The sequence below is a fragment of the Oryctolagus cuniculus genome, chromosome 4 (genome assembly GCF_051225735.1).
Source record: "Oryctolagus cuniculus isolate XC-2025 breed Fujian yellow rabbit chromosome 4, ASM5122573v1, whole genome shotgun sequence".
In the NCBI taxonomy this organism is placed as follows: Eukaryota; Metazoa; Chordata; class Mammalia; order Lagomorpha; family Leporidae; genus Oryctolagus; species Oryctolagus cuniculus.
Genome location: NC_142870.1, coordinates 159,569,470 through 159,855,744, shown reverse-complemented (window position 1 = coordinate 159,855,744; position 286,275 = coordinate 159,569,470). Strand labels below are relative to the sequence as shown.

The 286,275-nt window shown below is 48.3% G+C and overlaps 4 protein-coding genes and 1 long non-coding RNA gene across 18 annotated transcripts; 1 reads left to right on the top strand and 4 right to left on the bottom strand.

The window, feature by feature from the left end:
- Positions 1–3,205: 3,205 nt before the first annotated feature.
- On the bottom strand, positions 3,206–38,853 carry NR1D2 (nuclear receptor subfamily 1 group D member 2). The gene is made up of 8 exons (XM_051858875.2): positions 38,552–38,853; positions 25,778–26,041; positions 24,976–25,064; positions 22,743–22,887; positions 19,184–19,809; positions 16,803–16,988; positions 14,400–14,610; positions 3,206–6,590 (listed from the first exon to the last, which is right to left on the bottom strand). Exons 1-8 carry the CDS (start codon positions 38,565–38,567, stop codon positions 6,394–6,396), a joined length of 1,734 nt encoding a protein of 577 aa, XP_051714835.1. The 5' UTR covers positions 38,568–38,853; the 3' UTR covers positions 3,206–6,393.
- A 39,504-nt stretch (positions 38,854–78,357) lies between these two features.
- RPL15 (ribosomal protein L15) lies at positions 78,358–80,833 on the bottom strand. 2 transcript variants are annotated; one of them, XM_070072862.2, is made up of 4 exons: positions 80,670–80,833; positions 79,971–80,152; positions 79,532–79,668; positions 78,358–78,715 (listed from the first exon to the last, which is right to left on the bottom strand). In XM_070072862.2, exons 2-4 carry the CDS (start codon positions 80,140–80,142, stop codon positions 78,410–78,412), a joined length of 615 nt encoding a protein of 204 aa, XP_069928963.1. In that variant the 5' UTR covers positions 80,143–80,152; positions 80,670–80,833; the 3' UTR covers positions 78,358–78,409. The 2 variants fall into 2 exon arrangements, with proteins under 2 accessions (XP_069928963.1, XP_002716262.1); XM_002716216.6 differs by having other exon boundaries at positions 80,792–80,833.
- A 74-nt stretch (positions 80,834–80,907) lies between these two features.
- NKIRAS1 (NFKB inhibitor interacting Ras like 1) lies at positions 80,908–125,368 on the top strand. Of its 9 annotated transcripts, none has more exons than XM_008266059.5 (4): positions 80,908–81,034; positions 89,626–89,736; positions 108,917–109,158; positions 122,673–125,368. In XM_008266059.5, the coding sequence occupies exons 1-4, from the start codon at positions 80,908–80,910 to the stop codon at positions 122,913–122,915; spliced, it is 723 nt and encodes a 240-aa protein (XP_008264281.3). In that variant the 3' UTR covers positions 122,916–125,368. The 9 variants fall into 9 exon arrangements, with proteins under 9 accessions (XP_008264281.3, XP_017202236.3, XP_089188432.1 ...); XM_017346747.4 differs by having other exon boundaries at positions 122,624–123,176; XM_089332306.1 differs by lacking the exon at positions 122,673–125,368 and adding an exon at positions 119,412–119,471.
- Positions 125,369–125,379: 11 nt separating this feature from the next.
- UBE2E1 (ubiquitin conjugating enzyme E2 E1) lies at positions 125,380–201,467 on the bottom strand. 3 transcript variants are annotated; one of them, XM_070072858.2, is made up of 6 exons: positions 201,257–201,467; positions 200,002–200,185; positions 196,283–196,333; positions 128,562–128,694; positions 127,156–127,303; positions 125,380–126,168 (listed from the first exon to the last, which is right to left on the bottom strand). In XM_070072858.2, the coding sequence occupies exons 2-6, from the start codon at positions 200,151–200,153 to the stop codon at positions 126,071–126,073; spliced, it is 582 nt and encodes a 193-aa protein (XP_069928959.1). In that variant the 5' UTR covers positions 200,154–200,185; positions 201,257–201,467; the 3' UTR covers positions 125,380–126,070. The 3 variants fall into 3 exon arrangements, with proteins under 3 accessions (XP_069928959.1, XP_069928960.1, XP_089188435.1); XM_070072859.2 differs by lacking the exon at positions 196,283–196,333; XM_089332309.1 differs by lacking the exons at positions 200,002–200,185; positions 201,257–201,467 and adding an exon at positions 197,150–197,209.
- Positions 201,468–202,687: 1,220 nt separating this feature from the next.
- On the bottom strand, positions 202,688–285,434 carry LOC108177937 (uncharacterized). 3 transcript variants are annotated; one of them, XR_016233328.1, is made up of 4 exons: positions 285,175–285,386; positions 280,776–280,877; positions 262,897–262,954; positions 202,688–202,813 (listed from the first exon to the last, which is right to left on the bottom strand). It is a non-coding gene; the product is annotated as an uncharacterized LOC108177937 (long non-coding RNA). The 3 variants fall into 3 exon arrangements; XR_011388224.2 differs by lacking the exon at positions 202,688–202,813 and adding an exon at positions 278,942–279,409 and having other exon boundaries at positions 262,663–262,954; positions 285,175–285,434; XR_001794599.4 differs by lacking the exon at positions 202,688–202,813 and having other exon boundaries at positions 262,663–262,954; positions 285,175–285,406.
- Positions 285,435–286,275: the final 841 nt, after the last annotated feature.

The following is a 286,275-nucleotide window of genomic DNA, read 5'->3' as shown; positions in this document are numbered from 1 at the left end:
AACCTTCAGCTTGCTTTGTAATTAATGGGTGTGTTGGGGCAGGCATGTAGCTCAGCAGTTAAGATGCCCCCTGGCTTCAGATCAGCATAGCTCCAGCCGTTGTGGCCATTTGGGGAGTGAGCCAAAGGAAGGAAGACCTTTCTCTCTGTCTCTCTGTCTGTAATTCTACCTCTCAAATAAATAAATAAAAATCTAAAAAAAAAAAAAAAATGCCCCTCGGGACACCTACATCCCATGTCGGAGTGCCTGGGTTCAAGTCTCAGCTTCACCTCAATCTAAGCTTCCTTCCAATGCACACACGCCCTGGAGAAGGCAGTGACGGCGCAAGTGCTGGCGTCCCTGCCGCTCACATGGGAGACTCAGGCTGAGTTCTCCCTTTCTGGCTGTGGCCTGGCCCAGCCCAGGTTATTGTAGGCCTTGGGAAGTGAACCAACAAACGGAAGCACTTGCATGCTTTCTCTGCCTTTCAAATAAAAATGATTGTGTTTATAAAATCCAGCTCTCTAAATTCTCATGGCTCCTTCCAAGCCAGCCCCGGCACACAACTGCCAACAGCAGAGGCCAGCAGCTCCCCTTCAAGACGGCTGTGGCCAGTGGGCTCTGTAGTCTGCGTACACAAGTCCCTCACCCTGTCAGGACCCGCTCCCTGGCTTTTCATGGAACATCGTTTGCATTGGGATTTTTTTTTTTAACTTGAAAGGCAGAGTTATAAAGAGAGGGGAAAGACAGAGAGGTCTTCCATCTGCTGGTTCATTTCCCAAATGGCTGCAACAGCCAGGCCTGGGCAAGAGCTTCCTCCTGTCTCCTACGTGGGTGCAGGGGCCCAAGCACTAGGGCCATCTTCTGCTGCTTTCCCAGGTACATTAGCAGGGAGCTGCGTCAGAAGTGGGGCAGTTGGGAAACGAACCAGCACCCATATGGGATGCTGGCGCTGCAGGCAGGGGCTTAACCCACTGCACCACAACACTGACCCTGTACTGGGATTAAAAAAAAATTCTTGACACAAAGATTTTCAAGAAAGATAACATGTGCAATTAATAACTTACGAAACCATTTGTCTATTTCCCAAAAATTCCTTCAGATAAAGCAGCTTTAGGAGCAAAAAATTCATCAAGAGAGAATGGACAGGCCAGCCAGCACTGTGGCACAGTGGGCTAAGCCTTTGCCTGTGGTGCCAGCATCCCATATGGTCTCCAGTTCTTGTCCTGGCTGCTCCTTTTCGGGTCCAGCTCTCTGCTCCATGGCCTGGGAAAGCAGTGGAGGATGGCCCAAGTGCTTGGGCCCTGCACCCATGTGGGAGACCCAGAAGAAGCTCCCGGCTCCTAATTTCAGATCAGCTCAGCTCCAGCCATTGTGGCCATTTGGGCAGTGAACGGTGAATGGAAGTTCTCTCTGTCTCTCCCTCTCTCTACAACTCTGCCTCTCGAACAAATAAATCTTTAAAAAGAGAGAGAGAGAGAGAGAGAGAATGGAAATGAGTGCTTTCTATTTGAAAACTACCCCACAGGACCTGAACAGGAAATGAATTATAAAATGGCTAGGGGCAGGGAGCGGATTTACAAGCAAAGCAGCAAGTTAGGGGCTGGGGTGGGGGGTGGGGAGCTGTTGAAGTTAAAGACAAGGCTTTCAGAGAATACAATGGAGAAGGCCAGAACTTGCACTCTGCAGACTCCAGCAGGAGAAACGGGAGCGACTCTAGGGACAGCATCCACACCTGCGTGTTCCATAGGTGCTCCCCTCCACTTCTGTTAACATTAAACGTGCGCCTGGACAGCCATGGGCTGGGCTTCCTCCCAGCCTGCCCTGTGGCTCCGATACCCATTCCACCCAGCGTCCTCCTAGCACTCCGGTCCCTGGACATCCCCACACAACTAACCCTCACGGGGAGAAGCGCAACTCTTGACGTGGCTACTAAGACAGACGCCACAGCTGTTTCAAGCACTCAGACCAATTTGATCACTAAGAAGAAACCTATTTTAATATAGGCGCAGATGAGTGTGAAAACTAAAGCCAAATCCACACACTGGTTGTGTTTACTCATGGGCTCACAGGCAGCATTTCCAAAACTCCGAAGGAATTCCACCCGTTCTATTTTCTACCAGCCACACCTTTCCTTGGAACTCAAGTGTTTTCCTAGTAGACTGAGCCAAAAAAGGAGCCAATGGAGCAAAATCAAAGTGTGCAACAGCGCACTGAATCTGGTCCACACACAAAGTGACTACAATGCTAACCAGATTTGGTCCCTCAAAGCATGCTTTCCAAGGAGTCCCAACACATGCTCAGCCCAGGAACAAAAGGAGCAAGTTTGGGGCAGCCGGCGTTCCACCCAACCCCAACCCTTCCTTAGAGGGAGCATGGGAGGCCAGAACTCACATCAACTCATCCCAGGAACTGTTTCAACCGGCATCTTCAAATCTTGTTTGCTCTGGGAGCCCATTTCTCCCACCTGAGACCAATTAATGCCCACAGAAAAGCAGTGGCTACTACAGCTCTGGGAAGCACTCAGGTGGTACAATTTCACTTCACTGCCTTAACTCTGCCAGCCTGGGCACAGGTGCCTGTACTCACGGCCAAAGCTCAGCCGTGGTTAGGTCAAGTCCCTGCCCCTCTCCCACCAGCTCCTTCCTGGAAAGGCCACCGTATCAGCCACAGCGAGCCATCATTCAGCTGACACCATGGAGAGCAGAGTCCCTGCTTGAACCTCGACACAGCTCTCAAATCTTATTTTTAAAAAGCTCTGCATATACACATTTCTCCACACGGAACAAGATTTACATAAGAGATCTTCAAGGAAAAGACAACTTGTAGGAAAGTTTTTTAAAAACACTTATTTATTTATTTGAAAGAGAGAGAGAGGTCTTCCATCCGCCAGTTCATGCCCCAACTGGCCGCAACGGCCGGAGCTTCGCCGACCCGAAGCCAGGAGCCAGGAGCCAGGAGCCAGGAGCCAGGAGCCTCCTTCGGGCCCCCCACGTGGGTGTAGGGGCCCAAGCAGTTGGGCCATCCTCTACTGCCTTCCCAGGCCACAGCAGGGCTGGATCGGAAGTGGGGCAGCCGGGCCCTGAACCAGTGCCCATATGGGGATGCCAGCACTGCATGTGACGGCTTTACCCACTACGCCATAGCACTGGCCCCAGCTTGAAGTAAATTAAATTATAAATGGTCTTACAAAAGCATCAGAGTAGACAGACACCAAACACCATACTTGGTTAGAAATAATATTTATTATTCTTGCCCCCCCCACCGTGTACAGATCACTTCTCAGAAACAAGAAGATATTATCCATGTCCTCACCAGTTACAGTCTGTAGAAAATAAGCTTAACTCACATCCTATCAACAATATATTTCTATCATTTTTTAAAACAATAGCCATTTTATTCTTCCATGTTAATTCAAGAATAGATTCAAGTTTTATGTTTTGGATCAAATCAAGACAATCTTTGTTTATAGGTAACAATTTTCCAGACAGAGCCCTCCCCCCAACCCCTAAAAAAATTCTATATCCTAAGTGATAAACTCTTCTTGTACATTCAGCAAACTTTATATTGGAAAAAAAAAAAAGAATAATTCAGATAGGTATTTACTCTCGTGCACAACGTAAGTCTAGCTGAGCTTCTACACTTTGCTTTGCAATGGTGTTTACATAAAATAAATCATCTCTTATCAAGTTACAATGGTAATTCCTTGAAATGTAGATATGAAAGCTATACATGTTATCCACTGACGTCTGCTTCTCGGTTTTTACTGTGCAATGAAACCGTCACCATCAGGACGGCCACATCTCACGGTGTTCTCCATTCCCCTCAGCTATTTCTCTCTAAAAAGCCTAAATCCTCTCTCAGATCCTGCACAGATACACTGAAAGCACAGGAAAAATGGTTTAGCTCGCTGACATAATGCCCTTAAGTGTGCTAACATAATGCCCATATTTGAACTTTGAAGTGTGAAATCAGAGACAAAGCATCGCTTAATCCATACAGTACATTATTAATAATCAACAGTGTCCCCCACCGACTCACAAGTTCCCTACACTGGCTGTCTCCTCTGCACCTAGGAAGTTTCTAACCATGACTCCATCAAAAGAATGTGCTTGTAACAGGCTGCTGGTTTAATTTCAGAATTTGAAGTTTCATAGTGGGCTATTTTCAAATATAGAAATGCTACAAGTGGCATAGGAACCATTAATTTTATTTCCCATTACCTAAAGGAAGAATTTATTCAAATAAAATTTTACAAGACAAAATGTGAATCTATATATCTATATATAGATGTATACATGTATTTTATATTGAACCTAACTAAAGTTTTATAAGCAATTCTAACATAGTTCTGGTTACACGTTCCTAAAGACTTAACTGCTTTAAAGATACATGTTATAAAGAGGCTTACGCAAAAGGCAAAAATTAAGAACCAAGATGATCATTGAGGTTTTTCAGTATTACTTCAAAAAGCTGTTTCTATCCCCTATAGAAGAAAACTATGCCTTTGTTTATCTTAGGAAAAAAAATTATAAAAAGATAATGCTATCATGTAAAGGATTCACAAAAAACTATACTGTATATCCCATAAAAGTCATACCTACTAAGGTAAATCACAATTATGGTTTTTATTGTATTACAGACATCACCATCGCCTCTCCTCTTTAACAATGAGAGGATTTAACTTTTGAACTTACTTAACTAGTGCCACAGAAATTCAAGTCCCAGTAGCAACAAGTTAAACAAGATTACAAAATAAGGCATTCTGCTCGCATGACAGTCACAGGCCTAGGGAAGTGGGCTCTTATTTTTACCATTTATATAATCTAAGCATTATATAGAAGGCAATCTTTATCCAAAATAAACCAATGAATTGTTATGTGCCAGGGGAACAGAAAAACATACATAAAATCCTCAATTTTGGCTATTTCTCCTACTGCCATAAACAGAGACTGAGCTGAGCTATTTAACAAAGCCCACTAAGAGCAATGGGGATGAAATCTTTTTGACTACACCATTTCTAAGCCTGTAGGTCACACATTAAATGATTTTTCAAATTACACAGGAAATCCCATTTGATAAAATCCCTGTAGTGTTACTTAGAAAGAAAAACACACACACACAAATGGACTCAGAACACACATGCACACACACCCGCGCACACACACCCCAATAATAAACATGGTTTCCTTAAACATTAATTAGTTCTCCAGAAAGAATCAAATTCTTTACCATCAAGCTGCAGCATGTGTATAAGGGGCAGCAATGCAATCTTTTTTAGTCCAAGGTAAGAATCTGAATGAACTTTTAAATGATTAGTACCTTGACCAAAGACTTCACCAATGATGAACTCTGAGATACAGTTTTGAAATCTGGACTCAATTGCCTGTTGCACTTTTATATGAACTGTTGCTTAAGTAAACAAAAGCAGCATAAATTCAATATCCTACTGTCTAAACATTTTAAAGCAATGGTTATGTCATCATCAACAGGTAAAATGCACCTAATTTGGGTCTTCTGACACCTCTTGTTTTAAGTTTATTTTATGATAAAGTTCTTCACAGTTTAAAATATTGTGAAGACTATATATTTATGTATAACTATATTCACATACATATTATGTACATATACTATGTACTTGATGTACTCATAAACTTTGAATATGTGTGTATCAGTAGGATACCCACACATATGCAGGAACCCTGAATAGACTTGTGTGAACTGTGAAATGATTTCCCAGAAATACGTAGAAATTAGAAAAGAATATTATGAATAATTATAACAAAAATGTCACCTTATTTACATAGTGCCTATCTCCCAAGAGGTACATATGCTTTATAAACATGTTTTAGTATGTAAGCTGGGGTATTGGGGACACTATCAATTTCATTTTCCACAACCCAGTAACCCACCCAGGGCCACATGCCTTAACAGCGGCAAAGAAAAATACAGACATGGAAACCTCCGAACTCCCAAAGTCTCCAATTACCAGACCAAATGGTCTTGGGATAAACATCAAATTACCCACCACTCAAACAGAACTTCTACAAAGGATGAATTTCTAAGTCCTCTTATACTTGTGATTGTGCGTTACACATTTATACCACAGGGAGATCAAAATGGTTTTTGGTTTTGGCAGATGAAAGTCTAACATTCAGTGTGATTATAATTCAGTGTAACTTCTCCAGTTTAAGTGCGACACAGCTGATTGGTCTATCGGGCAGATGCGGTCAATGTCTACTCGTGGCTGAAGAGCTCTTAATCCAGACAGCGAGTGCGTGTTTACAGAGACAGCCTACAATCTTGCATCGTCTGAAAGGCCTTGGCATCTCCACATACGGCATACACGTATAAATAAGCATTGTAGCACAAATGTACAGTCAGCATCAGTTCATGTTCCAATAAACGAAGGCCTTAAGGGTGCACTTTGAAGGCCAAGAGCTCCTCAGAGTGCATGTTGTTTAAAGATCGAAGATCTGGCAACTTTAGAAGTAGTTTTGTAAAAATCGAGGCTTCATTTGGATGGTTTTTCATTATTAAGGTCCTTAGTGCACGGATAAGGGTTTCCTGCAAAGCCTCCACAGAGTTGACGTTTTCTATTCCAGATCGATCTAATGGGAAGTAAGCAATACAGGATTATGAGGGAGAGCACATGTGACCAACATGAAATATAACTCTTGCTCATCGATCTACTTAAAGAATTCAATACAAAGTCTTACACATTGGAACAAAGGCAAAAGCAAATTGACAGATTTTTTAAATCTCAATAGCGAATTTTCTATTTATTGTAACATAGATAGGAATTTTTTTTCACAAATATTAGTCTAATTTTTAAGACCACATGTTATCTTTTGACTTCAATTGCTTACAATTGGCAAAATAAATAATGTAGCACAGAAATGTATTTTTTCTGCACATGGAATACATTCCCATTGCAATGCCCTTGTGTGTGACAGGCAGCCTTTAAAATGGCCTATGATGGGGGCCAGCAATGTGGTGTAGCTGGTAAAGCTGCCACCTGCGATGCCAGCATCCCATGGGGTGTTGGTTCAGGTCCCAGCTGCTCCACTTCCAATCCAGATCTGCTATGGCCTGGGAAAGTAGTAGAAGATGGCCCAAGTGCTTGGGCCCCTGCACCTATGTGGGAGACCTGGAAGAAGCTCCTGGCTTCAATCGGCCCATCTGCAGCCATTGCGGCCAATTGGGGAGTGGACCATTGGAAAGAAGACCTCTCTCTCTGTCTCTCCTTCTCTCTCTGTATAACTCTGACTTTAAAATAAATAGATAAATCTTTAAAATAATAATAAAATAAATAAAATGGCCTATGATGGCCCTCTCCATCCTGATATTCATGCCCTTGTATAATCACCCTGACTCACTTCTAACAGAAGTGATAGGATGTCACTTCTTGAATCAGGTCACCAAAAGGGCCAGACATTTGGGCCAGCAGTTGAGTTGCCATCTGGGACACCTGCATCCCATCTGGGAGTGTCATGTTCAAATCCCAGCTCCTGAGCCTCTGATCCAGCTTCTTGCTACTGCACACTCTGGGAGGCAGCAGGAGATGGTCCACGCATGTGGGAGACTTGGCTGAACTTCAGGGCGCCTGGCTTTGGCCTGGCCTGGCTCTGGCTGTTGGGAGCACTGGGGGAGTGAACCAGTGAATGGAAGATCTCTGTCTCTCTCTGCCTTTCAAATAAATTGACAATAAATATTTTCTTACAATGTTTTGAATTTTTTTTACCAAATATTTTTTTAAAACAAAAAGCTGTGGCTTTCATCCTAGGTATTCACTCTGAGAAAAGCCAGCTGCCACGTTGTGAGCTGCCCTATGGAGAAGCCCACATGGTGAGGGACTGAGCGTGATCTCCACCCTACAGCCAGCAAGGATGTGAGGTGCTCAGCCCAACACCCTGCAAGGAGAGGAACCCTGTCGCTAACCATATACGCCTAGAAGAGGATCCTTCCTGACCCAAGCCTTCATCTAGGGCCACAGCCATGTCCACAACCCAGCTGCAACCTTCTGAGAAACCCTGAGCCACAGGTAGACAGCTGAGTCACACCAATTTCCCAGCCTTCAAAACCTAAAATTAATGTTGACACTTTTAAGCCACTCAGTTTTGGGGTGGCTTGTTGTGTAGTAATAGATAAATAATACACCACGTAGCTGTACACTAGTTTTATTACCCAGCATGCATTTTGGTATAGTGTGATCTAGCATAAACCTGCAGTCAAGCACCTCAGAGTCGGGCCCTGGAGCTGAGTGCCCCGGCTCTCTCCAGCAGGGGCTATTTCCTCCCCGACCACAGGAGGCAGTAGTGCACTAGAAATCCTCGGGCTCCGGCTCAGGGAGGTTGGAATATGCCAGCAGGAGACTTCTTTTCTACACAGAAGCAAACTCCTCTGGCCACTCCTATCCTTTCGTTGTTTATAAAGATGCTGAGATCGTTTGCCATGACTGGAAACTGAAAGGCCTATTTGTAATGCAAGCGTTTAAAACAAGGACTAAAACTGAACAGCAAAAGAGTGTGGGTAAATACAGAAAAAATGATACAAATAGGTCTTTCTTATATTTAACAAAACCTGCATTATTATTACAACTATGTGCTAATTCTATGGAGGAAAAACCGAATGTTGGTTACTGGTTTGAGGATCATGATTTTTCAGGCAAAACTATTAGACAAAAGGCCTCTTTTCTACATTTGACTTTGGTCAATCACAAGGATTATCTTTGCAAAAATACTTAAAGCCTTCAATAATGCTTCCAGGTGCTAGGAATCAGCTGTGAACAGAACAAGCCAAAATTCCTGCAAGGAGCTTTCATTTTGGATCATATCATCAGTAATCCGTAACACCAAGCTCAGAATGACCGTGATCGCCACAACAGAGTCCAGGGCTAAGCAGGGAGGGCTGTTTCTGGGGAATGGCATGCTAGGTAGCTGGCCCTTTCTGAATTGGTTAAGATGATCTACACGTCTTTATACAACTCAGGAAGTCAGGAAATGGATGCCTACAACTAAAATGTAGATGATACTAAATTTTTCTAATTTTCTCAGTTTCTAAATCCAAGGTCGTTACGGTGTCATGAAGACTTTCAAAGAATTCAATTACAAATCTGGCTAGATCGTAAGCCACAATCTTCCGATCCTGAAGCACCTGCATGCAAGGCCGTAGGGGAAACTCATTTACTAAACGATGCAGGAAGGGCGACTCCACTGCCCGTGCAGGAGTTTACGAGCCACGTGGCTTCCCCTCCCTTCGTTGGTTCTTCATCCCACTCTCAAGTCTGTGCTCCCCACCGAAGCTTCTCCCTTCCCACAGGGGTTAGGTCAAACCGCTGTGAAGGCAAGCGCAATCTTCATCCAGACGAGCCTTACCTCTCATCTACACGCCAGCCTCTACTCCAACTGGAAGTGACTGCTGTCACTATACAACCCAGGAGGAAAACTTACCTTCCAGGTGCAAGTCCCCTTCCGTGGCATGAGGAGTCTTCCAGTCCCACAGGAAATATCATGTTGAGATTTCGCTCTCCTTTAGCAGCTAGAGCTACTGTGTTAACAAGCAGTACAGTGGGAAGGCTCTGTAGCCAGACTCAGGGGACCTGCTCAGCCAATTACTGAAACCCCTCTGTCGCTCGAACCCCTTCCCTCTCTTACTGAAGATGGCTCACATCTAGTTCACATCAGAGGTCTGTTGTGAGGATAATGACATGCAGAAATTAACTGACATTTCTCCTAACAACTTCCCCTAAAAGTAGAAAATAATCAAACAAAAAATACAGAAGGCAACTATAGAGTTCTCAGGAAAACAAAAACCTGTTTTAAAGATAAAGCAAACAGTAATACTGCTTTGTTCTAAGCAGTTGATAAAAAAAGAAATAAGCAATCCGCGTATTACCTGAAGCACAGAACACTCCCCGTTCGGGCCACAGAGCCTTACATTAGCTGTTCTACTAAGTCAACCGCACTGTGGGAACACTAAGGACACGATCCTATAAGTGCTTTAACTTTTTTTCAAAGATTAATTGATTTGAAAGGCAGAGTGACAGGGGCTGGCTCTGAGGCATAGTAGGCTAAGCCCCCACCTGTGGTGCCAGTACCTAATATGGGCAATGGTTTGTGTCCCCGCTGCTCCTTTTCAGATCCAGCTCTCGGCTATGGCCTTGGAGAGCAGTGGAAGACGGCCCAAGTGCTGGGGCCCCTGCACCCATGAGGGAGACTTGGAGGAAGCTCCTGGCTCCTGGCTTTGGATCAGCCCAGATCCAGCCATAGCAGCCATTTGAGGTGTGAACCAGCAGATGGAAGACCTTTCTCTTTGTTTCTCCCTCTCTCTAACTCTACCTCTCAAATAAATAAATAAAATCTTTAAAAAATTTAAAAAAAAAAAAGTAAGAGAAAGAGATTGAGGGAGAGAAGGAAGGTGTGAGAAAGAAAGGAAGGGAGATATGGAGGGAGAGAGGGGGAGAGGGAGAGAGAGTGAAAGAAAAAAAGAAAGGGTGACAGAGAGAAAAATCTTCCATCCACTGGCTCACTCCCCAAATGGCTGCAACAGCCAAGACTGGGCCATGCCAAAGCCAGGAGCCAGAACTCCACTCTGGTCTCCTACATGGGTGGCAGGGACTCAAACACTTGGGCCATCATCTATCTGCATCATCTATCTTCCCAAGCACATGAGCAGGAAGCTGGACCAGCAGCAGAGCAGCCAGGCCTCGAGCTGGGCTCTGATATGGGACGTCAGCGTCACAAGCAATGGCTTTAGCACTGGGCCACAACACTGGCCCCACACTTTTTGACTTTTCTACTTCAAGAATCAACTGATAAGTGAAGCATGAGAAACAATAGGTAATATACCAGAATATAAATGTTTTAACTTTTTTAATGATTCTATTTATTTGAGAGGCAGATAAAGAGACAGAAAGTCCCCATCCACTGGTTCACTCCTCAAATGCCCACAGACGAGGCTGGGCCAGGTCAGATAAATGCCAGGAGCTCGGAATGCCATCTGGGTTTCCCACATAAGTAGCAAGGGCTTAACCACTGATCCACTGGCTGCTGGCTCCCAAGGTGTGCTTTAGCAGTGAGCTGGAATCAGAAGCAGAGCCAAGAATCAAATCCGGGCACTCTGATATGAGATGCAGGTGTCTTAACCTCTAGGCCATAGTCCTGCCCCAATGTGTTACTTCTTGTTCACACACAAGCAATGGTAACAAAAGCAGCCTGGGTACAGTGCAAGAAAGGTGCTATCTCTTTCATTAATGAGAAGTTCTACCTAACTGTTCAAGAGAGATTACTACATAAATGTGAAGAATCAAAGACTGTAACTTAAAATCATATATAAAACAAACCACTGAGAAAGTAAAACAAAAGTTGAGAGGGAGAAGTAAGCGCACTTTACTTATCAGTTCTATCTACTAATCTAGTTAGTAACCCAGGCTGGGAGTAGACGAAGTGGATACTTCTCATTTTGTACTCTTCTGTGGCTCTGAATTTTATTTTCCTGGCTAGGTACTGCTTTAAAAATAGCAAGTCACTGTTAAGTGGTAAAGATTTAAATCTGATGGGGCCAGTGTTGTGGCACAGCAGGTAAGGCTGGCTGCCACCTTCAGCACCAGCAGCTTATATGAACACCGGCTCCAGGCCTGTCTGCTCCATTTCCAATTTATTCCCTGTTAATGCACCTGGGAAGGCAGCGGAAGATGGCCCAAGTGCTTGGGTCCCTTACACCCAAATGGCCTGGCCAAGGCCTAGATGTTGCAGCCATTTTGGAAGTGAAACTGCAGATGGAAGGTTTCTCTCTTTCTTTCTCTCCCTCCACCCCCATAACCCGTAACTCTGCTTTTCAAATATAATAAATCTTTTTTTTAAATAAAGATTTAAATTTGACATGAAAACTACAAATGTGTGTTTACATATATATTTCCACATACAGACATAACAAAAATGAGACTCCACTGTATCCTTTTACAATCAGTATTTTCTGCTTAATCTTTTTTTTTAAAAAGAGGCAAAGAAAGGGAGTTAGCTCTCATCTGTTGGTTCATTCCCCTCAAAGTCCACAACAGCCACGGCTGGGCCTAGCCAAAGACAGGAGCAGGAAATACAATCCAGGTCTCCAATGTGGGTGACAGGGACTCAACTACTTGAGCCATACCTGCTGTCTCCCAGGGTCTACATTAGCAGGAGTGGAAGTCATGAGAAAGCTGGCCATCAAACAGGTATCTGATAGGAGACACATCTGAAGTGCTATACCAAATGCCTGCCCCTAACATGTGTTTATGTATCACGCATCATAAACTGGCAGGGGACAGATGGATGGAGAAGTAGCTGGACAGAGTCCTAATGTTAATAGTGGTCTTTTTTGGTAGTAATATTATCACCTTTGTGTTCATCCTGGTATTTTCTAAATAACCCGTATTAACCTGACCATCAGAAAAGATAAGGCTTTTCCAAAAGGAGATTAAAACAAAATAAAAACTATGTTCCTCGTGGAAAAAAACACAAGTAGCATGGCTGACGGCACAGAGTTCCCCTTTACCACCCTCACCTGCATGTGCCTCTCTGGGCGCTCTGGGACTGGGTCCCTGTCCCTTACCTCTCCTGCTCTGATTTATTTCAGAAGCGTTCATTCACGATGTTCCTGCTGCAGACCTAATGTTACTTCAACAACCTCTCCACCTGCCTCTCCAGCCCCGATGACTTTCCTGTCCAATCCACCCACGATAAAAATGTAGAACCAGTGCCATGCCTGATCACTTCCCTGCATTAAGAAGTTGCAATGACTTCCCAGTGGCCCGTAGTTCAGGTACAAGTCCTCAGAGTCCCCAGCACGGAGGGCCCCTAACCCTCACGCCTGTCACTTCCTCCCTGAAGCACACTCCAGGTTCTAGCCACCTTCCGTTTCTCTTGTCCTACCTTGATTCTCTCATGCCTTTCCATATTTTCTTCCCAGGGAAATCTAACAAATCCAACCTTCAAACGCCAGCCCCACTTCCATCTTCCCCATAAGGCCTTCTCCAATGACTCCACCTTCCCTTCTGTGACTCCTACTTACCTCAGTCACAACTACATGGTTTAATGCCACAAAGCATTGTTTCAGCTCTGTCTGTCTTGTGCCTCAATGCTCTCTGTCTCCCCCCGCCACCCCAAGCACCTAGCACATAAGGCATATTCATGAGATAAGGAATGTAACAAGTATTGATTATCTTTGATTTCACAACAGATTTCTTAATCTGATATACCAAGTCAAAGTAATACTAATCACTTATCAAGAGCCTCTGCAAACGGTAGTTAAAATGCAATTAGCATTGCAAGGTTACTAAGACAGTAAGTATCCCTGATAGACATATATTCCTTTCATACTTTTCCATGTCATAAATACATTTTTAGTTATCCAGGAAGAGCTGGTTAAAAAGGTGGCCAATTTATGCTTCCACCTAGCATAAATCTGCATTTATCTCACTGAGGTACTGGCCCTTTACATTACATAAAGAACTTTATTAACTTAAATAGAACTAACACAACCTCCTCAGCGCCTGGCACAGGGTCTGCTACACAACAGAAGGAAGCACATGGGAAACAAAAGTCATCTCAAAAATTGTAAAATTCCCAAGAAATATAAAATGAAGTGACCCCCAAATTGCTGGCACTTACTTAGCTACCTTTAGGAAAGTCGGAGCTTTGCTTTGGAATTAACCACCTGTGCCTTAATGGCTACTGTCTGAACTGAAATACTTTGGTCAAAAATAACTGCAACATAAATGCAAGGCGGGAGGGATATTGGGAAACACTACAGACTCACGTAAACAGCCACTAAATGCTACACTGAGTATTTCTTCCATCCCAGACACCCCGCTAGGCATAGGGTACAACCCTTCCTTCGGCAAGATAAGGAAACAGAAACCCAAAAGGATAAAATTACTCACCCAAGTCACACAGAAAACTCAATGGCATAGCAGGGCTAAAGACACAGCTCACGATTCACATATCTTTGCAACAAACCATACTACTACCTCTGGATACTTTTCACATTTTCAAGTAATTCACATTCTATTTGGATTCATTTTAGAATGACCTACCTGGAGATACACTATGTTCCAAAAAATAAATACATGAAACAGACAAATAGACTTGTAAAAAATTATGAACAAAAGCTAAAGACTAAGGTGATAAATGCAAGGCCCAGATCAAACCATTATTTTATTACCAGAGCATTTTGACTTGTATTGACATGATCCAAAAAAAAAAAAAAAAAAAAAAAAAAAAAAAAAAAAACTATGCAAAAATAACAGGTTCACATAGTTTAGCATCTTCCTGAAGGCCTTCTTCCCACATATAACCTGCTGGGGCCTTGTTAGCTGCCACCTTCTCCCTAGCTGGTCACTACACTCTAGGTGTAGCACTGTGTTGAGCCGGCTTGCTTACCTGCAGACACAAGGACAACTGCTGTAAACAAACTCATCTCTTCATCGCTAAGTTGCAGGGCATTTAGCTTCTCACTAAATTCAAACATGGAGTTCAGCAGATCCCCTGCTCCCATTGAGTGTAAATCATCCACACTGTATTTCTTTCCACTTAAAAAGGTGACAGTACGCTCCTTTGCATCAAATAGTGACGCAAATCGTACCATTAAAACCTGGAAAAAAAAAGAGACGTTTATATTTAGAGAACTACAGTAATACTAGAAAATAACTCATATTCAAGTCAGTTAAGAAACATTCCACATACAAAAGCCATAAAAGAAAAGCTGTTTATTTTTTACCGAGAACCACTTTCTTAAGGCAAATTCTCTTCCAAAGCATTAAATACTCCAGTGGTATCAAAATAAATTCCAGCTACGAGTGGCAAAATACTTGAGTGCTGTGATACCCTGAAACTCTGTCAATAAAGATTCTGAAATGTAAATATAAAATTGAAGCAAACAATGTCAAGAAGCTTGAAACAGGGCCCTAGTTAGAAGCAATAAAGAAACTCCAGGATACCAAGTATATATCACATGTCTCTATGCCTGAAGTACAAAAAACAACATTTCAATGCAGAAAAACTTGGAAATATCAAAACACCAAATGCAGCCAAGACAAACTGCAGGCGAATTCTAATTAGACTACTTAGGAAACCATAACCCAAAGAGACTATACACAAAAAACACTACTCACAATAAAAGTATCCTAAACACCGAGTTATGATGGAAACCAAAACCAATCCGTTAACAACTACATTACTTAGGCCACAGCACTCCTTGCATTACACTGAATAGAACACAGACTCATGTCACACATTTCTCTGACACCCAAAGGAACACTTCCTTTTGCAATGCTCCCAAGCAACAATTTGTTTTACCCAAGACAGCCCGAGAGAATGAGCCGTCTATGAAAAAGGTGCTAACCTTAGGATACAAGATCACAAGGTAGAAACAATACAAGTCTAGGGTGCAGAGCTTGTTCCAGTCCTGAATGTGTTATAAACTTACCAGTAATCCAAGAAGTCTCCTCACCTGTCTAGAACATACTTACCTACCCTGCAAAATGAATTGAACCTTACCGCTGACAGCCCTTCTGGATTCAAATCTCAAGCCAATGCCATCCTTACAGTGAAAGCCTCGCTTGGGATTACTCCACAGCTACTGCATTGGCAACTATGACTGCTGCTCTGCCCTAGTCCAGGTTCTCCAGAAAACAGAGCCTGAGACAAAAGCACCCATGAGCTACGCACTGGCACATATGGCAACAGGAGCAGGGAGAGAGGAAACCCAACGGGGAAGGAGAGCAAGTACTGGGGGTGCATTACGAAGCTGGCCCCGCTGACATCAAAAGCAGCTTCATCACAGTTCCATCTTGTAGCACCACCCAGGGAAGTGCGGTGAAGACACATACACCTTGATTTCCCTTCCCCGCTGAGCAAAGGTTCAAGGATTTGGCCCACCGGACATCAGCATCCCTCACACCACCCGAAATACTGGAGTCACAATGAAGTGAGCTCCAAGCACTTTCAAGGCTTCTCACATTCAGCAGCAACAAAGCAGCCCAGGGCAGACAGGAAGTGAAAGGCGCCAAAGCCCCATCTGACTGCGTCCTGCTGCAGCTGGAGTAGAAAAAGCAGCCACGGGTCCTGCAGCAAGGTGAGGCTGAGAGGATCTGAGGGCGCACACGAGACAGCCGATGTAGCCCCGAAATACTCTACAATCTCCTAAAAAGACAGAACCCACCGTGCATTTGCACTTCTTCCTCTGTACTGAATACAGGAAGCACCAGGCAAGCCTGTCAGTAGGGGTCCAATGAAGTCCACACCTGAACACAACACTAGAACTTGGGAGTTCACATGCTGGGGACACATAGCCCTGTGTTCCAAGTCTTAAGTAACTCAGGATTGACCCGGTTCCTGCCCAACATCCTGACATGGTTATTCTTTTGTTGGTAGTTTCAGACTTTATGAATATAGGATGAGTATCACTTACCTGAAATACTTGGGACAAGTGTTTCAGGTTCTGGAATATTTGCATATACATAATGGAATTATCTTGGGTAATGAAAAGCAATCCTAAACATGAAATTCATTTCTCTCTTTCATACGCATCTTCTATACAAAGCCTGAAGATAATTTTATACCATATTCTCAGTGTGCCTGTGTTGTCATCATGACCCATCACATGAAGCTAGGTACGGAATTGTCTACCTGTAGCATCAAGTTGGCCCTCTAAAAGTTTCAGACTGTGGAGCACTTTGGATTTTGGATTTTCAAATTAGGGATGCTGAACCTGTACTTCCTCAAAAAAACAAAGAAAATATGTATGTATGGTCTGCAGCAACATTCAGGATAAACAAAACCTACCTCAAAAGTTCCAGCCTTCAGAAGGTTGACCTGGTCATGCTGAGAGAGATCTCGGAACCCAGGAATGCGCTTTGCAAATTCCACCACTTCCTTCACTGCTGGCGTGAAGCTCATTGAAAATTCTTCCCAGATTTCATGCCCTGATTTATGTGGATCCACATACGGAGACTTACTCATTGGACAAACCTGGTATACGCAAACAGAAAAACTCTTAAATTGTGAGACATGGTAACGAAACTCCAAAAGCAGCGTCTCAATCATTAAAATAAGTAACTCCCAATCTTGAGTACAATCTATTAATATTACCACTCTCTCCATTTGCGGTTCACCTTACTAGAGAAAGCCTCACAGCAATAAATGTATGCAATTATAAACTGTCAACTTACAAAAGAAAAATAAACGAACCAATTCTACCAACAAAAGGTGAGCAGATGCTTAAAAAAATATATTATCTTTGCATTTAAAAGTAAAAAGCAAGCCTCACAGCAATTTAATTTAAACAAGTTATTATAAAAGTAACCTAAGCAAAAATATTAACAAGGGGACGGCACTATGGGCAGTAGGTTAATCCTCCCCTTGTGGCGCCAGCATCCCATAGAGGTGCTGGTTCTAGTCCTGGCTGCTCCTCTTCCCATCCAGCTCTCTGCTATGGCCTGGGAAAGCAGCAGAGATGGCCCAAGCACTTGGGCTCCTGCACTTCAGTGTGAGACCCGGGAGAAGCTCCCGGCTCCTGGCTCCTGGCCTCGGATCAGCGCAGCTCCAGCCATTGTGGCCATTTGAGGAGTGACCCAGCAGATGGAAGACATTTCTCTCTGTCTTTCCCTCTCTGTGTCTGCAACTCTACCTCTCAAATAAATAAAATCTTTTAAAAAAAAAAAAGTTATCAATCACAAACTGCTTCAAAAGTCTGCAGCACAGGTTAAGACTTTATTTTGTAACACTGCTGCCACCTTATGCTGGCACAGGTGCCTCGTAAGGTTTTCAAAACAAATTCACTCGCACTTGTTTGATTCTCAACCTGCTGGTCATGGCACATTATAATTCCCATTTCTTAGATGAGGGAATGAGAGCCTGGGTGATTCAGCGACTTAGCCAAAAACAGCTGCAAGTCACAGGCCTAGAACCCAGACCTCTGTTTAGTGAAGATTTCAAAAACCCACTTATCTCTAAATGGGCAGAACTACAGTGCTGTAATTTCCCAGAGGAAAAGATAGTGAAGCATGTCACTTTTTTAAAAAGGTCACTGACACTTTAGTTCATAAACAACAGTGTGACCACTGACCTCCACTTGCTCAATCAGGACACCACTGCAGATAGAAGGTGCAGATAAAAGGAGGGGAAGGAGGAAATCAAACAAGTCAGAAGAAACCCATGAAGAGCGAGGAACGTGCACCGCGTACTCCACTAGGAAAGCCAGCCTTCAAACGCTCACCAGATCCATTATTACAAGGGACAGGAACGGGATGATTCTAAAACCATGGAGCATATCATAAAACCAGAACCTAAATGCTTACAGGTTTTTCCTTCCTTAAGGAAGCCACCAAGCCTAACAAAATATAAGGTCACCTTTTGGTTCAAGGGACAGAAAAACTGAACATGAAGACTGGCGCAGAGTCAACTATTTTGAAGATGAAGGAAGGAGACTTTGATTACCTGGTGGTAGAAAACATCAAGCACTATCAAAGGACCTCATGTTTGAACTGGGAATGATGCAGTACTGCTGCTTTTGATGAGACTCTGGCTCAATGTGAGCTTTGTGCTTTCATGCAGAATGTTGTGTTTGATGAAAAACAACTTGAATGAGTAACATTAACTTATCTCATAGGATGAAGTTTGAGAAAATTCAGACGCTAGCCTATTAAATTAAAATGTCCCTAAATCCTGAAACAATAAAGTATCTATGTTCTGTATCCAAAGACTTTTGCATTACAAAGATTTTTTTTAAAGAAAAAAAAAAAAAAAAACAGCCCCCTTGCACAGACCTCAAAGATTTTCTGACTATGGTAAGCTGAGAGTCAGTCCTCTGAGAAAATCCCAAAGCTAGTAAGGTATTAGTCCATCAGAAAGCTTACATTTTCAAAGGGATTTCCAAGAATTAAAGGACCAATTCTACATGGATCACATATAATACATAAAATCCTAATCCCCAACACAGTAGCAATCAAACCACGTGATTATACCTACTTAGTGTGAATAGGTCACTCAATAAGGATATTCATTAAAATTACTTGACCTAAAACACTGTACAAAATTATTTCTATAAATCTCTCAGGTTTTCTGACTGCCCCTCCCCCCACCAAAGTTGGTATATCCCCCAAATAAAAGAAAACCTTCAAAGCTTTCCTTGATACAAGGTGAGCAAAAAATTGATTTCACTATACCAGATGCATCCTCCCTCCAGTGTTGCACAGGTAACTATTCTTGTTCTCATTCTGAGAAAATCCATCTATTGGAACTCTATCACATACTCTTTGAGTATAAGCATTGGAGAAGTTCATACAATGTCCATTTGCAATACAAATGGCATGCCCGTTTGGGTAATGCATGATATTCCTCCCTTTGTACTGTCCATTGAGATGCTGCTGGCTCTCACTACAGGGAAAATGACTGCTAAGCCCATTGCCACAATGGTCGTGATTTAAATTATACTGCTCCATGTTCTTGGGAATCTGTTCTCTCTGGGGCTGCATGCCCTCAGCTGAGTTTTCTCGCTGCTCCTGATTATACATAAAGGTATCCTTGTGGGCTCTGGTCACCATGCCAATCACTTCTTCCTTCGCAAAATCAGAAGGGGGAGGAGGAGAGTTTTTCAGGTTTTCTTGCTCCAGCTGGGGTTTGGGTCGCAGCTGTTCCTGGACTGGTAAGGCCGTCTGTTCACGGTGTTCCACTAATGTGTCATTCTGCAACTGACCACTGAACTGGCTGTTCATCATGGTCTTCATCGCACTTTGCATTTCAATCAGCATCCTCTGTTTCTCACGCTTAGGAATACGGCCAAACCTAACAGCTAGTAAAGAAAAACACAGTTAACATCTGTGGTCTGGGTAAGACCTGTTGTACAAAGAGTAACACAAAATTGTCTCCGGCAGCTGTGGCCTCTGTGCAAGTAAAGGATGCCAGTACATCTCTGGCCCAATTTTTCTAAACTTGCTGGAAGTGATACATCAAAGGAAGACAGCAAAGGAGAAAACGTTTTCCATTTTTCTCCCACAACAAAACAAAGGAGGTCTGCTAGACACTCTATGGGCAAAAGCTGTGAAAGAATTACTAATTAACTAAGAAAAGCCCAGTCTGAAGCAGACCAGCACCACCACCTCGCACTGTATGAACAAGGCTCTCTTCTCAAGCCGGCATTCAAGACTCGGCTACCCGCGTCTTCAACATTAATGGAACCTCGTAGGGACAATCATTCCCTGAACATCTGACCTTGGTGTCAACTGGTTTTTGTAACTTTACTCTCAAGACTCCATTAAATTACCTGCTGTCTTCTTTTCTGGCTTCTTAGAGAAAATCTTTTTTTAAAATACCACAATCAATAGAAATGCAGTTATTGGAAAATAAAAGTTGGTGGAGTTTAATTAAAATCAATAAAATAAATAAGAATGAATCAATCAGCCTCTATTCATTTGGAAGCTAGTCTTAGAAAGTGTCCAGTCTCCAATAATCCTATACCTGAGGCAAAGAAGAACTAAGCTTCCTTCTGGTCCAATATTTATAGAGAGATAATACAAATTCAACATACCCACCCAGAAGAGAGCCATACTGGTCTAACTGTAGCCTCTGACACCATCAGTATCAAAGACAAACAATTTTATTGTGTTTCCTGCTTTACCTCTACTTTCACAAAAGACTGCCAGTTTTATTCTTTTTGGGACAGTGACAATATTCTTTGTTGTTGTTGTTGTTTCTTTTCTTAATATTCATTATTTTTATAGCACAGTGTTACTCAAAGAAAATTTGAGGCACTTAAAATAAAATCTGGGGCCAACGCTGTGGCATAGAGGGCTAAAGCCTCCACCTGCGGCACCGGCGTCCCATATGGGTGCCAGTTCTAGTCCCGGCTGCTCCTCTTCCGATCCAGCTCCAATGATGATTATAGTTCTCGAGTCCCTGACTCTCACATGGGAAACCCAGATGGAATTCCAGGCTCGCGGCTTTGGCCAGACCTTTGGGAAGTGAGCCAGTGGATGGAATATCTCGCTCTCTCTGTCACCCTGCCTTTCAAATAAATAAATCTTAAAGAAGTAAATAATGCCTGTAACTATTTTAAGGACTTCTTCCTGGGAACTAAGAGCAACTCCATGCTGTGCACTTGTAACAAAACACGGAACTAGATTGCTGACACAAGTGTAAAACTGGACCTGACACTGGTAACCACCAACTTCTGATTTCTGTGCTTGTCAAAGCGCAGTCATTGTGCCCACTGGCTGATTTTATATTTTCCTTTATAATAAATTATTTTAAAATCACTAATATTTCAAACTTCAGTACAGAGGACAATATAAAAAATAAGTCCTCATCACCAGTTTTTTAAACATTCATTAAACATTACAGACATATAATAGTATAGTTACAGAATTATCCAGCCCCTCTCCCATCAGGGATAAGCACTACTTTAAAGTTGGTAGGCTGGGGGCCGGATGGAGGGCATTTAGCCTAGTGGTTAAGATGCCTGCCTCCCACATCAGAGTGCTTGGGTTTAATGCTCAGTGCTGGCTGCTGGCTCCAGCCCGCTGCTAATGTGCACCCCGGGAGGAGGCAGTAGAGATGGTTCAAGTAATTGTGAGACCCGGGTTGAGTTCCCAGCTCCTAGCTTCAGCCCCCACCCAGTCCTGGCTGATGTAGGCATTTGGGGAATGAACCGGTCAATGGGAGGTCTCTGTCTTTCAAATAAATAACATTTAAAAAATAAAAAAAAAGAAATGCCTTATTGTAATATTCCATTTCTGTATCAGTGTAGCAGTGGAATTAAGAGTAACCTAGTGGGGCTGGCACTGCATAGTAGGCTAAGCCTTCCATCTGTGGCACCAGCATCCCATATGGGCACCGGTTTGTGTCCCAGGTGCTCCTCTTCCAGTCCAGCTCTCTGTTTATGGCCTAAGAAAGCAGTGGAAGATGGCCCAAGTACTTGAGCCCCTGTACTCATGTGGGAGACCTGGAGGAAGCTCCTGGTTCCTAGCTTCAGATCCACCCAGCTCGGGCCATTCTAGTCATTTGCGGAGGTGAACCATCGGATGGAAGACCTTTATCTCTGTCTCTCCTTCTCTCTGTAGCTCTCTCAAATTTTTAAAAATCTTAAAAAATAATAATAATAATAACCTAGGGGATTGCTTAAATGACCTCTCCCTAAACATGAAGCTCATTCCTAGCAATTCTTAATTAACCTATTAAGCTAATCCCTCTGAAAACTTTACATTTGTTACTTAAAACAGAAAGAAACTGCCCAAAAATGATTTCTCTAAGCACAACAGTGGAGTCAAACCTTCCGATGATGTCATCCACAGGTAACACCAATGATCCCACAGATTACAACTCCTCTATGACTGGATCAAGCCACAACTGAGCAACCGCCACTCCAGACCCTAACGTTTCTTTATTGTTTCATCTCCTTCCCAGGTGTTTGGAATCTGTGTCCCAAAAGCACATTATCATCTCAGGGTTAAAGACAGTGAGAGAAAAAAATCACCTGAGTGAGTTCCTCAGCAATGCTAAGAAATCCACAAAGGGTCAAAGATTCCTGTATATCAAGAACAGCAATCTTTTTTTAGGACAAAGTATTCAAATTATATTTTTAAAAATAGGTCTATTTCTGCGAAGTTGCTAAAATCCGACTTTAAGGAATCTGATGTCCCCAAGGCAGCAAAACGTGTTCCCTGGAACGAGCGTCATCCCAGGCTCCAGCGGGCTCAGCGCGGGTCCACACCGAGCAAGGGAACCTACCATCTCTGGACATTCCCACAGACAGGCACTTCTTGAAGCGACACTGCTGACACCTGTTCCTGTTCATCCTCATTACAGAGCAGTTTTCGTTCTTCAGGCACTTCTTGTACTGGATGTTTTGCTGAATACTTCTCCGAAAGAAGCCCTAAGGACAGAGGGGTACTTACTCGTCCATGTAAAACCATCCACAGCTATCTAGTATATAACTGCCTGAGAAACAACTTTGGCTTAAAACAGAGTGAAATGTAACACTGACATGCAGAATTTAACCAGATTCTTACAGTTAACCAGATTTAACCAGATTTAACCAGATTCTTGTATCTGCCAGCATCTCTTCTTTGGAGACACTCTGCTTGACGGGAGCACCCCTGAACCTCACTGAGCCCTATTAACAGACTGTCCTGCAGCCACACTTCACACCTCACGGTTCTCATCACATTCAAACTGTAAAACTCCTGGAACATGAAGGCCTGGTTCTGAAGATACTGACCAAGGGGTGCGTCCAACACCTCTAACTCCTCACTACAAGTGACCTGCACGAGGAGCTCGGTCTCCGCTGCTCACGCCAACGAGGCCTGCTTACACAGGCAGAGGCTGCTGGCCCGTGTCGGCAGCGGGCTAAGCACCCCAGACACACCCACAGACCAGCCAGGACCCAAGGAAAGACGGCTGCCGGACAGCCGGCCACAAACAATGGAAGTGTATGTTCTGACTGGTCTTCAAAGATCTCCAGCTTACCGGCTCCAGGGAGGACAGAGAATTCCGTAACATAATCACCAAAATTATTTTAAATTTCATTTTCCTCATATTTCATAACTAACCACTTTTGTCATGAATCTTTATTAAGTAGCTGTACAACACTTTGAGATTTTATATATACTTGACTTGGACACTACAAGAGGCACTTAATAGATAAAGAGTATTGGTAAATGATACACAATTTAACTCATTCAGTGTTTTCATTTTCTAGCTATAAAGAATTATGTCTGCCCCAAAATTACTTCATGTTTTTGTAAAGAAAAACACCCACTGTTTATCAATTAAAAACAGTAGAAAAGTACATCTATTTAAAAATATTGTCTGGTCTGTGTGAAGTGACCCTGTCATTAAAAGCTACTAAACTCACAATTCATTTGGAGCCACCCTAGAAAATACTTCCTCTTTGATCATATATAGTCATTACCTTGTTCTCCCACCTCACCCTGCTAAACTGGATGCCTGTTTTTGCCCACTAAGAAAACAGCAAGAACATGTGTCTGTCATGTCAATGTTTGATATTCAGGAGAAAGAATTATAGGAGAGAGAGAGAGAGGGAGAGAGAGATATTAACTGATTATCTGGAAACAAGTCGAAAGGTAGAGACCATTTCACTACCCAACCAACACTGTTAGCACTAACTAGGAAATATTCAGTTAAACTTACAAATTAAAGGTAGCCTTCCCAAGTGCTAAACTGATATCCAAGATTAGTTTACTCACTTGGCTTTATTTCTTCAGACATCACATTTGTACAAGTATCTGGGAATTATTCCCAGCTCCCTGTACTGGACACATCAGACTGTCACCATACTGGAGAGAGCTGCTGCAGCTGAAATGGGTCCCCAAGTCAATGTGTTACAATCTTAATGCCCAGTGCACCAGTGCTGAGCTGGGGGAAACTTCAAGAGGTGATAAGGCCACGTCTTTAAAGTGAGCGAGCCCCTGCTCATGTGTGCCTGTATGTGCGTGCCCCCCTCCCTCTCACCATGTACGACACGGTGACGTGTATGACTTGTCATACATGTATGACCTGTAGGACACATCTAACCAGATGCAGCCCTTGATCTTAGGACTTCCCAGCATCTAGTGTTGTTTATAAATCACCCAGGCTGTGGTACTGTTATAGCAGCACAAATGGACCAGGACCTACTCAAAGGCAGGTTCAATCTAAGTTCCCATAGGTCATTTCCTTGCCATTTCCCTCCACCTAGAACTATGCCTGAGCATTTGGTATACTTGGTGTTGCACACTGAGTCTGTTCAACTGAGATCGCAAATTTACTTTGATCAAAATCATAAAGAACTGAGAATATTTTTCCAATCAAGTTATGTTTACACACTACTGAAAATGCTTAACGCTTAGAGGCAGCAGCTGACTTCTCCCCACTCCTGCTCAACAGCTGTGGACACTGGCAAGCCTCACCTCTTTCTTTCGTCCCAGAACCAGCAGATTAAAGAGACAAACGCGCGCCTTACCTTGCACCCCTCACAGGCATGAACTCCATAGTGGAATCCTGACGCCACATCCCCACAGACTTTACACAGCAGGACCATGCCACTGAACTCTAGGGCACAAGCAGACTTCAGTGAGAAGCTCAAAGAAACACTTCCGCTGCTCATCTGCTTTCCAAACAGAATTATTTCATTTCATTCAACTTACAAGAGATTTACCAGGATACACATCTACTTCATAATGTATAAGAAAAAAATTTTTAAGATTTATTCCATTGATTTGAAAGGCAGAGTTACACAGAGAGAGGAAGAGACAGAGAGAGAGAGAGAGAGAGAGAGAGAGAGATCTTCCACCCCCAGATGGCCATCAGTGAAGGCAGACAGGGAAGTCTCTGCAGACTGCTGTGCCAGCTCAACTCACCGACAGAGCAGGGAGGCCCCCTTCCTTCCGGACCAAGTCCTGCACCCACCTTGTTATTTCCACACTCCCTCAGGAACCCAAACATCACTCACTACGCCTTTGGTTTTCCTAACCCTGCTTCATTCCCTAATCCCAAGTGTGCCAAGCCAGAATCACTAAAGTAAACCCCTTCCCCCAACAGTCAAAGACTCTGTCCTGGAAGAACGGTAACTGTGAAAATGGGGTACACAGAGCCCCCGCAAAGGAAACGTGGCCAGGCAGAGTACGTAACCACACATGACAGCCTCTGGGCTGTACTCTACCATCACGGCTTCCTTCACGAAGGGCATGAAAATTAAACCCAGAAACATACTGGTTCCCAGTCAAAAAGCTGAGAAAATACCCCCCAACAGCAAAATGCCTTACTTGTCACGCCACTGTGACTCTTTGCTATCCCTGGTGCACTCGACTTGCTTGCCTTCATGGAGCAATCTACCCGGTCAGTCTTCAGGACACCTTCAATACTGGGGAGCTCTCCGTGCTTGGGATTACCATTGGTATCCGAGTTGGAGCTGTTTGGAGAAGATGGAACAGAAGAGGAGGACTGGAAACTGTTCTCAGAGCCCTCACTGTGGCAGGAGGCAGGGCTAGAAGCTGAGCTGGAAGAACTGATATAGGCAATCACACCTCCTAGAAAACAAGCAGAAATCACATACAGCTTTAGCAATCGGCTATTGGCATTAAATGCTTGTTTATAGAAAAAAAACTCATTTCCTATTTTTCTTTCTGTTCCACAAAGTTCAAGATACATACAACTCCCTGATTTAAGAAGTGATAAGGGGCACAGGTATTTGGCCTAGACATTAAAACACAGGTTCAGGGGCTGGTGCTGTAGCACAATGGGCTAAGCCTCCATCTGCAGTGCTGGCATCCCATACGGGTGCCAGTTCCATTTCTGGCTGCTCCTCTTCCAATCCAGCTCTCTGGTATGGCCTGGGAAAGCAGTAGAAGATGGCCCAAGTTCTTGGCCCCCTGCACCCACGTGGGAGACCCAGAAGAATCTCCTGGTTCCTGGGTTCTGGCTTCAATCGGCCCGACCCCAAACATGGCCATCTGGGGAGTGAACAAAAGGATGGAAGACTTTTCTCTATTTCCCTATCTGTTAGTAACTCTACCCTTAAATAAATAAATAAAATATTAAAAAAAAAAAAAAACAGGTTCACATACCTGCATCCCATATTGGAATACCTGGGTTCACAGCTGGAGCTGCGGCGTACCTAGTAAAGCCACCAGCCATGATGCCGGCATCCCTATAGGTGCCGTGCGAGTCCCAGCTGCTCCACTTCCAACTTAGCTCCCTGTTAATATGCCCGGGAAAGCATAGAAGATGGCCCAAGTCCGTGGGCCCCTGAACCCACGTGGGAGATCCAGAAGCTCTGGCTCCTGGCTTCCGATCAGCCCAGCTCCGGTTAACTCTGACTTTAGAATAAACAAATCAATCTTTAAAAAAAAAAATACCTGGGTTCCATTCCTGACTCCAGCTTCCTGCTAACATGTACTGTGGGCAGCAGCAGTGATGGTTCAAATACTTGGGATCCTGCCACCCATGTGGGAGACATGGATTGAGTTTCATACCCCAGCTTCAGCACCCAGCCCGGCTGTCCATCTGGGGAGTGGACCAGCACACAGGAGACCTAATTCTGCCTACATTTCTCTCTGCCTCTTATAAACAATGGGGCAGGTATTGTGGCACAGAAGGTAGGCCACTACTTGGGATGCCAGTTCCAGTCCCAGCTGTTCTGTATGCAATCCAGCTCCCTACTAATGCTCCTGGAAGGTAGCAAAAGATAATAATCCAAGTCCTTGAGCTCCTGCCACCCACACTGGAGACGCAGATGGAGTTCCTGGCCCCCGGCTTCAGCCTGGCCCAGCCCTGGCTGCTGCAGCCATTTGTGGAGTGAACCAGCAGATGGAACCAGAGACAGATCTGTCTCTCCCTTCCTCCCTCTCTCTTCACTCTGCCTTTCAAATAAGTAAATAAACCTTTAAATAACAAATAATTTTTTTTTTAATTTAAAGCGAGGCTCTCACCATATACAGACCCAAACCTGAAGCCTTTCGTTTTCTAATATTTTCTTAAAAAGACCAAGAAATGTCCTTTAGAGACTTCTTCACGACTTAAAGAAACTGTTCTGAGAAGAAATCTGGTTCTGGTCCTCTCTGTGCCTCCTCCATTATACCTTTATCTGACATGGTCAAAGAAGCAATGAGTTCATCGCTTGCCTCCCCCAGCACTTGGCTGCAACACAGGCTAATCGAGAACACATGTAACATGTAATGCCCAACAGCCATTTATCTCACAAGGAGGACCCTTTCATGCTGCTGCTCCCAAAACCTTCCAGTTCTGATCTCCCTTAAGATATCGATGACAGGGGCCGGTGCCGTGGCTCACTTGGTTAAACCTCCACCTACAGCGCCAGCATCCCATATGGGCGCCGGGTTCTAGTCCCGGTTACTCCTCTTCCAGTCCAGCTCTCTGCTGTGGCCTGGGAAGGCAGTGGAGGATGGCCCAAGTGCTTGGGCTCCTGCACCCACATGGGAGACCGGGAGGAAGCACCTGGCTCCTGGCTTCAGATAGGCGCAGCGCCCGTCGTGCCGGCCATTTGGGGAGTAAACCAATGGAAGGAAGACCTTTCTCTCTGTCTCTCTCTCACTGTCTATAACTCTGTCAAATAAAAAAAAATTTTTCAAAAAAAGATATCTATGACTACTAAACCCCAGTTCCACATTCCCCATGTTCCACTGCGTTCTGCCACTGGGCTTACAGACACACTCATCTCAAAGCAACTCCTAAAAAGAATAGAGACTCACTACTGGTTCTGACTCACAAATAGTCAATGTTAAAGAGGCCTGAAGTAAGAACCCAGGCTACAAGAGAGTTAACAGAAGACTACAGCTAGCTCACTATTTATGGAGCTACTTGCAAATTCGCAATTTCTTTTTTTTAATAGTTTATTTATTTATTTGAAAGGCAGAGTTAAAAGAGAGACAGAGGGAGAGACAGATAGACAGAGGTCTTCCATCTGCTGGTTCACTCCCCAGATGGCTGCAATGACCAGAGCTAAGCTGATCTGAAGCCAGAAGCCAGGAGCTTCTTCCAGGTCTCCCACATGGGTGCAGGGACCCAGCGACTTGGGCCATCTTCTACTGCTTTTCTAGGCCATAGCAGAGAGCTGGATCAGAAGTGGCATAGCCAGGACTCAAATCGGCCCCCATTTGGGATGCTGGTGCTGCAGGCAGCAGCCTTACCTGCTACACCACAGTGCTAGCCCCTCACAATTTTATAAACACAACCTTCATATCCCCCTCTGAAAACTGGCCTTGACCTTGTAAAGACTGTAAACCTCCTAAGTTACTAAGTAGCATTTGAAATCACTCTCAGGGCACAATTCTAAACTTTTGCCCTCAAAGAGATAAAATGTTTCAAAAATAACCTCATGGCCAAATGTATTATTTTTCAAATCCCAGCCCAAACAAGTTCTGTGGTTTCTATTCTTCCCTACACCATCAAGCAGCATTTACTGGTTTTCTCAGTGTGCATCTATATAAAGGTTAATTGTAGGCCTTCCATCACTACCCTGACCTCTTATTTAAACTGTCTGCCTGGTTGCATCTATTTCTTAGCTGGACCTATGTGCACAGCAGTGTCTCTCAACTCTGCACATATTTTGTAGGTAATAAGCTGCCATAAATATTTTTTAGGATCTACCTCTCTGCCTTTGCGAACCCACATCTAATAAAATGAACAGGTCACAAGCAGTGTAAAACATTACTAGGAAGCCACAGGAAAACAATGCACCACATTTCTGACAACAATCTAGATGGATATATGGAGCAAATCTGGAGGCTTCAGCACCTTTCTCAAGCACAGTTTCAGTCCTCACTCTGAAATAAATACTCCCTCTGCTAAAGGGAAATGATTCCCCCATCTTCCTTTTTTAGATAAAAATCATAGTTTATCGATTAAAAAAATACACATACAACAAAATGCTGAGGCCCAAACAACTGCAAAGAAGAGAAAGACATTCCCACTAACATACCAAAAAAAAAAAAAAAAACAAAACCAAACAGGTGAAGGTTAAGCCACCACCTACAATGCCAGCCAGCATCCCATATGGGCACTGACTCCTATCCCGGCTACTCAACCTCCAACCCAGCTCCCTGCTAATGCTCCTGACTAGGAAAGCAGCAGAAGCTGGTCCACATGCTTGGGCCCCTGCAACCCATGTGGGAGACCTGGATAAAACTCCTGGCTCCTGGTTTTGGCCTGAACCTGCAGCAGATAGAAGGTCTCTCTCCCTCTCCTTCTCTGTAACTCTGCCTTTCAAATAAGTAAGTCTTAAAAAAAAAAAAAAAAAGAATTTTAAATCATTTTTAGCTTGTTATGTTTAAACTGGTACCCAGATATGTATAAAGATAATTCGAAAAGTTTGAGGAAATGGAATTAAGTTTATTTTATAAAAAAAAAAATGTTGAAACGCAGGCACAATATGTGTTTTTTTTTTTTTTTTGGTAAAGATTTATTTTATTTATCTGAAAGTCAAAGTTACACAGAGAGAGGAGAGACAGAGAGAGAGGTCCTCCATCCGCTGGTTCACTCCCCAGATGGCTGCAATAGCCAGAGCTGCGCCGATCCAAAGCCAGGAACCAGAAGCTTCCTCCGGGTCTTCCCATGTAGGTGCAGGGACCCAAGGACTTAGGCCATCCTCCACTGCTTTCCCAGGCCATAGCACAGAGCTGGATCCAAAGTGGAGCTGCCGGGACTCAAACCAGCACCCATATGGGATGCCGGGACTGCAGGCGGCAGCTTTACCTGCTACGCCACTTCGCCGACCCCGCAGTTTTTCATAATACCTATTTTCCATGAGCATTCTGAACATCCCTGGTACATATCCAGCCTGGGAAACCTTTGAAGATCAAAGCACAATCACAACTCTGAAGGGCTTGAGTAGGATCCAGAAAAGATGAAACAGGTGCCTACCATGCCAAAAAACACACAACACTGCCATAATATACAGATCTAATATGCATAAATTCAACTACAGGCACTTGATTTCTAAAGACCAGAAATATAAATAATGTAGACAATCCTGCCCATTATTCCATTCACTAAGCTATGTCTGGTACTACTCTTAAGCATGAAGGTGTGACTGCTCTTCCCAAAGTGTGTCTCACCTTCCCCATGGCCTTCTGACGTTCATCTCACCTGCCCAGAGTGAAGTCTGAGCTTTACGATTAGCATTTTTCTTGCACTGTAGCTCCTAACTACAAACCAACCACTCACCAGGTGTGATCTTCGGGCGAGGGGCGTCAGCATCACTGGAAATCTGTTAGAAATGCAAATCCCCAGGCCCACCTGAGGTCTGTTTCATCAGAAACTGTATTAAGCCCTGTTGGTAATTCTGCTGCATGCTAAAACCAACTACTTCATCTGTGCTCAAAGACAAGGCGACCAAAGGCGATTTCACCTACCATTGATTTTAAAGTTTAAAAGCTTCCCAACTTTGAGTTAATTTTCCTCACAAAGAGAAATCATGTAAAATGTCTATCATCAAAACTACTTGGTGTTCTTTCAAAATACCTATTTCCAAGGCCCATCCAGACAGAAGAAGGCACCCTCAGGAATGAGGTTGTGTTTACTTATTTATTTTTATTTGAAGGGCGGAGAGACAGATAGTGAGAGCTTCCAACTACTGGTTCTCCCCAAATGCCTACAAGAGCCAGGCTGGGCCAGGCTGGGCCAGGCTGAAGCCAGGAGCCAAGAATTCCTTCTGGCTCTCCTATGTAGATGATAAAGACTCAAGTACTTAACCATCATCTATTGCCTCCCAGGGTGTGCATTAGCAGGAAGATGAATCAGGAGTGGAGCAGCCAGGACTTGAACCAGGCACTCCAATATGGGCGCAAGAGTCTAAGCAGGGACTTTACCCTGCCTCAAATGCCTGCCCTAGGAATGTGCATTTTTAACAAGTTACCCAGCCAATTCTTTGCAGGTTGAAGCATAAAAATGGCTACAAGGGGGCCAGTATTGTGGCATAGAGGTTAAGCTGCCACCTGCAATGCCAGCATACCTTCAGCATCCCAGTTCAAGTGCCAGCTGCTCCACTTCCTCTCCAGCTCCCTGCTAGTGTGCCTGAGAAAGCAGCAGAGGATGCCCCAAGTACTGGAGCCCCTGCCACCAATGTGAGAGACCTGGCTTTGGCCTGGCCCAGTCCTGGCTGTTGCAGCCATATGGAGAGTGAACCAGTGGATGGAAGCTATCTCCCTCCCTCCCTCCCCACCCCTGTGTGTGTGTGTGTGTATATGTGTGTCTCCCTCTAATTCTGCCTTTCAAATTAAATAAATAAATCTTTTTTGAAAAATGACTATAAGGAGTGAACTGAAACACAAATTAGTGCAAAGTTTTAAAGTCTGGTATTCTCGGCCGGCGCCACGGCTCACTAGGCTAATCCTCCGCCTTGCGGCATCGGCACACCGGGTTCTAGTCCCGGTCGGGGCACCGGATTCTGTCCTGGTGGCCAGGGAGTGCAGTGGAGGATGGTCCAAGTCCTTGGGCCCTGCACCCCATGGGAGACCAGGATAAGTACCTGGCTCCTGCCATTGGATCAGCGCGGTGCGCAGGCCGCGGCGGCCATTGGAGGGTAAACCAATGGCAAAGAAGACTTTTCTTTCTGTCTCTCTCTCTCTCACTGTCCACTCTGCCTGTCAAAAAAAAAAAAAAAAAAAAAAAAGTCTGTATTCTCACTGACATGACTGCCTGAATCTGGTTCATCCCTTGTGAACCCAAAAAGGAAGCATTTTAACCTGAAGCCTAGTTATTATCATGCTACTGAATAAAAAAAAAATTGTGCATCTGTCTTCACAAAACTCTGGAAATCTGAATTTTACATCAGAAATCACAGGTGTTAGCAAACTGCCACTTCTTTCACATGTATCTCCACTCCAAATAGGAAACAAAGCAAATAATATCCTTAGTCCTCAACGAACTTCCATAGGAAAGTCTCACAGCTATCTGACTTCTCTAAAGCAGTTCCTTAGGCACTAAATCCACGCCTAACATCTCGGGGGATAGGAGATGAGAAAATCATGTTTTTTCCTTGGAAGTAAGACTTTCTAGGATAAGCATTTTGAGTCAGTCATTTTTTTCCCGCAAGGTCTGACTATCTTAGCTTAGAAATAAACTTGCAGAAATCTGAGCTGTCCAGCTAGCTCAAGAACTGAGTACAGGGATTGGCATTATGGCGCTGGTATTCCATAACAGAGTGCTGGTTCAGGTCCTGGCTGCTTCACTTCTGATCCAGCTCCCTGCTAATGTGCCTGGGAAAACAGCGGAGGACAGCCCAAACCCAGATGGACTTGCGGACTCCTGACATCGGCCTGAGCCAGGCCTGACCCAGCCCTGGCTGATGCAGGCATTTGGGGAGTGAACCAGCAGAAGGAAGATGTCTGTCTGTCTCTCTATAACTCTGCCTTTCAAATATTTTTTTTAATCTCTAAAAAAGGGAACTGATTAGGAGCGCTGACTGGGCAAAATAGGTGCTGTCATTATCCCCATCCCCCCCCCCCCCAAAAAAAAAAGCTTCCTTGGCAAAATCTCCAAAAGCAAACCTAAGAAAAAATTATCGGGCTATTATAAACCCAGTTAAGATCCAATTCCTGTCTTCCAGGGGCCAAGCATTTGCTCCAGGCACCACAGATTCAAAAAGGACCCATCCAGAATCTAGAAGCAGCTGCATTCTCCCAGCAAGGTTTTCAACACAGTGTTGTCTTAGCATCTACTCTTACTACTAAACACCAATCCATCAACCTGAGGGGTAGCAATCCAAACAAACAGGCCACGTTTTAATTTCCTAGAAGGTACATCTAGTACGTCTAGCAGTTCTTCAACCCAAGAAGAAAGAGAAGTGAAACTGGAAGTTACCAAGAACCCAATGAACTCCAAGCATAAAATGCTAACAATTTCACATCACAGCTCATCCTCCTAAGAACTCTATCAATTAACTCCCATCAACCAGTTTTACAGATGAGGAGGAACTCAGAGCTGAGAGAGAGTCAGTAACTCAGTCACTAAGGAGCAGGGCCAGAGCTGAAGGTCAAGGCTATCCAAGCCCAGACTATGACTTCTTACTGAGAAGACCTGGCAAATCTGAGTCACCTCCCTTCAAAAGGAAATACTGCCAGAGTTACTGCAGGAGTGAAATGAGATGGTGTTCACAGAAAGGATTAGGAAAATGCTTTCTGCAGTTTTTGATGAAGCAAGAAACGTAAAAGCCCCAAACAGGCAAGTCCCAGCACCTCCAGACCCAGGCTGAAGGTACTTCCAGATGCTGTGTGCTAAAATTAGCTGAGGCAGAGTCTTACCTATTTTTAGCTGAAAGGGACCTGGACCAGGGCCAGGTCCCCGGGCTAGGGCTTACCCAGTAGTCAACTTCAGAAGAGCAAAGTCAATATCCACTGTCGTGCTGCTGGGAAGCACTTTCTGCTTCTGCGAATACTGGAGCTTTCTTACCCCTTTTCTAACCTTGTCACCATCCTAGGAAATCTACTTGACAATGTATTTTCTGCCTCATGACTTAGAAAAAGACATTTTAGCACCAACAAGCTTGCGTTTTCTCCACTTAAAGTGGGTTATCAATAATTCCTACTCACTGAACTTGCCATTGTGTCCTAGGTGTAAGGGCTTCAGAGGACAGTACGATCCCTTCCCCTCCAAGCTTTATAGGCCAACTGGAGAAACACCTGTTAGTGTAGTTCATACAAAAAACTGAACTGCTGTGGATCGGGTAAGAACACTGAAGCGGGCAGAGACCAAGAAGGGCACACACAGTCAAGGCGACACTACACAGTGGGGTCTTAAAGAATCTGTAAATTATCAGAAGATGCATCACATAAGAGACTACACTTTTTAAATGAGGTGACAAAAAATGGGTTTTATTTTGTAAGATAGTAGCTTTGTCTTCAAGTACATTACCGGAAAAGAGAGGCCAAGATGCAATCTACAGTTTGGGGGAAAAAGCTGGCATAACCAGCCACAAGATTTAAAAGGAGGGGCCAGGTAAAGCCACTGCCTACAGAGCTGGCATCCCATATGGGCATTGGTTCAAGTCTGGCTGCTCCACCTCTGAGCCAGCTCTCTGCTGTGGCCTGGGAAAGCAGTAGAAGATGGCACAAATCCTTGGACCCCTGCACCTGTGTGGGAGACCTGGATGAAGTTCCTGACTCCTGGCGTCAGATCAGCACAGCTCCGGCTGTTGTGGCCATTTGGGGAGTGAACCAGAGAATGGAAGACCTCTCTCTCTCTCTCTCTCTCTCTCTCTGCCTGCATCTCTCTGTAACTCTGCTTTTCATATAACAAATAAATCTAAAAAAAAACCTGCAATTACATTCTTCAAAAAAATTTAAAAAGAGGAATTATGAAACTGGGAGGTTCTGCAGATGCCTGTCACCCACTCTGACCCTATTACCATCACAAACCAAGAGGATCCACAGTGTCTTCCTTACCCTAAGAAAACAGGAACGCCAAGCTGCCCATAAACCTCCAAATGTTACGTAGGTTAATGTCCATTACTGCTCAGCAGGTAACAGCCTGTGCTCCCCAAGTGGACTTGATGGTTTCAAATATCGGCTCTACCACATGCCTCCTTAAGTGCCTTAACATCAATTCACTCAGCCCCTCACATTCATGTATTTATTTATTTACTTGAGAAACAGAGATCTTCCATCCACCTGTTTACATCCCAAATATCTGCAATAAGGCAATCCGGCTGCCATCAACTGGTGCCTCCCATGGTGCGTATCAGCAGGAAGCTGGAACCAGAGGCAGAGCCAGGACTCAAACCCAAGCATGCTGATACGCGATGCAGGCCAAACATCTATGGCCCCTGCACCGCTTTTTAAACCAGTTACTTTAAGACTATTTTCAAATGCTCTTTGGAATTTCTTAGGATTCTGCTGGTTGTAGCTGTGCCAAACAATCATCCCCAATTTAGTCCCTCACCTTTAAGATGGGGGCAAGCGTGCCTTCCTTCACAGAACTCAGGTAAGAAACACATACAAGAAGCAAACAGTTAGTGGCAATTATTTTTTTACAATCATTATACTGGAGGTGTTCAATCAAAATATTTCCAACTAACCCTCCCTTTTCCTCTTTTACTCTCTTCATTAAAAAAAAGGTTGAGATGAAAAGAGAGAGCGCGTGAGAGAGAGTGTGCAAGAGTGCACAAGCATTCCTATGTGCTGGTTCACTCTCCAAAGGCCTACAAAGGGCCAAACTCAGGAGCTGGGAACTCAATCCAGGTTTCCCACCTGGAGCCTCCAGGGCTGCCTCCCAGGGTATTAGCAGGAAGCTGAAGTCAGAAGCCGGAGCCAGGAATCAAACAGTACTCTAACAGAGACTAGAGCATCTTAACCAACAGAGTAAACACCAACTCTCTCCATTTTTCATATTTCCTATGGACCCAGTGGTTTCTTTGTAAGCTGTTTCCACACTTCCTTCTGAACTCCTTAACCCCAGCTTCCTACTCCACTTCTCATTCTTCCCATTATCTTGCCATTTCTCTCTCCAAGATTCCTTTGCCCTTATATCCCTCTGACACTTCTTTTCCCAGTTTGGAAAAATGCAGAATACAAATTTGTAAAGATAAGAAAACTGTGTGGAATGTTTTCCTAATTTTTAGATATAAAGACAGCTACAGTTGTGAAGTGTGTGAGCTATTTATAAGATTTTATTTATTTGAAATTCAGAACTGAGAGAGAGAGAGAGAGTCTTCCATCTACTGCCTCACTCCCCAAATGGCCACAATGGCCAGGGCTGGGCCCAGCTGGAGTCAGGAGCTGGGAACTTCATCCAGATCTCCCACATGGGTGCAGGGGCCTGCGTATCTGGGCCATCTTTGACTGCTTTCCCAGGCACATTAGCAGAGAGCTGGATCAGAAGCGGAGCAACTGGCACTTGAACTGGTGCCCAGGTGGGATGCCGGCATCACTTTGCCACAACGCCAGCCCCAAAGAGCTATCTTTTACCACAGAGAAGTTGATATACTCAGTCAATCAAAACTGTTCCTGGCACAACTGCAGTCATGTTCTCCTACCACCTAGTTGACCTGTGTTAGTCATGGGGAGAAGAGAGACACAGCGTGTCACAACCTACATGACAGTAAGAGGAAATGATCGCTGGCTGAATGTGTACAACTGATAACTGCCCGTCAATCTAGAGGGCAGGGCCACGGGTGTGCCACACAGCACTGAACCTGGCCCCACCCTGGGTCAACGTTTACAACAATCTGAAGAAAGTTAAAGGGAACTCTGATTAAAGTTCCCAATGACAAGATACCCACAGATGGCAGACATTGCTAACATCTTGGTTAATAGCCTGGGACAAATGAGTGAGAAAATTTAAGAATAACTGCAAGTTCTTACACTTCAAGAATTATTGGCAAAAAGGATGAAATCTAGCTTCAAAACAGTTCACATTTCGGCCCCAGCTGATGGCAAGGTTACGGTGAGTCAGCAAGGCAATACGCCCAAAAAGCCAGCCCTGCCAAAGAGCTGTCCAAGACAAAGAGGGCAACCTGGAACTTGGAACTCATCCAAGCACAGCCCCAGGAGCCCGTCCACTTCCGGGGCTACGGGGATGCTGAGTGACCAGGACACCACCACTGGGAAGGCCCAAGGGCTGAGACCCGCAAGTGGAAGGCCTGGAGGGTCAACAGCCATCCAGAGGCACCTTTATCATCTGCGGCTCCAAAAGGCAAGATCAGCATCCGCGCTCGCTTCCAGGGAGGCACAGAGCGGACACCACCTGCCCGCCCACCTGGGCCCACTCCCCAGACTGCAACGGTGGGAAAGGGCACGCCACACGCTGGCTTAGAGGAGATGCGACCCCATAACCTCCAAACTTCTGTTATGTAAAAGCCCGATTCCCTAGTAGAGTGGCTGACTCGCGGCTAGGTGGGCATCCCATAAGCAATGAAAAATACAAAACGACTTTCTCTCTCAGTCGAAGTCAAAATTCTCAGGGTCAGGAAGTCAGCGACCCATAGGTTTAAAAATAAATTAATGAAAGAGTCCACTCTAGCCACCAGAATTACCTTGAGCTAAAGGCCGGCTACGGGGGGGGGGGGGGGGGGGGGCAGGGGGCAGCCGTCTACACTACACCCCAGGCGCAGGGGACCTCGAGCTCTTTTGAAAACGGCGGGTGTACAGCAGCCCTTGCGCCGGAGGCGGCACTGCGTGTGTGGACAGCCCCCCGGCACCACCTCAAGGGCAGGCGCGGCCGCGTCCAAGTCCGGGAGGGGTCTCCGGTCGGGGGGGTCTCCGGTCGAGGGAGCCCCGCGCGCGGCTTCCTCCACACACCTCCGGCGCCCCGGGCGCCCCTCGCCAGCGCTTCCCCCACCGTCACCGCCGGCATCCCCAGGCGCGGGCCCGGGGTCACCTCGCGGCCGTGCGGGTGCCGGCCGCTGCACTGCGGCGTCCGGGTGCGCCCCGGGGACGTCCCGCCGCGGGGGCTCCGCGGGCGACCGGGCGCGCACGCGCACGCGCACGCGCGGCCTCCTCCGCAGTGTGCAACCCCGCGGGGGAGGGGGAGGGGGAGGGGGAGGGATCTCGGCCACGTCACTGCCCGAGGGTTCCAAGGGGGCGGGGCCTCCCGGGAGGCCGCGGCGCTCCCCGCCGGCACGCGCACGCGCGCGCGCGTCCTCGCGCCCGCCCCCGCCCCCCACGTATTCCTGCGGCCCCGGGGAATGTGGGTCACCGAGCCGAGCGGCCTCACGTGTCCCCGCCCGCCGCCGCCGCCTCAGCACCCATTATGTAATGCCGCGTCACGCGCCCGCCCAGCCAACCGGCGCCCGCGCGCCGCCGAACGTAAACACAGCGCGCACGTGGCTCGCGCGGCCGGGCCATGTGAGGGGGGGGCCGGGCCGGGCGCCGCCGGGCTGCGCTGCGGCGATGCGGGGAGCCGGCGGGGCGGGCGGGGGGCGGCCCAGGGGGCGCCGCGAGCCGAGCCCCAGGCAGCCCCGCGGCGCGCGGCAGCCCCCACGGCCCGCGGACCCCGGGCACAGCCCCGCCGCCGCCCCACAAGTGCCCCCGAGGACTCGGAGCGCCCCGCCGCTGCCCCCCGCCCCGCCGCAGCCCGCGTCTTACCCGCATTCACCTCCATGGTGCCCTCCGGGAGGGGCCGAGCCGCCCGCTCCCCGCAGAGGGGCGCGCCGCCGCCTCAGCGCCCGCCGCCTCAGCGCCGCGCCGCCCGGGGCCGGAGGCGGCGGTGGTCGCGGAGCCCCCTCATGGGCAGGGCGGGCGAGCCGCCCGGGGCCCGGCCCCGCAGCCGGAGTGCGGGCGGCCGCGCAGGGGTGGCGGCCGGCGAGCGGCGCTCCTCGCGGGGTCCCTGACAACAAAAGCGGAGGCGCGGCGGCTTCCTGCAGCCAGCGCACCGCGGCGGCGAGGGCGCTGACGGGGAGGGCAGCACGACCATGTGACCCGCGCACACACCCCCTCCCTCGGCCCGCCCCCGGCCGGCCGCCGCAGCGGCTCCGCCCGCTCCCGCCGCGCGCCGCCCCTTCCTCCCGGCCCCGGGCCCGCACCGCGGCCCGCGGGCGGGGGCCCCGCACGCGCCCCCAGCCCCGTGGGTGACGGCGCGGGGCGCCGAGCGAAGGCGCTCTGCGGGGCCCCGGCCCGCTGACCTCCGCGGCCTGGGCCCGCTCGGCGTCCCTCGATCGACCCTTCCTCCAATTTCATGCAATTTTCGCAGCCGAAATGGACCCGCGTTCTCAAGAGTCCCGCATTGACATTTCAAACAGAAACCTCTGTTTTGAGCCCTTGCAGCAAGGGGTCGGCTTGGTGATTGATGGCACCCCGTGCAGCTCAAGTTGAAGGTGTGGCAGGTGCGTGGATGTATCGGGACTCAGCGAATGTGCACTTAAAATGTGTGCATCTCACCTTGGATGTACATTTTAGATCCAAAGGGGAAATTAAAAAAAAAAAAAAAAAGGAAACAAAATAGTCTCGTGCTGAGGTAGAATTCAAAGGGAAGTGTATTGACGTCTGCAATTTATATGCATTACAAAAGTAAGGTGGGCTGGTGGAGGAGACGTGGACAGATGAACACAGCTACAGGAAGATGTGCAATTTAGATGGTGGGTATGTAGGTATTTGTGATAAAATTCTCTCCAGTTTACTCTCTGAAAATCGCTGGTATAGAATATTGGAGGACATGTACGAAAGATAGAGCTGCGTGTGCAACACGGACGCCCACACCCCCATCCTCCCACGCAAGCTCCTTCACCTCCTCGGCTTTACCGCTCATCACCCACGTCGCTCTTACCCTAGAGCAATTCACCATCTCCTGCCTGGGCTACTGCCGTAGTTCCTTAACCAGGACGGCTCCTTAAGACCACCCACAGTCCCTTCTCCCTAGTGGTCCCTGTGTTATTTTTTAAATGGAGAGGAGCTCTGATTACTCTGCTCAGACCCCTCGGTGGCCTCCTGTTACACTTTGGAGAGAGAGAAAAAAAAATCCATCCCCTTACGCTAACCTGCACAGACAGCCCTGTGCGGAGACCACGGACCCTGCCTCTCTTTCCAAACCCCTCTAAGCCCAGTTCCTTAAGCCCAGTAGATCTCTCTCTCTTTTCTTCCCTGCCTCAGGGCTTTACCACCACTGTCTGATGCTGATGTGAGAGTTCCCCAGGCCACACTTTGTAGCTTGCTTTTTCATTTCATCAGTCGCTTCTTTTTCCAAGATAAACCGAGGTTAATCGGGATGTCTAGAGGGCAAAAAGGAATCCTAAGAGAGGATACTGATTCCAAGTAAATGACGTTGTGCAAAAGGCAAACCACGGTGCAGTAAGGAGATCAGTGCTTGTCCAGGGTGACGCGGGAGGAGAAGTAACTGCACAAAGGACTTTTAGGGCAGAGAAACTATTCTGTGAAATTGGTCAAGACCCCTAGAAGGCACAACACCAAGAATGAACTCTAATACAAACTGTGGACTTGGGATGATAGTGATGTGCTAATGTAGGCCCGCCAACGATAATAAAGTACCACTCTGGGGGCCAGCACTGTGGCGTAGTGGGTAAAGCCACCACCTGCAGTGCCAATATTCCACATGGGTGCCGGTTTGAGTCCCGGCTGCTTCACTTCCAATCAATCTCTCTGCTATGGCCTGGGAAAGCAGTAGAAGATGGCCCAACTCCTTGGGACCCTACACCCACGTGGGAGACCCAGAAGAAGCGTGTGGCTCCTGGCTTTAGATTGGCGCAGCTCCAGCCATTGCGGCCAGTTGGGGAGTAAACCAGAGGATGAAAGACCTCTCTCTCTCTCTCTCTCTCTCTCTCCCCCCCCCCCCGCCTCTCCTCTCTGTGTAACTCTTTCAAATAAATAAATAAATCTTTTTTTTTCCTTTTTGACAGGCAGAGTGGACAGTGAGAGAGAGAGAGACAGAGAGAAAGGTCTTCCTTTGCCGTTGGTTCACCCTCCAATGGCCACCGCGGCCAGCGCGCTGCAGCCGGCGCATCGCGCTGATCCAAAGCCAGGAACCAGGTGCTTCTCCTGGTCTCCCATGCGGGTACAGGGCCCAAGCACTTGGGCCATCTCCACTGCACTCCCCGGCCACAGCAGAGAGCTGGACTGGAAGAGGGGCAACCAGGACAGGATCTGGCACCCCGACCGGGATTAGAACCTGGGGTGCCAGCACCGCAGGCAGATGATTAGCCTGTTGAGCCATGGCGCATGCCAAATAAATAAATCTTAAAAAAAAAAAAAAAAAAGTACCACTCTGGTGCAGGATGCTCATAATGGGGTAGGTGGATGCATGGAGGCAGGAGACTTATCAGAACTCCGTACTTACCATCCATTTTTGCTGTGAACTTAAACCTGCTCTAGGGGCCTATGCTGTGGTGAGGCAGGTTAAGCCAGTGTGCTGTGCTGCACCCCTTCTAATCCAGCTCCCTGCTATGTGCCTGGGAAAGCAGTGGAAGCTGGCCCAAGTCCTTGGGCCCCTGTACCCATGTTGGAGACCCAAAAGAAGCTCCTGGCTCTTGGCTTCAGCCTGGCACAGCTCTGGCTGTTACAGCCATCTGGGGAGTGAACCAGTGGATAGAAGATTCTCTCTCTCTCTCTCTCTCTCTCTCTCTCATTCTCCCTCTCTCTCTTTGTCTCTCTCTTAACTCTACTTTTCAAATAAATAAATAAATAATTTTTTAAAACTGCTCTAAAAAATAAAGCCTATTAAAAAAAACGAGGTTACCACCACTGAAATCCTAAAAGAATGTAAGTGAAAAGGGAGCACTGCAAAGCAAGTAAGACCTCGCTTCTATGGCAATGCCTGAAAAATAGAATCTGTGTCTGTGAGCCTCTGGGCTTTTAAAGGCAGCCTCCTTCCAATGAGGCTTTTCAAGTGAGGCTCAGCTACAGAGCCGAAACCCAGCACAGTGAACAGTCACACGGCTGGCCGCTGGGCGCACATGGGGGTTCCTCCGTGTGAAGGAGGCTGCTGAGCCGCATCCAGATGGTGCTGTCCTGCAGTGGAGACGGCCTTGTGCTGCTGTCAGTCCAAGGAGCCTCGTGTGTATGTGTGTATGGCAGTGTGTATGGCTGACGCAGTTGGGATTCTCAGATTATTCCTCGTGGATTCCTACCTACTCCACCTCTCTCATCCCTCTAACAAAATAAATCTGTTGAGCAAAGTGACGGTATCTTCAAAAGTTATGCTGGGGGGCTGGTGCTGTGGCATAGTCGATAAAGCCTCCACCTTCAGTGCTGGCATCCCATCTGGGCACCGGTTCGAGTCTCAACTGCTCCATTTCCAATCCAGCTCTTTACTATGGCCTGGGAAAACAGCAGAAAATGGCCCAAGTCCTTGAGTCCCTGCACCCACGTGGGAGGCCCAGAAAAAGCTCCTGGCTCCTGCCTTCGGATATGCCAAGCTCTGGCCATTGTGGCCATTTGCGGAGTGAACCAGTGGATGGAAGATCTCTCTCTCTGCCTCTGCCTCTCTGTAACTCTGCCTTTCAAATGAATTAAAAAAAAAAAAAAGTTGTGTTGGAAAATTACCTCATTAGCTCTCATATCCAACTAGGGGACCCTGCAGAACAGTACAGGCCAGTTTAGATGCGGATAAAGAGGGGGCAAGCCATGGCAAGTGTTGTGGTGGTGTGTGTTAAGACACCTCGGGACATCTGCATCCCGTATCAGAGTGCCCGATTCCAGTCCCAGTTGTTCCCCATCAGCTTCCTGCTAATGTGTGTCCTGGGAGGCAGCAAGTGATGGCTCCAGCAGTTCGTCCCTACCACCCATGTGGGAGACCAAGATAAAAGACTCTCTCTTTCTCTCTGCCATTCAAATTATGTGTGTGTGTGTGTGTGTGTGTCTTAAAAAAAAAAAAAACTTGCAAAGAATCCTGCTAATTCCTAATATCACAACATTCCACTGGAACTCTGAGTTTTTTATTACGCCTTTTTTTTAAAGATTTATTTATTTATTTGAAAGGCAGAGTTACAGAGAAGCAGAGATAGAGAAAGAGAGAGATCTTCCACCTACTGGTTTACTCCCTCAATGGCTGCAATGGCTGGAGCTGGGCCAGGCCACAGCCAGGAGCCAGGAGCTTCTTCCGGATCTCCCACATGGGTGCAGGAGCCCAAGCACTTGGAGCATCTTCTGCTACTTTCCCAGGTACGTTAGCAGGGAGCTGGATCAGAAGTGGAGCAGCCAAGACTTGAACAGGTGCCTATATGGGATGCCAGCACTGCAGGTGGCGGCTTTACCTGCTATGCTGCAGTGCCAGCCCCTCTATTATTCCTTATATCAGTAGTTCTCAAACATTCTGATCTCAGAACTCCTTTACACTCTTAAATGTATCAGAGACCACCAAGTGCTTTTTATATGGACTGCGCTTACTGATGTCTAGATACTAGAAATGAAAACAGAAATGTTTAAAACACAGGAATTCACAAGCAATGTTTCAGCCAGAGCAGTGACATCATCGCGTTGCTATGGTTTGAACAGAATTGGGCTCCCCGCACTCAGGAAGACATCTCAGTCCCAGAGTCTTAGGTTATCAGTTGATGGATCCATGTTAATGATGGGTGGATCGGGATGGAGGCTTGATCTAACCATGGTGTTGGAAGGTGGGGCCTCTGGGGAGTGACTGCATTAGGTTAGGTCGATAGGGTGGGGCCCTAGGAGGGAATTATTGAGGCTATATAAAGACAGACACATAAAGGAGAGGGAAGAGTGTGCTCCTTGGGTCTGTCTGTTCCCTGGCTCAAGATGGGCTCCTCCCTCCACACCTGTTCTGCCATCAGATGCCAGACTAATGAGGCTACCAAGCCTTGGACTGTGAACCTCCAAAACTGTATATGGAAATTAACTGTCTTCCTACCCAAGTAGCTCCTTTCAGGTGTTTTAATTAAAGTAACAAAAAGCAAACTAATACACATGTCAAGGAATAGTTCTGGCAGTTTCCTTAGTCACAACAAATTGCGATAGCCATTCTTTGTGACACTGAGGACTCACATTTTCCTAGGCTTTTTTTCTTTTTCCGTTACTATTCCTCTATACTGGCCACCAATTCTGCATCAGTAGTATGCCCCCTTTTTTTCCCCAAATAAACCTTTTATTTAATGAGTACAAATTTCGTAAGTACAACTTTAGGAATACAGTGATTCTTCCCACCATGCTAGCCCTCCCACCCCCATTCCCATGCCACCCCCTCCTCCCTCTCCCGTTCCCTGTCCCATTCTCCATTAAGATTCATTTTCAATTAACTTTATACACAGAAGACCAACTGTATACTAAATAAAGATTTCAAAAATTTGTACACAAAAAAAAACTGTTTGAGAACAAGTTTTAAAGTTAATTCTCATAATGCAATTCTTTGAGGACAGAGGTCCTGCATGGAAAGTTAGTGCACAGTGACTCCTGTTGTTAATTTAACAATTAACACTCTTATGTATGACATCAGTGATCACCTGAGGCTCTTGACATGAACTGCCACAGCTATGGAAGGCTTTTGAATCCACAGTTTCCATCAGTTTTTAGACAAGGACATAAGCAAAGTGGAAGTTTTCTCCTCCCTTCAGAGAAAAGTTCCTCCTTCTTTGATGGCCAGTTCTTTCCCCTGGGGTCTCACTTACAGAGAACCTTCATGTAGGACATATTTTTGCCCCAGTGTCTTGGCTTTCCATGCCTGAAATCTTCTCATGAGCTTTTCAGCTAGACCAAAATGACTTAAGGGTTGATTCTAAGGTCAGAGTGTTGCTTAGAGCGATTGTCATTCTATGAGTCTGCTGTGTGAACTGCTTCGTATGTTGGAACATTCTCTCCTTTTTAATTCTATCTATTGTTATTACCAAACCCCTGTTCTTATTTATATGATCCCTTTAACACTTAAGATGGTATGCTTTTATTTTAAATTGAAAAATACTTTTACTAAAATGATTTAGTTATAGCATAACTCAAAATAAGCATGTCTATTAAACTACCAAGTATGACTTATGTAAGTATTGCCATGTGAATCATGTCTTCTCATTTTAAAACTTCATAAAATACCCAAATAAACATATCCTAAGTTTTTATTTATTTACTTTCATTTTTATTTGAAAGACAGAGAGAAAGAGAGATCTTCCATCCACTGCTTCACTCCTTAAATGCTGTCAACAGCCAGAGCTGGGTCAGGACAAAGGCAGGATTCCAGAACTAAGCCCAGATCTGTCACATGGGTGTCCAAGATGCACACTAGCAGGAAGCCGGATCAGAAGCAGAGTAGCTGGGACTTGAGGCAGGCACTCTGATATGGGATACAGTTGTCCCCAGTGGCATCTAATGCTGTGCCAAATGCCTGCACCAAATAAACATATTCTAATATTACATTTGTACATAGAAAATTCATGTGAACTGAATTAGCCCATTGACACCAGCAAGACTAGAGATATATTTATAAGCAAAACTAGAATCCATGCTTGTGTCTAAGGCACACAACAGTGTAATAATATCTCATGCGATGTGATGGTTAAGGTAGAATATAGTCTTCCCAAAACAATTAAGCTGTGTTCAATGGAAAAATATCTTAAACTATTCCAGTTCTGGATTAAATTTAAATGTTTAGTGGGACAGATATTGTGGCAGAGCAGGTTAAGCCTCCATTTGGTATGCCCACAGCCTGTGTCATAGTGCCTGGAACTGAGTGCCACACTGCCAATGCAGTTTCCTGTTAATGCACCTGGCGGGCACCAGATGATGACTCCAGTGACTGGACCCATGCCACCCGTGTGGGAGACCAGGATGAAATTCCTGGCTCCTAGCGTGGGCCTGGCCCATCCCCGGCTGTAGCAGGCATTTCAAGCAGTGACCCGGCCAGTGGGAGATCTCTGTTGATCTCTCCCTCTCCATCTGTCACTCTACCTAATAAATTAACAAAAAAATAAAGAGAGAAACTTTAAAATAAATTAGTTAAAACTAATTTTAAAGTTTTTAAATAAATGAGTTAAAATTAAATAAAATGACAGCTTTCATCTCCTATTTGTGCCAGCCATGCTTCAAGTGTCAATAGACATGTATAACAGGTGGCAACTTGGCCATTACAGATTTGGAGACTGACTTAACTCTTCCTGAGTCAGGTTTCACTTGTCTGTTTGCATGTCTTTGTCTTTTTCTTCACTCTTTTCTTAACCATTTTTTTCATTTATATAAACCTGGGTCAGGTTTTTATTTTGTTTTGTTTAAAATACAATAATCCCTATTTGAATTTTTTAATGTTTTTTACTTATTTTCATTTTATTTCAAAGACAGAAATCTTCCATCCACTGGTTCACTCTCCAAATGCGTGCAACAGTCAGGGCTGGGCCAGCCCCAACCCCACGTGCACCATGTGCTTTTTTTTTTTTTTTTGACAGGCAGAGTTAGAGAGAAAGGTCTTCCCTCCATTGGTTCACCCCCCAAATGGCCACCACCACCGGCATGCTGCGGCGGTCCAAAGCCAGGAACCAGGTGCTTCCCCCTGGTCTCCCATGTGGGTGCACAGCCAAGCACTTGGGCCATCCTCCACTGCCCTCCTGGGGCCACAGCAGAGAGCTGGACTGTAAGAGGAGCAACTGGGACAGAATCTGGCACCCCAACCGGGACTAGAACCCAGAGTGCCGGTGCTGCAGGCAGAGGATTAGCCTATTGAGCCACAGCGCCAGCCACATGTGCTTATTTTTTAGTTCCATTTTCCACAAACTTCATGCAGCCTCGTTGTATTTGTTTCAGTTTGCCTGAGTCAGTTTCTCTTGTTTGTATTTAAAGAAATCTTAATTGTTTTATTTCCTCCTCTCCTGTCTTAGGGAATACTCCAGTAACTTACCCATAAGTTAGTGGTTAAAAAAAAAAAAAAAAACAGCAACCATATTCTTATCTCTGATGATTTCTGTGTGTTAGGACTCTGGGACACTCTTGGCCGGCCAGTTCTGACACAGGTCTTGGCAGTTAGACAGTAGGAGGAGTTGGAAAGGTAGCAGCTGGCTGGGCCTGCCTCTCTCTCCAGTGAACCCAGGGCTATCAGACTGCTTACAGAGAATCCCAGGGCACCCGTGCAAGTACTCCTGGGGACAAGGCAGAAGCTGCCCCACCTTTTGTAAGCAAACCTTGGAAGTCATGTGCTATCAGTTTTGCTGTATTATGAGCTGACTACAAAGGAGTCACAGGCACACCCAGGCTTGAGGATGGGGGTGTAGACCTCATCACTTTATTTTTAAAAAAATTTTTTTGGGGGGGGGGGGCCAGGCAGAGTGGATAGTGAGAGAGAGCGACAGAGAGAAAGGTCTTCCTTTTGTCGTTGGTTCACCCTCCAATGGCCACCACAGCTGGCGCGCTGTGCTGATCCGAAGGCAGGAGCCAGGTGCTTCTCCTGGTCTCCCATGCAGGTGCAGGGCCCAAGCACTTGGGCCATCCTCCACTGCCTTCCTGGGCCACAGCAGAGAGCTGGCCTGGAAGAGGGGCAACCGGGAAAGAATCCGGCGCCCCGATCGGGACTAGAACCCGGTATGCCAGCGCCGCTAGGTGGAGGATTAGCCTATTGAGCCACGGCGCCGGCCTAATTTTTTATTTTTGACAGGCAGAGTGGACAGTGAGAGAGAGAGAGACAGAGAGAATGGTCTTCCTTTACTGTTGGTTCACCCTCCAATGACCGCTGCGGCAGCCACACTGCATTGATCCAAAGCCAGGAACCAGGTGCTTCTCCTGGTCTCCCATGCAGGTGCAGGGCCCAAGCACTTGGACCATCCTCCACCCAGACCACAGCAGAGAGCTGGCCTGAAAGAGGGGCAACCGGGACAGAATCTGGTGCCCCGACTGGGACTAGAACCTGGGGTGCTGGCACCGCAGCGGAGGATTAGCCTATTGAGCCGCGGTGCTGGCTGACCTCAGCACTTTATAAGAGGAACACCGAGATTGTATTTGGAATGACAGGTGACACAAAATACATTGTCGCAGCATTGTTAATACAGGGAACAATTTTAAGAATCACACACATGCACAGTGCATCCTGAATTGAGGACCACCTTACAACATTAAAGCTTTAAGATGTACCTCCCAGGATGAGTGCTTTCAGTCCCTCCACCTAGCAGCACCTACCCAAGTGATCACATTAGGATAAAGGATGCTGCAGAGACAGCAATGAGAGTCAGATAAGAAGCTGGGACAGGGGCCAGTGTTGTGGCACAGTGGGGTTAAGCTGATACCTACAAAGCCACTCTCCCATATCAGAGTGCTGGTTTGAGTCCCGTCTGCTCCACTTCTCATCCAGCTCTCGGCTAATGTGCTTGGGAAAGCAGTAAAAGATGGCCCCTGCCACCCACTTGGGAAATCTGGATGGAATTCAGGGCTCCTGGCTTCAACCTGGACCAGTCCAGGCCCCTGCAGTCATTTGGGGAGTGAATCAGCAGATGGAAGACCTCTATCTATCTATCTATCTCTTCCCCATCATTCTGCCTTTTGAATAAAATAAATCTAAAAAAAAAGTGGGTACAGAAAGGCCCCACTCCATGTGATATTCCATTCCATTGTTTTAAGAGATGTGCTACTTTTTAAAAGTTATTTAAGAAGCACAAAGAAAGTGCTCCCATCCACTGATTCACTCCCCAAATGCCAACAGCATCTGAAACCCGGCCAGGGCTAGACTGGGCCAGGACTGGGAGAAGAGAACTCGATCCAAGTCTGCCCTAAGGATGGCAGGAGCCAATCACTTGAACACCACCACTGCCTTCCAGGGTCTGCATTGACAGAAAACTGGAGTTAGGAGCTGGAGTCAAGAATCACACCTAGATACTAACATGGACATGGGCACCTTAAGCAGTTTCCTAACCCCAGGCTAGATATCTGCCCCTCCTGCCATCCACAATTCTTTTTTTTTTTAAAAAAAAAAAAAACAGGCAGAACTAGAGAGAGAGACAGAGAGAAAGGTCTTCCTTCCTTTGGTTCACCCCCCAAATGGCCACCACAGCCGGAATTGCGCCAGTCCGAAGCCAGGAGCCAGGTGCTTCTCCTGGTCTCCCATGCGGGTGCAGGGCCCAAGCACTTGGGCCATCCTCCACTGCCTTCCCCAGGCCACAGCAGAGAGCTGGACTGGAAGAGGAGCAATCGGGACAGAATCCAGTGCCCCAACCGGGATTGGAACCCTCGGTGCCGGTGCCGCAGGCAAAGGATTAGCCTAGTGAGCCACGGCGCCGGCTCCACAATTCTGTTTTTAAGGAGTGGAGCTGAAGGTCAGGAAAAAGATTTTAAAAACAGACCCAATCTCTTGTCTATTCTGGGTCTTTTATTGTCCAGTCTCAAAAAACATCTTAAGGCTTTGAAGTGGGACCGCACATCCAGAGAAGAATCTATCAGGAAAAAGGCTTATGTCTACAAATAACAGGTGCATTGCATACAACACTGCACAAAAATCCAGCACAATAGACAACAGGAACCATCTGACAAGATGCCTCATTAAATAAAGCGAAGAAATACCTCGTGCCATCTGGAAACCCTAGTCAAAATTTTTTTCGTGCTCCATTGATTTAATACCATACAGAACAGAAATCTGAAAAAATAAGAAGAAAAAGTTGCAACGGTTCAATGAGCAGAAGCACTGCACAAAATGCCTGACTTTCTTCAGTATGCTCTATCACGGTTTGAAAATTAAAATTCCTACAGTACTTTTGTCCTGGGGCAGTGGATGGAGGAGGATAAAGAAAACACAAAGCCAGCTCTGACAATGGGGAATAGATACTGTTTCACCAAAGAAGCCTACCGACTGCCCCCTCTCTCCGCCCTCTCGAGGAGCCACCCAACTCATTGTCCTATTTTCTGTTTTGAAAACCCATCTACTGGAGAATCCCTCCAAGCCGTGGAGTCTGTCCCAGTGTGACTTCAGTAACTGATCATTTCCCTAAATATTCTTAAAGAAAAAAAGATCTATTTATTTATTTATTTTGATAAATAGAGTTACAGAGAAAGAGGGGGAGACAGAGATCGTCTATCCACTAGATCACTCCCCAAGTGACCACAGCACATTAGCAGGCAGCTGGATCAGAAGTGGTGCAGCCAGGAAGCAAACCAGCACCCATTTGAGATACCTGCATTGCAGGTGGTGGCTTAACTCACTGTACCACAAAGCCAACCCTCCTGCTATCCCAAATTATCACCTCTACTCACAAGAGACCTGGAGATCAGGTGGCTCCCCTTTCAGCCATCAATCCCTCTCTTGTTTTATCAGAATTCTCATGAGTTATTGCCTCAATGTCTCCTTCCCTGGTGGGACGATAACCTAGAACAATGACTTCAGAGGGTGGTCACTGGAGCACGCAGTATCACCTGAGACCCAGTGAACTGGGACCTCTGGGACTGGGGCTGGCAGTGTGCACACTCACATGCCTGCAAGTGATTCCATGGCCCCCGTTTGGAGGATACCGGCTTAGAAAGCCAGTAGCATCTCTCAACAGAGAGGTGAACAGCCCTGTATTCTGGAGCTCTAGGCAAGTAGACCAATGTTTGTTGTCTTTTTGTTTGTTGTTTTAAAGATTTCTCTATTTATTTGAAAGACAGAGTTACAGAGAGGCAGAGAGAGAGAAGTCTTCCATCCACTGGTTCACTCTCCAAATGGCCCCAGTGGCTGGAGCTAGGCCAATCCAAAGCCAGGAGCCAGGAACTTCTTCCAGGTCTCCAACATGGTTGCAGGGGCCCAAGCAGTTGGGCCATCCTCCACTGCTTCCCCAGGTACGTTAGCAGGAGACTGGATCAGAAGTTCATCAGACAGGACTCGAACCCATGGCCATATAGGATGCCAGCACTGCAGGTGTCAGCTTTACCTACTACACCATGGTGCTGGCCCGTGTGTGTGTGTGTGTGTGTGTGTGTGTGTTTAAGATTTATTTTATTTACTTTAAAGGCAGTTACAGAGAGAGAGGGAGAGACAGAGAGAGAGAGAGATCTTCCATCCACTGCTTCACTCCCCAAATGGCTGCAATGGCCAGTACTGGGTCAGGCCAAAGCCAGGAACCACGAGCTTCTTCTGGGCCTCCCACGTGGGCACAGGGGCCCAAGCACTTGGGCAATCCTTCCCTGCTTTTCCAGGCACATTAGCAGGGAACTGGACCAGAACTGGAGTAGCTGAGACTCAAACCAGTGCTCATGCGGGATGGTGGCACCACAGGTGGCAGCTTTACCTGCTATGCCACAGTGCCGGCCCCAACATGATTGTCTTTTAATTCTGTTGCCCTGCTATCTTTTTAAGGTACCCTCATTTGAGGTTAATGGCTGCCTCTCTCATTTCCTCTACCCTCTCTCCAAAGGGCAGAGTTTCTGTCCTGTAGGTTGAACAGACAGAATCGTAAATTCAGGCAGACAGAAGGCCCATTGTCTCGGCTGGCAGTTCCAGTTCTTTCCCCGGGCCCCTGTACATTTCTGGAAGTGGACTATAGGAGAAACCTGCTCTTTTCATAATAAGCTCTCCTGTTTTGCTTTCTACCAAAGAGCCTTTCCTAATTATCTACTGACTTATTTATCTACATTCTAAAAATGAATTTATTTCTAAGGCTTACACCCTTCTCCCTTCTGGCTGTGCAGAGAAAACGAGATGTTTAAAAATGGCAGGAATAGGATGGTCACTTAAATCTCAGTCAAAATTTAGCCTCTAAATGCATATAAAAACTCATTTGTCCCCATTGCAATGCAGTTCTATTAAAGAGTTTCTTAGCCCTTGTGTCGTAACCAACAGAGTGCATGCTGGCCTCCCCATGTCTGGATGCCTTGTGTAAGGCAATGCAGGTGGGCGCCTGGAGGTCCAAAGGCTTTGCAGTCGGTAACTGACACTTGAGGGGCATGGGCTGAGGTCAGTCCTCTGAGTGTGGGTTCTCTGTCTCAGAAGAGAGGTCAAAGGGAATTCTTCGGAGCAAGCCACAGGCGCAGTGGGCTCCAACCACCTCACTACTCAAAAGGCAGGTCTGGCCCAGCTTCAGCAGGGACGCCTGGGACCAAAAGAAATGCAGAACTGGAGGCAGGCATTTAGCCTAGCAGTTAAGATACCTGAGTTGGTATCATCAGAGTACCTGGCTTCCATCTCCGTCTCCTGACTCCAGCTTCCTGCTGGTGCAGATCCTGAGAGGCAACGGTGTCCAGCAGCTGGGGTCCTGTCACCCACGTGGGAGACCTGGCTTAAGTTCCTGGCTCCCAGCTTCAGCCCCCAGCCTGTGGCCACTAAGGGCATTTGAGGAGTGAACTAGCAGGTCAGGGTACTCTCTCGCCCTCTTCATCTATCAAATAAACAACAAAAAATTTTTTTAGAGAAATGAAGAAGTTCAGGTCCCTATTACTCTGCCTTTCAAATACATATATATTTTGAAGCAGGAAAGTCCCGTAACTCACTCATTCTCTCCCTTTCTGACTGTTCTTACATGCTTATGCTGATTAAGCAGGATGCAAACAGCCCTGCCGACAGCCGCACGTGGTAAGGAATGGAGGGAGCCCTCCCAGAGCGCCCAACACACACACAGTGTCGGATTAGCTTTCCAGTGCTTCTCTCCAATATAAACAAAGAACACTACACTCCATCACCGGAATTTGGGGGCTGGCACCTGGCTCAGCAATTTAGATGTTGCATGGGACACCTGCCTCCTGTCTCAGAGTCCCTGGTTTGGAGCCCTGGCTCTGCTTCTGGTCCAGCTTCCTGCTAATGTGCACCCTGGGAGGCAGCAGGTGACGGCTCAGGCAGTTGGGTCCTGGCCACTCACCTGGGAGACCCAGATTGGGATTCTAGCTTACCCTGGATCAGCCCTGGGTGTTGCTGTCATTTGAGGAGTGAATCAACAGATGGAAGATCTCTCCCTGCTACCCCCTCCCCCACCCCATCTCCCTGCTTTAAAATAAAATAAAAATAAGGGCAGGTGTTGTGGCTCAGTGGGTTAAGCCACTGCTTGGGATGCCTGTTTTCCATATTGGAGTAGCTAGGTTGGAGTCCTGGCTGCATTTCCAATCCAGCTTCCTGATAATACACCTGGGAATTAGCAGAGGGTGGCCCAAGTATTTGGGTCACTGCCACTCATCTGGGAAACCTGGATTGAGTTCCTGGTCCCTGGCTCTGGACGAGCCCAGACCCAGCTGTTGTGGGCATTTGTGGAGTGAACCACGAGATAGAAGGTTCTCTCCCCCTGCCCCCGCCTTGCTCTGCCTTTCAAATAAAGGAAAATGAACTTTAGGGGCCAGCATTGTGGCATAATGCATTAAGCCTTTTGCGATGCTAGTGTCCCATACAAGTGCCAGTTCCAATCCCAGCTGTTCCACTTCCAATCCAGCTCCCTGCTAATGTGCCTGGGAAAGCAGTGGAGGATGGTCCAAGTGCTTGGGCCCCTGAATCCATGTGCAGACCCAGATGAAGCTCCTGGCTCCTGGCTTTGGCCTGGCCAAGCACTGGCTGTTGCAGCCATCTGGGAAGTGAAGCAGAGGATGGAAGACCTCTCTCTCCCTCTCCCTCTCCCTCTCCCTCTCCCTCTCCCTCTCCCTCTCCCTCTCCCTCTCCCTCTCCCTCTCCCTCTCCCTCTCTCTCCCTCTCTCTCTCTCTGTCTCTGTCTCTGTCTCTACCCCCACCTTTGTTATTCTGCCTTTCAAGTAAATAAAATAAATCTTAATAAATAAGTAAAAAGGAGAACTTTTTCAAACTGGGAATAAATTAAGATTTTTTTAATGAATAAAACATCACTAGAGCTTGGGGGAAGATTCTGTCATGACAGAAAGAAATAGAAACTCAGAAACAATTCAAAGAGCAAGAAAAGTAGGCTTTATTCTTGGAGAAGAGAGGGCAGAACAGTCATGAAACTAGGACACCACAGAAAGAGGAATGCAGGACACGTAGGAGTTCTTGAAAATTAAAAATGGACCACAGACGTTGGGTAATGAAATTGAGGAACTTGCCAGAACAAAACGACAAAACAATGGACATTAGGAGAGGTTTTTTGTTTTTTTTTTTTTAATCTACAGTTTCTCCCAGGAGGTACAGAAGGAGTTCCAGAAAGAAAATGATCAAAAAAATTATTCAAGAGATTATTCTTGGAATTAAATGACATGAGTTTTCAGGTTAAAGTGCTTACAGATTATCCTTTACAACCAATGAAAAAAAATTTGTTCAGGCATATCATGGTGAAATTTTAGACTCCAGGGATAAAGAGAAGGTCATGAAAACACAAAGAAATGTAAGTCAGGTCACACACAAAGGATATATCAAACTTCCCGACAGCGACATCGAACGCCAACAGCAGAATGCCTTGGGATTTCTGGGAAACAGGAAAAGACGTTTAGCCTCGTGGTTAAGACGCCCAGTACTACAGCTCTGCTCCACACCACAGCACCTGGGCTTGATGCCCACGTCTGGCTCCTGACTCCAGCCTCCTGTCAGTGTGCACATTGGGAGGCAGCAGGTGATGGCTCAAGTGGTTGGGTTTCTGCCACCACATGGAAGACCTGGATTGCACTCCCAGCACCCAGCTTCAACCTGGGCAGGCATTTCAGGAGTGAACCATCGATGGGATCTCTGTGTGTGTGCGTGTGTGTGTGTGTATCTGTCTGTCTGTCTGTCTGTCTCTGTCTCTCTCTCTTTCTCCCCTTCCTGATCCCCACTTCTGTGTCTCTTGCTCTCAATAAATAAATGAATGAATAAATAAAATAATGAAATTTTAAAGTCACTGAAGAATGTATTCATGAAAGATAATTTTTTTAATATTTATCTTTTAAAGTTTTTTATTTATTTATTTGAGAGGTAGAATTACAGACAGAGAGAGGGAAAGACAGAGAGAAAGGTCCTCCATCCATTGGTTCACTCCCCAAATGGCCGCAATGTCTAGAGCTGGGCTAATCCGAAGCCAGGAGCCAGAAGCCATATGGAATGTCGGCTCTGCAGGCAATGGCTTAACCTGCTATGCCACAGCGCCAGCCCAAGACATTTTTTTAAAAAGATTTATTTATGTATTCATTAGAAAGACAAAGTGAAAGAGGGAGAGACAGAAGGAGAGAAATCTCTTCCCTCTGCTGGTTCGCTCTTCAAATGCTCACAACACCCATGGCTGGACCACAGTGAAGCTGGGAAGTCAAGAACTCCATCCAGATCTCTCATGTGGGTGGCAGGGGCCGAAGTACTTGGGCCATCATCTGCTGCTTTCCCAGGTGTAATAACAGGAGCTGGAAGTGGAGGACCCGGGACTGGAACCAGCACTCTGACGTGAGATGTGGGCATCACAGGCAGTAGCTTAACCTGTGGCACCACAATACCCGTGCTCCCAGAAGACAAGCTGACATGATTCGGATTAAGAGAAAGGGAAGAGAGCTTGATTGTTGTGTATGTGCCAGTGTAACCTCACTTGGGAGAGGTGTGCGGGGCAGGGCTATCATATTCAAATTCTTATTTCTCTTGCCCTTAGGATACAACATTTCAGTTAGGAGGCATAAATTTAAGTGATCTATTGTACAATAGAGTGATAAGTTTATAACAATGTGTTATGGAGGGTGGCACTGTGGTGCAGTGGGTTAACGCCCTGGCCTGAAGCACCAGCATCCCATATGGGTGCGGGTTCTAGTCCCAGCTGCTCCTCTTCCAATCCAGCTCTCTGCTATGGCCTGGGAAAGCAGTACAAGATGTCCCAAGTCCTTGGGCCCCTGTACCTGTGTGGGGGACCTGGAAGAAGCTCCTGGCTCCTGGCTTCAGATTGGCGCAGCTCTGGCCGTTGTGGGGAGTGAACCATTGGATGGAAGACCTCTCTCTCTGCTTCTCTTCTCTCTGTGTAACTCTGACTCTCAAATAAATAAATGAATCTTAAAAAAAAAAAAAGTGTTATGTATTTGAAAGTTACTGAGAGTAGCTGTTAAGTGTTCTCATTGCAAAAAAAAAGGGGCGGGGGGGGGACCGGTGCCGCGGCTCTCTAGGCTAATCCTCTGCCTTGCGGCACCGGCACCCCAGGTTCTAGTCCTGATCGGGGCGCCGGATTCTGTCCCGGTTGCCCCTCTTCCAGGCCAGCTCTCTGCTGTGGCCAGGGAGTGCAGTGGAGGATGGCCCAAGTGCTTGGGCCCTGCACCCCATGGGAGACCAGGAGAAGCACCTGGTTCCTGCCATCGGATCAGCACAGTGTGCCGGCCGCAGCGCGCCAGCCGTGGCGGCCATTGGAGGGTGAACCAATGGCAAAGGAAGACCTTTCTCTCTGTCTCTCTCTCTCACACTGTCCACTCTGCCTGTCAAAAAAAAAAAAAAAAAAAGATATGAGAATAATGTGTATGTTAATTAGCTTAAGTTATTCTACAATGTATATGCATGTATACAAAATACCAAACTGTATATCATAAATATTTATAAATTCTGTTAGTTAAAAAATAGATAACTGCTGGGGCTGGTGTTGTAATGTAGCAGGTAAAGCCTCCACTTGCAATGCCGGCTTCCCAGATGGGCACTGGTTTGAGTCCTGGCTGCTCCACTTCCGATCCAGCTTTCCGCTGGTGCGCCTAGGAAAGCAGTGGAAGATGGCCCAAGTGCTTGGGCTCCTGCACCCACGTGGGAGACCTGGAAGAAGCTCCTGGGTCCTGGCTTCAGTCTGGCTCAGGCCTAATCATTGCAGCCTTTTGGGGAGTGAGCCAGTGGATGGAAGAGCTCTCTTTACCTCATGCTCTTTGTCTCTCCCTCTCTCTCTGTAACTCTGACTTTCAAATAAGTAAGATAAATTGTTAAGAATAAACAAATAACTTTTAGAGATGGGTATTTTGCCTAGTGGTTAAGACACCTCCTGGGACTCTTGCCTCCCATAGCAGAAGAGCAGAGTGCTTGGGTTTCAGTCCCTGTTTGCTTCCAGATTCTAGATTTCTACTAATGTGCGCCCTGGGAGGCAGCAGGCATGGGTCAAGTAGTTGGGTCCCTGCCACCCATGTGGGAGACCTGGATTGAGTTCCTGGATCTTGGCTTTAGGCTAGCTTAGTCCTGGCCATTGTGGGCATTTGTGAAATGAACCAGCAGATAGAAGATCGATCTCTCTCTCTCTCTCTCTCTCTCTCTCTACTTCTCAAATAAATAAATCCGCATAAGACTTTTTGTAAATCTGGGGAAAGGACAGGGCATGATATCACTGTTTTTGATCATAAGCCTGTAGTATTATTTGATGTCTTAAGCCAAGTGAATGCATTACTTTGATAAAAATAAAAATTACTTTAAAACTAAATCTTCCTGATCCTCCCTAAACAGCAAAAGCTGCCAAGAAAATAGAGAATATATACAGCTTATTTACAAAGGGGCTGTTATTAATTGCTCAAATTGCTTATCCTCTGGTCTTGTTTCTGGTCAGGGAACTACTGATAAGACAAAATTTCTTTCTGTCTTGCATGTTAAAGACAAAATACCCCTTGATCCTGGAGTCAGTGTTGTGACACAGTAGGTTAAGCTGCCTTCTGTGACACTGGCATCCTATATTGAAGTACCAGTTGGAGTCCCGGCTGCTCCACTTCTGATACAGCGTCAGGGATGGCAACAGAATTTGGCCCAAGTGTCTGGGCCTCTGCCACCCATGTGGGATACTGGGATGTTCTTGGCTCTTGGCTTTAGCCTGGCCTGGAGCTAGCTGTTGAGACCTTTTGGGCAGTCAGCCCGTGGGTAGAAGATCTCTGTCACTACCTTTCAAATAAATAAATAAAAGGTGGCACAGCAGGTTAGGCAGTTGCCTACATCGCTGGCATGCCATAGGAGCTCTGGTTTGAGACCTGATTGCCCCATTTCCAATCCAGCTCTCTGGTCCAAGTGCCTGGACCGTGCACCCAACACGGGAGACCTGGAAGAAGCTCCTGGCTCCTGGCTTCAGATCAGCGTAGTTCCAGCCATTGCAGCCAATTGAGGAGTGAACCAACAGATAGAAGACCTCTCTCTCTCTCTCTCTCTCTCTCTCTCTGCCTCTCCTTCTCTCTGTGTAACTCTGAATTTCAAATAAATAAATAAATATTTAAATAATAATAATAACAATAATAAAATGAGAAAAATACTCCCTTGGACACTTCAGGATTGGTTCCAAGTTCATTACTGGGTTATTATGCCATTGATCCAATTCTCCTAACCCATTTTCCCACCTTGTACCAAGCTCCAAACTGCTGATAAAGCAAGGAAGCAAAACCTGGTAAAATATCTACTTCATAGGGGCCAGCTCCGTGGCGCAGTAGGTTAATCCTCTGTCTGAGGTGCCAGCATCCCATATGGGCACCAGTTCTAGTCCTGGCTGCTCCTCTTCCACTCCAACTCTCTGCTATGGCCTGGAAAAGCAGTGGAGGGTGGCCCAAGTCCTTGGGCCCTTGTACCCACGTGGGAGACCAGGAGGAAGCACCTGGCTCCTGGCTTTGGATCAGTGCAGCTCCAGCTGTTGTGGCCATCTGGGAAGTGAACCAACGGAAGGAAGATCTTTCTCTCTGTCTCTACCTTTCCCTGTCTATAACTCTACCTCTCAAATAAATAAATAAATAAATAATCTGCTTCATAAAAATCAAACAAGTAGGATGACCTGAGTCTATACAGCATTCAGAATTCTTGGGCACTTGCTCTAGGCCAAGCGCTGTATTAAGCCCTGAAAATGTAAAGAGAGCAATGCCTGCCCTCCGGCAGCTCAGGGCCTCCAACGCGGGAAGTACTATGACGGAGCCTTCATAATTCGCTGGCCAGCTGCTGAATGGGACACATTTGAGCTTTTCCCAGCACAGCGCCATAAGCAGGTGTTACAAAGCGCTGTGCCTCTCTCCACTTCCCTGCTCTACCTCCTGATTTTTGGCAGAGTAACAACCTCCCCACTGGTCACTTTGCCTCCATTCTAGACCCCCAACAATTGATTCTGAGAGACTTTTTAAAATTTAAATGAAATTATGTCACCTCCATGCTTAAAACCCTGTTCACTTTTTTTTTTTTTTTTTTTTTTTTTTTTTTTTTTTTGACAAGCAGAGTGGACAGAGAGAGACAGAGAGAAAGGTCTTCCTTTTTGCCGTTGGTTCACCCTCCAATGGCCACCGCAGCCGGCGCGCTGCGGCCGGTGCACCGTGCTGATCCAAAGGCAGGAGCCAGAATCTGGCACCCCAACCGGGACTAGAACCCAGTGTGCCGGCGCTGCAAGGCGGAGGATTAGCCAAGTGAGCCATAGTGCTAGCCAAAACCCCATTCACTCTTCACTCCACATAGAATAAAAGCGCAGGTCTCCCCCATGGTCTAGGCTTTGCCTCTGCCTCTCCCCGCGCCGTCTCCTCCTCTCTCCTGGGGATCCCTTCCCTCCTGCTTCACTGGCGTCCTCCCTGTCCTCCAGCCAGCCAAGCTCACGCGCAGCTCAGGGCCGCGACATTGCTCGTCCTCCTGCTTGGAATACTTCTCCCTCATGCTCCTTCTTATCCTCCACATTTTGTCTCGGGTTTTTTCTCCTTGTGGAGCCCTCCCTGACCTGTATTTTGTGTGTGTGTATGTACGTTTTATTTTTTTAAAAAAAGATTTACTTATTTATTTGAAAGAGTTACACACAGAGAGAAGGAGAGGCAGAGATCTTCCATCCACTGGTTCACTCCTCAAATGGCCACAACGGCCGGAGCTGCGCCAATCCGAAGCCAGGAGCCAAGAGCTTCTTCTGGGTCTCCCACATGGGTGCAGGGGCCCAAGAACTTGGGCCATCTTCTACTGCTTTCCCAGGACATAGCAGAGAGCTGGATCAGAAGTGGAGCAGCCAGGACTCAAACTGGCACCCATCTGGGATGCCGGCACTGCAGGCAGTGGCCTTACCCACTACACCACAGCGCTGGCCTCTAGACACTTTATTTTTGACTAACAAATCAGAATTACATGCATGTATGGGTTACAAGGTGACATTGTCTTATAGTTGTGATTAAATCAAGAAGATCCACACGTCCGTCACCTTGCCTACACCTCACTCTTTATAGTCATTGACCACAGTTGACCCCACTGTGCAGTAGATCTCAAAACCCATTCCTCTACAACCTTGGACACCATTTGAAATATTAATCATTTTAAAAATTGCTTCCTCTACCTGAAGAGGAGACCTGTTGGAGGAGGGCCCCTCTGTGTGTTACTCACTGGTGTATTCCATCTCCTGACACATTGTTGCTCAATAAGGATTTGTGGACCAGACGAATACATGAATGCTATGGAGAAGGAGCTGTAACAGAGGAAGTCACAAGGATCCTGAAAGAGGGTGAGATACTAGCACAAGAGAGCTGATATCTGACTGTATATGAATGATCAGGAGGGAGGCGTGAGCATCCGGGAAGGGGATGGAGGAGGAGAGAGGTGAGGGAAGGAGCCAGAGATGCCAGAGAGTCTATGCAGAGGTGTGTGAAAGGAAGCGCAGGGGCACTGAGTAGGGGGAAGACGGGCACGGTAGAAACCTAAGCTATTTCTTCACTCCCTGCCGAAGACCCCGTGATAGGCAGAATCGTGCCTCCCAGAGATGTCCACACTCTGTGACATGGTTCTCCAGAACCCCAATTACCTTATGCTACACGACAAGGGAAGAGGGGGCAGAGAGTCAAGGTCAGCGTCAAGTAGCGTGAGAACAGCTAGACCAGGCTGGCTCTGAAACCCAGTGGAGCCCCGAGCCGAGAGACGCAGGAGGCTCCTCCAGCAGAATAGAGCCCCCCACGCTGTGCTTTCGTCCCAGTGAGATCCCGCTTTGGACTTGCAGCCTCCGGAAGTGTAAGACAACTGATGTGCTCTGTGTTGTAACACCGCGTCTTTGATAATGGGCTGCAGCAGCCTAGAGAACAAATAGACACCAAGGAGTCGCTCAAGTGGAAGCAGGAAAGGAAAAGCCTGCAGAAGCTTGGCAAGCCGTGCAGAGGACGATGCCAACCCCTTGGAATGCTGACCTCGTATTGTTCACTGCTGTTTGCATAACAGATTAGGAACAACCTGAGAAATCTTTTTAGATCCCTTCCAAGGCTCAAAAGGAAAGAGGTGGCAAACTGGATGAGAGTGGGTCACTGAGGAACCCCCTCTGCCTCACCTGCTTTTTTTCAGGATCGAAGAGCCGGCTGTTGCATGCATCCCCTAACCATCTTCCATGCATTTTTTTTTTAGTAGGGGGGACGTGGAGCAAATACTTTTTAAAGGTTATTACTATTGTTTTTACAAATACACTGGTGAACCACGCAATGCTGCCTGCTCTGGAAACCATCCTGGGCCACAAGTCTGCACACTCCTTTGCAATTGGCACTGTGATGGCTGAATCTTTCATCTCCCCTTCCTTATTGACCATGACCCTGCATTTTCTTCAGAATAAAGAAACACCCCGGTATGACGTCTGCTGTGGAACTGCCACTGCTGGATGCCCCTTTTTCCTGAGCTCTCCTTTGCCATGACCATGTCACCCAGCATCAGGAAGTCTGTCCAGCAGTCCCTTGATCCTCTTCCCAGAGATGGTATACAGGTTTCTGGCTCCTGTGTTGTCGGCTCAGGTGGTCACAGCGCCTACCAGAAGACCCAGGGGAAGCTGGAATTTTGCACCGGAGGAGCCAGGACGTCCTCGCATTGACATCCCGAAAGGGACGGAAAGGAAGTAGATACAAGGGACTCAGGGATATCCATCTTCCATCGATTTTAAAATAAACGTCTAGATAATAAGTCTTTGGAAGGTCTCTGAAAATTGCTGTGTTTTACAAAATAGCAAAAATAGACAGTTTCATTTAAAGAGCTGTAAAATCCCTGAAGAAGGTTTTAATTTCTCAGGAAGCTGGGCAAGCTGTGAATAATCATCACTGTGGTTAGAGTTCGTTCCCCCAGAGTTGGTCCTTGTAGGTCAACCGGATCCCCTTCTTTTGTTGTATAAATGGAGCTGAAACAGTTCCTGCCGGACCAGGGGCGCTGGCTGCGTGCCAGGAAGTGCCACCCCTGCAGGCACTGTATAATGAGCAGATCCACAAGGCTGATCTCAGCACAAATAAAATTTCAAGCTACGACTTAAATTTTTAACACATTTGCAATATGAAAGCAAAATAGCCAGAGGAACTGCAACAGAGTGACATCATGCAAATAACCGAATCATTGTTTTAATCATGCAAAGACCCAATATCACGAGAGACATGTCTTTACAATGACGTGACCCAGCGCTGCCTAAAATGCGTGCTTTGTTCTGACTTTACACCCATGGCAAAACATGGGGATGCAATTACCCGTGGCATCTGGCCCTGCTTGATCAGACTAGTATGTTTGAGGGTGAGGAAAGGTGAGAAGTGTGGCAGGGAGAGAGGACAGGAGGAAGGAGCAAATGATAAACACAAACCCCACAAACCTTTCCCATTCGTTTGAGACTAATGGAAAGTTTAGTTCATGATTACATCATTCTTTGAAGAGCTGACTTCAGAAACTCCCTTAGTAACTTCAATAATATACACTATGCACTTTTTTAAAAGGCTAAGATATCATTGTATAGAAGTGTTGCGGCCCGCATCGTGGCACAGAGGTTAAGCTGCTTGCCGCACTGAGATCCCATATTGGAGTGTTGGTTCCAGTGCTGGCTGCCCCACTTCTGACGAAGCTTCCTGCTGATGCACCTGGGAAAGCAGCAGAAGATGGCCCCAGGGTTCGGGCCCCTGCACCCACATGGGAAACCCGGATGGAGTTCCTGGCTCATGGCTTCAGTCTGGCTTAGCCCTGTCTGTCACGGCCATTTGGGAAGTGAACCAGCCAATGGAAGATTTTTCTCTCTATGTCTCTCCCTCTCTCTCTTCACTCTACCTTTCAAATAAATAAATGAATGAATCTTTAAAAAAAAAAAAAGAAAAAGAAATGTTACATTAGGCTACTGGCATGTATCATATTAACCATTTGGACATATTGTTCAACACAAAAAGTGTTCTTTGGGTAAAACTGAAAATACTCTATTTTAGGGGCCGGTATTGTGGCACAGCAGGTTAAGCCTGGCCCAGCCTTGGCCATTGTGATCATTTGGGAAGTGAACGAGTGCATTGAAGATCTCTCTCTCTCTCTCTCTCTGTCACTCTGCCTTTCAAATAAATAAAACAAATCTTTTTTAAAAATTCTAGTTTAGGGGCCAGTGCCATGGTAGGTTAATCCTCTGCCTACAGTGCCTGCATCCCATATAGGCGCTGGTTCTAGTCCCAGCTGCTCCTCTTCCAATCCAGCTCTCTGCTGTGGCCTGGGAAATCGGTAGAAGATGGCCCAAGTCCTTGGGCCCCTGTACTCATGTGGGAGACCCAGAAGCAGCACTTGGTTCCTGGCTTCGGATCAGCGCGGCTCTGGCTGTTGCGGCCATTTGGGGAGTGAACCAGCCTCTCCTCTCTCTGCCTCTCTTTCTCTTTCTGTGTAACTCTGACTTTCAAATAAATAAATAAAATCTTTTTAAAAAATTCTAGTTTAGAATTTCTAGCATTCATGGTTATATCAGAGTATTCATGGCTGTGCCACAGTTAGATTTCCTTCCTTCAAATTCATAACCCTGTCCTCGGAAAAATTAAGGAAGAGTTAAAGACAGGGAAAGGGGCCGGTGCTGTGGCATAGTATCCAATATGGATGCCGGTTCGAATCCCAGCTGTTCCACTTCCAATCCAACTCCCTACTAATGCGCCTGGCAAAGCAGCATAAAATGACCCAAGTACTTGGGTCCTGAACACACACTGGGGACCTGGAGGAAGCTTGTGGCTCCTGGCTTTGGATCAGCCCAGCTGTGGTTCATCTCTCTCTCTCTCTCTCTCTCTCTCTGTAACTGTGCCTTTCAAATAAATAAATAAATCTAAAAAAAAAAAACCGCAGGGAAAAACATATCAAATTAGATGTTCACAGTTAAGTAGCAATTTAATAAACTTCTCAAATACATTTTTAAACGTTCATAAACATGCAAATTTAAAAATGAATTTACTGTTTTAGGAAAACCCAGTATATGAGAACTGATGACCAAAGCCTTGAGACTGAAGAAAGAGGCAGAGGAATCCGGCATTACACAGAGAGCAACTCATTAGAGATTTACAAAGTGTGGTCTTGTGAACTTGAGGTCTTGCGAACTTGAGGTCTTGTGAACTTGAGGTTTCCATGCTATGATGCAGGAAAAAGCAGCTTTATAGACAAAGCCTATGGACTTTCCCAAGAAATATTAACATTCATTAAACTCTTGTCTTTTATGACTTTCAGATTTGTCTTAAAGACATTGTTTATCCCACAGGGCTTGGGTAAGTGCCAGGGTCACCTAGAGGGCAAGGCAGTCCTGGGACGCTGGATGCCTACAAGTAGCTTGAAGAAACATCCATGCATTAAATGCTCTTTGCTTGTCACTGGGTTAAGCAACACAAACACTCCAGCAGCTTACAGGTAAGTTGCCCCCAACCCTAACACAACGGGTCAGAAGAAAAGACCATCATCAGAAAGGACTAATGACACATTTGAGAGTAGAGTGGTATTTCTCAACCTTTTCTCTTTATTCCTGACCTAGAGGAAAAAATTAAATAAACTTAAATGATCCCTATTGGGAGAAACAAGGAATAAGATTTTATTAGATGGGATTGAGCTCTGGAGGGCCACAAACCATTACACTAAGTTTTTTTGCTCCTTGCTTTGGACTAAATTTTTTCTTTCCTCAAATGCCTGTGTCGAAACCCCAAAAGCAGAAGCGAGGCCTTTAGGGGGTAATTAGGTTGAGAGGGTGGAATCTGCACAAATGGGGTTGGTGGCCTTGTTAGAGGAGAGACAAGAGCTTGCCTGCTCTCTGTCGTGTGAAGAAAGAGCTAGAGAGATGGCAAGAACTTTGCTTTCACTGGCACTGGGTCACTGGCACTTCGATTTCAGATTTCTAACCTCAAGGACTGTGAGAAGAAAATATTCTTTAAATCACTCAGTCAGTGGTAATTTGCTATATCAAACTGAACTAAGGCATCCAAAAAGCATGGTATAAAGAAAGTGGGCAAAAAAAAAAAGGGGGGGGGGTGGGGTGGGAGGAAGAGGTAGGAACTTGCAGGTGGGCACTGATGCCCCAATCCTGTATATTCCATGAGCTGATACAGGCACAGAACAGATGGTCCCAACACTGGTGATACTGAGTCTCTGTTCTGGGAGGCGTCCTGGGCATCACAGGGTATTCCGCAGTGTCCTTGGCTTCTACCCCTGGACGCCAGTAGCAGACCTCCCACTTCCTAATTGTCACCAATGTCCAGACATCGGTGCCTGTCCCTTGGGAGGGGACATTGTCCCTTCCCCTACTGGTACAAAGGGATTCCGAAGACACTGGCAGCAGGGAGGAACCGTGTTCGCGAGGTGTGGATGGGAGAGAGAGTAAAGGACAAATGCAGGCAGTAGACAATCCCATCTTCATGTTCAGTTGCTGCAGAAGCAATTTACCCAAACCGAATGCCTGAACTGTAGGTCTCACTGGACTAGAATCAGGGGCTCAGCAGGCTGTGTTCCTTTCTGTAGGTGCTGGGGAGAGCAGGTGCCTGCACACCTTGGCTCATGGGTCCCTCCCATCTGCAAAGCCAGTAGAGTCAACCAAGTGCTTCCCACCTCCACAGCTTTCTGTATCTGCGCTCTTCTTCCTCTCTCCTCTATCAGGAGCCTGAAGTGCCCTTTGTTTTGTCCCGTAACATACCCACAGATTTCAGGTATTAGCATGTACGCATAGTTGGGGGCCGTTATCATGTCTACCATGAAAACAAAGTATTGGTAAAGTGATCCCATCAATGTTGACATTACCGACTCACAATGGAAAGAAAACCCCATTTTGGAGGAAGAGGAGAAAGCCGAAGTGGAGCCCAGTGCTGGTCTCGCTGTCCCTGTGGGAGGCACCGGCAGTCTTGTCTGCCAGTTTTCTTTCTAAAACTGTAGATGTTATTTCATGGCTGGTAACGACACACTGTCCCTGTGTAGGACTGTTTGTTAAGGAACCTCACTGCAGGTCCCGAAAGCACAGGCTAAACAGGGGCTTCTGGGGATTGTTCAGTGCGCAACTTAATCAAATGACTGGAAATTCGCTGTGTGATTTCTTCGTTGGCTGAGTCTCCTTTTATTGCACCTGCTTCCAGGCGCTCTCATAATAGTGATGAAGGGCTGTCTCCCACAGCCAGCATGTAGCCGAGGGGATAACACGCCTGTGTCGCATTATCAGAGTACCTGGGTTCAATTCCCAAGTCTGGCTCCTCACTCCAACTTCCTGCCAATGCAGATCGTGGGAGGCAGGGATGGTCCAAGTAGCTGGGCTCCTGCCATACATGTATGTGGGAGACCTGGGTTGATTTTCTGGCTCCTAGCTTCAGCCTCTGCCCAACTCTAGCTGATGTGGGCATTTGGGTATGTGAGCCTGCGAATGGCAGCTCTCTCTCTCTCTCTCTGCCCTCACTGGGCCGGTGCTGTGGTGTAGTGGGTAAAGCCGCCATCTGCTGCACCGGCATGCCATATGGGTGCCGGTTCGAGTCCCGGCTGTTCCACTTCTGATCAGCTCTCTGCTATGGCCTGGGAAAGCAGTAGAAGATGGCCCAAGTCCTTGGGCCCCTGCACCCATGTGGGAGACCCAAATGAGGCTCCTGGCCCCTGGCTTTAGATCAGCACAGCTCCGACCATTGGGGCCAATTTGGGAGTGAATCAGCAGATAGAAGACGTGTGTCTCTCTCTGCCTCTGCCTCTCTGTAACTCAGCCTTTCAAATAAATAAATAAATCTTTAAAACAAACAAACAAAAAAAACACTAATCCACCGTATAGAATTATGTTTAAAAAAAAAGTTCCAAAATACCCAAGGCTAGATAATTCAAGCAAAATTGTTCACTGCTTTTGTTATACTGGAAACAGTGCCCAAAGAAAGTATCCATATGGAAGGGTTTTCAGGAAACCTCCACTAGGGACTGGAGGGAGATCTGGGATCTGTGTCCCGGGATCCTCTCCCTCGTCTGTGACGTGCTGCTCAGTGCCTGGGTGCCTTCCTTTCTAAGGCCCTGAGCCCTGACTTCTGATGGGACTGCTCTCAGCGGCTGGAACCAAATGCCTGGGAGCTCTGTGCGTGCACAGCCCTTCCCCGTGGCCCACTGGTGCTGGAGTTTGAGAGCCTAGTAGTACGATGGCTGACTTACACCCCGAGGTCTCAGGTGGGCTCGGGCGGACAGAGCTTTGTGTGGCATTGGAGTGAAATCGCACTTGGCCTTGGTTTCTGTTTCCTTGAGCAGCTGCCCTGGACAGCATTTACATGAGAGACCACTAGCACTCAAAGCCTTGACCTGGACTCGGCTCCTATACATGGAATTGTCTCAGACGCCAGCTCTTCGAGGTGAAAACCTTAGTGTAAATTTATTTTTCAGGGCCAGCATTGTGGCTTAGTGGGTCAAACTGCTGCCTGCAACCCCAGCATCCCATGTGAGAGCGCTGGTTCGAGTCCCGGCTGCTCTGCTTGCAATCCAGCTCCCTCCCTGCTGATGCACCTGGGAAGCAGCAAATGACGGCCGAGTCCTTGGGCCCCTGCTACCCACGCGGGAGACCCGGATGGAGTTTTCAGGCTCCTGGCTTGAGCCTGCCCCCTCACCCCAACCCTTGGCCACCCCAGCCATTGTGACAATGTGGAGACCGAACCAGAGGATGGACGATCTCTTTCTCCCTCTGTTACTCTACCTTTCAAATAAATAAAAAAATAAATAAAATCTGTAAATCAATAAGATAAATATTTTCTAGATCATGTTCAGGAAATAACAGAATCTTTTTTAAAAAAATGTATTTATTTGAAAGGCAGAGTGACAGAGATCTTCCAGCTAGTAGTTCACTCCTCAAATGGCCACAACAGCTGGGGGCTGGCCAGGCTAAAGCCAGGAGCCAGGAACTCCATCCAGGTCTCCCACATGGGTGGCAGGGCCTCACATACGTGGGACATCAGCTGCTGCCTCCCTGGACACATTAGCAGGGACTCGAGACCACATTCTGGTATAACATGTGGATATTCTCAGTGCTGGTTTAACCCGACACACCCCTATACCAGCCCAAGGATTTATTTCTCTACACAAGTCAAATTTGACATATGAGGATTTAAAAATTTGTGGAATACAGAATTAAAAGATCCGCTTATTTTGGTGCAAAAAATTTTGAAATGCATACATATGAGGGGTCTTCAAAAGGTCATGGAAATGCATATTATGAAAAAACTACATGGATTTTCATTGTTCTGTGAACTTCTTGTACGTGAGAATTAAATACATTTTGCTATTTAGAAACTTAATGTTATCAGCTCACTAAGGAATTACTAGGGACTGGAAAGTTAATGAACACTAGAGCTATTCAGGTGGGATCATACTATATCAGTGATATATACAATGACAGCCTGGATCTATGGTGTGTAGAAAAAGAGCTATTCTTGGTTCAGGTGTAAGATCAAGTTATTAAGTGGTTGCTTGGGGAAGCCCAGAATTAGAGGGAAGGGAACTGGCTCTTTAGAGAAATTTTGCTCAAGCCATCATAGCCTAACAAATCCATATGTTCCCCTGTAACAAGATTTCTCCCTAAAAGGTCTGACCTAGACACCCAGGCTGTCAGTGTTTCCTCTCCCCAAGCAGGACTGGAAAAATCCCGGCTCACTGTTTTACCGATATTATGAACGAAAGCATGTAGACTTAGATCCGAAGCCCCTTCCTGAGAGGATTCCTGCCAGGATGCAGGAGTTTGAACTCTGGCAATCTCATTCCCAGATCCTTGCCTCTCCTGACTGCCTAATGATGCTCAGCGTTGTGTCCCGTGTTTAAAGTGGGAAACAGGCTCGGGGGAGTTCAGAAACTTGCCTGAGCCAGCAGAGTGAGTCCCAGAGCACTTGCCGCCTTCTACAACCCCGATCATCTAGTTCCTTCTTTCTTGTGACTCTGTAGCGCCTTCGAGTTCTCCCCTGGCTCCACCATGCTACTGAGTATCTTAGGAAGGCCGTGGTGGTGGTGGCCGCGATGATCACTGAGTACCTACAAGGTCAGGGGAGCCTTGACTGGTCCAGCTGGCCCCACGTGGAGACTGTATACCACCTCTGCAGACCTCACAGGAAAAGTCTACTTTATGAAAGAAGCTATCGTGGCTCACTAGGCTAATCCTCCACCTTGCGGCGCCAGCACACAAGGTTCTAGTCCCGGTTGGGGCGCCGGATTCTGTCCCGGTTGCCCCTCTTCCAGGCCAGCTCTCTGCTGTGGCCCGGGAGTGCAGTGGAGGATGGCCCAGGTGCTTGGGCCCTGCACCCCATGGGAGACCAGGATAAGTACCTGGCTCCTGCCATCGGATCAGTGCGGTGCGCCGGCCGTGGTGGCCATTGGGGGGTGAACCAACGGCAAAAGGAAGACCTTTCTCTCTGTCTCTCTCTCTCTCTCACTGTCCACTCTGTCAAAAAAAAAAAAAAGAAGAAGCCAGTGGCTTCTCCAACACCTAGTGACACGCGTGAGGGGTCATTAGAGTGGCATTGGGAAGCAAGAGTAATTCGGTTGCTCAAAGATTAGGAAAACTTCAGGGTGTTTTACTAAACACATGAAAGCCGTCAGATATTGTGACATGTTCATTCCCACCATTACTTTGCAGGATGAGTTGCATTAGGAAAACTTTTCAATTGGCAGCTAACACCTGGTGGTGGTTTCCTTTTTATTTATTTATTTGAAAGAGTCTCTCTCTCTCTCTCTCTCTCTCTCTCTCTCTCTCACACACACACACACACACACACGCACTGTGGGAGTGGGGCTTGGGGGAGAGGGATCTTCCACCTGCTGCTGCATTTCCCAGATGGCCACAGCAGTCAGGATCGCCCCATGCTGAAGCCAGGAGCTCAGTCTGGGTCTCTCTTGTGGGCAGCAGGAACTCAAGTACTTGAGCCATCACCTGCTGCTCCCCAGGAGTATTAGCCTAGAAATGGGTCAGAGCCAGAGTAGCAGGGACTCAACCCAGCTCTCTGGTTGGGCATGCAGGTGTCTCAAGTGGCTTAACCTGCTGTGCCACAATGCCTGCCCCTTTCCATGGTGGCTGACATTTCTTGGTCTTTCCCCTAATTGTTTTTGCTTTGTTTCGTTTCCTAGCTTTCTTTAGGGAGAAGGCTCTCCAATTCTCTTCTGACTGATTGAATAAAACAGAGGGAAGAACAGAAATCGAGGGAGGACTTAGAGGAGACGATCTACCGAGCATTTAGTGACCTATATTATAAACAAACTCACAAATTAGAGAGCTACTAAGTTAGGAAGGCGTGGAGCATTGACTTTTTTTTATTCTATGTTAGGGGCATGCGCTTGGCACAGCTGCTGCGTCATTGCCTCAGATGCCTGCGTTTCCAACCCAGCTTCCCACTGAACACAACCTGGGCGGCAGCGGATGACGACTCAAGTATTTGGGCCCCAGCTACCCACATGGGAGACCTGGACTGAGTTTGTGGGTTCTGGCTTTGCCTTGCCCAGCCCCGAGGTGTGGGGGCAGGTTTCAACCGGTAGATGGAGGATCTCTCTCTGTCTTTGAAATAAAATGAAAATAAATAAATAGATTTAAAAGCCACTATGTGTGGGCAGGCGTTGTGGCATAGCAGGTAAAGCCACCGCCTGCAGTACTGGCATCCTATATGGGCGTCAGTTCGAGTCCCGGCTGCTCCACTTCTGATCCAGCTCTCTGTCATGGCCTGGGAAAGCAGTAGAAGACGACCCAAGCCCTTGGACCCCTGCACCTGCGTGAGTAGGTCCACGCAACTCCTGGTTCCTGGCTTTGGTTCAGCTCAGTTCCAGCCATTGCGACCATTTAGGGAGTGAACCAGCAGATGGAAGAGTCCCACCTCCTCTTGCCTCTGCCTCTCTGTAACTCTGCCTTTCAAATAAATAAATAAATCTTAAAAAAAAAAAAAAAAGCCACTATGTGAAGGCTGGGTTGTTACCAGGAATGGATTGTAACAGGCCCTACCCACAGAACCCAGCTGGGGGGCAATGGACAGAATTCTTTAATGTGGATGATCGTTTTTGTTGATTTTCTTGTCTGATAAGTGAAACTTCTTGGTTTAGCTCATAACCAACCTCTGGAACCTAAATAATGTGTTTACATTCTCCTAGAAAGTTTACTGAGTAGATGACTGATAATTATATTACCCAGCAATTATTTTTTCTACGCTAACTAGGACTGCCAAATACTGAATCTGACAATGAGAATTGCAAGCAAATGAGTTCAGATGTTCATAGCACACCAACAAAATCAAATATTTAATCAATTCTGCAGGAGTGAATTGCCCTTTATCAGGACTTGAGAGTGAGCTATAAAGTGTGTGTTACAGCTACTTGATTCAAAAGGTTACTTCTGAATGCTTTATGAAGTTTAAAGGCATAGGTCAACTATAACATCTTCGCAGCAGAAATTTAAAAGGAAACTTGATCAGCAGTTCTTACTAAAAACCTACATAAAAACAGGCTGAGGGATGGGCATTTGGCCTACAGGTTAAGACACCAATAAGACACCTGTGTTCCATATTGGACTGCTTAGGTTTCCAGCTTCGTGCTAATAAACATCTTGGGGGACAGCGGGTGATGGCTCAAGTAGCTGGGTCCCTGCACCCGCCTAGGAGGCCCAGGTTGAGTTCTGGGCTCAAGATGGGGCCTTACCCAGCCCCAGCTGTTGCAGGCACTTAAGGAATGAACAAGTGGATGGGACATCTCTCTCTGCCTTTCAAATAAATAAAAATAAAGTAAATGCCCCCTCCACCTGTGCTCCCTGGCGGGATTCCAGCCTCAGTTCTTTGGTCCTCCCTCTCGGAAGCCCCTGCCCTCCCGAGCCATTGTCCCTGCTTCACGTGCCGGGAACCCAGGGTCCTCTCCAGGATGGCGATCATGTCTGCAGGGCCCTGTACCCTGATGAGTCCCCAGCTCAGGGCTTTGTTCCGACACAGGACAGTTTGTGTATCCCCGGGGTGTTAGGACCTGGCTGCACAGGGAGGGCAAGTGGGTTTCTCCTCCTTTCATGCATCGGGCTCCACGAGAGTGAGCTGTTAGTGCCCCATGCTGCATCCCAGGCTCTGTGGCACAGGTGCCCTGCAGAGCCTTATGGCCCAACTCCACTCCACGGGACCCTTCAATAGCAAACCTGCCAACTCCAGGCAGGAGGCCCGCTGTCTTTTTGCTGCTGTACAACTTCTCTCTGGCAAGGGTGGGCCTGTCCTCTGCAAAGCTGTACCTTAGGGTTTCACTGGGCACAGTCTTGGTAACAACACTGTCTGAGGGTCCTGGGATGCCCTGGTGAGAAGTCAGGACAAGTGTGGGCAGCAGCACCAGAGAATGGCAGCCAGGAAATGCCACCGGCTCACAGGCGGTTCCCAGGAGAAGTTTGTTTTGAAGTCAAATGCCATCTTCTGCCAGGGCCTAGCAAGTGTTATTTTGTTAGCCTTTAATTTATGGGAGAATGTAAAATTGTATTCTTTGCTAATTTTGTTTCTGAAATGTGGAGTCAGCTGCGAGCATGGTGTGCACCTGACTGGGTGGGAACAGCTTCCAAAGCCTTCCGGGAGGAGAAAGGAAGGGCTGGGCCTAGTGGCATTGGTTTCATTTTTGAAGTGAAAAGTGATCCTTTTTGTTTTTTTAATTATTTATTTGAAAGGCAAAGTTACAGATAGGCAGAGGCAGAGAGAGAGAGAGAGAGAGTCTTCCATCCACTGGTTCACTCCCCAAATGGCTGCATTGGCCAGGGCAGGGACAGGCTGAAGCCAGGAGCCAGGAGCTTCTTCCAGGTCTCCCACATGGGTGCAGGGGCCCAAGGACTGCTTCCACGGCAGCTTTACTTGCTACGCCACAGTGTTGGCCTCTAAAGAGTGATCCTTCTTTTAGCAAAACTGGACACGATTGTGCCTCCTATCTCTGGATCTACTGGGGCACCCTGGCCACCCCAAAGCCTGGCCCCCCAGCTTCACCAAGCAGAGGCCAGGCTGTGACAGTGCGGTGTGGGTGGATACCTCCCCTCTGGCTTTCCCATGGCCCCCTCCCTTGGTCTGTAGTACAGTAAAGTATGCCTTCTTTTAAAAAATAGATACATGTATAAAACAACAAAAGCTGTGTGTTTTAATTGTAACATGCTGTGAATTCCCAGCATCATCAGTGATGAAATATGCTATACCAGTGTAGAATTCACTGGCTCCTCACCCCCACCCTTGGTATACCAGCTGGCTTCCTCAACACCTCAAGTGGCTTCATGTACGTGGTAGCCATGAAAGTTGCTCACAGATACCTGCCTCTCCCTCTCCTTCTAGGCACTTGGTAAGATCCCATTCCCCACCCCCAGAATGTAGGCACAGCCGTGGGCCTGCTATGAACAGCCTTCCGAGGGAAGAAGTCAGGATCGTCACACCATGCTCTCTGCCTTCTACGTGGTTGCCTGGCAATGTTCCTGTGGGGAGCAACTCGGACTAGACTAAGTTACTGGAATTAAGACTTACTCTATGCATCTGCTCTCCCACAATATGGCGCTGGGAGAGGAGGAAACAGCTTCTACACAGCTGCCTCCAGTTCAACCAATAAGCAGCAGGACCTGCTCCTGATTGGAGGAGAGCAGCGTACTCGGCGTGTGGGTAGCAGAGTTGGGATTGGTGGAAGAGGACTATAAAGGAGGAGAGAGACAACATGCACCAGGAACATCTATCTGAAGGAACACCTGAGCAGCCCCCCGAGAGAGCCGGCCGGCGGTGTGCCGCTCCCCCACGGAAGTGGGGAAAGTGGCAGGGGGAACCGTCCTTCCACGGAGGTGGAAGGGTCGGTAGCCAACCCGGGAAGAACCAGCAGCAAACCCGGGGAGGGCCGAGCAGACAAAAGAACAGCGCAGGGTCCTGTGTCGTTCCTCCACGAAGACGGGGAGCGACAGTTCCCAACAGCAGATATCCAAATAGCCTGGTTTCTGGGGTGAGGATTGGGATCAACCCTCAGTAAACACAAGGCATAAGTAAGGAGGGAATCTTTATTATTTTAGGCTACTGAGATTTAGGAATTGTTACTGTAACCTAATCTAGTCTGCCTGATACTATGTATATACATAGACATATATATCTATGATATATAGTCTGCCTGATACTATATATCTACACAGATATATATATATATACAGACATATATATATATATATATCTGTGTATATATGCAGTAACTTGTTGTAGGCGTCACAGAATTTAGAAATGCAATCAGATGGGGGTAGGCGACAGTAGCATAGCAGGTTAAGCTGCCACCTGCAACACTGGCATCCCATATGGGCACCAGTTTAAGTCCCAGCTGCTCCACTTCGAATTCAGTTCACTGTCAATGCACCTGGGAAAACAGCAGCAGATGGCCCAAGTGGTTGGGTCCCTACCACCCACATAGGAGACCTGGATGGAGCTCTTGGCTCCTGGCTTCAGCCTGGCCCAGTCTAGGACAGTTTGGCCATTACGGGAGTGAACCAGCAGATGGAAGATCTCTGTCTCTCTTCTCTCTCTGTGACTCTGCCTTTCAAATACATAGAATAAATCTTTAAAAAAAAAAAAATCAAATGGGGGCCAGTGCCAGTTCGAGTCCCAGCTGCTCCACTTCTGATCCAGCGCTCTGCAATGGCCTGGGGAAGCAGAAGATGGCCCAAGTCCTTGGGCCCCAGGACCCATGTGGGAGACCTGAAAGAAGCTCCTGGCTTCTGGCTTTGGATCAGCCCAGCTCTAGCTGTTGCGGCCATTTGGGAAGTGAACCAGCAGATGGAATCCCTCTCTCTCTCTGCCTTTCTGTAACTTTGCTTTTTAAATAATAAATAAAGCTTTAAAAAATTTTTAAAAAATGGAACAAGTTTGGGATTGAAAAGATAAAACAAACAGATGAAATCAGAGCATATTCTACATAAAATCACCATTCAGAATTTTACAAATGCCCTACCATGTCTATAAAACCAAGTTCCATTGCTTGGGCCGTGCAAACACTCTATTTTATGGAATGAAGCACTTTATGGTTCTAGAATAAAAAATAAAGCCAGGGAAGGCATTTGGCCAGCACTTAGGACACCAGCATCCCGTATTGGAGGGCTGGGGTTCAGGTCCTGGCTTGGCTCTCGATTCCAGCTTTCTACTAATGCACACACTGGAAGGCAACAGGAGATGGCTCAAGCACTTGGGTCTCTGCCACACACACACAGGAGACTCGGGTCGAGTTTCCAGCTCTTGGCTTCAGCCTGGCCTGGTTACAGCTATTGTGGGCATTTAGGGAGTAAATGTGTTTATCTCTGCCTTTCAAATAAAATACGATTTTAAATAGCTAATTAAGATCTTAAAGAAATGAACAGAAAAATTATGAAGCATAGAACAGAAGTGAATGAGCAGCTACCCTCCAAGGTTCTTTAATATAGCATAGTGCTTAACAGAAGGACTCTGATCGAAAAATGAAGAATAATAACGGAAGGTCATTGCAAAGAAAACACAAAAGACTCTTAAACATATAAAATGATACTCAGCATCACTTACCAAGTCAGACAGGGTCAAGCTAGGCTATGCTGCCTTAAGAACAAAATGTTACACAATAGCTTATCATTAATAGTGATGTTCTTCTATCCTATAGCTAGGCCATCTGGATCTCTGACCTCCAAAGTTGTGCGAAGTGTATTCTGAGTCATATGACCCCTACCTAAATATATGAGGAGCCAGAAAAACAAGGAATGAACAAGCAATGTCATGGACATAATTTTGTCAAGGACTCAGAGGTGAAAAATAAATGTATCACTTTTCTCCAACAGATTGTCAGAGATCCAAAAATTTGATAACATGTGTGTAAACAGGTACTCTCCCATACTGTTAGTGGGCAATGTAAATGTGTACATCTCTAGAAGACAATTTGGCATTATCAAAATCCATATAATTTTTTCTACTCAAAAAGGCAGAGGAGAGATAAAAATATCTTCCATCTGCTAGTTCACTCCCCAAATCCCTGTGAGTCAGGGCTGGACCAGACTTAAGTCAGGAGCCCAGAACTTCACCCAGGAATCTCAAATGGGTGGCAGGAGCCACCATCTGCCATCTCCCAGGACGCATTAGCAGGAAGCTGTATTCGAAGCCAAGCAGCTGGGACTCAAACTCCACCAAACTCCATGTGGGATGCAGGATTTGCATGCAGTGACTTAACCCAGTGTGACAATGCACACCCTAAAATCATTTTTAACTTTGCTATCTCTAGTTTATCCTGCAGACTGAAATGTTAGGCACAATCTTATTCTTTCTGTAATAACTACATAATCAACAAACTCTTAAACGTCCATCAGTAGAGACCACATTGAATTGACACACCCTATGATGGATTACCACACAATCACAGAAACAGGTAAGATCTATAAACTGAAAACAATAAGCTCCATAGTTTATAATTGAAGGGGGGAACCCCAATAATATATATACCTTACCATTTAGGTAAAAAAGGAAAACACACATTTGCATGGTTTGTACAAAGTATCTACTGTAACTAAGAAACTCATCATTGACTTGCTTCCAGGAAGAGGAACTAAAAGGCTGGAAGACTATTACAAGAGTCTGCTGTATCCTTGCTTTTAACATGCTAATATACCATCTAATCGAAGTTTTAAAACATTTATAGGCTTTGAATTCAGATTGCCACTGCGACCTTGAGCAAGTTAATTTGTTTTCTCATCTACAAAACACATTCACATATGTTCTTTTGTGGGGTGAGAATCAAAATTCAAATTAATTTTGCTGTTTAAATTCCATGCAGGTAAATATGAAACTGGCAAGTTTGTAGGGGCGCTAAATGGCATTTTTTTAATCTGGAAAATTCTTCCAACATAAAGGAATTAAGTTTGGTGTATGTAAGGTGTGATTTTGAGAGCCAGCGTTAAGGTCTTTTGTTTCCAGTGCACAAGAACCAGGACTAAGATCCCTTTAGTGCTGTGTGGAAAGGAAACTGTAGAGGAGCACTCAGGAGAAAGCCAATCATACAAACAGCTGATGCTGATATTTGGCCTTAACGCTTTCCATCCCAAATTAGTTTTAGGGAACTTAAATTTGAGTTTTCCTAATTCAGGCAGTGGTCAAAAGAGAACTCTGAAAACTAAGTACTACCCATTTTACTTTCCCTCGATTTCTTATTTTGGTATCTTCTTGTAGGTTATGAGATTTGCTTTAAAGCACACTAGCACCAGATAAAAGATAACAAAGGTCCATTTGTTTAATAGACATTTATTCCTTTACTTAAACCACCTCTACACACAGCCAAAATGTATGTTAAGATTCTGAGTGGAAAGGAATTGAGATCTCAAGTTTATTGGTCTGCCACCAAAATTTCTGAAAATTAGCGGAATCTTCTGAAACCCTTAGAGAAAATAGGAGAAAACCTTATTCAGAGCAACCAGCAACTAGATTTTGAAATCAAACTACCTATTAGCACACCCTCCCTTGAAGGATTTGAGGCAGTTGTTATTCCCTTCACACTCAAATTCACCCTGGGAAATGGTAGCCTGACCTACCTGAACACCCCACATGGTGGTATTTTAAGGCAGGCACAAACTGATGGCCCAACTTTGTACAACAGACTTTGAGGGTAGTCAGACGATGAGACAGATTAACTACAGGCAATTTAGGGTTCATTTGATACCAGGAGCTTGTATTGACATCATCACTCTGCTCTCTGCCCTTCTAGGAGTGGATAATGTGGGTCAACCCAAGATGATCTGCAAAAACTGACTTAAGACAGACAACACTTTAAATAGCAAATCTTACTTTTCCCCCTAATATGGCTAGAGGATTTACAACATTCACAAATTGTCACAGGCATTTAAAAAAAAAAACCATCAATCTAACCTGACACTTAAATGTATGTACCTAATAGACATTAGCCTACCAGATCCCCACTCTAGTACTGATTATTAGCTTGTAAACTTCAAGGTAACCTAACATTCAATTCCCATCAAAATACACCAGTGTACACATTATGCACCAAATTCAGGATTCCAAATTCCATGGAGCCACAGGATTGAACAAGGAGCTTTCAGGTATTTACGTTAAAAAGTACCAGAGTATGTGTTTAGGATAACCTGTATTTCATTTCTAAGAGAAACTCACTGTAAACACGATGGCAATTTGGGAATATTTTTCCTTTTAGAGGCAGAAGCTGCAAAAACATTGGAGCAGATCTACAAACGCGACACAGGGTCAGGGCAGCCTCTCATCCTATAAGCTCCCAAGCAGAATCCCATTCTAAAAGCTTGTACTTGGTAAACCGTAAACCCAGAAGAGCATACCACATGCACCAAACAAATCTACAGGGCTAGTTTCAGCACTCCTCTTTTAAAGAGTTTATTTTACACCTATTTTACCACACAGCATGTTTTAAACACTGACACATGAATCCCCTAATAAGGTAAAAGTTTACCTTATTAGAAACAAGATACACCAGTCTTCAAACATTATTGCACTTTTAACTTTCATAATTTGACAAAGCATTCATGAAATTATTGGCAGACTAGTTTTAACAGACAAATAACACCTTTAAGCAGACGTTGACTGTCCTAAATGGTTTATTAGGTATGAATTTTACAAACATTACTTGAGTTAGCGGTAACGGTGCAGCTGGAGGGTATTGCGCCTTCTCCAGGCTGCACGGCGAGAACCACCAATAGTGTGGTGGAACTTGTGACCCTTTCCAAGGCCACGACTCTTGCGGCCTGCAGATGTCAGCCCACGCATTTCCCTGTGCTTGTGGACTGGCTTGGTGATCCACTGGGTGTCAGGATTTCTTCTGATGGCTTTATGGAATGGATCAATGAGGATAACCTCAAAGAATTTGTACGTGGAATCTTCACCAACCCAGTAAGAATTCAGGACTCTCAGAGCTCCACAGTGGCGCCCAGCTCGTTCCTAGAATAGGAAAAAAGGCCCAAGTCAGCCTCCCACAAAGCTTTAGCAGCAAAATAGACCTCTAACCCTTAGCAGTTCACCATTACATAACAGACTGAAGCTATTCACTTAATTCAAATATTTCCCAAGCATCTTTCCTGACAGCCAGGCATTTTAAGCCTGACACCAGACGTGCCAAGTAACACATGAAACATTCTTAGGTTGAGACACATGCACTCCCTCCTAAAGCATGCCTGCTAGTCCGTGGTGAAAAAATGTAGGATTCTGATGCACTTTTCTTCTAACACCACTGCCAGGTCAGTAGGCTTTTCTGTGAGTTCTAAGAACCAACAGATGGAAACCTCTCTGTAACACTGTCTTTCAAAAAAAAAAAAAAAAAAAAAAAAAAAAACCTATCTAATGTCTCTAATCTGTATTTCAGGGTTTGCAGGCCACATCACCTCTTCTGGTCTTCCTTGGCCTCTTTAATAAAGAACATTTTTACCTCCCAGAAGCCAGGCCCTAGTTTGCCAACTCCTACAACACAGAATACCTGAACTAACCCAGAAGAAAACTTGCAACCCACCACACAAGATAAGCAACATAGTAAATGCATCTGCTATATGGTTGGAGAAATGTGCTAAGGTGAAACTTCAAAATCTTGGATTTCACGTGTTAATCAAGAAGCCAACAAATACCAACATCACTACAGTAGAAAGCACAACCCCAATGTATACACAGGAAGGCTCACCTGGGTGTCATCAGAGGCGTTGCTCCTACCCTTTCTTCCCACCCGCCCTCCCAAGAGGTGGTCAATTCCACCAGTACTCTATTTACCTCGGCAACAGACTGAAGGCTTCGTGCAAACTTGAGCTGGTTAACGCCATGATGGACAGGCTTGCCGTAGGTCGCACCCTTGGGAACCGGGCGCTTGCGGCCACCACGGCGCACACGAATCCTATAGATGACATAACCTACAGGCACAAGACAAAGTACAGAGATTTTATAAAAAGCCTTGAGACACCATGACCTGTCCCTGAAGTTCCAACATTGAAACTGCAAGACAATACAAATCGCTGACGAAGACAAGGAATCAAAAAAAACCAGGTAGTAAGGGTCCCTTAGGGTGAACACAGGGAGGTGGGTGGGACCTGCCATGACACCTGCCACTTCTAACCGTGCAACTTCCGGATGAGCCCTACGCGAAGGGGTGACACCAGGGCAAGGGGTTGCTGGCTTCCCACGGGGGAGGCAATTTCACCGCGGGCCCACGCACCTTGTTTGGCCTTGTAGCCCAGCCTGCGCGCCTTGTCGGGCCGCGTGGGGCGCGGCGCCCTGTGCAGCGCCGAGAGCTGGCGGTACTGCCAGCAGCGGACCCGCAGGAGAAAGCGCATCACGTCCGACTGCTTCTTTCTCCATAGCTCCTGGATGTACTTGTACGCGCCCATCCTGGCTTACCTGAGAAACGAAACCAAACCAAACCGGCGTTACTCCGCAGCATCCCCGCCGGGACACAATGAGAAGACCCCGTCCGTCCATCTTGGTTCCCCCCACCAACCACAAGGAAACCGCCGCCGACGAAAACGGTTCTGCACCAGCTGCGGGGACGGACGGCCCAAGCCCCACCTCCGCGGCCCGGCGCCCCTGCGGCCACGGCGCGGCCCAGCGCTCCGGACATGGCTGCTGGGCGAACATACGGAACTCTACCCCGGTGCGGAGCGGGCAGGTGACCGCGGCAGGCGGCGTCCCAAAGGCCGGGCCTGCAAGGGGCCGCTGCCGCCCAGCACTGTCTCTGCAGGAAAAAAGCACCCGCCCCACCCCCAGCAGCCGGCCTAGCCTTCGGCCGCCCTCCCGCTCTCACTCCCACGCCTCCTTGAAGCTTCAGGCCCAACTTGAAATCGCGCCGCCATCACATCCTTCCCCCACACGCCCCGGAGGGCCGCCTCTCCACACCCTCGCTGCCCCGCATCCTGACCGCACTCCAGCTGCACAGGACGCAGGGACAGCTCCGAGGACGCAGGGTTCCCAAGTCTGGATGGCTGAAGCGGGGGGCGATGAGCGGCGGATGGAAAAGCGCAGATCCCCGACCCAGCCTACCTGATGGCTGCCGGCAGACGGAAAGGAAAGAGCCTTTCTCCCACAATCCCTTTTGGGCTCCTCCCCCACTTCAGATAGCCTCTTTCCGGTGGAAACGCGCGGCCACGCAAAGCCTCATGGGACTTGTAGTTCCGGCCTCGAGCCCGTTGGGCGGAGTTCTGCCGCGATTGGGTACCGCCTCCTGTTTGGTCCCGCCCCCTGCTCTGCAGAGTTCGAACCTGAGAGGGAGGTCGCTACGCCGAGGTGCGCGAGTTGGGGAGGGGTCGGCGAGCCCACACGACTGTCCCGCCGTCGGGAGGAGGCAAGTCGGGGCCGGGCTCCGAAGCCGGTGGCTCGGGGGACTCCTCACTCAGGGGTCGCTGCGGGTCCCTCCTGAGGGGGCGGACACGGGTCCTCGACGCTTCCGCAGCCCGCAGCGGGGTCGTGCGGGGCCCGCGCGCTGCGACGCGTCCGTTCGGTTTTCCTCGCAAGCCCCGTGTCCAGGGGTTTTTGCCCTAAAAGCGGTCAAGACGTGTGGGGGCTGGGCGGCGGTGTTTGCATCCCGATCTGACCTCGGATTTGCTAGCGTCAGAACCCCAGTTTTCCAGTAAAAACATTGATTTGCCGGGACCTGATTGGCCGGGGGCGCGTGTTTCAGGACGAAATGCCTGGAAAGTGCCCGCGTTCTTCCTAGAGGACCAAGTTAACTTTTGTGCGCCCTCAGACTATTTCCGCGTTTGTGACCGTCTTGTGGTTTTATTTATTTTTTATTTTAGTCAGCCTTGTGGTTTGCACCACCTCCCAGAGTCCGTGTTGGAATGTGGCCCGAGTTGAAGCGAAATCGTTATTTGCCTCCTCGGTTTTGCTTATTCCCCATCTACTGCATAGTTTCCCTTTTAAAATCCCAGTCTTACGGTCGTAGGAGCCCTGCCCTGGTGCGGTAGTTCGTTGAGCAGATATTAAGCGCCTGATGCGTCCATGCACCTGCCCAGCTGCAATGAACCGCGCAGAATTCTAGACATAAGTAGGCTGTTGCGTCATGTTCCGTGACGAATGCTGAGAAGTAGTGAGGGGATACGAATGTTGGGGGCCAGGGTCTGCATCAACAGCTTCGAGGAGTGGCCTTGGGAAGCACCTCCCACTGTGTGCCTGTGACACCTGATGAGGGTGGGAGAGGCAGCCTCCACGCGTTAACTCTTTCATCTGTGGCCTCGCTGCACAGCTGAAGCAGGCTCCAATTGTGCATGGAATGTTCCGGGCAAGTTTTTTTATTTTTATTATTATTTTTTTTAATTTAGCGGCCGGCGCTGTGGCGGAACAGGTAAAGCTGCTGCCTGCTGTGCCCCTTCCCATAGGGGCGCTGGTTCAAGTCCTGGCCACTCCACTTCCCATCCAGCTCTCTGCTGTGGCCTGGGAAAACAGTGGAAGATGGCCCAAGTCCTTGGGCCCTGCACCCACGTAGGAGACCCAGAAGAAGCTCCGGGCTTCGAATCGGCTCACTTCTGGCTGTTGCGGCCATTTGGGGTGTGAACCAGCGGATGAAAGACCCCTCCCTCTGTCTCGCTACCTCTAACTCCATCTTTCAAATAAATCTTAAAATAAATAAATAAAACCAGGAAGCTGGGTGGGAAGTGGAAGTCTTGGATTCTGGATTTCAAACTGCCTGGGTTTGGAAACCACTGGAAGCTTTTGAGCAGAGGGTCACTCCGCGTGACTTACATTTTAAAAGGATAACTTGAATTACTGCTTTGAGGCTAAAAGAGAAAGTGGAAGCAGAGAGACCAGTTAGGAGGTTATGTTTAACGTTTCTGCTGTAACAGGTCACAGCAAATGTCCTGGCTTGAAATAACATTAATTTGTTACAGCCTGTAGACCACAGATCTCACTGGGCCAAGATTAAGATACCGGCGTGGCCGTGTTCCTCCTGGAAGTACTGGGGAGAATACTTCACTGCCTTTTTAAGATTGATTTGAAAGGCAGAGTTACACAGAGAGTGGAGAGGCAGAGAGAGAGGTCTTCCATCCACTGGTTCACTCTCCAATTGGCAGCAGCAGCTGGAGCTGGCCGATCTGAAACCAGAAGCCAGGAGCTTCCCCTGGAACTCTCATGTGGGTGCAGGGGCCCAAGGACTCGGGCCATCTTCCGCTGCCTTCCTCGGCCATAGTGGGGAGCTGGATTGGAAGAGGAGCAGCCGGGACTTGAAACGGTGCCCATATGGGATGCCGGCTCTGCAGGTAGCAGCCTTAGCCGCTATGCCACAGTGCTGGTCCCTTCACTGCCTTTTCTAGTTTCTAGGGGCTTCCTGCTCTGCTTGGCTCCTGACTCCTCCTTCATTTACAAAGCCAGCAATCACTGCTCTTGTATCTCCAGCTGACACTTTTTTTTTTTTTTTTTTGACAGGCAGAGTGGACAGTGAGAGAGAGAGACAGAGAGAAAGGTCTTCCTTTGCCATTGGTTCACCCTCCAATGGCTGCCATGGCCGGCGCGCTGTCCAGCTGACACTCTTGTTACAGACACTTGTGATTACATTGAACCACCAGATAATACAGAACACTCATCTCGGTCACACCTGTGATCAGTCACACCTGTGAATTCCTTTTACTGTGTAAAGTGACATACTCCCAGGGATTAGAATAGGGACATCTTTGGGAGAAGATGGTGCCCAGGTCACTTCGGTAGTGATGGGGTAGGTGGCACGGCCCTGGATGTATTTCAGAGAGCACAGTTCACTGATAGAGCAGATGTTGGATGTGAGAGAAATAAATTGAGGATGATTGACTACATAGTTGGATGATTAAGGTTCTGGCAATATGAATAGTCATTGCTGATTTATCAGTTAATTTTGCAGTTTGGTTTCTAAATTCGCTTGACCAAGATTTGGATTTCCAGTTGAATTTGAGATTTTTGGGGAGAGGGATCGTGTCGGGTTTTGCTTCCTTGTTTATTCCCAATGCCTGGCTTTATGGTAGGCCTCAGTAATATTTGGTAAACTGGAATCTGCTTATTACATTTCATTGAAATATAGCTTGCAAAACTCTTTGTATCTTATGTATGTAGATATGTATGTACATATAGATAAACAGAAGTAATACACCGTGTAGAAGTTTGTTTTGATTTATTACACTTACATTTTCACCTTTGTTTTCCTTTTGGTAGTGTAAAATACTTAATAAGCTCTGTTCTATTCTTTCCCTTTTCTTCCCTGCCTAAAAAAGCCTTAAAATCTTTAGCAGTGTGTTTTTTGTTTTTTGGTTTTTTGACAGGCAGAGTTAGTGAGAGAGACAGAGAGAAAGGTCTTCCTTCTGTTGGTTCACCCCCCAAATGGCCGCCACAGCTGGTGCACTGCGCCAATCCGAAGCCAGGAGCCAGGTGCTTCCTCCTGGTCTCTCATGTGGGTGCAGGGCCCAAGGACCTGGGCCATCCTCCACTGCACTCCCGGGCCACAACAGAGAGCTGGCCTGCAAGAGGAGCAACCGGGACAGAATCCAGCACCCCGACCGGGACTAGAACCCGGGGTGCCGGCGCCGCAGGTGGAGGATTAGCCTAATGAGCCGCGGCGCCGGCCTTTAGCTGTGTTTTAAGCTACCTCTCTTCAGTTACTTTTATTGTTTGCTCTTAAGAAGACTTCTCTGGAAGTATTGAACACACACAAATAGAAAATAATAGTTTTTTAAAATGAACCCTATCTGTTAATAATATCAGTGATGGATAAAAGTACACATGTGTCACTTATATATATATGTTTTAAAGATTTTATTTATTTGACAGGTAGAGTTACAGAGAGAGAGGAAGGGAGGGAAGGAAGGGGAGGGGGAGAGGGGGGAGGGGAGGGGGAGGGGCGAGGGGGGAGGAGAGGGGGAGGAGAGGGGGAGGGGCGAGGGGAGAGGGGCGAGGGGAGAGGTCGGTCTTCTATTCACTGGTTCATTCCCTAAAAGGCCACAACAGGTGGAGCTGGTCCAGGCTAAAGCCAGGAACCAGAAGGCTCATCTGGGTTTCCCAAGTGGATGCAGGAGCCCAAGCACTTGGCCATTTTCCAATGCTTTCCCAGGGGCATTAGCAGGGAGCTGGATTGGAAGTGGAGCAGGTGGGACTTGAACTGGTGCCCATATGGGATGCCTGTATTGCAGGCAGTGGCTTTACCCACTACGACGCCACAGTTCTGGCCTCTACCTATTTTTTTTTTTTTTTTTGAAAGGCAAGAGTGACAGAGACAGAGATTTTTCCAACTACTAGTTCATTCCCCAGATGCCTGCAACAGCCAGGGTTATACCAGGCCAAAGCCCAGAACCCCATCCCGGTCTACCATGTAGGTGCCAGGGACACAGTACTTGAGCCATCACCTGTTGCCTCCCACAATGTGCATTAGCAGGAAGCTGGAATAGGGAACAGAACCAAGACACAAACCCGGGCACTCCGATATGGAACGTGAGTGTTCCACAGCTGTGCCGAAGTCCTGCCCCTTAACCACTTTCAAAAGCAGTGATCTTTTTTAATTTTTTTAAAAGATTGTATTTATTTATTTATTTGAGAGAGAGGGTTACAGAGAGAGAGGGAGAGACAGAACATGTCGCTCCCCGTCTTCATGGAGGAACGACACAGGACCCTGCGCTGTTCTTTTGTCTGCTCGGCCCTCCCCGGGTTTGCTGCTGGTTCTTCCCGGGTTGGCTACCGTCCCTTCCACCTCCGTGGAAGGGCGGTTCCCCCTGCCACATTCCCCACTTCTGCGGGGGAGCGGCACACGGCCGGCCAGCTCTCTCGGGGGCTGCACAGGTGTTCCTTCAGATAGATGTTCCCCTTAGATGTTCCTGGTGCATGTTGTCTCTCTCCTCCTTTATAGTCCTCTTCCGCCAATCCCAACTCGGCTGCCCACACGCCGAGTACGCTGCTCTCCTCCAATCAGGAGCAGGTCCTACAGTTTATTGGTTGAACTGGAGGCATCTGAGTAGAAGCTGTTTCTCCCTTCTCAGCGTCATATTGTGGGAGAGCAGATGCATAGAATAAGTCTTAATTCCAGTAACTTAGTCTAGTCCGAGTTGCTCCCAGTTGCTCCCCACAAGAACAGTCTTTGATCCACTGGTTCGCTCCCCAAGTGGCTACAACGGCTGGAGCTGAGCCGATCTGAAGCCAGGAGCTGCTTCTGGGCACCTCACACGTGTGCCGGGGCCCGAGCACTTGGGCCATCTTCTGCTACCGTACCAGACCAGAGCAGAGAGCTTGATCGGAAGAGGAGCAGCCAGGACCAGAGCTGTCGCCCATATGGGATGCTGCTGCCACAGGCGGAGGCTTGGCCTACTAAGCCACAGCGTTGGCCCCAAAAGCAGTTATCTTAAGACCACTTCCAAAGATTCTTTGGAATATATCATTTGACTTCTGTATTTCTCAGGATTCTGTTGGTTTCAGCATTTTTCCAGTGTGCCGCAATCCCCAGGATTCGTATTTGCCTTCCTTTGAGGGCTTCTTGCTCTTAATCATAGGGCATTTTCTTCCAGATAGGTGGCTTCCTGCTTCCCTTAGCTACAGCATATACTCCCCTTCTTAAGGCACTTGAGTTTTTTGTTTGTTTGTTTTAGATTAGTATAAGTGGTAAAGAGACCTTTTCTTTTAATTGAATGGGAAGGGGAGAGGAGGTAAGGATTGGTATTCAGAAATTCTGTAGAGCTAAGAAATTTTGAGAGGAAGGAAAATAGCAATAGGAAAATTGGAATTTAGGGGCCAGCTTGTGGCACAGTGATGCCGGCATCCCATCACTGTGAGAGCCTAAGTGATTGGAGCTCTGCTTCCAGTCCAGCTTCCCACTAACGCGCCTGCAGAGCAGTGGAAGATGGCCCAGTTGCTGGTGGAAGAGACCCAGCTGGTGTTCCAGGCTCTTGCTTTCTGCTTGGCCATTGTGGCCATTTGGGGAATGAACCAGTGGATGGAAGATTTCTCTGCCTTTCCCTCTCTAACTCTGCCTTTCAAATAAATAAACCTTTTTTTTTTTAAAGATTTTTTTTAATTTACTTGCTGGTCGGAGTTACACAGAGAGCAAGGGAGAGGGAGAGGGAGAGGGAGAGAGAGAGAGAGAGAGAAAGAGAGAAAGAGAGAGAGAAAGAGGTCTTCCATCCGATGGTTCACTCCCCAGATGGCCACAATGGTTGGAGCTGTGCCTATCCGAAGCCAGGAGCCAAGAGCTTCTTCCGGGTCTCCCACATGGGTACAGGGGCCCAAGGACTTGGGCCATCTTCTACTGCTTTCCCAGGCCACAGCAGAGAGCTGGATTGGAAGTGGAGCAGCCAGGACTAGAACCGGCACCTATATGGGATGCTGGCGCTACAGGCTGGGGCTTTACCCGCTATGCCACAGCACCGTCCCTGAAATAAATAAATCTTAAAGAAAAAAAATTGGAATTTAGATATCAACAGCACAACCTTTTCTGATGGATTTTTTCTTGTCTCTGGCAGATTATTTTGCAAACTCTTTTCACATGCCTTCGTGGCAGCTCGCTTTAAATTTTAATTATTATCATTAAAACCTTTTGAAAGAAAGATTCAATGGTGTTATGACTTACAGAGAAATCAGGATATGCGGAGAGCGTAGAATCCTATGATAAATGAGGTGACATTAAATTAATCATAGATTCAGAGATGTGTGTGGCAAGCCTTTTGAAATAGGCCATAGTTGCAGACAGGAGAGACCAGACTGGAGATGATCATGTTACATAAAGCTCTGTCCTTATAAGGCTGAGAATTTTCTATTGCAGTTACATTGAGGATATAAAGGACAAAGGCCCTAAGAGTAGTGGTTGTCATGGAAGACAGAAACAAATATTCTTGGAAGATTTGGGTCTGAAGCACGCCACCCAGGAAATAATGGTCACACCACACAAGTGGTAGCTACTTGTCTACTGATAAAAGTGCACTCCATGCAGAGAGGGGCTGGGTTATTACCATGCTGCCGGCATGGCAGTGTTGAGATTTTTTTGTTAGCTGATTAGTGTTGTGGGTGATTCAGATCATATGAAAGTACAGACTTTGAGAAGACAAAGTGGGGAGGACTTTGGGGTCGTGAGGAGAGTTCACGTGTCGTTTACTGTTTTCAGTTTATATAAAGCAGTAGTGCTGCCCCGCACCCATGAGGACGCAGGTGCCTGCGGTTCTGCGCTGTTATAGTGAGCTTCTAGTTGTCACAGTCCAGTGAGCACAGGCGCCCAGAAAGACATCAGCGGCTCTTTGGTCGGAATGCTTGTCTGAACTCCTTTGACTTGCTTCTGACAGACTTGTGGCGTCGCTTTTAGCAATGGTCATGGCATGAGCACTTGGAGGGAAGAGGGGAGACAGGTGGAAGGAGGAGGCAGGAAGAAATGGCAGAATGTCACATCGAAATCAATTTTCTTACCAAGTTATTCCATATTTAGTGAGCCCTTTTTTTCTTTCTGCTTTGGTTTCTGATCCTTTGCCTTGGTGGGGAGGATGCTTGAGGAAAAATGGAAGGAATTGTCACATGACCTTGTTCTTCCATGGATACAAGTTGGGAAACCAGCAGAGATGAATTTTCCTTTGCTTTCTAGTTTAAAGTGCCTGGACAATTTTTCTAGCATTGTCTGTTGTTTCTCAAAGAAAAATTTGACAGAGAAAGCCCATGTGACTCCCAAAATCCAGCTTCTCATTGTCCTTAGAAAAGACTGCCAGGAGCACTAATAACAGTAGTGTTTGTTTAAAAAATCATGCCCATTTTCTATTCAAAACTCGATCTTTGTGCCTCCTTGAATTTTGACTTAAATGTTTATCTTTCGAGGTATGTATTGATAAGCAGGTAGTCTGTGTGAGGGATTAGTTGAGTTTGAGATTCTGTTGCATTCCTATAGTTAATTACTGTTGAAACAGTCTTCATATGAACTGTGTTTATTCCTTTTGAAAATGTGCATACATACACATCCCTGTTTTCTTACATTATATATCTATGTTATTTTTAATAATAAACATAAATGAGTATATTTAGATTATCTGTGAAAATATGTAAGAAGCTGGTAATTCTGATTGAGCTGAGGGAACCAGTGGGAAACTAGGAAGTGGGGTTTGGAAGGCTGTACCTTTGTTAATTGTCTTTTTTATATTTGAAAGTTTTTCCTGGCTGGTGCCACGGCTCACTAGGCTAATCCGCTGCCTTGCGGCGCCGACACACCGGGTTCTAGTCCCGGTCGGGGCGCCGGATTTTGTCCTGGTTACTCCTCTTCCAGGCCAGCTCTCTGCTGTGGCCAGGGAGTGCAGTGGAGGATGGCCCAAGTGCTTGGGCCTGCACCCCATGGGAGACCAGGAGAAGCACCTGGCTCCTGCCATTGGATCAGCGCAGTGCACCAGCCGCAGCGAGCTGGCCGCGGCGGCCACTGGAGGGTGAACCAACAGCAAACGAAGACCTTTCTCTCTGTCTGTCTCTCTCTTACTGTCCACTCTGCCTGTCAAAAAATTAAAAAAAAAAATAAAGTTTTCCCTGTGTATTACAGATCAAATTTATAGTAAAAGTAAAAGGTAAATTTCGATACTATACAATTTTAAGGGCATGTGTGTGGCACAGTGATAGGACATCACCTGGAACACCCACATCCTACTTTGGACGGCCTGGTCAAGTCCTCGTGCTCCTGATTCTAGCTTCCTGCTGTTCACCCAGGAATGACTCAAGCAGTTGGGTCTGTGCCACCCAGGTCAGAGACCTGGATTGGGGTCAGGATCCTGACTTTGGCCTGGTCCTGCCCAACTGTAGTAGGCAGTCGGGGAGTGAACCAGCAGCAGGAAGCTCCTCTAGCTCTGTTTCTCTCTTTGTTCCTCTGCGTTTCGAGTAAAATGGTACACAATTTTAAAGACCTTCTGTTCTCTTCACAGTGATACCCTGGGAGAAGATGGGGAAGGGCTGCAAGGTTGTGGTTTGCGGATTGTTATCTGTGGGGAAAACTGCAATCTTGGAGCAGCTTCTCTACGGAAATCACACCATAGGTAAGGTCATTGCCTCTAGATTCCCTTGAGGGTCTGGGAGTGGCTGGAGCTTATTTGTCAGTTAGGCTCAACTGAAGATGCATGATTGAAATACGAGTGAGGTGTAATCAAGGGGGGCCGAAAGTTAGAAAAGAAGAGCAATTCAGGAGAGAAAGTAGGGGAGAGAAAAAGTATCTTAATGTTAGTGCAATCCAAGAATGCTTGCTGTAAGCTATAACAGGTACAATAAGAAATGGCAGAAAGTCTTTTTTTAAAAAGCTTTTATTTCATAAATATAAATTTCATAGGTACAGCTTTAGGAATATAGCAATTCATCTCCCATACCCACCCTCCCACCCCCATTCCCGTCCCAATTCCTACTCCCTCTCCCATTTTAATTATCTTAAATACAGATGATCAACTCTATGCTAAGTAAAGATTTCAACAGTTTGCACCTGCACAGACACACAAAGTATAAAGTACAGTTTGAAGACTGGTTTTACCGTTAATTCTCATAGTACAAATCATTAAGGACAGAGATCCTACATGGGGAGCAAGTGCACAGTGACTCTTGTTGATTTAATAATTGACACTCTTGTTTATGGTGTCAGCAATCACCCGAAGCTCTTGTCATGAGCTGCCAAGGCTATGGAAGCCTCTTGAGTCCACAAGGTCTGTCAGTATTTAGACAGGGCCATAAGCAAAGTGGAAGTTCTCTCCTCCCTTCAGAGAAAGCTACTTCCTTCTTTGATGGCTCCTTCTTTCCACTGGGATCTCACTCACAGAGATCCTTCATGTAGGTCATTTTTTGCTGCAGAGTCTTGGCCTTTCAGCCTGAAATGCTCCCATGGGCTTTTCAGCCAGATCCGAATGCCTTAAGGGCTGATTCTGAGGCCAGTGCTGTTTAGGGCGTTTGTCATTTTCTGAGTCTGCTGTGTGGCCTGCTTCCCATGTTGGAACATTCTCTTCTTTTAAGTCTATCTATTGTTATTAGCACACACTTGGTCTTACTTATGCAGTCCCTTTCACACTTAATCCTATCTTTATGATCAGTTATGAACTTAAACTGATCACTTTAACTAGTAAGGTGGCATTGGTACCTGCCAACTTAATGGGCTTTGAAGTCCCATGGCAAGTTTTTAGCTTTACCCATGGGGTGAGTCTGAGGGAGCGTGCGCTGAACTGTACATCTCCTCCCTCTCTCATTCCCACTCTTAGTTTTTGCTGGGATCAAATTTTCAATTGGATTTATACACCTATGAATAATTCTATATTAAGTAAAGAGTTCAACCAATGGTATTAAGTAGAAAAAGAAAAATAGTAAAAAAAAATAAAATAAAATAAGCTGTTCCTCAACAGTCAGGACAAGGGCTGCTCAAGTCATTGCTTCTCATAGTGTCAGTTTCACTTCTACAGGTTTTCTTTCAGGTGCTCTGTTGTCACAGTTCACGGAGAACATATGGTATTTGTCCCCTTAGAACTGGCTTATTTCAGCCGGCGCCGTGGCTCAATAGGCTAATCCTCCACCTAGCGGCGCCCGCACACCGGGTTCTAGTCCCGGTTAGGGCGCCGGATTCTTTCCTGGTTGCCCCTCTTCCAGGCCAGCTCTCTGCTGTGGCCCGGGAGCGCAGTGGAGGATGGCCCAAGTACTTGGGCCCTGCACCGCATGGGAGACCAGGAGAAGCACCTGGCTCCTGCCATCAGATCAGCGCGGTGCGCCGGCCGCAGCACACCAGCCGTGGCGGCCATTGGAGGGTGAACCAACGGCAAAGGAAGACCTTTCTCTCTGTCTCTCTCTCTCTCACTGTCCACTCTGCCTGTCAAAAAAAAAAAAAAAAAAAAAAAAAAAAAAAGAACTGGCTTATTTCACTCAGCGTGGTGTTTTCCAGATTGTTCCATTTTGTTGCAAATGACCGGATTTTGTTTTTTGGGTTTTGGTTTTGGTTTTTACTGCTGTGTAGTATTCCATAAAGTACATATCCCATAATTTCTTTAGTCTTCTGTTCATGGGCATTTAGGTTGATTCTATGTCTTAGCTGTTGTGAATTGAGCTGCAATAAACATGGAGGTACAGATAGCTCTTTTATTTGCTGATTTCATTTCCCTTGGGTACATTCCGAGGAGTGAGATGGCTGGGTAATATGATAGGTCTGTATTCAGATTTCTGAGGTATCTCCAACCTGCCTTCCATAGTGGCTTACCAGTTTGCATTCCCACCAACAGTGGATTAGGATACCTTTATCCCTACATCCTTGCCAACATTTGTTGTTTGTTGATTTGCGTATGAAAGCCATTCTAACTGAGGGGAGGTGAAACTTCATTGTGGATTTGATTTGCATTTCCCTGATGGCTAGTGATCCTGAACATTTTTTCATGTGTCTGTTGGCCATTTTGATTTCTTCTTTTGAAAAATGTCTAAGTCCTTGGCCCATCTCTTAGCTGGGTTGGTTGTTTTGTTGTTGTGGAGTTTCTTGACCTCTTTGTAGATTCTGGTTATTAATCCTTTATCAGAAAAAAACAAACAAACAAAAACCAAATCCTTTATCAGTTGCATAGTTTGCAAATAATTTCTCCCGTTCTGTCAGTTGGCTCTTCACTTTCCTGACTGTTTATTTTGCGGTACATAACCTTCTCAATTTGAAGTAATCCCAGTTGTTAATTTTGACTTTGGCTACCTCTGGGGTCTTTTCCAAGAACTCTTTGCCTGTGCCAATATCTTTCAGGGTTTCTCTGATGACCTCTAATAATTTGATGGTGTTGGGTCATTGATTTAGATCTTTAGTCCATGTTGAGTGGATTTTTGTATAATGTTTAAGGTAAGGGTTTTGCTTCATACTTCTGCATGTGGAAATCCAGTTTCCCCAGCACCATTTGTTGAAGAGATTGTCCTTGCTCCAGGGGTTAGTTTTAGCTCCTTGATCAAATGTAAGTTGGTTGTAGATGTTTGGATTGATTTCTGGCATTTCTGTTTTGCTCCATTGGTCTGTCCATCTGTTTTTGTACCAGTACCAGGCTGTTTTGATTGTAACTGCCTTTTAGTATTTCTTGAAATCTAGTATTGTGATGTCTCTGGCTTTGTTATTGTTGTATAAGATTCCTTTAGATATTTGAGGTCTCCTATGCCTCTATATGAATTTCAGCAGCATTTTTTCTAGATCTGAGAAGAATGTCTTTGGTATTTTGATTGGTATTACATTGAATCTGTCAATTGCTTTTGGAAGAATGAACATTTTGATGATATTGATTCTTCTAATCCATAAACATGGAAGATTTTTCCATTTTTTATATCTTCTATTTCTTTCTTTAATGTTTTATGATTCTCATTGCAGAGATCTTTGACATCCTTGGTTAAATGTATTCCAAGGTATTTGATTTTTTTTTTTTTTGTAGCTATTGTGAATGGGATTGATCTTAGTTCTCTCTCAGCCGTGGCGTTGTCTGTGTATACAAATGGTTTTGATTTTTGTATATTGATTTTATATCCTGCTACTTTACCAAATTCTTCTAGGAGTTCCAATAGTGTCTTAGTAGAGTTCTTTGGATCCCCTATAAATAATGTTGTCTGCAAATAGGGATAGTTTGACTTCCTCCTTCCCAATTTGTATCCCTTTGATTTCTTTTTCTTGCCTAATAGCTCTGGCTAAAACTTTCAGGGCTATATTGAAAAGCAGTAGGGAGAGTGGGTATCCCTGTTTGGTTCTGGATCTTAATGAGATTGCCTTCAATGTTTTCTCACTCAGTAGGATGCTGGCTGTGGGTTTGTTATAAATTGCCTTGATTGTGTTGAAGAATGTTTCTTCTATACACAATTTGCTTAGAGTTTTCATCATGAAAGGGTGTTGTATTTTATCACATGCTTTCTCTGCACTATTGAGATAATCATATGGCTTTTGTTCAGCAGGTTGTTAATATGTTGTATCACATTGATTTGCAAATGTTGAACTATCCCTGCATACCAGGGATAAATCCCACTTGGTCTGGGTGGACAATCTTTCTGATGTGTTGTTGGAGTCTATTGACTGGAATTTTGTTGAGGATTTTTGCATCTATGTGCATCAGGGAAATTGGTCTGTAATTCTCTTTCTCTGTTGCATCTTTTTCAGGTTTAATAATTAAGATGATGCTGGCTCCATAGAAAGAATTTGAGAGAATTACCTCTCTCTCAGTTGTTTTGAATAGTTTGAGAAGAATTGGAGTTAATTCTTTAAATGTCTGGTAGAATTCAGCAGTGAAGCCATCTGGTCCTGGGCTTTTCTTTGTTGGGAAGGCCTTTATTACTGATTCAGTTTCCATCTTGATTATGGCTCTGTTTAGGTTTTCTGTGTCTAATGGCTCAATTTAGGTAGGTTGTATGTGTCCAGGAATGTATCAGTTTCTTCTAGGTTTCCCAGTTGGTTGGCATACAACTCTTTGTAGTAATTTCTGTTGACACTTTTTGTTTCTGTGGTGTCTGTTGTTACATGTCCTTTTTCATCTCTAATTTTATTGATTTGGGTCTTCTCTCTCCTTTTTTTGTTTAGTTGGGCCAATGGTGTGTGAATTTTTTTTTTTTTAAACAAGCTCTTTGTTTTGCTGATCTTTTGTATTGTTTTTTGGATTCAATTTTGTTGGTTTCTTTAATTTTAATTACTTCTTTTCTCCTACTAGTTTTGGGTTTGGTTTGCTGTTGTCTTTCTAGATCCTTGAGATGCATTGATAGCTCATTTATTTGGTGCCTTTCTAATTTCTTTCTTTCTTTCTTTTTTTTTTTTTTTTGATAGGCATAGTGGACAGTAAGAGAGAGAGAGACAGAGAGAAAGGTCTTCCTTTTCTGTTGGTTCACCCTCCAATGGCCACTGCGGCCATTGTGCTGCGACTGGCACACTGCGCTGATCTGAAGCCAGGAACCAGGTGCTTCTCCTGGTCTCCCATGCAGGTGCAGGGCCCAAGCACTTGGGCCATCCTCCACTGCACTCTCGGGCCACAGCAGAGAGCTGGCCTGGAAGAGGGGCAACCGGGACAGAATCCAGCACCCCGACCGGGACTAGAACCTGGTGTGCCGGCACCGCAGGCAGAGGATTAGCTTATTGAGCCGTGTCGCCTGCACCTTTCTAATTTCTTGATATAGGCACCTGTTGCTATAAATTTCCCTCTTAATACTGTTTTTAACTGTACCCCAAAAGTTTTGATATGTTGTGTTGTCATCTTCATTTGTTTCCAGAAATTTTTTTATTTCTCTGTTGATTTCTTCTGTGACCCACTGTTCATTCAGGAGCATGTTGTTCAGTCTCCATGTGTTTGCATGTGCTCTAGAGATTCCTGAGTTGCTGGTTTCCAGCTTCATCCCACTGTGGTCTGAAAAGATGTAAGGTATGATTTCAGTGTCTTTGAATTTGCTGAGACTTGAGAAAGTTCCATGCACTTCTGAGAAGAATGTGTATTCTGCAACTGTAAGATGAAAAGTTCTGTAGATATCTGTTAGGTCTGTTTAGTCTATAGTGTCGATTAAATCTGTTTCCTTGTTTAGTTTCTGTCTGGTTGATCTGTCCATTACTGAAAGTGGAGTATTAAAGTCCCCCAATACTATTGTGTTGGAGTCTAAGTCTCCGTTTAAATCCCTTAACATTTCTTTTTGATAGCCAGGTGCCCAGTAATTAGGTGCATATACATTTATAATAGTTACATCTTCCTGTTGAATTGATCCCTTAATCATTATATAGTGCCCTTGTTTGTCTCTTTTAACAGCTTTTGTGTTAAAGTTTATTTTGTTTGTTGTTAAGATGGCTACACCAGCTGTTTTTTGGTTTCTGTTGGCAAGGAATATCTTTTTCCATCCTTTCACTTTCAATCTGTATGCATCTTTGTTGGTGAGATATGTTTCTTGTAGGCAGCAAATAGATGGGTTTTGTTTTTTAATCCATTCAGCCAGTCTGTGTCTTTTAACTACAGAGTTGAGGCCATTTACATTCAAGGTGAATATTGATAAATAATAACTTTACCCTCCCATTTTCCAAAAAATATTCATATTCTTTACTTTGGATTTCCTTTGAACTTTAGCTGGGAGATTTTCTGCCTTTACCTTTTTTCATAGGGATATAACCATGTTTCTGTGTTTCTGTGTGCAACACATCCTTAAGCATCTTTTGTAGGGCTGGATGGGTGGTGACAAACTCTTTCAACTTCTGTTTGTTATGGAAAGTCTTTATTCACCTTCATTCACAAATGAGAGCTTTGCAGGGTATAATATTCCGGGATGACAGGTTTTTTTCTCTTAAGACTTGGACCATATCTCGTCATTCTCTCCTAAACTGTAAGGTTTCTGACGGGAAGTCTGCTGTGAGTCTAATTGGAGATCCTCTGAAAGTAATCCGTTGTCTCTCTCGTGTTCATTTTAGAATCTTCTCTTTGTGTTTTACTCTGGTGAGTTTGATTACAAGGTGTGTTGGCAAAGATCTTTTCTGGTCATGTCTATTGGGAGTTCTGTGTGCTTCCTGTGCTTGATGTCCCTTTCTTTTTCCAAACCTGGGAAGATTTCTGCTATTATTTCACTAAAAAGGCCTTCTAATCCTTTCTCTCTCTCTCCATGACTTCAGGAACTCCTAGAACCTGTATGTTGGTTTTTATTTATTTATTTTTTTTATAGTATCCTGTAGATCCCCAACAGTGTTTTTTAGTTTTTTAATTTCCTCTTCTTGTCTTTGGTGTGACTGTATGCTTTCCTGTGGTTTGACTTCTAAGTCCAAAATTCTTTCTTCTGCTTCACCGATTCTGCTGTTAAAGCTCTCCACTGCATTTTTATTTGTTCTATTGAATTCTTCATTTAATTTTGATTTCTCTTTAGGATCTCAGTTTCATGGGAGAAATTTTCTTTCATGTTTTTCATGGATTTCAGTAGTTCTTACATTTGCTTTTGATTTCTTCTATGTAATCGTCTGATCAATTTTTGAATTCCATTTCTTGCATTTCTTCTACCTCATCATATTCATAATCTAGGTTTGAAGTGTCTTGTTCTTTCTTCCTTATTTTTGTTCTTGGATTCGTGTGTTTGTTGTTCCACGTTTGTGGAGGTACTTGTTGGTTTCTTTCTTTCTCTCTCTCCTTTTTTTAATTTTTGCTGTGGTGGCTTTTATCATTGTACTATGATTCTGGAGATAAGTAGAATGTCTGCTTTCAGTGAATTTCTGGAGGCTTATAGTGCGTGTGGCCAGAGAGCTCTGTTCTCCAGGGTTACTGGCATGCCTAAGGTGACACATCCAGGTTTGGCATGGTAAATCTTCTCTCTCTCTCTCTTTTTTTAATCAGAAGGGAAATTTATTCAGCTAGATCCTCTCCTCAAAGGAGACCAGTGACTGAGCACTAGCCCCAGTGGGTATAATATTTGTCCGCTCTGTCCCAAGGACCACACAGAGGATCTGTGCAATCCTCAGTGTAAGATCAGATTCCCCAGCAATGTCTCTTATCAGGTAACCAGGAACCCCTGAGCTTATGGAGTCTCCCACTGAGACTGCTCACAGTCTCAGCCACAGCGTGAGTCCTCCCACACACCCTCAGTCTTTTTCAGTCCTGGTTCAGAAGCCTCACACAGTCACAAGCCCTAAGCCCCCTGTTAGTTCCCCCCACCAGTCAGGAGTCTCCACTCAGCTGGTTGTGGGGCGCAGACCAGAGCAGGTGCAGCTGTTACATATGTCCAAAATGGCACCTGCTCTATTGGCTTGTTACAGGACACTTGTAAAGTGATCGGGGAGAACCGTGTCTGTCCTGACTTTTCTTCTTCTTCTTTAGTTTGGCTGGTGCACTTTCCCCAACGGGGCTCCACGCCGGTTCCCTCTAGGCTCTTCCTGCAGCTTTCTCACCAGTGGCTTGGGCTGCTGCAGTCTGTCTCACCTCACTTTCCAATGCTGGAACATAGCCTCTCAGCTGCTTCAGTCCTGAGCCGTGGGTGCCCACGCCCTCCATGTAGGTCCACTGTGTCCCTCTAATTTTGGCAGAGTTTTCTCCCTAACTCTTCCCTGAGATAGTGTGAAACTATTTTCTCGGTTAGAACAGTGAGTGTCTTCCCCACTCTGCCATCTGCAGCCCAGATACGACTTTTGTGTCCATGTGTTTCCTGTGTGTTTACATAATGAGTGCTGGTCTAGGCTCATAGGACTGCTGGCTTAACAATATGCTGAGTGGCTTTTCACTCTTACTTCAAATATGACTATCCAATACTGCTATATATGGTGGGTTTTTTTAAGGTTTATTTATTTATTTGAAAGGCAGAGTTACAGAGAGGCAGAGAGAGAGAGAGGTTGCTTCCATCTGTTGGTTCACTCCCTAAATGGCTAAAACAGCCAGAGCTGGGCCAATCTGAAGCCAGGAGCCAGGAGCTTCTTCCAGGTCTCCCACGTGGGTGCAGGGGCCCAAGCAGTTGGGCCATCTTCTGCTTTCCCGGGCCATAGCAGAGAGCTGGATCGGAATTGGAGCAGCCAGGACTCGAACCAGCGCCCATATGGGATGCCGGCACTGCAGGTGGCAGCATTACCTGCTGCACCACAGTGCCGGCCCCCATTTTAAAAATAGGAAATAACTGCTGTTTGCTGCTTTATGACCTAGTTTTCAGAATTGGATTACCTCACCCATTTGGTCACTCTTTGAATCAAATAATTATTAAATATTTGCTGTGTGCTACAGGCTGTGGTGAGATCCTGTAGGTACAGAACTGAAGGCAGTGTCTCTGGTTTTAAGGAGGTCACAGTTAATAAGGAAGACAGAATCACAGGTTAGGATGGGACAGCGTTTGGGTGTCAGAGAGAGGAGGGAAGAGCTTGAAAGCATTGACCACTGGCCAGTAGCTTAGAACACGCTTCTTTTATTAACAGTTTTGATGAGCTCTCTTGTCTTCTAGCTTCCCAAAGGAAGGAACAACTTTGTTAAATTCGTATTTTGTGTTTTTATGATGTCTATGCCAGACGATCTCAGGCTATCTGAAATCAGAACCTGTTTACCCTCTTGAAATTTATTGGGCATCTAAATGGCTCTTGTATATGTAGGCTAGTTCTTTGATATTTGCTGTATTAGAAATTAAAACAGAAATTTAAAATTACGTATTTTATGTAAAAGCAGGGATGATAAACTTGTTACATGCTAAAAATAGCATCTTTTGTGAAAAATAATTATATTTTTAAAATAAAAAAGTGGAAGCCTGGTATTTATTTGCATTTTTGAACATCTAATGTGCACCTTCATAGAAGACAGCTGCGTTGCTGCGTGTGCTTGCTTTGCACTCGCTCTGTGGTGATGCACTGTGTTAGTTGAAATACATGAAGGGAATCCAGCTTCACACAAACATGTACTTGCAAAAGGGATGAAGCGTATGTTAGGAGCCTGTTCAGATCATTGTGAATCTTTTTCTTTCCTATTTCACTAAAGCACAGTGGATGATGGTTGCTTAAAGGTTATTGCCATGTGGGACTGAAATCCTATCAGTGTTTTGTACACTGTTACAGTAAAATCTCACCTCTCTGTCTTGTACTTTATTTTTATTAATGATGTATTTATTTGAAAGAAAGAGTTACAGAGAGGTTGACTCCCCAAATTGCTGCAACAGCTGGAGCTGGACTGATCTGAAGCCAGGAGCCAGGCGCTTCCTCTGGGTCTCCCACTTGGACGCAGGAGCCCAAGCACTTGGGCCATCCTTCGCTGCTTTCCCAAGGCCATCAGCAGAGAGCTGGACTGGAAGCATAGCAGCCAGGACTCAAAACTGGAGCCCATATGTGATCCTGTCTCTGCAGGTAGAGGAATAACCTACCATGCCATAGCTCCAGCCCCGCATACTTTCAATTGTATATCCCTTACGTAGCAATAACTGATTATGGAGCCTGAGAATTGCCATGATATGTATGTGCAAGCCGACTAAGAACCAGGGTAGCCAGTGATGTAACTGAGTCTGAAATTGAATGCCAATAGTTCAGTGGATTCCGAGGAAGGCTTTTGATGAGCAAAGGAACACTCCGAGATACGTGGGATAGGGCTGAGGGACTTGGGAAAATATTAACCCTCAAACCCTCAGGCAGCAAGGCCTGGCTCAAGGGTCTCTGGGACTTTGAAATCAAGGATGGCTGATCATGCGCCTGTGACTGGCAGGCTGTGCATCCTATTTTTTTTTAAGGTTACTTTTATTTGTATGAAAGGCAGAGTGGCAGAGAGTTCTTCCTGCTGCTGCTACCCTCCCTCAAATGTATGCCAGTGCTGTGCTAGCTCCAAGCCAGGAGCCAAGAACTCCATCCAGTCTCCCGTGTGTGGCGTGGACCCAAGTACTGAGTCATCATCTGCTGCCTCCCAGGGTGCAGGTTAGCCGAACTGTAGATCTGTAGGGGAGATGGGCTAAATCCTAGGAAAAATGATATGGAATGCAGGCATCCCAAGCAGCGGCTTAACCCATTATACCACAACACCTGCCTCTTTTATTCGTTAAAAAATGGTAGCAGTGGAGGGAGGAGGGGCAGGGTGTTTGGCATTGTGTTTAAGATGCTGTTTGGGATGCCCACATGCCATATTAGAGTGTGTGAGTTTGAGTCTCAACTCCCCTCCTGACTGCAACTTCCTGCTAATGTTTATGTATCCTGGGAGGCAGCAGGTGATGGCTCAAGTAGTTGGGTCTCCGCCACCCGTGTGGGAGACCCAGATTGAGTTCCTGGCTCGTATGTTTGGCATAGCTCAGCCCTAGTTGTTTGGGGGCATTTGGGGAGTGAACCAGCATGTGGGAGATTTCTGTCTCTCTCCCTCTGTCCTCCTTCCCTCTGTGCTCTCTTTGTCTCTGTCTCTCTCTTCTACTGGCCCCCACTTTGTCTCTCTCTGCCTCTCAAATAAATTAAAATAAACAAACTTGGACACAATGGCTAGTTCAGCCACCAACTCAAACACAAGAAATTTTGTTAAAGATAATTACAATTTTTGTATGCAGAAATGCTTTGTGCATACTTCCCATTTAATCCAACAGAATATTACAAAGATGTATACTCAGAGATGAAATTTGGTACATTTAGAATTTATACTGCTTTATCAAGGATATTCTTTTTTTTTTTAAAGATTTATTTTATTTATTTGAAAGACAGAGTTACAGAGAGAGGTAGAGACAGAGAGAGAGGTCTTCCATCTGCTGGTTCACTCCCTAGATGGCCACAACGGCCGGAGCTGCGCCAATCTGAAGCCAGGAGCCAGGAGATTCTTTCAGGTCTCCCACATGGGTGCAGGGGCCCCAAGGACTTGGGCCATCTTCTACTGCTTTCCCAGGCCATAGCAGAGAGCTGGATCAGAAGTGCAGCAGCCAGGACTAGAACTGGCGCTCATATGGGATGCCAGGGCTTCAGGTCAGGGCTTTAACCTGCTGCGCCAGAGCGCCAGCCCCTATCAAGGATATTCTTAAATGAAACTTGGAAGAACATGATGATGAAGAACGTAATGACTGCTAATATACTTGGTGCCATTGCATTGATTTGTACAAAGCTGTCAGCAGTCTCACCACAGTACTTTCGCACCTTCAGTGCAAATGTCAACACACAGTGGAAAAGACATCTTAGTAATTATTATGAAATTAGTTTTGCCCCTGTGGATCCCTGAAAGGAGACTTAACAGGGTCTATAGCCCATATTTTGAGAGCTGTAGGGTTATGTGCATATCGTCAACTGAGTAGCATGGTGTTTTTGTGATCTTTTGCTTTTTATTTTTTTTCCTTCTGCAGCTTGATTTTTTAAGCTTTTATTTAATGAATACAAATTTCATAGGTATAGCTTAAAATATAGCGATTCTTCCCCCCATACCTGCCTACCCACCCCCTTCCCTTCCCACCTCCTGCTCCCTCTCCCATCCCATTCTTTATTAAGATTTGTTTTTACTTTATATACAGAAGACCAACTCTATACTAAGCAAAGATTTCTACAGTTTGTACGCATACAGACACACAAGTATAAAGTACTGTTTGAAAACAAGTTTTACTGTTAATTCTCATAGTACAATTCATTAAGGAATAAGTGCACAGTGACTCCTATTGTTGGTTTAACAATTGACACTCTTATTTATGACATCAGTGATCACCAGAGGCTCTTGACATGAGCTGCCTAGGCTATGGAAGCCTTTTGAGTCCACAAACTGTCAGTATTTAGACAGGGCCATAAGCAAAGTGGAAGTTCTCTCCTCCCTTCAGAGAAAAGTACCTCCTTCTTGATGGCCCCTTCTTTCCACTGGGATCTCACACACAGAGATCCTTCATGTAGGTCATTTTTTGCAACAAAGTCTTGGCTTTCCATGCCTGAAATGCTCTCATGGTGTTTTCAGCCAGATCCAAATGCCTTAAGAGCTGATTCTGAGGTCAGAGTTCTATTTAGGGTGTTTATCATTCTCTATGAGTCTGCTGTGTGGCCTGCTTCTCATGTTGGATCATTCTCTCCTTTTTAATTCTATCTATTGTTATTAGCAGACACTTGATCTTATTTATGTGATCTCTTTGACACTTAATCCTATCTATATGATCAATTACACACTTAACATGATCACTTTAACACATAAGATGGCATTAGTACCACCCAGCTAAATGGGCTTTGGAGTCCTAAGTTTTTAGCTTTACCTTTAGGGGTAAGTCCATGGGAATGTGTGCTGAACTGTACAGCTCCTCCCTCTCTTTATTCTCACTCTTATTTGTTACTGGAATCTATTTTCAATTGGATTTATATACCTAAATTGGATTTATACCTAGTATAAGTTCTAATATCAACCAATGACATTAAGTAGAAAAAGAAAATACTAAAATAATAAACTGTTACTCTACAGTCAAGACAAGGGCTGTTCAAGTCATTACTTCTCATAGTGTCAGTTTCACTTCTTCAGGTTTCCTTTTAGGTGCTCTGTTAGTTGCTACAGATCAGGGAGAACATACAGTATTTGTCCCTTTGGGACTGGCTTATTTCACTAAGAATGATTTCCAGATTCCTCCATTTTGTTGCAAATGACCGGATTTTTTAACTGCTGTGTAGTATTCCATGTAGTACATATCCCATAGTTTCTTTATCCAGTCTTCCGTTGACAGGCATTTAGGTTGATTCCAGGTCTTAGCTATTGTGAATTGAGCTACAGTAAACATGGAGGTGCAGATAACTCTTTTATTTGCTGATGTCTTTTCCCTTGGGTACATTCCGAGGAGATGGCTGGGTTGTATGGTAGGGTTATATTCAGATTTCTGAGGTCTCTCCAACCTGTCTTCCATAGCAGCTTTACCAGTTTGCATTCCCACCAACGGTGGATTTAGTGTGCCTTTTTCCTCACATCCTCGCCAGCATCTGTTGTTTGTTGATTTCTGTATGAAAGCCATTCATTCTAACCGGAGTGAGGTGAAACCTCATTTTGGTTTTGATTTGCATTTCCCTGATAGCTAGTGATCCTGAACATTTTTTCATTTGTCTATTGGCCTTTTGGATTTCCTCTTTTGAAAAATCTCTAAGCCTTTGGCCCATCTCTTAAGTGGGTTGGTTGTTTTGTTGTTGTGGAGTATCTTGACCTCTTTGTAGATTCTGGTTATTAATCCTTTATCAGTTGCATAGTTTGCAAATAATTTCTCCCATTCTGTCGGTTGCCTTTTCACTTTCCTGACTGATTCTTTATGGGTGCCGGTTCAAGTCCCGGCTGCTCCACTTCCAGTCCATCTCTCTGCTATGGCCTGGGAAAGCAGTAGAAGATGGCCCAAGTCCTTGGGCCCCTGTATCTGCATGGGAGACCTGGAAGAAGCTCCTGGCTCTTGGTTTCTGCTTAGCTTAGTTCTGGCTGTTGAGACCATTTGGGGAGTGAACTGGCAAATGGAAGACCAACCGACCGCTGGCACCGCGGCTCAGTAGGCTAATCTTCCGCCTGCAGCGCCGGCACACTGGGTTCTAGTCTTGGTTGGGGCACCAGATTCTGTCCCGGTTGCCCCTCTTCCAGTCCAGCTCTCTGCTGTTGCCCGGGAGTGCAGTGGAGGATGACCCAAGTCCTTGGGCCCTGCACCCCATGGGACACCAGGAGAAGCACCTGGCTCCTGTCTTCGGATCGGTGCGGTGCGCTGGCTGCAGCGTGCCAGCCACTGCGGCCATTGGAGGGTGAACCAATGGTAAAGGGAGACCTTTCTCTCTGTCTCTCTCTCTCACTGTCCACTCTGCCTGTCAAAAAAAAAAAAAAAAAAAAAAAAACGACCTCTCTCTCTCTCTCTCTCTCTCTCTCTCATCTCTCTCTCTTTTTCTCTGCCTTTACCCCCTCTCTCTTTGTAACTCTGCTTTTCAAATAAATAATAGATAAATACATAAATCTTTTTAAAAAATTTATTTTGGTGTATATAATTTTTGAAATCCATACATAGTTTTTCTTTTTTTTCTAAGTTTTTAAGCTTTTTATTCAGTGGGAGAAATACATAGGAGAGTGAGGGTCCTATCTAAAACAGGGAGTGAAATCTGAGTTCATACTGTGTACCAGGAGCCAGCCACATGGAGGAGCATGTAGGCCGAGAAGCATGGCCATGCGCCCTGAAGGCGCAGGGCAGCGCTGGCCCACAATCCATAGTTTTTTCATAATACATATTTCCATGAACCTTTTGAAGACCCCAGGTAACATGTTTCCTAAAAAAAAAAAAAAAAGAGGTGATACATTTCTTTGAGACTTCACATGTTTATGAATGTCTTTATTTTACATTCACTTGAATTATAATTTTGATGAGCCTGGAACAATAGGTTGAAAATTCTGTTAAAGTATCCTTTTTCAAGTTCTTGGGACCAGTGTGTCAAAGATTTGAGTTTTTTGGATTTTGGAATATTTGAATAGATTCTACTGGTTGATCATCCCTAATCTGAAAGTCTGAAATGTAAAGTACTTTAAAATCTGAAACTTTCTTGAGCACTGACATGATACTCAAAAAGTTTCAGGTTCTGGAGCATTCTTTCAGAAAAATTTTGATAACATTGCTCCATTGTCATCTTTTCCTCCTTTTAAAAATTATAAAATGTATTATTCATATATGGAAGAGTATGTAAAATTCATGTATGATTTAACAAATAATTATAAACCAAACCAGCATTTATTTGGCTCCTCATGTCAACCTGGTCCTCCCCTTGACTTTTGGTTTACTGTTCCTTTCTCTTTTCTTTTCTTTCTTTATTTTTTTAAAGATTTATTTATTTACTTGAGAGGCAATTACAGAGGGAGGGACACACAGAGAGGTCTTCCATCCACTGGTTCATTCCCCAAATGGCTGCAACGGCTGGAGCTGGGCTGATCTGAAGCCTTGAGCCAGCAGCTTCCTCCCGGTCTCCCATGTGGGTGCACAGGCCCAAACACCTGGGCCATTTTCCATTGTTTTCCCAGGCCATCAGCAGGTAGCTGGATCAGAAGCAGAGCACTGGGGCACGAAACCAGTGCCCGCATGGGATTCCGGTGCTGCATGCGGAGGCCCAAACTACCACACCACAGTGCCAGCCCCAGACTGTTCCTTCTATTCTTTATAGTGTTGCCACCTATGTCTTTTTTCATTAAATGGTATTGTATATTTTTGCCTGTTACAGACTATATGAAAAGGATCATTCTCCAGTGTCTGGCTCCTTTCACGAACACATTTGTTTTATTCATCCATTTCATTGAGTAGCTGTGGTTTGCTAACTTTCATTGCTAAATAGTATGGTATTGGATGACAATACCGGAGGTTCTCTCTCCTATCCTGATGAATGCTTGGGTTGCTTCCGTTCGAGGGCTTTAGAAATAATGCTGCTACAAACAGACTTGTAGAGGATTCTTCCCTGAAATAGTGAGTATGTTCCAAGACTTCCACTGAATGTTGGAAAACATGGATAGTACCAAACTCTGTATGTACAGTTTTTTTCTTATATGTACATGCCTCTGATAAAATTTAACTTGTAAACTAGGTATAGTAAGGGGATGAACAATAATATTATAGAAATATAGAATGTAACAACTTACTGTAATAAAAGCTATTTAAAACTTACGAATTATTTATTTCTGAAATTTTCTACGTAGCATTTTCAGACTGTGATGGCCATGGGTAGCTGAAGCCTTGGAAAGTGAAACTGTGGATCATGTGGCCTTAACTATTAGGTGAGAAATTCTGGGGGAAAAGTCTAGAGTGAATTTGCCACTTCAGAGGTGTCTACAAAGTATTTCAGCTTTATCAGATTCTGTTGTCTTCTTGTGCTGCTTTGAGCAATCTTGGAGGCATTAGGATTCTTGATGCTTACTGTGTAGAAATGTTGCTGGTTCTCTTTGTTCCCAGTTGCTGCAGTTTGATTGATGGTGTTGTTCCCTTCAAAGTCAATGTTAAAATGACTCCTCAATGCAGTAGTGTTAAGAGGTGTGGCCTTTGGGAGGCAATGAAGTCATTCGAGCTTGTCCTCACAAACAGGATTTGTTCCTTCTAAGGAGGTTAACCTTTCCCTCTCTTCCACTATGTGAGGACATGTTGGACCCTTCCAGGGAGCGCAGCAGGAAGCCGCCATCTTGGAACGGGAGACTGGGGCCGCAGCAGACACCCAGTCCTGCCTCCTCGATCTTGAACTTTCCAGTCTCCAGCACTGTGAAGCAGATTCTGTTGTTTACCAGTTACCTGGGCTGTGGTATTTTTATTGTAGCAATATAGATGGACAAAGACGTCAGTGTTCTGGAATTTCAGAGTCATGGTGTTCTAGAATTGGTCTCTTTTCATCCTTTGTACTAGGCAGTCTTTGGGCCCTTTCAATATGGAAATGCTTGTTCAGTTCTGGATTATTTAATTTATGGCCTACCTTGTCTGTCTGCTTTTTCTGGGACTCTGTGTTTGGATGCTGGATGTCATGGATTGGTCCCTTTCTCTTCCATCTCAATATTTTTGCTTTGTTTTTTGAGAGGTTTCCTAATTTTTATTTTCCAGTTCTTCTGTTGTGTTTTTATATAATATACTGCTCTTGTTCTACAGGTACAGTCTTGTCTCTGTGATATAATACTAGATAATGGTTGTTTTGGTTTTTGTATAGCCTGTTTCTTTTGAGGTATTCTTTTAAAAAATTAATATTTTTATTTATTGGAAAAGCAGAGAGGGCAAATCTACCACCCACTGGTGTACTCCCCAAATGCCTGAAACAGCTGGGGTAGGGTTAGAATGAAGCCGGGATTCTGGAACTCAGCCTGGATCTCCCTTATGGGCTCAGTGACCCAAGTACTTGGGCGACAGCTGGCTGCCTCCCAGGGCTGAGAGGAAGCTGGAATTGAATGCAGAACCAGGCTGTCTGATATAGGATGTGGGCATCCCAAGAGGTGTCTTAACCGCTACGCCAAACACCTGTCTTGCTCTCACGTACTGCTTTCTGATTTTCAGCCGCTGTGTTTGCTCAGGGGTCTGGTGAACTTTTGTTATCTGCTCACAATAAAGAATGGAGACCAAAAAGCTGACGGGAAGCTCTAAGCACGTGGATAGTGTTCTGACTCTGAGAGTCACTGAGATGGTTTGGCTGGGGCGTTTGGGAACCGGGGGTGTCAGTGCATTTAGGACTTTTCTTTTTCCATTGGCTACATCCCTCAGATTCTTCTTTGTGGCAGTGAAGGCTGGCTGCCAAAGTTTTGGGAGTAGGGGGCAATCCAGCACTCAGTGTGTTTGTGGACAATGCCACCAACGTGACACACTTTTGCTGTGGAATCATACCCACTCTGGGAGAGCAGGTCTAGAGAATTGAAGGAAAAGGGGTAACTTCCGTTGATCTGTAGACTAACAAAATATCCAAGGGTCTGAGTTTAGTGAAGGGGTTAGGGCTTGGGTAACCAGACTGGTTTTTGGTGGATAAAACATGACATAATGGAAGTCTTAGTAGTTTTTGCTTTTAAATTCCTTCGGAATTAAAACATGAAAGTTTGTGTCTTATTAGAATAACCTTGAATTTCCTCAAGGCTTAATTTAATGACAAGATGACACAGACTCACACATAATCAAATTTAAGAATAATCTTCCCTTACTAAACACTGAACACGCTACTTAATGTAAAGATGTATGCTGACAAAAGGAAGTTTTTGGTTTTTCTTGATCCAATCTGTATATTATTACGTGATTATTTTTAATCTAATACTTACGGACATTTCGTGTAAGGCATCTGGAACCTATCACTCCACAGTGTCTGGGTTGTTTAGGGAATTACAACAATACAATTGTGGTTTTGGTTTAGCATGTTCTACATATGAAGGTGGTTTCTGGGACCATGGCACACCTACCTTGTCGTATACCTCATTAAAATTCAAAGTGCTGGTCTGCTGCACTTAATTCCTTTATCAACAAAGGATTATTTAGTATTTGCTGTGTACACAGAATGGTTTTTTTGACTCAAGGAACTTAGAATAGTTGGAGACAAAACCTGCAGAAGTGGAACAACATGATGGTAAAATGCATTTTCTTTTAAAAGATTTACTTATTTATTTGAAAGACAGAGTTACAGAGAGAGGTAGAGGCAGAGAGAGAGAGGTCTTCCATCCGCTGGTTCACTCACCAAATGGCTGCAACGGCCAGAGCTGGGCTGATCTGAAGCCAGGAGCCAGAAACTTCTTCTGGGTCTCCATGTGGGTGCAGGGGACAAGCACTTGGGCATCGTCCACTGCTTTCCCAGGCCACAGCAGAGAGCTGGATGGGAAATGGAGCAGCTGGGACTCGAACCGGTGCCCATCTGGGATGCTGGCACTGCAGGTGTGGGGAGGGAAGACGTGTGTAGTCCGTCTGAAGTGCTTGCAGGACATTCACTTGGAAGAGCCCCATAGAGAACTGAAGGCCTGGGGCTTAGCCCCAGACTGGATTTGTACATTTTTCAGATGCTTAAACAGGTCCTGGGAATAGAGGTATAGAGACAACAGCCAATTTCTCCCAGATCCTGTCCTTGGCTACGGTGCAGAAAAAAGTGCTTTACTTTGTAAATTGGCCTTTAATTTTCCAATTTAGGTGTTAAGCTCAATAATAGTTATTTTTAAAATAATAAATCTAATTGCCAGATTTTTATTACTATTATTTTTATGCAGAAGAAATATTTTTAGAATGTACTTTGTCCATTTATTATTAACACATATTCATTTTGAAGAATTTAATAAAATAAAAATATTATTGTATGTGGTAAACAAGGAACCTAGAAAACTGACTTCTAAAGAACAGTAAAATACTAAGGCATTAACAGTGGCTTATCCAAAAAGAATATCTTCTTCTTCATCCCAGGGATGGAAGACTGTGAAACGATGGAAGATGTGTATATGGCTTCTGTGGAAACGGACCGGGGAGTGAAGGAGCAGTTACACCTTTATGACACCAGAGGCCTACAGGAGGGCGTGGAGCTGCCAAAGCATTATTTTTCGTTTGCTGATGGCTTTGTTCTTGTATACAGCGTGAATAACTTGGAGTCCTTTCAAAGGGTGGAGCTTTTGAAGAAGGAGATCGATAAGTTCAAAGATAAAAAAGAGGTAAGTATGATGTTCAGAACACCAAATATGACTTAGAATACAATCTGAATTATAGCATGGACTTTGGGTTGTTTAAATATTTAAAAACTACTAAATTGTATTCATAGCCATAGTTTTTTGTTGTTAGTCCAGGAAATATAGGACTGAGCTCAGTTAGGACAGGCATTTGATTTTCTGCCTTTTGCTTGTTACCAAAGTTGAATTTTAATGATTCCATATCTCAAGTCACTAAAGAGCTCATGTTGTTTGGGATCACTATTTCCTTATTTTTTTTTATTGTCTCTTTGGCTAAATAGATTTTTTAAACTATTTATTTTATTTATTTATTTGAAAGGCAGAGTTACAGAAGGAGAGGGGAAAGAGAGACAGATCTTCCATCTGCTGGTTCACTCCCCAAATGGCCACAACAGCCAGGGCTAGGCCAGGCTGAAACCAGGAGCCAGGAGCTTTGTCTGGATCTCCCACACGGGTGTTTTGGGGCCAGAGGACTTTGGACCATCTTCCGCAGCTTTCCCAGGCACGTTATCAGGGAACAGGATCAGAAGTGGAGCAGTGGGGACTCGAACCAGTGCACGCATGGAGGCCGGCAACCCACTGCGCCACAGTACTGACCCCTAAATAGGATTCTTAAAAAAATGTTCTTTTAATTTATGTGAAAGAGAGAAACAGAGACAGGTATCTCCCAACTGCTGATTTACTCCCCAAATGCCTGCAACACTGGGGCTGGGCCAAGCTGAAGCTGGGAGCCAGGAACTCAATCCAGGTCTCCCAGGTAGGTGGCAGAGACCCAACTACTACTTGAGCTATTATCTGTAGCCTCCCAGGATACACAAGCAGCTGAAACCAGAAGCAAAGACAGAACTTGACCCAAGCACTATGATGTGAGATATGGGCATCCTGGTATCCTTTATTCCTTTTTTTTTTTTTTTTTTTTTTTTTTTTTTTTTTTTTAGGATTTATTTATTTGAAAGGCAGAGAGAGAGAGAGAGAGAGTCTTCCATCTGCTGGTTCACTCTCCACATGGCTGCAATGGCCAAAGCTGGGCTGATCCAAAACCAGGCGCCTGGACCTTCTTCCAGGTCTCCCACGTGGGTGCAGGGGCCCAAGGACTTTGGCCATTTTCTGTTGCTTTCCCTGGCCACAGCAGAGAGTTGGATTGTAAGTAGAGCAGCTGGGACTCAAACCGGCGCCCATATGGGATGCTGGCACTGAAGGCGGCAGCTTTACCCTCTATGCCACTGCACTGGCCCCTCCATTGTCTTTAACACTGCACCAATGGCCAAATGTGTATCCCTAAATAGCATTCTTATCTTCAGGCTTACAAAACAAAAATTAGTTATAAATATGGTATTCTACCAATTTACCACTTAAAACCAAGATTCATGTGCTTTACTGTGGTCCCTGAAGTCGTGAATGGACTGGTCCATACCTGTCTTTTTTTTTTTTTTTTTTTTTGAAAGGCAGAGCACACAAGAGACAGAGATTGAGATCTGTCTTCCATCAGCTGGCTCATTCCCAAATGCCTGGGACAGCCAGAGCTGGGCCAGTCTGAAGCCAAGAGCCAGGAACTCCATCTGGGTCTCTGATGTGGGTGTCAGGGACCCAGGTACTTGGGCCATCGTCTGCCTCCCAGGTACATTAGCAGGAAGCTGGATTGGAAGCGGAGATGGGGCTTGATCCTGGCAGTCTATTAAAGGGATACGAGTGTCCCAAGTGGTGGCTTAACTTGCTGTGCCATCTACCCAGCTCCATGCTTATCCTTTTTATTTGTGGCATTCTGCTCCTCTCTTCTGTATTCCAGCAGCACTGGCCTCATTCCTGTTCTTCTAGTTTGATGATTTTGCTCTTCGGTTAAGTCTTTTCTATGTGGTTATCCTGCCTGGAACTCTCTCAGTTCTTTTCCATGGTTGGCTCCTCATTTAGAGGTCCATATCATGTGCTAGGTAGCAGCACTGACTGGCTGATCTTAACCTAGATTTTTGTATTATTTTTTATGTTGAACTTTTCAGATTATTGTAGGTTGATGAGCGGCTTTAAAAGTCATAGATCTTTTACCAAGTTCTGCGCATCGCTGCTCTCTTGGAAAACATGACTGGGCTGTTGACGCTGATACAGTCAGGATGGTAACCTTTCTATCATCCAAGTGCCCCTCATGTTACCCTTTCCTTTAAAAAAAAAAAGATTTATTTTATTTATTTGAAAGACAGAGTTACAGAGAGAGGTAGAGGCAGAGAGAGAGGTCTTCAATCCGCTGGTTCACTCCCCAGATGGCTGTTGTCCGAAGCCAGGAGCCAGGAGCTTCCTCCGGGTCTCCATGTGGGTGCAGGGTCCCAAGGACCTGGGCCATCTCCTACTGCTTTCCCAGGCCATAGCAGAGAGCTGGATCAGAAGAGGAGCCAGGACTAGAACCGGCGCCCATATGGGATGCCAGCACTTCAGGCCAGGGTGTTAACCCACTGCGCCACAGCACAGGCCCTCATGTTACCCTTTCATAGCCACCCACTCTCCTGTCTTCCAAACCCCTTTCTAACCCGCCTGGTAACCACTAATCTCTTCCCCATTTCTGTAATTCTGTCATTTGAAGAGTGTCATGGAGTGATAGAGTGTGCAGCCTCCTGGGATTGGACTTTTTGGTCAGTGTGATTCTCTGGTACATACACACCATGGAGTGCTACTCAGCAACAGAGGCACTGAGGGTCCCATACATGCAACCATTTGGGTGGGTCTCCAGACCGGGTTTCATCATTTATCTGTCGAAGGACATGTGGGGTGTTGATACTTTAAATATTTTTAGTATTTTACTTACTTGCTCAAGATAAATATTCACAAGGTTCAGTCTTTAGAAGTTAAAAAAGTCAGGCTGTGGAGATAGGTCTCACCTGTTTCCATCCTTCCCTCATAAACAGATTAATGCTGTAGTTATTTTCTGGGCTATCCTCTAGATTCCTCTCTCTGTCCAAAAGTTGAAAGAATTGTTAAGTGAACACTCAGAGTTGATAATTAAACTTTGGCTTTGGAGCTGGCATCGTGGTATAGCAGGTAAAGCTGCCGCTTGCAACACTGACATCCGTATGGGTACCAGTTTGAGTCCCGACTGTGGCACTTCTGATCCAACTCCCTGTGGAGAATGGGCCGAGTGCTTGGGCCCCTGCCACCCACATGAGAAACTCCAGAAAAAGCTCCTGGCTTTGGCCTGGACCCGCTCTAGCTGTTGCAGCCATATGGAAAGTGAACCAACAGATGGAAGACCTCTCTCTCTGTCTCCCTCTCCCCCCTCCCTCTCCCCCTCCCTCCCTCACTCCCTCTCCCTCTCCCCTTGGTTTCCAGTTGCATTCATTTTGTTACAAATGACAGGATTTCATTTTTAATTGCTGTGTAGTATTCCATAGTGTATATATACCATAATGTCTTTATCCAGTCTTCAGGTGATAGACATCTGTGTTGATTCCATATCTTAGCTATTGTAAATTGAACTGAAATGGACCTGGGGATACAGATCACTCTTTCATATGCTGATTTCATTTCCTTTGGATAAATTCCCAGCAGTGGATGGTTGGGTCATATGGTAGGTCTATATTCAGCTTCCTGAGGTATTTCCATATTGTCTTTCACAGTTGCTGAACCAATTTACATTCCCACCAACATTGGATTAAGGTACCCCTTTCCTCATATCCTTGCCAGCATTTGTTGTTTGTTGATTTCTCTGAGTGCCCTTCTAATAGGGGTGAGGTGAAATCTCATTGTGGTTTTGATTTGCATTTCTCTGATGGCTAGCGATACTGAGCATTGTTTCATGTGTCTATTAGCCTTTTGAATTTCCTTTCTTGAAAATATCTGTTCACATCCTTTGCCCATTTTTTGACTAGGTTGTTTGTTTTGTTGAGTTTCTTGAGTTCTTTATAGATTCTGGAAGTTAACCCTTTGTCAATTGCATAGTTTGCAAATATTTTCTCCCATTCTGCTGGTTGCGTCTTCACTTTGCTGAGTGTTCTTTTACAGTGCAGAAGCTTCTGTTTGATGTAATCCCACTTATTAATTTTGGCTTTGATTGCCTGTGCTTCTGGGATCTGTTCCAAGAAGTCTTTCCCTATGCCAATGTCTTATAGGATTTCCCCAATGTTCTCTAGTAATTTGATGGTATCAAATTATAGATTTAGGTCTTTGATCCATTTTGAGTGGATTTTTGTGTAAGGTGTAAGGTAGGGGTCTCGTTTCATCCTTCTGCACACGGAGATCCAGTTTTCCCAGCACTGTTTGCTGAAGACTGTGACTCCAGGGGTTGTTTTTTGCTCCTTTGTCAAAGATAAGTTGATTTTAGATGTGTGAATTAATTTCTGGAGTTTTTATTCTGCTCCATTGGTCTACATGTCTGTTTCTGTGCTAATACCAGTCTGCTTTGATTATAACTGCCCTATAGTATGCCTTGAGGTGTGGTATTGTGATGCCTCCGGCTTTGTTTTTATTGTTTAAGATTGCTTTAGCTATTCAGGGTCTCTTGTGTTTCCATATGAATTTTAGCATCATTTTTTCTAGATCTGAAAAGAATGTTGTTGGTATTTTGATTGGTATCACGTTGAATCTATAAATTGCTTTTGATAGTATGGACATTTTGATGATGTTGATTCTTCCAATTCATGATCATGAAAGATTTTTACACTTTTTTATGTCTTCTATTTCTTTAATATTTTGTAATTTTCATTGTAGAGATCTTTGACATCCTTGGTTAAATTTATTCCTAGGTATTTAAATGTTTTGTAGCTATTGTGAGTGGGATTGATCTTAGAAGTTCTTCCTTAGCCCTGGTGATGTCTGTGTATACAAAGGTTTTGATTTTTGTGTATTGATTTTATATCCTGCTGCTTTACCAAACTTTCATGAGTTTCAATAGTCTCTTAGTGGAATCTTTTGGGTTCCCTATCTATAGAATCATGTCATCTGTGAATAGGGATAGTTTGCCTCCTTCCCTATTTGTATTCCTTTGATTTCTTTTTCTTGCCTGATGGCTCTGGCTAAAACTTCCAAGACCATATTGAATATCAGTGGTGAGAGTGGGCATCCTTGTCTGGTTCTGGATCTTAATGAGAATGCCTTCAATGTTTCCTCACTCAGTAGGATGCTGGCTGTGGGTTTGTTATACATTGCCTTGATTGTGTTGAGGAATGTTCCTTCTGTACTCTGTTTGTTTTCTCATAAAAGGGTATTGAATTTTGTCAAATGCTTTCTCTGCATCTATTGAGATAATCATATGGTTTTTATTCTTCAGTTTGTTAATGTGGTGTATCACATTTATTGATTTTCGGTTTTTGAGCCATCCCTGCATACCAAGGATAAATCCCACTTGGTCTGGGTGGATGATCTTTCTGATGTGTTGTTGGTTTCTATTGGCTAGTATTTTGTTGAAGATTTTTGCATCTATATTCATCAGGGAAATTGGTCTGTAGTTCTTTGTCCTATCTTTTTCTGGCTTAGGAATTAAGTTGTTGGTTTCGAGCTTCAATCCATTGTGCATGGTATGATTTTTGAAATTTTTTTTAATTCACTGAGACTTGCTTTATGGCTAAGTATATGTCCTACCCTAGAGAAAGCTCCATGTACTGCTGAGAACAATGTGTTTCTGCAATTGTAGGTGAAAGTTCTGTAGATATATGTTAGGTCCATTGGTCCAAAGTTTCGATTAGCTCTGTTGTTTGTTGATTTTCTATGTAGTTCATCTGTGCATTGATGAAAGTGGGGGTGCTGAAGTCCCCATTACTATTGTATTAGAATCTCTGACTCCCTTTAGATCCATTAACATTTGTTTATTAGCCAGATGGTCATTCGGTCCATATAAATTTATCAAGTCACATCTTCCTGTTGAATGATCCTTTAATCATTACATAGTGTACTTCTCTAAGTTTTTGTGTTAAAGTCTATTTTGTCTGATATTAGGATGGCTACACTTGCCCTTTTTTTTCTTTCCATTAGCATGGAATATCTTTTTCTATCCTTTCACTTTCAGTCTACATGTATCTGTTGGTGAGGTGTGTTTCTTGTAGGCAGCAAATAGATGGGTCTTTGTTGTTAATCCATTTGGCCAGGCTTAACTGGAGAGTTGTGCCATTTATATTCAAGGTGACTCTTGATAAGTAACTAGTTGACCCTACCATTTTTCCATGAATATTCCTATCATTTACTTTGGATTTCTTTTGTAGTCTTACTGGGAGTTTTTCTGTCTTCACTTTCTTTCATGATGATGGCTTTCCTTTTGTGTTTCTGTGTGTAGTACATCCTTTAGCATCTTTTGCAAGGCTGGACCAGTGGTGACAATTTCAATTTCTGTTTGTTATGGAAGGTCTTTATTTCACTTTCATTCATAAATGAGAGCTTTGCTGGGTACAGTATTCTGGATTGACAGGTTTTTTTTCTCTGAAGACTTGGGCTATATCTTGCCATTCTCTCCTAGCCAGTAGGGTTTGTGATGAGAAGTCATCTATGAGTCTAATTGAAGATCCTCTGAAAGTGATGTGGTATTTCTCTTGTGAACATTTTAGGATCTTTTCTTTATACTTTACTGTGGAAAGTTTGACTACAGTGTGTTGTGGTGAAGATCTTTTCTGGTCATGTCTGTTAGGAGTTCTGTGTGCTTTCTGTACTTGGACATTCTTTTCTTTTTCCTAATTAGGGAACTTTTCTGTAATTATTTCACTAAATAGGCCTTCTAGTGCCTTCTCTCTTTCCACACCTTCAGGCACTCCTAAGACTCGTATGTTGGGTCATTTGATAGTATCCCATAGATCTCCAATACTGTTTTTAAGTTTTCTAATTTCTTCTTTTTTTTATCTAAAATTTCTGGAGATTTGTCTTTTAGCTCGGATATTCCTTCTTCTGCCTCACCTACTCTGTTGTTAAGGCTTTCCACTGCATTTTTTATTTGATCTATTGAATTCTTCATTTCTAATATTTCATTTTGATTTCTCTCAAATTTTAATTTCATGGGAAAAATTTTCATTCATGTCATTTATGGTTTTCTTTGTGGATTTGCTTCTGATTGCTTTTGAGTAGTCCTTATGATTAGATTTTTGAATTCCATTTCTGGCATTTCCTCAATCTCTTCATGTTTATATTCTAATATTGAAATGTTGTACCTTTCAGGGGATCATAGTGTCTTCTTTATTCTTGTTTCTTTAATTTTTTCATACAATTTTAGGCATTTGTAGAATATTGGTTTTTGGGTCCCCCCCCCACACTGCCATGGCTTTCATCTTTGAGCTGTGCCTCTGTGCTTTGTGGAATGTCTGTGAATACCAAGAGGTGTGTAGTGGGTGATGCCAGGGAGCTCTGGTCAGTGCTGCAGGGTGTGTATCCAGGATAACACCCAAGTTGGGCCTGGTAGCTCTCCTCTGGTTAACTGGATGGAGAGGAATGGTGTCTTCTGTTGGTGTGCCCACCCCTTCTCCAAGCTGAGCAATGCCCGGGTGTTAGCACCCAGTGTGTTCAACACTCGTCCGCACTGCCGTATGAACCGCACATGTGCTCTGCGCAGTCCTTTCTGTGGGCACGGTTCCTGCTGCTGTGAGCTGCCCTAGGCAACAGGGAGCCCTGAGGGTGTGCAGCAGCCCTCGTGACTGCCCAGAACCCGGCTACACCCTGCCTCCTCTCACGCAGTCGCAGTGTTTTCTCATTCTCACTTCTCAGGGCTCTTAAGGTCAAGGAGTGCAGGTGGGGCCACTCCACCCTGCTAGCCCGTCCTGTCCGCAGGGAGACTGAGGTGTTCAGTCACTGTCCCTGTGTGTTCCAGCCCGCTGGATCAAGTCTGGTCCTCCTGACCAGATTCAGAGTCCACGGGGAACGTGGGTTCTCCTCTCTGGTAAGATCTGTCAATAACAGGCGTGCACAGTGCCCACCAGCCGCAGCACCGCTCGCTTCACAGTTGTACTGGGTGCATCCGAGAGTCCCACAGGTGGCTCTTCCCTTCCCTAGGGATGGCTCCCCCTCCCCACCCATTGCCAGGCAGGTGCAGCTGGCGTGGTGTTGAACTCTTGTGGTTGCCCCTGCTGACGGGGTGGAGGGTGACCCCAATGGCTTCTGGGTACACACACAAGAGCTGCAGCAGCTTCTGTCTGCTTACGTCCAAACATGGCACCAGCCCTCTCACGGCTGGCTGCAGGTCGCTGTTGTAGGAGGGAGAAGGAAAGAGAGAGAGAGAGAGAGAGAGAGAGAGAGAGAGAGAGAGAGAGACATGGCTTCCCCCCGCCCCTGCCCTGGGTGAGCAGTCGCCCGCTGCCCTGAGGGATCCAGGCTGGCCTCGAGCTCCGTGCAGTTCACTGAGCGCTCCCTCCAGCTGTATCAGCAGTGGCAGGGCCTGTGCAGTCCCATGTCACCTGGTGGCCGGGGCGGGTGCTTTTTTCCGGATCCAAGCTGCCGGCTCCTTTGCTGTCTCATTACTCCTTGCTGTGTGTCTGCACCTTCCACGCAGGTCCGGGCCATTTCTGCTGCTCTGTTTCCCCTGCAGCTTCACCCTGGGAGTGCACTTCCTCCACTTTTTTATATTAATTGCACCCAGCCGAAATCAGACCGCCCTGTCACTGTTCTGCCATCTTGGAACCCCCAGACATGGGGTTCTTAAGTCGAAGAGTAAAATATTGCCAAATCGCCGTTCATGGGAATGATAGGAAAATACATGCTTCTCTTTTGACAATAATGATGTTTGATTAAACGTTTGGATTTTGCACATTTGTAGGTGAAAACGGTATTTTAGTAATTTCATTTTCTTAATGACTTTGAACATCTTTTGATTTGTGTTGAAATGACTTTGGTCACTGTGTTACAGTAGATATTTGGGACACAAGGTGAGATGCAAGGAGGTTAACATTTTCAGGTTGGAGCATTGAGGAGAAACCAGCAAAGGAGTCTAAAAAGTTGCCCATGAAGCAGGAGGAAAACCAAGAGATGAGGGCGTCAGGGGGCGAGTGAAGCGCGCAGTGTAGGAAGCAGGGGGTGTGCTGTACGGTGCGCCTGCCTCGTGTGGCACTGGCCGCCGGTCGGCACTGCCAGGCCCTTTGCACATTGCCCTTCCTGCCTCCTACCCAGAGGACAGCCACTGGCCACACTGTACAAATCACAGGGGCGTTTGACTTCAAGGCAGGAACCCAGGCTGCTCTGTCTTCGAGGTAAGCAAACCCGAACAGTGCCTTCCTCCCTCCTTGGGGCAGGCTCAGCCATCCTTCTCACAGCCGGGTGAGACTGGTGTGGCCTGGCTGTCTTGACCTGTTCCTGCACCACCGAAGCGGAGTGTGTTAGTCAGTCTGCACTACAGACCCAGCTCTTCTAGGTTAAAGGGGGATAAAACAGGAAGCAGGAGGCCCGGCTCTCTTGGGCCAGTAGCCCCAAGTTCATTCCAGGCTCTATGAGGCTGGTTACCCTGAAGCAGATCCCCCACCCCACCTTGGGGAGGGGCGTTGTCAGTCAAGCTGGTGAAGTCCTCCAACACCCCTTTCTCTTGGTGGGAAGATGGAACACTCACCCACAGTCCTTGCTGTAGTCCTGTTTCTAACCTTCCCTTGTGCCCCTAAGCCCGACGCCGTGTGTCTGTACCAGACGTGGCACTTAGAGTTGAGCTGAATCTTCACAGAAGCCGCACTGGAGTAGGGGGTATTCTCCCTGTTTGCAGAGATGGCAACTTAGGCTTATGTCAGTTACAGATCACAAAGGTGGGTAAGTAGTGGCCCACTAGCACGTCGGAATTAAAACCACGATTTGAACCCACTTCGGGTATCTTTAACTTCTTTTTATCCACAGCCAATTCTACAACCAAATCCTATCCATTTTGTCTTCACAGAACTTTTTTTTGCAAGTATTTATTTTTTTATTTTAAAGGCAGAGTAAGAGAGGGAGAGACAGAGATCTTCTATCTGCTGGTTCACTCCCCAAATGGCCACTGGACCAGACCAAAGCCAGGAGCTTGGAGCTTCATCTGGCTCTCTCATAGATCCAGGGACATGAGTGCTTGGGCCATCCTCTGCTGCTTTCCCAGGCCATTAGCAGGGAGCTGGGTCAGAAGTGGAGCAGCCAGGACTCCAGCTGGCTCCCACATAGGGTGCTGGCGTCTCTAGTGGTAGCTTCACCCACTGCGCCACAATGCCAGCCTCATTTCATGAACTCCTGGGCCAGTTTCTTTTCTGTTGTTACTGTCGCCATCCTAACTTGCCTGGTTTATTGTAAATATCTTCATATGACTGCTACCTTTCCTAATCCAGTCTGTTTACTACTGCCAGGTAATCTTCCTAAACTGTGCATCTGGGACACACGTGTGGTTATGACACAGTTTCCAAAGGAAGGCCAAGTCGGTAAGGTGTGAGGATGGTGAGGAAACCTTACGTAGGGGACTTCAGAGGTGTAAAGGAGCTCCGCAGCCCACCCGTCATTCTGCCTGGATTGCAGCTTAAGACAAAAAGAAGCCATTATGGAGAAGAGGGTCCACAGGACTAAAGTAAATTAGCATCCTGTGTGGTAGGGGAAACAGGAGGAGACGTGACACGGTGATCATGCAGAATGGGGAACAAAACAGTTCATGGGCTTCCCTCCAGTTTTTATTTATACAGGTAAATGTAAATATTAAATAAAAAGCTTGTAAAAATGAAAAACTGAAGCAGGGAGTAATCAGACTATGTCAGGTGATGCAGACTGGTCAAAAAGGCTGAAGACTGGGCACTGTGACATAGTAGGTTAAGACCCTGCCTGTGGCCCAGGCATCCCATGTGGTGCCAGTTCAAGTCCCGGCTGCTCCACTTCCGATCCAGCTCTCTGCTATGGCCTGGGAAAGCAGCGGAGGATGGCCCAAGTGAATGGGCTTCTGCACCTGTGTGGGAGACCCAAAAGAAGCTCCTAGCTCCTGCCTTTGGATCGGCCCAGCTCCAGCCGTCATGGCCCTTTGGAGAGTGAACCAGCAGATGAAAGATCCTTCTGTCTCTCCCTCTGTCTTCAACTCTACCTCTCTAATAAATAACTTTTTTTTTTTTTTTTAAAAAGGCTAAAGACTAGGAATTGGGTAGTTTCATATTGAATATGAAGGTCATATTCATATTGAATATGAATTTGGAGGTCTGGACCCAAAGCCATTTTAGTAGTGTAGTGAGGTGAAGTCTGATGGAGTGGCCGTAAGAGAATGGAATGCAGGAGACACAGCTTTGCTATAGAGGACAGAAAGGACCTGGAGAAGGAGACGTGGAAATGTTTATTTGTGAGGGCCAACAGTGTCAGGGTGCTCGTGGGAGGGATTCCGAGGGGAGGAGAAAGCTGATGATGGGGTGGTGGTGTTGTCCAGGTAAGACGCTGGGTTTGGGAGCAGAGTGGAGCAGGCTGGGAGAGGGCAGGTTGTGACATGGGGTGGTGGAAGCACTTGGATGTCCTTTTCAGTTTCCTCACTGAGATAGTGTGGCGATCAGTGGACGGGAGGGAAGGTGGGAGAGGAAGCAGAGGTTTCGGAGCTTGGAGAAGGGGCTGAGAGAGACGCTGCCCAGTTCCGGAGTCGGCAGAGACAATGCGTAGGTTTGCTGGGGCAGTGCCAGCTCATTCGAGGCCAGTGGTCATCCACTGGGACCAGCCAACAGGGTTGTGTGTTTTCTCCAGCCCCATCCAGCGGAGTAGTGTGGGCCAAGTCTGGTTAAGAACGTAACAGGGGATGGCTTTTGCCAGGTGAATACGATGGGATAGTGGGGGCAAAAGAGGTCGGTGAAGAGGCACTGGGGACATGAGCAGAAAGGAAGGAGAGTGATGGGGGCTGGCGTGCGTGCTTGTGGTGCAGTTGCAGGGTTAGGCACCTGGGGTCATAGGGCTGCCTGGGATTGAGATCTCATGGGTCTATGGCCATACCACCCTGAACACGCCCGATCTCGTCTGATCCCAGAAGCTAAGCCAGGTTGGTTCTGGTTAGTACTTGGATGGGAGATCTCATGGGGGCTCAGCTGAGGTCTGGGATGTGACTGGCTGAGCTAAGGATGGTTAAGCCCACTGGAGGAGTCAAAGGACTGAGCCCCCGGATACTCGAAGTGCCACCCACGTGTCTGGTATGATTATTAGGAATGTGACCAATGGCAGGGGTGTCCATTTGTGATGGGCCAGCAATGGGCTGGGGGGTGGGGGGGTGGGCGGGGAACATCTTACAGCTACAGTAGCCTAGTAGCTCCAGGCTTCCACTGGGGCTTTTAGGGAAGGACATTGTTGGAGGCAGCATTTTGAGGGTCAAGGACACCTTAACATCCCTGGCCCCCAATTTGGTGCTAGAAGTGTAAGGTGGGGAGAATGGGCTTGTAGAGCTGAACTGGGCAAGACAGATGGGTGCAGTGGGAGTGGGCATTCTGCCAAATTCTAGAGGGCAAAGTGTTAGTTTCTGTTGTTGGGGAGGAGGAGGTGGAAGTCAGACAAGGGGGTGTACATGCGATGTGAGTCCGAGTGGTGACAGGCTTGAGGGCACAGCCCCTGCTTTGAGATGGAGGACGAGATTTACCGGGACAACCAGCACCGTGGGGCTGCTCTTTCACGCTGCCCTGCGGAGCTCAGCAAGACTTGAATTGGAGGGTGGAACATGGTGGCACCCGGCATCTCCACCCCAGCTGCGCCTCAGGGGTCCTCTGAGTCCCGTACCCTTCCGTACGGTCACTTCCTGGGCTTACCTCTTCTGCTGTGGCCCTGGGCACCTGGACTGTGTTGTGATTGCTGTGCTCTGGTCACCTGACCCTGTGCCTGGGAAGCATTCCTGTTTAACTGGATGACTGGTATTTAGCACTGTCGGCCCGCACATTCAATACATATTTAGCAGGCACTTTTCTAGACTGGGAACAATGTGAACACACAAAATGCCTGTGGGGGCCGGCGCTGTGGCACAGGTTAAGCCTCCACCTAGGGTGCCGGCATCCCATATGGGTGCCGGTTCTAGTCCTGGGTGATCCTCTTCCAATCCAGCTCTCTGCTGTGGCCTGGGAAAGCAGTGAAAGATGGCCCAAGTGCTTGGGCCCCTGCACCCACGTGAGAGACCTGGAAGAAACTCTAGGCTCCTGGCTTTGGATTGGTGCAGCTCTGGCCGTTGCAGCCAGTTGGGGAGTGAAGCAGCACATGGAAGGCCTCTGTCTCCCCCTGTCTGAAGCTCTACCTCTCAAAGAAGTAAAACAAACCAAAAGCCTGTGTTCATGGGGCCTCACTTCTAGGGGTTCAGAACTCTCAGTGCCAGGTGTATTTTGATTGATGTTTGAAGCCCTGTATTGCAGAATCTCAGACCTCAAGTATGGCCACACAGAAACCACTGCTCACATCTTAGATGTTAATTTCCCCTTTCATTCACAATGGAGCTAAGCACCCCATACGTGTCTGCGTTTTTAACAAAAATGTGTTGAGGGAGGAGGGTCGTTGCCTCTTACTCCCAGTGCCATCTGAGAATCCATTCTGCGAAGCAGTAACTGAACAGCTTTCCTCATTCCTCCGTTCTGCATAGGAACTGTGGGTGGCGGAGTACCGGTGCCATCTTTTCCATTTTCCTTCAGGTAGCGATCGTCGTGTTAGGAAACAAGACCGACCTTTCGGAGCAGAGACAAGTGGACGCTGAGGTGGCGCAGCAGTGGGCCAGGAGTGAGAGGGTGAGGCTGTGGGAGGTGACCGCCACTGACCGCAGGACGCTCATCGAGCCCTTCATGCTGCTGGCCAGCAAGCTCTCCCAGCCCCAAAGCAAGTCGGGCTTCCCTCTGCCTGGGCGGAAAAACAAAGGCAACTCCAGCTCTGAGAACTAGACGTCACCCCGTGCAGCGCCGACTGCATCATACAGAGATGAAGGTTTAAAACAGGTCATTGGTACCTACCTTTGGTCCTTGGGAAACCCCTAAGGAAGTAATGTGCTGCACTTTAGGCTGTAATTAAATTCTTTTGGCTACGTTTATTACTATTGCTTGATATGAAATTTTCTCATTCTTGCATTATAAAACCTGTCCCTGAAATTAGCACCTGTTATGTATATTGCTTTGTCAAAACAGTAAAATAAGGTTTGGATAGTATGTAACTGCAATGTATGTAACTCCTCCCCTCCCCCACGCTATTTCAGAAGCTGGCAAACTCATTTTATGGAACTAAACTACTTTTTTAAAGATTGAGGGGGTCGGCGCTGTGGCACAGCAGTTAAAGCCACTGCCTGCAGTGCTGGCATCCCATACAGGTGCTGGTTTAAGTCCTGGCTGCTCTACTTCTGATCCGGCTCTCTGCTATGGCCTGGGAAAGCAGCGGAAGATGGCCCAAGTCCTGGGCCTCTGCACCTGCGTGGGAGATCTGGAAGAAGCTCCTGGTTCCTGGCTTTGGATCTGCCCAGCTCTGGCCATTGCGGCCATTTGGGGAGTGAACCCACGGATGGAAGACCTCTCTGTCCCGCCCTTCTCTCGCCTCCACTCTGTGCAACTGCCTTTCAAATAATAAGTTTTTAGGAAAAAATTTGAAAGGTTGGAGGGACAGATCGGTCTCCCATCTGTGGATTCACCCCTGAAAACGGCCACAGCAGCCAGAGCTCAGCCAGGAGCCAGGAACTCTATCCTGGTCTCCCACAGGGCAGCAGGGGCTCAAGTGCTGTACCATCTTCTGCCGCCTTCCCAAGCTCATCAGCAGGGAGCTGGATTGCAGACCAGTGGGGAGCTGAACCAGCAATTGTATGTGGCATGCAGGCAGCAAGTTAATTTGCACCACAGTGCTTTTCCCTATGCAGACTTCTTAGTTCAAACATAACTGTTCTTAAAAGTTCTGTTGTCTAGAGTATAAAACTGACCAGTAACAATGATCAGTTTGGCTGTCTTAAATAAGCTAAATGTTATACCATAGAGACTTCTACTACTTAGAACAGAACTCAGTTTGGTTTTGCTCAAATTGTGGTCAGCATGGCTTGAGGGAGCAGGTAGTCTAAAACAGTCCCTCAATCCCTTCCTTCCTTCCGCCAGACGCATGTTTAAACCAGAAGGCAAAACTGCTGCTTCCCAACAGTAACGCTTTCATTTTCCAAAAGAAACACTGTATTTTCTAGAATCATTTTCTACATACCTACTCATATGCAGTAAAATAAAAATCATGGTAGTTAAGCGCCGGCGCCGTGGCTCAATAGGCTAATCCTCCACCTTGCGGCGCCGGCACACCGGGTTCTAGTCCCGGTTGGGGCGCTGGATTCTGTCCCGGTTGCCCCTCTTCCAGGCCAGCTCTCTGCTATGGCCAGGGAGTGCAGTGGAGGATGGCCCAGGTGCTTGGGCCCTGCACCCCATGGGAGACCAGGAAAAGCACCTGGATCCTGGCTCCTGCCATCGGATCAGCGCGGTGCGCCGGCTGCAGCGGCGGCCATTGGAGGGTGATCCAACGGCAAAGGAAGACCTTTCTCTCTCTGTCTCTCTCTCTCACTGTCCACTCTGCCTGTCAAAAAAAAAAAAAAAAAAAAAAAAAATCATGGTAGTTTTACAATTAGATACCTGAGCTTGTGCCAAGATTCTCTGAAGATTTTGCTAACACCCTAGTAGCGTGACTAGTTATATTTAGCAAGTTGACAATATTATAACTAAAAAGTAGGAAGCAAGTACTTAGTGGTTTCAGTTATAAAAGTTAACTACTTGATGTGAATGTGAAATCTGAAATAAGTTATTCCATAAAAAATATACATATAAAAGGTGGTCAGTTATTGCTGTTGTGTAACTGCAGTTTCTCATCACAGATATCTTTGGTTTTAGTCAGAAAGCTATCGCTCAGCTGTTGAGGCACACTCCTGCTTAGCTGGGGTGATTACTGATCGTTTACAGTTTGCTTTTTTTCCACAGAATGCAGCTTAGATCTGTGTTAGTGGATTCTTTTAAAATGCTGTAGTCAGTGTGTGGCCCTGGCTGGGTTTCTCTGGAGGAGACCCAAAAGCAGAACTGCTGGGTTATGGGAGGTGTAGCCTCAAGTGGGGTCAAACTGCCCTCCAGTGTGGTGCCCATTTAGCTATCCTTGTGACACAACCCGTTTCTCGTGGACTTGCTCCCACAGCACCTGCAGGTTAGAAAATGCTTGTAAAGAGATGCAGGACACTTCGTCTCTGAAAACCTCAGTTATTTAACCTTCTCTAAGACGTCTCAAAGTCTACTGTTGTATAAAAGTATCTATTCTAACATAGGTAAGTGCTATTTATTAAGTATTTTTAATTGTTGTAGAGCAAAGATCTGTCAATAAAGACAAAATAAACCCAGCAGCACCAGGTGGTTGTTTTTAATATTGTTTATTAGCACAGTAACAAACGAGGACTTAAGTAGTCCACAACATATAACCAATCCACCGAGCAACTCCTATCCACGCCTCACAGGTAACAGCTTAAGGTATTTCACTACAGGTTTCACAAGTCCTGATTCAAACTTTTAATCTTTTCACAATAAAGTAGATTGGCATATAAAATAAAATACATCAACTACTCATTTCCTATATGGTGTCTTATAGCCACATGTCCATTTTATATATATGAGATGAGTCTCTCTAAAAACTCTGTTAAATATCAATATTCTCTTGCAAGAAGAGAAAAACAAATTCCAATTTTTTTAAACAAAAGTATGTAGTCATAAAGGGACTTTACATCAATGGCCATGTATGTAACCTGTACAAAATTAAGCTGTTTTACAGACTACAAGCAACCAAACCCAAATGTCAAGATGTACATTCTTTTCTACATTTTAGCTAATACTGCAGAACTAATGACAATTTTAAAAGTCGCTATTACCAATTCTGTCTACTGTAGCAAGATACCTTAAGTTACAACAAAATCTTAGGAAATAAGACTGAATAATATCTGTTATAGAAATACCCTACTCTTTACCAACTCCCACCCTCCCCCATCCCTTCAAAATCATAAGCAGCTCTCTTCTGTGACAGACAAGTAATGTAAGCACTGTGAAAACCCCGTTTATGTGGCGTATCTCTTGGTCCACTGTCGGGCCATCCGGTCGTGCTCTGCTCTGTTGGTCATGTACTGGGTGGCGATGCTGCCCACCAGAGGGTCGGCTGCAAGAAGAAGAATGTAGGTTACTCCGGAGAAAGGAAAATGCAGTTTCAACTCTACAGTCAGACACCACTCTACCGTTCTGGGTATTTTTCCTTCCAGACTTTACAAAACACTGCATGGAGGAGGGACAGAGTACTGGTCTGGCTTTACTGCTTGGTTAACACCATTTCTCAACCAACACCACCCAGTAAGTCGCTTTTGCTCTTAACATGTTGGGCGGGCTCAGGGCTACAGGCTACAAAGGACGTCAGCCGTGTGGTGGCGATGTGCACTGTGTGAGCTCTTCGTGGCCGTGTGTGGTGGCGATAGGCACTGTATGAACTCTTTGTGGTTGTGTGGTGGCGATAGGCACTGTATGAGTTCTTTGTGGCCGTGTGTGGTGGCGATAGGCACTGTATGAGCTCTTCGTGGCCGTGTGTGGTGGCGATAGGCACTGTATGAGCTCTTCGTGGCCGTGTGTGGTGGCGATAGGCACTGTATGAGTTCTTCGTGGCCATGTGTGGTGGCGATAGGCACTGTATGAGCTCTTTGTGGCCGTGTGTGGTGGCGATAGGCACTGTATGAGTTCTTCGTGGCTGTGGCACTTCCAGTTGCCAGCCAACACCTGGGCTGCAGTTGAGAACAGTGTGTTTCTGGCAACTTAACACAGCATCTTTACATTTACATTAGCTTATCCAGGGAAAACTTTTAATGGAATGCAGTCCCAACAAAATCACACTTCAGTAGTCACTAAGTATTTAGCAAAGAAATCCCATTTCAAAATTGAGCCCTGCCTCCGTAAGCAGCTCTGGCACAGTGAGCCAGGTGAGGTTAGGACAGACTAGACTCTTCAGTTTAAAATACCTTGTCCTAGAACATACTAGACAATGGTGAAGTTGTTCCCTTTGCCAACTCTTCTCCATTAGAACTTTCTCTGAAAAGCAATTTCATTTTTGTCTTTTTCAGGTGAGGAAAAATAAAACAAGGTAGAGAATTGTTAACCTTACCAGGATTACAGTCTGTAAGAAGTGAGCAGATGGAAAGGAGGACTTTAGAAATAGTTAGTGCTGGACTCCAATTATCTTTCAATATGTCCAAGCAAATAACTCCTTGACTGTTAATATTACAGTGATAGATTCTTGTCCGAAATGTAACCTAAAAGAAAAGTCAAACAATAGCAACTGTTTAGGAATAACACTGTGGGACTGCCGTTTGGGGTGCCTGGTCCTGCGAATGCACCCAAGCCACCCATGCGGGAGGCCAGGTGGGGTCTCAGCCTGGCAGAGTGCACTCTGGCAGGTTCGCACGTTTGGGAAGCAAACCAACAGATGGAAAATCTCTCTCTAATAAACGGAAAGTTAATATAGTTTTAAATGTTCATTGGTCCTGTGTCAGGAATTGTCAATTTTAAAAGTAATGTCTTCAAAAAGCTAAAAGTTCGGTACCCTCCTGAGTTCATCTTCAGCAAGGTTACTGTTTAAATATTAGCATTCTGAAGCATGAATAGCTAATTGTTTGCTGACCTCTTGTGTTAGCTGGTAGTACTACACAATCTTCAATACCTCATAAAACCTGAGGTACAACATAGTCTGCATGTGATAGAATGCTTAGTAGGCAGTGGCTACACAACCAAAAAGCTGTTCAGGATTTGCGTTACACCAGTTCCCCCAGCCACCCTGTCTACCAGAACCCCAGGATTTATAGAGGGGTCTCCATGAGTGGGAAGCCCAGTGTGGGCAAGGACCAGTCAGCATGAGCCACAGAAGCAGGAGTTATTTTAATTGGTGCACATCATGTATTTCCACAAATAAAAATCAGGAGACCAAAGTAAAAATGACCAGAGGCTGGCTTTTTAGCCCAGCAGTTGAGATGCTCGTCTCCATGACAGCAGTGCCTGGGTCACTTCCGGGCTCCGGCTCCCTGCAAATGCGGACCCTGGGTGGCAGTGGCGATGGCTCAGGTCATTGGCGCTCTGCCACACACATGGGAGACCTGGGTCCACCACCCAGACCTCAGCTTTGGCCCAGCCTGGGTGGTTGCAGGCATTTGGGGAGTGAACCAGTGGATGGAAGAGCTCTGTCTCTCTCTCAAATATATAAAACAAATATTAAAAATAGAAACAGTAGCCAGAAGTGACACTGGTGTATGGGATGTGGGCACCCCGGGTGGTAGCTTGATGCACTGGGCCACAAAGCCTGCATATAAAACAAATATTAAAAATAGAAACAGTAGCCAGAAGTGACACTGGTGTATGGGATGTGGGCACTCCGGGTGGTAGCTTGATGCACTGGGCCACAAAGCCTGCCCCCCCCCCCCCCACTGAGTTTTTGTGCTTAACAGTTACATTGAGAAAACCCTCACTAGGCTCCTATGGGAACTAGCAAATCTAACATAAATCAGGGGAATTCCTTACCTTGGGAGGCTTGAAGGGATATTCTGGTGTAAAAGTAATATCGAGAAAGAAGACGCCACCTTCGTACACAGATCCTGGAGGCCCTAGAATGGTGGATCTCCACTCATAGATGTTATCACCTTTGGGGCCAGCGCTGAAAAGAACACATCAACAGCTAAGCAGATGGTGGCATCACCCGACTCTCATACTGTATCAAAAAAGGGGAGCGAGAACCCCTCCCCCACCTTTCTATCAAATGTGTAACTTTTCTTCAGAAAACAGAAGTATCTTTCTGATGCAGAAACTATAGCAAACATCAGCCTCGGGGCAAGTCAACTGGATGATTCAAGAATGTTAAAGTCATTCCAAGTTTACTTAGCTCTTAATAAGCAGGAAATGTTACTCAATTCTCAAACCTCTCCTTGCCACAGAACAAAGTGTAAATACTTAAACACCTTAGCACATACTGACAAACGACAGCAGTTTTAAGCGCAAAAGTTTCGTTTTCTGACACTGGCTGTTTTCCTCCCTCGCTCTTGTATCTCAATAATCTTACCCTAAAAAGATCCAAAAGACGGCCACGCTTTTTTCTCATAAACCAAAACTATGCTGGGTGGGAAGAGAATGATGGCAAGTTATCCAGTTTTAATTTCAAGATCAAATCCTGTTACTGGGTTCTCTATTACGGTGAGGACACTAATGTCTGTTACTCTTGGTTACACCACGCTCTGACCACAGAACCCTTCCACAGCATTCTCTTGGCTTCCAGGGCACTTTGTACTGAAGCGTATATGTAATTTTTTAAAGATTTGACAGACGCCTTCCGTTCTGCTGGTTCCTCCCCACCTGCTCACCACAGCCAGGGCTGAGCTGCAAGGTCAGTCCAGGTCTCCACACGGGCGGCAGGGGCCCAGGGACTTGCGCCTTCACCTGCTGCTTCCCCAGGGACTACAGGAAGCTGAGCCGAGTGGGGACTCAGACCCACTCTGACACGGAATGTGTGCATCCCACGTAGCAGCTCAACCGCCACGCCAAACAACCCACCTCCCACGTATATGAAGTTTTAACGAATTTTATCCTAATTCTAGCAATTATTGAAGAGCTTAATTTAGCTTCCCAAACCAGTAAGTGCAGTACTATGGTCCTAAAAAGTGAAGGGGGAAAGGACGAAACTCAGGAAGCGGGCTGCCTCCCCACAGCACGGCTGAGCAGGGGCGGTGACAGAGTGCCCGACGCACCTGGAACTGCTCCCAGAGCAGTGCTGTGTGCGCGGAGAGGATGGCAGAAACCCAGCCAACACTCGCCCCACTCCTGCGGGGCAGGCAGCACGGCTCTCTCAATGACCATGAACGGAAAGCTGTGTGCTAGGCGGGTGAGGGGTTTTGACACTGGACAAGAGCCGGTTTTGACACCTTCATTTAAGAGAGAGGAGATGAGGAGTAGAGGAGTAAGAAGGCTACAGGTGAGCTCTGCTTTCCCCAGCTCCACCATGGGGTAGGAGTAGCCACAGCTGAACACAGGTTATGGGAACATGCTTACAAAAACCCAGGGAAGCAGGACTTGGGGAGGAGTCATGGGTGAAGAAAAGGCCCCGACGGGGAGTGGGCACAGGCAGTGAGTTAGCTGTGTGTGCCCGAGAGCCCACTGTCGCCCTAAACCCACGTTCACACACCTGCCTCACAGGAATGGCTTAGGAATTAAGTAACTGAGGAAGAGCCCTGTGGAGCCCGTGGCAGCGAGCAGCACTGGTAATGATTCCCATTGGCTCTGACGATATGGCCCTTTAAACTCCGCGATGGGTGTTCCCAAGAACTATGAAAAACTTGTCTTCAACTGAACACATGAGCACACGGGGAGATCACTTACCACTGCCGACACTATGGAGTCATAGGTGCGTGTACTTGGCAGTGGACTGTGATTTTCACCGGGTGCAATGCAGGGAGCGCTCTTAGCCCTCTGTCCCTCTAAGGACGCGCAGTAACCCCGCCAGTGAAAGGCTCCGATTCCTGCTGCTTCATCTCCCGGGAGCAGACCTGGTCCCTGGTCACTTAAAACCTACCCGCCCACGTGTTTGAGTCGCTCTAATGTGATGCTGTTGGGAGGAGGTGGGCCACTGGGGCTCATCAATGACATCTTCATGAACGGGATCAGTGTCCTAAGAGACCCCCCCCCCCCAGCTTTCTTCCATCAAGTGAGGGCACAGCAAGCAGACACTGGATGGGCACTCGGACGCAGGCCCTGGCCAGACACAGCAGCACCATGGCTTTAGATTCCCCCCTTGGGAACTGATACATTTCTGCTGCTTGTAAGCCACCAGCTGATGGTACAGCCTTACTAGAACAGGCAGACTCTGCAGACGCTGGCCAGTAATGGCTGTGACTTCACCAGACTGCAGCTGGCTGAGATGTGGACTGAGAAGAGGAAGGTAACACTGACACACAGGTGCAGGACAAGATGAGTAATCTCTTACCTAGTCAGGAAGACTTAAAGGTAAAAGGCTACTCTAAATTCTCCATACTTCCATCTACTCTAAACGCCTCTCTACAGACCAGGAACCAGGCCTCAAAGTGTAGTACTGACACTATTCCCAGCGCCTGCTAAAGCCATACTGTTTTGGCCAGGTCTGGCTCCATGAGGCTATGAGACTGACTGACCTAGAGAAACAAGAGTGAGGTTAGTCTAACCTAGAGGTGACATTAGCTTTGCCTACTTCTCCCAGCCCCTTAAATAACAGAGAAGAGGTGCTCAACAGTGTGCCGACTTGAGTAGATTATGTGAACTGTAAAGAAAACGGGGTCCCCAAATTCCACTGTGCATCAAAATTATCTATATAACTAAAAATGAAGCTCTTAGATTACTCCCCAGGCTGCATGAGTTAGAATGTCTACAGCAGGACCCCAAAATCTACACATTCAAACAGCTCCCCCTGCTGAGTGGTAAACAGTTGATTTGCATTGGGAACCACGGGTCCAGGCTGCTGGAAATGGGAGAACCAGTTAGGAACAGGGGCTTTGAGATTCTCAGTGCATCCCCTGCGGTCCTAACTACAGCTCCGGAAGATTCCTGCTTTGCAGCCTGCCTTGTGTGTGTGTACACACTTCCCTGAAGGTTCAGAAAAGGCGCAAGGAATCCAATCAAGAACATTACAATCCAATCAACAGTTAATAATAAGGAAAAAGTTGTTACATTTCTGCTAAACAAGTGCACAGAGTAGCTACAATAATCAAGAACATAACAGAGACCCTGAAAAGTCTCTGGGGGGGGGGGTGTCCCTGGCCTGGGGTCTCAGCAATCACCATGAAAGGTCTGAGAAACCCTTAAGAAAGACCACCCATTGTTGCCTGAATGTTTGAGAAATTCACTGTCACTGGGGGAGTGCATGTGCATTTTATAGAGAAAAATAAAACAAAAACGATGACACAGTGGCATCCACAGTTTTCATCTTTTTTTTTCCCTTCTAAGTTGTCCTAGCAAAGTCAGGATAAGCTAGTCCAGCAAGTGGGTGGGCTGCGGGCAATGCCAGTGACGCTCGGGTCAGTGGCAGAACGGAACGTGGATGTCCTCACAGGAGATGTCCAAGCCCCAGCCATCGTGTGTTTCTAGGACGGGAGGGCCCTCGCCCACAGTCCCAGAATACCCCAATTCTGGTGTATGTCAGACGTAGCTCTGACAGGCCCAGGTAAGGATGAGGCACATGCTGGAAAGGGGCCTGCACACAGCATCGGTGGAGAAAGGGGTGGGAGCGAGAGTGGTCCAGCGTGCTCCCAAGGAAGGAGCAGCGGTGCAGGGTGCTGTGCAAGTTCTCATCTACCCGCTTAGGAATCCCAACTAATTCCTGATATCCCATAGCACAGTGACTTTCATAAAAATATGAGGTACTCACGCGTGTGAGGGTCTTTAAAAATGGGAATTAAGAAAGAACTTGGAGGGGCTGGTGCTGTGGTGCAGTAGGTTAATTGTCCACCTGCAGCGCCAGCATCCCATACGGGCACTGGTTCTAGTCCCAGCTGCTCCACCTCCAGTCCAGCTCTGTGGCCTGAGGAAGCAGTGAAAAATGGCCCAAACACTTGGGCCCCTGCACCTGCATGGGAAACCTGGAAGAAGCTCCTGGCTCCTGATCAGCACAGCCCCGGCCTTGGCGGCCACTTGGGGAGTGAACCAGTGGATAGAAGACCTTTCTCTCTGTCTCTGCCTCTCACTACCTACCTCTTAAATAAGTAAGTAAAAATATTAAAAAAAAAAAAACAAAACTCGGGCCAGCGCTGTGGTACAGCTTGAAGCGCTGGCATCCCATATTGGTACCAGTTCTAGTCCGGCTACACCTCTCCCAATCCAGCCAAGTTCTTGGTTACCTGCAACTGCATGGGAGACCGGAAAAAGCTCCTGGCTCCTGACTTTGGAACGACTCAGCTCTGGCCATTGCAGCCATCTGGGGAGTGAACCAGCAGATGGAAGACCTCTCTCTCTGTATACATCCGACCCCACCCAGACCAAGTCAGTGTGCATTTCCGCAGGATCCCCAAATGATTCTCATGCACACTTAAGTCCAAAAAGCCAGTAAGATGGCCAGCACTGGGGCTCACTAGGCCTATCCTCCACTTGCGGCACCAGGTTCCAGTCCTGGTCGGGGCGCCGGATTCTGTCCCGGTTGCTCCTCTTCCAGTCCAGCTCTCTGCTGTGGCCCAGGAAGGCAGTGGAGGATGGCCCAAGTGCTTGGGCCCTGCACCCGCATGGGAGACCAGGAGAAACACCTGGCTCCTGGCTTCGGATCGGCGCAGCGCGCCAGCCATAGTGGCCATTTTGGGGGGTGAACCAATGGAAGGAAGACCTTTCCCTCTGTCTCTCTCTCACTCTCTCACTGCCTAACTGCCTGTCAAAAAAAAAAAAAAAAAGAAAAAAAAAAAAAGAAGCCAGCAAGAGAAAGTCTTACACAAAGAATATTAAGTCTTATTTTCTAGTGTCCCAGACTTAAATGATCAGTTGTGTCATCTAGCCTCACCCTCATAATTTAGGAAATAATCCACAATCAAATCTATATTCCCTATGACAAGCACAGTACTCAAAAACCCATTCTTGATTTACTCTCATCTTGCTGAGAAATCCAGATGATGATCAGCCATGAAGGTAAGCTAACAGCAGTAAATCCTTCCACCACCCACACTGTCTCCAAACAGAACACGGTGGGTGAAAGCAAAAGCCACTTCTTACCCTTAGTGCCCTTTTCATAAAACAGCAGCCATCTGTAACCAAGAAGTGAGTGGCAGATGGAACTGGAAAAATCAGAAAACCTCACCAAGGAGACTACCGGCCTGTGACAAAAGTTGGTGACTGCTATTAAGCAGCTGACCAGGGGTCAGCATTTGACCTAACCTGGGACACCAGCTGAGGTGCCTGTATCCCACCTCAGAGTGCCTGGGTTCGAGTCCTGGCTTTGCTGCAATTACAGATTCCTGCTAATGCACACCCTCAAGTCAGGAATGGAGACCTGGACTGAGTTCCCTTTGTGGGCATTTGGGGGAGTGAACCAGCAAATGGGAACTTGCTCTCTTGCTCAAATAAACACAATAAATAATTAAAAATCAAAGAACAAGGGCCAGCACTGTGGCATGATGGCCAGTATCCCATATGGGCACCCGTTCCAGTCTTGGTTGCTCCACTTGCAATCTAGCTCCCTCCTAACATGACTGGGAAAGCAGTGAAAGATGGCTTAGGTGCCTGGGCCCCTGCCACCCACATGGGAGATGCAGGGGAGGCTCCTGGCCTTTGGCTTCTGACCAGTCCAGCTTCAACCCTTGCAGCCATCTGGGGAGTGAGCCAACGGATGGAAGATCCTGGTGTCTCCCGGTCTCTCTCTCTCTGTGACTCTGCCTTTCAGATAAAGAAATCCTTAATAAGAAATTGAAAAATAAAAAGTAGGGCAACCACTGCCACAGTCCTGGTAGGTACATAAGGCGGGAAAGAGGCAGGAAAGGGCTCTGACGGCTGGGGCGTCCCACTCATGGTCCAATGTCTTGGGAAGGATCTGTAGACCAAGGGGGTCTTACGTTGGTCATGGACTGACTCCTTGGAAAAGCTGATGCCCTCCCCAAATCAGGCGTGTTGGGAAAGGGTGAGCCCCGATACATGGGTTGTCTTCTTAAATGCGGGCAGGGAACTAATCCAGGCACTTGAGGTCTTAACAACATGAGCCAGTGAATGGCCTTCTCACAAAGCCCCCTCTGAAACCCCACGCGACGGTACCTGCTGTCTTCTTCGAGCAGACGGTACACAAACCTCCAAAGAGATTTCTGATATATAACCAGAATGCTTCAAAGCAGAGGGGCACTTGTCTCAGTGGATGCACAATCTCTCTGTCTGAAATCAAAATTGAAGTCTCCAGAGAGCAGTAATTTTCCCACTCCAAGGCTTGGCATAATAGTAGTTAACAATATTTAATTACACGGTCAAATACGTACCAATGTTTAGGATTACACAACCATTTTCCCAAATTAGGTGAAATAATTAAAACACCATAAAAGCTCACTCTTGCCTAGCTGGTCACTCAGTTGTGGTTTTACTGTACACCCTGCTGCTTTAGAAAACACAGTCCTGCTCATCTGGAAATTTACGTTCGTACGTGGAGACGGAGTTGGATGCACAGAGTAAGGAAACTACTTTCAAGATAACCTGTGAGGGCAAAGGTTAAGACACTCCTGCAGGGGTACAGACGACAAGCAGCAGGGTACTGGGGTCATTATTCTCAACTGTGTTATGACAGCTTTTAGAAAACTGAGCTAAGAAGGCATGCTTTAACCTCTGTCAGTACAGTGATGTGGCTAAGTAGCAAACAAAAAGAAATGCACGCTAGCTGCACAGAGGCCCAGGTGGGGGTAGGACCTGGAGGAACGACTGGAGAGAGAAGGATCAGCACCCGCGCCTTGTCCTGTACCAGGTTACACAGGTGGGTACTCAGGATGAAGGTGATGAGTCAGTATCTCACTGCGCAAGCCTGACTCAGCAGTTCATGGTGCGGCGACTACACCTCTGCTCCCCACGCAGTCTGTAGTTAGGTCCAGGTTTTTAAGCTGGAGTGCTTATGGTTAACACATAAACTGTCGTCCAAACGAGTGAGCAGAGACGGTTCTGCGAGTTAGCGGTTCATGGGGCACAGAGCTGCAGAAGCAGCAGGCTGGGGAGAGGGCAGAACATGCCGGGAGCTCAGCTTGCTGAGGGCGGCGGGGCCAGCTGCCACCACTGGTGCTCTCCACACAGTCAGTGCTGATCCCCAAAGGCACCAGTGTCGCCAGGACAGCTCTTACCGCGTCCTGGACTTCCCAGACAGGAGCTTCACCAGGTCTGACTCCTACCCCAAGACAAGATTCCAGAACACGCCTTAGATTGTGCACTTTATTTTAGCTGAAGGTTTCCCCCAGCAGGGGAGCCGCGGGCAGTGTATCAGACGTGCAGCACGAGGCTCGGGGCAGCGGAGGGCTATGTGCACAACCCGGCACGGCGGCTTCTTCAGTACCGTGTATCTCATGATCGTTTACTAAAGCGTTCACTTGGCAAGTTTTACTTTATTTTAAAGATTGAGTTATTATTCTTTTTTATATTTATTTCGTTATTTGACAGGAAGAGTAAAAGAGACAGAGGTACAGACACAGAGGTCTTCCATCTGCTGGTTCACTCTGCAAATGACCTCAATGGCCAGGACGGGTCCAGGCTGATTCCAGGGGCCTGGCCCTCCATCCGGGTCTCCCACAGGGCGCAGGGCCCAGGCGCTGGGCCCGTCCTCCACTACTTTCCAGGGACATTAGCAGGAACTGCACTGATGTGGAGCTAGTCCCCACCTAGCAACTTGTTTTATTGCTGAGTTTCATTCTCGAGTGGTGTCGGAGTGACGTTAGGGCACAGGGGGAAGCGCCAGCTGGGGCACCGGCATGCCACGTTGGAGTATGTACCTGGGTCTCTGCCGCCCACACGGGACAGGCAGATGGAGTTCCTGACCCCTGGCTTTGGCCTGGTCCAGCCCTGGCTGTCATGGCATTTGGGGAGTGAACCAGCAGACAGAAGATCTCTGTGTCCCCCTCTCTGTCACTCTGTCAAATACATGTTTTCTGACGTGTCGGAATTTGAATGCTACACGACTATTTTTCAGGGGCTCTCAGAACGCTTTCCTGCACTGCCCAGTCAGCCTGGAGCTGTGCTGCCTGTCTCCATCTTGGCAGGCGTGCGGTGCCTGCACCTCGCCCTGAGTGCTCCTTCCAGGGCATCCCAGGGCCTGTCCTTGTGACTGAAGTGGATTTGCAGGATAAAGACGCCTGCAGCTACAGCTGGCGGGACGCCAGCAAGGGGAGGCCAGCCCGTTCTCCCAGAGCCGTGCAGGGCACCCGCAGGTCAAAGCTATTTTCATAAATCTAAACCAGCACTTGCCATTTTTACTCCCACTCTCTCCCAGCTCTACTGGGCTTTCCTGAGACTACCAGATGTGATGCGGCAACAGACTGAGCGCAGAGGCAGACAGGACGACCCAGCTGTCTTCTATTAAGTCAGACAGCAGAGCAATCTGCAAATATGAAAACAGTGCCACCCCTTCTAGGTTTTCTAATTTTGGAAAATAGTTATTTTCATTACAAAGGTTATTTGTATTTATATTCTACTGTTAGTTTAAAATTAATTATAAATATTTTAAGATTTCTATTTTAATTTTGAATATGGTAAAAATCTGTAACTATTAACCATACTTATATAATCAAAAGCCCCTGGAGTCTGCAATAAATTGTAAGAGTATAATGGGGTCCTGAAGCCAAGCCTAAGACCACGGGGTAGACTTTACTTTTAAGTGCTATTACTGCAAGTGGCTAACCATTAAAATAACTGACTTTTTTTCAAGTTATTTTATTAGAGAGAGCACGTGTGAGCAAGGTCTCACCTGCTGGTTTACTCCCTAAACACTCTCAATGGCCCTAGGGCCACAGCTAGAGCTGGGAACACAATCCGGGTTGCACACATGGGTGGCAGGAACCCAATCATCTGAGCCAATGCCAGCGCCACCCAGGTCTCAGGGTCTCCATCAGTCAGGAGCTGGAGCAGAGACTCGAACCCGACACTTAGAATGTCAGCCTGTGTAAGTGGTGGGGTAAATGCCTGCCCCAAATAACTACTGGTAATCCCAGGAGACCAGGGTGGGACCACCCAGCCGAGGGCTGTCTCATTTAGTCTGGCCCTGGCAATGCAACCACAGCTGGGCTCAAAATTCAATAAATCTATAGTTGGCTGATTTTTAAGCTGATTCTGTATGGCCTGTGAGTGATATCAGAAATGTCCGAATGGCCCTTGGCAGAAAATAATTCCTCATCCCTGCACTAGACATACATTAAAAAATAAAACCACCGTAAAAATCTGAAATAGGAACTACAAGAAAATACAAGTGAACCATGTTACAGTTCCCAGCTCGCCCACACCCCTCATGGTTCTGGCACTCTGGCCAGCTCCAAGCTATCCCTCTGAATCTCTGTGCCCAAAGCCACTCTGCCCAGGGCAGCAGGAAGACGTGCACATAAACCAGCTCCCTGTGCAGCTTCCCACACTTGTCCAGTTTCTTTGAAACTCCTCCAAAAGGAGGGTGGCTCACTTCCAAAATGCTGCGGTGCAACCTCCCTGGCTCCCCTGGCTCGTGCACCCTGAGGCCTCTATACAGCAAAGACCTTGTGGAAAGATCAGACAGAGGACGTGAATTCCCTGAGAACCCCCAGATGTTCCGGCCTTAGCCACTGGAGTCTTCCCCGCCCAGACACATGAGCGAAGAAGACTTCAGATGACCCTAGCCTTGGCCTCTGGAATTACACGAACACACCCAGGGGAGACACCAGGCTGAGCCCAGCTCCGGTCAACCCCAGATCCAAGAAGCTTCTAGTAATGATTAATGGTGGTGGCGGCGGTTTTACACTAAGTCACACTGTTTGTGACGCAGTAATAGGTGACTGGGACATGCCCCCACGAACAGCCCTCAACCAGGAATGATTGTTAGGGTGGGGTAATTCTGAGGCAAGTGCTTCACCCAACCTCCAGCGTGTCCCTGGGACTGAACAAGGCGGTCTCCATCGACTTTTCTTCCCTGTGTCCCAACTCCACCTTTATTCCTTGCACCTGAAAATAAACCAAGTCACTTGCATTCCAATTCTCACTTCAGGAGTTTCCTTCCAGGAGAACCAGAATCAAGACACCACCGAAGTTAAAATGCACCCGTGCACACAAGCACTCACAAACACACAGAGAGAAAGATGAACAGAAAGCCACCAGAAACACAGCTTAGAAAGAAGTGAGGGCAGACAGCATTTGTAGCACATGATTAAGGGTTGATATCGTGCCTATAAGGGGCCGGTGCTGTGGCACAGGGGGTTAAGCCACCGCCTGCAACAGCATCCCATGTGGGCACAGGTTCGAGTCCTGGCTGCTCCACTTCCCAGCCGGCTCCCTTCGAATGCTCCTAGGAAAGCAGTGGAAGATGGCCCAAGTGTCTGAGTCCCTGCCACTCTTGTGGGAGACCCGGATGGAGCTCCTGGTTCCTGGCTACGGCCTGGCCCAGCCCTGGCTGCCGTGGCCATTTGAGGAGTGAACCAGCAGAAGGAAGAGCGCCAGCGGTCTCTCTCCTTCTCTGTAACTCTGCCTTTCAAATCAATAAATACATCTTAAAAAAAAAACTTGACTATAAAAATGTAGATAGTAATGGATAAAGTACACAGGCGTTTCTCGAAAGTGGAAAGCATATGGCCAATAAGCAAATTCTCAGACTCAAAGAAATTCAAACTGAACACACGGTACCTTTTACCTGTCAGAAGAGTAAAATGCCTTAGCAGACCCTTTCACACATTCTGCTTCTCAGAGCTTAGCCAAGAAAATAACTGCACATGGGCATGCGGCTACAGCATCGAGATGGTCACCAGGATCTTCCATGGTGAACACGTCTTAGACTGAGCTGAATTACTGACAGGAGACAGGTTAAGTTGTGGTTCGACCGCTGGACACATGCAGTTCTCGGGAGGCCTGCAATGCTGTCCCCAGTGTGCACACCGCCTTGTTTTTACAAAGCCCACGACAGAGACGTCGGCAGTGGCTGTACCTGCGGCGTGAGAGGCAGAGGAGGTGTTTCTTGCACAGGCCTGGATTACTGAGATTTAAAAAAATAATGACCGCATGTTCCTTCTACAGTAAACATGTACTTCCAGCCTCAGGAACAAAGATCCCACCTCTCCCACCAGTACTAGGGAGTCGAAGTGGCGCTGCGCAGCGGGGTTTCTGACAGCCAGCGACGGCTCCGGCCTGGGCGGCCGCAGGGCGCTCACCGGGTCAGCAGTGCTCATGCTCTTTGGGTTTTTCAAGCCCACTTCTCAGTTTTCTAGAACAGAGCTGCTTAGGATTCAGGGGAAGACCATTTGACATATTCATTCTTGCTGCATTTTTTAGAAAAGGGAATTCGGTGTCATTTTTAAAAAATGTATTTATGTTTTATGTATCTGAAAGGCAGAGAGAGAGAGAGAGAGAGAGAGAGAGAGAGAGAGAGATCTTCCACCCATTGACTCATTTCTCAAATGCCTGCAGCAGCAGGACTGGGCCAAGACAAAGCCGGCAGCCCGGAGCCAGCCCCGAGCCTGAGTACTTGACCCACCACTGCCGCCTCCCTGGGGCACACTGGTAGGAAGCTGGATTGAAAGCGAGGAGCCTGGACACAAGCACCCTGAGATGGGATCCGGGCATCCCAGGTCTGTGTCTACACGGCTGTGCCAGGCACCTATGCCCCATTCCAGCTTCTTCGGGCCCAAACACACTTCCAGTAGTGACCACTGAGATACAGGCTGAGTGCTCCTTATGGAAAACCCTTGTGCCCAAGAGTGTCTTAGAATTTCAAATTTTGGAAGTTGTATGTACACGCGAATGAAGTGTCTTGCGGATGGGACCCAAGTCCACACACGCAATTCGTTTTTGCTCCATCTGCGTCCTGTACGCACAGGCTGAACGTAACTGCACACGACACTGTCGGCGTGCCTGTGTTGACCGTGATTTGCCATACGAAGTCTGGTGTGGAATCTTCCACTTGTGTTCCGCAGCACTCGCGGGGTTTAGAGTTCAGATGAGGGAAGCACCTTGGGTGAACACCTGAATCACTCACTCACAGGAAACGCGCAGGGCTCTCCCATTCCCAGCTGCAAGCAGCACTGAAAGTCATCGGCGGCCACGAGGGGCTCCAGCGCCCGTGTCTCTGTGGCCACACCGAACGGCAGACTGGAAACGTTCAATGGCATTTCATCGGAAAACTGGCCTGGCCTTCTCCTTCCTCTCTCCAACATCAGGCACTCTTTCCTGGCCTCTCCCTATCAAGTCCTCAGGACAAAGAACCACCCTGCAAGCCGGCAAATCAAAGGGCTCCAGTTTACTCCAACAGTAGGGGGCGGGATGGAGACACGTCCACCACCGCACAGGGAAGAGGGGGAGGGAGCCCCCCCCTCCTCAGTGGGGAAACATCAGCAGAAACAGCTGTCCACATAAACGCCTCACACACTGACACCTGACCCCCGTGTAAGGAAATAAAGTTTGAATTCAGTTCTCCAGCAGTTATTACACACGGGTTCGTTCTGCCCTATTACCTGTACATTTAAAATACCATTCCAAGACCCAGTATCCGTGGGGTAAAACACCCTTGTATTTGCACAGAAACATAATTTTCAAAGTTCTTTTACCAACTGACGTCTTGATCTTTACCCAAACCCCTCCAGTCAGCAAAGGAAGCATTATACCCATTTTAAAGACGGACAAACAGATGCAGGAGGGTAAGTGACTTGTTTGTCCAAAGCCTCAAAGCACTGAAGTCAGTTCTGGCCAGCGTAACGCGGTGCTGCCACCTCACCCACAGAGCTCATCTACGCGGGTGTGCACACACTTATCTCCCTTTCACATCAGGACATAAACCAGGGCTACAGAGAAACAAGGAAACCTTCTATTCTGCTAATGAGCTATTAACATTTCTTAAAACAAAAATTCCCCTTATTTGTAGGACTGCATGAGCTAAAAGTAAACTCCTCTCTTGGGCAGTACTTGGTGTAGTGGAGAGGATCGCCACAATAACCTGGTGACTCCAAGATGAAAACCGAAGACTCTGAGCAGGTACCATCAGCCCCACTGAGCAGCCCAAATGTTCTGGCCCAAAACCGCAGGGAGGACAAGAAAGCAGCGCAGGCACAGAACCCGACACCTGCTTTGTCCCGCTCAGAGTCAGGCGGCTCCCAGACTCTGCTGACTCCGTGGGGCTCCCAGTGGCTCGGGAGGTCCCGCGGCACTGGCTTCACTTGCACTCAGCCCCCGCTGAGGCTTCCGTGTCACTCATGCTCGCCGCTCTGTGAGGCTGCAGCTGCTTTGTTCCCTCCCTCCTCTCCACTGCAGGATCCCAGCTCCCAAGGCCCAGGAAACAATGAGGTCAGGAGGTGAGGAGAGCTATTTACTGCACTTAGGGAGGCACTGGCTTCTCTCTCCAGCTGGCCTGCACAGAGAGGGGAAGGCTGTTCATACCTGTGCAGGGCTGGGAGGCTACTCCCTGAATGTCAAGTACAGGGCTGGGCTTGCAGGGGACAGTCTGGCGGCACTCACAGCCGGCGCCCCACCCACGTGGCAGGAAGGGCTCTCACCAAGCTCAGCTCAGCGCCGCGGCAGCTGCTGAGGCCAGGGACGGAGCACTGACATGTGACATTTCCTAGCTGCCCGATGTAACAAGGCCAGGGCTGGAACTGGCGAGCAGACACAGAGGGCTTTCACTGGCAGCCCCTGCTCAGCCCCCATGCTGACTTAGAGGGGACACACAGCAGTGCACAGGCTACACATGTTGGTGTCAGCTGCTTCTCCTATGGTGACCCTAATAGTCACTTAATATTTGCCACCAAGGGAGTACCAAATGGGAGGCTCCTAAAAATGTCATATTCTAGAGCAGGTACTTAGTGGAGTGCTTAAGATGCCACTTGGGAGGATGGCACCGTGGCGTAGCGGGCAAAGCCGCCGCCTGCAGTGCTGGCATCCCATATGGGCGCTGGTTTGAAACCAGCTGCTCCATTTCCATCCAGCTCTCTGCTGTGGCCTGGGAAGGCAGCAGAAGATGGCCCAAGGCCTTGAGCCCCTGCACCCGCATGGGAGACCCGGAAGAAGCTCCTGGCTCCTGGCTTCAGATTGGCTCAGCTCCGGCCGGTGTGACCATTTGGGGAGTGAACCAGCGAACAGAAGACCATCTCTAACTCTGCCTTTCAAATAAATAAATAAATCTTAAAAAGGGGGGGGGGTGATGCCAAGTGAGATGCTTGCATCCCACAGTGGAGTACCTGGGGGTGAACCCTGGCTTTGCGTCAGATTCCAGCTTCCTACTAATAAGCCCCGGGAGGTAGCAAGTGGTGCCTCAGGAGGGTCCCTGCCACCCTCGTGGGAGACCTGCACTGAGTTCCAGGCTTCTGGCTTTGGCCTGGCCCAGCCCAGCTGTTGCAGGAGTTTTGGGGACAGTAAACGAGCAGATAGATCTCTTTCAAATATAAATTTAAAATAAATTAAGCCATATCTAAGAATTTCCAATTGGATATGAACACACTTCCAGAAAACTAATTTGCTAAGGCATGTGCATACTGAGCATGTTTTATGAAAAGGCCAAAAGGCAAGACAGCTTCGATTAGCAGCGAGGGGAGCCCTGCTCTGAGCCCGAGGCGGTTCAGCTCAGAGACCAGGGGGGCCCAGAGCCACGCGCAGGGCTGGAGAACACAAAGGTGAGGACAGAGGGATACAGAAAATGGAGAGGGGCAATTTTAACCTCGTCAGTTTTTCCTTCTAGAAAGGAAAAGGGAACCCCAGCTTAAGTGCTGGACCAAAGGGAAAAATACAGCCATCTCAGAACACGTGCAGAAAGACAGATGGCAGACTGAGCCCAAGTACCGACATGCACCCCTACAAACTCCCCCATGTTACAGATTCTTTACAAGTAGATTGGGGGAGGGGGCCTGGTATCGGCATTGTGGCATAGCAGGTAGAGCCGTCACCTGCGACGTGGGTGCCGCTGTGAGTCCCAGCTGTTCCACTTTCGGTCCAGCTCCCTGCTAATGGCCTGGGAAATGCAGTGGGAGACAGCCCACGTATTAGGGCCCCTGCACCCATGTGAGAAGACCTGGATGGGGCTCCTGGCTCCGGCCATCTGGAGAACGAGCCAACAGATAGAGGATCTCCCTGTCTCCCCCTTCCTCTCTGTAGCTCTTTCAAATAAATAAATAAATCTTTAAAAACATAAGTATTGGGGGGCCAGCATTGTGGCATAGAACATACAGCCACTGCCTGTGACACCAGCATCCTGTATGGTTGCTGGCTGGTGTCCCGGCTGCTCCATTTCCGATCCAGTTCTTTGCTAATGGCCTGGGAAAGGCAGCAGAAGATGGCCCAACTCCTTGGCCCTGCCATCCATGTGGGAGACCTGGATGACGCTCCTGGCTCCAGCCAGGAGGACTGCAGCCATCTGAGGAGTGAACCAACAGATGGAAGATTTTTGTCTCTCCCCCCGCTCCTCTTACTCAGAAGTTCAAGTAAATAAATTAAATATATCTATGTGCATATGCACACACATTATTTGAAAGGCAGAGTGACAGAGATAGAGAGACATCCATCCACTGGTTCAATCCCTGAGTGGCCCACAAGATCGGGTTTGGGCTGGATGGAGGCGAGGGGCCTGGAACTCCATCCGGGTCTCCTGCGGGGATGGGAGCAGCCCAAGCCCTCGGGCCATCTTCTGCTTTCCCGGGCACATTAGCAGGCAGCTGCACTGGACGGTGAGCAGCCGCGACTCGAACTGGCGCTCTAGTGCGGGACGTCGCAGTTTAGCCTGCTGTGCCACAGTGCTGGCCCCAGAGATGTGTCTTTTAGGCATAAACCCCCGAAGACAAGAACATAAAAGGAGACACTGGTAACATGAGTGCTGAGGCCAGAGGGCGAACAGACAAGTGGTAAAAGGTTCTGGATGGATCTAAGCGACACGAAGCCTGAACCAGCTGTAAAGGAAGCCGTGGCTGAGTCCCTATCCGCCACAGAAGCCCCAGAGTCAGGAATTCTCTTCCCCGGGGGGGGGGGCAACCTCTGGGGGTGAAACTGGTCAACAGGGAGCGTGAGAGCTCCATTCCACGTCTGGACGGAAGCTGTGACTTCTCGCAGACAGAACGTGGCACAGGGGATGGGGCTCTGCTCCCCAGCCCAGGGGAGTCTCCTAGACTAGAGAGGGGCAGGTGGCCTCTAGGAGCTGCAGGCCTCCGCCCCACAGCTGTAAGGATCTGAATCCTGCCGACAGCTGCGTGAGCCGGGGCAAGCCACAGAGGAGGACACAGGCCAGCAGCCAGCTCGTGGGCTGCAGCCCCGGGGAGCCTGACGCAGGACTCAGATAAGCTGCCCCAGCTTCTGGCCCACGCTAACCGTGAGAGCTCCTGCTACGTGCCCTGTTCTGAGCTGCGAAGTTCGCACCGCTCTCTCAGACAGCAGCAGAAACCCTCCCGGACAGAAGCTTGTTTTCTGTATGGTTTCAAACAGAGGGTCTGCGCCAGGGCTCATTAACACGACGAGGGCAAGGCGCTGTGCTGGGAATGAACTTCTTAACGATAGACAAGGAGACAGGCCCCCGCTGCCTCCCTCCACCAAGCTTCCAGGACGCAGCCTGGCCTTCACACCCAGGCAGTCCCCTCTGGGGACCACCAGCAGCCCAGGGGAAGACCTGCATCTCCCGAGCACGAGATGACTCGGGACACGGTTCCTATCTAACACGGAAAGCAAACTAGAAGACGGCCAGCTACAGAAAACACGACTGATAGAGGGAAGAAAATTTCAAAATAAATGCATTAATATCCAGGGAGACAGAAAATACACTGTGCGGACGCAACAAAAATAAAGCTAAAACAAAACATTCGGGGAAGAAAAAGTAGCTTTTGGAAACTGGAAATAAAAGCAAGCAAAAAAGGTCTCAAAAGCTCAATGAAACCTCCCAAGAAAGTCAAACAGAGATAGATAAAAAGTCAAAAAGTCACAGAAATTACAGGACCATACACAAGCCCAAGATGGGAACAAGAGTGATGCCAGGGGTACGCGGAGAGGAGGAGGTCACACAGACCCCACAGGGAGAGGCGACAGTCAGGACCCACTCCCAGCCGCTGCACATGTCGGCCATGGAGAGGAGGAGGTCACACAGACCCCACGGGGAGAGGCGACAGTCAGGACCCACTACCAGCCGCTGCGCATGTCGGCCATGGAGAGGAGGAGGTCACACAGACCCCACAGGGAGAGGCGACAGTCAGGACCCACTCCCAGCTGCTGTGCATGTCGGCCATGGAGAGGAGGAGGTCACACAGACCCCACGGGGAGAGGCGACAGTCAGGACCCACTACCAGCCGCTGTGCATGTCGGCCATGGAGAGGAGGAGGTCACACAGACCCCACGGGGAGAGGCGACAGTCAGGACCCACTCCCAGCTGCTGTGCATGTCGGCCGCAGGTGCAGCAGGAAGCAAGGCATCAGGGCAGCGTCTTCAGGTCCACACCCAGACAAGGACCACACAGGTCCACACCCAGACAAGCTCACAGCCGAGCCCGGGAGCACAGGAATCTGTTCAGACATCTGAGCCCTCTAAACATTCATTTCCCAAGAATCACTTTTCAATAAGTCATTAGGGGGGTGTGCTCTACAAAACAAGGATGTACACAAGAAAACAAGAAACAAAAAGTGCAAAGAGAATGCCCAGAAGACACCTGACAGCTGTGGACAGACTGCAGGCAGCCAGCAAGTCCCAGACAGGGCCGGCGCTGCGATGCAGCAGGTCCAGCCGCCCCTGCAAAGCCGCATCCCACACGGGTGCCGGCTGCAGCCCCAGCTGCTCCACTTCTGAGCCGCTCCCTGCTCACGCACCCAGGAAAGCAACAGAAGATGGCCCGAGTGCTTGGGCCCCTGCCGCCCCCTGGAGTTCCTGGCTCCTGGCTTTTGCCTGGCGCAGGCCCAGCTGTGATAGCCATGTGGAGAGTGAACCAGCAGCTCTCTCACTCCCTCTCTCTGTAACTCTTTTCAGATAAAATAATTAAAAAAAAAAAAAAACAAACAAACCAGATAGCCTCAAAAAAGATAAAATTCACTATGAAAACCAGCGCATCTCCGTGTTTCCTGAGGTTTAGACATCTGGGCAAGGGTCTGGGGTCAAGGATTACGGGGCAGAGAAGGACAGAGCAGAGGGGAACAGCAGAGAAGGCTGTGGGCTGTCTCCAGGGAAGTGCTAAGTGACCAGTGCCACAGTGAGTGCTGACTTAAACCCCACCGTGTGGAGGGGCTGAGCCTGCGCGGGGAGTACCTGCATCCTCCCCATCACTGCTGCCAGTGCAAGCCCTGTGCAGGCTGAAACATCCAGTCATGGGACGGTACCAAGGACCAGAGAAATGGCAACATCGCCAGCTGCAAGAGGAGCCACGTGTGGGCAAGGTAACAAATCTAAAAAGCAATGTCCCACTCGCTGAACCATGTTAGTGTAGAGTTTTAATAAAAACAGAAATCGGAAAGGAAAATAAAGATAAAACCTCACAGCCTGCCAGCCTGTGACAGCTCTTTCCAGCAACCCAAGTCCCCTCCCATGCTACTCTCTCATCAGCCCCTGGTTTTTAGAAACCAACCTTTAACAGCAGCCTGCCGTGGAGTCATTAGATAGAGCTCAGAGCCCACTGCACTACACGCAGCACAGTGCAAACTAAGTAACAGAACAAAGGAGCAGATAAGAGCGGTGATTTGTTCTAAGGAGAACTGGAATGTCTCACGGTGTGAAAGCACCTAAGTTATGCTAAAGACTCCGTGGGTTTGGTTTTGGTGTTCAGGGGATGGGGGCGAGCAAACAAGATAGATGTATCTGCAGAAACAGCCTTACAGATGCAGCTGGGGAGACTAATGAAAGAGAGATCACGGGACCTGAAACGACCACTGGATGATTTCTGTATTTTCCAGAGCATCACGTATCTTTTCTCTCTCTCTCAAAGGCAGAAAGATAACCCCCCTGCCATAGCTCTCACCTGCCAGTCCACTCTCCAAATGTCCCCAGCAGCCACACTTGGAGCCAAAGCTAGGAGCTGGGAATGCAATCCAGGTCTGCTAGGTAGCTGACGGAAACCAGAACTTAACCATCATCACTGTTTCACAGGGTCTGCATTCGCAGGAAGCTGCAGTCAGGGGCCGAATCAAACCCAGTCCACGGTGGGACGTGGGTGCCTTAACAGCTAAGCCAAATGTCCAGCCCAGAACACTATCTTTACATTGCCTACGGGAGTGAAGCAGCAAAGAACTATCATTGCCGTAAGAAATGGAAAACCAAACACATCAACCTCTTTAGAAATAAGAGGCTCCGTGCAACTTGCAGCGTGAGGCGGAGCGCCTCGCGGCCAAGGCAGGAGGCTCACACCTGGACGAGGGCGGCGGCAGGGGACAGGGGACAGAACGGCCTCTGAGGGGTCTGAGTGCATCGTGCTGGCACTGCTGGGGACCCACCAGTGCAGCGCAGAGCCTCTGGGCGCATCAACAGGCAACTAGACCTCGACATTCAACCCTCAAGGAGCTGCAAGGAAGCCCCCCCCCCCCCCGTCTGCCCACTCTCCCTGGACCATTGTTAACCAGACATCCCAAGCAGGATTCCAAGATCTACCACGCAGCACTTAGTAAAGTCATAATTTGTGAAATAAATGTGACTTTAAGTGTATAGCCTTGTATGTTTAATGTAACACTCCAAGAAAGATTAAACCGTGGGCCTTGATTTTAGTTCAGAAAATGTTCGCTGTTATAAACATAATCTGATTTACTTGCTGTCGTATGCAACAGTTTAAAAATACAGCACACATGCCATCTATTTCAAGAGGTTACGAGATCAGAGGCAAGTGCTGCAGCAGGCAGGTCCAGCTGCCACGTGGACCGCGCATACCCCTGATCCAGCAGGCTCCACTCCCAGCTCTCTACTTCCAACCCAGCGTCCCGTCAGTGCACCCTAGGGGTGCAAGTGCTCGGGCCCAGCCACCGTGTGGGAGGCCGAGATGGAGTGCTAGGATCCTGGCCCTGGCCTGGTCCAGCCCTAGCTGTTGAGGCCATTTGGGCAGTGAACCAGTCAGTGCAAGAACTCGTCTGTCTCTCTTGCTCTTTCTCTGTCATTCTGCCTCTCAAGTAAATAAAGTTTTTTAAGAGGCCAAAAATAAGGTTTAATATTTAAAAAACACTATGTAAATCAGTTTATGGTTCATAGAAAATAAAGCGATAAATATAATGGAAGGAAATACATTTAAGTGAAATGAATACGAGGGTACTTCAAAGTTCATGTGAAAAATGGAATTGAAAGATAAGTTTATTGGGGGCAGCTATGTGCGCAGCGGTTTAGTCGCTGCCTGAAATACCTGCATCCCATTTCAGGGGGCCAGGTTCAAGTCCTGACTTATCACCCTCTGCTGCCCAGCTGCTTTTTAAGATTTATTTTATTTATTTGAAAGGCAGAATTACAGAGAGGGAGGGAGGGAGGGAGGGAGGGAGAGAGAGAGAGAAAGAGAGAGAGAGAAAGAGAGAGTGAACCAGCAGCTGGTTCACTCCCCAAATGTCTGCAACAGCTGGGGCTGGGCCAGGCCACGGCAGGAGCTTCATCTGGGTCTCCCATGTGCGTGCAGGGGCCCAAGCACTTGGGCCATCTTCAGCTGCTTTCCCAGATGCATTAGCAGAGAGCTGGATTGAAGTGGAGCAGCCAGGACTTGCACCAGTGCCCATATGGGATGCTGTGCCGGCCCCAGCACCCAGCTGCCTTATGACCCAGCATCCTCCTAATGTCCTCCCAGGGAGGCAGCTCAAGTACTGGGTCCTTGCGAACCATGCAGGAGACCAGAATGCTCTGGCTTCTGGCTTTGGCAGGGCCCTGCCCTGGCTGTTGTGGTCATTTAGAGAATCAACTAGTAGATGGAAGACCTTCCTCTATGTCTCAGCCTTTCAAATAAAATAAAACTTTAAGATGTTTACTGGGGCCAGTGTTGTGGCACAGCAGATAAAGCCAATCAATCTGCGATGCCAGCATCTCATAGAGGTGCTGGTTCGAGTCTCTGCTGTTCCAAGTCCTTGAGCCCCTGCACTAATGTGGGAGACCCGGATGAAGCTCCTGGCCTCAGACAGGCCTAGCTGCAGCCACTGCAGCCATTTGGGGAACAAACCAGTGGATGGAAGATCTATCTCTCCCTCTCACTCCTCTGTAACTCTGCCTTTCAAATAAATAAAAGATAAATTAAAAAAAAAAAAAAAAAAAAAAAAAGCAGGGCCCGGGAGGACATTTGGTGCAGCAGTTACACCGCTGCTTGGGAGACCTGCATCCCATAACAGAGCGTCTGGCTTTGTGTCCTAGCTTTGCTTCTGATTCCAGCTTCCTACTACTGTGGACCACAGGAGGAAGACCCAGACTTAGTTCTGGGCTCCCAGCATTGTCCTGGCCCGGGCCTGGCTGTTGCTAGCATGGACGAATGAGCCAACGGATATAAGATCTCTTTTTCTCTCTTCCTGCCTTTTAAATAAAATGAAAATACTTTTTTTTAAAAGTCTATGCGCGGATGAAGATTTCTAATATGTCAACCCTACTGCTATTTAAATAAAAAAGTACCAGGATCACAAATTTTAAATTCACAAGCAGGGACCCGGAACACCACATGGGCATGAGGTACGATGAATGCCAACGCAACACAACTCCTGGCCGGGACAGCCACCGAAACGGTGGGCGTCACACCGCGCCGAGTTGTCCGCGGAAAGCACTGCCGACGTGCACTTTAAAGGCGAGCAGCACAGCCAGCCGCCAGGAGGCACACCAGCCAAGACACTGCTAAAAAGAGCACTGGAGATCTGTTTGGCAAGAGTTAGGTGGGTGAGGTGCAGGCACCAGCCCTGGAGCACTGGCTGCAGCGCAGGTCAAACCGCACGGAAACCTGAGCAGGGGACAGAACGTTCATCTCGGGCCAGCCGAGGGGAGAGCGCGGCCCCAGGAGCCGGGGGCAGACAGCTGCGAGCGCAGGTTGGCCAGCGCGTGCCCCGAGTCGCAGCCTGGTAGAGCACACAGCTTCTCCTTCAGCGGTGCCGGTCTCGGCCACCCTGCACGCCCAGACTCCTTACACGCTGACGCTGCAGCGTGGGAACCACACACGGCCCTGGGCTGCCTCCTCCAAAGGCAGGAGTGGGAAGTTCCAGTGGCGTCTGCAGCAGGCGCCGACGGGGATGCAACGGTGAGAGTATAAAATAAAATAAACCCCATCGCCCTAAGGCTGCACGAGGATGAGACTCTAACCTTTGCTTTGCAGACAAAGACCACGCTGGAGAACACGGCTGCCCTTGGTGCACGTGCCTGGGTGACAGCTCTGGCTATCAGCACGCGTGTCAGCCAGGGTGAAGAGACAGGGAGATGGCCCTACCTCCTGCCCACCCTAAGGAGCCAAGACAAGACTTCACAAGAGTCAAAGGGCAGCTGCAGGCACGTTACTGCCCGGGAAGAGACGAAAGCGAGGCACGGATGAAGTACTACCTCCTCCCCTCCAACCAGGCCAGGTCTGGTCTCAGGAAAAGGCAGGCTGAGCCACAGCCGGCGCGGGGCCCCCTTTGGCCAGGGTGTTCACGGGGAGGTAACTGGTGCTGGCCGAAACCAGGACTCCTCTTTGCTCACCTAACACCAGTGGCAACATTTTTCTTCTTTTTTTAAGATTTATTTTTTATTTATTTGAAAGGCAGAGTGAGAGAGTGAGCAAAGAGAAAGAGATAGATCTTCCACCTGCTGGTTCACTCCCCAATAGCGGCAATAGCCAGAGTAGGGCCAGGCCAAAGCCAGGAGCGGGGGCCTCTTCTGGGTCTCCCATGTGGGTGCAGGGGCTGCTTTCCCAGCCTCGTTAGCAGGAGCTGCATCAGGACTGGAGCAGCTGGGTCTTGAACTGGTGCCCATACGGGATGCCGGCACTACAGGGGCAGCTTAACCCACTACCCTTCAACACCAGACCCCAGTGGCAAAATTCTAATGAGATACACAAAAATGGTAAAATCTAGTGCCTATCGCAAAAACTACCAGCTAGGAGGACGTCCGACAAGGAACGACTAAGCTTCATTCACACACAGGAGACACAAGCCCACTGAAGCTCAGGAACGGCCCCCGTCCAGCACAGCACTTAAGGTGCTGCTTGGACGCCCACAACCCTTATCAGAGCGCCTGGTTCAAGTCCCAGCTCCACTTCCGATTCCGGCTTCCTGCTGATGCACATCAGGGAGGCAGTGGGTGATGACTCGAGCACTTGGGTCCTTGCCACCCACGTGAATTTTTTTTTAATATTTATTTATTTATTTGAAAGGTTGAGTGAACAGAGAGGCAGAGGCACAGAGAGAAAGAAAAGGGTCTTCCATCTGCTGGTTCACTCCCCAAATGGCCGCAACGGCTGAAGCTGGGCCACTCGGAAGCCAGGATCCAGGAGCCTCTTCCTGGTCACCCATGGGGTGCAGGGCCCAAGCACTTGGGCCATCCTCCACTGCTTTCCCCGGCCACAGCAGAGAGCTGGACGACAGGAATTCTAAGACTGTTGGCTTTGGCCTGGTGCAGCCTCTGCTGCAGGCATTTTGAGAAGTGAATCTGTCTGAATCTGCACCTATAAATCATTTTTTAATGAGTACATTTTTGACTAAAGAAGTGGGCTCCTGGGGCAACCCTGTTCCTTCTCCTCTCACAGAGACAGCATGAGCTTCAAGCACGAGAAAAGCTTTCACTGACACACGTGGGGAGCAGGCAGGACCTGCATCTAGAAAACATCTCCCAAATGAACAGGTGCAGCGCTAAGAGCAGGGAAAACAATAAACACCACATGTTCCACAAACTGCGGCCATCTGGGGAGTGAACCCGCAGATGGGAGACCGACCTCTCTGTCTCTCCCTCCCACTGTCTGTAACTCTACCTCTCAAATAAATAAAAATCTTAAAAAAAAAAAAATAGAAAAGAAAGAGAGGTCTTCCATCCTCTGCTTCATTCCACACTGGCTGCGATGGCTGGAACCAGGCCAGATGGAAGCCAGCAGCCAGGAGCTTCCTCCAGGTCTCCCACACGGGTGCAGGGGCCCAAGCACTTGGACCATCCTCCACTGCTTTCCCAGGCCATCAACAGGGAAATGGATCGGTACTAAAGCAGCTGGGACTTGAACCGGCACCCATGTGGGATGCCGCAGGCACTGCAGGCGAAGGCTGAGCTTACTATACCATAGCACCTGCCCCTGACCTTCGCTTTGATACCAAGTTCATATCTTGTGGTAGAAATTATCCTCCCTTCTATAAAAAGCTGATGTTAATAAAAGAGCAATTTCTTTCAACGTCCGTGCTATTCCAGCAAGCCACGTGCTGAAATCAGAACTTACTACCGGGGGCCGGTGCTGTGGCTCAGTGGGTTAATCCTCCACCTGTGGGGCTGGCATCCCATATGGGTGCTGGTTCGAGTCCCAGTTGCTCCTCTTCCAGTCCAGCTCTCTGCTATGGCCTGGGAAAGCAGTGGAAGATGGCCCAAGTGCTTGGGCCCCGGCACCCACGTGGGAGACCTGGAGGAAGCCTGACGCCTGGCTTCGGATTGGCCCAGCTCCGGCTGTTGTAGCCATTTGGGGAGTGAACCAGTAGATGGAAGACCTCTCTCTGTCTCTCCCTCTCTCTGTCTATAACTTTACCTCTCATTTAAATAAATAAAATCTTTCAAAACAAAACAAAACAAAAAAACAAAAACAAAAAACTTACTACTGTGAACTGTGGCCCAGAACCTCACAACCCTGTTCCTCAGGCTTCCAGCCTTGCAAAAGAGCCCAGGCAAGGCCACTGCCACCCTCTCATGGCCTGCTGGCACCTCTGCCACTCCGACTGCTTCCTGAGAGGGGCAGACAATGCCCAGGGTTTCCACAGGTGTGACAGGGCGGCAGAGCCCAGAGAGCGTTTCCAAACCACACCAAGTCCTGCCCACTGCCGGCTGACACGAGTCTCTCAAGGGGCAGGTGGAGGGAAACTTGGGTGCCAAACCATTTCCTAAATAAAGTCACCACAGTGAGTCAGCAGGTGCCCCAAAGTACGGGTTTTGGAAGTAACATCTTAGAGTGTCGAATGTGTTGTTCCCAAGGAAGGCCTTTTCACGCATCCTGGTACCCCCGCTCCCTCAAACTTCACTTCTCCCCCCATGAAAACCTCTATCTTCATTCTTCTCTTCCTCTTTCATTTCACAAGTAAGTGTGCTGCTTTCCAAGAAAAACACATGATCTTAGTTTATCAAAGGATCTAACAACTGGTTACAGAAACCCCAGGCTTTCCCGTGCAGGAAGAAAACAATGACAACAGATACTAACGCCTGGAACACATTCCTAGACACCTGTGCCCCTTCAAGACACTGGGCCAGGGGCCAACGCTGTGTACAGCAGGTAAAGTCGCCGCCTGCCATGCCAGCATCCCAGATGGGCACTGGATTGAGTCCTGGCTGCTCCACTTCCGATCCAGCTCTCTGCTATGGCCTGCGAAAGCAGTAGAAGATGGCCCAAGTGCTTGGGCCCCTGCACTAATGTGGGAGACCCAGAAGAAGCTCCTGACTTCTGGTGGGCCCAGCTCCAGCCGTTGTAGCCATTTGCGGGAGCAAACCAGCATCAGATGGAAGACCTCTCTCTGCCTCTCTGTAACTCTGCCTTTCAAATAAATAAATAAATCTTAAAAAAAAAAAAAAGACACTAGGCAGCCTCTGCCTTCCACGCCCGTGTGCCTCACCCCCACCCCAGACCCTTCAGCAGGCCCCGTGCGCCCACCGGACCCCAGCCGTCCACAGCAGACGCTCTCTGGATAGGCCCCAGCTTAAACGCCATCCCCCATGTTCTTCATCAGCCTTGTCCGGGACGACCAGGCCTGCCTTCCTGAAACCTGACGTTCACTTTCTGATTCTCTCCTTGCCTCCAAACACCCTTCTCACGTCTTGGAAGCCCTGCTCATCTGTCAGGGCCCACAAGCAATCCAGAGGAGAGGGCCGGCTCTTGGTGACATAACTGCATGTAAACCTTTAGGTGCCCGCCCTGCAGTGGAACGGTACAGAGATGTTCTTCAGAAGACTGCGGCACGTGAGAGCCACGGGGGCTTTTCTGAGCATCAGCGGAAGGAGAGAGGGCGAAGGCAAGTCGGAACCGGATACAGAGTTAGGAGGAATCCTAGCCTGCTGCTCAACAGTGCTGGGGCCTGGGCACCGCATCAGGAAAACGACGCCTTACTATGCGGCCATGACTTCCGAGCCATATTCCAGATGGGGAGGGAGGCCTGAATGCTTTTCACGTCTGGCTTCCCTGAAATCTGTTTAAAGAAAGGTTACACCGCCTTCACAGCGCACTGCCGTAACAGGACCTAGCCAACCACACAGAGAGGGGAAACGCAGTCTCCCTGGTTTCCTAACCTGAGAATACGGCTAACGGTATCCTATACCTCACTGAAACGAACCCTGCGGGAACTGAAGGTTTACCAAGTAAAACGCCTCTCAACCCTGAAATACCAGTTACACGTTCATGGTGATTTTTAAGGCTACAAGTGCCAACGCTTCGGCAGAAAACAGGGCTTGGGGCTGGCGCTGTGGCATGGCAGGTAAAGCTGCCGCCCGGGACACCAGTTTCCCATACGGGCGCTGGTCCAGGTCCCAGATGCTCCATTTCCAGTCCAGCTCCCTGTTGATGAGCCCGGGAAAGCAGCAGCAGATGGCCCAAGTGCTTGGGCCCCTGCACCCACATGGGAGACCAGGAAGAAGCTCCAGGCTCCTGGCTTCAGATCGGCCCAACTCTGGCCATTGTGACCATTTGTGGAGTGAACCATCGGATGGAACAGCTCGCTCGCTCGCTCTCTCTCTCTGCCTCTGTAACTGCCTTTCAAATAAATAAGTAAATATTTAAAAATAATAATTTCAAATATATAATCTCACAAAATAATTAAAACTGGGAACTTGTCAGGGGAGACAACCAGCTTTCATAAATGGGCAACTTCTGTAGACATTTAATTCCTCTACGCAGTCTCTTCAAGAAGCTGCTTGATTGAATAATGGATCGTGTATCTATTGAATGTAGCTACTTAAATATATACTTCGCAGTTAATTATGATGAAGCTCGAAAGCACTATCAAGAAACTGTGTTTACTGGAATTCCCTAGCTTTCTAAAAACCTGCAGGGAGCTCCTTCTCCCCACGTCACATGGGGAAGTCTCTGTTCCTGTAGTGTCCACCAGCAGAACAGACAGCCGCGTATCTCAACTCCAGGTGAGCCCTGCCCGTGAGGTTAACAGGTTCCGAGGGAGGCCTATCAGTGCAGGTGCAGACACCTGGCTCCTCACCAGCCCCTCACTTGGGAGTTGACTTTCTTTTGCAACAGGCTCTCCACACCAATGGCTTGGGAAAGACAGAGGACGCTTAGGACTCTCACAGAGGTAACAGCCGCCTCAGGAAAAGGGGTCACTTTTAAAATAGCCCTCCTCAACCCTCCTGCCAGAGTCCGGATCACTCCAGCTCAGCTCAAACGCCCTGCCCTCAGTCAGTTACTATGGGTGGGAGGGCGAGGCACTCCGGGGGCTGTGAAACGGGGAGGGCTTCTGCCCCAAGGGGAAGCTGGGCGCCCCCAACACATGACCACCACAAGGCCTTCCCAGGAGCACGGGCAGACTATGGAATGCAAACACTGCAGGGTGGGCACCTAAAGGGTTACATGCAGTTATGTCACCAAGAGCCGGCCCTCTCCACCAACTCCTATATGCACGTAAACCCAAAAACTCAACTGTGAACAGAAACAGACAGTAGACTTATCTTTAAGAATGAAAACAGTAAAATGTCTACAAGAGAACACGAGAAAAACCATTGTAATCCATGGGCAGAGAAAGACTTTAGGGCAAAAAACATGAACCCTGAACAAAAAATTAATAGGGGGGCAGGCACATCCCTTATTGGGGGTAGGGGACGAGTTTGAGGCCCGGCTCCACTTCTGGTTCCCAGGGAAGCTGCAGCTGATGGCTGAGTTGTTGGTCCCTGCCATCCGCACGGGAGACCCACACTGAGTTCCTGGGTCCTGACTTAGCCTGGCCCTGCCCTGGCTGTTGGGGGCATTTGGGGAGTAAAGCAGCAGACAAAAGATCGGGGTCTCTCTCTCTCTGCAATTCAAATAAAATGCAAATAAACAAAACTTAAAAATAGTTGATCAGCTAGGCTTCATCAAGACAGACACTGTCAACTCACACGCAGCATCATGAGTAAAAGGCATCTGGTGGAGCTCCTGAAGCTAAAGTGGATGTAAACTCCCCAGCTCCGCCCAGAGACGCACACCACCTGCTTGGGAAAATTCCCCCTGACAGAACACCACACTCAGACGTATGCTTGTTGGACTGTAGTCCATGTTGTACTGGATGGCCTCTGGCTGTCCTGTCCGCTGCTCCCTAGCAGGCACACACCTTAACTAAGGAGGCCTGCTGTTACGTGGACAGCCCGCAGAGCCCAGTCCACACTGCAGCAGCAGCCAGCACCCACCCAGCCTACTCGCCTGCTCTCTGTGCTCTGTGAATCCTCACCACCCAGGACACCCACCCTCCATCGCTTCATGCAAGGGCATCAACCAGGTCAGAAAAGCAGCAAAACCATCCACACTGGCAGGTGACAGATCTCACAGAAAAAAAACCGTAGGGAATTAACTGAAAAAGAAACTATCAGAATTACTAAACTAAGTGCAGAGTACAAAATCAACATAGCACAACCAACTGTATCTGCATATTGGCAACAACCAGAGAATACAATTTTTTTAAATTCCATAAAATACAAAGGAATACGTTTAACAAAAGCAGTGCAAAACATGTACACTGGAAACTATGAGATCTAAAAGAAATTAAGAGGCAAAAATATAATATTGGTAAGAGGCAAATATTTACTAACCTGACTTATACTCAATACAATCCCTATAAAAATCCCAGCTATTTTTTTTAAAACAGAATGTATAAGCTGATCCCAAAATTCATACAGAAATACAAGGGACCCAGAACAGGTGGGACAATCTTGAAAAAGAACAAAGTTGGAGGACTCATACTTCTCAATTTCAAAATTTACTGCAAAGGCTCAGAAATGAAGACAGCACAGGACCAGCACAAGGATAAACATGTAGATCAACGGAACAGAACTGAAAGCCCGGAAATAAAGCCGCACACTGAGGGCCGATTATTCTGACAAGGGTGCCGCGGCTGTACCACGAGGAAAGAGCAGTCCTGATACTGAGTGGTGCTGGGATAAGGAGATGTGCCGGATGGGCAAGAAGGACGTGGACTCCTTCACACCACACACACAAATTAAGTGCAAATGGATCACTGAACCGAATGTACAAATTAAAACTATAAAAGCCTTAGAAGACAACACAGGAATAAATGTTTGTGACTCTGGGTTAGATACTGATTTCTTTACAACTCCAAAACGCATGTGACAAAAATGAGGTAAATTCAACTTCATTAAAAGGCACACTATTTTGTACTGCAAATTATACCATCAAGAAATGAAAACATAACTCACAGAATATCATGTAACTGATAAGGAACTTCTATCTGGGAAACAGAGAGCTCTTATAACTCAGAAAGACAACCAAAAAATTTTCAACAAACCAACAAACCCATGAAAATAAGCTCAACATCATCAGTCATCAGAAAAATGCAAATGAAAGCCACAGTGAGACAGTAATGCACACCCACTAGGGTGGCATTAGAAACTAGAAACTAGAATGCACAGATAATAGGAAGTGTTTTCTAGATGGAATGCGGCCACTGTGGAAAGCAGTTTTGTAGTCCCTCAAAATGTTAAACCATTTACCTAGCAATTCCACCCCTGGGTATATACTCAGGAGAAACAAACGTCATCACACAAAATGCCCTACAGGAATGTTTACAGCAGCACTATCCGTGACAGCCAAACGTCCATCGAATGATGAACGGAAACAAAATGTGGTTTATCCAAAATGGAATATTCTTCAGCCATGAGAAGGAATGAAGTGCTGACTCATGGTAGCACACGGATGGACCATGAGAGCGCTGTGTGAAGTGAGGGGCCAGCCACAGGAGACCACATGTGCATTCAAGGCCCACCAGGTCCCAGGGGTGTCAACACCCGCCCCTCTGCCTCCAGTGGGACTTTATGCTAATGCTACCTCGTCTCCTTAGAGGGCCTCCCTTTTGGCCTGTTTCAATTCTTTCCTACTCTACACAAACTTAAGGAAGAAACTATGACAATTTTGTGTTACCCCCTTTTTAGAAGCTGGCTTATCATCTTGTTAAAGGAAGCAATAACATGACCAACAGTCTGACCTACACAGCACACCTGGCCCCTGCCCTCAGCAGATTTCAAGATAACAATTATTTACTCATCAAATAAATTTAAAAGGAAAAGCAGTAAACACTTAGATATAATTACTTCAAAGAGCAAAAAAGGGAGCGTCCGTTTCTCATCTCTTAGCAAGGTCATCGGGAATGGTGCACTCCCAAGACCGTAAGTGTAGCTTGCACACTCCAGTTGCCAATCCTGCTACCCACAAAGAAAACATAAAACCAAAAAACCAAACGCTGGACTGACTGGATTTACACACTACATTTATTTAGCTGTCCCCTCTGGACCCGAGAACTACTTCCCTCCCAGGTACTGGGCATTCTTGCTACCACGACACAGATTTTCCAAACCACAGCTGTTTGTTTCAGACACGCTGCAGCGCTGGTTTTCAAACGTCAGCTGCCTGAGGATCGCTCTGGAGCAGGAGCTGGCAAACTGCGACCACCGTGGAGCTGAATCGGGCCCACACTACCTAAAAGTTTTTAAGTTTGCAGGCAAAGATCTAAAAAACGATTACTTTGTGACGTGCAATTTGCATGTCTAATTTTTATGTTGAATTATACATGTAAAGCACCAATGTTGGTAAATAAAGCGTTGCTGGAACATGCCTAGGATGCCTCCTCTGGGCACTGCGTATGGCCGAGCTGCACGGCGGTCAAGGAGACCACGTGACCCGCAGCCCCGACACACGTGCCATCCGGCCCTCTGCTCCGCTGGCCGGCCCCTCCTCTCCAGACTGTCTTTTACACGCAGATTCTTTCCCACCCTACCTATTGTAACACTTTGCGGGGAGGGGAGCCAGAGAAGAGGGAGTTCCCATTGTTCACCACCACCTCGAGGACTCCGCGGAGGACAATACATTCAGAAATCTCGCAGGAAAGGGGGGAGCTGTCACGTGCGCACTGCTGATGACACGGTTTAAACGGGGCAGCCCTGTCAGCAGCCTGCCTTCTGCCGAGACGGCACGCGGGAGCCGGGCCAGGCAGCCCCTCCCCGCGGCGCACACAGCCACACACTCGGTGCCAGGGTAGAAGGGAAGGGAGACGCCCGGCTCCCTGAGCACAGCATTCAGTTTGGCGCGCAGGATGTGTTTAGCCAACGTGCGCTTCAGAGATGCACCCAAGCCCTGCACGGCCGTGGGCCGCACAGCTTCAGCGTCCCCTTTCACGACCTCTCACCCTTCGCAGGCGGTGCTGGGTGGGAATTCAGCTTCCTGTGCCTCCTCGGATGAGCCCTCCTCCCTACACCACTTACTCGACAGTCCCAGGCTTTCCCCATGGATTTCTGGTGCCACCACCGTCATGCTAAAATCTCACTCCCCTGTGTCCGAACACGAGGCCAGGACACTGAATGCATTTCTGCAAGAACACACTGCAGTGCCTGAGAACAGGTGCTCTGGAGGGGCAAGAAGTGGGAAATGAAGAGAAGATGAAACAAAATGAGCAAGCAAGTAGCAAAGCGGAGAAAAAGCAACCGGCTTCATCGGGATGAAGGGCAGGTGAGACCCCAGGCGGGCTGGCTGGTGCACACACCTTGCACCAACCCCAGCACCCACGGCTCTAACACTCGCCACTCTTACACATCAGAAATTACCAGTGGTGAACAAAATATAAAGATACTCGCAATCAGTACAACTGTAACACAGAATAGACAGATGTCAGCAACTCAGGCCAATCACCAGAAAAAAAAATCAGTAATGAAACTAAGACAGGCTTACTTTAAATTATTTATTCATTTGAAAAACCGAGAGAAAGGCACAAAGACAGATCTTCTATCCCTTGTTTTATTTTCCAAATGCCCACAACCGCTAAGTTTAGACCAGGAGCCTGGAACTCCATCTGGGTCTCCCACATAGATGGCGCAGACCCAAGTTTTTACCCCATCACCTGTTTCCTCCCGGGTACACACTAGGAAGCAGGAGGAGATCAGAGTGGAGCCAAGACTCAAACCCAGGCACTGTGGTATGGGATGCGCGCATCCCAGGGGTTATCTTGAACACTGTGCCACTCGCTCACGCGCTCGCCCACCGCCCACACTTTGCTCTAAGTGCCACTGCTTCTCTGAAACTGCGGATTTCAGAGGGCAGTCAAGAATGGCAGCCACCATGGACAACAGTAAGGAGGTGCTTGGGAAGCCAGGGCAGATGGGCCATCCGCGGCGCATCTCCACTCTGCGCACGTGTCTGAGGAAATGAGGCTGCCCACCAGACACCTGCACTCTGCGGTCACTGCGGCACTCTCCACAAGAGCCAAGCCAGGGAATCACCCAGATGCCAACCAGTGGGTGAGCAGATCTGTAAAACGGGGCATACACACAAAATACAGTATCATTCAGTCAGAAAATGAGATCCTGATGTTTGCAGGAGAATGAATGGAACTAACTGGAGATCATAGTAGGTGAAATTAGACAAACATGCAAAGACAAACTCTGCATGTTCTCCCTCACATGTGAAACCCTTATGTCTGACCTTAGAGTTGTGATTCTTGGATACTGGGAAGACGGGGGAGGGGAGATGGAGGCTGGACAAAGCTGGCCAGAGAGGAGGCACAAGTTCTAGTCTCTCCAGCACGGCAGGTGACTGTGAACCACGGTAAGCTGTCCAACCCATCCGAAGAACCTGCCCCCCACCCTCCCCCGGGAGGCCCCAAACACCAAGGCAGAGGGCGGGGAGGTTGGATGCTGACTGCAAGTGTCGGAATACTGCACTATGCCCCATAAAGGTATACAAGTACTACACGGTAATTAAAAAAAAAAAAAAAGCTAAGAAACAAAAAAGAATGGCTGGAGATAGATTTGAGAGTTATCTGGATTGTCAGCTGTCCCAGTGCACAGTCACTAAAGAGGCCCAGGGCACAGGAGACCCTGTGGGGACTAACCAGGGGAGTGAGCGGGCGGCCAGCCGGGGAGAAATGACCACAGTAGCAGAGAATGACCACAGTCACCGTCTACTCAAAGTTGACTGGAACAGAAACTAAACGTGTCATGTTGTGTTCAAACACCACTGTAATGAGGGGGCTTCAAAAGTTCATGGAAAATGCACGGTCATGAAAAAACTATGCAAGGATCTCAAATGCTTTGCGCCACAATAAACCCGTTTTTAAATCCACCTTCTGAAGCACCTTTGTATAGTACATGTGTTATACTTCCATTATAGTACGATCATTTGATATAAAGGAACACAGTTCTAGGTCAACTTTTTTCAGATTTTCCAGATTAAAACTGACTTTCTTTGTTCAGTCCTTTGGCCTTTGGCCCCTGGGACTAGCTTCTGTGGTGGGTGGAGAGGGGGACAGCAGAGAGGGGGGTCAGGCCACGGAAACACCTGACCATGAGATAAATGCCAGTCGAGGGCACTGCAGCATCTGCAATGCCTAGAAGGCTGCTGAGCCTGTAACAGGTGTGAATGCTGACACTCTGAACTGCGAACCACATTCTACTATTAATAAAGACAAGACAGGACCACTGAGTCACACAACTCTACAGCACGTCGTTCACCGAATGGCAATATAGATTTTCTCAGGTCCAAGTCTGCTTGCTGCATAAAGTTCTCTTCAATCTTCAGTCTCCCACTATCAGAGTAGAATATGAAGGGTTTTCCAAAAATTCATGAAGAATGTGCTATGAAGATACACCAATTTCAAGAAACTTTTGCACCAAAACAAACATCATTTAATTCCATTTTCCATGAACTTTTTGAAACATAATGTGTAATTTTTAAAATCAAAAAATTAAAAAAAAAAAGTCTGGGGCAAGCATTTGGCCTGAATTAATATGCTGGCTGAGGTGCCCATATCCTGGATCAGAATGTAAGGGCTCCAGTTTTTTCTTCTTTCTTAAAAAAAAAAAATATTCATTTGAAAGGAAGAGCTAGAGAGAGAGAGAGAGACAGAGTCAGATCCTCCATCCACTGGTTCACTATCCAGATGGCCGCACAACCAGGGCTGGGTCAGGCTGCAGCCAGGAACCAGAAGCTTCCTCCTGGTCTCTCACATGAGTGCAGGGGCCCAAGGACCTGGAGCATCCTCCACTACCCTCCCGGGCCACAGCAGAGAGCTGGACTGGAAGTGGAGCAGCTGGGACTCAAACCAGTGCCCATATGGTATAGGCAGCCCCACCTGCTCCGCCACAGCGCAGGCCCCAAGGTTCCAGTCTTGATCTTACTCTGATTCCAGCTTCCTGCTAGTGTGTACCTGGAAGTAGACGTGTTCAGGTAGATGTTTTCCTGCCGCCCACACAGGAGACCCAGACCAAGCCCCCAGCTCCCCGTTCAGTCTGCTGAGGACATCTGGGGCGTGAACCTGTAGATGGGAAGTCTCTCTCAAGTAAGTAAATAAACGAAAAATTTTCTCAAAATCTAACACATTTGTAACTTGCAGTAGAGTTTGTATGACAGACTTCCTCAAGCTCCAAATTCAGTGTACGTTAATGAAGTGGTCCTCATACCTCAGTTACTAACTTCAGGTGAGGTAGTTTAGGATATTTAGAGCAAATCTAGGATACTGAATTGAAGAGCTACATTCTTTACAGAACAGAAACTCAATGGGCCATTAAACAGCTCAAATCTACCTTCTCCCAGATCCTAACAGAGAACCTGTAAAGACCAGTCACTTCTGGGGCCAGCGGTGCGGTGTGGCACAGACGGTAAATATGCCACCTGCAGTGCCGTCATCCCCACTGCTCCACTTCCGATGCAGCTCTCTGCTGTGGCCTGGGAAAGCAGTGGGAGATGGCCCAGGTCCTTGGGCCCTGCACCTGCACAGGAGACCCGGAAGAAGCTCCTGGCTTCGGAACGGTGCAGCTCCAGCCACTGCAGCCATTTGGGGAGTGAACCAGTGAATGGAAGACCTCTCTCTGCCTCTCCTCTCTCTCTGCGTAACTCTTTCAAATAAAATAAATCTTTTTAAAAATTAATAAATAAAAAAAAACTTGTCACTTCCTACCATCTAACCAAAGGCAGCACACTGACTGTATCCAAAGGAAATGTTTTCAGGTGAATGCGTTTTCTGATCCAGTGTAACAGTCACTAGAGTAAACAAAGCACTAAACCACATGCCTGAAGTTTGTAAAACCAGACCCTCTGAGCTGGCGCTGTGGAGTAGAGCAGGCAAAGCCACCGCCTACAAGGCTAGCATGCCATATGCATGCCAGTTCGAGTCTCAGCAGCTCCACTTCTGATCCAGCTCCCTGCTGATGGCCTGGGAAAAGCAGCAGAAGATTGGCCGAGTGTGGCCCCTGCCACCCACATGGGAGACCCAGGAAGAAGGTCCTGGCTACTGGCTGGTCATTGCAGCCATCTGGGGAGTGAACCAGCAGATGGAAGATCTCTGTCTCCCCCTCTCTATAGCGGACTTTCAAATTTAAAAAACAATCTTCTTAAAAACCAAACAAAACGCATCTCGTTTGCCCTCCAGCGGCAATGTCCCTCACAGCCCTCACAGCCCATCCAGAATAACCACTATCCTAAGATCTACCCTCAAACACTTCCACAGAACCTAGGTCACTTACGTGACCTCTGACAGCCACATGTGGCTTTTTCCATCACCAACCCACAGGGTTTCAATTTCTGTATCTGAATAACACAACACAAAACTAACACTGTGGTGGGCATTTGGCCTCGCAGTTAAGATTCTGGTTAAGGCACCCACACCCCTATCTAAGTGCCTGGGTTCGATTCCTGGCTCTGCTCTTGGATTCCAGCTTCCTGCCAATGCAGACCATGAGACATAGTGGTGAGGGCTCAGGTAACTGGGTCCCTGCCATTCACGCAGGGGACCTGGGTTGAGTTCTTGGCTCCCAGCTTTGACCCCTGGCATTTGGGAAATGAACCAGTGTATGGGGAGAGCTCACTCGTGCTCTCTTTCCCTCAAATAATTAAAGGTGTGCATGTTTCACGCAGCAGTTAAGCCCCCTGGGATGCGTGCATCAAGCCAGAGTGCTTGGGTTCAAGCCCTGGCTCCTCTTCTGCGTCTAGCTGCCCGCTAATGCACACCCTCGGAAGGCAGCGGCGGTGGCTCGAGAGCTGGGTCCCTTTCTGGACACAGCAGACCTGGACTGAGTTTTGGCCTCCTGGCTTTCACCTGGCTCAGTCCCTCACAAGCATTTGGGGAGTGAACCAGTGGATGGAAGATCTCTCGATATCGTTCTCTCTGCCTTTCAAATAAAATGAATAAATTAATATTTAAATATTTAAAAATGTAAAAAGCATTACTCACAGTATTCTTGTGATATGCACTGACCAGTAATTGTATTAGTATGTACTCTTAGCATATCTAATCCTAAGTGAGTGACTAAAAAAAAAAAAAAAAAAAGTCTGTATAGCAATAACCCAAAATAATTAAAATTTCTAATTGCAAAGTGTAGTTAATAAGGCCAGAAACAGTATCTGCAAATGTCAAGACGAAGTCGAAGTAAAATTTCTCACTCATGTATAGCAGATGAAATCTGAAACTAAGTCATTTAGGATGAGTTTAATTTTTTCCCTAATTATGCAAAGAATCCAATAACTCTTGATCTTTTTAAACAGTTCACCCACATATTTAAGGGCAGATATTATTATAAACATGTAAAGGCTGAAATAACATGAAAGCACTGTTTTCTAATAACTCATATTTATTAAAAAAAAGTCACAGCCCACAGAGTCGCTTCAGCTTGCAGCCCAGGCAGAGGGGCAGGGCCACCACACTCCACCGTCTACAGACAGCTGGCCTGCGGCACGCGGACACAGATCCCCGAGAGAGGGAGGCCAGGGAGACATTGCCCCCGTGAGCAGAGGCCATGAGGAGGAAAGGACAGCTGCCCAGGGAGCCCAGGAACCCACGGCGCCCCGATCAGCACCCAGCAAGCACTACTCCAGGCCGGGGAGGACACCCAGAAGGAACAGAGCACTCCACGGCCGCGCCAACACCGTGTGCTCCCACCAGTCAGAGAGGAAGCCCTGGGACCCCACAGGCACCACGCGGAATGCAGAGAGCAGGGGGAGGCGGCCGGACAGCTGCTCTGGCCACTCCTTCAAGGCTGAGAAGCAGTCTCCAAAGGACCAGGCTCCTTCAAAGACCACGCCCGCCAGAACAAACTCTACAATGTTTAAGAATGCAAAAATATCCACCACTCAAAAAGGTAAAATGCAAAAAAAAAAAAAAAAAAAAAAAAAGGCTACCAGGAACGGAAAGAGGTTTGAAAACATGAGAAAAAAAATCAACAGAAACAGACCCAGAAATACCACAGACAACGGGCTTGGTGGGCGATGTAGTAAACTGGGACTCTGCATGACAGACAACGCTTGTGCATTTGAAGCGGAGTTGTGGGAATTATACGAAGACCCTAACCAAATTCCACGTATGAAAAATACACCTGGGGGCGGGGCTCTGTGGTGCAGTGGGTAAAGCCATATGGGCGCCGGTTCGAGTCCTGGCTGCTCCACTTCTGATCCAGCTGCCTGCTATGACCTGAGAAAGCAGAAGAAGGCCCAAGTCCTAGCTCTGGCTTCAGAATACCCCAGCTCTGGCTGTTGCGGCCATTTGGGGAGTGACCAGCGGATGGAAGACCCCTCTTTCTCTCTCTCTGCCTGTTAACTCTGCCATTCAAATAAATAAATAAATTTTTGTTTTGTTTTGTTTTTTTGACAGGCAGAGTTAGACAGAGAGAGACAGACAGAGAGGTATTCCTTCCATTGCTTCACCCACAAAATGGCCGCTACCGCTGGCACACCGCGCTGATCCGAAGGCAGGAGCCAGGTGCTTTTCCTGGTCTCCCTTGGGGTGCAGGGCCCAAGCACTTGGGCCATCCTACACTGCACTCCCGGGCCACAGCAGAGAGCTGGCCTGGAAGGGGGCAACTGGGACAGAATCCAGCGCCCCAACCAGGACTAGAACCCGGGCTGCCCACACCGCAGGCGGAAGATTAGCCTAGGGAGCCGCAGTGCCAGCTCAAATAAATAAATTTTAAAAAAGATGTATCAGTGCACACTTCCTCCACTATGAGATTAATCTATTGTTGGTCCCACTCCCTTCTTAAAAAAAACACATCTGGGGTGGCAAATACTGCAGGATTAACAGCATATTAGACACACAAAAGGAAGCGTAATAAACTTGAAGACACAGTAGTAGAAATTGTCCAAAATGAAGCACAAAAGAAACTTAAAAAGTGAACAGAGCACCAGCCAGTTGTGGAACAACCTCAAACAATATGGTACTGATATCAAAAGGGAAAAGGAGTAGAAAGAACATTTGAAGAAATAAATGGCCAGGGGCCAGCGCTGTGGCGTAGCGGGTAAAACCACCACCTGCAGTGCCAGCATCCCATATGGGCGCCAGTTCTAGTCCCAGCTGCTCCACTTCCGATCCAGCTCTCTGCTGTGGCCTGGGAAAGCAGTACAAGATGGCCCAAGTCCTTGGGCCCCTGCACCCACGTGGGAGACCTGGAAGAAGCTCCTGGCTCCTGGCTTCGCATCAGCGCTGCTCCAGCCATTGCAGCCATCTGGGAAGTGAACTGGCGGACGGAAGACCTCTCTTTCTCTCTCTGCCTCTCCTTCTCTCTTTCAAGTAAATAAATAAATTAAAAAAAAAAAAAAGAAACAGTCAAAAACTTTCTAAATCTGATGAAACCATATGCCCAGAGACTCATGAAGCTGAACAAACACCAAGAAACAGGAAGTAAATGACAACAAGTCACATTATAATCAAACTGCTGGACGCCATTGATAAAAAGTCATCCTGAAAGCAGTGGGAAAGACCCCGACACCTAAGCAGGGAAGCAAGGATGAAGGCCCATTCCCATGGGATCAAGCCAGACCATGACTGCACAGCTTTCAGCACGGAAAGAAAACTGTCAACCGGCACCCCAGACCCTGCAAAGGTATTTCAGAAACGAAGAGTTTTTCAGACATACAAAACTGAAAGAACCATTACCAGCACACCTGATAACAAGCAGTGGCAAAGGAAGTCCCCCAGGCAGAACACAACAGTCAGCAGATACCCGATTCCACACCCAGGAAAGAGGAACACCAGAACTGGCAATGGCTTTGTGTGAAACAGTTTTTCTCCTGGAGTCTCTGCAAAAGGCAACATCCTAACGACCCATGTGAGGGCTGTCCTGTAGACAGAGAACTGATGACAACAGCACTGCAGGCAGCAGAGGGAAACGCAGAAGACCTCCTCGCGGCGTGAAGGGTGCAGTATCACCTGAAGAGAGACTCCCATAACCCAAGGATGTAGTCTATAAGCTCTAAAACAAGCACTGAAAAAGCGCTACAGCTAGTAGTCCAACAAAGGATACAATACAGGGTCATAAGAGAAAAACTCAACCTGAAAGAAAGCATGAAAAAAGGAAAGAGAATAACAGGACACAGGTGATAGCAAATTTCAACCTGACCATATCAATAGTCACATTACACACAATGGTCTGACCACTCCAATGTAAAAGCAGACTGGGACAGGTGCTGTGGCCCAGTGGGTTACGCCTCCACTTGGGATGCATGTATCCCCATCAGAGTGCCTGGCACTGAGTGCCACCTCCACCTCCGCTTCTGATCCAGCTGTTTGCTTACATGCCTGGGTGCTGAGTGAGGACCAGAGACAGTACCTGACTCCTGGCTTTGGGGAATGAACCAGTGGATAGGAGATGTATGGGGGTGGGGGTGGGGGGGTAGTCTGCCATTCAAATAAATAAATGAATAACCATTTTAAAATAATAAAAGCAAACACTGTCTGGGAAAAAAAAAGCCAAGTCCCAACTATAAGCTGCTTAAGAAACCCATCCTAAACATTTAAAAACTCAAGTACTACCCATCACTTATTACTCATCAATACGAAAACCTTCTTTGTAGGGACTTCAAAGTCTAAGTGTTCTTCAAAAAATTAATAGAAAAATGCAATTGAAATAATGTATATTTTAACTTGAGAATTTTTGCTGCATATTGGTATATTCACAAGACAAGACAGATCTACTACAATTTAAAAAAATTTTATTTTAGAACAGAGATTTCTGCCCCAATATCCAAATGCCCATGATGGCTGGGGCTGGCTGAGGCCAAAGGTGGGAAATGACAAGCGGGTGCACTGGGAACCCAAATACTGGGTTTTTTTAAATTAATTTTTTAAAAAGATTTATTTATTTATTTGAAAGTCAGAGTTACACAGAGAGAGAAAGAGAGGTGGAGAAGGGGAGGGGGGGAGGGGGAGGGGCAGGGGGAGGGGAGAGGGGGAGGGAGATCTTCCATCCACTGGTTCACTCCCCAGTTGGCCGAAACGGGCCAGAGCTGCGCCGATCTGAAGCCAGGAGCCAGGAGCTTCCTTCAGGTCTCCCACACAGGTACAGGGGCCCAAGGACTTGGGCCATCTTGTACTGCTTTCCCAGGCCATAGCAAAGAGCTGGATCGGAAGTAGAGCAGCCAGGACTCAAACAGGCGCCCATATGGAACGCTGGCACTACAGGCGACAGCTTTACCCACTACACCACAGCGCCGGCCCCTAATTAGCTTATTTTTATTTACTTGTTTGAAAGCAGAGTTACAGAAAGTGAGAGAGACAGGAGAACCATCTTCCATCCACTGGTTTGTTCCTCAAATGGCTACAATGACTAGGGCTGGTCCAGGCCAAAGCCAGGAGCCAGGAGTTTTTACCAGGTCTCCCGCATGGGTGGTAGGGCCCAAACTACTTGGGCCATCTGCTGCTGCTTTCCCCGGGCCATTAGCAGGGAACTGGATCAGAAGTGGAGCAGCCAGGACTCAAACCAGCACCTGTGGGATGCCAGCACTGCAGGCAGCAGCTCAACCCACTGTGCTGCAGTTCCAGCCCCAAAGAAGCAGACAGACAAGCCAGCACTGCAACCTCCCAGGGTCCCCATCTGAAGGCAGCCGGACCCAGGCACTCTGGTGGGGGAAGCAGGCCTCCTAACTGACATCTTAAACTCCAGGCTAAACGCCCCTACAAACCTTCTAAAGCACATTCATGTCGACTTATAATAAGAAACACAGATCCGTAGACAAGTAGAAAGGGAAATTTTCAACAGCATGACACGCTGATAATTCTCAGTTCTTCGTATGCCTTCAGTTTACCTTCTATTCAAAGTTTCTACCATGTACTATTTAATTGTCCACATTGAAAAGCTTTCTCAATAGACCAGGAGCGGTAAAAACACTGCTTTTCAAACAAACCTCACTTAAGTCAGATGTAAGCTAGTCCCCTAATTAAAAACAAAACAAAAGGCAAAACCAAGCAACCAACAAAACATTAGGCTCAATGTTTTATCAAATGCAACAAGCCAGCAATTTTTTAGAAAGATTTATTTATTTGAAAGGCAGAGTAACAGAGGGACAGAGAAAGACACTGAGTGAACAAGAGAGATCTTTCATCCACTGGTTCACTCTCCAATGAAAAGCCAGCGGGCTAGGTCAGGTGGAAGCAAGGAGCTAGGAACGCCGTGCGGGTCTCCCTCGTGGGAGGCAGGAACCCAAGTACTTGGGCCATCATCTGCTGCTTTCCAGGCACGACAGCAAGTGGAGGCTCAAACCAGCACTTCATGTGGCCGAACCCACTGCAGGCAATGCCTGCCCCTAGAAGCTAGTTCATTAACATATCACATGATATTATACCAATCCTTTGAATTTCACATTCAAAAGTACTAGGGCACTTCTAAATGTTTACAGAGATTAGAATTTTGAAAATCAGTTTAGAGCAGAAGTCTGGGTTAGTAATGAAGACACTGCGTGGGACATCCACATCCCGTCCCAGAGGCTTGCAGTCCCAGCTCCACTCCTAGCTCCAGCTTTCCACCAGTGCACACCTTGCAGGCAGAAGGTGCCGGCTTCGCCACACACATGGAAACCTGGCATGGGTTCCTGGTGCCAGTGCATCTGAGGCGTGAACCACAGGATGATGGCTTTCTGTGTCTACTTGTCAAATAAAAGCAAACTTTAAAAAACTTAAAAATAAAAGGTAAGTTTATTTTGATAGAAAATAGTTTTCAACCCAGTTATAGTTGTTTCTCATTTCAGTTTCCATGAACTTTCTGAAGACTCTTCACACACAGCTGAACTGGGGTGAAACGGGCAGTGTTCCTAAAATCCACCCCTCCTCCCCTCTTCAGGGGAAAGAGCGTGTCTCACTCCACAGTTCACAGCTGTCACACCGCCACCTTTGAGGCACCCACGGACCACCAGAAATTTCCAAGTATTTGCAGTACCGGTCATGGGTCTGGGACACATTTTCTGGCTCAGCCTCTAAATCTGAACAGGGTTAGTTAGAGTCCCTGTGCTTAAATTCTGGCTGCCAAACCTGCTAGCTGTGTGATTACCTGCAAGCCACTGAATTTTTTTTCGTTCAAATTTTTCATCTTTAAAGTCTGGGAAAAAAAGCAATGTGCAACTTTTTTAAAGAATACTTCTTGCAGTCATAATAGCTATTATGTCCTAAGAGCTTACGATAAACCAGGCACTGTTTCAAACGCTTTATACACATTTATTAAATCCTACAAACTCTATAAGGTAGGCATTTTAAGACTTATGTATTTGAGAGGCAGAGTTAGAGAGAGAGAGAGAAAGGTCTTCCATTTGCAGGTTCACTCCCCAAATGGCCACAATAGCCAAAGCTGTGCCAATTTGAAGCCATAAGCTTCTTCCAGGTCTCCCACATGAGTTCAGGGGCCCAAGCACTTGGCCATCTTCCATTGCTTTCCCAGGCCATAAACAGAGAGCTGGATCAGAAGAGAAGAAGCCAGGATATGAACCGGTGTCCATATGGGATGCCAGTGCCACGGGGAGAGGCTTAACCAACTATGCCACAGTGCCAGCCCCAAGATGGGCACTATTACGCCTATTTCACAGACAGGAGACCGAGCAGACTTCTATTTCTCCCAAAATTACACCGCTATTAGGTGGAGGGCAAAGATGTTAACTCAGTCTGGATCCAGAATCTGCCATCTCACTCAATGTGCTGAACAAGCAATTTGTTCACAGAGTTCCCAAACTGCCCGTCTTTTTGTATTAGACTGAATTACTTCACAGTAAGAGCTTTATCTTCTTCACTTTGAGTAATCCCAATCTCTAACACACAGAGAACACAAGGCATGAGATCAACGCGAGTCTGGCCCGCTCCTGATGGTCATGTGTCACTTACTTTCACATGCCCCTAGGGACAGGGTAGAGAGCGTGCGTGGTCAGGAATCAACACCAGCGCTCAATCCACCACGCCAGCTCTCCCCGAGATCCAGCTCTCCCCCAGATCCGCGTGCTCTCATTAGTAAGTTCTCTTTCAGCTCTGGAATTTCCAAGAAAAGCCAATATTATTCTTCTGGAGAAAGAACAAGAGTTGTCTCCTTGAGACACTCGCGGTTTTCAGGGGAACTTTCCAGAATTCTCTTATTTCTCACTCAAAATCCCTTGACTCCTAGACGAGGAGATCCAAAGGGCCTGGAGCCAGAGCCTCGGGTCTGTGGGTCTGTAACTCCCCAGCGCAGCAGGTGGCCCGCAGCAGACATCTGCATGTGTTACAGGTGAACATTTGTGCAGTTAGTGAAACAAGAAAATACTTTTTTTTTAAAGTAGACCTTCAGATTTTAGCTTCTGGGGAAAGAAAATTTTATTTTTATTTTACAGCACACTTTCTGTGACAGCTTCCCAAGCCTAGAGACCAGACAGCATTTTTTTTTTTTACATTTTCTAAATAAATGTATTTGAAAGGCAGATACAGAGAGATGAGGAGAGCTAAACACACACACACACAAAGAGGGAGAGAGAGAGAGGGAGAGAGGGAGAGAGGGGGAGAGAGGGGAAGAGAGGGGGAGAGAGGGAGAGAGAGGGAGAAAGAGGGAGAGAGAGGGAGAGAGAGGGAGAGAGAGGGAGAGAGAGGGAGAGAGAGAGAGAGAATTTTTCATCTGCTGGTTCGCTCCCCAAATGGCCCCAACAGCCAGTTCTGGGCCAGCCCAAATCTAGGAACCAGGAGCATCGCCCAGGTCTCCCACACGGGTGCAGGGGCCAAAGGACTTGGGCTATGCTCCTCTGCTTTGCCAGGCACATGAGCAGGGAGCTGGCTCAGAAGAGGAATAATTGGGACTTGAACCGCTGTCCTATGGGATGCCAGCACTGCAGGTGGTGGCTTAACCCATTATGCTACAATACCAGCCCTGAAAAAATACCTTTTATGTAGCACTCTACATCAGTTATTTCCTAAATGCCATGAATGGATGGCTAATTTTGCTAACTGGATATTCACTGGTTTACTTCTGTCACAAAAACCTGGCTTTAAAGATCTATTCACAAAAGTTTGTAAAATGCTTTAAATTCTTGTTGTCTCCATGTATTGCCCCCATCTATACCCTGAATTTTTCTAGTTCTAAACATCCCATTTAGGAGGAAAAAAAATCAACATCAATAGTGAAATCTCAACAAGATTTTTTTCTGAAATATATTATCTTGTCTAGGCTACAACTGGATCATAAACGCAGCAGCTGAACCATTTATTAGAAATAGCTAAAACTCAAAGGAAACAGACGCTACCCTACCCTCCTTGTTTTCTCCCTAGTGCCTTTAAACATAAAGCTATTACATGCTAAAGTGAACCTTTTATTTCTTGGATTTTTTACGTAGATTATCCACAGAACACCACACTGGAATTTAATGCAGTCTCAACTCACCTGAGTTCTTCAAGAATCTACAAAGTGATGCAGCTACACTCATCTTTACCAGGTTTTCCCTCTCGAGTTGGAAAAGACAGGGAAAGAAGTTTCTAAAACTGAAAGGCTTGCTCTTTTCAATAATTTACGTCATACATCGTGAAAGCAGACATCAGGACCTGACGTATAACATACGTAAAATACGTGTTATTCCTTGGTTCTCACGCCTGGCTTCCGAGTTCTGTTTCAACGCAGATGCGTGAACTCTCCCTAAGAGTGACTCCAGTGGGTGGGACCGAGGCATCTGCGTCTTATTTGAACACTGTGTCTACCTGTGACAGCAGCCAGGCATCAGTACCACTGCTAAACACAAATTAACGCTAAACTGCTCCAAGCAGGTGTTCCAGTTAACTCCATATGTAAACCCAAAAATGTGAAACCGCCGCGCAGTACGCTCTCTCTCTTCCTCAGTTACAAACACCATCATTGTAGCAATGATTCCTCTCGCGGACTTACACTCATCCCAGGGAGCGTCAGCTTTCTTCCATCTTGAAGCCCATGACTCACGGGAAGGGACAGTGTACCCGCTTTTCAAAGCTCCTGAGAGTGGGTGACAGTCAGAGAGCTGCCCACACTGGCCCAGTTACCCCACAAAACCCAGTTTTTGAAATCATGTCTTCTTCACGCAATACAAAGTTTGAGAAGAAGTGAGGACAGTCCCTCAGCTTCCATACTGGGCACCTTACAAGTCCCACACTTTATACTTAGCGAGCACCCAGACACTGTCATGAAGGAATTCCTCCAGGTCAAGTGTTTGACCCAGTGATTAAGAAATTTCCTCTTTTCCTCAATTTCCCATTACACACACGTTTGAAGCTAAAATATTTATACAACACAGTGTAAGGGGGGAAACCCCATTTCTTAGTTTCAAAAAGCTTTCCCAGATCTGTGTTGTACTGCTGCAGGTGAAGCTGCCACGCACAATGCCAACACCCCATGTGGGCGCCAGCATGAGTCCCGGCTGCTCCACTTCCGATCCAGCTTCCTGCTAATGGACTGGGAAAAGCAGCGGAAGACGGCCCCTGGAAGAAGCTCCTGGCTCCTGGCTCCAGTCTGGCCCAGCCCTGGCCATTGCAGCCATCTGGGGAGTGAACCAGCAGATGCAAGTTCTCTCTCTCTCTCTAATAAATAAATCTTAAAAAAAAATTTTTTTCCCCTAGCTTAAAGAGAACAGATGGAAGGGGTTTTTTTGTTCTGTTGTCAAGAAAAAGCTGCCAGAAGATGTTAACAAGTGCTGTCCAGGGAACTTAGAGGAAGCAGGGGAGGGAGGGAGGTTCAAGGTGCATTGTGGGTCCGGTGCTGTGGTGTAGCGGGTAAAGCCACTGCCTGCAGTGCCAGCATCCCATTTGGGCGCTGGTTCGAGTCCCGGCTGCTCCACTTCTGATCCAGCTCTCTGCTATGGCCTGGGAAAGCAACAGAAGATGATCCAAGTGCTTGGGCCCCTGCACCTACGTGGGAGACCAGGAAGAAGCTCCTGACTCCTGGCTTCAGATCATCACAGCTCTGGCCATTACAGCCAACTGGGGAGTGAACCAGTAGATGGAAGACTCTGTCTCTCCTTCTGTGTGTAACTCTCACTTTCAAATAAATAAATAAATCTTTTTTTAAAAAAAGCATTTTAAAAGGTGCACTGACAGTGACGGGTACTGAGACGAGACACAGGTGTGTAGTGTCGACAGGAAGGACTTAAGTGAGAGAGTGAAATAACTGGACACAGTTTAGAAAAAATTACCCTAAATGCTGACAAATATTTGCCCTCTGACGGAGAATGTGATGGATGTCATTAGCCCCAATTTTTGGATCAGAAAACAAAGCTGCCAGAGGTTAAATGTGTGATCTGCCCAAGCCTGCAGCGCTGGGATGTGGCCGAGTGGAGATCTGAACGCACACACTTGAGACTAAAGCAAGTTTCTGCTCCAGCCAGGAAGAGCATGTGAGTTCACAACGGCGGGCAGTCAACAGCCTCGGCCCGGACACTTCGAAAAATGCCCTCGACACCAAGTTTAAGACCAAGGCTGTTCGGTCATCTAACAATAGCTGAAATGTTCTGACACAAAACTCTCGGCCTCTTAAAGTCGACCTCGTCTCCTCAGTCATACCTACAACTGTCTTCATACAGACAACAGAACCCGCTAGAAGAGACAGGAAATGACGCCTCCAGCTCCTTAGCTCCGTAGCTCCCGACCTCCACTGCTGCGACAGAGCACTGCGAGACCCCCTGTGGCTTCCTGAGTCAGCACTTCTCCTGCCTGCCCATCTCACTCTGTAATGAATACTCTGGGAAACAATTCATCTACAGCAATAAACCGTGGTCAATCCACTGCGATCTCGCCGCTTCCCCAGGCGCCCAGAAGAGAAACGCCCCGGCAGGAGCGTCCACCGACTCCGACGCTCTCAGACGCCAGCCTGAGCTAGGACACACGACGTAAACCCTCACTTAAAACACACACAATGCACAACACTTCCATGTTATACGCCGACACAGGAGTCAGAAAAGAGGGTGTGCTGAGACAAACGGACACTGGAGAGAAAAGGGAAGAACGGGGACAGAAACAGTGCAGAGACGCCCAAGGTGACGGAGCTGCACCGTCAAGCCAACAGGAACCCTTGTGCTAAGGCGGAGCCCCTTCTCCCTTTTCCAACAGACCACCGGTTTGTATCCAAGCCACTCCCTGCACAACAATCCGAAACCAACCTCCATTTGCACAGATCTGTCAGGAAAATGTTTACTTTTTCCTCCACTGTCCCAGCAACCTTCTGAGCAGTTAACACTTCCCAAGTGCGTGCAGCGCTCCAGCCGCCATTAAGGGCTGCACGAACGGACGGACACGCTACCTTCCTTCACAAACACGTTTTCATTCGGCTGCATCAGCTCTCACCTACTGGTGTCATCTGGACCCTTTCACTTTAATCACTAACAGCTCAGGGGCCCAAAAGCCCTTAGAACAAAGCTCCCTCCCTGTCCTGGAGTTTTAGACTTGGCAAAAATAAAAGGTTTCTCTGTGTCTGTCCACAGCCACACTGCCGCAGGGCAGCCAGCAGCAGTCGGCAGGAGAAAGAGCTGTGCAGAGAGAGGCAGAGGGGAGCTGGCAAGAACCGGGCTTCTCGCATCTCCGGTAGCCAGAGCACGAAGCGCCAGGGTTATCAGATGCACCCTCCTACATCTGTCTCCCAACAGAGTGGCTGCGGAGCTGGGCCCCTTCCAGGACCAGGCGCATAGAACCTCAGGCCTTGATTGTATCATCTGTAAACCGGGGAGAGAGCAGGGACCACCCACATGGACAGGTTAAGTCTTCAGTCTCTACACTCAAAGCCCTAGAACAAGGCTGGATCCACGCCAAGACCCAATACGAGTCAGCTACTACTGTCCACACTGCCCTCTGCCAACGCTGTAACACCCCGGTTTGCTGAGGCTTCCTCTGTGAGCGGTCACCCAGCCTGACACACTCACTACCCAAGGACGCGTGCCCAGCAGAAAGGCTCCTCCCCGCTCCCCACCTGGGTGGATGGAGGAGAGCAGCAGGGCTCCAGGCATCACACTGCTCTCTCCTGTCACAGCTGCACTGCCCCGAGACACCACCTCCCACTCTGGGCAGCTATTCCAGCGTGCCTGTGCCGGCTGACCACACCATGTCCGTTCCGCACCTGCTCCTTCCAGTTACCTTCAGTCCCGGGGTGGGGGTTGGAACGGTGGCCTCGGACACACCAGCCCACATCCAGGTCCCTGCGACGGGCCTTACTGGGAGCGGCGTCTCTGTAGATGTCACTCAGTCACGGCTCTGAGATGAGATCATCCCGGACAACCTGCGTGGGCCTTAGCTCCAGCAACGACGTCCTTCCAAGGGACAGAAGAGAAGATGACCCGGGGCAGAGAGCAGCCCGGGGGCTGGGGAGGTGAGGAAGGACCCTCCGTCAGGAGCCTGGGTGCCCACACCTGGGTTCTGGACTTCTGGCTCCAGGGTCTAAGCCAGTGTGCTGTCTGAAGCACCCGCTGTGTGGTAGTTTGCTGCAGCAGCCCCAGGAAACCAATGCAACCAGTGAGACATCTGGCTCCCGCAGGCAAGCCACTGCCTGTGACACTGGCACCCCATGTCTTGGCGGCTCTGCTTATCTCGCTGATCCCCACACTCCTTAAGACTGAGACAATCCTTGACCTCAAACCTCATACTCCCTCACCTGTAAACCCTCCCACGTTGCCCTCCAGCAAGCAAAGGGGGGTGGGGCTGGGCCTCCAGCTCCCCTCACCCCTACCCACAGAGTCACTAGTGAGCTCACATCCCCTCTAGAAGGAAGCCCCACTGACTGACTGACGGGTCACTTCCCCTCTTCCTCAGGTGGGACAGGGACAAGGCTGGAGGTCACCAGACCAGAGTGAGGAGTCACACCACACCCACACCACATCACGTGTACATCCAAACTGAATGGGCTGGTGCTGGGCGCAGCAGGTTAAATTGCGGCTTGTGATGCTAGCATCCAGTATCAGAGCAGTCTGAGGCCTGGCCGCTCCACTTCTGATCCATTCCCTGCTCATGTGCCGGGGGACAGTGGAGGATGGAAGCACTTGGGTCCCTGGCACCCCACACAGGAGACCAAGGCGGAGTTCCTGGCTCCTGGTTTTGGCCTGGCCCCATCCTGGCCGTGTGGACATTTGGGGAATGAACCAGTGGATGGAAGACCTTTCCCTGTGCCCCCGCCCCTGTCTCATCACTTTGCCTTCCAAACAAATAAATCTATAAAAGACTGATAAAAACTGTAAATAGATTTCTATCTCAGTGGGCCAGCACTGTGGCACAGTAGGTTAAGCACCCACCTGCAGCGCCAGCATCCCATATGGTCACCGGTTCAAGTCCCGGCTGATCATACTTTTGTACCGCCACTTCATCTCAGCGTCATGCACGCAAATGTTCACCTAATAATTTCAGTGAAACATAAATGTTCAGGTGTTCTTCTCTGACAATGCCTGTTACTCTATTTTTTTAAGTCAGAGTTACAGAAGAAGGGAAAGAGAGAGAGGGAGAGATCGTCACCCACTGCTTCACTCCCCAGCTCAAAGCCAGGAGCTTCATTTGGGTCTCCCACGTGGGTAGGAGAGGCCCAGTTCATTTGCACCACCTTCCACTGCTTTCCCTAGGATATTAGTAGGAAGCCAGATTGGAAGTGGAACAGCTAGGACTCACACTGGTGCCCATACTGGATGCCAGCATAGCCGGCAGTGACTCTACTTGCCACTATGCCAAATACCAGTCCCCAACTCTAACCTTTCACTGAAATCACTAACGTCTATCATGCATCAACTCCAACCTTTACCAACAGCTGTTTAACAGTGGCAAACACCCACATGTAGACCTATACTTGAAATGCTACGGATGAGTATTACATTTCCATAAAATAACAAGCTTTTTTTCCAAAACAATGATTTAAAACCAACTATAATCATGATTCTATCACTGCAACCTAACATTTCTGATTGATGTTAACATCTAAATAATTTACACATCTACCACTGCTTAAATATTGTACTCTAATTTGTTTCAGTAAGCATTCAGAACTTTGTAGGCATCTTATAGTGTTTATTTCTAGAAGAAACAATCTGATTTTAAAGAACACAGTCTGTAGGAGTGACAAAAACAACCATGTCTGGATGCTGTCGAGAGGTATGTATGCGACGTGCCAAGAGCTGCGGATCAGAGAGCTAACTTCTGCAGAGCGACGAGGATGAGGGCTGGGAGAAAGAACATTCTACGGGGCAGACAGAACACAGTAAGCTACGGGAGAGGAATCTCAAGATGGGGATGGAGTAGGCAAAGGGACTTGTTTTATCATACACGGAACTCTGGATACTAACTGAAGGGCAGATTTGGCTTTAGATTTTTTTAAAAAGTGATTAAACCTATTATGGGAAACACAGAGGTAGATGGCCAATGTGAATCTGCAAGTGGTTAAGTTATAAAGTAAGTCTGTTTAAATTTAAATACACTTGTGCCAATCACTAAAATTCAACAGGTGATAACCTGAGGTCTACAACTCAGAGAGCGACAAGAGGTAGCACATCACCTGGTTAGGCTGAGTGCTTCCAAGGCTGAGACCTGAATGAACACCAGCTTCACCATGTACGAGAGTGATCTTGGGCAAGCTACTTCATCATTCTTCTTAAAAGATTTTGATTTTTATTTACTGGAAAGACAGACAGCAGGACAGAGAAAGCTCTTCCATCCACTAATACACTCCCCAAACACCCACAACAGCCGGGGCCGGGCTAGGCCAAAGACAGGAGCTGGGAACTCAACCCAGGTCTCCACTTGCGCCATCATTCTGCCTCTAGGGTGTGCATTAGCAGGAAGCGGCAATCAGAAAGGGAGCCAAGACTCAAAGGCCGGTACTCTCGCGTGGGCTGCAGCAGTCCTAAGCGATATTAACTGCAGTGCCAAATGCCTGTCCCTACCTAACCATCTTTACCTTCTCTCTCATCTGTAAAATGAGAACAGTCATACTGGCATACTCCATCAGCTTAGTTGCTATCATTATTTTTATTCTATTTTTAAAATCTCCACAGCCTTAGAATGAAGTAAAGAGAAGCTAAGCTAAGCTTTGTACATGAAGTCTAAAGATTTGCACAGAACATCATCAATCCGCCTTCCACGGTTTCGTCACTGTTTTATATAAAGTGAATATCCACAATAGTGCACACATGCATTCCTACCATTCTGAAATCACTAAAATCCTCTTCAAGCCCAATACAAGAAGATCCCGACTGGGTTTCTGTATTTCTGGGGTTTTAAAAATTATCTGGTATTGTTAACCCCTGCGCAAACAGCAACATTGTTTGCACTTAAATTCTGTTCCCTTAATAATTCTGAGAGACACTGTGTGAAGTTTCCACAACGGATACAAGAAAAAATTTCCGAACGGCTGCTTTCAGTTGTTTATTAGCTTGAGGGGTGGGGTGAAGAGAAACCGGTCCCTCGGTCAGGAAAATGACACTTCTGCAAGAAATGATGCTCATTTCTTATCAGTGGAACCCAAAACCTCCAGACAACTGTCTAACAAGATAGGCTGGGGGCCAGCGCTGTGGCACAGTGGGCTAAGCCTCTGCCTGCAGTGTATCCCATATGGGCTCAGGTTCGAGTCCCAACTGCTCCTCTTCTGATCCAGCTCTCTGCTATGGCCTGGGAAAGCAGCAGAAGATGGCCCAAGTGCTTGGATCCCTGCACCCATATGGGAGAGCCGGAAGAAGCTCCTGGCTTCAGATCGGCACAGCTCCAGCCACTGTAGCCATTTGGGGAGTAAACCAGTGGATGGAAGACACACACTCTCTCTCTGTAACTCTAACTCTCAAATAAATAAATAAATAAAATCTTAAGGGAAAAAAAAAAGGCTGGGATTACTTTTCACCTTATGTCATCTTCTAGAGTACACAGAACATATCAAGAGTCTCTGTCCCTCAAGTTTTAAAGCCCATATCTCAGAATAATTACGCCTTACCCACCTATTTATTAGCCTCATCGCCTGTGTTTAGACCTTCCCTGTAGACGGAACATTTCAGCGAGAGCAACTGCAAACCAGGAAAGCACTGCCACAATCAGGAAAGCCAGAGAGTCCCCCGGAGCTCCTGCCGGGCCAGCCTCCCGGCCACCTCGCACGCGCACCCCTGCTTCGGCTCCTTCCCTTCAGGAGGTCGCGGGCGCCCGGGCAAGCAGGCTGCGAGGGCCCCTAAGCCGCTTCTGCTGGCCCTGACTGCCGCCCGGGCATTTACGAACACTCAGGCTCGCACCCGGCCACGAAGGCAAGACGAGCTGAGCGGACGGCACCTCCCTTCACGGGCTGACGCACACACTTCTTGCGGTAGCATGTCATCATTTTTTGTAAAATTCACAGATACAGGGGCTGGGCTGTGGTGCAGCGGGTTAAGGCACCTGCAACACGGGCATCCCATACGGGTGCCAGTTCGGTTGGTATCCACTCCACTTCTGATCCAGCTCCCTGCTAAGGGCCTAGGAAAGCAGATGATGGCTCAAGGTCTTGGGCCCCTGCAACCACGTGGGAGACCCAGATGGAGCTCCCAGCTCCTGGCTGCGGCCTGGCCCAGCCCTGGCTGTTGAGACCATTTGGAGAGTAAACCAGCAGCTGGAGGATCTCTCCCTCTGTCTAGTCCCCTTCTCTCTGTAATTTTGCCTTCCAAATAAATAAAAACCTTAAAAATAAACCAGTTCATAATGCTATATATGCATTTTATGAAGATTATTTTTTATAAGCTGAAAACTGTATGAGGTATTCTTCAAACACAGGCCCACTGTGGTGGCACACCACTCCTGCACCGTGACTGTCCACCATGCCTCCTCTGACCCCACCCTCACCACTCAGCACTCTTGCTGGCTTTCGCCCTAAAAGGCCCTTCTCATAGCTGGATTTCTCCCCACGTGGTACCCACTAATGACCCACTCTGCCTGGTCTGCCATAGGGTTCAAATCCCCGTGGAAGCAGGGACGTGGTCCTTCTCACTGCCAGCGTCTTCAGTATAACCTGGCACAGCGGTAAATGCCCAATAAACGTTGAGAATGAGTGAGTGTTCCGAGGAGCTGCTAGCTACAGTTACACCTTCACTCCAAGGGCCACATGATGCAATAAGCCAGGGGAGGCACAGACGGGGTACTGGCAGATTGTCAACCATGTACATTGCTCAGCCTGGGTCACGGCAAAACAGGCAGAGAAACGCAGGTGGGGCAGGCAGGAGACCGCCCTGCCCACGCAAGCTGAGTCACTGATAACTGTGCCAGGCCTCAATACGCTTGCAAAGCTAGCGATAAGAGTTACCTGGAACAAAAGTCTTGATTGGTACAGACAATTCCCAGGCTGCAAATGATGTTATGTTACTGTTTTCAACCTCATTCCAGGAATATAATTACTAACACTGCTGGACCTGGTAAGCACCTTTTAGGACATGAATAAAACCTTCAAAGTCTAGGCCCTTAACAAGTCATACATACAGTCTCAGTACACAAAACTGCATCTGCTCCTTGAAAAGTCAAGCACAGCAAACTTCTACAGGAAGTTTCTAAAGCAACAAAACTGGTGAGCTAATAAACATCTTTCTTAAAGGGGCAGGAAGGGGCGAGAGTCCAGGAAGGTGGGGAAAGTCAGGAATGCAACAGTGCACTGCCTGCCACGCTGCAAGTTAACCCTGCGGCGCGTCCAACCACACGCCAGCGCCTCTGTGTGCTCTGCAGGTGTTTTCATCCTCTAGCCTCGCCCTCCTTCAGGAGCTGGAAGGGCACCGGGAAGGTCTGGAACTGAAAAGTACCTGCTCTTGGAAGCGACTCCTATCAGACTGCCAAGTTCACCGCTTGGGAAAGCAACAAAAGTGAACCACAACAAACCACCAACTACAAAGAAGTTTTAAGAGTGGCCCTGGAAAACAAAGATAAAGTGAAATGTAGCACCAGTCACATGGAGACAGAATGTATAAAATCACCACTCTTTTTTTTATCTACTAAGTCACCCCGTCAAATGAGATGGCTTTCTTCAGAAATCCATGATCGGGGCTGGCGCTGTGGTGTAGAGGGTAAAGCCGCTGCCTGCAGTGCCGGCATCCCCTATGGGCGCTAGTTCGAGTCCCAACTGCTCCACTTTTGATCCAGCTCTCTGCTATGCCCTGGGAAAGCAGTGGAAGATGGCCCACGTTCTTAGGCCCCTGCACTGTCGAGGGAGACCCAGAAGCAGCTCCTGGCTTCAGATCAGCACAGCTCAGGCCATTGTGCCATCTGGGGAGTGAACCAGCGGAGGAAAACCTCTCTCTCTCTCTCTCTCTCTCTCTGTGCCTCTCTGTAATTCTGCCTTTCAAATAAATAAGTCTAAAAAAAAAGAAAGGAAATAAATCCATTATCAAATCATACCTCACAACAGACAGACAACAGACAAGGAGTGTATTAGTCCTTCCTCGCTACAAAAATTCCAAGAAACTATTAAGTGCTTCTACTTTTTTCCACAGAGGTTTGTTTTAATTAGTAGATACCACCCTATGGAACTTCCTCCCTACGTGAGAATGTAGCAATTCCTACATCCAGTATACAGACTCCAGCACCATGGACAGGCAGAATGGAAACCAACTTCACATTTCAGCTCTAACAAGCCCTGTATCTTCAACGTGTGACTTACTTTAGGGCTGGTCCCCATCACCTGACCGTTCACTCTGCATGTGAGGACACCTCCAGAGTCTAAGCCACAAGCAAGCAATGTCTCCCGGGGGGCACCAGTCCTGCAGAAGCAGCTACGTTGGGGCCGGCGCTGTGGCGCAGCGGGTTAACACCCTGGCCTGAAGCACCAGCATCCCACATGAGCGGCGGTTCGAGACCCGGCTGCTCCACTTCCAATCCAGCTCTCTGCTATAACCTGGGTAAGCAGTGGAAGATGGCCCAAGTCCTTGGTCCCCTGCACCCGCATGGGAGAACCGAAAGAAGTTCCTGGCTTTGGATCGGTGCAGCTGCAGCTGTTGCAGCCAACTGAGGAGTGAACTATCAGATGGAAGACCTCTCTCTCTCTGCCTCTCCTTTCTCTGTGTAAATAAATGAATAAATATTTTTTTTAAAAAAAGGAAGCAAGCAAGCAGCTACGCCTGGCTTTCACAGAGGGCTTACTCCAGCAGTATCACAGACTCTAAATAGCACACGATGCTGCTCACTTCACTGCCACTCTCTGGACACCATCACCCTAATCACGTAACACGCACTAGCTCTGAAATATTTATTTAAGTTAGAGGAAAGTTATCTTTCATGTTTGTAACAAATCCTCCTGGGTGCCTGCAATAAACCAAATGTTTTCTTTTAGGGGCTTTTATGTATACTAATTCAATGATCTCCTTTTATTTAGGATAAATGTGTTTATTAAAGTCTGCTAGGAAATTTTTCTAACATTGATTCCAATAAATTACCTAAAAACTGAGATGTATTCCCACAGGGAGGCAAAGGCTGCTTGAGCAGGAGGAGAAATTTACATTATTTGTCGAACAAAACTCCTGTGTAGCCAAAACACTTGTGGCTCCATATGTTGTCATTCACTTTCCTCTGGCAGCACCTAATGCTTTGTGGTTCAACTAATCACTCTCTGAACTAGAGGAGTGACTCCCAACCCTGAGGACAACGTCTAAGTTCCACCCTCCAATATCAAGGTAAGCATGACGAAGAGTACCTGCCATCATCTGAAACATCAGTTCTAGGCACATCCAGTGTAAAGTATTAACCTAACAGCCAATCTTAAAAGCATGGAAAGAACTGACAATGATAAATAACTCATGCTATACTAAAAGCAAACACAGACGCTCGGTGTTTATCCTCGCCATTGGCTCAGCTGCCTGCATCCCACAGTGGGGTACCTGGGGTTGATATCCAGCTACAGCGCCCTACCAGTGCAGACCCTGAGAGGCTGCGAGGAATGGGTCAGGTGACTCACTCCTGTCACGCATGCAGGAGTCCTGCCTACCTACGGGCTCCAGAATTTAGCAAATAAGCACACCCTCTTTCCACCTCTCTAATAAACAAACCATTTTAAGAAGCAAATGCAGGTACCCACACCTTCTAGTACACTCTCAAGTTGGAACCAATACAAAAGGTCAACACAGATCAAAGCATGTAAACACCTTTAAGGACAGCATCAGTAATTTCCTGATTTCTCATTTAATGCACTGCTGCTAAAGGAATTCATCAAGATGTAATATAAGGATCTGCCACTATATACTTAGAATACCCATGCTACAAAATTAGCCACAAAGATCACAAACATCTTGACTTTCATAAAGTAGGACTTTGTTTAATCAGGAGAGGAAACTAGAAAAAATTCCTTTGAGAATCCACTGAAAATTAGACACTTCCCCCTGAAAAAATATACATACAATGCTAAGAAATTCTGTCCTGGACAGGGACTTAGCCTAGTGCTTCAAACGCCTGCCTCCCATGTCAGAGGGCCTGGGTTTGATGCCCATCCTGGCTCCTGACTCCAGCTTCATGATAATGCAGAGCCCAGAAGCAGCAGGTGATGACTCAAGTAATGGAGTCCCTGCCACCCACCTGGGAGACCTGGACTGAGTTCCCGGCCCCAGGCCTCAGCCAAGGGCCAACGTCAGCACTGAGACAGGAACCAGCGGACTGTGTCTGTGCCTGTCTGTGTGTCTCTCTCCTCCTCTCCATCTCTCAAATAAATTTTTGAAAAGCAAGCAAGAAAAATTTGCACTAAAGTATAAAAATGAAATAAAAGCAAGAAACTTTTCTGGATCAATACAATGCAATCTTCCAAGTGGGAAGATAACACAAGCATGTTGTCCTTGGACATCATCCCCCCTTTCCCATCATCCCCTCTAAACTGACTGTGACATGAAGGTCGCCCGCGAAAGCTGAGCTGTTGAAATCCAGCATCTGCCTGCTGTCTCAATCTTTCCACCTCACAGCACTGTTGCAGACGTGATGACCACCGCAGCTCTACACACTCCCCACTGCTCCGGGACACCGCACTCGCACCCTCCCCTCTGCTGGCTTCTCCCAGGGTGTGCTTCCTAAGCCACATGCCCCAGGCTCCAGCCCCGGCCCTCCGCTCCCACCTCCTTCCTTTCTCCAGGGCATCCAGGAGCCTCCATGTGGTGAAGTCTCCCACACGCGTCTCCCGCTCAGAGTCCTCCCGTCCCAATTACTGTGTCTAATTTCCACTGGACACCTTCATTTGAGTGTGTCATGAGAACCGATTTCAAACCTACCATGTCCAAAAAGGAGTCGTTTCCATCACACCCTCATCCAGCACACGCATGCACACCATACCCCCAAAGCCCGGCTCACAAGACACCGTGGTGAGTGTTGTGGTGCAGTAGGTTAAGCCGCCACTCAGGATGCCCCATCCCCCACTGGAGCACTGGTTCAAGTCCCTGCTGCTCCAGTTCTGATCCAGCTTCCTGCTCTCTCATCCTGGAAGGCAACTAGTGATGGCTCAAGTGCTTAGGGTGCTGCAACCCATGAGGATGGAGTTCTGGGCTCCGGGCTTCAATCTGGCCCGGCTCTGGCTGCTGCAGGCATTTGGGAAGTAAACCAGGAGATCCAAGATCTGCATCTCTTTCTCTCTGCCTTTCAAGTAGATGAAAATAAACAAAACAATGATTTTTGTTGTAAAAGTAAATTAAAAACCAAAACCAAAACCACTATCATCTAGTCAACTGGGAAAACCACAGACATGCAGTCCCGCTTGCTCTGTCCATCACCTGTCATATGCAATCCATTGTGGGTCCAGGGGCTTTAACTCCTCCACCGCTTCACCTGAATCCCGGCTACCATCACCAGTTAACCGGCAAGAGCACAGCCCTCTTCCCTGTCTCCTTCCTTCCACTGGTGCCTTCCTCCAGCCATTCTCCTCCCAGCATGGGGGAGGGGAAAAGCCATCTCAATCATTGCTGGATGATGTCACTTCTCTGCTTGAAAACCTTTGAATGCCTTTCCACGGTTCCCAGAATGAAATGCAAACTCTTCGCCATGGCAGGGCTCTGCAGCCCCTGGCTCCCCACACCCGCAGGCTGCTGTGTTTCTGCGTCCCTTCGCCGGGGACGTTCTTCCTGGGCTTCTTGCGAGGCTGCTTCCCTTCTCGTCCTCAGGACTTCCCCTCAGTGTCTTCATGAGGCTCCTCCAGGTAAGCTCCACCCCTTCTTAATTAACCTCCATCACTGCACCCCATTAATTTCTTTCCTGCTACTCATCGCACCAGTGACAGCCACTGTCTGCTCTGCCAACTAAAACCCAAGTTTCTCAAGCCAAGATCCAGCCATCTGAGTCACCTACAGAACAATGCCTAACGCACAGCAGACAGCGTAATGATCAGATCTGCCCGAGCCGCTAGTACTGCGTACATCACTGCTTCCCGGACGCAGTCGAACTTGCTGAATTTCATCACATCTAAACCTGTTCTCCCAAGCTGCTCTATACTGCTGGCTGAAAGTGTCCTTCAGTGTCTTCCACTGCACTGCGCACTAGGGATCCAGCCCAGACCAACCGGAACAGACTCCCAAACACCCAACAGGTCCTGGAGTGCACACACTGCTCACCACGGCAACACTGCAGACCCCACCGAGACCACTCTGCGGAGGGCTCTGACTTAACACTTAGTACTGCAAAGGTCACCACAGACGAGTCAGATCTGACACCTGTGAGGTGTACCAGCCCCTTTACTTTGGCCTGGCGTTTCACTCTATTTGTCAATTCAGGGCAGCACAAAAGACTGAAATACGGAGTTCAGTTTCTAACTGCTCTGTTAACGTGAGTGCACAGTACCCTGAAGCCAGGTAACAAAGCTGAGTGACAACTTTATAAATTATTCTGCGCATGAAAGTCTTTGGCGTTGCAGGACGTTTCTGGCTGGGGTGGAACATCACCTTGGCCTTCCAGAGGTTCACCATCTATGCAGTGTGGCATGGGCTCCAGGAAGCAATCCATAATTAACTGTGTGTATGCTCTAAGACAAGAGCCTGCAGCACACAGCAGCTCCTGGATTAGGGTTCTCAAGCAGGGGCTTAGAGAGCTGTTAGCCTACAGAGTGGGAGGTTCCCAGGGGATTAGAAGCACAGTCTGACACCAGTTACTAGGTCTTTTGTTTCACTCAGAGCATGGCTGCCTGAGAGAGGCTGAATAAGAATGGGCTTATTATGAAACCGTGGTGATAGGGAATGTGTCAGATGTCACAGCCTATCTCTAACATAACCAACTATCTGGGGGAGCCCTGGGGGGGGGGGGGCTCTCTAGGAAGCCGGATTTATTTAGCACTCCACACTCAAGCTCCCTTGTTGGCCAACAGTGACCTTATAAAGCCAAAACATGCACGTCGGAGGGGATCTACTGTCGCTAATACAATCCAGCCTCTGCACAGACCTTGTCTTCCTGTCGCACTGAGGTCCAGTGCTCCCGTGACTCTGGGAAGGCCAAAATTGCCAAAACCACTTGCACACTAAGACGGCCAGCCATGGGCAGCTGCAAAAACGCGACAGCAATTTCCCAGCTCTTTCCATTATCTTTTTTTTTTTTTTTTTTTTTTGACAGGCAGAGTAGACAGAGAGAGACACAGAGGAAGGTCTTCCTTTACCGTTGGTTCACCCTCCAATGGCCACCGCGGCCGGTGCACCGCACTGATCAAAGCCAGGAGCCAGGTGCTTCTCCTGGTCTCCCACGGGATGCAGGGCCCAAGCACTTGGGCCATCCTCCACTGCACTCCCGGACCACAGCAGAGAGCTGGCCTGGAAGAGAAGCAACCGGGACAGAATCTGGCACCCCGACTGGGACTAGAACCCGGTGTGCCGGCACCGCAAGGTGGAGGATTAGCCTAGTGAGCCGCGGCGCCGGCCCCTCCATTATCTTCTGAAGAGGGCAATGAAGATCTTCTATTAAACCACCAGGCTGGAACTAGGTTTTTGTATTTGGTTTAACAAATGTGTACTGTTTATCTCCCCTTTCTTGGACACTGTAGGGATACAAAGATAATCATCCCTGCTCCCAAGAAACTTCACATCTACTGGGAAAGAACAAGCCAGAGACAGATGCTGCTGCTTCGCAGTTCCATGCATGTAGCGGGAGTGCTACTCAAGCACCAAAGCGCTTCTAATCCTCTCAGACTGTCTCACTCTCCGAATCCCAGGCTACCAGTCTTTCCAAACAGCTCTGCACTCACGGCCTCAGTTCCATATTCGAACCCCTTCTCTACAACTGTGTTGGAAAAAACATGGCCATCTGGGCCAGGGCTGTACCTCAGTGGGTAAAGCCACCGTCTGAGGTGCAGGTTCAAGTCCCGGCTGCTCCTCTTCCGATCCAGCTCTGCTATGGCCTGGGAAAGCAGAAGATGATGGCTCAGGTGCTTGGGCCCCTGCACCCGCATGGGAGACCGGGAAGAATCCCCTGGCTTCGAATTGGCCTAGCTCCAGCCATTTGGGGAGTAAACCAGCAGATGGAAGACACCCCACCCCTACCACCTGTGCCTCTCTGTAACTCCACCTTTCAAATAAATAAATCTCTTAAAAAAAAAAATCGCATCCCTTTCTTGTCACTCTTCCCTCCATGTACTTGTTCCTCTCAGCCCAAAAAGCCCACTCCTAAGTTCTTACTCTGAAGCCCACGGGGACCCTTCCTCGACCTCCCTGAGGGCTCGCTGTCTGCCTGCCTCTCTACTGCTTCTTTCTCCACATCCTCTTGATGTGCCTGTCTCCCCTGCAGACACCCCTCAGCGTTCCTGTCTCCCCTGGCAACCCCAGCACTTTAACACCATCACCCAAACTTGCAAATCCAGTGTGGACGGTTCCAGCCTGCACACCTCTGCTGGCCCACCTCACACTCGGCGCGTTCAGACCCAAAACCACAAAGCACCGTGATGCCCACAGCTCACTTTCAAGCAGTCCCACCAAGTAGGGACACGGGGACACGCGAGGACAGGGCAGGCGTGGTAAAACGTAGACAGCTGATCATAGGGACACAGACACGCCAGGACAGGACAGGCGTGGTAAAACGTAGACAGCTGGTCAGGCTGCAGAAGGGGTGCCTGCTGTAGTTTCCTAACTCTTCCACTGGTTTGAAAATTTTCAAACTACCCAAGCTGGGGAAAACATGTAGGGAGCTTCCGATCTACTTAATTTGTCTAATCTAATCTAAAAGTGGGACGATCTGAGAGTTCAATAATGACTAATAAATAATAAACAAATATAATCAAACTGCAAATATTTACTGAGGGCCTACTCAGTGGCAGCAACACATTAAGCATTGTATATAATCAATGAAGCATATAATCACACTGCTTCTAACTGTGGGGACAGGAGCCGCACCTGCTGGTGTCCCTCAAACCAGTTCACCTTCCTGCCCTCAGCTACGTCTGCTAATGGCAGTTCCATCCTCCCATACACCCCGAAGAACCACAGGTTCCTTCTCAAGTTCACTGTATCTAAGCCACTGGCCGCTCTCTCAATCCTACCACCTCCCGCCTCCCCCTCCTCTCTGCCTCGAGGGCCTCCACCTGCCCACTGCAGCAATCCCCCAGGCTCCTGTCTCCCCAGGCCTCTCCCCTGCTCAGCTGTACATGAACGGACTCTCCAGTATCTGGAAGATGAAACTCAAGGCCTGAGCCTAACACCAAGGAACTCCCCGGACCTGCTCTCTTGCCACCCCCTCACGGCTTGATACCGGCCACAGGCGTGTTCACTACCGCAGGGAGCTGTGCTCGCCCGCTCTGCCTTCCCTCCACTCGCCCTCCCCACTTCTCAGAGGAACCCCGAGAGCCCCAGCCTAGAGCCCTCGCACCCAGGTCAAGGTCACGGCTCACTCTGCTGAGCCTCTGTAACATGGCGTTTCCATTTCTTACTTACCAAGCAATGTTCGTATTTCCAAGCACTAATCAAAGGACGTGTGTGTTTCTTACCACCTTTACAAAACCATGACCTCCTTAAAGGCAGCGTCTCTTTGTTTAACAGGCACTCGAGGTTCGTTAGCGGAATTTAACAGCACCCTTTACAAGGATCCAAAAAACTTGAGAGCTGCCTTCTTAGCTACAGGCATTTTCCTCAAAATACTGGTATTTTCACAGTGATCTATTTTATTGTGATATAAAATCTCCCACTCTAACCATTTTAAGTACAAGATTCAGTGTTATTGGTGTTAATTATATTGACAATGTCACCACTATTTCCAAAACTTCCACCAGTGCACACATAAACGCTACACCAATTAAGAAAGAGACAACAACTCTGCCTTCTGTCCTTGCGAGGCCGCCGGTTCTGGGTACTTCACGTACGTGGATTCACACAGCACTAGCTCGCTCCACTCCGTGAGACGTTCGAGGCTCACCCACGCTGCAGCCAGGGGCCAGAACTCGCTCCTCTCTGTGGCTGAACGGTCCCCTCCATGGAGGTGCCCTACTGCACCATCTGCTCGTCTGTTAGAGCATGTCCGGGTCCCTCCCACTCTTCGGCTCTGAGAAACGCTGCATACAAGCACCTGCGCACGTCTCTTTCAATCCTAGGAAGCTATGCCCAGGACTAGAATCACTGGTCACTCGGTAATTGCTTAGCTTTTGAAGGAACAACAGGAATGCGTTTCTGCAACAGAAACATGGTCTTTTGGTAAACACAAGTTCCTGCTGATGTGGAAAGCAATTCACTTGCAGAGAGCGGCCGTCCCTTCTAACCTGCGCAGGCGCAGGCGCAGGTGATGGTCTCATTTCCAGGCGCCTGACCCTCATCTGGGTGCTGTTTTGACTGGGCTGACGTTCCCGTCTCCTGGTTCTCATTACTTTTCAACACTGCTTTACACACAAAGGTGCCCGCGCCGCAACGGCAGCACTGCAGAGGAACGCCAGCACAAAACCGAGCGTCCTCAGATGCTGCGTCACACTTCTACCCTTCCTGCATGCATTAACACCAGGAGAATGAAAAAATACTAAAAAGGAGGGTATTTGCAGTTTGTAAGGTGACACACTTGGGCAGAATGGACTTCTGTTAAGGCCGCTTCTCACACCCCAACAACCACTTACAACCCCAAACCTCTGCAAAGGAAGGAGCCCCAGGGCGAGGAGGCTGGGACTTCCACAGCGACCCTCACCACCGTTACCACCAATTTCGGGGGATTTTATGAATCAAGGAAAATACAGCAATGCAAATTTCCAGAAACCGTCTGGCTAACCCCAGGAATCTCTGTGCAAGGAACAGGATCAGAAGAGGCCCCAAGGGACAGCTTTTGCTTCTCACTCCACTCACTTCTAACCAGAGTTTTTCAAAAGCGTGCATTCTTGTGTTACTGTCTAATGGCTTAACACACAAATAACGCAAAGGCAGTATCAGTCAAAAAGTAGGAACCATCATTGTAATCACACTGCCATAAATCAGAGAACTCGAACCTCAACTGAACTTTACTTTTTTATTTATTTATTTATATTTTTATTTTTGACAGGCAGAACGGACAGTGAGAGAGAGAGAGAGAAAGGTCTTCCTTTGCCGTGGGTTCACACTCCAATGGCCGCCGCGGCCAGCGCATCACGCTGATCCGAAGGCAGGAGCCAGGTGCTTCTCCTGGTCTCCCATGCGGGTGCAGGGCCCAGGGACTTGGGCCATCCTCCACTGCCCTCCCGGGCCACAGCAGAGAGCTGGCCTGGAAGAGGGGCAACCGGGACAGAATCCGGCGCCCCGACCGGGACTAGAACCCGGTGTGCCGGCGCTGCAAGGTGGAAGATTAGCCTAGTGAGCCGCGGCGCCGGCCTATCAACTGACCTTTACAACCGGCACGGTCGGCAAGCCAGGTAGGTACTGGTCCCTTGCAGGGGAGGAAAAGGAAGCTGAGAAAATTTAACTTTCTTAGACAAATGCACTAATCTTTTAAAAATGCTCTTCTCTCGCCTTTAAACCATTTTTAAAAAGTCTGATTTAGCTGTATATGAAATCCAACTGTATCTGATTATATATAACACAGTTCTCCCCAAACAAATAAAAAGCATTGATTTAGTCAGGTTTACATATTGAGAAAACAGAAAAATAACGCCCAAAATGGAATGAAGTTACAGGGAACTTACTGTTAGTATCCCCCCCCACCATGCTTAAAATATTTAAATTACTGCTCAAAGACAATTTTCTTAAAACAGCACCCTCTCCTCCAAAACCTGAACTTTTAGGCTTCATATGAGAAGGTTACTCAACATACAGATGTTTTCATTAAATAAAACTAAAGTTGACAGCATTTAGACAAAATATCCCATTTAGTATGTGCAGACATGCTGTCCACGGACACTTGCGTCTGCGGGCTGGTTACACAGCTGTAACGAGTCCACTTAGCACACCGGAGCTCTGGGCTATCAACCACGCAGCCTGGCTGACTCCCCCGTCTGCAAGGCGTCATTCTACAAGCCGAGAGAGGGTGGGCTTGAGGGAGTCATTACAATAGCCAAGAAGACATTTTTCTCCCTAAAAGAACAGAGCCAACCAAACAGTAGGGGAAAAAAGCCCAACCAAACGCACAGTGAGCTGGAAGACTCTGATATAAAACACCAAAATAGTTGAGATACTAAAAATAAGCATTTGATTGATATGGCAATATAAGGATACTTTAGAATAGTCACCTAAAAATAACGCGTGATCTGGTCATTAAATCTAATCTGCATTTTGCTCTTAAAATAACTACTCAACATAATTAATACACAGTATTAACAGTTTATGTATTCATGGGTTATAACACATTTAGTAACTGCATTTCAAACAGACTTGAAGTTTACTTCAAATCCAAGTATTTTTGTTACCATTAATGAACCCAAGCAACATACCCTCCTCCAAAAGGCAATTCGTCCCCTGGTTTGCAGTAATCAACTGTTCATTGAGAAGTTACCATGTGCCGAGTGCTACATACCAATAATGTGTTTAAGTTTAAAACTAGAGAGTAAATTCTGGATGAACAAAGGACGCCCCAGAAGCGTAAAAGGACAAAGACACGTACGTGAAAACCAAGTATTCAGCTCACTGAAAATACAGTTCATAGTGGAAATTACCACTGCAGCTGGAACCAAGCCCTCAAGCCCGAAAGTTGAGGCAAACTTTAGCCAAGTTGTTTCTTTAAAAAATGCACTCATTTAAGGTATCATTTAAATCACACATTTTAATTGGACACTAACTTCAAAAAGTATCACCCAAGTAAATTCTCCATTTCCATCTTCTAACAATTAGCACATTAAAACATTAAATAATTAAATCCCATCAGGTACCAGCAAAAAAGACCAGACTCATTTAAGAGAGCTGAATATTGAAGCTACTACTGTATTAACACAAAGAAAATAACACCAGTAAACCAACCAAAAGCAGAAACTGTATGCTACTTAAAGGTCTCTACTGACGATGTCTTCAGAAAATAAAGTGGTTTTTATTTAAAAAAAAAAAAAAATACATTCTCTTGCAGAATAAAACCACCTGGCATTTTCTCTGCAATTAGACATTTTTCTCAAAATGCTTAGGTACGTTGTGGTTTGTCTACCCACCACCAGCCCCCAACAGCCCCGGCGGCGTGTGCCGACTGCAGCTAAGGTTCAAACACTGAACACTGAAGGGGACAGTTCTGAAGCTAAGAAGTCCTACTTGCCTCACCAGCACGGACCTCACGTGAACTCAGCCAAAATGATGTGACGTTCAAGTGTACTTCTCCTAGTGTTTTAAATGATTAATCCCACGAAAATCTTCAAATTTTTTACAATTCTAAATTTGGCTGCACTTAGTCATAAGAAAGCCATTACATGTTTCATTAAATGTTATTAGTTTTGGAACCAGTCTTCCAAAAACCGTCTCCTTTGATAAGCTGCAGCTGTCTGCACTCACAAGCAACACACGGAGGAGAGACACGACACCGAACAGGAACAGGAACCACACCTTGCCCACACCTCTCCCGTGCGGAAGGTCCTCCGTCTGCTCCCAACCGGGCCAGCAAGGGCTTCCAGGCCAACGGCGGATCCACTCAAGGGAAAGCAAACTACCCCAAGCCTCAGTCTTGGACCATTTCTCCACTTTCTCACTGTCTGCAGAGACTCCTACTGACCTTGAGCGAAATCCTCAAGGATGTCCAAGTGGTCCAGTTACATGCAACCTACAGCTTAACAACATTTCAAACCCAAGGTGACCCTCCTCACAAAACAGGATAAAATTTCACCAATGAGCATCCCACACCTCATCAACATTAAGGAGGAATTTATGCAGAATGGCAATATTAAAATCTCCATTTAATCCGCTGATCATAACCTAGCAAGTTCAGTGTCAACAAGTACAATGTTTCAGTTAGCACAAACTCTGCGGGTGACCACCTAATGCTTTCATGTCCATAACTTCTACTCCCACCTGCTAGAAGTTGAGAACGCTTCTGAATCCAATGTCTATTGGGAGAACTGATCATCAGGATCAAAGTTCCACTTCATTTTTAAACTCTGGCAGTTACAGAACTGAACAACGAATCTCCCTCGAATAACTGGCTCTGTTACAACATTAGGTCTCCCACCTCGACTCAACAAAACAGTGGCAAAATGGCTAGAGAGGCTGAAAGTCCAACAAACCCTGTGAAAAACTGGTTCAGATGGTTTTGAAACTGAAACACACCTATCAGAGTCTGAAGGAAGCAGTATCGAAGAGAAACACTGCCAGGGAAGCGTTCAGATCTATCATTTAAAACAGAATCTTTTCATCAAAGCCACAAACGAGTTCCTGAATTGCCCCGCCACGTGCACAGGGGAGTGCGTGTGAGGGCCAGTGTGGAAGTCTACGCTCTCTATCTTGGCAGAACCTGAGTAAGAGGTTACTACAGCAAAGCAGTGCTCGAAAACAAAACGCACCGAGCAGCTGAAAGGTTTCTACATCATCCCTAACTGCATATGAAGGACCCATGACTGTGCACGGGGGATCCCTAAGTTTACGGATTTGTTCCGGGTAGGTAAGCGTCACTCCGAACAAATCCGTGACTTCTCTTCACCACAGTCACCACAGAGCTTGTCAGAGGCTCATCAAAACATTACCCAGGTTGATTAATTTCAGCCGTTACTGATTTTTTTTAAGCACCAAAACAAGCGTTAAGCAAAGAATTAAAGCAAAAAAACTACAATAAAGAGGGAAAAAAAAAAATCCAAGCCAGCGGTTAGCAGAATTTGAAGGAAACGACCTGAAAGGAGCTCACCTGCAGTTGGGTGGAGGGTCTAAAGTGATGTCTGCCAGTTCCTTCTGAATCCTGGAGTCGGGAAGAGACAAACACAGCGTTAGGCGCTGGCAGCCTGGCACCTGCGCGCCCAGAGCGGCGGGCGCGTCCGACCGACCGTCCCCACCGGCCTCGGCGGGGCGCCGGGGCCCGCAGCCCAGGCCGGGGAGGCGGCGCTCGGGGTCTCCACTCCACACCCAGGCGGGCGGCTTCCGACCTGGCCTGCGCACACCCAGCACACCTGCTTCTCCGTGCGCTCCCTTTAGGCAATCGTTTTATAGGGTCCAACCCGCGCGCCCCGCTCCCGGCTCCTTCCCCTGAGCCTCCCCTCTGCCCAGAACCAAGTCCCGGGAAGGACGCGACCACCTCGGGCCGCCCTGCGCCTCTAGGCCCGCCGCGGTCCATCGCGCCCACCCCGGCAGGCAAAGGGTCCCAGCACCAGCCCGACCCCGACCCCGACCCCGGCCGCCCGGCGCCCTGAGGCACGAAGCCAACATGGCCGCTCCCAGCCCCCTCGGGCCCTCCGGACCTGGCCGCCGTGGTGCCGGGCGGCCCAGGCCGCGGGCGCGCCTCGCCGGGGAGCAGCCGTCGCCGCCCGCGCCTCGGCGCCCCGACCCGCGCGGCCCGGCGAGCCCACGCGGGCCACGCTCGGCGCCGCCCCTCTCCGCCCACCCCGCGGCCCACGCAGGTGCAGCGGCCGCGGCCTGCGCCGCACGCTCGTGCCGACGCCCGGGCCGCCTTAAGGACACACGGCCGGCCCGGGGGTGCTCCCTGGGCAGCGCCCCACCCCCACGCCCAGGCCAAGCCCGCAGGCCGTTCGCAGGGGCCTGGCCTTTGTCTCCGGCTCACCTACGAGCTAGGCGCATCAATGGTTTCGACAAAGTTTGGGGCCTTCGGGCGTCTCCCACCTTCTCCGCGGTGCCTATTTCTATAACCACGCGAGGCCCTACCCGGCTGTGTCACAACTCAGAAATCTCGCCCAGGGAAGACATGCGTGTGCACGCACACGCGCGGCGATCTGAATCACAATGCGTGCTTTTCTCTCCCCTAGGGTTTTCTGAGGGTAGGGAGAGAGGCTAGCTGCCTGCCAGGAGGCGTGGGTTTTCCAAGGCGCTGTCTGCTCCACAGAGAAATGAAAGGTGACAACTGGGAAGTTCTTGAAAGCTTCCTAATGGAGGACATTTCCTGTCCCCCACCCATCTGGTCAGCTTTAGAAAGGGGCAGCGTGTCCCGAGACAGCAGGCACCCCGGCCTCTCTCCTCCTCATTCAGCTGCTGCTGTGCGCCAGGCAACAGGTTCCTCCCCGAGCCCAGGGCATAGAAGAACACAGGGCTTCTTCACTTCTCCTCGCCACCCCAACTCCTGCTATAAAACTTTCACTGAAGAGGTAGTTGCTTCTTTAATACCTAAAATGTGTGATGCGGGCAGCCCTATGGCCACTTCATCTGGACAGCCAGTGCTTGCCCATTTCCAGAACACGGTGCTGGCCAGAGATTAGCAACCCACTTAATGACAGTGGCTCAGGCCACTGTCCAAGGGGGCCTTCCTCTGCCCTGGCGTGGAGACCACTTTCCAATATGCAGTTCGACTGTAACCGGGTTACTCTGCCTCCTGGTACCTGGGGCCCTACACCAACACCTCCCTTCCAAGCCCTTCTATTTCACAGAGCAGTTCTACAGGTTCTCACTAAATAACATCCTTCTTCCCCTCTTACTCTTTCCTAGATACACGGTCTCTCTCCATTTTTTATCTTTGGCTATTAACCTTAGCTCTGCTTTTAACACCAACAGCCACTTGGTCAGCAAGCTATCTTGGAGAGTTAAATTCATTGGAGGAAAAAAACAAAAGCCCTGATGTTAACTGATAGGAAATTACTATTTGCAGCCCCAACTGTCATCCCAGCCATTTCTGAACAACTTTTTAACAATTTCTGTCTACTGAAAAAAAATCCTCCTGTCCCTCTGTCCCTACTGTTCACAGACCCAAAGCAGGGTATTTTGTATTTGACACCTGCCTTTACCCCACCCCACCCCCAGGTATTCCAGGGTTTGTATATAGCAGGGATGTCCCACAAAATATAAAAACACTAACAACCTAAAGCAAATACCCTGCCTTGAGCAGGTCAGGGAACCTAAAGGCTTGGGGGAATGGGAGGAGTTAAGGAACGGCTTGTCCAGCCAGGCTCCCATCAGCGCCGGCCAGAGGCATCAAACCAGGCCGCTGACAATGAGAACCATCTTGCCACGGAACCCCAGACCCCCACGCCATGTAAAACAAGCACAAGTCACTCCCTCATCAGCCCATGGGTAAGTCACCAAAACACCTGACCAAATTTTCAATGACAGAACAAACTCTGCACGTACAAACTGCAGGCTCCCTCCTCAATGGACAGACCTACAGCCCCAGATTCCATCTGATTTCAGATTCTTTAAGTAAGGTGTCTGAACTCAGCACTTGGATTCCTTATAGCCACTTTAATGACCAGCCGAGAACAGGAGGATTGATGAGTGGGTGTCTGGGGGTTCCCAGGAACTTACTACAGATTATTTTAAGGGTCAAGGGCATCACGGGTATCACTCAAAGACAGCGACAGGGCTAACAAGTGGTCACCTCCAGAGACTTGAAGAAGAAACAGCCACTGCTTGGCTTCAAAGGTGAAGCAACATTTTTACAGCCTGAGCAAACAGCATGAAAAAACCATGCCTCCCCGAAATCTGGTAAGTAGACATTCTTAGTAGCAAAACTGAATCCTCAAAATAACCATTTTACAACCATTATTGATCCATTTGCTTCAACCCTCCAAATCAGAAAAATCTCTTTAAATTCCTTCAGAAAGCATCTCTTCACCTACTAAATCTTTTTTTAAAATAAAACATGTATTTATTTAGAAGGCACGGGAAGAGAGAGGTCTTCCAGCTGCTGGTTCATTCCCCAATTGCTGCACAGCCATGCCTTAGTCCAGCCCCAGGCCAGCAGCCAGGAACTCCATCTGGGTCTCCCACAGGGGTGGCAAGGACCCAGGTACGTGGGGGTCCTATATCCACAGCCCCCCGGGAGCAGTAGCAGGAAGCTGGTGCTGAGACTCCATCCCAGGCACCCCAATATGGGATGCTGGTAACCCAAACATTAGTTTATCCCACTTCGCTACAACACCAGTCCCATCTACTACCTACTTACCTAACTACCTACCTATCTATCTATCAATCATCTATCCATTCATCCATCCATTTATTTTACCACCTAACGAGAGCCATTTATTCCTTATGCAATTTGTAGAGAAAACACTATTAAAAAATATCATCTGTGCAACAGGTGACCAAAAAGGAAAATGGTCCAAGAATTCATTTTGCTAAGAGTTGCCTGGGCAGCTATTAGTATGAAGAACCCGATGACAGCTTTGGGGAGGGGCACAGATTACTGATTAATAGGACAAGCCAACTGAAACCAGATTCGAGGGTCACCAATGAAAGTGATGCAGATTCTTCCAAACTTGAGCAAGAAATGGAGAGAGAGGCAAGCCGCCACGGTCGCAAGTGGACAATAATTAAAAAGAAAAACACAAGCAGCGAAAGCGACAGTCAGGAGGACTTTCAAGGCCACGTCTTTCATTTCGGGGGACACAGCCCCGCGCACACCGAGCCGGCCCGCATTGGGAGGCAGGCACTTGGAGACAGGGAGCCTGCGGAAAAGCGGGCACGTACCTCTTGGCGCTGGTGGAGAGGAGTTTGGAGTTTTTGCTCATGCTGACTTTACTCTCCTTCTTCTTGGGGGTGTTTGTTTCTTTCTCGGTTTGCTGGTTGGAGGACGAAGATGAGGAGGAGCTGGTGCTGGCCCTCGAATCGTCATCCGACATAGCGAACCCCCCACCCACCCCGCGAACAGCCCCTGCAGCGGGGAGGGAGACAGAACAGAAACAGACAAGCCATGCAGGCGGTGTAAACAAGGCGGCCGGTGCCGTCAGGGGCGCCCGGGCCGGGTGCCCCCCGCCGCCCACCGCCCAACACGCGCTCCCCCGAAGTCCGCAGGCCCAGCGAGGCTGGTGCAAGTCGGACGCGGCTTGCTTGTTTTGGGCCCAGGTGGGGGCCGCGGGAACAGGGGTCTGGGGCCCAGCGAGCTGCCCACCAGGCCAGAAGGGGAAGCCGAGGCGGCCAAGCAGGGCCGGGCCGGGAGGCGAGGTCCGGAGGCGGCCGGCCTCGGGGCTGTTTTTGTCCGCTCTCCGGGGGTCGCGGGGGGTCGGCGGCCCAGGAGGCCGGGGGAGGCCACGAGCGGAGTTTGGCGAGGTCGGGACGAGAGCAGGGGCGGGAAGGAGTGAGAGAGGAAGCCGAAACGGGGGGCCGGGGGCGGGGAGCGGGTGCCCGGGTGGGGGCAGGGGCGGCGAGGCCCGAGCGCCCCCCCACACACACACACTCCCGCGCCGCGCCCCGACGCCCCTCCCCGCCGGCCTGGCCCTCGGTCGCCCGCCCCCCGGGGCTGCGCAAGCCGGGCCGGGGTCCCGGGCACACGCCCGATCGCCCCCCGCGGAGGGCCAGGGGAGGCTGTGGGGGGGGGCCGGCCTCCGCGGCGAGGGAATAACAATGCGCCCGTCGGCCCGGGAGGGGCTCCTCTCCGCCGGCCCCGTCCTGGGGGCGGGGGGGGGGGGACACACAGCGGGGCTCCCCCGACTCCCCCTCCCCCGCTCGCGGCCCCCTCGGCGGCCAGTGGGGGGCTCCCGGGGCCGCGCTGACAGTTCGAGCCACAATGCCCCCCCACCCCCCGCCCCGACGCGAGCGGCCCGCACCCCACGCGGCCCGGAGCCCCTGCCCATCCCCCGCGGGCGGGCCCCGGACCCCTGGGGGCGCCCCCGGCCGCCCCCCTCCCTCCTCCGGCCCCGCGCCCGGCGGCCCGGGCGGCGCGGGCGTCCCCGAGGCCCGGGCGGCGCGGCCGGGGGGCGGCGGACGGCGGGGGGGATCCCCGTACCTCTCTTTGTGTCTGGCTCCTCCGTGCCGCCGCGGCGGCTGCTGCTGCGGCTGCGGCTGGGCCTGGCCACTCGTGTCTCGCTCTCGCTGGGAGAGAAGCGGAAGTGCAGCAACAGCAACTATTAAACAGGCAATGGCTTCCCCCAGCCACACACGCTCGCGCTCCCCACCCCTCCTCCTCCTCGCCTCCTCCTCCTCCTCGCCCCGCCCCCGCCGGCCCGCACCCACCCACCGCGCTTCCCTGCCCCCCGGCCAGCCCTCCGGGGGGCGCACAGGGGACCCGGGGGACGCCGGCCCCGCGCCTCCGCCGCGCGCCCGGGGAGGGGGCCACGGCTGTGAATTGCAAGTGGCCCGGGGACCCGGGTTCCGGGCGGCAGAGAGGTGGGGGCGCCGGGAGCGACTGGAACTAGACGGCAGAGGGGGTCGCGAGAGCAAGTTCTTCCCGACCAGAGGAGTTGGGGCGGGGTGGGGGGGGCTTGCTGCTGGCCAGGACTTCGGACCAGAGCCGACCCCGGGAAGTCCTCCTAAGTGAGGCGAGAAACCCCAGCACGGGGTTAGCGTGGGGTTGCTTCGCTCCTGGCCGTTTACCTGCCCGGAGCGAGGTCAGCCCGGGCACGCACGCCTGGGAGCAAACCCCAGCCAGGAGGTACCTGCTCCAGGCACGAGGCACGTGCGATTCTACAATGTCAGATTCTGCCAGTCACTTTTTTTTTGGGGGGGGGGTGGGGTGGGGTGGAAAGTGGTCCGGTTTTATAAAAGGGATACAGAGGATTTCGTGACAAGTGAGCCAACCTGTAACTGGGGAAATCACGCACGAACTGAACTAGACCGCATTGAGAATTGTTGCTGTCCGCGTGCGTTCAGGTATCTAGCCTGACTTAGGGAGAGTGGATGGAAAGTTCTGGGGACCGCTGGACTTGCTTGAGCTACAATATAAATGCTGTTCAAACCCTAGTTTTAGAATAATCACAGGCATCCTTCTAAATTGTTCCTTATTTCGCCTTTTTACCAAAAATCATTTTTTTACTGTCTTAAGCCATCAACGCGATTTGGCGACGTGGGTTTTGTCACTTCAGTTGCAGGGAACTGAAGGACTGTGTGCTGTCCAAACACAACAGTTGCTCGCACACAGGGTCTTGTATGTAGAGAGCCCACTTAGACTTCCGTGGGCCGCTTTAAATTATTCAAATTGCCCTCATTTCCCGTGACAACAGAGGCCTCTGTTACCAGAGGACAACACAAAACCTAAGGCCGGTGACATAGCCAGAAATCAGGAAAACAGGTCTACTCACCACGCAGCTGAACTCCTTTTAGCTTTATCAAGACTCATAAAGTAATTGTGCACGCTTCTTGCTCAATCCTTACCAGGAAGCGACCACAGCAGCAGCTGTTGGAGGTTCCAGCAGCCCAGAGCCAAAGGAACCTCACGGGGCCTTGATCAGGGTTTGGGAAAGATCCCCAGACATAACCTTGCTCAGTCTTTGGTTTCAAGAGCCGGGAAGAGCACATAAAACGCTGGCATTTGAAGACAAAAACAGGTTGTATGCTTTTTGTATTTCTGTTGAAAAAGATGTAGATTCAAAAGAAAACAGTGAGCAAACAGATGAACTCAGGAAAATCAAGGCCGTTATTAAAATTGAGATTTCCTCTTATGAACACTTGGAATTCCGATGCTCAAAAACACGTGTACATTATTAGTGCAATTGGTAAAATAATTAAATGTACAAAGACGAGGACTGACAGAGATCACAAGAAAATGAAAGGTTTGATTTGCTGAAATGACCAGTGACAGATGAATTTTTTTCCTTAATATTGAGCTGCAGTAATCGTGTAGTTGGCCACTAAGTATAATAATTTTTTTTAAAAAAACCTGCACATGGCATTTTGTTTTATCGTTGATGCTTGGTTGGACTAGTCCCGGGGGAAATCATAGACGCTAAGGACTGCTCAACCCACGCTTTCTCACCCACGGGTCTGTAGACCCCAGCCCACTTTCCTGGACCATTCCCTCGAATACACACGTTTTTAGGTTAGTGCTTTATGGTTTTAGAATGACCTGCCAAGGGGGAATAAAAAAACCTCAAAGTGTTTAGAGAAGAATCCACTGCAACCCAAAGACAGCTTTGTATCAGATTATTTTAAACATTTGGTTGTCTTAGGGGGAAAAAAAACTGCATTTACCACCTCTGGCTCTTCTACTGACGGACGCAAGGCCTAGGGAGCCAGATTTCCTTATCTATAAAGATGCTGACCGGCGACATCAGACATGTATCTACATGAAGCTGTTTTATTCACTGGTACCCAGAGCTGATCACAGAGTCCACTCTGGTCCTACTCCTCAGAAATTCTGTTAGGACATGGAGTCTCTATGACTTAGAGTGGACAACAAGTACAGTATAAGAAACCTAGGGCCAGGTTGTGGCACAGTTGTTAAGCTGCCATCTATGATGCCAGCGTCCCATGGGGTCTCAGCTGCCCTGCTTCTGATCCAGCTCCCTGTGAATGCACCTGGGAGAGCAGTGGAGGGTGGTGCAAGTGCATGGCCCTCTGTACCCATGTAGGAGACCCGGATGAAGCTCCAGGCTCCTGGCTTTGACCTGGCCCAGCTCCAGCTTTTGTGGCCATTTGGGGAGTGAACCAACAGATGGAATCTCCCCCCCCCCCCACTCTTGGGTGCTCTTCCTTTCAAATAAATCAAAGAAAGGAAGGGGGGGCAGAAAGGTTGGGGGAGAGACAGAAAGAGAGAGAGAGAGAAAAGGAAAGGAAAAGAAAGAGAAGGAAAGGAAGTGAGCCGTCCAGTGGGGCTGGGGCTGTGGGCCCCCAGAGGTGGGTAGAATGTTCTTCACAAGCAGGTAGCCAGCCGTGGCTACAAAGCCTGTCTCCAGACCTGGCGGCATCTCCCCTACTGTAGCTTCCTGTGCTGCCTGTGTGACCTTGTAGCTTTAAATCACGCCTTCAAGTTGCAATCTTCCACCGTGAACTAGCAGAGGGGCCTGAGCCCCTAAAGAGAGTTGGGCTGTCTCCAAGAGAGCCCCGCTACCTCCATGAGCCTCAAGCCAATCAACATACCATATGTGAACCTTCCCCAACCCCTGTCCAACGGGCATCCCCAGAGAATGACCCAGTGAAAAGATAGCAATGCCTTAAAAACCCTGGGCACGTCCTCAAAGCCAGTGTCCTGCACGGGCACCCCGCCTGCTCTCCTCTCGGACAAGTTGCTTTTCTGTCGCCTGTCGATCAAATACAAGTTCTTGCTTCTTTGCAAATTGCTTCCCAGCTTTTTCTTTCTATACAGAGCTCAGGAAAAGAACCCACGAAACTCCCTCCTGCATCTGCCCTCCCCTCTGTGACCTGTGATAGGAAGGAAGGGAGGGAGGGAGGGAAGAAGGGAGGGAGGGAGAGAGGGAGGAGGGGGAAAACCTTCCCTCCAGGAGAAAGGTAAAGGGGAGGAATCATAAAATCCTATTACTGAAAGGGGCTTCAGATGGGGAAATGAAGGGGAAGAAAGCCAGACATCTTTGGCAGGACTGCTTAGGACGCCACACTGCCCGTACATGATCTTGTCAGTTCTGGCAGTACGATGTAGGGGAAGAGACTTCATTACATCAGAGAAAAATATACTCAATCTAAAAATCTCTGATAGGGCAGGCCTTGTGGCACAGCGAGTAAAGCCACTGCTTGCAATGCAAGCAGCCAAATCAGAGCGATGGTTCGAGTCCTAGTTGCTCCCCTTCCAATCCAGATCCCTGCTGATACACCTGGGAAGTCAAGGCATGATGGCCCAAGTGCTGGGGCCCTTGCCACCCAGGTGGGAGACCAGCATTTTATTCCTGTCTCCTGATTGCAGCTTAGCCCAGCCCTGGCTGTTGGGGCCATTTAGGGGGTGAATCAGAAGATAGAAAAATCTCTGTCTTTTCCTCTACCTCTGTCACTCTACCTTTCAAAAAAATTTATATATATACATGTATATATGTGTATATATATAATGTATGTATGTGTGTATAAAGAACTCTGACAGTATTTTCAGAAATATATTAACCATCATAAATTGGAATCATAGTTGGAAAAGTAGAAAAATGGAAGCAAGCTCATTTAACTTAAACAAATGATTCCTGGGGCCAGCATTGTAGTACAGCAAGTTACGCTACCACCTGTGACACCAGCAGTGCTGGTTTGAGTCCCAGCTGCTCCACCTCTGATCTAGCTCCCTACTGATGTGCCTGGGAAAGCAGTGGACAATGGCCCAAGTGCTTGGGCCCCTGCACCCACATGGGAGACCCAGATGAAGCTGCTGGCTCCTGGCTTTGGCCTGGGCCGGGCCTTGTGACCATGTAGGGAGTGAACCACTGGATGGAAGCTCTCTCTCTTTCTGTCTCTTCCTCTAACTCTGCCTTTCAAATAAAGAAATTTTTTAACAAAACAAATGACCCCTCTTGAAGTTCCCTGCTCCTGGCCCTGAGAATAATCCTCATTATTTATGTGTTTTACCTTTACAGATCTATTTTAAACAGGTAATCCATTTTTGTGTTATATTAGTCTAAAGAAAGCAGAAAACCAGGGGGTGTGTCAGGGAAATACGCTCCTGCCCCACCCTCGGTGTCCCTGAGAGGGAGGGAGGCCGTGACCCGTGCCAGCAAACGCACACACGCGTGTTACATGCCTTGATAGAATAACGCCCCTTACATTGTTAGACACGCGTCTAGCCACGGAGGCCCAGGCCGTGCGGCTGAGCGACAGCCCGCGGGGCTTGAGAAAGTGTGCCCCAGCTTCCCAGCACCTGTTCCTGGTTCTCAGAATGATCCGACTCTCCTCTCAAGGCATCTGTAGTGCATCAAGTGCTCCGAAGTAGAAGCTCTTGAAGATCGGGGTGCTGGATTCCAGAGGAAGAGACCAGGTCTAACTTCCGACTTTGTCAGTTACACCGAAATGCCAGTACGGCACAAAGGCGACCAGTTTCACATCTGAAGAACTGTCAAGCAAATTAACATTCGTTAAGACGGCTTTTGGAAAACTTAACCTTATGGCTGAATAGGAAGGAACTCCTATTTCTCTCCATAGAAGGAAAAAAAAATCTTGTGTTTGGAATTTTAGATGAATTTCTATAAAGCCTTTCGCGTGGTGGAGGGGGAAGGACTCACGGGGAGTTTCAGCCCTTTGTTTCATTTAATAATGCTCCTTTTAAAACGCTCCTTTATAACACAGATAAGGAAAGCTGACAAAGACGGGAGACTGAGGCTTTACCTTCAGTTAGGGCCATTTTCCCATAAGCCTTTAAGAACCAGACAAGGCGCTGACCCTGTGGAAGGCTCTGAGCCTCTTCAGGATTTGTTGGCCTTGAGTGCTGCTATTGCAGGCAGCTGGGACAGAACTGAATTATTTTTTCTACCACATGGAGGCATTGAACAACCATGTGATTTTCAAAGTTTACCAAGACTTGATGACAGTCTGACACGGTCTCAGGCAAGGGCCGCCTGATTCATTTGAGGTCCGCAAATGGCCAGTGCATCTATGAAAGCCCCTGGCTCAGTCTGTAATTTAGCATCGCCTCGGTAAGATGTATTTCCTAAACAAGCTAGCCTTCTTCAGCCTTCTATATGCTGATCACAGGACAGACCATACTGGAATATATTAGATGGTAGTTTGGGTAATTTGGCTCATTAGTCTCTGAACCTATTCCTGAATTTCACACTTTTTCAGTTTTCTGAAATTTGGAACAATGAAATAAAAGGGAAAACTATGTTTATTTTTCACTCTTAATTATGTATTGTGAAACTTTATAAAAATATCAATTTTCCCACAGTTCCATGATGTGGCAACTCGATAGTCAGGGATACAGTTTTCAATCACAAATTTATCAAATCCCAGAAGCAACTGGCAGTAATATGCCTCTCGTGACTGGCCAAGCCGACACACCAACTTCTGTCTTGGCCAGAGAGAGAACTCACGACTGAGCCACAAAGTCAGTCGATCAACAAATGTTCATTCCTTAGCCTGTGTGGGCTACGCTAGGTGAATGTAAAGAAATTAAAGCAATGCCCTCTGGCTCCCAGCGAGGGCTGCAGGGGAGAGCTTACAGTTCAGCCTAGAAGGCCACACAGGACTTGGCCACCTGCAGAGGCAGCCCCGGGGTGAAATGCCATTGACAGAGATGTGAGAAAACAGCCAGACCCCAATACTCTAGTATAAAAGTTACATATGTATTGCAAAATAGAAAAGATTATTATTACAATAATAGTTTATTAAAGCAAAAGTAAAGGATTCTTCAAAAATATTGTTACCCTGAAAGATAAAGAAAAACCAAAGTTCCAGATTAGAGGAGACTGAAGCCCAGGATCTGAACGTGAGGTGTGGTCCTGGGCCAGACGCCATTCCGGATGGGAAGAAACGTCATAAAGGACAGAACTGATCAGCTGAAAAAATTAGGGGTTGGTGCCTTGGCTCCCTTGGTTAATCCTCCGCCTGCGGCGCTGGCATACCATATGGACACCAGTTCTAGTCCCGGCTGCTTCTCTTCCAGTCCAGCTCTCTGCTGTGGCCCGGGAGGGCAGTGGAGAATGGCCCAAGTGCTTAGGCCCTGCACCTGCATGGGAGACCAGGAGGAAGCGCCTGGCTCCTGGCTTCAGATCAGCGCAGTGCACCGGCCGTAGTGGCCATTTTGGGGGGGTGAACCAACGGAAGGAAGACCTTTCTCTCTGTCTCTCTTTCTCACTGTCTATAACTCTACCTGTCAAACAAATAAATAAACAAAAATTAAAAAAAAAATTAGATAACAGCTTTCGATCAATGTTAAGTTTCTTGATAGATAATTCAACTGAGGATTTTGCTCTTTGTTTTTGGGAAATACAGATGGAAGGCGTAAAGGGGTGGGGTGTGATACCTGCAAACTAGTTCAAAAAGTTAAGAAAAAATAAATAACAATGTGTGTGGGTGGAGAGAGACAGAGAGAGAGAAGGAGAACAACATAACAAACGTGCCAAAATGTTACAAATTGGTGACTCTGGGGAAAGGGTATATGGTTGGGCTATGCATTATTCTGTCACTTTCCTGGACATTGGAAATTAAAAAAAAAAGTGCATGCACCTTGCAGAGAATAAAAATGAGAGGAATGAAGAAGAGATGGCTACCACATTACATATTTCTGCATTGTTTTGCTTCTTAAAATAAATGTGCATTCCTTTCACACGCTCTTAAACCCCAATCATTAAATCTTTAATATACAAAGTAGTGCGTGGAAACAGAGAACACAGAAAGCTAGAGAGGGAGGCCAGGAGTTGAACTCACTCGGTTGAAGGCCCCAGAAAAGTGAGAGAATGGTTAGGAAGAAAGACAACAAGAAGGAAGGACCAGGAGCTTGGGGAAGGGCTCCACAGTGACCAAAGAAGCCTGGATTTCATGACAGCGTGAATGGTACAAGGGGGAGAGAGAGGCATTTTACCCTATGGATATTTTAAGGTTAGTCTGATGGAAAAGCCAACAAGGACTCAAGCCAAGGAAGAAGCTATTGAGGAAGTCCCGGCTTAGGGAAGCAGCTCCAGCTTCTATCTCTCCTTGCTGATTTTAATCAACCCCTCTAATGCTTCAGCTAAGGGAGGGTCAGTCCCACGACCGCAGAGCATTTGCCTGCTTGGAACTGTCTGAGAACAGTGCTTGGCCCTCAGTAGGCCTGCAGGTACGGAGGCCCAGGATGGGTTCTCTGAGGTCAGGCGACCAGTTAGCACCTGAATCAAGACTTGCCCCTTGGGGGAGCTAAAGTGGACTGTGGGGAGATCTACGCCCCACAGGTGGCCAGGGACTCAGAGGCAACAGGCGAGCCTCCCTGGAGGGAAGCCTCCTCTTGTTCCGGCCACCCCAGGAACAGGACTGTCCCGCTCGTCTTTGCTAGCCCCTCAGCAGTGGGCACTGGACTGAGCGCAGATTTGCGATTCAAACCCACACCCGCCTTGATGGCTGAACGACACTCACTGAACTGAAAGCTACCTGGAATCTCGTAATAGAGCAGAGACAGCTGTTTCCCAAAGAAGCGAAGGTTCCCATGGGCCCTCTTCCCGCCCTGACTCTGGAGGCCTCTCGAGAAGGCTTCTGGCTCTTGGAGAGGCAGTGGAAGACCGGAAATTGGAGGCATGGCCACGGAGGCTTCATGGCTGATGTTCCACGTGCCCACACTGGTTCCCACAGCTTGTCGGGGGTCAAGGTCGGGCAGAACCTTGTCTCCTTTTCCTCACTGCTTCAGTCACACCCCATTCTCCATCCTAGGCAGGAGCACTGTTCAGGGCAGTGCAGAGAACAAGCAGGGGCCTGCATCTGGCCCAACAGTTCAGGCCCGTGGGGATGCCCACACTCCATATTGGAGTGCCAGGGTTCGAGCCCCAGCCCCACTCCTGACTCCAGCTTCCCGCTAATGCACACCCTGGGAGGCAGCAGTGACGGCTCAAGTAGCTGCATCCCTGCCATCCATGTGGGATTCCCAGATCGAGTTCCCAGCTCCCAGCCTTGGTCTGTCCCAGCCCCAGCTGTTGTGGGCATTTAGAGAGTGAACCGGTGGATGGCTTCTCTCTCTTTCACTCAAATAACATTTTTTTTTTAAAAAGAGAGAGAGAGAGAGAGAGAGAGAGAGACAGAACAGGGGCCAGCACTGTGGAATAGTGGGTTAAACTGCAGCCTGCAGTGCCAGCATCCCATATGGGCACCAGTTTGACTCCTGGCTGCTCCACTTCCGATCCAGCTCCCTGCTAATGCACATGGGAAAGCAGCAGAAGATGGCTCAAGTGCTTGAGCATCTGCACCCACGTGAGAGACCTGGATGAAGCTTCTGGCTGCTGGCTTTGCCCTGGCCCAGCCTGTGCCCTTGTGGCCATTTGGAGACTGAACCAGCAGATGGAAGATCTCTCTCTCTCTCTCTCTAACTCTGCCCTTCAAATAAAATAAATAAATCTTTTTTTAAAAAAAGAGAGCAAGGACACACAGATCTGTGTTTTCATACCTACACGGCCTCTTATTCTCTAATTATCTATGTGTCTTCAAGATGAGTTTCTCTCTTTTTTTTTTTTTTCCCTGAATGCCAGAAGGATGGAGAGGGAGAAAGAGAGATATCTTCCATCTGCTGGTTCGTTCCCCAAACACCCACAACAGCCAACAGCCAGGGATGGGACAGGTCGAAGCCAGGAATTCAAAGTGAGTTTAGGAATCCAAGGACTTGAACCATCATCTGGTGCCTCCCAGTGTGCACATCAGTAGGACTCTGGTGTGGAGAGCAGAGCCAGGAACAAACCCAGGCACTTGGATATGGGATACAGGTGTCTCCAGTGGTCACTTAACCACTCACCAAATGCCTGCCCCCAGGGGTGAGTTTTTAAATCTTCCTGAACCTTTGCTGCCACATATGTGAAACTGGGCTAAAACTCACTTCGTAAGGTTTTTTTTTTTTTGAAGGTCAAATGAGAGAGCTGTCACCTATGACCTGAGCACCCAAAAAAATAGTAGCTATTGTCGCGTAGGACACACATCCCAGCTAACACATCTTTTCAGGGCTCCATTCAGTGGCCTTGGACTTCCTTTGACTGTTGCAGAGTTAATAAATCAGAAGAGTGCACACAGCCAAACCTCACTTACACACTATTTTGTGTGGTTTCCTGTCTGTAAGCACAGGGAGAGGAGGACCCCTGGCCTGCTCCAGCTCCAGCAAGGCGCCTGCCAGGAGCTGAGTAACACCTGCTGATTGATTGTGCAGGTGGGAGGAGCCTCGGAGTGCATGAGCAAACAGGTAGGTTGGAAGCACCTGGGTTTGCCCAGAAATGCTCCTGTCTCGATGAGTCACAAAGGGCCAAGTATGTGCCACTTCTGCTTAAATTGTTTGGAAAACTGTGAGAGGAAGGATCTTGCCAGAGGATTTGCGTCCATTACCTGGAATGAATTCCCTGTTCTCTTCGAGCTGGAAACGTGGGTCAACCTCTCAGAAATGTTAGGAGATCAAAAGGAGACACTGTGGGCAAGTTGTGATTTTCAGAAAGATTTAAAATACAAGGAAGGGGCCAGGCCTGTGGCGTAGCTGCACATATGGGTGCCAGTCCAGTCCCGGCTGCTCCCTCTTCTGATCCAGCTCTCTGCTATGGCCTGGGAAAGCAGTGGAGGGTGGCCCAAGTGCTTGGGCCCCAGCACCTGTGTGGGAGACCTGGAAGAAGCTCCTGGCTCCTGGCTTTGGATTGGATGAGCTCAGCTCTGGCTGTTGCAGCCATCTTGGGAGTGAACCTGCGGATGAAGACCTCTCTCTCTCTCTCTCTCTCTCTCTCTCTCTCTCTGCCTCTTTGTAGCTCTGCCTTTCAAATAAATAAAATAAATCTTAAAAAACAAAAAAACAAAAAAACAAGGAAGTTCTTTGGGATGTTTGTCCTGCCCAATAAGGGCCAGTGTAGAAAATGCTGCTGAATGGGGTGGCCCTGCGGCCTGGGGGTTAACACGCCTTTGCCTCGCAGAGTTCCTGGTTCCAGTCCTAGCTCTGCTCTGGATTCTAGCATTTCTGCTCATGTGCACCTCGGGAGGCAGCAGGGACATTTCAAGTAGTTGGATTCCTGCCACCCACGTGGGAGGCCTGGCTTGAGTTCCGGGCCCCTGACTTTGGTCCCCAGGACGCAGGCACCTACACAGTGAACCTCTCCCTGCCTCTCTCCCTCTCAAGCGTTTTGTGTCTCTGTGGGGAAGGAGGGAGGGAGGGAAAAGAAAATGCTGGTGAAATGTTTAAGCTTCTTTACCTGTCAACCTCCCAATAAGCTTTGTGTTTTGTATTCCTGGAAGTGTAAACTTGTCCTAATCAGTGCTTTCTGTTTGCAGAGGCTGTGCACATCTGTGACATCCGTGGGCTACTCAAGTTCTTACATGTAATCTACAAGAGCGATTTGGAGCCGGATGATTTGGGAGAATACAAGGGGCCTTCAAAAAGTTCATGGAGAATGAAACTAACAGATAAGTTCATTTTAGTGTTAAAAAAAATGAAATCCATACATACAACGGTTTTCAGAAATTCCTAAATACGTTTATAATGAAAAAAACTATGCATGGATTTTTTTGCGCCAAAATAAGCATCTTTTAATTCCATTTTCCAAACACTTTGAAATCCCCTCATATTTCTCCTCTTGTTAGGATTCTAAATGTTTGCTATCTTGAGGGATCGAGGCCATAACTTCTGTGTGAAAACAGGTTTTTCCCTACAATTACAGAAAGTGAGGATTGATGGTGAGAAGCCCTCTGTAGTGCAAAGTCAGGCAGTTCCCCGGAGTCCACTCCCTCTCGCTGCGCCTGCACCCTGACTGCCATTGGCAGCTGGGTCAGAACAATCCCTTCCCACGCTGAGAGTGTGTTCCAGAGCTGAGGGGCTGCTTCTCTCCAGTTGTGTCTTAGCCTAAAATAAATCCCTGGGGTGGTGGGTTGGCCTACAAAGTATATATTTAAGATGCTATCTTTGGAAACTGCTAAAGAATGAAATGAAAACTTGTGATTTTCCTTGCACTTGGCTTGAAAGCAAAATAAAGATTTTATGAACTTGGAGGTGACTACATTCACTCTCTTCAAAACTTTCTCACTTGTAAATGAGTGGCTTAATGCAGATCCCAGAGTTGGGAATTCAAATGCTATTGATTTTTCTTAGCTCTGTCCCTCTTTACCAAAATCATCAACTATCAACTTTAAAAACAAAAACAAAAACAAAAACAAAAACCTGTAGGTCTAATGTGTTTGTATTACAAACACATATTATTATTGATTCATTTCATCATTTATTTATTGCATATATAAAAGCTACAGAGTCCCCAAACTAGATGATTTTTTTTTGTTGTTGTTGACAGGCAGAGTGGACAGTGAGAGACAGAGAGAAAGGTCTTCCTTTTGCCATTGGTTCACCCTCCAATGGCCGCCGCGGCTAGAACCCGGTGTGCTGGCGCCGCAAGGCGGAGCATTAGCCTAGTGAGCCGTGGCGCCGGCCCCAAACTAGATGATTTTAGTGTCACTCTTCAAAGGAATGGCTAAAGAGGCTTTCTTTTTCTTTCTTTTCAAAAGTGTTCTTAAAGTTATCAGTTATTTATTTATTTATTTATTTAAAAAGCAGAATGACAGAGACAGAGGGAGAAACAGAGAGAGATCTCCCATTTGCTGGCTCATTCCCCAAATGTCCACAACAGCTCGGGCCAAAGCCAGGAACCCCATCCGGCTCTTGCATGCGGCTGGCTCGAACTCAAGTACTTGAGCCGTCATCTGCTGCCTCCCAGGTGCTTTAGCAGGAAGCTGGATTGGAAGAGGAAATGGAGACGGGACTCCCAGGCATTTGAACATGGGTGTGGGTGTCCCAGCAGTGACTTGTACCCACTGCTGTTTTATTGAGGTGAGAAGCTTTTTCTTTCTTTCTTTCTTTCTTTTTTTTTTTTTTTGAAGATTTATTTATTTATTTGAAGGGCAGAGTTACAGAGAGGAGGCGGGGGGAGGGGGAGAGAATCTTTCATGCATTGGTTCACTCCCCAATTGACCACAATGGCCAGAGCTGTGCCAATCTGAAGCCAGGAGCCAGGAGCTTCTTCCAGGTCTCCCATGTGGGTGCAGGGGCCCAAGGACTTGGGCCATCTTCTACTGCTTTCCCAGACCACAGCAGAGAGCTGGATTGGAAGTGGAGCAGCTGGGACTTGAACCGGCACCCATATGGGATGCCGGCACTGCAGGAGGCAGCTTTACCCGCTACACCACAGCGCCGGCCCCCTTTTTCTTTTGCATTAAATATAGGATTTCTGTGTCCTGTCCTCATGAAATAGACATGAACCTCCCCATTGTGTCAGATGTGGAAGGCAGGGCCGTGCTGTGTGTCATCAGCACTGAGTGGACCCTGGGGTCCAGTCCTGCGCTGGGCCCTGCTGAGGCGCTTCTGCTTCCTGAAACAGCCTTTTCCCTTCGCTTATTTGCTTGTTTTCTATTACAGAAAGTTTCAAACATTCATTAAAACAGAAAAAAATAGTATGACGATTCCAATATAGACCACCCCCATTGCCTACATTCAGGAATTGATAATATTTTATTGTATTTGCTTTGTCTTTATTATTTTTTTGGCTAAGTAATTATAAAGGAATTAACAGACATCAAAACAATTTGCCCCTAAATTCTTTAAAAAAAAAACTACCTAGTACTATGTCATACTATATATTACAATCACATCTGACAAAACTAGCAATAGTTTTCTGGTATTATCTAATTATGCAATCCATATTCAATCCCTTAATTTTATTTTATGTCCAAATCAATATTCTACAAAGACCATGCACATTGCTTTTCTTTGTTATATTTCTTTTAATCAAGACCAATCCTGCAGCGGTTCTACCTCTCCAACCTTTCTTTTTTCCCTTTTAATTAAAAAAAATTTTTCTGGAGGGACAGAGAAAGAGAGAGAGGTCATATCCATTGGTTCACTCCCCAAACACCCACAACAGCCAGGGCTGGGCTGAGACAGAGGCTGAAGCCAGAATTACCACAATCCGGGTCTCCCATATCAGCGGTAGAGACCCAGCTGCTTGAGTTTCCCACGGTCTGCATCAGCAGGAAGCTGGAATTGGGAGCAGAGCCCAGACGAGCACCCACACCATCCAGTGTGGGAGGTGGGCCGCAACACCCACTCCCATGCCTTTATTTAAATTGTGACATTGACTGGTAGGAGAGACTTGGCTGGTTTGTTGTGCAGAATGGGTTAGCTTGATAGCTTTTCTTCACGGGACCATTTAGTGTGAACCCTCCATCACCCTCCATTCTGTAAATCCGAGCTTTCATATAAAGGTGCAACTGAATTCCGGTTACACATTTTGTGGAAGACAGTCAAATCACAGGAGACATGGAGTACTTCCTGATGGGTCACATGGGGAGGGATGACTGCTTGCCCCTTGTAAGGCAGAGATACCTATCAGTTCTCATTTGTCTTATGAAACACCCCTGGACCTGAAGCAGAGCAGTGAACATCATTTAACTTCCCAGCTTCCTTGCGAGAGACAAACCCGACACCAGCCTCCCTAGCTGCGCAGGCAGGGCTGTAGTGGAAGACCGTAGCACCATCTCCAGTGAGAGCTGAGCGTTTTGCTCAAGACCTCAGTTTATCCATGTGATAACAGCGGTGGATAAGCACTTTCATCACCACCTTCCCTGTAGGGGTGAGGAAATGGAGGCAGAGTCTAAACCATTTAACCAGGGTCAAAGTTGTGCAGAAAATCGTCCTATAAGTGCCATACAACAGTGAGGTCTTGACACAGAAATACCAGTGGTTGTGCTAGGGCATTGGGAGGACTTTCTGTTTTTCTGTGCTTTCCAGAGTTTCTATTTCATTAATGAACATAAAATGAGGGGTGGGCCTTGTGGTGCACTGGGCTAGGTCACTGCTTGGGGTGTCCACATCCCGTATCTGAATGCCTGGGTTTGAGTCCTGCTTCTGCCTACATTTGCAATCCGGCTTCTTGTTAACGCACCTGGGAGACAGCACACAGTGGCCCCTGCCACCCACATAGGAGACCTAGAAGGAGGTCCCGGCTCCTGGCTTCAGCCTTGCCTGGCCCCATGTGGGGAGTGAACCAGCAGATGGGAGATCTTTTTCTCTGTCACTCTTTCAAGTAAAATTAATTAATTAGGGATCGGCACTATGGTGTAGCAGGTAAAAGCCGCCACCTGCAGTGCCGGCATCCCGTATGGGCACTGGTTCAAGTCCTGGCTGCTCCACTTCTGATCCAGCTCTGTGCTATGGCCTGGGAAAGCAGTGGAGGATGGCCCAGGTCCTTGGGCCCCTGCACCCACATGGGAGACCTGGAGGAAGCGCCTGGCTCCTGGCTTCGGATTTGCACAGCTCCGGCCATTGCGGCCAACTGGGGAGTGAACAATGGGATGGAAGACCTCTCTCTCTGCTTCTTCTTCTCTCCGTGTAACTCTGACTTTCAAATAAATAAATAAATCTTAAAAAATAAATAAATAAAATTAATTAAAAGTTAAAAAATAGATATAAAATGGATAGGTACTTACAGGGTAAGGCATACATTGAAACATAACAGATAAGTACTTGCTCTATACTGGGGCTGACACAGCCTGGGGAGGGGTCGCATCAACAAAGGTCAAACCCCTGCCTAGAGGAAAGCAGACACATCCCAAACCGAGGTTCCGCATTTTTGTCTTCACTGTTCTACTCCTTTTGCCCTGTGTTATTTGCCACATGGCTCACTTCATAAAAATGTTTAAATATTGATTTCCAAATAGCTGTACTTGGTCCTACATATTAGCATGTGGTTTCTGGAAGGATCTGTTCTGTTGCTGTAGAAAAGCCTTTTTTTTTTCCCTTCCCAGGATTTTTGAATTAAGAGAGTTGGTCTGGTACAGCCAGGCAGGGGTGACCACGCGATTTGGTTTTTAAAGGCATCTAAAGAGGCAGGGCTGGCAGTGGGCCCTCGATGCTAAACCTCTTCCCGGAGCATCTGTCTCTCCCTAGGTGTGAAGTCACGCTTGGCAAACAGCACCTGAGCCCTGCAGCTCTCTGCCAGGGCCCCCAGGTTTGCTGACACACAGGAACAACAACTGTGAACACTGTGCCTTCCTCAAAGATGGTTGCCACTGGAGTCATTGGGGCAGGCACTGTGGCACAGCCGGTTAAAGCCCTGGCCTGCAGTGCCGGTATCATATGGGCGCCGGTTTGAGTCCCGGCTGCTCCACTTCTGATCCAGCTCTCTGCTAATGTGCCTGGGAAGGCAGTAGAAGATGGCCCAAGTGCATAGGCTCCTGCACTCTCATGGGAGACCTGGAAGAAGCTCCCGGCTCCAGGCTTTGGATCGACTCAGCTCCAGCTGCCCCAGCCATTTGGGGAGTGAACTAGCGGATGGAAGACCTCTCTGTCTCTACCTCTCTCTGTAACTTTGTCTTTCACATAAATGAAGTAAATCTTAAAAAAAAAAAAAGTCACTAGGAAATTTTCCTCTTACCTTTCCTTTCCACTTCAAATATCAGAAGCACCAAGTGTTTAATCCGATAACACTAATGGCCCTAACCCGGAAATATTTTACAACTTTAGATGGAGAGCAGTCAGATCTTTGAAATAGATTTTAAGATACACACAACAATCCACTGGAGGAAAACAAAACAAAGTATCAGCAAGACAACTAACTAAATATCACAGAATTCAAAACGACAATGATATATCATGCCTGATGGTTATAAGGAGGAAAAAAGAGTTTTATGGAAATTGAACATAGTCTACTTTTATTTGGCAGCTTTTCAGATTATCTTTTGGGCAATCGAACAGTGTTATTAACACTAGCTGACACGTACCAATTGCTCACTGTGTTCTAAACACTTAGCCAGCGTTTCACTTTATTGGCACGCCAATCCCTCAAGGTAGCTGCACTTATTATCCCCAATTTACAGACGAGTAGACTGAGGCTTAGAGGCACAGTGGCTGTGCGAAGTCTTAGGTGGCAGAACCAGAATTCACAGTCCTAGCTGACCCCAGAGCCCAACCTCCCTAGCTGCCCATAGATGACAATTAATAATGACTACATTGTCACTGATGGAATCGCAAATCCTAAGAATATACAAGTTCAAAACTTAAGAGATGCAACACAAGAATCGAGCTGCGAAACGCAGCTTTGGAAACTGGGGCTCGGGCTCACTTTCGCTGCATCAGTAGGAGAGGCCAGCTGGAGCCATCCCCCGGCGGTGGGCGGGGGAGGTCACTGCTCCCCACTCACCTGAGCAGCCTGGGGGTTCTTCAGGAAGGTCCTGACAGCCACCCCAGGGGTCTGCAGCTGCGCTGTCCCCTCCTCCCTCCCGTACACCCTGGGGGCAGCCCATCTTCCCTCCGGTCCTCTTGGGTCTCATACAGCAGTCAATCAAGGAATATTTGTTGAATGAATAAATGAGTCAATGAATAAGCAGCTGTCAAACCAGCCACAGTTGGAAAAGTACACAGAAGGGCATAAATAGTAGGCTGTTTGCCTAAAATAGCCTGAGTCTGACCAGAATATAAATTCCACCAAACTTCATGTCAGGTTGGACAGCATTTATCCTGCACTAGGGAACATACGATTTCCTTCACGTTTCGTACTTGGTTGCCCGCTTCACTTTCTGGGTGACTCTGTGCCATCACTTAATCTCTCTGGTCTGTTTTCTCGGCCACGCCTCAGTGGCTGTCCTAAGAATCAGGTAGGGTCACGGATGGGGGTGGGGTGGGGAGCATTCTACCAACTCCGCAGTACCTTCTGATGCCGTCATCATCACACGTTGGTAGCTTGTGTGCGTCTAGTTGGGGGGACCCACATGCTTTACTCAAGAAGAGTGGTTTTACGGAAAGAAGTCAAGTGTCCTTAACGTCACTCAACTGGAACACAACAAACTCCAGCCAGAGAAGGACGTGCAGGAAGCCAGGTGAGAGGGGCCAGTAGCCCGGCTGCACCTTGGGGAAATCCAAAATGAGGCCCCTGGAGCCCCCAGAAGCCTTGGGGATCACCTCGGGCAGTCCTCGTCTCCATCTTAGCCATAACCAGCCTGCGGTCAAGGCTCTGTCTAGACTGACAGCCAACAACCCGCTAGCATGATGAAGCCCTGCCATCATCTTTGAGGCGGTCCTCGAAGCACCTGCCTAGGGCAGCAGATTCCAGCCCTCGCCAGGAGGCGGCGCCCTATCTTCCCTCCCCCCTTCCACCCTCCTCTGGGGCAGAGAAAACAAAACCCAGGTGAATTTTCCCTGATCCCTGTTGACTTGTTTTTTCCTGCTGCTGTGCTGTCCCTGAGCCGGTGACGCCATTAACTTTGGGCCAGGGAACGTGATTTCCCCCAACCGCGTAATCTACGACGGCCAGAAAGTGGAAACAGAGGCTGTGTCTCCCCTGGGTCCCTCAGCCCCCTGCTCCGTACCCCTCCCCTGCTCTCTGCCCCTGTGGCAGAGGAAGGCTTTGACAAATCCGTGAAACCAGCAAAGGAAACCGTCTGCTTTTCTTCCTCCAAGTTTCCGTGCGCTAATTTCTAAAACTTACATTTTCCCAGAAAATTGTTTTGGTGGGTTCAGGAACATAAATTTTAATTCTCAGCCCTCAAGCAAACATTTTTAAATGAGAATCTCCTACCCTTTTTTTTTTTTAAGTGCAGAGTAAATTTCTCCAGTAAAGAAAGACCTAGTATTTTCCTGGGGCCTAACAGAGGCCCCTTAGACAATATTTACATCTACGTGTGGGTGAGCTGGGACGGCGCTTGGGGCAGTTGGAATAAGAGAAGCATTGACAGATTCCAGTAAGGCTGGCGGATCTGAAAGAGTAAGTACGGGGTCGCTGGGGCAGCCGCGAAAAACGCCTGACATTCACAAGGCACTCCTGCACTGAATGGGCCACGGAGCAACGCCTCATTCGGTCTCCATAAGCACCGCAGGAGGTAGAGACGCACAGGGAACCGATCCGTCTCGGGGTTCTAACACGGACGCCCTGACCCCACGTCCTGCTGCTCCTGTGAGCTCAGGGAGCAGTAGCGGCTGGCAGAATCAATAAAATAAACCTTAAGAGCACATAAGCTCGGGGCCACCGATTATTGAATTAAGAGGCAAAGTTACAGAGAGAGAGAGAAAGAGAGATCTTCCATCTGCTGGTTCATTCCCCCAAATGGCCACAACAGGCAAGACTGGGCCAGGCTGAAGCCGGGAACCAGGAGCTTCTTCCAGGTCTCCCAAGTGGGTGCAGGGACCCAAGCACTTGGGCCATCTTCCACTGCTTTCCCAGGTGCATTAGCAGGGAGCGGGAACAGAAGTGGAGCAGCTGGGACTTGAACTGGCGCCCATATGGGATGCCGGCACTTCAGGCCAGGGCTTTAACCCTCTGCACCACAGCGCTGGCCCCTCTAGATGTTCCTATAGGACTTCTTTTGGTGTTTACTTAAGTAGCTCTTGCATTAATGGTAGCAATAATTAAAAACAGGTTTTTGAAAAATTAGCAGATGAGGAATACATAAGAATTCCCCACAAATTCACCATTCTCAGATAACCTTGGAAACATTTAGTTGCTTTATTTTCTCTACATATTTGTGTGTGTGAATAAATACATATTTTATTTACACAATTGGGATCATTCTGTGTGTGCACATTCGCGACCCTGGCGTGCTGAATTTCTCTTCCCATTTCCACGATGAGCATTTTGGAAACAGTTGAAGCCACTGAACGCACAAGCTGCTTCCCAGGGCTCAGAGTGGATCAGAATATTTTTTTCTACCCAGTTTTAATCCCTTCAGCCAGAAGTTGAGAACTAGGACGGGAACTGCCCTGTGTGCAAGTGTTTGAGTGGAAGACCCCACGTGTCTAGAGAGAAGTCCCCCTGGGGCCCAGCCAGGAGCCCCTTGCAGCTCAGTGGTCTAGGGTCTGAGAGAGGGTCTATGTTTGTCCTATTACACAACCTGTTTTCCTCCCTCCCTTCCTTCCTTTCCTTTTATTTATTTACCTGAAAAGCAGCGTGACAGAGAGAGAGAGAGAGAAAGAGAGAGAGAGAGAGATCTTCCATCTGCTCCTTCGCTTCCCAAGTGGCCATGACAGCCAGGGCTGGGCCGCACTGAAGCCAGGGTGATGGGGACCCTAGTCTTTAGGCCACCTTCTCCCCTTTCTTAAAGCAGCTTTGTGTTTTTTTTTTTTAAAGATTTATTTATTTATTTAAATGAAAGGCAGAGTTACAGAGAGGCAGAGGCAGAGAGGGAGAGAGAAGTCTTTCATTCACTGGTTCACTCCCTAGATGGCTGCAAAGGCCAGAGCTACGGTGATCTGCAGCCAGGAGCCAGGAGCTTCTTCCGGGTCTCCCACACTGGTGCAGGGGCCCAAGGACTTGGGCTGTCTTCTACTGCTTTCCCAGGCACGTTAGCAGGGAGCTGGATGGGAAGTGGAGCAGACGGATCTCGAACAGGCGCCCATAGGGGATGCCGGCTATGCCACGGCACTGGCCCCACAGCTTTGTTCTTTGAATCACAGAATGAAAGGTGGCATCCAACTGCGCAAGCTCCTCCAAGGGAGGAATTGGCTGGGTTTGGTTTTGCTTTTGTTTTTGAATCTCTGCACCCTCGTGCTCTGAACTTGGCCTGGCACATAGGAGACACCCATTGCACGCGATGGGTGGATGAATGAATGGATTCATAAGTGGCGGAGCGATGATGGGGAGGGCGTTGTGGCACAGCTGGCTAAGCCGTCCCTTGGGATGCCTATAGCCCATATCCGAGTGCCAGTCTGAGCCCTGGTTCCTCCGCTTCTGATCTTTCTTCCTGCTCTGGGAAAGGCAGCAGATAAGAGCCCAAGCTCTTGGGTCCTTGTCACCCACTTGGGAGACCTGGATGGAGTTCTGGGCTTCTGGCTTCTGGCTTCTGGCTGGCCTAGTCATGGCTGTTGTGGGTATTTGGGGGGAGTGAACCAGTAGTTGGGTGATTTCTCTCTTCCTCCCTCCCTCCCTCCCTCCCTCCCTCTCCCTCGCTCTCTCTCTCTCTCTCTCTCTCTCTCTCTCATGCTCTGCCTTTTAAATAAATAAGTAAATCTTAAAAACATACACGAGGGCTGGCATTTTGGCACAGCAGGTGAAGGCGCTGCTTGGGAAGATAGCATGTCATGTCTGAGCACCAGTTCAAGTCCAGGCTGCTCCGCTTCCAATCCAGCTTTCTGCTAATGTACTTGGGAAGTTAGCAGAAGATGGCCCAAGTGCTTGGGCCCCTGCCACCCATGTGGGAGACCCGGATGGAGTTCTAGGCTTCCGGCTTTGGCTTGGCCCAGACCTGGCTATTGCAATAATTTGGAGAATAATCCAGCAGATGGAAAAAAAATCTCTCAGTCTCTCCTCTTTCTGTAATTCTACCTTTAGATAAATAAATCTTCTTAAAAAATTAAGAAATAAGTGAGGGAGTGAATGAATGAGGTGGAGATGATGGACAGCTACCTAAGGATACACAGTGGGTGACTGCTAATTCCACTTTGACCCCAAAGCTCTGTCTGGGCCTCCAGTTCCTCCATGAGGTCATTCCTTCACACCAGATCCCTGGGGACCTGTTTTCAAAAGCAAGCATCCCCGGGAGGGTTGTCAACAGCCTTTGAAAAGATGTGGAGCCGGCGCCGCGGCTCACTAGGCTAATCCTCCGCATAGCGGCGCCGGCACACCGGGTTCTAGTCCCGGTCGGGGCGCCGGATTCTGTCCCGGTTGCCCCTCTTCCAGGCCAGCTCTCTGCTGTGGCCCAGGAGTACAGTGGAGGATGGCTCAGGTGCTTGGGCCCTGCACCCCATGGGAGACCAGGAAAAGCACCTGGCTCCTGGCTTCTGCCATCGGATCAGCGCAGTGCGCCGGCCGCAGCGCGCCGGCCGCGGCGGCCATTGGAGGGTGAACCAACGGCAAAGGAAGACCTTTCTCTCTGTCTCTCTCTCTCACTGTACACTCTGCCTGTCAAAAAAAATAAATAAATAAATAAATAAAAAAAAAAAAAAAGAAAAGAAAAGACGTGGGTGATTTCAGGGAAGAGTTTTCCTACAGTCTGGCATCGTTGGTACCATTCAGCTTCCTGGGCCAAGTTCTGTCCTTGTGAATACTCACGAACCCTGTCACCGTCCAAGGTGTTCTCCCCAAGGAGCAAGGAGATTTTGCCCTGCAAAGCTCAAAAAAGGGAGAGCTCTACGGAGGACCCACGGAAGCTCTTCAAGGATCACTTTGTACCCCCTGGCAACGATGGAAGAACCTGCCATGGGAGAGAGCGTGACTTTTCTCAGAACTGGGAGAGGCAGAGGGCATGGAACAGAAACTTGAGCTTGCTCCAGGCCACGTCATGAAGGAGGAATCTTCCTCTAGTTCTTTAGTTGGCATCCAGGAGGCAGCCAGAGGGGGGCCCAGCCCTCTCTCCTCCTTCACAGCCACTCCCAGGGCAAACTGTCATCGCCTGCCTCCTCGCGGGGTCCCTCAGCGGCCTCCTGTGTGACCCCTCCAGTCCTGTGCCCACAGGGCCACACCACAGAGTGGGCCACTTCCCCCGCTCTCCCGCTGTGAGCCAGGCGGAGCCAGGAATCCACAAGGTCCCTCTGTGACCCGGCCACTTCCCAATGTCATTGTCTGTTTCTCCTCTCTTGCCTCCCTCTGCTGTAGCCACAGCAGGCTCCCAGCTCGCACACTGAGCCCCCACTCCCGCCCCAGGGCTCTCTGCAGGAACAGTTCCATCCTCTGCCTCCAGTCTCCCCGCTCCACCCCCATCTTTTTCTCATCTCACCCCTCACTTCCTCCAGGCCTCTGCTGTCTCATAAGAGTAACACCTCCTCCTGTCCCAAAAGCCCTGCCCCCACTCTCCATCCCTAATCCCACTTTCTCTGTCTTGCTAGCATCTCTCGCCTCGTGACTTTCTGTATATTTATTTATCTTCTTGCCAGATAGACCAAGAGCTCTGTGAGAATGATGCTTTCTTTGTTTTCTTCGCTGCTGTTGCTGAGTGCCTAGAATGTGGCTTGCATCCTATTTTTTTTTTTTTTTTTTTTTGACAGGCAGAGTGGACAGTGAGAGAGAGAGACAGGTGAGAAAGGTCTTCCTTTGCCGTTGGTTCACCCTCCAATGGCCGCCGCGGCCGGCGCGCTGCGACCGGCGCACCGCGCTGATCCGATGGCAGGAGCCAGGAGCCAGGTGCTTTTCCTGGTCTCCCATGGGGTGCAGGGCCCAAGCACCTGGGCCATCCTCCACTGCACTCCCTGGCCACAGCAGAGGGCTGGCCTGGAAGAGGGGCAACCGGGACAGAATCCGGCGCCCCGACCGGGACTAGAACCCGGTGTGCCGGCGCCGCTAGGCGGAGGATTAGCCTAGTGAGCCGCGGCGCTGGCCCCTATTTTTTTTTTTTTCTTTAAAGCGAATATTGAATGAGTCTTAAAGAACAACAATGGCATAATCTATTTTGATTTTTTTAAAACAGTTCTATTACCATTCTTCCAATACAGTATTCCTCTCCATTATTTTTTATTACTGGGCTTTTCATTTCTAAGGGAATTCCAAACGCAGAGTGACTAGGCAGTTGTAAATAGATTCTGAAGTGTAATAAAACATGTAATGATTTTTTCATTTGCTCCACAAACAAGGCTACGTAATAGCTGCGATCCGATCCTGGCTCATGGACCTGAGGTTCCCGACTTCTTTTAAGGGGAGCAAAATATGCTAAGCGCGTGCTGCACTTTGGGGCGGGGCTCAAGGCTCCAAAGGTTAAACAGAGTTCAGACTTGAGAGATGACTTTTCTTACCTTGACTTCTAGGCGCTATGTGGAAATCCATTTAGTTTCATGAAAAAACCAACAGACACATTGTGTTTCAGTTTAGCTTACTTTTTAAAAAAATTTATCTTGGGGCCAGCATTGTGGTGCAGGAGTGAAGCTGCTGCCTGCGACACCAGCATCTCCTATGGCACCAGTTCGTGTCCCGGCTCCTCCACTTCCAGGTGTCCCATAGGGGTGGCTGGGACCTGAGCACTTGAGCCATCACCTGCTGCCTCCCAAGGTCCACATTAGCAGGACGCTGGATCAGAAGTTGAATAGCCAGGACTCGAACCAGGCACTCTGATATCGGATGTGAGTGTCCCAAGAGGTGGCTTACCTGTTACACCAAACGCACACCCTCCAATTTTTCTATCTTCATGAAGTCTACAATTTAACTCGACGAACAGCACTCATGAAGCTACACACCTAAGACGGAGTGAGCGCTATGGCTGAGCTGCACGTGCGTTGCTGTTCCTTGTGCCTCTGCGATGCCTCCTCACAGCCTCAGTCTGCTGCCTTGCTTCCCAAGCTGTCTGTCACCATGGGAGATACACATCCAACACATGTGGGGAGGGGCTGGGAGCTGCCCTGGAAGCCAGCATCCTGGGGGCGTGGAAAACACCTGCAGGCTGGAACTGCACCTGCGCTAAGTCACAGACACAGCCAGGAGGCGGCTCTGCCAGGGGAGTGGCCCCTGAGAGGCTGCAGATACTTCTCTCTACTGGAATCCCCTCTGAAAAGAGGGTAAACGTGGGAATGTGAGAAGCAGAGATCCAGTGTTTCACAGGCTCTCCCTTGTCCTTTATTAACTTCAAAAGATAACTTTGTAATCCTATCAAGATAAGTTTCAGAGGGATAGATTCATAATGACACCGCCTTTCACAATGAGAATGGGGGGCAGGCATTGTGTGGTGCCGTGGGCTAAGCCGCCGCCTACGATGCCCGCATCCCTGATATTGGAGTGCAGGTTCAAGTCCCAGCTGCTCTGCCTCCAATCCGCCTTCCTGCTAATGAGCCTGGGAAGGCAGCAGAGAATGGTCCAAGTGCTTGGGCCCCTGCCACCCATGAGGGAGACCCGGATGGAGTTCCTGGATCCTGACGACGGCCTGCCTCAGCCTTAGCCACTGCAGATATTTGGGGAGTGAACCAGTGGGTGGAAGACCTGACTCCCTCATTCTCTGTTGCTCTGCCTTTCAAATAAATGGAGAAATATTATAAAATAAAATATGAGGATGACTTGGACTTCTCCATCCATTAAACCCCTTGTGGCTCCCTACCACCCAGTTCTGCTGTTGGAACAGTGACTGAGACTCGAGCTATCCCCCCAAAGAAGTAAGTCTCATGGCTGACTTCACAGGATGGGAGGAGCCTGGTAATGCCAACCCCAGACGATGAGCTGGGTCTATGAACATTATTCTGTTAACAGTTAAGATGGGACAGGCATAGCATCACGTTGTCTGCTGCCTCCCCCCATCCTGGCCTCCATTTTTATTGTTATAAAGGCATAAATCATGCATATCCTCTCATTGTTTAAAAAAAAAAAAAACAGAAGTCTATGAGTCAAAACAGAAAATCCCCTGCAACACCTCCTACTTGTAGTTCCACACCCAAAGTAGCCTTGGTTACTAGGCTGTTGCATAGCCTTCCAGGCCATTTTTTGCACATTGGAAAACCATCCCGTAGGGACAGGAAGGGAATGATGTCCACTCCACTCCCCAGAGCCATCCCAAAGCCAGCCCACCGCCTTCCTCAGAGGCCCGAGGGCTCTTGGCACAGCTCCCTGCACCCTGGCGGTGCTCCACGCAGCTGCCCGCTCCCGGTACTTTCTCCCGTGAGCCATCTCCCTGTGTACTGTCTCCCTCCCTACTCCCCACAGCAGGGATCTTTCCACACCCAGCCTCTCAGCAGCTTGCCCCCTCCCCACCTGCCAGCCCCAGGGCTCACTCCTCCACTCACAGCCCCAGCCATTGCACCAAACATCCATTTCAAGATTCTTCGGCCACACCTGCTCCTGCCGAGCCCTGGGACGCCGCGCTGCTGGCCACTGCTGCTCCCCTCCCTTGCTAGGACACACTAAGCCTCTTCCAGGCCCGGGTGCTTACTCTCTCTCTCTGCTTAGGACTATCTCCTGATCACTCCTGGTTTACCTGGATTACTCTCCCCCTTCAGTGTCACTCAACAGTGTCAGCTCCTCAGGGAAGCCTGCCCAGCCCACCCGAGAGTGGGGCCCCCACTCACTCCCTTTCACCCCCACGTTATTCTTTCACGGAGCTGATCACAGTCTGTGGCCGTCTTGGGTGCATTCATTTACAAACTTGTCATCTAGCGCTCCCATCGCACGCCACCTCCGCTGCTGAATCCACCAAGGACCTGTTGGTCAGCACATTTTGTTTTCCCTATTCCCTGAGAGGCAGAAAGAGAAAGACAGACGGATGGAGCTCCCATCCATTGGTTCACCCCCCGGACTCAATCCAGATCTCCCATGTGGCTTGCAGGGCCCGACTACCGGAGCCATCTGTGCTGGCCCTCAGGGTGCTCACCAGCCAGAAGCTGGAATTGGCAGTGGAGCCAGGACTTGCACCCAGGCTCTCCCACATGGGTTACGGGCATCCAAAGGAGTGTCTTTACTGCTCCACCAAATACCTGCCCCCTACCTTTGCTCGTGAATGAAGGAAATAGGATCATACTTGGGTGACTCAATAGGCTAATCCTCCACCTGCGGCGCCAGCACACCGGGTTCTAGTCCCGGTCGGGGCGCCGGATTCTGTCCCGGTTGCCCCTCTTCCAGGCCAGCTCTCTGCTGTGGCCCGGGAGTGCAGTGGAGGATGGCCCAGGTGCTTGGGCCCTGCACCCCATGGGAGACCTGGCTCCTGCCTTCGGATCAGTGCAGTGGGCTGGCCGTAGCGGCCATTGGAGGGTGAACCAACGGAAAAGGAAGACCTTTCTCTCTGTCTCTCTCTCTCTCACTGTCCACTCTGCCTGTCAAAAAAAAAAAAGTATTTCAAAAGACCACTGGTGGAATAAACTCTCTCCTGTGTGTATCTTTGTGTACAAGCACAAATAGTTCTGTAAACTAGATTACTTGAAGTGAGATTGTTGGATCAGAGACTACTAACATTTTAAATTTTGAGAGGCATTACTATATTGTCTTCCAAACCACCTTTTAAAAGTTATTATTATTTATTTGAAAGGAAGAACCACAGAGAGATAAAGGAGAGAGAGAGACGGAGAGAGAGAGAGACAGAGAGAGAAACACCTCCATTTGTTGGTTTACTCCCCAAATGGCCGCAATGGCTGGGGCTGGGCCAGGTTGAAGTCAGGAGCCAGGAGCTTCTTCCAAGTCTCCCACATAGGTCCAGGGGCCCATGGATTTTGGCCATCTTGCACTGCTTACCCAGTGCTGTGCATGAACTGGGAGCTGGATTGGAAGTGGAGTATCCAGGACTTGAACAGGTACCCTTATGAGATGCTGGTGCTGCAGGTGGCAGCTTAACTCGCTCACACCACAGCGTCAGCCTACCCAAACCACCTTTGCCAACTTAAACCATCAACAGTATATGAGAGTTCTTGTCTAACCCACATTTTCGCCAATGATATGTTTTATCAGCCTTTTAAATTTGATGAGCATTCTGATGAGCAAAAACATCTCATTAATTTGTATTTCCCTACTTATTAGTGAAACCCAACATTCCTGCTTATAAGCCATTTTTTTTAGGAGTTGCCCATTCTTATCCTTTGCTCTGTTTTCTATTAGGACACTTGCATTTTGTTTTAATGATTTTCAGACGCTCTTTGGATATTATGAGTAATAACCCTCTTCCTATATGGCTTCTATTTTCTCCTGGCTTATTATTGGCCTTCTAACTTTGACTCTCTCTGAGGAGACTCATGGTACATAGTCGGGGGCTGACGTTGTGGGGCGGCAGGGTAAACTGCCACTTAGGACCTGCAACCCACATCAGAGTACCAATCCAAATCCCGGCTCCTGTGCTCTGATCCAGCTTCCTGCTAATGTTCCTGGAAAGGCAGCGGATGTTGGTCCAAGTACTTGGTTCCTTGCCACCCCCATGGGAGACCCGGATGGCATTCCTGGCTCCTGACTTTGGCCTGGTCCAGCCCTGGCTACTACGGTCACTTGGGGAGGGAACCAGCAATGGAAGACCTCTGTCTCTTCCTCTCTATCGCTCTGCCTTGGAAATAAATCAAAAGACTTTTTTTTTTTTTTTTTTGACAGGCTGAGTGGACAGTGAGAGAGAGAGATAGAGAGAAAGGTCTTCCTTTTGCTGTTGGTTCACCCTCCAATGGCCGCCGCGGCCAGCGCACTGCGCTGATCTGAAGCCAGGAGCCAGGTACTTATCCTGGTCTCCCGTGGGGTGCAGGGCCCAAGGACATGGGCCACCCTCCACTGCCTTCCCGGGCCACAGCAGAGAGCTGGCCTGGAAGAGGGGCAACCGGGACAGAATCCGGCGCCCCGACCGGGACTAGAACCCGGGGTGCTGGCGCTGCAAGGCGGAGGTTTAGCCTATTGAGCTGCGGTGCCGGCCAATATGTTTTAGAACTACATGATTGAAGGCATTCTTCCTCTTCTTGTATGGAGTTAGATGACTTCCTTCCACGCCGTGGACTTCCCCCAGTGTCTGCACATGTTTGGGTATCTGCTGTAGATGATGGTCTAGAGGGAACAGTACCCGCTGTGGCATGAACTTTGGCCGGCCAGGACATGTGCTCACCAGCGAAGGCAGCCAGGTGGCCTCTCATCTCCAGGGTCCTCAGGGCAGCAAAGGTGAGCCGGGGCTCTCCCCAAGCAGGAGTGGGCCGCCACCGCTGCCACCGCTGCGGGAGTTTCCGCAGGGGACTTCCTTGTGCCCACAGCTTTTCCCCAGGGGCAAATTCCAGACTCAGCCTGCGTGGAGCAGGGCCTAGTTTCGCAGCTCTTTAATTAGCGATCTAGCTGAGGGCTCGTTCTCACTGCTTCCCCCAGGTCCCGCTGCCTCTTGTCTCAGGGGGTTTCCATGGCCAGTTGCACATATGTTTGCTCAGCTCTTCTGAGCTAGAGGCCCCTGGAAGATGTTGACATTCTAAAATTAATAATTATTACCTAACATACAACAGGGTGTACTTAAAAGCACAATTAGGGGGCAGTCTAACCACAGTGAAGTTGAAGAAGAAAGAAAAAGAGAGGGAGGGAGGGAGGGAGGGAGGGAGGAAGAATTTGCAGCCTCAGAACCAAATGGAATCACTTAGCAGGGATCCCCATTGCTACCACCCCTGAGTGGCTGTCCCACCCGAACCCTCACGGACACTAACGGGACTCCCTGGCTGGCCGTGTATCCTCCCTCAGTGGCCGCGGGTACAGTCTGCTGCTTCCTGGCTAATTCTGCTCCCTGAGGAGATGGGATAAGGGATGGGGTAAGGGATGAAGCTGGCCCCTCTGCAGGAGAACTAGTTCCAGATGCTTAGCTCCCCGGGAGGCTGGGACGCAAAATCAGATTCGTGTCTATGTCCAAAGAATCTGCACAGAGCCGGGCACCCAGTAGATACACAAAACACTGCTCAGATCAGGCTGCTGAACTTTTGTCCAGGTTGCAATCTGTGAGCCCAGTAAAGGCTGCTGTCCTGAGCCCTGGGGCGGGGGCGGGGTGGGGGGGGTGCATGTATGCAGGAGGAGACGACGAGACCAGACGTGCTGTGCCTCCCTCCCTTAACGTCGTGGCAGAGAGCAGCCTCAAGTGGCAAAAGACCAGGGCTAGGGAGGACAGGTGTCTGGGTCTCGGGGGAGGGATGGGGGAAGTGGGGATGGGGCTGGGGCTGCCAAGGGAGGCAGGAGGCTGCTGGGCAGGGGGAAACAGGAGGAGGAGGTGCCAAGTTCAGGTTCACAGAACTGAGAAGCAGTTATTCAAGTACCCTGAAGCAGAGACGTTCTACCCAGGCCTCTCCATCAGAGGCTCCGGGAGCATGGAGCCCTTTTCGTGTGCCGGGCACCTGACAGCCCTGCACGCTCAGCCTTTCAAATCCTGGGGCGACTGGGGCTAGGAGACTGCAAGCCACCTGCCAGAGGCCACAGAAGAAGGAAGCCACAGAAGCAGGATTCCAGCGGAGCTTGTAAAACCACCTTCTGCTGAATACTGACCACTTCCGGCACGTTACTCGTCTGCTCTTAGCCTCACTTTCCCCTTCTGAAAAGTGGGAACGATAAAACTTCTCATCCGGCCAGGAAGGCTGACATACAATGAGACACCTTAGGCTTATGCTGTCTGATACAAGAACCACGATCCACAGGCTGCCTCTGAGCACGTGAAATGTGGCTGGTTCGCGTTGAGAAATACCCTGAGTGTAAAATGCATATGGGATTTCAGGACCCGCGCTGTGGCGTAGTGAGTAAAGCCGCTGCCTGCAGTGCTGACATCCCACATGGGCTCTGGTTCAAGTCCCAGCTGCCCCACTTCCAAGCCAGCTCCCTGCTATGGCCTAGAAAAGCAGTAGAAGACGGCCAGGGTCCTTGGGCCCCTGCACCCACGTGGGAGACCTAGAGGAGGCTCCTGGCTCCTGGCTTCGGATCAGCCCAGCTCTGGTGGTTACAGCCAATTGAGGAGTGAACTAGTGGATGGAAGACCTCTCTCTCTGCCTCTGCCTCTCTGTAACTCTGCCTTTCAAATAAATAAATAAAATAAATCTTTTAAAAAATACAATATGGGCTTTCATATGCCTGGTGTGAAAAAATTTGCAAAATATCTCATTCATTTTTTATATTGATTACATGTTGAAATGATAATATTTGGTGAAATGAAATATGAGATTACTTCAAAATGTTAACCAGAAAATAGCACAACAATATTTTTAAATCCACACATAGCTTTTTTTAAATAATATGCATTTTTCAGGAACTTTGTTGAGAAGCATCATATTTTTGATTTCAAAGTTTTTTGCACTAAAACAAACCAATCTTTAAATTCCATTTTCCATGAACTTTTTCCAGTTCCCTTTTATATTACTAAAATAAATTTGACCTTTTTTTTTTTAGTTGTAAAATATAGTCTCTGCTATTTCACTCCCCCAAATCCCTGAGCCAAAGGTGAAGCCCAGAGCGGGGAACTCCATCCAGGTGTTCTGTGTGTGTGGCAGGAACCCAGTGACATGAGCCATCCTGCAGCCTCCCAGGGTCCGCTTTAGCAGGGGCTGGGGCTAGGAATCAAACCCGGGTACTCCAGTGGGGAATGCAGGCACCTTAACTGCCAGGCTACCTGCCTGCTCCTCTTTGAGCTTATTTAATATGGCTGCTTGAAAATTGTATTACATGCATGGTGGGCGACCCTGACTGCTGGTGGCCAGCACTGGGTTGGACCTTTTAGCTTAGCGTGCCCCATGTCAGGACCTTGTTAGTCATTCTACCAATGCTTTCATTTCCTTGCGTTGGATACTTTGTTCTGCATGACCTCACTTACTTCTCATAGTAACCGGTCTGCAATTTCAGGTTTCTTTTTTTAAAAAAATGTTCTATTCCATATTCGTTCATTTCTCTGTTTCCTGCAGCTAGGGGTGAAAGCATGATAGAAAGGGCTCAGGGCTCTTCTCTGGGGCAGGGGGGACGGGGACGCGGGGAAGGGAGCCCCGGACTTGACAGCTGGAGTCAGAGAGTGTGAGCGGGAGCGAGGTGGGGAGAGTGGTCTGGTTGCTGGTTCCTGGGCGGGGCCAAGGAGAGATGAGCTCTTCCTGAGGACAGGAGGCCCTGGGGACCCTGGAGCTACCGGGAGGCGCCTACTCTCAGAGCTCCCAGGTGGCCCCCGTCCTCTGATGGAGGCTGAACTACTGCCCTCCTGGGCCTGGTCCCGTCCTGCAACTTGGATGAGCCACTGTGAAGCGTAAACACAGCCACCTGCCGCTGCCACCTATGGTTGTCGCGAGCTGTTGGAGGCAACTGGGTTTGGGATGAGGACCAGATTTTGACACACAATCCCACAATTGGAGAGAGGAATGGCAGGACCGAGCAGCCTGGTACTGCGCCGTGAGAGCGAAGCGCTCTGGCTCTTGAGCATTGTGTCCACGTCCCGCAGAGCGCCGCGGCCTGCATCCAGCCCTCGGCTCGCTGCCACCCCTCCTGTCTCATGGAGCTCTAGAGAACCGGGCTTGTTTTGTTGGGTGACAAGAAGGGACACTTCCCTGGTGTACCCATTCAGGATGCTGATTCCGATTCCAAGACGACTTCTCGGAACTGAATCTCTCCTGACAGAAAGGCCTCATGGGGCTGGCGCTGTGGCATGGTGGGTAAAGCCGCTGCAGGCATCCCATATGGGCGCCAGTTCAAGTCCCAGCTGCTCCACTTCCAATCCAGCTCTCTGCTGTGGCCTGGGAAAGCAGTGGAAGATGGCCCAAGTCCTTGGGCCCTTGCACCTGTGTGGGAGACCCGGAAGAAGCTCCCGGATCCTGGCTTTGCATAGGCCCAGCTCCGGCTTTTGTGGCCATCTGGGAAGTGAACCAGGGGATGGATGACTTTTCTCTCTCTCTCTAACTGTAACTCTACCTCTCAAATAAATAAATAGAATCTAAAGAAAGGGCTCATAAGCTTTCCCTGGGAGCTGTGCAAGCTCTGCCCTAGAGGGAGAAAGGGTGCCGATTTCGTGTTGGCTGGCCCCTCACCCAGACACGGATTTTCCTTGGAAAGGAAAGATGCCTCGCCCTTCCCGGAGGCTACCCCCAGCCTCCCCGTGGCCCGGTGCAGCCCTGGCGCCCCCCCCACAAAGACGTGTGTGTATGTGTCCTTCTGGGCTTCGAGCCAGGGCACACAGGGCAGACCCTGGCTTCTGCCAGTGCCGGCGACAGCCACACCGTGGGGAACAAAGGTCATTGCTCGGGTCCCTAGCAGCAGGCGAGCTGCCGGTGTGTAGGCCTCAGGCCGCCACAGGCCTGACCCTGGGCATTTGTGCACTGTGGAGTGAGGGTATAAAGGCCAGCTAGTGTGACAGACAGAAGGACAGTGTATGGTCTGACAGGCGAGTGACCCGGGGAAAGTGGCGCCGAGCCCTGTGGACCGGGCAGGGAGGCATTAGTAGCTGCACCTGAGGAAGCTGTGGCTTCTCCCCCACCTCTCTGAACCCCTACCAGTCAAGAGCCAGGTTCCCCACGGATGCCCCAGAATCAAGGCCGTTCCTCCCAGAGCTTCTGAGAAGTGGCTCTGGAGAGAGATCTCATAGCCTAGTCGATGCTTCTCAGAATGACTTTTCTTCTAGCTGAGCCCTTGACAGACGTCCGCTCTGCGATGAAGGTTCAGTGCGGTTATCTGGGTGGGGAAAGAACGGGCAACATAGCCAAGAGGGTGTATCATTAAGTCAGCTCCCACAGCGGGCAACTGAAGCTCAACCCTGCAGGGAAACACTAGCGAGCTGTGTAGAATCATAGCAGCTCACACCCACAGCAGCCAAGGGGAAAGGGAGTTGGGGGATTGCTACCCCTGCACCTGTTGGGCACCTGTTGGGGGCAGGTCACACCCAAAGCACTGCTGGCCTGGCCCGTTCATGGGCAAAGGTGGGTTCTGGCAGCCCTAAAAGCAGCTCCCATAGACGCAGGGGCCGGCCATTAGGAGTCAGCTCAAGGTGCAACAAGTGGTAAGGGAACCCGGACAAGGCGATGGCAGCCCCTGCGACACTCTCTAAGCCTCACATGGTATTTTGAAAAGTCGGAGTGGCAGCCTTGGTTTTTAATCCTGTAGGGAGGATGAAATAAAAACCAGACCTGTGGGTTCCCAGCATACTGAGCAACCCACAGCAACACTTCAGCTGAATGTTGGTTATTATCACTGGGACCACTCAGCTTAGCAGTTTCTCCTCGGACTTTGTTCACTGTTCCACTGTCTCCTTGACTTCCCTGGGGAGTTGCTCTGACTTTGTGCCTTGGCATCAGTGTGTGGGTGGACAGAAAGAATGCCACGCTTTGGATCTGTGTGTCCAGAGAGTGTCAAAGACCTTCCTGTCTCCTTGTGGAACTGAGGTGCAGCAACTCAAAGACACAGGGCGGGAATCAGCAAGAGGTGGCTGGGGCCAGGCCCCCTTTGCCTGCCAGGAGTGGAGCCGGGGGACTGTGCTGCTTCTGACGGTGGGAACAACCCCTTCTTTATGCCTGGAGACCAAAGAGGCAGAAAAGCTCTCCTTGCTTTCAGGCAACAGAGTGCAGGGAGGTTAGGCAGGGCGGAGATGGAGCGAGTGAGTGCTACATTGCTCTCTCCACAGCAGTTTACAAAACCTTGGCTTTCATGACATGTGTGGGGTGTGTGAGTGTATGTATGTGTGAGAGAGGTTTTTTTCACCATATGAAAGGGAACATCTGAAATGTTTCTTTTTTTTTTTTTTTTTAATTTGACAGAGTTAGACAATGAGAGAGAGACAGAAAGACAGAGAGAAAGGTCTTCCTTCTGTTGGTTCACCCCCCAAATGGCTGCTACGGCCGGTGCTGCGCTGATCTGAAGCCAGGAGCCAGGTGCTTCTCCTGGTCTCCCATGGGGTGCAGGGCCCAAGCACCTGGACTATCCTCCACTTCACTCCCGGGCCACAGCAGAGAGCTGGACTGGAAGAGGAGCACCAGGACTAGAACCCAGCACCCATATGGGATGCCAGCGCCGCAGACAGAGGATTAACCTAGTGAGCCACGGCGCCGGCCTGAAATGTTTCTAACAGTTTCATCATACAGTTAATTATAATAATAATAATTAATAATATATAATTATTTCTGGATGAGTCTATGAGTAATTTTTTTTCCTCTTAGTGTGCTGTATTCTACCTTTCCTAAGGGGCTCTGATTTGAATGTCCCCTCCTAAACTCATGTTGAAATTTTTGAAAATAAATTAATTTATTTGTTTTAATTTTATTTGAAAGGCAGGGATAAGAGAAAGACAGAGAGACAGAGAAAGAGGTAGAGACAGGCAGAGAAAGGCCTTCCATCCACTGATTCACTCCTCAGATGACTGCAACAGCCGGCACTGAGCCGTGCTGCAGCCGGGAGCCCAGAACTCCGTCCAGGTCTCCCACTTGGGTAGCAGGGATCCACGCACCTCAGCTGCCTCCCGTCATGTAAATTAGCAGGAAGCTGGGATCAGAAGCAGAGCCAGTACTCCAACCCTGGTGCTCTGATATGGGATGCAGGCATTAGAACCATTGAGCTAAGTGGCCGCCTCTCGTGTTGACATTAATGGCCACTGGGGTTAAGTGACCACTGGGGAGACTTGCACCCCATGCTGGAGGGCCGGCCGGCTCAACTTTCAGCCACTCTGCTCCTGATCCAGTTTCCTGCTCATGCATCCTGGGAGGTGGCCGCTGATGGCCCAACTGTTTGGATTCCTGTCCCTCGTGTGGGAGACTCTGATGGGATTCCTGGCTCCTGGCCTTGGCCTGGCTCAGCACTTGCTGTTGGGAGTGAACCAGTAGATTGAAGAGCTGTGTGTGTCTCTCTCCGTCTCTCCCTCTCTGTGTGTTACTCAGCCTTTCAAATAAATAAATAAATACTTCTTCTTTAGGAAAGGAATTTAATTGCCATCGTGACAGTATTGGGAGGTGAGAACTTTCAGAGGTGACTGGACCCCAGGCGTGCATCCCCGTGACTGGATTAAGACCATGACCGTGGGCGGGGTTAGTCTAGCCCACCCGCAGCGCTTTCTCTAAGTCACGCCCTCACCAGGTTATGACGCAGCAAGAAGCCCCTCCCCAGAGGCAGCGCTAGTCTTGACCTCCCTGCCTCCAGGGCCGAGAGCCAAAGACACTTCTGTTGGTTACAGATGACCCCATCGGGCCGGCTCTGCAGCTCACTAGGCTAATCCTCCGCCTTCGGCGCCGGCACACTGGGTTCTAGTCCCGGTTGGGGCGCCGGATTCTGTCCCGGTTGCCCCTCTTCCAGCCCAGCTCTCTGCTGTGGCCCGGGAGTGCAGTGGAGGATGGCCCAAGTGCTTGGGCCCTGCACCCCATGGGAGACCAGGAGAAGTACCTGGCTCCTGCCATCGGGTCAGCGCGGTGCGCCGGCCGCGGCGGCCATTGGAGGGTGAACCAATGGAAAAGGAAGACCTTTCTCTCTGTCTCTCTCTCACTGTCCACTCTGCCTGTCAAAAAAAAAAAAAAAAAAAACACACACACACACACAAAACAAAACAAAAAAAAAACAAACAAAAAAAACACAAAAAACAAAAACCACAGATGACCCCATCGGAGGTGCTCTTTCATGGTAGCGGAACACGGACGCAGACACGCGGTGAGCTAGTGTGACTAAGGAACATGAAATACTGTTGTTAAAATTACACCACGAACTGACAGACGCAGGCGGGTGAGCAGCCTCCGAGAGGGCAGGCGGGGAGCAAGGCAGAAGCGTTTCTTCGGTTTGGAAGGCAGTGGTTAGGATCCCGCGTCAGCCGCGCCCCTCCGAGCTGCCACTCCTGTTGCCGCTCCTGTGCAGGTCAGGTGGGGGTGGCGTAATGCAGGTGATTTCCAGCCCAGGGCACTGGAGACATGACCAGGCCGCGCCACTGTGGAATTGTTAGAAACCGAGCCTACTATCTCTGCTCTTAGTGCTTACAATAAAAATTGTGTTTTTAAAAAAATAGGTTATTTTAATAGTGAAATCAATATGAAGTGATGCAAATCAAGCAAACTACAGAATGGGAACTCGTCAAAGATCTGTGCTACAAAGATATATATTGGTCTCTACATTGACGCTATATTTTTTACCATTTTTCTAGCACTCAAAATTAATAAAGTGACACAGCATGATAAATACTTGGAAGTTACACAAGAAATATATTTTTGTTAGTATGTGTTCTCCCTTCCTTTTGACAATTCACACTGGGGGCAATAAAGATTAATCGCCGAAGGGAAAAGGAATAAGTGAAAACAAATATGTTGGCAGCCACATAAAAGCAGTTTAAACGCATTTCCAGATTAGGGACTGACTTGTCAGTACTCTCTCAGTATTCCTTTTGAGTTTTATTCCAACGGTTCAAAGAATCAGTCCATTAAAAATATTAAACTAAAAGAAAAAGTAATTATTATTTTAAAAGCACAACATATTGGAACAGGCTTTACAACAAAAGTGTGCATTAGCTTTGTATATTATTATTCTTTCAACTCTTGATCCAGCAGAATACTCTAGACTCATTAGTCGCAGCGTTTTCGTCAAGAGTTTAACAGCTGCTTGGTTTTCATGGCCAAAGTGATTAAACCTGACCTTGGTTCCCATGCAGCTCTCTTTCACATTCAGCTTACAGCACAGATCAAAGAGGTAGCTAATATAATAGGTGGAACCCATTTTCCAGAATCTGGGGACTTTAGAAACTGGAGTCAGGGCCGGCGCTGTGGTGTAGTGGGTAAAGCTGCTGCCTGCAGTGCTGGCATCCCATATGGGCGCCGGTTTGAGCCCTGGCTGCTCCACTTCTGATCCAGCTCTCTGCTATGACCTGGGCAAGCAGTAGAAGATGGCCCAAGTCCTTGGGCCCCTGTAGCTGCTTGGGAGACCCGGAAGAAGCTCCTGGCATCAGATCAGCGCAGCTCTGCTCTTTGTGGCCATCTGGGGAGTGAACTAACAGATGGAAGACCTCTCTCCCTCTCTGCCTTTCAAATAATTAAATAAATCCTTAAGGAAAAAAAAAAAAAAGAAAGAAACTGAAGTCCCAACAAAGTAGAACACCTTTAATATATCTAAATAGAGACAGATGTACATACACATGGATATCTACATATGATTTTACAAGTTCGGTTAGATCCTCAAAGTAGAATGTGACATTGTCAGATACAACGAGAAAAATGGGATCTTCGCAGTGGAGAGAGCTGGCAGGTGCCACCTCATCCAAGAGATTAAAGCAGACATCGTACTGGACAGACAGACAGTAGTGGACAGACGGACGTGAGGCGCTGAGAGGGACGGCCCCATTCCCGGGGCTTCCTGCCAAAGCCTCAGAGCCGCACTACAGTCACGAGGAGACACAGCCCCAGAGCGAGAGACTCTCTACAAAAAAAGGGCCCGCCGTCTTCAAAAGCAGCAACGTCGGAACGATCAAAAGGGGAAACTTCTCAGAGCCCGAGGGCCGGTTCCATGTTAAAGGACAGCAAAGACTACACGGCCGTGTGACCCCGGCTTCCGAATGGGCAGGTCCCGGGGAAGCCGGCAGAGTTTGAACGTGAACTACAGCCTGAGTAACAGGACTGCATCAATGCTAAGCTTCCGGAGTGGGATCATCTTCCCAGACATCATGTCTTTCTTTTCTAGGGTACACAGTGCTGAAATATCTGCTTGGTATAAATGGTTCAGAAAAGATTTATGCCAAAGCACTTCAGAAAGCCAGTGGAAAATGGAATCAAAGGGTAGGTGTATGCTGGTGCAAAAACTTTGACATCCACACACAGTTTTTTCATAATATGCATTTTTCATAAACTTTTTTGAATGCCTTATGTATACAGGGTCACATCAATCTAAAAAAGAGATGAGGGGCTGGTGTTGTGGCATAGTAGACTAAGGCACAGTGCTGGCCTCCCATAGCCCTGCGCTGGTTTGAGTCCTGGCTGCTCTTTTTCTGATCCAGCGTCCTGCTAATGGGCCTAGGAAGGCAGCAGAAGACGGCCCAAGTACCACGGCTCCTGCCAGCCATGTTAGAGACCCGGATGAAGCTCTCCACTTCGGCCTAGCCTAGCCCAGCCCTTGCGGTGGCAGCCACCTGGGGAGTGAACCAGCAGAAGAAAGAGCTCTCTCTGTCTGTCTCTGCCCCTCTCTCTCTATTGTTCTACACTTACATAAATCTGTTTGTAAAAACTAAATTCATATGACAAAAATTTTACCATTTTAAAGAGTACAATTCAGGGCATTTAATGTTTGCGATGCTATGCAAACACCATTTCTATCAGTTCCAACACATTTTCATGCCTGCAAAGAAACTCAGACTTGGGCCGGTGCCCTGGCTCACTTCGCTAATCCTCCGCCTGTGGCGCAGGCATCCCACATGGGTGCCAGGTTCTAGTCCCGGTTGCTCCTCTTCCAGGCCAGCTCTCTGCTGTGGCCCGGGAAGGCAGTGGAGGATGGTCCAAGTGCTTGGGCCCTGCACCCGCATGGGAGACCAGGAGGAAGCACCTGGCTCCTGGCTTCGGATCGGCACAGCGTGCCGGCCGTAGTGGCCATTTGGGGGGTGAACCAACTGAAGGAAGACCTTTCTCTCTGTCTCTCTCACTGTCTAACTCTGCCTGTCAAATAAAAAAAAAAAGAAAAGAAACTCAGACTTATCACACAGTCACTTCCCATTACTTCTCCCACAAGTCCTTAGTAACCACCAATCTACTTTCTCTATGGATTCACCTAGTCTTGTATCTCGTATAAATGGAAGCTTACAATATATGACCTTTTGTATCTAGCCTGTCTTACTTAACATAGTGTTTTTAAGATTCATCCACATGGTAGCATGTATCAATATTCCTTTTTGTGGCTGCATAATATTCCATTGTATGACTAGATCTATTTTGTTTTTCTGTTCAATTATGGATGGGCATCAAAATATTTCCTACTGTTTGACCATTGTGAAGTGTTACTACGAACATTCATATAAAAGCATTTGTTTGAGGAACTGTTTTCTTTTTAAAGATTATTTATTTAAAAGGCAGAGCAACAAAGAAAGAGAGACAGACAGAGATGGGGAAAGATGGGGAGAGAGAGAGAGAGAGGGAGAGAAAGACAGAGAGAGTGCTTCCATTTGCTGGTTCACTCCCCAAATAGCGAGGGTTGGGCCAGGCCAAACCCGGAAGCCAGGAACCCATCTGGTCTTGCACAGGGGAGGCAGGGGAACATGCACTTGGGCCATCTTCTTCTGTCTTCCCAGGTGCATTAGCAAGAAGCCGGATCAGAAGCCAAATAGGGGCCGGTGCCATGGCTCACTTGGCTAATCCTCCGCCTGCGGCGCCGGCATCCCATATGGGTGCCAGGTTCTAGTCCCGGTTGCTCCTCTTCCAGTCCAGCTCTCTGCTGTGGCCTGGGAAGGCAGTGGAGGATGGCCCAGGTGTTTGGGCCTCTGCACCCACATGGGAGACCAGGAAGAAGTCCCTGGCTTCTGGCTTTGGATCAGTGCAGCACTGGCCATGGTGGCCATTTGGGGGGTGAACCAACGGAAGAAGACCTTTCTTTTTCTCTCACTGTCTATGACTCTACCTGTCAAATAAATGATAATAATAATAATAATAAAAATCCAAGTAGCTGGGACTCAAAGCAGCACTCCCATATGGGATGTGAATGCTGGCCCTTGTACATGTGTTTTCCATTCTTACACACACACACACACACACACACACACACACACATATATATATACACACCTAGGAATGGAATTGTTGTGTCATATGGTAAACTTGGGTTTAGCTTTCTACGAGACCGACAAATTATTTTCCGAAGTGGCTCCATCATGTTAGTATTTGCATTGTCCTTACACTTTTTCTCAAAGTTTGAAAATATTTCAAAGCTAAAAAACAATCAGCATGTGCAGCCAGGCAGAAGAGAAAGGAAACCTAAGTTCACCAGAGTGAGGAAATGATGACAGAGCTTCCTTCGCCAGGGCAGACGCACCTGTCACCTGTGGACGGAGATGATTAGAGCGGCAGGTGGGGGCAGCCCGATGGGAGATTCCAGAGTGGAAATTTCTGTGAGGGATGATGACACAGCTTGAAAGTGTCACCAAAGCACTTCCATGACCAGAAACCCAGGCCTGAGCAGGTGCAGAGGACTGATGAGGAGCCCGGCCCTTCTCTTCCCTTGGAGGGGATCCTGAGCAGCTCCACGGTGCACGCGTGAGCAGCCGTGGTCTGCGGAGGAAACTGCTAATTCCCTTGCAGAAATCTGCCAGGCTGCCGGGGGGGGGGGACCCGCCTGTGTGAAAAAGATCTTGTCTAACTCATCTGATTGCTTTGATGAACAAGCACACGAATGCGAGACTGAACAGCACGGACAGTGAGGATTATAACTGAGTCCTCTGCATTTTTTTTTTTTTTTGACAGGCAGAGTGGACAGTGAGAGAGAGAGAGACAGAGAGAAAGGTCTTCCTTTGCCGTTGGTTCACCCTCCAATGGCCGCCGCGGCCAGTGCGCTGCGGCCGGCGCACCACGCTGATCTGAAGGCAGGAGCCAGGTGCTTCTCCTGGTCTCCCATGCAGGTGCAGGGCACAGGCACCTGGGCCATCCTCCACTGCACTCCCTGGCCACAGCAGAGAGCTGGCCTGGAAGAGGGGCAACCGGGACAGAATCTGGCGCCCCGACCGGGACTAGAACCCGGTTTGCCGGCGCCGCTAGGCAGAGGATTAGCCTATTGAGCCACGGCGCTGGCCAGTCCTCTGCATTCTGTTCATCTGACTGCTGTGGCTTTTACTATCCGGGTTGCCCCCCACCCCCCCAGCCAGCCATACAGGGTTTCTCAGAGAACACATGAGACTCCCAGACCCACCATCATTGTCAGAAAGAGAATCTGCATTGTAGCGAGATTGCCAGGTGACTGGCAGGCCCACTGAAGTTTGGGGAGCCTCTCACTGCACACATGGGGCTGCTTACTAAATCCCAGTTTTCCACGGCTGGTATGTGGTATAGCAGGTTAAGTTGCCACCTTCGACGCCAGCATCCCTTATGCGCACTGGTTCAAGTCTCCGCTGCTCCGCTCCTGACCCAGCTCCCTGCTAATGCTCCTGGGAAAGCAACGGAAGATGGCCCGAGTGTGTGGACCCCTGTATCCACGTGGGAGAGCCGGATGTAGCCCTTGGCTTCTAGCTTCAGCTTGGTCCAGCCCTGGCTGTTACAGCCATTTGGAGAGTGAACTCTTAGATGGCAGATATCTCTCTGTGCATGTCTCTCTGTAATTCTGCCTTTCAAATAAATTAATTAATTTAAAAAAATCATAGTGGCAGTGCTATTCACTGAGCGTCACGTCCATGTTCTCATTCAGTCTTTGCAGCGACTCGGCCAAGGAGTGCTTTGCTCGGCTGCCGTTTCAAGGACGAGGAGCCTGGGGCTCTGGGAGGGTGCCCGACTTGCGCCATATTGGAAAGGGGAGGCCTGGACTCTGCCTGGAATGGCAGTGTATCTGCGTGCGGGGGTGGGGAGTCAGGGCTGGGAAAAGCTGCCCCCCATCTAGCAAAAGTCACCGCACCCTCAGATCTGTTCCCACGATCATTCCCCCCCCCCCTCCTTGGGGATCATTGAGGGCTTGTTGCCTGCAAAACATGTGAGGGAGACTAATTAAAGTTATTTATTTTCCCCAAATCAGACATTAACGGGGTGGGGGTGGGGAGGCTTGGGAAGCAGAGAGTGGAAAGGACCCCTTTGGAGCTATGAGACGCCTGTGAATATTCTGGGATGCAGCGACGGAGCTTCCGACCCAGAAATGGAAAGAAGCCCTCAGCATGAAAGGGCGGGGGACCCAGCCTCTTCTTCCTCAGGAGGAGATGAGAGACGACTCCACTGGCATCAGGGAGCTGGGGCTGAAGGGGCCCCTGGAGGTTTTCCGGAGGAATCCCTCATCCGTCCCTTCCTATTTCAGTCCTGGGCGCCAAACCAGGCTCCACGGCCGCTGGAACGTTCAGGAAACAGCTGCTCTGAGAGCCTCCTCTTTTCCCCATGTGCATTTTCTTGGGGGAAAAAATGATCTTGAAAGTAATGAGGTAATCTTTAAATGAATTGCCTTTCTAGCGGGCAGCCCTAGCTCGAGACAGAAGCATCAGGTTATGCAACCCGGCCTGTCAATCAACGCGTCTGGGAGTCTACATCTTTTCTAGGGGCGGGGCGGGGCGGGGTGGGGTGGGGAGCAGGCAGGCATCTCTGTATCTTTGCTGAAGGCGACGTGAACCTGGGGGCGTCCTCAGGGCCTCCGTGGGCCGCGGGCCTCCGTGGGCTGGGTGTGCTAAAATTAACGGGAGAGGCAGAACATAGTGTGGAAGCAGAAGATTTAGGGGTCCCTCTGGAAGATCAAACACAGAAGCTGGGCCCTGGCTGGTTCTCTTTAAAGACATTCGCCATCTCATCTGTTGCTGAGATTTACGCGTGAGCACTTACTCCCAGGGGGTTGAGGCAGAGGGGCCCGATCTGCCTTAGGACCCACCTCCGCCCCGACCCACCGCAGAGCCACAGCTGTCGCAGGAAGAAGGGGCCAGCTCCGGCCTTTGCTTCCCCCTCTGTCCCTCAGCATCGGGGAAAGTGAAGATGAAGTGTTTGAGGTCAATTTCACAATTTCACCTTCATGGAAAGCAACATCAACGTGGCTATGAAGATTTCCAAGCAGTAAAAGACTTTCTCATGGCATCTTTCCCTTAAAGGGAGAGAGAGGGAAGGGGGGGGGGGGAGGAATCAGAGTGCTCTATTCAAAGCAAAGGCCAGTATAGCCCCTTTTTTCTCTTTTCCTTTTTTTCTTAAAAAAAAAACAAAACACCCACATCTGGTCTCAATCTTCATACACCAGTGGACAAGAGCAATTAGACAGCTCTGCTTTCCACGTCATAATAACGAAAGTCATATATTTTCCATGGCTGTCTCATCTGGTTACCCTGCTTTGCAGAAAGAGCTGAAATGGAATTTAAAACCCAGGTCTTCAGCTTGACAGTCCTGTTGGTGACCTGAGAGATAAGCGCTCGAGTATCTGCCAGAATCGGTGTGTGTGTGTGTGTGCATGTGTGCCTGTGCTAACGAGCCTCAGGAGGAGGAGTCGCAGGCCCCCCACTCACCCAGAGCCGCCATCAAGCCGGGGCTGGGACAGGAGTGAGTTTTCATATAAGGTAGAACTGTCTCACTGCTTTGGGTAGGGCTCTACGGCAGCAAGGGACTGAGCTAACCCAACCCAGCGTGAGCAAAAAGAGAACTGGTTCATGACAGTGAGAGGTGCGGGGGGTGACTCTGGACAGACACATCCCATTCCATGGTTCCAACATGGCTCGATTCTTCTCTTCTTCTCCAACCCTCTCCCAAGACGAGCAACGTCAGGAAAATGCCTGGCTCAGTCCCAATCAATAGTTCCAGCACTACTCCTGCGCCTGGTTCTCACTGGAACTGACTGCAGCCTTGGGTCACGGGAGGTGGCTGAGGCCGAGACCGGGTCGGGGTGGGGTCCCCCCAAGAAACCCGCGCGTTGCAGCCTCGGATGCAGGAAGCCGTAGCTAGCCCGCAGGCGCCCCCTTCAGGCCGCTGCCGGAGGCACCTTCGGAAGCAGCCACGCCCCCAGGACGCACGGCTCGGTGAGCAGAGCCGAAGCTGGGGGCTTAGCCCACGCGCCTCCACGGCAGCTTTAATTATTATTTTTGCAGGAGACAGGTGTACGTGGTGGCACTAGCGAGCAGGCAAAACCAGCAGATGTCCTCGACATCGACCCCAAACGGTCTTGGGATAGATCGCTCTCCCCAGGCTTCTGGCATGACATGCTCAAATTAACCCTATGCAGAAGAACATATGCTTAGCCGAGGAGCACATGGTCAAACCCCGAGACCTGGGTCTGCCTGAGGTCTGTGGATGCACTTGCTGGGGTCCTGATGCTTTTGGGGGGCTTAGCTGCCTCATCTGTAGGGCAGGGAGTCTCCTACTGCCCGTGTGCACGGGTCCAGTTCTTCCTCCCGCCCCTGGGTCCCTCCACCCCACCCCCACCCCGGGTTGCTTTAGATGTGAGGTTCGGTGGTTTTTCAGCCCTGAGTCAGATTCAGACACCTCCAGGGTGTTGTCAGGTAGTCACCACCCTCCCCCACAACAGGGGTGACACACACACCCTTTTATGCCTCTTAGGCAAATTAGCGCCCTCTCACCAGCCTGGGCCCTGCAGAGGCTGGCTGGGGAGAGCTTGGGGTCCCTGGGAAATGCTTCCCAGGTGAGCTGGGGATTGGTCTTCCAAGTCTTCAAACACCTGGGGAAGGCCGGTGCTGCGGCTCACTAGGCTAATCCTCCACCTGCGGCCCTGGCACCCTGGGTTCTCGTCCCGGTCGGGGCGCTGGATTCTGTCTTGGTTGCTCCTCTTCCTGTCCAGCTCTCTGCTGTGGCCCTGGAGTGCAGTGGAGGATGGCCCAAGTGCTTGGGCCCTGCACCCGCATGGGAGACCAGGAGGAAGCACCTGGCTCCAGGCTTCGGATCAGCGTGGTGCGCCGGCCGTGGCAGCCATTTGAGGGGTGAACCAAAGACCTTTTTGTCTCTCTCTCTCACTGTCTAACTCTGCCTGTAAAAAAAAAAACAAAAAAAAAAAAAACAAAAAAAAAAACTTGGGGCACGGGTCCCAGTGGGCTTAGGTAATGCCTATGGGTGCCACTGGGTGCCAGCAGTGGAGTACTTGGGGGTCCAAACAGTCACACAGCCCAGGTGTCTTCCAGTCATTGCTGCTCCATCACTCAGTGTCTTTGGGAGCTCAGAGATTCCGCAGGGGAGAATACACGTAATGTCTGTAGTCAGAGAGCCTGGTTCAGTCCCCAAACCTTTGACATCTAGGACACTGTAGCAGTAGCAAGCTTGAACTACTGCTTCACATCCCGACTCCTCCAAAGCCTGAGTAACGTTAGCAGGTCAACGTCCTGGGGCCCCTGGCAGCTTCCCCATGAAATGTGAGGTAACAGCAGCCTCCGCCCTTCCAAGTCTGGGAAGAGCTCCCAGCAATCATCCAGGCGAAGCGCTCAGCTCGTGGTCACACGTGGAGTAATGGTCCGAAACACGCTGGCGGCCCCCGTCACCACGCATGAGCTCGCCTGACTACACAAACTCTTTGTGAAGTCCGTGGGGCTGCGTTACTTCCTTCTTTTGATCAATGAGAAAAGGGAGGTGAGGAAGTAAAAAGTGAACTTGGGGCAGGAGGAGGCAAGGGGGAGCGAAAGAGATGTTCCTGGGGCTGGGAGATGGGTAAAGCGCACAAAGGACAGCTAAGGGACCCCCTCCGACCCAGTGACCTTGCGGGAAAATGGCGGCAAAACAAGGCCACGTACAGGAGACCCACCAGCAGGAGGGGTTGAAACTTTACAGCAAATATAGAAAACCGTGTTTTGATTGACATTTTATGTTGAGATTAAAAAAAAAGAGGCCACAATTGTGAAAATAATTTTACCCTCTAGTGAAATTTAGATTATGGTTTCAGTTGTGTGTTAACCAAAAATCCTGACAATGCCATATGGCATCATTCGCTTCATTTTTGACTTTCGCGTCTCATTGAGGAGGACGCTCATTCCTTAGCTTCACAGAGATCTTTGCTACGCTTACCCTTTTTAGAGGCTTTCTCTGAATTCTTGCTCCTCACATGGTCTCGGCCACTTGCTGTCTGGTCTCACTCAAGGCTCGGAGCAGCCCTGCTCAGTTACTTTCCCTCCCGGGCTGCAGGAAGCCCTGCGACTCTGCGGGTTCACAGTTCACCACTTTGCATTGAATTTGAATGACAACTTTGGGTGCTTGCTGCAGACCACAGAGGTGTCGCTGTGATGGGTGGGCAGGGCTGCTAGAGTGAAACAGAGAGAGACTATTCGTATGTAGTCTGTGCTGTGGTCCATTTGCAAATAGTTTCATGTTACGACACCTTTTGCCTCCACAGCAAGTCATAACTATAGGTGCCTGGGTGACAAACACTCAGATAGCAACCGCCCCCAGGATGGAAAGACAGCACAAGGTAATGCTGAACACAGATTTCTGGTGGCCAAACGTGTAGCTGAAAAACTCTCTGTATTGGCCATTGCAGTGAGATGGTTAAGACATCAGAGAGAGTAAGAACGTGATGATGGTAATAGTTTATATATAGCACGTTGAATAAAATCAGAAACCACCAGTCCATTCTGATCTAAATAAATAGTTGAAGGTCTGATGAAGAACGAGAGTTTCCACAATTTTTAAAAAGAGATTTGCTTATTTATTTATTTATATGAAAGGCAGAGAGACAGAAAGGGAGAGAGAGAGAGAGAAAGAGAGAGAGAGATCTTTCCTATGCTGGGTTCACTCTGCATATGCCTGCAACAACTAGGGCCAGGCCAGGCTGGAACCAGGAGCCAGGAACTCCATCCGGGTCTCTCACATGGGTGGCAGGGACCCGAGTATTTCAGCCACCATCTGCTGCCTCTCAGGGAGCTTTAACAAGAAGCTGGATTGGAAATGGTGTGAGCAGGACTCAAACCAGCACTCTGATTTGGGGCAGCTTCACCTGCTGTGCCACAATGCCTGCTCCCCACACATTCTTTTGAAGGGGAAAAGCATCCCCATACAGATGAGGAATCTGGTGCTTTAATCAAGAGATCCCAGGAATGGGATCAATTGCGTCCCCTACACAATACAATGCAGCAAGAACAACCCCCGTTGCTGCTACAGTATTCCTGCCTGAATCCCATCAAGAGGAAGCATCAATCCAAACCAAACCGAAGGACATTCTACCCATGCCCCACTACAGTCTTCAAAGCGCCAAGGACATGCAAATCAAGGAGGCCATCCAGACAGAAGGAGCCTGGAGAGAGGTGGCAGCTGGGTGCCGTGTGTGATTCTGAACTGGATAACTTTCGCTATAAAAATGGCATTACGGCAGCGTAAGGCATGCACGGGGCCTGAGGATTGGTGGTCATATATATCAATGTGAAGTTCCTGAGTTTTACAATGGGTGCATTCTACCTGTAGGAATACGTCCCTGCTTGTAGGGAAGGGATCCTGAAAGCTGCGGGGTGTCGTGGCTGCTGGATGCTCTGGGGAACAGTGCGCACTGTTCTTGCAACTTTCTGCCTCTCTCACTGAGTTGATGGATGGACCAACTCCAAGCTGCAAGGCCGGAGTTGAGGGGCTGTGCAGATGGTGGGTGGTGGGAGCAAGGCTGAGGAGGCCGAGGGAGGGTCAGGGCAGGTGACGGGGCTGGAGAGCAGACACAGATGAGCTGGAAAGCAGAAGCCAGGTTTGAGGGCTGATGAGCGGGGAGACTCCGAAGCCTTAGAGAGAGAAAGGAGCAGGAGATGCCAATGATTTCAAGCCTCTCTGAATCGGGAGCGGGATGGGGCCTGGGAGGCGGGCTTGGGAGGGGAGCTGGTGGGTGCCATCCTCCGTGTATTGGACTGAACGTGAGAGCAGCCTGGTTGTGCCTTGGGGCTCCCTGCTGGCCTCCAGGGCATCGACCACTTGTGACTCATCCGCCCAGGTGTGCAGTGTGAGATCAGGGGGCGACATTTTCAGAGGTGTGCCAGGAAGCACCAAAATATGACCAGGGACCAAGAAGACAGACCACGGCGAGAGACACAGATGTGGGGGCTGGTTGCTCGGAAACCGAGAGAACCGCTGAGATTAGTGAGGGAGAGAGAGAGAGGCTTTGAGGAAGGTCAAGGTGAAGAGCTGACCAGGGACGTGGGAGGGAGGGAGCCTGACTGTTCAGGAGTGTGGACAGGGACCCCACGCCAGCTTCTGCCCCCCTGGGAGACGCTTCCTGTCGCTCCCCCTCTTCGTGGAGGAACGACACAGGACCCTGCGCTGTTCTTTTGTCTGCTCGGCCCTCCCCGGGTTTGCTGCTGGTTCTTCCCGGGTTGGCTACTATCCCTTCCACCTCCGTGGAAGGGCAGTTCCCCCTGGCCACATTCCCCACTTCCGCAGGGGAGCGGCACACCGCCGGCCGGCTCTACTCGGGGGCTGCACAGGTGTTCCTTCAGCTAGATCTTCAGCTAGATGTTCCCGGTGCATGCCGTCTCTCTCCTCCTTTATAGTCCTCCTCCGCCAATCCCAACTCGGCTGCTCTCCTCCAATCAGGAGCAAGTCCTACAGTTTATTAGCTGAACTGGAGGCAGCTGTGCGGAAGCTGTTTACTTCTCTCCCAGCGCCGTATTGTGGGAGAGCAGATGCATAGAATAAGTCTTAATTCCAGTAACTCAGTCCAGTCCGGGCTGCTCCCCACACTTCCCTTCACCCCAAGAGTTCTGCTTGCTTTCTGCCGTCCTACCTTCCACCGTTTTTTTTTTTTTTTCTCACAAGTAAACCAACCCTAATGGTTAAAAAGTGGGCTCCTCCCCATAACGCAATCACCATCTGCTTGATTCGCTCTGTGTCTGTTTCCACAGAAGACTTGGTCAGGCAGTTATCAGATTTCCAGAGAGGAGACACAGCATAGACAGGGATAGACAGGGAGAGCCTTCAGTCTCCTCTCCTGGTTCAAACACCAGCTCCACCACTCGCCAGACACGTGACCTCGCACAAGTTCCTTAACGCGGCTGTGCCCCAGTTTCCCTACCTCTGAAATGAAGATAAACACAGCTCCTACTCCTAGAACTGCTGTTCCATTAGTGGTATTTATATTCAATAACTCGGGTTGGCACTGTGGTGTAGCAGGTAAAGCCACTGTCTGCAGGGCCAGTATCCCATATGGGTGCTGGTTCGAGACCCGGCTGCTCCACTTCCCATCCAGCTCTCTGCTGTTGCCTGGGAAAGCAGTAGAAGATGGCCCAAGTCCTTGGGCGCCTGCACCCACCTGGGAGACCTGGAAGAAACTCCTGGCTTCGGATCAGAGCAGCTCCAACCGTTACAGCCAATTGTGGAGTGAGCCATCAGGTGGAAGACCTCTCTCTCTCTCTGCTTCTCCTTCTCTCTCTGTGTAACTCTGACTTTCAAGTAAATAAATAAATTTATTTTTTAAATGCTTTTTTTTATTTGATGGGTAGAGTCACAGACAGTGAGAGAGAGACAGAGAGAAAGGTCTTCCTTCCGTTGGTTCATCCCCCAAATGGCCACTACGGCTGGCGCTGCGCTGATCCGAAGCCAGGAACCAGGTGCTTCTCCTGGTCTCCCATGCAGGTGCAGGGCCCAAGCACTTGGGCCATCCTCCACTGCCTTCATGGGCCACAGCAGAGAGCTGGACTGGAAGAGGAGCAGCCAGGACTAGAACCCAGCACCCACATGGGATGCCGGTGCCACAGGCAGAGGACTAACCAAGTAAGCCACGGCGCCATCCCCTAAATAAATAAATCTTTAAAAAAATTCAATAACTACCTGGACTTGTGGCTGGCGCTATCTATGTGCTGTTAAATTGGTGTGAATTTAAATGAGCTGCGAACTCTAAGAAGTCCATTTGCCAGTGCTTTTTTTTTTTTTTTTTTTTTTTTTTTTTACAGGCAGAGTGGATAGTGAGAGAGAGACACAGAGAGAAAGGTCTTCCTTTTGCCGTTGGTTCACCCTCCAATGGCCGCCACCGCGCTGATCCGATGGCAGGAGCCAGGTGCTTCTCCTGGTCTCCCATGCGGGTGCAGGGCCCAAGTACTTGGGCCATCCTCCACTGTATTCCCGGGCCACAGCAGAGAGCTGGCCTGGAAGAGGGGCAACTGGGACAGAATCCAGTGCCCCGACCGGGACTAGAACCCCGTGTGCCAGCGCCACAAGGCGGAGGATTAGCTTAGTGAGCCGCGGTGCCGGCCGCCAGTGCTATTGAGTGATACACAAGTTAGGTTTTCTCAACCAGGTTTCCTAGGGTCTCCAACCTTTGAGGCCTGGAAACCAGTGTAGCCAACCATGCGTTGACAGATTGGAACCCAAGTGGCTGCCCTCAGGAACCCAGAACCGCCCTCACACATCTGACCGGGGGACCATCCCCAGTGGTGGCCCCAGTGATGGAGGAGTGAAGAGTGCTGCTCCCTGCTAGACTGGCTTCTTGGATTCTCTCTTCTCCCTTCTACGAGCTGCCCGTAAGGTGGCAAAGATGCGCTTCCCAGGTTCTGCTCATTTTAATGGGTGAACCTTGAGTTCTAGAGGTGTGAGATGCACAGAGCAGAAAGCAAATTAGTGTTGCCAGAGGCTGGGGGAGACGGGAATGGGGAGTGATGTGGAACGGGATCCGAGCCTCAGTTCTACAGGATGGAAAGGGTTCTGTCCACGGTTCTGTGATGGTTGCACAAACAGTGTGAATGTAGTAATGTCACTGAATTGTACACTTAAAAGTGGTTAAGATGGTACATTTTATGTATTTTTCACCACAATTAAAAAAAATTTTTAATGCAGATTCCGATTCAGTAGTTCAAGTTGGGGCCTGGGATTCTGCCTTTCTATCAAACTCCCAGGTGACGCTGATGACGCCTGGATGAGGGTTTGAGCCAAGGATTGCACTCTGAGTTGCAAGATCCCAAGAAGATCCTTTTTAACAAGCCCTGCACCTGCTTTGCATTAAACCCCAAGTAACTGCTTGGATGGAACAGAATGGAATTGGACCGTAAGTGCTTTGAGAGCTCTGGGCTCCTCGTCCTGCACTCCCAGCAGCTGCCAACAAAGCCTCTGTCGCAATGGACACAATGTCGCACTGGACACAATCATAGCAAAACGCTGCTATAACAAGATTGCTTTTCTGATGCTCTGGGACTGGCCTACTCACCGGAGGACCTCCTCCAGCCTAGCGGCTCTTCCGGTCAGTTCCTTCGGGGAACTTTGAGTGGATTTTAGCCTGCAGTTCTGGTTTGCTTAGCCCTTGAAGACAGGGACCAGCTCTGTGATGTTCACAGCTGCATCTCCAGTCCTACCAGAGTAACTGGTGCTTAGTAGTTGTTCAACAAATATTTCTTGAGTGAAAACAGCACATCTATAATGCTTATAAAGCACTTTTTGGAGAATTTTATGCAGTAGATAATAACTCAAAGAGACCATCAGATATTTCCCATCCTACATGTTCTTCTTGGTGACCTTGAAGCATGGGGTTTCTATCCCCTCCCTTTAAAAGAACCTGGGTGGACTTAGTATGGATCCAATGGGCAGCTTGAAGGGAAAAGTGAGACAGCTTGCACAAGTCTGTGTCCACCCTATCACTGGAGGAAAGATCTTTCCAGCACTGAGGGTACCTTTCTCCAGTATTAATCAGCTATCGCCACACAAACACTGTGAAGCAGACCCCCACCCCTGGGGCTCACAATACTTCATTCTTGTGCATCTGTGCTCTGCCGGGGCTGGCGGAACCACGCTGTGCTTAGCTGGGTGGTGTAGCTGTCCTAGAGCCAACGGGGCAGCCTGGGTTTACCTTCTCTTGGCGAAGGCCAGGCTCAAGAGAGCAATAATCATGCCACCGCTTTTCAATATTCCCCACGCCCCCCATTTTCTTGTATCCCGCTGGTCAAAGCAGCCCTCCTGGCTGAACCCAGAGTGAAAGCATGCGCGGATGGTCGAGGAGGTTTTTCCACAATACTCATCCCTTCCTCCAAGTCTGAACAATGATATGTAGAGGTACTTAGGGGTCTTACAAATTAATGCTGACCATTCTCTCATCCCATGCAGTACATGTAATGCACTTTCAAAAGCTGCATTGCATACAAGCATATTATAACATAGCCCATCACTCCCCAGTTAATAAATCACAATGGAGACCTACCCAAGAGCCTTAGCTCATATTCCCTGATTATTTTCTTAGGGTAAATTCCTAGAAGTAGAATTTCTGAATCAAAAGGACTCAAAAAAAACTAAGTTTGTGTGTATTTTTGTTTGACCTTCCTCTGGGAAAGATCACATGCTAACTGATCTATAGAATGGGAACATACCCACCAATCAACACCTTGCATTGCAAATAGTAAAGAGGACGTTGGCTGCTTCAGTATGCATTCGGGAGGCAGAAACCAGCACCGCTTAGGAACACTCACCCCAGGAGAATGGGGCATTGACGTTTTACTGGGGTGAGATTCTGTTCTCAGACTTACATTCGGGTCAACACATTTATTTTTCAAAACAACGTGGAGGAATACAGAACAAACATATTTTATGTCCTTGAGAAATAAGAGGATACTTCACAAGATTGGTAGAAAAAGAAAATTAAAAGACAAGCTTATTGGGGCCAGCACGATGGTGTAACAGGTAAAGCCGCCACCCGCAGTGCCAGTATCTCATATAGGCACCAGTTTGAGTCCTGGCTGTTCTACTTCTGATCCAGCTCTCTGCTATGGCCTGGGAAAGCAGTGGATGGCCCAAGTGCTTGGGCCCCTGCACCCGCGTGGGAGACCTGGAGGAAGCTCCTGGCTCCTGGCTTCAGATCGGCTCAGCTGCAGCCATTGTGGTCATTTGGGGCGTGAACCAGTGGAGGGAAGCCCTCTCTCTCTGTCTGTCTCTGCCTCTCTGTAACTCTGCCTTTCAAATAAATAAATAAATCATTTTTAAGATAAGCTTATTTTGGTACATATTTTGAAACTGATACGTAGCTTTTTCATAATGCATTTCCCCTGAACTTTCTGAAGACTCCATGTGTGTGTATACACATATATACATATATATTTGCAAATATTCAATTAATAAGCTGCACTTGGAGAGTAAGAAGATAATGATTCTTTTCTTAAAGATTTATTTATTTTATCTGAGAAGCAGAGTGACACAGAGAGAAGGGGAGAGAGAACGCGTGTGCGTGTGCTAGAGAGCTCTTCCATCCGCTGTGCTGGGGCGGGTGTGGGCCGGGTGTGGGGAAGCCCGGCCTTTGGCTAACATGGTCTCTGCTGCTGCTGCTCTCGCCCATTCCATCGGAAGTCGGGTTCCTCTTCTAGCACTTCTGGGGTGGCTCAGGTCCTCTGGGCCCTGCTCAGATGCAGGGAAGGTCCCTGACCCTCTCGAGGCGCTACTCCTGGAACCCCGGGCCGCCCAGGCCTCCTGGGCACCTCGCTGGCCATCTGGCTCCCTCGTCCTGCCCAACTGTCAATCATGCTGTAAGCCCGCGGTAGTCATCTCCTTCCCCTCAAATCTATTGGTGGCCTTGGTGCCTGTAGGCAGAGCCTGAAAACTCAGATGCTCACAGGATCGGGCAGACACAGGCAGGAATGGTGCGGGTGGGGTAAGGCCAGGGGAGTGTGTGTGTGTGTGTCGGGGGGGGGGGTGCTGCAGCGAACTGGGAACCACACACCTGTCACAGAGGGGCCAGCCTAATGCCATCCTACCACTTCTGCCCCGGGAAGCAACGCGACGCGACACCTAACGACACCTGCGAGATTCTCCAGAGAACCCTGGGATTTTTGTGGGAAACCTCCCACCTTTTGAAAACGGCAGCTGAGATTCACACAAAAATACTTCCCGGGGCCAAATACAAGATATTCTGAGCCCCCAGGTCTCCATTTCCAAGAACATAGGAGGAGTCCATCCCACCAGGCAATGTGAGAAGATGGGGTTCAAGGAAGGGGGACCCCCAGAACACAAATGCCTAGCACCTCCTGGAGCAGGCAGTGGGACGGCGGTAGAGGGACACCCTTCATTCTTTCTCTAGGAGCCAAGGGCAGGCAGCTCCTCCTTCAGCCAAGGTGCTAAAGGGCAGGCCTCAGAGTCTGGGCTATTTGGATGGCTGCTCTTAGCCGGGATAATCACATAAAGAACTGTGTGCACTAATTACAAGGCAGCTCTCAGACAGGCCAGGCCACAGGCAGGGAGTACACGGTGCCCTGAGGTCACGGCGGGGGCGGGGCAGGGGGATCTGCAGCTGGGCGGGAAGCAGGGGTGCAGGGCAGGCTGAACCGGGGTGCCAGGCTCCGGCACTTTTGCCTGCAGTCCCTGAGGAAGGCAGGAGCAGCCTAGGCACCCCCGGAAGCGTGGCCCCGCCCAGGCTGCAGATCTGTGTCTGTGCGAGGGTGGATAGGGCAGTAGGAAAAGCGCTGGGGGCGTGGGAAGACCGGTTCAGAGGCTGTGGAAACCGTCCAGGGATGAGCTCAGGGCTGCTTGGGGTGTGGGCAGGGAGACAGGAAGAGCAGGGCAGCAGGGGCCTCTACAAGGCGAGAACGGGCAGGAAGTGAGGACTGGGAGGGGAAGCACCCTGGGTGGTTTGGTGTCCCTCTCCCCTCTCCAGGAGGGGGGCAGGGGAGGCAGGGAGGTGTCACAGGGGCAGGTTTGAAGGTGGCCACGCTCACCATCAGCGAAGCCTAGCGAACGGGCCCTCTCCCCTCCACGCCACCTGTGTTCGCTGAGTTCCAAGGAGCACAGGACACGCACGCCAGCCTCGCTGACAGCAGGCACAGGGAACACAGCCCCCAGCAGAGTTCCGTCCCTGGGTGATGTGGGTCAGGTTACATCCCCTGCAAGATTCCTCTGTGGAAGTCCTAACCCCCAGTGCCCCTGGAGGAGACTGGATTCTGGTGGGTAAGTTCGAGTAAGATTTGGGGGGCCCCAATCCAGTGTGACCACACCAGCATCTCAGGACAGACAAGCTGGGGTGCTGTGACAGTTCCCCTCTCTGTGACGTGTTGTCCTTGTTCACGCAGACGAGGGAAGCCTGCAGTTTATTATCCACACTGCGATAATTTCAAAAGAAAGAGGGTGCTGTTGCATGGTGCACCTGCACGGTCCCCGCAGACAGGGACATGTGGTCACCACCTGAGAACAGGGCCTCATTCCTGTCCGAGGGCCATGCCCCGGGTGCCATCTGCCCCGATGGCTGCACACAGATGATGACCTCACCGACAGGAATAGAAGCCAGGAGTCCTATGGTGACTCATAAAACCCTCAATCCAGGGCAGTGAATCTTATTTTAAATACCAGAAAAAAAAATAGTGTGGTGGCATAATTGGATACATTCCCTGAGGACCCAATATCTCAAACACATCTTTCCCAATCGATCTGCTACAATGTGGGAGATTCCCACAGGGCGTCCTCTTTTGTGTTAAAGCAACAGAGATCCTTATGAAAATGTGACAGCAAAAAATTACCCGTGAATCGTGACAACAAATTGAGCAAGGAAGCCTTATCTTGCATGGGCTAATCAGGAAAACCATGACCAAGCATCACCGTGTGCTTCACGCAGATCATCTCATTCGATTCTCACGGAAAACCCAGCAGGGGGAAGGCTCCTAGTCTACTTTGTCAGATGGAGAAACAGACACAGAGAGAAGAAGCGACTTGACCAGGACCACACAGCTCAGGAGCGGGTGGAGCTAGGATCCTCGGGCAGCTTCATTCACTCTGCCACCTGAAGTCCTTTTTTTCCTAACTGCTTTGTAGTGTTTATCCAGCTGCCAGCACCTCTATGCATTTGTCACACTTAGTGCTTCCTAGTAAATAAGGAAGGGATGGGATCGACCTGGAGCCAGAGGCACGGAGAGTGACATTTCCTGCCTGTCCCTCGCCCGTGTGCTCCTCTCCACTGTCACAGCCTGCCGGAACTGGACCTACTTCTCCTGATTTTCTAAGTGGTTTGTGTGCAAAGTCCACCGTGGTGCAAGTTCTCTGAACCTAGCTCCGATACCGTTCTTTGGTACAGAATTCAAGAAGATGGGCAAACGCTCCCCACACTTCCCTGTGCAATTATCTTGTCGTTAACAGTTTAAATGTTATTAGGGTTACAAGTGTCCCAGGGAAAGACATACAGAGTATTAATCCATCATTTTAATACATCTTCAGCTTATAAAACTAGACAGGATTACCTTTCTCTCCCCAGCTACCGTGCTCTGATTTTGATTCTATGTTAAGCAAAGAAAGCACTCTAATGCATTTTCAGAGTGATGGTTGCTGATAAAATGCAAGGGTAGAAATCAAAATAGCTCTGTGGGAATGCAAAATAGAGGTTTTTCTACAGCTTGTTCAAATTCTGGAGCGAATTTGCTCCTATCATATGCATTGTACAGCTCTGCACCTTCCAACCTGTTCAAGTTCAGGGGCCTGTCAACCCCCAGCTCCTAAAAAACCTGCACCTAAGGATCTGTGTCTTGCTCACTGAGGTTTTTTGTTTTTGTTTGTTTTTGTTTAAGGAAAGCACTCATTGGAAAAGCAGTCCCATTTTGTTCATTCTTCAGTGACCACATTGAAAAAGACAAGGTCGAGCTTTGAAAAGGAGACAATGGAAGCATTCTGGCAGTTAAACAAACAAACAAGCAGAGGGGGAAGGAGGTGTTACAAACAAAAACAAATTAGCCCAGCTTTGGCTTTTACCTGGGGCATTTAGGCTGAGCCCAGGGTTCCATTGTTTGGTGGAAGCTTTCGAAACACTGGTAGTTTCAGGCCCCTTTTTAGAGAGGAAGGGAGGGAAGGAGGAAGGAAAAAGGAGAGAGGGAAGAGAGTATAGAAATGTTTTCTGGGGGCTGTGCTGGCATCTCACGTGGGCGCTGGTTCAAGTCTCGGTTGCTCCACTTCCAATCCAGCTCTCTATTGTGGACTGGGAGAGTGGTGGAGGATGGCCCACCCACTGGGAGACCCGGAAGAATCTCCTGGCTCCTGTCTTTGATCAGCACAGCTCTGGCCATTGCGGCCAGTTGGGGAGTGAACCAGCGGATGGAAGGCCCCTCGAAATGTTTTCTGGGGAACCTAATCAACTTGCATTTGTAATGGCTAATGAAGCATGCAGAAGGAAAACGCAAAGCGGATTTGGGTAGAAGTCCAGGCCAGGGGTTGGCATTGCGGTGCAGTGGGTTAAGCTGCTCCCTCTGACGATGCTGTGTGCCAGTTCAGGTCCTGGCTGCTCCACTTCTGCTCCAGCTCCCTGCTAATACGGCCCAAGTACTTAAACCCCTGTCACCCATGTAGGAGACCCAGAAGGAGTTTCAGGCTTCTACCTTCAGCCTGGCCCAACCCCAGCCGTTTCACCCATTTGGGGAGTAAGCCAGTGGATAGAAGATCTCTCTCTCTCTCTTCGTAAGTTCCCTTCAAATAAATAAATAAAATTATATATTAAACATAAATAAAGTACAGGGCAGTTGGAGTCACCGAGGCCCACGTGGCACTCTTGTCCCCTCCTGGCCCCCGTAATGTCTGCCTTTCCCGGGGTGCACCACCTTCACCAGACGGTGGACTGGGAGCAGCAGACTCAACTCAGTGATTTATTGCTCAGTGTTTGAGCTCTGGGCTCTCCCGGCGAGGGAGACATCTGAAGTTAAGGCTGGAATGAGGTATGAGGATTGGATCTTCCGAAGGCAGTTCCCCTATTTTCAGTGTCTGGAGGGGAAGTGCGTCTTGGCTGAGATCAGAAAAGGCTGGAGTTGGAGTGGAAAGGACAGCGATCCAGAACACACAAGGGGGATCCTGGCCACCTGCACTGCCAGTCCATCAGCTGGCTTGCACCCGAGCTCCTCAGTTTTGCCAGATTTCTTTATTTCTTCATTTGAGAGGTAGAGTTACAGACAGTGAGAGGGAGAGTCAGAGAGACAGGACTTCCTTTAGTTGGTTCACTCCCTTAATGGCTGCTACGGCCAGCGCTGTGCCAATCCGAAGCCAGGAGCCAGGTGCTTCTTCCTGGTCTCCCATGCGGGTGCAGGAGCCCAAGCACTTGGGCCATCCTCCACTGCCCTCCTGGGCCACAGCAGAGAGCTGGACTGGAAGAAGGGCAGCCGGGACTAGAATCGGCGCCCATTTGGGATGCTGGCGCCGCAGGCGGAGGATTGACCTACTATGCCAAGAAACCGGCCCCGCCAGATTTCTTTAGTCTTTGAACCTCTGGGAAGTGTCACAGACAGAAGGCGGAAGCTAGGAGCTCCATAGCCAATGGAGAATGACCCACGCAAATTCTTCCCTTGTATTTTAAAGCATTCATTGTTTCCTCTCCAAAGAAAATGAGCCTACTAAACTTCATCTGTGGAGTCCTGGACTTTAATTATACAAGGCAACCTCAAAAAGTTTGTGAAAAAATGAAATTAGAAGCTTATTTTTTGGGGGGGGCCTGGTGCTGTGCCCTAGTAGGTAAAGCCGCCACCTGTGAGGCCGGCATTCCATACGGACTCTAGTTCATGTCCTGGCTGCTCCAGTTCCAATCCAGCTCCCTGCTTAATGGCCTGGGAAAAGCATCACAGGATGGCTAAAGTGTTTGGGCCCCTGCCACCCATGTGGGAGTCAAACTGTGGCCATTGTAGACAATGGGGGAGTGAACCAGCAGATGGAAGATCTCTCTCTGTGTCTCTCCCTCTCTCTCTCTGTAACTGAATTTCAAATATATAAATAAATATTTTTTAAAAAGAGAGAGGAAAGAAAAAGGAAATTCCAAGTTTCCCTTCTTCCCAGGGTGGAGGGATTCTCCCACAGGGGCTTATGCACCGCCAAGCGGAGGGTGGTTATTGGGTCCTGGCTATCGCTCCAGCCGGGTCACATGGAGACACCTGGGTCCTATGTGCCTGCACACACCACAAAGTCTTCGCATCTACTTGGGGCTCCAGGGGGAGCGGGCACAGGCACCCACCGGTCCTGGATTTCCCCAGGCTCTTGAAGGCTCTGCTGCTCACAGGCAGCCATGCTCGGCTCCTCTGCCCCACTGCCCCCACCACCCTTTCTCCAGGCCTGGAGGCATTGGTCCTCTGAACACAGGGGCCTGTGCTCTCTTTGGTCCAGGCACATCCCTCCCCCATGGGGATGAGCTCTCTGCCCAGCAGGCCTGGGGGGCTGGGTAGGGGTGCGGATGCACAGCCAGGGTACCACCCTCCATCAGGGAACCTGCCTGCCTTTATCTTTGCAACTATCTTGAGGGTCTCCCTGACTTGGGACTTACATGTGTGACTGAATCCTGGGACGAAATAAACCCTGAACCCCAACGGCCTCCTAACTGTACCCCACCATCTCGGGGAATGGGAGAGGAAGGGCGGCGGGTAGCCGCTGCCGGTGGGGAGGAAGGGGTTCTTCGTACCCGAGCCTGCAGGGCTCCGGGCTCCCCGCACATTCTGCCTGAGGCCCCCATCTAGGTTTTCGGATCTTGGTGACAGGTTTATGACACTGAGGACAGGACATTTCAGTGGCCCGAGCTCTCCTGAGGAAAGATCCTCACGGGCCCACTGACAAGCCAACGAGTGAACCAATTAAAGCGAGCTGGAGCGCCATTCCTCACATCGCCATCAGCGACAGCTGCCCCACAAGTGTGTGCCGCTATTGCTTACATATTTCCCTCAACAGAACCCTCCGCGTGCAATACCTTCGCTTAGCTATAAACGACAGCAAGACAAAATAACTGCAAAGCTTGAAAACCGAACCAATCAATAGAACTCAGATAACAAGCGTCTTGCTCTTGGCTGGGAAGACAGCCAAGTGATAGGCGTTTGGAATTCAATTTTTTTTTAAAAGGGAAAACAATTAGTAAATACAGTTTGCTAAGCAAGATCTATCAAAGATGTGGGAGAAAAATGATAAAAAATGGTCATTCATGCTTTAAGCAAAGTCTATTTATGGTTTAAATTTGGCTACTTTAACACAAGAGGCAAATATTTGCTTTTCTATGTTAGCCTTAAAAGTATTGATGTATTTGAATAAAGATTAGGCGAACAAATAATCGCTGTTAACATCCGAGGCGTGCTGGAAGCTGAAGGCCGCGGAAGCCACTCAACAAAATTAGAATCAAAAATAGTGACGGGCGTAGGGGGTTGCGGAACTGGTGGGTGTTCCTGGTGCCGGGAGGAACTTCTCGCCCTCTGAGCCGGCTGAGGGTTGGTACCACTCAGGCGCCCCGCTCTGTGTAAGGAGAGCAAGTCTCCCCATTAAGACTGCGTCCCTGGCGCCTCGGGAAATGCGACGTCCAAGTTCTCAGCCTGCAGCTGAGTTTGGCAGTACCGACTTGGGACTGGCACACTTGTATCCCCAGAAGCCCCCCCCCCCCCCACCGGGCGGGTGGTGAGCAGTGAAGGAAGAAAGAGAAGAATCAGCAGGCACCAACATCTCACGGCTGGGAGGGTCCTCTCCTTCGTGGTGGACAGCCCCTTCCATTTACAGACCCGAGAACAAGGGGCGAGAGGCGCAGAGTCCCTGGCACCTGAGCAGGTCCCAAGGCCAGTGCCCAGTCTGTTCCCTCTTGGTTTCCTAGAGCGCCATTTCTGTGTGATGTCAACCCATGGTCCCTCTCCTCATGGGGGTCCTGTGTCGAATGCTGGTTCCAACACATTTCAACAGACTGCTCTTTCCCTCCTGCAGGAATCCTTGGAACCTTTCGTATACCCTGAAAATCTCTAAGAGGAAAAATAGGTAACCTGAAAATGTTTGATGAGTTCATTCACACACAGCGCGAGCTTTGTCTCTAAATAGCTTATGGACGTGCTGATGGGGCCCATGTTGTGACGCAGTGGGTTAGCTGCTGCCTGTGATACCTGCACCGGTTCAGGTCCCACATGCTCCACTTCTAATTAACGCATCTGGGAAAGCAGAGGAAGATGACCCAAGTGCTTGGGACCCAGCCCCCACATGGGAGACCCGGATGGAGTTCTAGGCTCCCGATCTTGTAATCTTATAGGGAGTGAGCCAGTGGATGGAAGATCTCTCTCTCTGTGTGTCTCTCCCCCTCTCTCTGTAACACTGCTATTCAAATAAATAAATCTTGGAGTGGGGGGGAGTGTGTCTAGAAGGGAGTTTGTTTCAGAAGCTAAGGAGTTCATTTTGTTGGTTCCAGGGATGTAATTTTCAGGAAATGCAAGTCTTCCTTGCAGAAAATGGCAAGAAAAAGGGGCCCTCTACCCACTTTCCTTGCATTTCAACTCTCCTCTCTGCTTCTTGCTTGTTATTTGCAGTGAGAGGTACCTGCAACTTGAGGACTGGAAGGGCTGGGCCCTGAATAAGTTAGGGCTTGGGTTTGGGGAGTGGGGAGCCAACTTGAAGAATGCCCTCACCCTCCGTGTGGCACGAATCCAAGAGCCAAAGCTTCCCTGAGCCGTGCACTCTTGGGGAGGGGTCCCTACCCACAGGCAGCAAAGAGTGAGGTCCCCAGGGAAGCGAGTTCACGTGGGACCCAGTAACTCAGCAGATGCCCAATCACAGCCCAGCGAATATAGAAAACTGGGGCCGTCAGTCCCATATTCTGCGGGACATCTAGAGCACCGGGCAGGCTGGGCTGGGAGGAGAATGCCATGTGGAAGGCAGAGACTGCGTTAGGAAGTGTTAGTGTGGTCTTGCTTTGTGGTTCAGAGGGCCTACAAGTGGAGAGGGGGTGGGAGAATAAACACCGTGTGTCGCAGGAAGGGTTGGGCCAATGGGAAGAGTGACTCTGTGAGGTGGGGACAGAGGGTGACAACCCAGGCTTCCTGGTGCATGACAATCCACTCGCAGAAGAGACACGGGCTCTCCTTTCGCACGGAGCAGTTTTTATGGCCCTAGAATGGGGAGTCTCCTCTCATGCTTGGATCATTCAGAAGTGGGCACTGTGGGTAGATTTTATCAGATCCCCTCAAAGGTTTATTTTTATAAACCGGAATTTAGCACTTTGCATTTGCAAAGCAATTAATAGTGAATGTGTTAGTTAATATCCCATTTTTGGTTCAAGAGCAATATCTTCTTACTTAAAAATTAATAGCTATAGCACAAAGGGCTTATAAAAAGAGATGTATTACTCCGAGAGGCAATTCTATATAGTGCTAAGTTTTTATTTGCCATTACTTTAATTACTTAGATATTATTTTATATGTTTTCATTATTTTAAAGTGCCTTGGGAGTCTGAAAGATGTCTTCCAGATAATGTATTCCATTTTAGCCAGAACAGCCTAATCATAAGTAGCTGTAGATTAATGCGTTTATCACTTCCAATTTCTTTTTAATGTTCTACAAGCAAGTGAAACCGATGTCTCAGGAAAGACTGATACCTCCCAGGCCGTGGGATTCCTCCTCAGCAGATACTTCTTCCTTAGGTTAGGACTATCCCTGAAAAGGAAAAGAAACATGCTAACAATAGACCAGAGGGCTGAACCGCGCTGTGACGAGCTAGCAAGAGCCGGAGCTTAGGAAACAGTTCCCACGCGGCGGCTTCTCATTTCCTCCTCGGTGGGCCGATGTGACTGTTCTGCAGCGGTGGCAGCGTTTTGGGGAGGCCCGAAAATGTCCTGGAGTCCCGTGGTTTTTCCTTGAGCAGGCGAGCGGGAGATAAATGTGACTCATGGTCATGGTCCCTTGATGAGCGTTTTTAAAAATAACCGATAGCCTCTATTTTTAGAGGACCTGCGGGCTGCAGCGCTGCGGGCTCCCTTTTTATACAGAAAGTAATTAACAGTCTCTAGTCCCCGGAGAGAGCGGGGAGTGCAGCAGTCCCTGGTACGGAGACACAAACACGCAAGGCCACCCTCGGTCCCCGCGCGCCACGGCAGGACACGGCTACACCCCGCGGGTGGAAGATCACTGGAGAAAAGGCACTAGTTCCCAACTTCCCAGCGGAGCTACAAATAGGGGAACCGAGGCAAAACCGGCGAAATCGCCTGGCGCTGTCTCTGCAGAGTTTCCCCGTGACTGGGTGCCTGTGTCACTCACTTTCACTTCCCAGTCAGAGCTCGAGAGGTCTGACAACGTGTGGCTAGTTTCAGTGGAACAACTGAAGTCCTCGGATAGAGACCAGAAGGGCTAGTTATACAAATTCACTCTGCGTCGACCGAACGTTGGACAAAGTGAGAGAACCTGTGGTTTGAGCAGAGTGAGTCTGGCGGCGGGGAGCAGGTGCGCATCCGCCCAGTCCTGTGGTGCGCCCGGAGCCTCATTGCGAACTTGCGCACACACTGAGGTAGCAGGGGTGGTGTTCAGCCTAGTCCCTCGCACACCCTGGTCTCACCTAAGAGGGGCTGGGTTGGATGCCTGGCTCCAGCTCCTCACTCCAGCCGCCTGCGAGCAGACCGTGGGCAGGCAGCACTGATGGCTGGAGTGACTGGGCCCCTGCCACCCACCTGGGGGAATCTAGATTTAGATTTCCTGGATGTGGGCACTTGGGGAGTGAACCGGTACATGCAAGATCTGTTTCTCCCTGTCTCTGTTTCTCAAATAAAAACACTTCTTTAAAAAAAAATTGCCTTATGGGGGCCAGTGCTGTGGCATAGCAGGTAAAACAGCTGCCTGTAGTGCCAGCACCCCATATGGGCGCCAGTTTGAGTTCCATCTCCGCTGTGGCCTGGGAAAGCAGTAGGAGATGGCCCAAGTGCTTGGGCCCTTACACCCACGAAGGAGATCCAGAAGAAGCTCCTGGCTCCTGGCTTCGGATCAGCCCAGCTCGGGCCATTGCAGTCATTTGGGGAGTGAGCCTGCGCTCTCTCTCTCTGCATCAGCCTCTCGGTAACTCTGCCTTTCAAATAAATAATAAATCTTCAAAAAAAACCACAGTGTCACATATTTTTAAAAATGAGTTATTTTGGGATGGCTATGATGGACCTGTCCTTGTGTATTTCCTGAATTTCAGGAAAATTGATTAAAACATTACAGAGGCTACCCATCTGCAAATGCTGCTGGCTTGACACGTTCTTCAGGTTACTATGTGTTATGGGTAATACGTATTTTCACAGTAAGTGTTCAATAAATGAGAATCCTGATGAATAGTTGTTTTTCTGAATGTTACATTCTACCAGTTTGTTTTCTCATTACAGTTTCCTATCGCTTCTCTTGCTGCAGCTCTTCTTAAATTAAATGCTGCTGTTTGGTTAGAGTACCTTCTTCAAGCAATTCTTTCACACAGGGCTTGTGAATGGTGTATTTCCCAAGCCCTAACTTTCCTGAAATACCTCTTATTTGTTCCCATGGGAATGATATTTTCACCTGATGCACACAATCTTTTCCAACTAGAATTTTATTTTTTAATTTTAAAAAATTTGTATACTTTTAGGGCTGGCAGCGTGGCACAGTAGATTGAGTCCCGGCTGCCCCACTTCCCGTCCAGCTCCCTGCTAATGCGCCTGGGAAAGCAGCAGAATATCGCCCATATGGGAGACCCAGATGGCTCCTGGCTTCTGGCTTTGGCCTAGCCCAGCCCAGCTGTAGCCATCTGTGGAGTGAACCAGTGGATGGAAGACCTCTCTGTGTCTCTCTATAACTCTTTCAATAAATAAATCTTTAGGAAAAATACTTGTATACTTTCAATTTACTTGAAAGATGTGGGACACTGAAAGAGAACGAGAGAAAGGAAGGAGAAAGAGAGAAAGGAGAGAGACACTCCCCAGATGGCTACCTCCTGTGATGCCAGCAACTCCTGAGCACCAGTTCAAGTCCCAGCTGGTCTGCTTTACATCTAACTTCCTGCTAATGCACCTGGGACGGCAGCGGAAGATGGTCTAAGTATTTAGGTCCCTGCCACTCAAGTGGGAGATCTGGATGGAGTTCTTGGTCCTGGCTTTGGCCTGGCCCAGCCCTGGCCATTGGGGCTATTTGGGAAGTGAACCAGAGGGTGGAAGATATGTCTCTCATTGTCTCCCCCTCTCTTTGTAACTCTGACTTTGAAATAAATAGATACATCTTTTTTAAAAAGAGAGAGATCTTCCATTCCTGGTTCACTCCTCAAATGTCCACAATAGCCAGGGCTGGGCCAGGCTATAGAAGACAGGAGCAAGAAACTTCACTGGGGTCTCCCGCGTGGCTGGCAGGGACTCAGGTACTTGAGCCATCACCTGCTGCTTCCTGGGGTGTGCATTAGCGGGAACTTGAACCAGGAGTGAAGCCAGGACTCAGAGCTCCTATATGGGATGCGGGAATTGCAGGCAGTGGCTTAACCCACTGACATACAACACCTGCCCCACTTGTTGATTTCTTAATCAGAAGCCAAGTGATGAAAGCACAGGGAACCAAAGTATTCACTCCCACTGGGCACACTTTTGTCCTTTGAAGCACAACAACAAATTTGCTAAAAATCAACTTTAGGCTGCCGCTCACTCCATTAGTGAGCTCCTACTGGGTGCTGGGAACCGTACGCACAGCAATAGCAAAACAGACCAGGCCTGTCCCTCACAGACTATGACCGCTGGCATTTTTGCTGGCTCATGGTCTCACACATACCTGCATGCCTAAATCCTCCCACCATCCTCCACCTTCTCAGCCCTTTTGGAAAGCAATTCGGCAACCTGTATCCCAGGCTCCAAGTGTCAACATTCCCTTTGATGCAAGAACCTCCCATTTTAGGACATTCATCCTGAGGAAGTTAAATGAACGAAGCTGAAAAATATGTGTATGTAAAGATGTCTATGCGCATAAGCCAGAAAATTTGTAAGACAACCTCGGTGTGCAGCACGGGAAAGGTTAGTGACTCTACGGTAGACTCCCAGAAGAACAAATATGCAGAAATTGAAGATTATAATAAGCAAGACCAGAGTGGTTATCAGAGAAAATTCTTGTAATGTTAAGTGAAAAGAGCTGACTATGAAATTGTTTATATAGCTGATTATGATCAATTGCATAAAATACATATGCGGGTGGGCCAGACCGAAGGGAATACACTGTGACTAAAAACACATGTGGGCTGCAGTTACCAAGATGTCAGGAGAATTTTCTTTCTTTCGTCCTCAAATGCATTTTGTTTTCCTATTCAGACCTTTTAAATCTGGCTGTAAAAATGTTCCTGGAGCTGGCATGGTGACACAGTGGGTCTAGCTGCTGCTTGGGAGGCTGACATCCCTACTGGAGCAGCCGTTTGAGTCCTGGCTGCTCTGCTTCTGATCCACCTTCCTGCTAATGTGCCAGGGGAGGCAGTGGGAGATGACAAGTGCTTGGGCCCCTGCCACCTGTATGGGAGACCAAGATGGAGCTCTGGGCTCCTAGCTTTGGCCTAGACCTGCTCCAGCAGTGGCAGTGATTTGAGGAGTGAACTAGTGGATGGACGATCTCTCTCTTTGTCTCTATTCCTTTCAAATAAAAAAAAAGTATTTTTTAAAAAAGTTACTAAATGATTCCTAGAGTTCAGAGACCAGAATGGTGTTTTACAGTCTAAATCATTACTGGGTTGGTTGCTTGTTGATTTTTGAGTCCTAGGTCAAACAACCTAACATCCTACCCACCCCAGCTTCCGGCTCCCAACCCTTCTCACCCACATCCTGGCTTCCTTTTCTTGAGATCTGAAGAGTTCTATCTAGAACTCAGTGTTGTATTACTTATGCACCTGTTTAACCACTTGGTTCCCCCAGCCAGAATATAAACCTCATGAGAAGAAAGACCATAACTTTAGTTACCCATAGCCCCAGTGTCTTTAAAGCCAATAGTTGGAGAATATTTGCTAAAGGAATGTGTTCATCATTCATTCGTTCCATGGTCTTGATGAGCCAGGGATAAAACTTCCTTCATGTCATAAACTATCATACCTTCCCTGATCTGACCTTGGCTTCTCTGTCCTCACCTCCTGCCACTTCTGGTCTTGAGTTTCAAGCTCTGCTCATGCTGACTGCTGGAGGTTTCCTGTAGTCACCCATGCATGCCTCTCTGTGCCTCTGCCCAGGATGCCCTTTCTACCTCACTTCACCCGGTCAGCTCCCACTCAGGAATGGGCACAGCCGCATCTTCTCCACCCTAACTGCTGCCTGGCCTCCGTCGCCACACTTGACAAAGGACGTTGTGTTGTGTCTCTGTCAGAGCAGGACCTCGTGAGGACCAGGCTTGCATCTTATGCATCCTGAAAATTATCTGTCCCTGACACGCAGTAGGCACTCGATAAATGTCTACCGAAACCGAAATGAATTGTACTACTGGGGGAATCTAATACACGCCAGGCACAGGGGTGAAAGGTGGAGCATATTAGCACAGTAACGGGAAATAAAGCAGATTATGAGAGGTTAATTAGCACGTACCATTTCCCCCTAGAGTGGAAATCACCAATCTTTAGCTAATCTCTAAATATTAAGAGATTTTGTACAAAACCCCATGTCTTCAAAAAAATGAGTTGTTTTGGCCACAGAGCAATAGGCCTAAGTGGAAGTACTTTCTAGATCACAGGGCTGGGTTTGCCCATGCTCAGATCTGCTGTTTACGTATTGAGAAAAGTTGTGAGAATTTGGATGCAAGGCAACAGCGTGTCCTCTATGTCAATCTACAGCATCGTCTATCAGGCCTTGCTGGAGACTAATTAATTCTCTAGGACTGTACCATCCCATAGTGTGGGCACCAGCCACCTGCAGCTGATTATATTGAAATCTAAATTGATTAAAAGTAAATATAGGTGGGAAAGACACTGGTTAAAGATTGATTTTTTATTTATTTGAAAGGTAGAGTTAGAAACGGAGAGGGAAAGATAGAGACACGCAGAGAGAGATCTTCCATCCACTGGTTTAATCCCCACATGGCTGCATCAGCCAGGGCTGAGCCAGGTTGAAGCCAGGAGCTTCATTGGGTCTCCCATGTAGGTGCAGGAGCTGAAGCACTTGGGCCACCTTCCACTGCTTTCCCAGGTGCATTAGCAGGGAGCTGGATTGTGGAGCAGCCGGGTCTCGAACCAGCGCCCACATGGAATGCCGGCACTCAGGTGGAGGCTTAACCTGCTACGCCACTACACGGGCCCCAAGACACTTGTTAAGAAGCCTGTGTCCCACATTAGGATACCTGGTTTGATCCTCAGCTCTGGCTCCTGTTCCCAGCTTCCTGCTAACGCAGCCCTGGGAGATGGAGACGGCAGTGACTGCCTAGGTAATTGGGTCCTTGTCACCCATGTGGGTGATCTACATTAGGTTTCTGGATCCCAGTAACTGGATCCCTGGCTGCTGTGGGAATTTGGGAAGCAAACCAGTGGATAGGGGATCTCTCTCTCTCTCTCTCTATGTATATATATATGTGTGTGTGTGTGTGTGTGTGTGTGTATATACATACATACATATATATATATATATATCTGCCTTTGTCTCCCTCAGCTGCTCAAAAAATGTTTTAAAAGATTTATTTATTTGAAAATAAATCTTAAATAAAAAAGTCACTGGCTCAGGGGCCTCATGTAGCCCCACTGAATAAATCAGTTGCCACTAAATTTTCAAAGAACTCTGTACTCTTTCTTAGTTCTAATCACAACTTTTAAATATATAGTTGTTTGTGTGCCTGTTTGTCTCATGTGAGGGTTCCCAGCTAGGCTTCCTACCACGCGTGGGCAGAGACTACATCTGGCTTGTTCCCCGTGGGGTCTGGCTCATAGCGGCAGTTCCACACATATTTTTTGAACTAATAGTAAGCAAGTCCTCAGACTGTGTTATCCAAATAAATACTTAAACCACAAAAAAAGATTTATTTGAAAAATAGATAGATAGCTAGAGAGCACTTCATCTGTGGATTCACTCTCCAAATAGCTGCAACAGCTAGGGCTGGCCCAGGCAGAAGCCAGGGGCCAGAACTCCATCCAAGTGTCCCATGAGGGTGGCAGGGACCCAAGCGCTTGGGCCAGCATCTGCTGCTTGCCCAGAGGCATTAGCAGGAAGCTGGATTGGAAACAGTAGCTGGGACACCAACTGGCACTCCCTATGAGATGCCGTGGCTTAACCTGCTATTCCACAACACCTACACCTCAAACACTTTTTTAAAAAGATTTATTTTTTGTATTTGAAAGGCAGAGTTACAAAGAGAGAAGGAGAAAGAGAGTGTGAGAGAGATATCTTCCACTTGCTGGTTTACTCCCCAAATAGCCTCAATGGCCAGGGCTGGGTCAGGCCAAAACCAGGAGCCAGGAACTCCATCCTGGTCTCCCACAAGTATGCAGGGGCCCACGGACTTGGGCCATCACCTGCTGCCTCCCCACACACATTAGCAGGAAGCCGAATCATGAGTGGGGCAGCCCAGACTCGGCTGTTTGTGTTGCACGCAGCAATGTGGACCCCTGCTAGCCACATCGCAAGTGCTCATTAACCACCTGTGAGAACTTGAACTGTGGCTACTGTCCTGGACAGCACAGAACATCCCATCACTGCAGACAGTTCTGTTGGAGAGCCTTGGTCTAGGAAATGTACCGTCATTCAATTTACTACTGATGAGGGCCCAGAATCTGTGACGTTAGGTGCTAACTATTAGATATTTTGCCCCAGTATGTTAACCCCAGAGGTCACAGCTGCACTGCCCTGAGACACCACCTCTCACTCTGGGCAGCTACTCCAGCGCGCCTGTGCCAGCTGACTACACCATGTCCGTTCCGCACCTGCTCCTTTCAGTTACCTTCAGTCCCGGGGTGGGGGTTGGAACGGTGGCCTCTGACACACCAGCCCAAGTCCAGGTCCCTGGGATGGGCCTTACTGGGAGCGGCGTCTCTGTAGATGTCACTCAGTCACGGCTCTGAGATGAGATCATCCCGGACAACCCGCGTGGGCCTTAGCTCCAGCAACGATGTCCTTCCAAGGGACAGAAGAGGAGACGACCCGGGGCCGAGACCAAGAGCAGCGAGAGCAGGGACTGCTGGCAGCCGGGGGCTGGGAGGTGAGGAAGGACCCTCCGTCAGGAGCCTGGGTGCCCACACCTGGGTTCTGGACTTCTGGCTCCACAAGTGTGAGCAGCCCCACGAAATGAATGCAATCAAATATTTGGTAGTGCTCATTTGCTGTTTCTAAGAGAGTCACATTTTTAACTTTTAAGAATTTTGTCAGGGCTGGTGCCATGGCGCAGTAGGTTAAGCATCTGCCTGTGGCACTGGCACTGGTTCGAGTCCTGGCTGTTCCATTTCTGATCCAGTATCTCCGCTGATGGCTTGGGAAAGCAGTAGAAGATGGTCCAAGTGTTTGGGCCCCTGTATCCGCATGGGAGACTCGCAAGAAGCTCCTGGCTCCTGGCTTCGAATCGGCCCAGCTCTAGCTGTTGTGTCCATTTGGGGAGTGAACAAGCATTTGGAAGACCTTTCTCTATGTCCCTCCCTCTCTCTGTAACTACTTCTCAAGTAAATGAAGAAGTCTTTAAAAAAAAATTTTTACCTTGAGATTTGTCATTTATTTACAAGTTCATGGTATTCCTTTAATTTTAAAAATTTATTTAAATATGACAGAACTCAAAGTTCGGTGTTAAAACAATTTGTTTTTGCAAGAATAAATCGTAGTGACGGCCTACCACACAGTAATTCGTATCACAAGTCAGAAAAATAAAAGCATGAGGACACATGTAAACTTTTAGCTAGAGGGGCGGGCATTGTGGCTCAGTGAAGCTATGGCATGGGACACCCTCACCCCTATCACAGTGCCTAAGATCAAGTCCCACCACCACTTTTAATCCAGCTTCCTGCCAAAGCACACCCTGGGAGGCAGCAGTGATGACTCAAATACTTGGGTCCCTGAGACCCGTGTGGGAGACCCAGATGGAGGTCCTGGCTCCTGGCTTCAGCCTGGCCCAGCCCTCCTGTTGCGGGCATTTGGGGCATTTGGGCCCCTGTATCCGCATGGGAGACTCGCAAGAAGCTCCTGCGGGCATTTGGGGGAGCGAACCAGCAGATGGACAATCTCGCTTGTGTGCAGCTCTCTCTCTCTGTATTCTTTTTCTCATATTTTTACTCTTATTTTTATTTTCGTGACCCTGACAGTGTTCATGATTGAGAGACCATCCTTGACCTCTTGACCCCGCCAGGCGGGAGGCGATAGGCCAGTGAGTGCAGTCAGGGTGAGGAGGGGCAGGTGGACACAGCATTCGAGAACACAGTTTCATAGTCTGCCTGGGGTCTGATCCTGGTTCTGCCCTAAGGTGTGTCACCCTGGGCAAGTGAACTGTCCTGTCTGCCCCACAGTTGGCTCTTCTGTAAAAGGGAGTGCTAGTGGGGCCAGTGTGGGGGTGCAGCAGGTTAAGCCCCCACTTGTAATACCTGTATCCCCTATCGGAGGGCAGATTCGAGTTCCAGCTGCTCTGCTTCCGATCCAGCTCTCCCGCATGGAGTTCCTGGCTCCCTGCTCCGATCTGACCCAACTCTGGCTGCAAGAGCCACGGCAAATCCATCTCTCTCTCCCTGCCCCACCTTGCTCCGCATTTCCAAAAAAATAAAAGCGTAGCAGTAATTTCATAGGACATTTTATCTCCAAATGATACCTACAGATTTATGCCCCAAGGAGTGAGATCACACACCATAAAAGAGCATTTCTTAAATTGACCTACAATGATCCTATAAAAGTACAACTCTGTCTCGCTGTGGTTCACACGTGCAGGGCGCTGTTGTGCAGGAGCTCCCGAGGACTTGCCCTGGCGTGCAGCCCTGGGAAGGGGGCAAAGAGCAGCAGGAGGGGCAGAGTGAGCAGGGTGCTCACTCGCCCCGGGCACCTCGCCCATGCCACAGGGAGCCCGAGGTGACCTTTCAGGGTCGTCCCCAGTGGAGCTGATGTGACCAGGCCTTTAGTAACATTTTTTTTTTTTTTTTTTTGGACAGGTAGAGAGACAGGAAGATTTCCCACCTACTGGTTCACTCCTTCAATGCCCGCAGCAGCCCACCGCGGGAAAGGCAGCGGCTCCCTGCGGCTGAGGCTGTCCCCTTAGCAGCAGTGCAACAAGTCCCTGTCTTGGCCACCGCACCCTAACCCTCCTTGGGGTGTCTTGACATCCCCTTATCCTGGGGCTTGGGGAAAGGAGAGGCTCTGTCATCACCCTCCTCCGCCCTGGCTGCAGGGGACAGGTCCCTGCTCCCCCCCTGACAGCCTCCAGCAGCCCCTCCCAGACCAGACCAGGAGGGGAGGTGGGGGAGTGGGGAGCGGATGGCAGCTGAGCACTCCCGCCCCTTGGCTGCCTGAGCTTGCGCAGCGTGGCTTCATCCCCTTGATCTGGGCCAGCCCCACGTAGCTGGCTCCCTGCAGGAGGAGGGAGGCTGCCTTTCATAGAACCCACGGGGCTGCTCTTGGAAGGCTTAGATTCCAAGGGGATTGTTCCTGTCAGGGGTAAGGACTCAAAGGAATCCACTTCTGTAAGCATTAGACAGAGATCAGAGTAAGGGCGTAACAGTCATGCTGGACTATGCCACAGAAAGGCACGGAAGACGTTGCCTGCCCTGCGCCGGGTTTTAGCTCTGATCTGCAGAGCAAAGTGGTGGGGATCCCACTGGGCTGAGAAGGGAGCGGTGGTGGAATGACCTCCTGCTCCCCCATTTGCCTGGGCTACCACCACCCATGCTGTCCCCTTGCAAAACAATGGAGACAAAGACCTGAGCTGGAATGAGGCTGGCACCGCAATGTCCGTTCTGATGCTGCCTCTGACCTGGCATGGAGCCACACTGTCCAGCTCTCATCCTTGTCCTGTCACCTTCTCCCCCTCGTGGCGCCAGACGAGTCACTGGCCTTGGGCCTCGGTTTCTTTATCTGTCCAATGGGGACAATACTCAGTGTATCAGTAATGGCCTTGAGTTCAAGTACAGAAACCAAGCCTACCTACATGGAGCCAAACGGGAAGTTGTTGTTAGAACTGCTGGAAGCCTGGAGGAGTGGAAAGCGGGCAGGAAGCCAGCACGCTCTGGTGGGCAGGTGGGAGCCGGCAGATGCCCTGTGGGAGGCGGGAAGAGGCGTCTCTGAGCCCCATGCACTGAACTTGACGTCACTTGGCTCAGATCCCCACTGTGCTCAAAGTCAGCCTCAGCCTGGCCAGGCCAAAGGCCTCCCCATCAAGCAGCAGGTCTGACCTCTTGCGTCTCACTTCCTCCTGAGCCCACACAGGGTGATGGACCCAGGTGCCAACAAGACGAAGGACTGATGCCGGACAGCGAAAGACAGAAGTCTCACAGGAAAATCTCCCCCAAGCAGCCGCCGCGGCTGCTGACCTCTGCTTGCTATGAGACACGACCTGGGACACACGTAGCCCCGTGTTTGCAGCAGTGAAAGAGCGCAAGCGGAAGTGCTGGCCACGGGTGAGCACGCTGTGGTGTGCCCGTGCAGTTCGCCAAGGGAGTGGCTGGGTCTGAGGCAGCAGGTTGAACGGGAGAGAATAAAACCGAAAGAGTTTGGTGGGGCCAGACTGTGTGATTCAAGTCACGTGAAATTCTAGACGATCCGGAGAAGTTCTAGAAGTGAGAATGGTGGCCGCCTCTGGAGCGGGTTCCTGGGGTTCGGGAGGGAGGCCAGGAGACCGACACGAAGGAGCTTGCTGGGTCGCGGGAAGTGGTGTCCGTGTCTCGGTTAAGGAGTTGGCTGACCTTTGTTAAAAACTCATCAAAATGTACATTTGAAAGCTGTGCATCTTAGTGTGGGTAAAATATTCCTCCATGCGGATGGTTTAAAAATGGGATGTTGTTGGCTGGCGCCGTGGCTCAATGGGCTAATCCTCTGCCTTGTGGCGCTGGCACACCGGGTTCTAGTCCCGGTCGGGGCGCTGGATTCTGTCCCGGTTGCCCCTCTTCCAGGCCAGCTCTCTGCTGTGGCCAGGGAGTGCAGTGGAGGATGGCCCAAGTGCTTGGGCCCTGCACCCCATGGGAGACCAGGAGAAGCACCTGGCTCCTGCCATCGGATCAGCGCGGTGCGCAGGCCGCAGTGCACCAGCTGCAGCGGCCATTGGAGGGTGAACCAACGAACGGCAACGGAAGACCTTTCTCTCTGTCTCTCTCTCTCACTGTCCACTCTGCCTGTCAAAAAAAAAAAAAAAAAAAAAGAATAAAAAAAAAATGGGATGTTGTTCTCATCGTCCCTCAGTGCACAATGCCTTACCACCAGTATCACTGCAGGGTAGACACACAGAACTCCTGAACTTCCGGTGCCGTCAGACACCCGTGCGTTTATCACACTTGAGACCACGGTGAAAAAATGGGAAGCGTCAGGAGTCTGTTTTTTTGTTTTGTTTTGTTTTGTTTTTAGATTTATTTAAAATAAATCTTTGTAAAAAGTAAAAAAAGAAGAGGCAGAGAGAAAGAGAGGTCTTCCATCTGCTGGTTCACTCCACTATTGGCTGCAATGGCTGGGGCTGCGTCAATCCAAAGCCAGGAGCTTCTTCCGGGTCTCCCAGGCGGGTGCAGGGGCCCAAGGACTGGGGCCATCTTCTACTGCTTTCCCAGGCCATAGCAGAGAGCTGGATCGGAAGTAGAGCAGGCGGGACTCAAACTGGTGCCCATATGGGATACCAGCACCACACGTGGTGGCTTTACCCGCTGCTCCACAGCCCGGCCCCAGGAGTCTGTTTAGTGGGGCTCTAAGGGCTGCACATTTGTGCCCCTCGCCTCTCCGCAAATTCCTGTGTTGAGATCTCATCCCTAGTGCAGCAGTATCAGGAGGTGAGGATGTTCGCAGGAGTAAATGTTGTTCTCTGATAGATACTTGTCAGTTCACAAAACCAGGATTTCCCACATCAAACATTTTAGGGAGGCAGGTATCGGACTTCGTGGTTAGCACACCTGTTGGGATGCCTGCGTCTCAGATCAGAGCACCTGGGATTGAGTCCCAGCTCCACTCCAAGTTCCAGCTTTCTGCTAAGGCACACCCTGGGAGGCAGAGATGACAATTCAAGTAGTCGGGTGCCTGCCACCCACATGGGAGACATGGACTGAGTTCCCAGCTCCTGGCTTTGCACTGGCACAGCACCACGGCTGTGGGAATGTACGGACTGGAGCATGATGGGACCTCTGTTATATCTATCTGTCTCTGCCTCTATGATTGTCAAGAAAAAACAATTTAAGAGAAATGTTGGTATTCTGGAGCAATTACATGTACCTTTGAATGTCTCTGGGAAAACAATTAAATGTTTTACAGAGTTAAAAAAGAAATTGCTTCTGAGATTTATGAATGGTTAGAGAAGTCATTCACCAAGAAGCGTCATACAACAGAGGTCACTGGAATATATATGTGTCTATAGCACGTGGGCATGAGACCCAGAAGCTAATTTTTAACAAGGTAAACTGATAATGGACGAGCAACCTAACAACTGGAAAATGGTGCCACCGACTAATTCAGCAGGACCTTAAGCCCCTCCTTATAGGTGAAATTGTTCCTTTTTTTTTTTAATATTTATTTATTTGAAAGACAGAATGACAGGGGCCGGCACTGTGGTGTGGTGGGATGAGCCTCCACCTGCCGCCAGCATCCCATGTGGATGCCGGTTCTTGTCTCAGCTGCTCCTCTTCCGATCCACCTCCGTGCTGTGGCCTGGGAAGGGGATGGTGGAGAATGGGCCAAGTGCTTGGGCCCCTGCACCCACGTGAGAGACACAGAAGAAGCTCCTGGCTTCGGATCTGCCCAGCTCTGGCCATTGTGGCCATATGGGGATTGAACCAGCGGATGGAAGATCTCTCTCTCTCTCTCTCTCTCTCTCTTTCTCCCTCTGTCTGTAGCTCTACTTCTCAAATAAATAAGTTTAAAAAAAGAAAGGTGTCGCTCCCCCTCTTCATGGAGGAACGACACTAAACCCTGCCTAGGCTTCATATCCGAGTCACGGCACCATTTGCTGCTCCTCCGCACGCGGAGGAGCCGCACCGGACCGGGCGCTTGTTGTTCCCTTTTTTTACAAGTCCTTTCTATAGTAAAGTAAGAATAAGTAAACAGCAAACTCCCAAAGCAAGAATGAGTAGAGAGAAATGAGAAAGAACGAAGTAACGAACTTCCCCGCGAACTCTCCAACGCACTCTCCAACCAACCCACACCACCATGCCGTCGCTCTCCTCCTATATAGTCCTCCTCCGCCAATCCCAACTCGGCTGCCCACACGCTGAGCACACTGCTCTCCAATCAGGAGCAAGTCCTACAGTTTATTGGCTGAACTGGAGGCAGCTGTGTAGAAGCTGTTTTCTTCTCTCCCAGCGCCATATTGTGGGAGAGCAGATGCATAGAATAAGTCTTAATTCCAGTAACAGTATAGTCCGAGTTGCTCCCCACAGAAAGGGAGAGAGAGAAACTTCCATGTGCTTGTTCACTGCTCAAATGGCCATAACAGTCAAGGCTGGGCCAGACCAAAGCCAGAAGCCAGGAGCTTCTTCCAGGTCTCCCACATGGGTGCAGGGGCCCAAGAATTTGGGCCATCCTCTGCTGGTTTCTCAGGCGATTAGCAGTGAGCTGGATTGGAAGGGGTTGGGGGGGAGCTGGGACTTGAACTGGCATCCAGAAGGAATGCCAGCATTTCAGGCAGTGGCTTAAACCATTATGCCACAATGCTGGCCCTGAAATTCTTCCGTTTGGAGAATGAGAGCTACAAAGAAAGGAACAAAGGAGAGAACTTTTGGCAGAGTGCTGGGTAGAACAGCCTGCAATAACGCTAGGTTATTTGCATTCAAGGTAAGGTCATTCACTAGATATTTTTTGGTTGATGTGGCTTCCTCTTAGAGTCCATTTCCATTAGTAAAGAGGGAGTGGCACAAGTTAAATACCTAGCTCCTAGTTAAATATCTAAATGTCTGTCGATGATGGTTGCCTAGGAGAAGTCTTGGGAAGGCAGTTCCTCTGTTGTGTTTTCCCTTGCTCTAGTAGGTACCTTTGGTTCTGTGAGCTGGCCTACTTAGTGCCTGCCAAAAACACAAGGCCAAGCCCTCAACCGTTTAATCAAACAAGCTTGGATCCTGAGTACGAATTCCACTGCACACATCCATCACTAGCAGTTTGCAGAGAGAGTTTCACAGACCCGGTTCTGCCATCCTCTCCCCAGCAAAACCCCAACCCTTGGCACCTGCTCTGGCCTAACTGTGCTGTGCTGTGGTCCGAGGTCTTGAGTTGCCATAGCTCCCACAGGCTCTGCTGGATCGGGGAGGCTGGCAGAGTGAGTGGATGAGCGCTTGGGACTGCAAAGCTCCTAGCAACATGCCTTCTGCGCTCGATCTTTATTTTTTTTTAAATTATTTTATTTGAAAGACAAAGACAGAGATAAGCATATAGAGCACAAGAGCTCCTGTCTGCTGGTTCATTCCCCCAGTGCCTGCAACAGTTACAGCAGGACCATGGCCAAACCCAGGAGCCAGCAGCTCACTCCGGGTCTCTTGTGTGAGTGGCAGGGACCCAGTGGCTTGAGTCATCAGGACTCTCTCCCAGGGTCTACACTGACGGGAAACTGGAGTACGGAGCTAGAGCCAGGAACAGAAACCAGGTACTGCAGTGTGGGATGTGGGCATCCTAACCAGTATCTTCAAACACCTGCCACCCTGTAGGGCCTTGTGTCCGTCACTGTTTCTGTTTTGTTGCAGGGATATTTTACAGAAATAATATGTGCAGTATATTATTCTCTCTGTGGAGACTGAAGACACCTGAACTCAGTGGGACTGTCCATCAAGTGGATATAACTGACATCTATAGACTGCTTCGTCCAATGACAGAATACGTACCCTTCTCAAGCTCACATGGGGCATACAACAGAGAGACCACCTGTGCACCACTAAATAGCACCTTAGTCAGTTTAAAAGAATAGAAATGATGTCGTGTGTGCTCTCAGACCACAGTGGAACTAAATTAGAAACCAATAACAGAAAGATAGCTAGGAAACTTTAAAATGTTTGGAGGCTATACAGTGCATCCCTAAATAACTCATGGGTCAGAGAAGAAATCTCAAAAAATTAAAATAACTTGAGCTAAGTGAAAACGAAAATACAGCTGATTAACATCCATGAGATGCAGCCAAAGCAGTGCTTCAAGGGAAATTCATAGCATTGAATGCGTATGTTAGGAAGAAGAAAGAACTAAAATCATGAAGCTAAGCTTCTACCGTAGGAAATCAGAAAAAGAAAAGCAAATTCAATCTAAATTAGCAGAATAAAATAATTAATAAAAATTAAGCACATATCAATGAAACTGAAAAAAATTAGTTCTTTAAAAAGATAAAAAAATTAGTAAAATCCTAGCCAGGGAGAAAAAAATAAGAGGGGGTACAAATTACTAATATCAGAAATGAAAGAGAGGACATCACCACAGACCCTATGGATTAAAGGGATAATAAAGAATACTTTGATCAACTTCATGACCACAGATTTGATAAGCCAAATAAAAGAGACCAATTTCTTTGAGACACAATTTGCCAAAACTCACACAAGACAAAGGTACTCTGAACAGGACTGTATCTGTTAAATAAATTGATTCAATAATTACTAACCTTCCAAAAAAGAAAGCACCAGTCCTTCCAGTTCCAGACGGGTTCACAAGTGAAGTCCACCAGACAGTTAAGAAAGAAATTATACCAATTCTATACAGTCTCTTCCAGATGCTAGAAACGGAGAGGGGGTGCTTTTCTTAATTCCTTCTATGGGGACAAAATTCAAAGCCAGGGCTGGTGCCGTGGCTCACTTGGTTAATTCTCCGCCTGTGGCGCTGGCATCCCATATGGGCGCTGGGTTCTAGTCCCAGTTGCTCCTCTTCCAGTCCAGCTCTCTGCTGTGGCCTGGGAAGGCAGTGGAGGATGGCCCAAGTGCTTGGACAACTGTACCTGCATGGGAGACCAGGAGGAAGCACCTGGCTCCTGGCTTTGGATCGGCGCAGCGCCGGCCATAGAGGCCATTTGGGGAGTGAACCAACGGAAGGAAGACCTTTCTCTCTGTCTCTCTCTCACTGTCTATAACTCTACCTGTCAAATAAAAAAAATTTCAAAGACATTAGCAGAAAAGCAAACTACAGACCAATATCTCTAATGAGCATAGATGTAAAATTCTCAACAAAATATGAACAAATTGAATCCAGTAATGTTTAAGATGAACTCTACAATACAGACAAGTGGGATTTATTCCTGTCTTGCAAATATGGTTCAAAAATTTAAAAATCATTTGATGTGTGGATGGCATTGTTGCTTTGTGGGTAAAGTTGCCACCTGCAATGCTGGCATCCTGTAATGTCACCAGTTCGCATCCCAGCTGCACCATTTCCAGTCTAGCTCCCAGTTAGTGGCCTGAGAAAGCAGCAGAAGATGACCTAAGTGCTTGGGCCCCTGCCACCCACATGGGAGACATGGATGAAGTTCCTGGCTCCTGGCTTATGTCTGGCCCAGCAGTGGCTGTTGTGGTCAACGGGGTAGTGAACCAATGGATGGAATATCTTTGTCTTTCTCTCTCTTTAACTCTGATTTTCAAATAAATAATTCATTTTTAAAAAGACACAAAAAATCCATTACTGTAACTCATTACATCAACAGGTTAAAGAAAAATAACATGACCATGTCAATAAATACAGAAATATTATTTAACAAAACCTAGTACCCATTGATGTCCTAAACCACCCCCCCCCACAACTCAGTAAATAAGAAATAAAGTGGAATTTCCTCATCTTGATAAAGAATAACTACTAAAAAATCTACAACAATTTTTTTAAAGATTTATTTATTTATTTGAAAGTCAGAGTTACACAGCGAGAGAAGTAGAGGCAGAGAGAGTGAGAGAGGTCCATCCGCTGGTTGACTCCCCAATTGGCCACAACAGCCAGAGCTGTGCCGATCTGCAGCCAGGAGCCAGGAGCCTCCTCTGAGTCTTCCCATGCGGGTGCAGGGGCCCAAGGACCCGGGACGTCCTCCACCACTTTCCCAGGCCACAGCAGAGAGCTGGATCGGAAGTGGAGAAGCCAGGACTCGAACTGGCGCCCATATGGGATGCCAGCACCGCAGATGGCATTTTACCCACTATGCCACAGCGCCAGCCCCAGCAAATTTTAAAAATCAATAAAATTTTAAAATCCATTTTTTAAAAAGGGACAGGCATTTGGCACAGAAATTAGGATATTACTTGAGATGCTTCCTGCTAATGTGTACTGTGGGAGGCATCTTGTGATAGAGTTCAAGTAATTGGCTACCCATCTCCTACATGGGAGACCTGGACTGAGTTCAAGACTCCTAGCTTTTGCCTGTCCCAGCCCCAGCTATTGTGGTTGGAAGATCTCTCCATCCATCTGCCTTTCAAATAAACTTAAATAGTTAAAACTAAATAAATAAACCCCATAGCTAATACCTTACTCAAGGCTGAGAAACTGGAAGCTTTCGTGTCAAGATCAAGAACGAAGCGAAGATGCCCCTTCTCATTACTCCTCTTCAACATCGTTACTGGTAGTCTCTGTTAATGCAACCAGACAAGGAAGGCCTATTGTTATGGAAGAAATAAAACCGTCTTTGTTTGCATGTGACATGATTGTCCAAACAGAAAATCTAAAAGATGGAACAAAAAATCCTGAAGCTGATAAGCAACTGTAGCAAGATTGTAGGCCACAAGGTTAATATACCAAAGTCAATCGCTTTCCTATAGATCAGCAATAAAAAAAGAACTGTTTGAAGCTAAAAGCACAATACTACTTACTACACTAAAAAATGAAAAACTTAGATATAAAGCTAACAAAATACAAGACTGAAGAAAATCTATGCTAGGAAAACTATAAAACTCTGATAAAAGAAAGAGGAACTAAATTAAAGGGGAAATACTTCATGTTCACAGTTGAAAGACTCAATATTGTCTAAATGCCAATTCTTCTCAACTTGGTCTATAGATTCAGTGCAATGCCAATCAAAATTCCAGCAAGTTACTTTATGGATGCAGCAAACTGATTCTAAAACTGCTATGCAGAGGCAAAAGACCCAGAACAGTTAGCAGATATTGGAGCAGGAGAAGACAGTGAGTGGACCAACAGTGCCCGAGTAGAAGTCTGACTACAAAGCTGCAGTAATTAAAACAGTGCAGTATTAGTGAGAAAAGGGACAGACCTATGGAGCAGAAGGAAAAACCCAGAAACTGACCTAAATACATGTAGTCAGTTCACCTCTGACAAACAGGAAAAGTGATACAATGCAGCGAAGACATCATTCTCAACCAAGGGTAGACATCCATGAGAAGGGGAAAGAAAACCCTAGACTCATACCCTTACCCCATTCACAAAAACTAATTCTAAATGTATCACAGATACAAATATGAAATCAGAACCATAAAACTCCAAAGTGACATAGGAGAATATCTAGGTCATTTGGGGCATGTCAATGACTTTTTAGATATAACACCAATGGTGTAAACCACGAAAGAAAAAAAATAAGCTGGACTGAAATTTAAAAAAATTCAGTGAACTGAAATTAAAAACTTTTACTCTGTGAAAGACACTTCAAGAGACTAAGGCAAGACACAGACTGGAAGAAAAAAATATATATGAGACATATAATAAAGAACTGCTATCCAAAAGTTATAATATACTCCTTTTTTAGATATTTATTTATTTGAAAGGCAGAGCTAGAGAGAGAGATTTTTCATCCACTGGTTCACTCCCCAAATATCCATAACCACAGGAGTAGGCCAGGCCAAAGCCAGGAGCTGAGAGCTACTTCCGGGTCTCCCACGGTGATGCAGGGGCCCAGGGACTTGAGCAATCTTCCACTGCTTCCCCAGGTGCATTAGCAGGGAGCTGGATTGGAAGTGGAGCAGCCGGGGCTTGAACCAAGCCCTTATGGTATATGGTGCTGCAGGCCACAGCTTAACCCCTGCACCATGCACTGGCCTCTACAATATATTCTTTTTATTATTTTTATTTATTTATTTATTTATTTTTTGGACAGAGTGGACAGTGAGAGAGACAGAGAGAAAGGTCTTCCTTCCGTTGGTTCACCCTCCAATGGCTGCCGCGGCCTGCGCACCGCTCTGATCCGAAGGCAGGAGCCAGGTACTTCTCCTGGTCTCCCATAGGGTGCAGGGCCCAAGCACTTGGGCCATCCTCCACTGCACTCCCGGGCCACAGCAGAGAGCTGGCCTGGAAGAGGGGCAACCAGGACAGAATCTGGCGCCCCAACCGGGACTAGAACCCTGTGTGCCGGTGCCGCAAGGCGGAGGATTAGCCTAGTGAGCCGCGGCACCGGCCTACAATATATTCTTAAAACACAACAAGAAAATGTATAATCTGAGGTGGGCATTTAGACTAGCAGTTAAAATGCTGGTGAGGATACCTGCCTCCCAATTTAGAGTACCTGGGCTCCATATCCAGCTCCGATTCCTGACTCCAGCATCTTGCTAATTCAGACCCTGGGAGGCAGTGGTGATGTTTCAAGCGACTGGATTTCTGCCACCCACTTGGAGCCCTGAGCTGAGTCCCCAGCCGCCAGCTTCAGCCCCGCCCAGTCCCTGGCTGCTGCAGGCATCTGGGGAGTGACCCAGATGGGAGCTCTCTTTCTGTCTCTTCCTTTGCCAAATCAAAAATTAAAGAGGGAAAAATTAAAAAAAAAAAAGGAAGTATAATCTGATTTTAAATGAGCTAAAGACCTGAGCAGTCCCATTGCCAAGGGGGATACTGAGATGACAAGTAAGCTTAAGACAGTCAACATCACATCACTTGGCAATTGCAAAGTAAAACAATAGCGAGATAAACAACTCTCAGAATGGCCCAAATCCACAAAACTCTGGTAACACCAAATGTTGCCAAAGATCTGGAGCAACAGGAAGTCCCATTCACCACTGGGCGAGGACAAAATAGTAGCCACTTTGGAAGACAGTTTGGTGGTTTCTTACGAAACTATCTACTTTTACCACACAATCCAACAATCATGCATCCTAAGGTTTAACCAAAGGAACTGAAATCATGTCCACACAAAATTTACTTACAGGGATTGGCATTGTGGTATAGCAGGTTAAGCCATCACTTGGGATGCCAGCATTGCTACATCAGAGTGCCAGTTTGAGAAGTGGCTCCCACGCTTCCAATCCAGCTCCCTGTTAATGCATCTGGGAAAACAGCAGGTGACAGCCCAAGTGCTTGGCCCCTGCCACCCACATGGGAGGCCAGGATGGAGTTTCTGGTTCCCAGCTCGGCCTGGCCCGGCCCAGACATGGCCATTGCAGCCATCCTGGGAGTGAACCAGTGGGTGGAAGATCTCTTTCTCTTTCTGTCTCTCCAACTCTCTCTGCCACTTTTTCAAATAAATAAATAAAAATCTTTTAAGAAATTTAGAAACTTGCTCGTGGATATTTGTGGCAGCTTTATTCATAACTGCCAAAACTTGGAAGCAACCACGTCTTTCTTCAGGTGAAAAAAATTGTGCACCGCAAGCAACGGAATATTATTTAGCACTAAAAGCAAATGACTTATCAGGCCATGAATGGATTGGGTGGAAACATAAATGCACATTGCTAAGTGAAAGAAGCCAATTGCACAGGGTAATACTGCAGGGTTCCACTGTGGGGCATTCTGGAGAAGGCAAAATTATGGAGACAGGAGAGAGATCAGTGGCTGCCAAGGGCCGGGGGCGAGGAGGATGACTAGGGAGAGCGTGGGTCGTCAGGGCACTGAAGCTTGTTTGCCTGGTTTTATAATATTGGATACATGTCGCTGCACTTTTGTCCAATCCCACAGGATGTGCAACTCCAAGAGTGAACCCCACTGTCAACTGGGGACCTGGGTGGTAACCATGTGGTAACAAGTGCATTGTGCTGGCGTGAGGTGCTGATCGTGGGGATGCTGTTGGTGTCGAGGATGGTAGATGAGAACTCTCTAGAGTTCCTTCTCAATTTTGTAGTGAACATAATACTGCTCTTACACACACACACACACACACACACACAGCCTACTTACATAGAAGAGCCCCATTATATTAAAATTCCTATCACCCATCATCTCAAATTTCAGTTGTTATTGGCTACTCTCCTATCATCTTACATGATCCTCCTCAAATAGCTAGACAAACATTTTTTCCTGTACGGCAACACCACAAGTTTAAGAATCCCTGGAGGCTGGGGCCAGCACTGTGGCATAGAGGGTAAAGCCGCCGCCTGCAGTGCTGGCATCCCATATGGGCGCCAGTTCCAGTCCAGGCTGCTCCACTTCCCATCCAGCTCTCTGCTATGGCCTGGGAAAGCAGTAGAAGATGGCCCATGTCCTTGGGCGCCTGCACACACATGGGAGACCTGGAAGAAGCTCCTGGCTCCTGGCTTCAGATCAGCCCATGTAGGAGATTTGGAAGAAGCTCCTGGCTCTAGATCGGCCCAGCTTTGGCTGTTGGGCCATCTGGAGAGTGAACCAGCAGATGGAAGACTTCCTTCTCTCTGTCTCTGCCTCTGCCTCTTTGTAATTCTACCTTTCAAATAAATAAATAAATCTTAAGAGGCTCAGGGTGCTGCAGACACTGGGTGTCGAGGCAGCCGCCTTCTAGACACGCTGTGGCCATCTCCAGCCACCACGGAGGCTTTCCAAACGGTGCGAGATCACTTCGACTTCTGACAGAGCACACACGTTAATTCTCCCCTCTCCCTACCCCTGGCAAAATGACAGTAAGCCGAGAACAATGGAATAAGCCCCTAGGGAGAGGGAGAACAAGACAGGAGATGCCAGTGGTGAGCAATGTCAGTAAAATTTTGGAAAAGCAAACACGAAGGAAAATTGGTAACTGACTTGGCAGGACAAACGCTGAAGACGTCTTCCTGAGAACTGGAGACAGATTTGCTGGCAGAACTCTGGAACGTCTCAGAATTGGGGGGATCAAGCAGCTTCACTTGCTGGAGTGTAGGGTGGAGCTAGGAAGCAGGGCTGGTGGAAAGTTTCACTGCGGGGGGTAGTTAGACACCCAGATCCGCTCCTCGCGTCCCACCAGTCTACTACCCTTCCTGGGTTAGTTATCTGTTGCAGCATGACGAAGCACCTCATGACTGAGCAGTCTAAAACAAAAATAAACCCTGCTTACCTCATCGCTTCTGCAGGCCAAGAATTCCCAAGGGGCTTAGCTGGGCGGGTCTCCCTCAGGGCCCCTCACCCTCGGAAGGCTGCATCTGAACACTGGCTGAGCTGCAGGGATCTGAGGACTTGCCTGGGACTGGGGGAGCCTCTCTCTCCCTCCCTCTCTCCCTCTCTGTCTCACTTTTGGATTTATTTTATTTATTCGAGAGTCAGAGTTACAGAGAGAGGGGAGAGACAGAGAGAGAGGTCTTCCATCTGCTGGTTCATTCCCCAGATGGCTGGGGCCAGGGATCTGAAACTCTATCTGGGTCTCCCACATAGGTGTTAGGGGCCCAAGCACTTGGGCCATCTTCTGTTGCTTTCCCAGGTGCAATGGCAGAGAGCTGGATCAGAATCAGAGCAGCCACAAAGCTACAACCAGTGCTCATATGGGATGCTGGCACTGCAGGCAGAGGCTTAACCCACCACGCCACAATGCTGGCCCCAAAGGATGTACTTCTGAGAGGGCCCGGTCATACACCTGCCAGTCAAGGCCTCAGCTCCTCACCATGTAGACTTGTCCACTGGGCTGCTTGAGTGTCCTCATGACATGGCCGCGAGTTTCAAGTTGCACCAGGCAGCAAGGTGGAAGCTGCAGCGTCTTTTACGCCTTGGCATTGAAAGTCACAACCCAGCATTTCTGCACTGTAACCCTGGGTACCCAGGCCAGTGCTATGCAATATGGGAAATACACCAGAAACTGGGAATTACTAGGAGCTATCTTTTTTTTTTTTTAAAAAAAAAGTAGTTTATTTATTTGAAAGGCATACACACATATAC

Excerpts from the sequence above, each read along its gene's own strand:
- NR1D2 (XM_051858875.2), bottom strand. Across the intron at positions 25,065-25,777 it reads GAGTCACAGTGGCGTGACAA|AGTTCAGTGGCATGGTCCTG; the intron begins GTAAGGCATTTT and ends CTTGTGCCCTAG. Across the intron at positions 6,591-14,399 it reads AGTTGTCCTTGTGTCTGCAG|ATCGATCTGGAATAGAAAAC; the intron begins GTAAGCAAGCCG and ends ACTTCCCATTAG.
- RPL15 (XM_070072862.2), bottom strand. The coding sequence starts at position 80,142 with ATGGGCGCGTACAAGTACATCCAGGAGCTATGGAGAAAGAAGCAGTCG. Across the intron at positions 79,669-79,970 it reads GGGCTACAAGGCCAAACAAG|GTTATGTCATCTATAGGATT; the intron begins GTGCGTGGGCCC and ends TTGTGCCTGTAG. Across the intron at positions 78,716-79,531 it reads GCCTTCAGTCTGTTGCCGAG|GAACGAGCTGGGCGCCACTG; the intron begins GTAAATAGAGTA and ends TTCCTATTCTAG.
- NKIRAS1 (XM_008266059.5), top strand. The coding sequence starts at position 80,908 with ATGGGACTTGTAGTTCCGGCCTCGAGCCCGTTGGGCGGAGTTCTGCCG. Across the intron at positions 81,035-89,625 it reads AGGGAGGTCGCTACGCCGAG|TGATACCCTGGGAGAAGATG; the intron begins GTGCGCGAGTTG and ends TTCTCTTCACAG. Across the intron at positions 89,737-108,916 it reads CTACGGAAATCACACCATAG|GGATGGAAGACTGTGAAACG; the intron begins GTAAGGTCATTG and ends TCTTCATCCCAG.
- UBE2E1 (XM_070072858.2), bottom strand. The coding sequence starts at position 200,153 with ATGTCGGATGACGATTCGAGGGCCAGCACCAGCTCCTCCTCATCTTCG. Across the intron at positions 128,695-196,282 it reads GACCCTCCACCCAACTGCAG|CGCTGGCCCCAAAGGTGATA; the intron begins GTGAGCTCCTTT and ends TGTTCTTTTCAG. Across the intron at positions 127,304-128,561 it reads ATCCCTTCAAGCCTCCCAAG|GTTACATTTCGGACAAGAAT; the intron begins GTAAGGAATTCC and ends CTTTTCTTTTAG.